A 278,181-nucleotide genomic window follows, 5' to 3' on the forward strand; every position below is an offset into this window, starting at 1 on the left:
AGACTGAATGAATATGGGTGGCCTTAGATATGTGAGATTCCCAAGTCCTTTAAATGATTTCTTGGAGAAGATACTCCTATGGCCTGTCATGGTTCAAACATCTGTTGACGTGTTGTTTGTTGTAAGATGATGATGGCCCCATTTGGCTAGGATGACACGCTGAGGTTTTCACTTTTCCTGGACTCACAGTTCAGAGACTAAGAAAGAGGAAATGTGGTCATTGACCTTGTGTCGTGAATGTGGGATAGGGAGAATAAACAAGGAGGAACTATAAGGCTTCTGGAAAGTCACCTCATCCAATCCTCTTCCCATTTTACAGAAGATAAAACCAAGACTCAAAAAAGGGAAATTATATAGCGAGGTTCACAGAGGAAGAAAGAGCCCCTCTGGGGTTAGAACCCAGAGTTTCAGTTCTTTCTTTCCTGTATCACAGGGCTTTCCGGGAGTCATAGCCAAGACTGTTGTCACTAGAAAAAAGACCTTTGAGATATCCTCCCTCTCTGGTCCTCATTTCCTTCTCATCCTTAAAGGAGGGGCTGGATAGATGAGATGGCCTCCAAGGTCCCTTCCATCCAGCTCTGCCATCATCCTGTGAGCCTTCTCTGGACCTCACTTCCCTCATTTGTAAAATAAAGGGAATGGACTTATGGTCTCTAGGGTCCCTCCCCTTCCCTCAGCCCTCACTGATTAGGGTATGTCTTTGATGAGGTTTTCCTTTCTCACTTTGACAGGATCTCCTACTTCTGTTCTCTGACCATTCAAGTCATTGTATCTTTAGAGAGAAAAACTCTTTTTCCAAGGAAAATCTCCAAGAGAGGGTCAGGCTACATGACTGAGGAGAGGAGGCGGGGAGATGCTTATCTTCTATAACTGAATTTCTGCAGCCCATGTGCAGCCCTCTGTGACAATCCAGGACCCTGTCTCCATGTGGGAAGTGACATCTAGGGGACAACAGCTCTGTGTCTGCCATTGATCAATAACCACATTGTCATGGTGAACAATCTGCTGTTCTCAGCCCCTTTGGCCTGCGGAGAAAGGCAGCCCTGTCCTTGGGGTGGGGAAGGAAGGGTCGTAGGAGAACAGCTGTGGAAGGACACAGAGGGGCACTCATCCTCCCCCTCCATGCAGCAGCACCACGCAGCAGCTTGAGCCCAGTTTGCATTCCTGGGTCCTAGAGGTCAGAACAGAGGGTGGTCCAAGGTGTAGTTCATTGACCTTGGATTTAGAACTGGAATGCCTTGGGAGGGAAAGCCTCCTCTCTTAAGAACTGACCACCAGCGGGGCAGCTAGGTGGCATAGTGGATAAAGCACCGGCCCTGGAGTCAGGAGGACCTGGGTTCAAATCCGGCCTCAGACACTTAATAATGACCTAGCCGTGTGGCCTTGGGCAAGCCACTTAACCCTGTTTGCCTTACAAAAAAAAGCTAAAAAAAAAAACCAAACTGACCACCAGACAGTCCGTCTGCACATCTTCTCTTCTCCCTCCAAGTGTTTTCCTGACTAGAGGGGAGAAGGTCAGGGACTCTAAGTTGATCCTTGTCGTTTATCCCCTATGGATCCAGTAAATTATGAAGCAAAAGGGGAAAAGCCAAGATGGAGGAGAAGCCCTTGTCCCTCCAGACAAGGAAGCTTGCTCCACTTCCCATGGAGTCTTGTGCTCAGAGAAATACTTCTATTCTCTGGTGAGAACACAGTCATACAGTTCATGGTTACTGTAGGAGAGAGGGCTGGTCCTCAGAGGCAGGAGAACCTGGGTTTGAGTCCTCTCCTCACAGGGACTCTGTGGTCCTCCACAGTCCACTAAGCTTTTCAGGGTCCCAGGCAGTTCCTTAAGCCTGATGTCAGAGAGCAGCAGGTCTATGTGGATAGAGGGAGCTTTATCAACTGGAAAGGAGCTCCCTATCTCAAGAAAAGGACAGACTTTGTTAAAAACAAAAGATGGGAACAGTAAATGGCCATCCAAGCTCCGGATGAATGCATTTGCCTGAAAAACTATGCCCTTTGTGCATTGCCCTTGGAAGACCACAGCTGGCACATTTATTTCTGGGCACCCCAATTTGAAAAGGATGATGCTAAATCAGTACCATGCAGAAGGCAACCAGTACCACGAAAGGCATTTAAGGATAGACATTTTTAGCCAAGTGCCCAGAAGACTGATGCGGGGACTGGTGCAGGAATCTAAAGGGCTGATCATGTGAAGGATGAAGCTTGTATTCTTTGACCTCAGAGAATCAAACCAGGAGAAACAAGGGTAGAAGATGCAGGGAGGTCACAGTTTAGCTGGGCAACAGAGAATTATGTTGCCCCAGGAGGAATGAACTTCCTGTCATTAGGGTTGCTTGACCAAGGACTATAGAGAAGCATCCAGATATGGCCAAGAGAGCTCTGAGATCTATACATGTAATCTGGACAAAGGAAGCAATTATCTTAATAGGTGGAAGCATTCATTTCTGTCCGTTCCTGTGTTTGCAGTAGTATGTTAGGGACAGTGTGGCATCGTGGAAGGAATGCCAAATGTCAGATAAAACCCATGTTAAATTCTTCCCTCTTATAATTGCTAGTCATGTGATACTGGACCAGTCATTTCATCTCTATGTATGTGGACCCTTGAAGCAACACCCAAGGATGTACCAAGTCAAAGCCCAGTGTAAGATCTGCTGGGAGGTGTGAGGTTGGGGAGAGAGAAGGGATTTGTCCACAGGGACTGCTTCCATTCTGGTTTTTCCATATATCTCATGATAGAGATGAAGCCCTCTGAAAGATGATTGTGGTGCTCCTCTCTCCCCTTTTCCCCCAATGAAAGTCTACACTAAGGAAAGGTTCTATTGTCAGTCATTTGTACTTTAATATGAATTGAAGTCATAGGTAATCTCTCTGGGGCCTTTTGCCTGCAAGTAACTGAAGGACCTCCACGTTGAAGAGGGATCAGGCCTCTATCTGAGAGCTGGGTTTCTCTTAAGTCTAGTAGGTTTCCTTTGCTCTGAACTTCTAGCAGGCAAACCCTAGCCAGAGAGGAGACTCTTTGTCTAGTAGGGGTTGGACTGATTCCTTCTCAATCTGACAATGAAACCTCTGAAAGAATGTGGCTTTGGAGTTGGAGGATGCAATTCAAATCCCACCACATAGCCAACCTGTGTGATCCTCTTTGGGACTCTGTGTCCTCATCTTTAAAATGAAGACTAAATCTTCTTGATGACCCTTCCAGCTCTCCATTTAAAAGCTGGTGTTAAGTCACTTAACCTCAGAGCCTCAGTTTCCCTTTCTGGAAAAATGAGGCAGTTGTTCTTGATGGCCCTTGTTGTCCCTCCAGCTTAAGAGCTATGGCATTTGTCTATCTGGGTATCCCATTTTTTCCCCATCTGCTCATCCTTCCAGAGTTGTAGGTCCATCCATCTCATTAGCCTTTCTCCCCACATGCATCTGCATTAAGAAGCTGCTATCCAGCACTGACATATAGAGGTATATTTGCTTTTGTCTAAGCTCTGATCCCAGAGTTGGGGGGATGAGGCACTGGTAGGGGGGCTGGAAGGGTAGAATGTGCAGCCCCCTGGGTCGAGCAGGGCAACCATCTATCTGCATTACACTATGTGATATGTCCTATCTGCAAAAATGAAGCACCCCGTCTGCCAGTGAGTGGGAAGGCATCCATGTGCTCGTTAGACTGTTTTCCCAGAGTGGGCTTGGGTTTGCACTGATTGATTCATGCTCAGTGTTTATTAAAGGCCTGTTAAGTCACAAGCCCAGTCTAGCCACTGATAAAAGGAAGATAAATGTGAGGTGAGAGCCTGCCTTTGAGGAGCTTTTAATCTACTTGGGGAGGGAAGAGCAGAACGAGCAGCTCCAGACAGATAAATAAAGGCAAGATTTATATCAAGCACAATGTTAGTGCTGGCAGGAGTGGAGGGCGACCCTAAATGCAAGGTTGTGGGGAGGAAGGGGCAAGAGAGTTGAGCTTTGAGGTTCCAGGATAGGGAATAGGGGTGCCAAGGTATGTCCAGGAGAGAGGATGGCATGGAAATGGAAACTGCAAGTGAGCCAGATGGCCTAGATTTATGATTGCTCAGTTGGTGATTCAGTTCTCTCTCTCTCTCTCTCTCTCTCTCTCTCTCTCTCTCTCTCTCTCTCCCCCTCCCTCCCTCCCTCCCTCCCTTCTCTTCTCCCCTTTCCACTCCTCCCTCTTTCCTACTCTCCTTTCTTCTCTCTGTTCTCTCTGTCTCTCCTTTCTGATGCTCTTAGCTGACCTGGTCTCCATGGTCAGCTCTTGTGAACCATCTGGGGGAAGGGAAGGATGGAGTCAGTGTGTTAGTGGAACAAAGGTGAAGATCAGAGGGTCTTAGACTTAAATACCCAGGCATCCTGTGCCTTCATTTCACAGATGAGTAAACTGAGGCAGGTAGAGATGAAATTTGCCCAGGTTCAAAGAGTTAGTCAGTATCTAAGCCAGAATTTGAACTCAGGACTTTTGGCTCTAGGACTAGTCTGGGACCCTAACCTCATCAAAATCCATGTTCGCACCAAAGTAGACCCTGAGAGAAGTTGAAATTGAATGAGTTCTTTTCTTCCTTCTTCCTTTCAAGAACAGGAGATTACTTTCTTCCTTAGGCATCTGGTATTCAGTTGAGATACTTAGATATTTAGTCCCAAGCCTCGGGTCAGGGGGCAACAGAATGCCAGAAAGGCTATCAGCCACAGCTGCTGCCAGCAGGCACAGGCTTAGGGCTCCATGCAGAAGGGTGCCTAGGACCTCCCACCCCCTCCCCACCAGCCACAAGGTCCAGGTCACCTATTGCAGCAGGCTGAAAGGTCCACCTGGACATCCCTTTTTTCTCAGATTATGGACAGGTCTCTGGGCTCCTTCCTTCAGGGATGGGCGACTCTGGGCTGTGCCCTCACTGCTTCCTGCCCTGCCCACTCTCCTGCGTCTCCTCCTCTGCAGCCTGTCCCAGACCTTCTCCCCTCATCTGTCCCTCCCCCTTGGATTTCATCTACAACAGCCGGTCTCACTACCTTTTACTGACTAGGTCTCCATCTCTATGGCCAGAATTCCTTTTTCTAGCTTCCAGATGACAATTCCCTCCCCTCCCTCTGCCCAGGGGAGATGAAAGACTAAAAGGTACTACCTGGGGGGAGGGAAGGGGTCACCAAGTCACTGTCAAGTTCAAGTTCACACCACTGACCCGACTTCCTGAAACCTGACTATGGCCTGACCTTCTCACCTTAAGCACGCACGGCTCAGCCCTCCCTCACTTGCCCTCTGCCTCCTCATGCCCATCCTCATCCTCATCTTCATCCTCCTCCTTCTTCACCTCCTCCGGCTGGCCTTGGCTGTCTTGCTTCCATTTTGCTTTGCAGCGCTGTTGTGGTGTGAGCGGTGAGCTGTGATGATGCCAACTGCCCATCAGCCTGCCATGTGCCTGGCAACTCTCAGGGGAGCAGCGGGGGCACAGTGACCACTCTCCTCTGCCTCTCCTTCAGGGCCTTCGTGTACCTCAGCAACCTGCTCTACCCAGTGCCCTTGGTCCATCGCGTGGCCATCGTCAGCGAGAAGGGAGAAGTGAAGGGCTTCCTACGTGTGGCTGTGCAGGCCATCTCAGGTAGGTGCCCCCCAAGGAGTCTGCTGACCTGAATTGGAACTGGGTGCCCCTCCTCCCAGGCATACAGGAACAGCTCTGGTCTTGAGAGGCTTCTTGGGGACAAGAGGCATTTCCCATATAGGCAAGAGGATTTGCTGGGGCAGTCATTGGATTTGGAGGAGTCAGATGGCCTGGCACTGACTTCCTGGATCCAAGAGGACCCTTGGTAGGGCAATGAAGCAGACCGTTAGATTAGACTGTGAAATGTAATGTTACTGCATCTCTGGAAAACATTTGTCCTGATGTGTCTCCTGCTTCATTTCTTCTCATTCATTGATTCATCCTTCAATTCATTCTTTCATTCATTTTTCACTCACTAATTCATCCATCCATTCAATCATTTCTCATTTGTTGTTTTACCACCTATTCACTAATTTTTTATTCAATGCATTCACTCATTCTTTTTCCTTCATTGATTCCTTCATTTTTCATTCATTGATTCACTCATTCACTAATTTTTATTCAATTCATTCACTCGACCATTTTTTCTTTCATTGGTTCATCCATCATTCATTCATTCATTTAACATGCTAGGTACATGGTGGCAGAGGCTCTCATTTCTGAGTCTGACACTTGCTGCCCATCTGACTTCAGACAAGCCTCTTCCTCTCTCTGGGCCTCAGTTTCTCAATTAGATGGTCTCTAAATCTCTTCCAGTTCTAAAACTGATGATTTGTCCTCTCCGAGATGGTAGCAGCCTCCTTCTGGTATACTGGTTTTCTTTAGCCCTGTAGGGGTTATTGGATATACAAGGGGACATAGGACCACCTGGGCTTTATCAGTCAACAGAAATTTATTAAATACCTATTGTGTTCCTAAGTTCTGTGAATCCAAAGACCAAAATCAGTTAATAAATCATTGAGGACTTATTAAGCACCAACAATATACAAGACCCTGTGATAGATGGTACCCAAAGGAGAAAACAAATCCTTTTAGCAAGGAACTTATACTCTTTTTTGTCCTTCATTCTTTTTTTTTCTTTATTAAAGATTGTATTTATTTTGAGTTTTACAATTTTTCCCCCTAATCTTACTTCCCTCCCCCCACCCCCCACAGAAGGCAATTTAATGGGAGAGAGATGTGCAGCACAAATATAGATATATCAAAATAGCTAACGCTTGGAGATTTACAAAGTTCATTTCTGTGTTTCATTTGATCTTCTCAAATACCCCAGGAGGGGGAATGCTACCACTTTTGCCCCTTTTTCAGATAAGAGAACGGAGGCAAAGAGAAGTGAAGTGACTTGCTCAGAGTCATATAGCCAGTAAGTGTCTGATGTCACATTTGAACTCACACCTTCCTGACTCCAGATCCAGGATTTGATGCCCTGTGCCATCCCCCAGATGCCCTTAATAGATATTTCAAAGTGATTAAATGCAAGCTAGTTTGAGAAGGAGGACTCTAGCAGATCAGGAAGACTTCCTCCATTAGATAATGCTGAAAAGAAGCCTTAGACAAGTTTGGATGAGTGAAAAAATGCAAAGTGTGTGTGTGATTAGGGGAGGGTGGCATTCTTCAGGGGCTGCTGATTATCACTGGCACTTCCAGGACCCATTTCCAAAGTCCTTTCCCTACTACACCTCAAGACCCTAGAAGCTCGACTCTTTCTTCATTTCAAACCTGATTAGAAAGAAGGACAGATATCCTCAGCATCTCAGAAGGGTGAGCTAAAATTTGGCCAGTAAATATCTTAGTTATAATAAGAGTAAAGCAGTCTGGAAGGGGGAAAAAAAGTCCCCTTCAACACCCCGCCAACTGAATGGGCTTCAATTAAAATTTGTTGGACCCTATTATCAAATGATCACTTTGTAATTTCTAATGGCTTTTTGTTAAGCTTATGAGTCAGCAGGTTCCAAAGACTGGAATACAAGGTTTGGCACCAGAGACATCCTCTACATATTAATAGATGAATTATATAATATTAACTCCCATAATTAGCTCATAAATAAAGATAAAGCCTCTAACATGGTCTAGATGATTAAGGAGGGATCCAGCTGTCTGGGAAAAACACACCCTGATAAGAGAACAGAGAGAGAGAGAGAGAGAGAGAGAGAGAGAGAGAGAGAGAGAGAGAGCGCAAAAATAGGACTTGGCATCATTCTCAGGCATAGGCAAAACTCTAGCCTGCTTGCTCTCAGATGAGACCTCCCTGCAAAATAGGATGTTTGAGATTTTTTAAAAGGGATCTTAAGTGACCCTGTCCCTGGACAATAGCTAAATTATCAGCCAATTCCAAGGCGGGGCAATAATCTGAGAAAACGCCAAGCATGGGCATGGGATACACTTAGTATGAACGAATGACCTAGGGAAGGGAAGGCAGAATCACATGGCAACTCTACATCACCACTGTTGTGATCTGTCTTCCTTATGGAAGTCTCCAATGTCCCTGGTGCTCCCAAAGACTTTGGCTACAAATAAACGAAAGCCTAGAATGCAGATCAAGTAAGACCCCAAGGAAAAGGGATAGCAGGTGTCTTTAGAACAGGAAAAGTGGCTCAAGGTGCTCATAGGAATAATGACTCATAATATGACAAAGAGGACAAGAATGATCTGGGATTTCATCAGGAGCAGGGATTCCTGGTGTGAGACTTCCTCCACCAAAGAAGAGTACAATACATTGATGGATTTAGAAGACAGATCCTCAAGACTCAGATTCACCTGTGTCACCCAGCTGGCACGTCAGTGACTGCATTCGAACCTGGTGCCCTGACTCTTGACCCACCATTCTTCCTACTCCTCCATGCTGACTATAAATCAAGTGAGACAAAAGCCAGAGGGAATTAGTTACTACTATGCTCCTTCCTAAAGGAACATCTATGCTCATTTTTGGTTTCCTCTGAATGCCCCCCCCACCTTGGTTATGGTGTGGAGCAGACTGAGCCAGAACCTCTGACTCCTCTCTGAATGTATGTTCACTAATTTGGCTCCAGGATGATACAAGTTTTGGACACAGAGACTCTTAAAGAGTGTCTACTAAGCAGTAGAGGGGTCGTGGTCCATGTGGGCAGGGAGAGAACACAAAGATGGCATCTGAAATCCTCAAAATATTGAGCTATTATTGAATCTATTTCTTTGTATAAGAAGATGATATCAGGTGCCCACCATCAGCAAGAAATTCCCATTTTCCCATTGGGTTCTTGGTCCCAGAGTTCCCTCTACATTCTGTCTCCAGCTATCTTTGTGACCAATTATAATGATGACTGGAATTCCAACAGATTCATCAAATTTTACAAAATATTGTACTAACATCTCTTTAGAGCTCCACAAAAACCTTGGGAGCCAAACTCTTTAGGTAATGTCCCTTCCACCTAATGATGAGAAGACCCAGGATTAGGAAGAAGAGACTTGTTTCTGGCCATACAACTATTAAGGTTGGAGGCAAGATTTGAAGCAGGTCTCCAGACTCCAAGTACAGGAGCCAATCTGCTATGACATTTTTGCACTTTGTCAGGCAGATGTTGTACTAAGAAATATAGATACAAAGGAAGTCTAGAACAGTTCCTGTCCTCAGGGAGGAAACATACTAATGATAGGGTATGTTTGTGTGTGCAAAATTATATATATATATATACATATATATATATGTATATATATATATATATGTATATAAACAAGATACATTCAGATTAGATGAAAGATAAGTGTATAGGGAAAGGCAGCTGGTCAGACTATTTATTAACTGTAGGTGCTTGTGCAAATCACTAAACCTCTCTGTGCCTTAATTTCCTCATCTGTAAAATGAAGGAGGTGGAACTAAAGTCCCTTCCAACTCTAAATCCATTATCCTATGAACAAAAAATAAACTGGAGATCTACTGCAGGGTGACCTTCATCTTCAATGGGACATATAAATCTCTCTGATCCCAGGTCAGTTTACCATCAGAGCCACAAGGTTATCAAAGCACCATCGGACTTTCAGCTTTTCTCCTTGGGCTCCTAGCCACTGTGCCATGTGATTTTTTTTCCTGCTCCATGTACCCTTTGGTCTTTGTTCCAAGGGACTCCCTACATTCATTAAAGAGTCCCCTATTTACCTTTTGGCTCAGTCTTCCTCAAGGTCAGAGACCCTTTAGGTGATAACCTCAGGAGAACAATTTCTTTAATCCTGAATAATAGTACTTTTTAAAATGCAAATTCACCAGCCAGTGCCAGTTGTGTTTCTCTACCAGAGAGGCCTTACTTACCGGGCTTACTGACCACTTACTTTATTTGTGTTTCACAAGCTTGTTTGAATGTCAGTCTCCCCTGGGGGCTGGCTCAGTCAACACTTACATTTGGAAACATCTCTGATAACACACAAAGTTGTACTTAAAATAACATTTAACCTTTTGGAACAAGATTATAAATAGAAGGATAGCTTATGAAATCCCTCATTGTTTTTCCCTGCTGGAAATTCGCTGGCATTGGGTCATTAGCCTTCCCCTTGACCTGCCCTTGGGGTACCTCTGGGTCAGAATCTGAGAATCTTGGAGCAGGATGACAGCTAGAACTCACTCAGCCCAGTCTCTTAGCCAATACAGGAATTTCCTGGTTAGTTATTCAGACTCCAGTCTGTTTAAAGACTACCAAGAAATGGGGATCTAAATAATAGAAAATCCCTTCTCATATTGAGCCAAATTTGCCTTTTGCCTCCTTAATGAGGGGAGTGGCAGTAAAGTGTGGTGGTGGCCAGTGAGGGTAGAAATGGCATCATTTCTTTCTTCCTCATCTTCCTCATCTGGCAAATGGGAATGATATTTTCAGTGCTTCAGGACAGAACTATTGTAGGCTCAGATGAGATCATGAATGTATAGCCTCTTTTACCATATACTTCGGTGAAAATATCCATTCTCACTCATAAGAAAGGCATTGTCCCCCTCTTTTCAGAGAGGGAAACTGAGAATCAAACAAGGTAAACATTTTGCCCATGGTCACAGGATAGGAACCCAAATGCAGACCTTCTGGATCCAAGTTCAGGGTACTTTGCAGAGCTCCCTACAACAAAGAAATGTTGGGAAAATTGAAAAGAATGTTTGTATTGCCTCCTAGAACCCTTCCTGTTCTGCAATCTTAACTAACTCTAGTGCTGTGATTAAATCCTGCAAAATGGACCACAGAGATTGTCTAAGGACCTGGGTTTTCTATGGGGAAGGGGCAGTAACCACAGGATGAAGAAATAGACTACAGTGCAGAGTGTGAAATTTTTCATCACTTTCATTGCAGACAGAAAGATTCCCAGACTTAGCTAAAAGTAATTTCCTAAGGGTAAAGAGGCTTAGGAAAGGGGCCCTGTAGGAGCCAATGCCTCTTCTCCCATTCTACATGGAAGTTGTATGTACAGATGAGTCTGTCTATTGAGTAGATAAAGCCTCTCTATCCAAGGAAAGATAGGTGAGACCTCCAGGAATCACGGCAGACCAGTTTCAGAAATGTGTCATTCTTTGTCCAAAAACAATCAGCTCTTTAACCACAGTCTCATGGACCCATCAAAAGCATACCTTACGAGCAGCTAGGTGGCACAGTAGAATAGAGCACCAGCCCTGGAGGATCTGAGTTCAAATGCAGTCTCAGACACTTAGTAATTGCCTAGTTGTGTGACCTTAGGCAAGTCACTTAACCCCATTGACTTAAATAAATTAAAAAAAAATTTTTTTAAAGCATACCTTAGCCCACAATGGGACAGTCTATGGCAAACACTCTGGCTTTCCAGTTCTGCCTTCTACCTAGTGGAAGCTTCAGAATGGGACAGAGGCTGCTTCCTTCTCATCCCCACAGTTTGGTTATCCTGTCTCCCATATTGTGATTACAGCTCTGATTGAACTTCATTTTTAACCACTTTTACCTGAGGAAAAAGTTCGGCTTTGGAGAGGGAGTTTGTACATCTATTTTAGGCAGAGGTGGACAGATGATGCTCCTTGGAGAATAGTCTTCAAAAAAGACCCAGATCTTTCTGAGTTTCATTTGTGGCCTCTGAGTTGTTTCTTCTCCCATAACTAACTCCATCCAAACCCTCCTCGGGTTCTGCTAACATGGCCATGACCCCTGTGTCTTTTCTACTTTCAGCGGATGAAGAAGCCCCAGACTATGGCTCTGGCGTCCGGCAATCAGGAACAGCCAAGATCTCCTTTGATGACCAACATTTCGAAAAGGTATTTACTGTGTGAAAGTGAGCCAGACATGAATATCTGAGCACCTTCTTTCTCCAGCTTCATTTCCCATGACTCCTAGAAACACACTCTCTGCTCTCAAGGGCCCCATCTTCCCATTGACCCATGATTGCTGCTTCCCTCTCTCCTCTGAAACCCAGATGATCTCTGGGGGCCAACTCAGCTCCCATCTTCAGAGAGCTGTCATTCTCCCCCTCTACACTCCTTCAATACATAGGGTCTATACCACTCCAACCTTAGGCTCAATGGGTTCTTTCCATACACTCTTATTTTTATGTGTAGTGCTATCTGTTCAGAGAATCATCGACGATTTAATATTGACATATATTACATATATATTTACATAGCTCTTTGAATGACTAAAATCACTATAGGTCAGCATGAACTATTAATAACATTTATACTACAATATTATATGATCATAATAATTAATATACAAATGGTATCAGTTAATGATGTTTATAATATTGTAATATAACAATGTCATAGTTGTATATTATAATAGTATATGATAAGTATCCAAAATTCGTTAAGATTTCTTGTATCCCCCTTCCCCTCCTTGGTTGAGGAGTGAGCCTCAATGACCATAATGTAAGGTTATTGTTAGTAACCAGAGCAATGAAATGAAAGATGAATTTGGAGCTGAAGAATTTGGGAGCCCCTCTGCCTCTCACTTGCCTGCCTGACTTTGGGCAGGTTACCTCCCTCTCTAAGATAAGGACTTGGACCAGATCATCTCCCAAATCCCTCCAGGCTCTAAATCTGTAGGCTTCTACTAAGTCACTTTGGAATCCCAAAAGATATATCAAAATAGAAGGGATTGATTCTGATCTCAGAATAACTTAAAAAATTTAGGTATTTTAAAGAATCCTAACATGATAGTATATAAGGGAGTCTTAGGGATCCTAGATCTAACTCAGAAAGGTGCCTCTGATGCCATCTAGTCCAAATGCCTCATTTTACAGATGAGGAAACTGAGGCACAAGGGGGAGGAGATTACAAGGGGAATAACCCATAGAAATGGGATTGAACCCAATTCTTCTTCCACTGCTCCCCATGGCTCAGGTGATGGAAGGAGAGCTCCAAAGGGGTGAAGGTCAAATGCTGAGGGTCACCATACAGGTGATAGCAGCAGTTCTGGGCAGTCCTAGCTACAAGAGCTCAAAGTCTCTTGCCTGTTCATGGTCATGCATGCCAGACACACACACACACACACACACACACACACACACACACACACACACACACACACTTTCTCTGGGTCCTGCATTGTCCTCTCTCCTGATCTTTGAGGCAGTGACTGAGTTATCATCATTTCTGCAGATGTTCAAAGTTGTCCAGAGAAAGGGGGCTCTGACAAAGGTCCTTAAATCTCTTCCTTAATTAAAAGTGTCTCTCCTTGCTCCAAGTTTCCCTCCATCTCACCCCTGTTAGGTGGTGAGCCACATTTAAACCATAGCATCCCCTCTGCTCTAAGAATCCTCCAATCTAAGCAGGACTTGGCTGGGACATACTGGCCATCCTCCACAAGGGGCTCTCCAAGTCAAGAGAGCAGTCTGCTTCGGCCAGGTCCAGAGGTCCATGACTGGATCACAAGAACATTGCCCCAAAGCGTGACTCAGGGACCAATTTGGGAGCAGTTTCCAGACAAGGGTACCTTCCTCTCCAGCTTTCTGCCTCCTATACTGGTGAGGATTGAAGGAATTGGACATGAAGTGGAAGTGGGTCAGCAGAAGATCACTTAAGGCTTGTTTTTATAAGTGAATGTCTAGGCTGCGAGGGGCAGCCTGAGATGATGGAGTAAGAAAGAAGTGGGCTTGACTCCCACTTCTAATTCAAACACTTATTCACTGAGACTCAATTTCCTCATCTTTAGAATAGGCTGATGATGCCCCTCCGGGTTGTTATGAGATTCACATGAGTCATGAGTGTAAAGCACTCTTTTATAGGGTCCATCAACATAGAGCAGGAGGAAAACAAAGAATCCATCAGGGTCATTCAATTTTCTCATTTTACAGATGAGGAAATTGAGTCTGACAGGCTCAGTTATATCTCAAGGTCACCTAGTTAATAAGTGTCTGAGGTGGGATTTGAACTCAAGTCTTTCTGACTTTAGATCCAGAGTTCTCTCCACCCAGACTGCCCCTCTTTTCTTGCTGTCATGGTCATTATTGCCCTCTTCCAGTTCCAATCTGAGTCCTGTCCAGTGGTGGGGATGTCTCGTTCTGGCACCTCGCAGGAAGAGTTGCGCATCGTCGAGGGACAAGGACAGGTCACTGAAATTGGACCCTCTGCGGATGAAGTTAACAATAACACCTGTGCAGGTAGAGGAAGGGTTCATGGTATTATGGGAAGTTACAAAGTCAGAGATGTGGGTGCTGAGTAGCAATGAGAGAAGCTCCATGATTATCAAGAATATCAATAGTCAATAGTCAAGAGCATTGATTGAGTGAATATTATGTGCTGGGGACACCGATAAAAATAAAAGGTGACTCCCACTACCATAGAGCCCGCATTCTAACAGAGGAAACACCATAACTCCCAGGAATGAGGGGCATAACAGCAAGGGAAGAAAATTATCCAGGGATATCAAAGCACCAAGCAGAGTAGAGCTTGTCATACTTTCTGAGAGCCTCATGTGCCTCCTTCCTCCTCCCTGCAAATACTGGTTTACTCTAATCCTGTAGCCCTAAGAGAGCTTATCTCTAGCCCACAATACCTCCATGATATCTTCCTGCCTCAGTACTCCAGCTGTTGTTAGATCCACTCTGGTGGGAACACCACTGGTCATGATTCCCCTCCCTAGGAACATGGGTCAGCCTCTTCTCCTTTGCCATTACATTAAAAGGAGCAATTATCCCACTTCTAATCTTTATTTTGCCCAGTGAAGGGATTCTAAGAGAAACAAGGCATCTTCCCCTTCTCCAAAGCTCAGCTCCCAAAGGATCACGTTTATTCAGTACCTCTCCTTTGTCAAGAATCATGCTAGACACTGAACTTGCAAAGACAAATATGAATCATTTCCTTCAGAGAACTTACATTCTATTGAGATGGAAGCAAGATGTGCACAGAGGAGCCAACACAAACACATGATGTGATCTTAGGGCACACTAAGAACCGGAGAGAGCAGAAAAGGTTTCCTCTAGGCTGTGGTCCTGGAGATGAGTCCTGAAGACAGATAGGTACTCCAGAGTCAAGGAGAAAGGACAGTCCCTGTGTGAGGGAGCCAGCTTGTGCCACCACGAAGCAGGAGATGGAGGGTCATGTACCAGGGAACAGCGATTAGACCATTTGAGGACATTATGCACCTCCCTTCTCCTCACAGTGACCCCTGAAGACCTGCTACTGGACAGCCCTGAGAAAAGTGTCATGGAAGGCCCCTTGGAATCTGCCCTGGATCATTTGCAGCTGGGCAGTATCTTCACTTTCCGGGTGACAGTGCTCCAAGCATCCAGCATCTCTGCAGAGTACGCTGATATCTTCTGCCAGTTCAAGTGAGTCCACTCTTTCTGGTCCTCCTGTTAATTCTCTCTTTCTCTCTCCTCATTCTTTAACAATCACATGGCACTATAGATGTTTCATTGAGGATGGAATCTAGAAAAGCTGGGTTCAAATTCATTCTCAAACATGTGGGCAATTATAAAATGAAAAAGCTGATGGCCTCTAAGGGTCACTTCCAGCCCTAAATCTATGTTTCTATGATTCTTTCCTTGACTATGTGTGTGTCTCTCTCTTAGTTTCTTTGCTGATGCTACCAATATTTTTCTTTCCATCACTAAACCAAGAATATAGTCTTTCATCTAAGGAAGTCAAGCTAGAATGTTGCGTTTTCATTCCTCACATGCAACCTTTCAACTTCCGTTTGCATGCTTTTGTACTTTTGCTTTTATCTCCACTTCTCAAAAGGCCTGGTGTTCAGGGATTGTAATGAAGAATTAAGAATTTCTCCAATAGCAAGCCCCCTTCCTCCCCAGCAACTTTGTGTATGTTTATATATTCATATTATGTGCATTTGTGTCTGTATTCACTTTTATATTTGTGCTATCTATGGTCATTCTGTCTTTCCCTATTAGAAAGTCAGTTTCTTTTTAAAAAATCATTTCATCCTTTGTACTTTTATCCCCAGCATCTGGAATAAAGTAGGTGCTTAATAAAAATGTGCTGATTGATTCAGAGGAAAAAAAAACCTGAGGTTTTACCACCTGTAGAAAAAATAAAATGACCATTCAGACCTAGATTTTCTAAACTTGTTCAATAAACAATGCCTGTCATTTCCATTTAATTAGACCTATGTTTAATTTAAGTCAATGCACATTAGGATACAGGAATCTTTGTATAAAAGAAAGTCAGAGGAGGAAGAATGGCACACTAAAAGAAAAACAGAACGCTGGAACTAGGTTGAATTGCATTCACATCCTAGCTTATCCTCATTTACTGACTACATGACTGAGCAGGAGTGTTGTGCAGGACCCACATTGTCAGATTGTTATGAAGAAAATGCTTTGTAACTAAATCATTTTCTTTCTTTCTTTTTTTTTTTCAGCTTTATCCATCGTCACGATGAGGCCTTTTCCACAGAACCATTGAAGAATACAGGACGAGGACCACCTCTTGGGTTCTACCACGTCCAGAATGTAGGCCATCACTAGTATTGTAGCAACTAGATTTTATCTGGGCACATGAGGGTGGGGACTTCACAATAACTTCATAACCTTCAGCTGGCTATGCCATACTAAGCTCTCATTATCATAGACACAGGATCAATAAAGAAATGATCATGCCTCCTAATGTCCTCTTTACAAACAGCTAATAATAGCTGATAAAAATAATTGCTGGCATTTATATGGTACTTTCAGATTTGTGTAATACTTTACCGATATGATCTCATTTTATCCTTACAATGATCCTGGGAGGGAGGTGATATTATCCTTATTATATAGATGAAGAAACTGAGGCTGAAAAAAGCCCAGAGTCATACAACTAGTATCTGAGGCAAGATTCAAATTCAAATTTGACTCCGAGACTACACACCTACCCACTGCACCACCTAGATACCTCTAATGTACTTTATTTCGTGATACTAGCATGCTTTCCTAGGTTTTGATTGTAGGTAATTGTTTCTGAAAGTGTGATTTTTCATAGAGAAGACTTGATGTGTCAAGAAAAATTGGGATTATTTGTATGGAGAAGGAAAAAAATTGGTAACTCCAAATTTTTCCTCTGATATGAACTGGGTGTCCGTGGGCAACACTGAATCCAAGGTTCCTCATCATTACACTTATTTTTAGATTACAATAAGACCAGTAGTGGGTTTCTCCTAGAGTGGTAAGGTCCAAATGTGATCATGTTTACAAAGTCCTTTCTATAGAAAAGTTAGTCATCCACAATACCACATCACTATACTCACCATCCTCATCACCATCACCATCCTTCTCACCATCATCACCACAATCCCCATCACTAGTAATAATAGAATTAGTATGGAACTCTCAGGCATTGTGGGCAGAAGAGGCTTCTTTTGTATGCCCTCTTAAGAAATGCCCCAGAACATAACTAAGTGTACCTGCTTTGTGGTCTGCCAGTCTGTACATGTAAGAACTAAGTCGTGTGAGCAGAAGGTTAAGTGGAATTTAGTCTTTATCTGTTCTGATCTGTGAGAGAACAGTCATTTCTTCATGATTGACCTCTTATTCATGTTAGATCATAGAGATCAAAATTAGAAAATGGGAGTAGAGGGATAACATTAATTTCCAAACTGGATAACTTAAACTCCATGCTCTGGACTCAGTGGTTTATGTGATTCTTTGAACTCTGTCTACAATAATGCTGTGGTCTTTCTCCTTCCTCTGTACTCATGCCAGATTGCAGTTGAGGTGACAAAGTCCTTTGTTGAATACATCAAGAGTCAGCCTATTGTATTTGAGGTCTTTGGTCACTACCAGCAGCATCCTTTCCCACCTCTCTGCAAGGATGTTCTCAGGTAAGCCTTTCTTGAACCTATCACCCCAAATGGCAAAGACCCTTGAGCCCATGTCACAAGGACCAGTCAAATGTCTATGGAAGTTTAACCTGGAAAAGAGGAGAATCAGAAAGGACAAGAGAATTGGAGGAGGTCCCAGAGGGCAAAACTAAAAATTAATGGAAACTGAAAAGAGGTTGATATTGAAACAAAGATAGTTGTCCAAGAGTGGACTGGATCACCCTGAGAGACAGTGTGTGTCTCCTCAGTCTTCAAGGCAAGGTATGATGGCCCCTTGAGAAGAATATTGTGAGGATTCTTTTTCAGAGATAAATTGAAGTCCATAGTTTCAGAAGATCTTTTAACTCGGAAATCCTATGAATCTATGAGTAAATATTTGCAAAATGGGATTCCTCTCATACCAAAAGATCATATATTTGGGGAGGAAGACTAAGAGTTAGCTTCTTCATTTTTCCATTTAAGTCAATTCAGGAAACACTTATTAGGTACCAGATGTGGTGGCATTTTAGATACTGAAAAAAAAGCCAAGGAACCAAATCCCATGCCTAGGATATGTAATGAAGGGTTTTCCATAGAATTATCTAGAGTCCTTTGAATTTCTTTAAAGCTTCATCAGGTGGTTCTTGCTCTGCTCTGTTCTCCCATCAGAACAAAGGTAGAATTTTCTTTGCCAAAAAATATCATCCTATCCATGCTCCACTAACTGCTGCCCAGGGAATTTCATAGTTTCTCCTCCACCCCACCCTACCCCTGATTTTTACATCGTTTTTCAAGAAATGAGACTGAAAGAGGAGAGAAGTATGGCCAGGGATCATAGTCCCTTTTCCTTGATGACCTAAATACCATGGATTCCTTACCTCCCAAACTGAGAACCTCTCTGGGGCAATCCAGTTTGATCTATGAACCCATGTGAATTTGCTAAGCAGTGTCTCTTTCTCCTTATGTATGCTTATTCCTCATCCTCACCTTCCTTTTAATAGACTTCCATATCCAGGAAACACCTTGATATTCTTATGTTTCATAAATTTTCATCCTAAAGAACCAGATCTTGGCTCCCATGGTGAGTTGACCTAAAATAACTGTGAGGCAGAACTAAGATAACAAGAATCATTGAGATCTTTTTTATTTAAAGGTAAACTGAACTGGCTGTGGTGCAGAATAGGGTCCAGGGTTTTAATGATGATTAGCAACTTGACTTGACATGATAGAAGACAGAGAGAGCTAAGGGCTTCAGAAGATCCCTGGTCTACCGATCATCTAAGTTGGACCTTAGAGATTATCCAACTAATTAATTTTACAAGTATTTTGCAATTGGCCTCCCAAAGAAAGGGGGATATGGGATTCTCCTACTCAAAAACTTTCAGTGACTCTCTATTGCCTCTGGGCTAAGCTTCTCAGTCTGGCATTGAAAGTCTTTAGAACCAGGGCACCCACCAACTTCCCCAACCTTGTTCCATATTATTGTCTTTTGCATTCTATACATTTTAGCCAAACTGGTCTATTAGTTGTCCTTTAAACTCTGTTGCCTTTGTGAACACACACATAACATACACACATGACACATTGTGTGTCACACAGACACACACACACATACAAATGCATGTTCATGCTTACACATGCACACATGCTCCTTGAGAGCAGAGGTTGTATGATTTTTGCCCTTCTGTCCCTAGTAACTATTATTCTGTTCACTGAAGTATAAAATAACTGTTCATTGAAATGAGTTGGATTGAAACCAAATTGAATTCCTAAAAGAAACACTTGAAAAGAAGAAAATAAATGGAGTTGTTCCATAACTCTCAGATAGAAACAATCAAAGTCATGCTCTTGATTACTGAGAGGCAGCAGACTGGAACGTCCATCAATAAACCAGTTACTGAGTCCTGATTTTTAGTGACAGGGTGCTCTCCAAGGGCAGAACCAGGAGCAATGGCAAAAACTGACAAAGGGCCAATTTGAGTATGATAATAGGAAACATCCTCATGATAAGAGCTGTCCCAAGGTTACCCAGACCTTGTCAGGTACTGGAATCCCTCCTTGGAGGTCACTGTGAAGAATCCTGAGGAATATGTCATTGCAGAAGTAAGGTATGTGGAATTCAGGCTTGGACTCCAGTAACAGAGCAGGTGCAGGATTGCCAAGAACCTAGGTTAGTTCCAGAGGCCACTTATTGGGTATGTTACATCCTTTGGTGTATGGATTAGACCACAGGGTCAATGAGTCCCTTCCAACTCTCTGATTGGGTGCCAATAGCTGAAGTTATCTTTCAAGTCTCAAGACTTACATGATTCTCTTCTTTGATTCCAGTCCTCTACGGCCTTCAAGACGCCATTTCCCTCGGGTCATGCCGCTCTCCAAACCAGGTTGGTAGCACTTAAATCCCTTCCACCCCCACCACCCCCATGACCCCGATTCTTTCCATTTTGAAACTAACCAGTTTTCAAAATATGGCATCTTCCTAGGGAGAATTCCATTTGGAATGACATTATTATTATCATGTGATTGATGGACATGATACTCTGGCTACACACTGATAAAGTAACTGATAGACTTGAGGGAAACAACAGCATCTCTAAGCTATTGGCTTATTTACTTTTCCATTACAAAGAGGCCTTTTTTTTAGTTTTTACAAGACAGTGGGGTTAAGTGACTTGCCCAAGGTCACACAGCTAGGCAATTATTATGTGTCTGAGACTGGATTTAGACTTAGGTCCTCCTGACTCCAGGGCTGGTACTCTATCCACTGCACCACCTAGCTGCCCTCAAAGAGGCCTTTCTTAACCTCATGAGACAGGAATGAGGGGCTTGGATTAAACAAAGATCTTCATGGATCATCTTTCTACCATAGCACCTTAGTCTCTCTTTCCTGTCCTAAAGGTATTTTCTTGGAGAAAGAGATAGAAGGATCAATATTAACATAGCAGAGACTGGAAAGTTCTTGAGGACAGAAGAATCCAGCATGGATAATTCTCTAGCCTGGGCAAAATTTTCCCCTTCAAATTTGGTCCAGTAGACAACCATATATACCCTTGAAATAGTTCTGCCCCTTACCTGTCACCTGGTACTTGAGACTGTGGTCTTCATTAAAAGCAGACCAGACTGTTAAAGACCATCAGAACATGGTGCGTCAGAGTTGAACTTCCCTCACCCCTTAAGGAGTGCATCTATAAAAGAGTACCTTTCCTAGTCTGGTGAATCACTAAATAAGAATTCTGCTTTTCAAGACTATGCGGACAGCACGTACCAGTGAACAAGGAATGGATTCCATTTGTTGGTCAGCTGCAGAACAATGATAGTCAGTTGCCTGAGAGACTGGAAAACTCGGATGCCATCTTCTATTACTCTGCCCAGTCATAGTCAAGGAGTAGCTAATTTTACCCTGCATTTCCCCCTAAAAAGACAGGGCAGGGATTTTTCTGAGGAGACATTGCCCAATTACTATGGCCTTTGTCTATCAGAAATGGGACATAACATGGAAGACTAGACGAGAAGTTTGTGGCTTTGACATTCAATTTCAGTCATTGGGGTAAGAGGGGTGCAGTCAGGAATCCAGATTGTCAACCTCTCTGCAGGGACATTGACCTTTACTAGTTTTCTTTGAGGAGTCAAATTTTTGCAGATATACAAGGGAAGACTAGGGAACAAAGACTGATATTTCATCTTGGATGTGTCATATTCCCTTAAATCTCTTCCCACTACTGCCAAGCTGATAGTCCAAGAAAGAAACAACCAACAAGGGTCAGTTAAGAAGACAAGTCAAAGGTTATGCCTCTGAGTCTGTAGTAACTGAAATGATTGCCTCTCCCCCCCTTCTCACATGGTCTATGGGGCATTCATGCTGTGGTCAAACAATGTTGGCTGGATTTTTTTATTTTGTTTTGTTTTTTCCTCTTTGCTACACAAGATGAAGATAAGGCCCTTGGACTGCTTGAGCATTGGATGCCAGGCACCCTGGACAGGTGCATGCTGAGCGTGCTCTCTGGGCATGCCTCCATAGCTATGACAATGGCTTCCTCCTTGCTGCTGAGAGAGGGCAAAGGGTCCATGTCTCATCCTTCACAGCCTATAATGGATGGGGTTGTGAAAAAGGCGCAGAAACCCGGTTGGTGCCCTCAGTGAGTCATGGAAGAGATCTCTGTGCAATGTGATTCCTTCCATGAACATTTCCTGGGGAGTGTTTGGATGCAGTGATTGGGAGGCAGGGTAGGAGGAAATCAGGGTTGGACTACAAGCATGGAATAGACTGGGCAGGTACCAGGGATGTCAAGACCCTAGGGAGGATTTCAGGGACTTTCTGGAGTCCCTCTTCTTAACTTCCTTTCCTAGAAAATGTGCCCTATTCTAGATTTCCCCCATGGGCAAAAGCCTTCAAGGGGTAGTCCAACCCTGGTGGAAATTGAGCAACTGATTCTTATGTGATGGAGTGTTTGCTATTATTCCCATTCTTCCTTTTTAGGGTGGTTTGAAATTCTCTTTCCTTTAGTGAATTCCACCACCCTCCCCAGGCCTTTCCTCTAGGATGGGAATGGGGTTCAATGCTTTGGACTTTTCTCTTGGGTTCTTCACCCAGTCTGGGTTCATTTCCTTCAACACTCATTGCCTTCTCGGAGCAGAAGTGGCAGAAATGATCCTCAGACACTAATTCAGTATTCTCTAGTTGCTCTCCAGTTAAGATCTCTCTGAGATAGATAGGTCATCTACAGCTGTGGCCTGTTCTAGGCTCCAGGCCAAAATGAAGCTGTCTGGCCTGTCCTTCTTCTTCTTCCTCTCCCTCCTCATCTTCCTCTTCTTCTTGTGTATTCCTCATCTCTTTCTATGCCTCCTTTACCCTTCCCTCCCCTTGCCTTTCCCTTATTTGCAACCACCTAGCATTCTCATTGAGTCTCTTTCTCCCATTTTACTTCCTATAGTCTCTGTCCATCCCTCTGTCTCTTCTTTCATTCTTTCTACTTCTCTTTGACTACCTTTCCCTCTCTCTCCCCCCCCCTCTCTCTCTCTCTCTCTCTCTCTCACACACACACACACACACACACACAATATATATATATATATATATATGTATATATAGATATATGATGTCCCTTTGTTTCAGTCTTTTCATATCTGTCCTATCTTTCTGTCTCTGCCTCTTCTGTTCCCTTATCTCTTAACCTGTCTCTCAATTTCTTTTCTTGTCTTTGCCTCCCTTTCTATGTCTCCATGCCAATAAGTATTTATCTTTGCCCCTTTTTTCCTTTCCTCCCTCACCTTTCCTTCATTTTCTGCCTCTCAGTCCATCTCTGTCTCTACCCCCAGGGTTTCAGGTCTGAATGTCATAGTATGGGTGTTATTTGCTTTGTAGGTGTCAGCATTTATGAATGGATTGTGTCCACCCCAGGCCAAGGACATCAGCCTTCCTTTTCAGGCCCCTCTGAGGTTTCATTTGCAAACTCCTCTTTCTCCTGGAAGTCCTTCCTCACCATTCCACAGTCTCCTGCTCTTTCTTCCTGATCTTGTTACACAGTCACTAGGAGCCACCACTCACAGAAGGAAAAAAAGGGATCAGGAGGGATGTAAGGAAAAAACCCTGCTCTTTCCATGTCCCTTTCACTCTTGGAAACCACTAGTAGGAATATGGGAGACAGGGCGGGAGAGCACAAAAGCATTAAATGAACCTACTTGTTTCAAGGGCATTGCTGACCATGACACCTCAATTACCCTTCATGATGCCAGTGCTGCTTTGAGCCTCTGACAGAAAAAAATTAAGTCACCATCTTGGTCCGCCATTGGTCAGAAAAACCACCTTCCAAATGAGGGCCTCTCCAAAAGGACCTGATGATGGCAGGACAATCTGAGACAGCTGTTTGTTCTGACTGCATGAATAGGGCTATCTCTTCTTCTTCTGTGTTTGTATTCTCAAACCTAGGGTGAAGGTTTGGCAGCAGAATTTGTATTCAAAAACAAAATAGATAATTTGAGGATCTTGGCCAAGCAGACTCTAATCAAATTTGTCTGTCAAAAGGAATGAGGGGTTTTTGGTATCACCCAAAGCTGGAAAGAGAGAAGTTGAAGAAGTTCAGTGCTATGCTTAGAATACTAGGCACAGCAGCAGATCTAATCTGGATCAGGTTTTTATCTCTGCTATGTATTGCTTGCTTCACTTCTCTGGATGTCAGTTTACCTATATTTCAAATGAGGGTGGTTAGGTCAGCTGATGTCTAGGGTGCCTTTTTGCCCCTATGATTTTTCCTGTGTCTTATGAGAGGTAGACCACTGAGGCAGATGGTTTATCTGTCCCTGGACTCCCAAAGGCATGTTATTTAAAGTTGACAGAGAAACTCTCTGTTCCAACTTTCCCTTTTGACATATGAGGGAACTGAAAGGTTTCATAAATAAGTTGAGTGATTTGTCCAAGGTCGTAGTAGTAATACAACAAGATTCAAAACTGGATTCTCTAACCCCAAACTCGGTTCTTGTTCCATTAAACCAGGCTAAAGAGCTTCCTCCATTCCCAGTGAGATACCCACCATGTAGACCAGGAGCTTGAGTTTGTATCCATCCCGTGACAAGCACCCTGCAGTGATTACTTCCTCTTCCCTTGTGCTACCCACCTCAATCACTCAAGTGATTCCCATCCAGGACTTCCCATAGGACCAAAGTAACTTCCCTGTGGCATTGGGAGCTACAACTTTTCTTTGACATGAATGAAACATCCTGGGCTCTTTTGAGTCCATGGAGGCCAGAGAAGAAATGAAAAGATTCTAAGGAGAAAAGCTAAGGCAGCTGTAGAAAAGAAACAAGAAAGATCTGACAGGAAATGCTAGGAAGTTCAGCAGGTTCTGAAATGGAGTTGGAAAGAACCATGGAGACCAGCATTTCCAATGTCTTCATTTAATCATGATTTCCTTGAACTACAGAGAACTTGTGTGAATTAGTTGAAGATACCAAAGATACTAAATTACAGAGCTGTGATTCCAATCCAAATGGGGTATGCCTTCAGCTACCAAACTGCCTCCTTCCCATTGTGACCTAGGCTAGTCTTCATTCTCCTGAACCCTCATGATACTATCTTCCCTATAGAAGTCTGTTCTCTGGAGAGGTTGTAGCCATTTTTCCTTTCCTTCATTGGATGAACAAATGTGCCTGGCACATTGTAGATACTTAATAAATTATTGTTTCTTGGTTGATCAATCATTGATTGATGTCAACATAAGCTTTCTCTCCTTCAAGGTCCATCTATAGACATTAATAGAGCATGTTCTGTGTGGGCTGTCCTGAGGGGATTTGACTGATGAAAAACCATAGTTTCAAGAGAGAGGAAATTAAAAAAAAAAGACAAGGGTCCATGGCTTCAAGAACTTGGCACTTTATGCTGGCCTATAAACTCCTTGAATGACAGGAACACTGTCTTCTGTATCTTGATTTCTTTCTCAACCTTTAGCATGCAGCTTTACCTAATTATGGAGTTTAATAAATGTGTGTTGAATAAATGAGAGTCAAGTAATCAAACTCCCCGACTTCTTCATTACCTTTTCTCTACCCACACACAATCCTGTAAGTTGGACTGTACATTAATCCTGTTTTCTTTTCCTTTTCTGAGTGATGCTGAAAGAAGAGTCTTACTTTAAAATTGTTTGATAAGCATTGGGTTGTAACATACAATTTCATTTTGTGGTTCTCTGTAGTTCCTGCCACCAAACTCAGCACCCTGACGAGGCCCACAGCTGGACCCTGTCACTGCAAATATGACCTGCTGGTCTACTTTGAAATCTGTGAACTAGAAGCCAATGGCGAGTGAGTTACACTTCTTTTTCAAAGGGGTTCTGAGAACACCACCGGGTTCCTATTCCACTGACTTTTGGAGCAAAAGATAAACTGGTTCAATCACAAATTGATAGATCTGGGAATTACTGATGTGCGAGTTCCATCCATATTCCAAATCTCAATACACTTAAAATGAGCTAAGTTCCTTCACTTTTCTCTGAACCCCAGATTCCTCAAAAAAATGAGGATAAGTCTTGGACCACTACCTAGTGAGGTTGTTTAAAAGAATCCTTTGTAAAGTTTAAAGAACTATGGGCACATGGGACCAGATGGAATATTAGCTCCTTTGTATGAACCAGTATTATATCTTTTTGCTTTTGAATATCAAAGGACCCAGTATAATACCTAACATACCATAGGTGCTTAATAAATAGATGCTTGTTGCTTCATGAGCTCCATAAGTTCTTTTAAGATGTCATTCTAGAAAAGGCAATGAGAAACAAGACTCACCCAACATTGAAGACTTCTCATGTTATTAAGAGGCATAATAAATGTCTGTGTGCATGTAGAATACACAAATCATTCCATAGTTTATTCATCTCTTTCTATTTGAATCAATAAACATATATTAGGCACTAGGAAGCTGAGCCCTAGGCACTCCACTTGCACTGGAAAAGTTCTTTACCCTCTTCTCTAACAATACATTTCCCTTGGCAGTCTGGCTACTCTTCAACCAAGTATGGAACTCCCCCCCCAAAAAAGATTAAAAATTGACAATTTTCCTGGACTTTAAACCAACTGACCTCCTGGTCAACATTCCGGAAAGGTTCTACTTCAATTAGTTGACCTGCTCATGAAAAGAAAATATTCATCCCTACCGGGAGAGGGCCTAAATAGATATTGGTTGGATTTAATTCCATGAACTTATGCAACTGTGTCCGATGAATATGTAATAATCTCTCATGCCTCAATAAGGACCAGCAATATGCTGCGATTTTTATTCTCTCCTGTCCCTACAATGAGGTCCTTTGTTTACTGACTGGGTTCTTCATCTACTTCATTTAATGACATTTTATACTGGAGCACTGAATTTAGGTCAAAAGATGGAAAATGGTAAGAATACCTATGGTCATACCAAGGTTGTAGTCAGGTATGAGAGTTTAAAGTGATGGGTTCCTGGTTGGTGGTGGTGCTGTTATCCTGGTGAGTTTTTTGTTTTAATACTGAGACTCAGGAAAAATCAGTTCTTCTTTACAGGGTTCTGTTTACTCCCCTATAAAATAAAGGAGTTGGAGCAGATAACCTCTAAAGTTCCAGCCCTTCAATCTGGAATTCTATGTTCCTCTGAGCACTGGTATGTGAACATGTGAAGACCAATTCATGTTTTCTTCTCTTCCAGCTATATTCCAGCTGTTGTGGACCATCGGGGAGGCATGCCTTGCCTTGGAACTTTCCTCCTCCATCAGGTATTTGCCTCTTTTCATCCTGAGCCTCTTAGCATCCTGTGCTTCTTCCTCTCCCCCACCCCACACACTAGCCTTTTCAGCCATAAAACTATCTTTTGGGTGGCAAAAATCTGTTCTTAGACCTGTACTATTTAAGGTTCTTATCAATTACTTGCATAAAGGCCTACATAGAAGGATTTTTCCAATTTGAATATGAGAAAAAGCTGGAAGGGGATGGCTACTACCCTAGGTGTCAGAGTCAGAATGAATGAAGACCTCTGCCAGCTGCAAGGCTGGAATCACATGTAATGAGATGTGCCAAGAGTTCTGTGTCTTAGATGTGAGTTGAATTCAACAAGGGAGGCCTGGCTATACAATGGCACATCTGAAATGGACTTGGAGACATTGAGTGTTCAGTCCTCTAAAGGCCCAAGATCATTTCAGACGAGACTTTGCCTAGCCCCAGGACCAGAGAAGTGGCAGATAGCCCCACTGTATTTTATCCTGGTCAGACCACATGAGAGTCTTATGCTCAGTTCAGGCTTCATTGACAAGCTGGAAAGTGTCCAGAGGTGGATGTACTTGATATCATTCAATATGAGGGTCAGTTGAAGGAACTAGGGCTTGCAGGCTGGACAAGAGAAGATTAAAGTAGAAGACATGACATCGAATTGCCTTCAATTATTTGGAGAGCTTCCACGTAGACAGTGTTACACTTGTTCTATTAGCGGCAGAACCAGGACCAATAAGAGATGGATTTAGGCTTTGATAGCAGGGGAAATGTTCTGACTATGATAGCTGTCCCAAAGCGGAATGCTCTGCTGGAAGATGCAACAGATTCCTCCTTGAACAACTTCAAGCAGACGAGGTGGCCACTCAGATATTCTGGAATTGACCATAGGCCAACCTTGAGAGTCTCTGTCATTCCCCGAGTCTGTTCCCTCACCTATCACAGGAAAACATTGATGGGACTTTCTTACTCCATCTTCTCTACCAGGAGAGGGCCTAAATAGATATGGTTGGTTTTAATTCTATGAATTTATGCAGCTGTGTCCAATAAATATATAATAATATATCATGCCTATTGTCAAGAAATTCTGTTGCCATAGAAATGTGAGTTTTTGTCACTGCTGCCCTCATACTTCTCTCTCTTACTGATGGCTCCCAGGGGATCCAGAGAAGGATCACTGTGACACTGGTGCATGAAACTGGCAGCCACATCCGCTGGAAAGAAGTACGGGAGTTAGTTGTGGGTAAGTTGGGGAGTTGTCCATGTTGAGTTGCTGTTCACCTATCTCCTATTGTGAGCTTTAGGGATGCATTGCACTCAACTGAAAAGTCAATCTTTAATAAAATATTATTCTTTTTTTTGCAAGGCAAATGGGCTTAAATGACTTGCCCAAGGCCACACAGCTAGGTAATTATTAAGTGTCTGATGCCAGATTTGGATTCAGGTCCTCCTGACTCCAGGGCTGGTGCTCTATCCACTGTGCCACCTAGCTGCCCCTTTAATAGAAATTAGAATGAATTTTGCACTTTCACGTTATGTTTCTGATAAAATGAGTTAGAAGAGATCTGGTTTGGACATTAATGTACACCTATTTAATGTGTCCAGGGTCCATTTAAGTACCTTACAAATGTTCTCTCATTTGATCCTCATAGAAACCCTGGGAGGTAGTTGCTCACAAAAGAGGTAAGTATCCCCATTTTACAGATGAGGAAACTGAGGCAGGCAAAGGTGAAGTGACTTGCCTAGAGTCATGCAGCTAGTGTGACCTGAACATCATTTACATTCTCTGAGCCTTAGTATTCTCATCTGAAAAAAAAAACAAAACAAAACAAAGATAATTACTTGGAACGAGTAGTTTTTAACTTAAAGAAAGCAATGTGTGTATGCCTAGGTGAGGCCACAGAGGTTAGAAGGCTGAGCCTGGAGTCAAGAAGAACTCAGTTCAAGTATGGCTTTTGGATATTTCCTTGCTGTGAGACCCTGAGCAGGCCCCTTCATTGCTGCCTGCCTCAGGTTCCTCAGCTATGGAATGGGAATAATAAAAGCACTAACCTCCCAGGGTTGTTGAAAGAATCATATGAGACACTGAGTTCATTAAGCACAGGACATACACCATCTATGTGATATCTACTGCTTAATCCCTCCACAGCACCTCCCTAATTCCTCCCCAGCTCCTCAGATCAGACACCAGACCATCCTTTACAGGTCTTATCTTGCTCTCTTAGCCTTTGCTACTTTCTTAAGGAACTGCAAGTACTTTCTCTAAGAAATCTAATCCAGCTGCGACAACCTTACAATTGTCATTTCTTCATGCTGCTCTCTCCTGTGATGCTTCTTTCCTGATGGCTGCTGAGGAGGATCAGCCCAGCTGCAACACTCTCATAACTGTCCTTACTTTCCTCTGCTAAATCCCCTAACTAAGGGGGACAAGCCCCAATGCAATAATTTTGCAATTTTAACTCTCTCTCTCTCTCTCTCTCTCTCTCTCTCTCTCTCTCTCTCTCTCTCTCTCTCTCTCTCCCCTCTGTGTCTCTCTCTGTCTATCTCTATCTCTGTCTCTGTGTGTGTCTATCAGTTTTTGCTAGATTTTCTTAAGAGATCAAGCCCTTAATACAGCTTAATTTCTTAACTTTTTTGCTTGTTACTTTTAAGTCACAGTAATAATATATAATAAGTTTTCATGAAAAGGAAGGAAGAAAAATAAAGGAAAGAAGAAAAAGGAAGGAAGGAAAGTGGGAATGCTGTTGTTTAAATAATAATAATAGATGATCTGAACAGTTACAACGTACTTTACATTTGTTATCTCATATGCACCTTCAAACAGTTCTATAGGGTGTAGGAACTATCAATATCATTGTCCCTGTTTTACAGAAAAGAAAACAGAGGCTCAGAAAGGTGAAGAGCGCAACTGTCTTCAGAGCCAGGATGTAAACCTGATTCTTGCTAGCTCCAAGTTCAGTCCTCCTTGCAGTTTATCATGATCCTTCCTATTAAAGGAATGCTTCCAATAGATCAGTTTGTACAGCAGAGAATCTACCTGTAGGGTCAATATGACCTAAGCTCACTCCCCACCTTGACCCTGGGCTTTCTTTGAGCCTTAGCTCAGGTACCTCCTCTTGCAGAACTCTCTCCTGAAATGAGGATAATAGTCTTCCCCTTCTCAAATTGCCTTCTGTTGAATTATCCTCATGCAGGCAGTGCCCTATCAGTGAGCAACAAGTTCCTTGAGACCCAGACAAATTCATGTTTTTTCTTGGTATCTCAAGTTCCTCTGTTAATGCCTGGCAGAGTAGGCACTCAATTAATGCTTCCAGGATTGGATTGAATGTGATCCATTCAAACTTTTGATGTTTAGATGCTTCGTAAGTTAAGGCCAACTTATAATTTCATACAATGCAAAAGCCTTGAAGTAGACCTAGAATAAAGCTAAAAATGTTATGGGATTGTGGTGCTGACCCACCTCTGTCCTTACCTACCTTATTTCTGTGTTAGGTTCATATCACCTATAAAATGCACTGTACACTACAAAATACCATAATTATAACCATATACATGTTTATATAGAAGGAGTTATTTATGAATATTATACCTTTCCATAAAGAAGTCACAGGAAAATATCTTTGGAGATGTGGAAATGCCCATTGTTTTTAACCCTATCACCAGCCAGAGAATCAGTGAATCACAAATCTAGGGAGAAAAGGGAGCCTTGGAGATGAACTGTTCCAATATTTCATTTTACAAATAATGGAATTGAGACTCAGAGAGGCTAGCCACTTGAACAATATCATACAGATCATCAATATCAAATCCAGAATTTGAACTCAAGTCCTATGCCCAACTAGATCTGAGCAACCTAGGTCTGGTAGTGACGTAAACTCTTCTCCTTAGTCAACCCTTTATATTCTTAAAAAAACAATTCCAGGGCCGGCTAGGTGGTGCAGCAGATAGAGCACCAGCTCTGGAGTCAGGAGGACCTGAGTTCAAATCCAGCCTCAGACACTTAATAATTACCTAGTTGTGTGGCCTTGGGAAAGCCACTTAACCCCATTGCCTTGCAAAAAAAAAAACAATTGCAGTCACACTTCCCATCCTATCTCTCCAACAAGCATTTATTAAACTCCTGCAGCATGCTGCTAGGAAAACAAATTCGAAAGTGAGGTGTTCCCAGATGATAAAGGACTTACATTTACCTGAATAATATATATATATATATATATATATATATTTTTTTTTTTACTAGATACATGCTCTGCTCAGCAGGTTCATGGAGGGACCTCAGCAACATCTAAGCATGTGCCATCTGCCTCAGAGTTGGTTTGACTCCCTAGAAATAGTGCTGGCAGATGTCATAAACAGTAGCAATGAGGGTGAAGACTCCATACCCTGGTGATTAGCCTTCCCTGAGATAAATGGGGCTTCTATTGTATCCTATAGGTCGAATTCGGAATACTCCTGAAACGGATGAGTCGCTCATCGATCCCAACATTCTCTCGCTCAATATCCTTTCGTCAGGCTATGTCCAGCCTTCTCAGGACGATCGGTGAGTTTTCCCTCCTGGGTTGAACACTTGATTTTCTTTTCTCATCCTCTCAATCCCCTCTGAATAGCAACCCTGTCAGTGGAGGTGATCAAGGATGGCATGCATCAAGGATGTCCCTTCACTCCCTGACAGGGGATCACACCCTATCAGCCTCCTTGCTACCATGGTCTCCTTTCTCTGTGACCTCTTACTGCTTTCAGACAAGGGAAAGTTTGCAGGTATAAGTTGCCTGCCTTCCAGAAGACACAGCAGGAGATCACTGAGCAAGGGAACCTCTTCTATACTGTTTTGTTTGGGCTTTTTATGTAAAATAAATACAATGTGGTTTGCAGTGGAGAATCAGGATGCCCCTGGCATGGGAGGCGGCATCTGAGTTAAGCCTTGAAAGGGGACAGGGTTTACAGGAGGTGGAGGGATGGGGATACTAACAGCCTGCTGCCCTGAATCCAATGCCGCTGATCCGGGCTCTCTCCCTTACTAACACTCTACAGCTGACCAACCCATTTTACAGCATTATGCCAATTAGTCGCCTTGGCTCTGCAGTCATTTCTGATCATCCTTGGTGGTAAGGGTATGTGTTAGGAGGAGTTCTCATATTCATTTCTATCCATAAACTGTAAAGCAGTTAGCAGCAGGCAGAAGTGGTCCACTGCAGCTCCAGTTGATGTAAAGTGGGAAGGAGCTGAACAAGGCGATATGAGATTGTGGGGATAGAGGGGCAGACGGAGAAATCAGTCAACAAACTTTTGCTAAACATGCCTGCTATGTGCCCGATCCACAAAGAAGCAAAAATAAAATAGTTCCTGCCCTCAATGAGCTTACCTTCTATTGGGAGGAAACAATGTATAAAGAGATAAATAGAAGCATTATAATTTGAAGAGCAAGGGAGGGTCCTGACTGGCCCCGGGGAATGGGGAGGCATGTGATCTGGGGGGTCTTAAAACAGTTGAGGAGAATTTGGAAAAAGGAACTGAAGTGAAATTTATATTAAGGCTATATCCTGTGTTTTACCAAAAGGCCTACCGAAAACATTCCTTGAAAAGAGAGTCGGTATAAGATAATGGAAAGTCTGGCACATAAAGAGGCAGTTAATAATTGTTTGTTGGCTGATCAGGAATAGAAGTTCAAAAGTGAGACTGTAAAGAAGCAGACCGTCGAACAGCAGAAGTCATACGAAGAAGGCTCTAGTTAACAGTTAGCAGAACACCTTGCCTAATGGCCCAAAGCTTTCTCCCTTGGAGGCATTGTCATCTGTCCCTGGCCCTCAGCCCAGATTTCGACCTTTCTAGTAAACTGGAATTAAAGATCTCCTTGGAGTTACAGGAAAATGAAGTAGGTGAGGTTGAGCCTGGAATCAATTCTCCATTTGTCTAAGTGAACCCCAAAATGTAGTATATGGTAAGAGAGTCTCAGACAGTCAGACTTGGTTTGGTGAGTAGGAAATTAAAAATAAAAACAAAAGTTTTAGCACAGATGGGAAGGAGGTCCAGGAAGATTTATTTCCCTGGTAAACTGGAACATTTTGTAGGGTGAGAGCAGATCAGAGGTCTTTGGGGAAGGGGACTCTATGTGTGCAGCACAGATCACTTTGAAGCTTGGGGATGCTTTGAAAGGAATTTACAAACCTAATGCATTGCTATCATAAAACAAAACAGAAAAGCCATTTCTAAGAGAACCATATTTTCTTTATTTTCTGACTTCATCAAAATGTTCAAATTTAGACCTGCTAAGATGCAAAGAAGCAGGGACTCAGATCCTCTTTGGGAATCTTCCCTTATACAAAGGTCTGGTGATCAAGAGGGTTCTCATTTGACAAAATGGCCAGAAGTCCATGGTAGGAGACAGTGCAGCGGTGAAACTGGGGAGCCCTGGCCTGAGAGCCTGGAGACTGCAGGTCTGCGCCCAGCTCCTCACAAGTCACAGCATCCTAGATGTCTTTAACCATGTGGCCCAGCACCTTCCCTTTATAGTTGAGGAAACCAAAGATCAGAGATATTGGGACCTTTTCCAGTCTCACACAGAGAGCAGGTGATTGAAGCAGCAATGATCCTGTGATCTCAAGGTCATTGTTCCTCCCACTGTACCACAGCTCTTCTCTCTGAAACTCAGTTTCCTTATCTGGAAAATTAAAGATTCTCTTTGAGGTCCCATCTAAGTATAATAATCTATGTGTTCCTTGATAAGACAATAACCAAGAGTGAGGAAAGGCAGAGCCGTCTTAGGAGGTATAGGGGCTGAGGATAAACAGGAGACCGTTCAAGGGAACAGCATCTGGACTAGGAAAGGAGTTGAATGAGCTCACGGGGATGACTCTTCCTAACCTATTAATTCCATTAAACTCGATCCAATAGATAGTCATTCAGCCATAAGTGAGTGTTGTTTGTAGAGTTCAGAGAAGGACCAGGGAAGGAAGCTCAGAAAAATTCCGTTAGTCTAGTTAGTCCAGACAAACTCTGAGGGCTCTCAGACTACAGAAAAATGAGTTTATTCATATTCTCAAGGACCAAGATCACCTACAACTATGTAACTGTTCTCTCAGCTGACCTAGACTTTGAAATATGCTCTGTACCCCTAAAATATATTCACATATGCACACATTATATTTATTTACCAATACATACCTATATGTAAATATAGCCATATCCACATATATATATTCTACAAAGGCAGGTGCCGTAGGTATAATGGGTAGAAGAACCCTGTACTCCTGCATTTGCAATCAGGAAGATAGAAATTCAAACACTTCCTCAGACACTTACTTGTGATGTGACTCTGGGCAAGTCACTTAGTCTCTCTGTGACTCAGTTTCCTTATCCATAAAATGCAGGTGTTAGACTTGAAGAGCCTTTGTGGTCCCTTCCAGGTCCAAACTTATGATCCAACAAGTAAGCCAGAAAGAATGGAGGCAGGAATCATATTGTCTTTTGTAGGAAGAAGAGGGAAAATGAGTTTCAATAGGAGCAAGGAAAGAAGGATTTCTACATACCATTGAAGAGGCCTCCATTCCTTTGGTTTGGTGCCAAGCTGGATTGTGGCTTCATTGTTTGGGTTCCTAATCTTCACAATTTCTGACTCATCTGTGGAAGCCAGGAGACCATAGATGCAGGGAAGATACCTGAAATACAATGAAGTGAAATCAGTCAACTTGTTTTTCCCCAAGTGACCTCAACTTATAGTTTGGCTCCTATGCATCATTTAATATTCATCTCAAAGGGAAGGTCCCAGGTTGAACTGACCCCTTAACATCTTTTTTCCTTCATGACCTTTCCCATCTTGAAAATCTTAGGGAGAGGCACATGTCTTTCCTATCATGAAACCCCTTGGAGATGGTCAATGCCATCTCCACTTTGCCATTGCCCAGGGTATCTCAAGATTCTGGTATTCCATAATAGATAGAACTCCATCATCCCCCTTCCTTGCCTGTAGCAAGCTTACGACTAGAGATATGGGGATGAATTTCAACTCAATGCAAATGCAAGCTTGCTAATAAGCAGAGCTATCCAATGGGAGATAAGCTGCCTCAGGAGATAGTAAGTTGTCCCAGTCCTCAAAGGACTGGACTACTCATTGGGGAAGTTGTAGAGGCAATTCCTGGTCAGATACTGTTTGGACCTGAGCTCCAAGGTGCTTCCCAAGCCTACAGTTTGATGATTCTACCCCCCAATCTTGCTATGCTGAGCTCTGAGATCAGGCTGCCCTGGGGAGGAATAAGGCCTGGGAGGAGAACAGAGTTCACATTCTCCTGGAGATTTGGCTTAAAAAGAGACGAAAAGGGTCCCCAGGCCTTTTTCCCACACAAGAGTGGACTTCTATGACAGCTGCTCAGCTTGCGTTCTGCTATGTAGCTCCTTCCTGCCAGCCCAGATTCCCTGGGGGCTTCCTACTCCTCTTTCCTTGCCACGGCCTCCTCGCTGAGGGGACCCAAGGCTTGGCTGTGCTCCGCTGCAGCTTGGGATGGGCCTGGGGTTGGGGGGGCAACCTCGTCTCCAATGTGCCTTCCTGCCCACCTTGCCCGCCGCTGTCCCTGCTGCTCCCGCCGCCGACCATTTGAACCCACACTAACCATATAATGTTTTGTGTTTCCGCAGGCAGTTTCTTGATGCGGACATGCCTAGGTATTCTTTGTTTCCTTTGGTTTTTCATTTAAACCCCTCTTTTCCTCATTTTCCTTTCTCCTTTATCTTCCTTCCCACCTCCTCCCCAATCCTTTGTTTCCTATCCTTTCCCTCCTTGATTAGTTCTTTAATTTTCTCCCCTTTGCATCCCTGAGAAATTGGCTTTCCAACTTTCCCTCCTCTGATTCTTCAGTCATCTTTTTCCCCCCATTCCCCCCCCTTTTTCTTTCAATTTTCTTTATTTATTTTAGGCTGATTTCTTTTTTTTTTTTCCTTTACCTTTTGGCTGATGTCTTACCTCCCTCCCAACCCAACTTTGCTGCTCTCATTTCTGCAGAGACATGCTGGCCCCCCTCTCTCCACACGCCTCCTCCCCATCCCAAGCACTCATCTCCCTCACCTGCCCTGGCCCTGGAAGGAAAGCTATGAGATTCTGGCTGCATGTGAGGCTGGCATGGGCTGAGCTGACCCTGGACAATGGGAGGGCCACTTTGTCTAAAAAATCCAAATCTAACCCATAGTACCCATACTTTGTAGAAAGTAGAGAGAGAAAAGGAGCAGCTTGGACTGGCTAGGATAGTTGAGTAAAAACAGTAGCTAGCCGAGCAAATCAATGCAAATGGGAATGTCTTCTAGACAGGCCAGTAGAAGATTTCTTTCTCATCAATCCCAGATTGCTTCAAGTTGTTAGAGACTAAACCCAATGAAATTCTCTGTAGCCATGAGGCAAGCAGAAGTTGGGTATAGTGATGTTTCCAAAAAGGAACAGGGTTTGTGCCAAATCTTGTTGGCCTTTGGACCCTTCGTTGAGACCTCCCAGTGCTGCTGCTTTAGAGTCCCATAAACTGGTCCTACCATTTGTCCAGGAGAGAGGTAGCAAAATCTGCAGTATTGTACCACCTCAACTATGGTAAACTTCAGCACTGGGTTGCCCATTTGCCCAGCTGGGCAAATGATCCCTCAAACAATTCTGAAGTTTCTATTAGGGAAAGGGGAGGAACTGCATTTGTGGGATAGAAGTTTGACCTCAGTTTCGTGATTGATGAGTAAAATAGTTTGCTTCAGAGACAAAGAATTCTCTTGGTAGACTGGGAAGAAGACATAGAATCATGATGGCTCCCGTCAGGATCCTGAAAAGACCCCCATTTTGTGAGGCCTAGAAAATTCAAGTAAAGACCTTTCTTCTCTTGGCCACTAGCTCAGTTGGACCCAAAATCTCCTGAAGTGATAAAGGAGTAAGAGATGCAGTGAGTTGACAAGTCTTCTCCAAACCAGAGTTGTTTCCCTAGAAGCAGAACAATTCTCAGCATTACCTTAATGAAACCATCCAAGGAATTGGAAATGGATTCTGGTCTGTTCATTCTCCTGTTCCAGGGAATCTTTCCTTAAAAGAGGCAAACCTCTAATTCCAGTCTATTGAGCTGATCTCATTATATAATAGCCCTGTTTGCCTTGTTTTCCTCATCTCCACATTCTATGGCTTGAGGCCTATGTAATTCCTATTCCTAGGTAATAGGAGTATCTTTTAGATGTTGGCAGATAATCACTCTCAGAAATATTCCTTAATTAACCAAAGTGATGTTAACCAGGGGAAAGCAAAGGATGAAAACCTAAGGACAGCTGGTTTCTTACTCCTAATAGAAAGCCAACAGAGACTGTATGAACTGTATGAACTAGTGGATAGAACTCTGAACTTAGAATTGAGAAGACCTGCATTCAGAACCCACCTCAGATACTTCTAGTTGTGAGACCCTAGGAAAACTTCTGAACATCTCTGACTTTTTCCTCATCTGTTAAATGAGGGGAGTACAAATTGATGGCATTGAAGGTCCCGTCCAGAGAAAAATCTGTCGGTCAATGGATGTCATACCTCAGTTTACCTAGGATAAGAGAATGACATCCATTACTTCTTCTGACTAGAGATTGTAGCAGCAAGACTTTTAGCATGCTTATCATCTCCAAGACACTCTTCTAGCCACACAGAATCTCTCTTTCTTCATTCTACTAATCCCTGTACTGGCCCCCATTCAATTCAACCAGCATTTTTTTCCTACTAGAGAGGGAGACAAGACTATAAAGCTAAGCAGCCTCCTCTCTCGGGAATCTTGCAGGATCCTGAGGGAAAGACATATTTAGGCAAAGTTATTTCAAGAGGAAGAGAGCGTCCATATGTAGAGATGAAAGGAGAGAGACAAATAAGAAAGGCCTTGTTTAGGACAAGGCCACATGAGCTAAGTTGGGAAAGAGCCAAGGCATTCTTGAAGGCAAAGGGGAGAGCATCCCAGAATAACACATACATAAATTCAGAATTAGGAAGTAGGATGTAATGTATAACAGGGGAAAAAATAGACAAAACTCACTTTGGTGCATTCTCCTCTTTCCAAAACCACCAAAGGGGTATCATTCAAATTCTATACTTTGCTTCTTCTACAAATCCAATTCAAGCAACATTTAGTAAGCCAGAGTTTACCTCATCCTAAAAACTGTGGTTGGTGATGGAAATTCAAAGATAAAATCAACAGTCAGCAAGAGTTAAGATGCTTACTCTGCTCTAGGTCCTGGAGATATAAAGAAAAGTGACATGACTCTGCCTTCAAGGAGCTTACATTCTAACTGTGGAGAGAGCAGGAACTTAAGACATGAGTGTGTCCAAAATCCCTGCAAAGCAATGGCCTTAGAGGGGAAAGCATTCACTGGGAGGGAAGGGGATTTCTGCCTCCTGCAGAAGTTGGGGGGGGGGGGGTGAGTTGAGTCTAGAAGGACACCAGGGATTCTAAGAGGCGGTGGAGTGGAGGAAGAACATTCCAAGTTTGGAGGACAGTCAGAGAAAAGATGGCAGTGGAGTCTTGTGACTGGCTGGGAGAGAGACCAAAATGAGGATAATGTGTTTAAAAAAAAACCTGGAAAGGGAGAAAGGATTAGGCTGGAAGGAATGCCCAACAGAGGCATTTGTATTTGTTGTAATTGTCTCTGCCTTCGAGGAGCTTCCAATCTATTAGAAATCTCTGAGGTTCTGGTCCATAATTTTTGCAAGTAAAAATATCGAATGAAATCATTTTTTTAAAAAATACTATTCAGGGCGGCTAGGTGGCGTAGTGGATAAAACGCCGGCCTTGGAGTCAGGAGTACCTGGGTTCACTTAATAATTACCTAGCTGTGTGGCCTTAGGCAAGCCACTTAACCCCATTTGCCTTATAAAAAACTAAAAAAAAATACTATTCAAAGGTTTGAATAATGTAACGTGGGGCATGGAGTCAAAAAAGTCGGCTTATTGACATTCACATTTGGCCTCAGAAAGTCTACTCTGCAGAAGAATCAAAACGACTAAGATACCCTCCACATAGTTTTCCCTCTCCTGGAATCCACTAACTCTATGTTGGTTGATGTTGCCTCATACTGTTTGCATGATCTTTCCATCATAATAAGAAATTTGATTTAAGATCTTGCTAAATCTTGGTGTTACTGCTTCTAGATATCTCACTCAACAACTCCTGCACTCACATTGCATAGGGGTTGTTGTTTAGAGACCTGGATTTGGCTTCTAAGTACTGGGTTCGAATCTAACCTCAGGCACAAGCTCTGTGACCAAGACTATTTCTCTGAGTCCTACTTTCTTTATCAATAAAATGGTGATAATAATAGCAACTGCTTCACAGGCCAGCTCTGAGGATCAAGTGAAGGAGTAGAGAGAGAGAACAAATATTTATTAAGTGCCTTCTCTTATCCAGGTACTGCACTAAGCATTTTACAAATATGATCTCATTTGATCCTCACAACAATCCTGGGAGGTGATCATTATCCCCATTTTACAATGGAGGAAACTCATACAGCTGATACGTGTCTGAGGTCAGGTTTGAACTCAGGTCTTCCTAGCTATGGCACCACCCGCTGCCTCATACAGATGACTTCTAAGATTCCTCCAAGATGTCTCCCAACTCTAGATTTCATTTCACAGTAGCAATTCAAGCTAACTTAGAGGGAACGGATAATGATACACCCCAAAATAACTCAACCTGATCACTTCAAATAAAAGTGATAAAAAGTTTAAATTGGGTAAAGCCAAGACTCAGAGAATTCTTAGGATTGCCAACCAGACTCTGAGCCAAGGTCACCTAGGAACTTGGTAGAGATGGAGTCAAGATTTGATTTGAAGGGGCGGCTAGGTGGTGCAGTGGATAGAGCACTGGCCCTGGAGTCAGAAGTACCTGAGTTCAAATCTGGCCTCAGACACTTAATAATTACCTAGCTGTGTGGCCTTGGGCAAGCCACTTAACCCCATTGCCTTGTCTAAAAAAAAAAAAAAACCACCCTAAAAAAAAAAGATTTGATTTGAACTCAGATCCTCTGACTCTCCACATCAGACTTTGGCTCCTCTTAATGCAAGACTATGCAAATTTATTTATCAAACATTTCTCAAGCTTTCTGTGTACAAGATGCTGGAGACAAAAACGAATCATCCCTTGCCCTCTGAGAGTTTCAGTGGGGAGGGAAAGAAACAACACCAATTTCCCTGGAGCTCAAAGACAAAATGGAGATCGTCCCTGCCCTTAAGGAGGTTACTTTATGGACATCACTAATTTCCTAGAAGCAGTCATCAGTCAGTAAGCTTTTATTAAACTCTTCGATGTTCTAGACTTGGTGCTAGGCTAGGCTCCAGTACTTGCCCTCAGGGGGTGTATGTTCCACTGAACATATATTCCAGCCTCATCCTTTCTTCCCTTCCAGTGGAGAGGCTGACCGCCTTTGAGTATCCTGCCCCTGATTTTTGCTCTTAGTTCATTCCTTTCCACTTAGTGGCTTAAAGGAGGTTCTGGGAGAGAGCCTTGTGCCTTCAAAGTCCAAGTGACAGGACCAACATGGTGGCATTGGTCCTCACTGCACAAAGAATGGCTTCCTTTTGCATCATTTTAACTTTACAAACATCCTCTCCTTTCCTTTCCTGGGAATTCATTTTGACTGAAGCTACAGGGAGAATAGCAGATCAAAGGGAGGGTGCTCTGGGCCTATATTGTTCTCCATATGGACAAAATGCTATAGTTGGTCAGTCCACAAACACTAATTAAGCATTTTCTAAGTTCCAGATAATTTGCTGAGCATTGAGCATGCAAAGAAAAGTCAAAAGAGTTCACTTTCTAATTCACCTCTCAGGGACCATAGTTAGCATATTTGTGGTATGCAGGTCCATATCTAGAAAAATAGGACAAATTCAAGTTACTACTGACCTCATGGGGAGGTTGCAAGAAAAATGTTTTTTGATCAAGAGCTATGATTTCATATGTAGAATGTCTGTAGAAATGTCTTAGTGTGGGCAATCTTTTCTCCAGTTAAGCTTTCTCCATAATTTATAATCTTTGAAAGTTATTTGAGACACTGAAAAGTGACTTATCTAGGGTCACCGTGAGGAGGAGGCCAAGGCAGGACAACTTCAAAATGCTTTGGATGTTGTATTTGTGAAAGGCTATCATCATTCTTGTTTTCTACTTTGGACTGCAGAGTGGTGAACTGAGGATAGATCACGAAAGCCAGAACCCAGGGTTCAAAACCAGGCTCAGGTCTATGCTAGGAGACACTTGATCAAAAACATCTCATGATCTTATATCTATTGTTTAGAGACCATTCAGTGAGGAAACTGAGATGGCAAGGTCATGCAAGGGTGGGATCTGAACCCAGATCCTCCATTTCCAGAGCCAGGGGTCTGTTCTGTTGTATCCCACTTCTGTCTTAAAACATTTCCTCGGCTGTAAAAATAAGAGAATTGGACCAGATGACCTCCGTTCCCTTTCCTAACTCTAAATGCAGGGGATCCCAAAGTATCAACAGTTTTTAAAACCTAAATTACAGTAAGACTATGCTTGGGAATACCCAAAACCAAGGGAAAGGTTGGGGTTCAGAGGTATATCTCTAGAGGAATGTCAGTTAAACTTGACCTTATCAGCAATCTTCACCCCACATTGTGAACCAGCCAGCGTGTGCTGGAGACTGGATAAAACCCTGTCCTCGATTTTGACCCAGGCCCCACTTCAAATGTGGCTTCTTATGCTTACAAGTGGGGTCATCTTGGGCAAGTCATGATCTCTCAGGGCTTGTTTCCTCATCTGTAAATGGGCATAATATTACTTATAGAACTTGTTAAATAGGGATTCTTGGGAGATCCTGGATGTAAAGGGATTAGAATCACTATTATCAATTATCAATCACTAAGCATCTATTAAGTTTGGCACCAGGGACACAAAAACAGAGCATGAGAAATTTTTTCTAATGAGGGAGAAGCTAAGTAACAACATAATCCATACAGTTAAAATGTCAAGTGAGTAAATACAAATCTACACTTGGAAGCACATGGCATTTTGGGAGGGAGAGGGTGGGCAAATGGAGTTATTGGAAAGTCCTCAGGGAAGAGTCATCTTGAAGGCCAAGAGGCCCCCTAGGAGTCAGTAGGGAAGAAAAGAGAGCATTCCAGGAATGGGAAGACTGTGAAAAGAGGTGAAGGAACAGAGGCTCAGAGTACAGGTGGCCTGTGATACTCAATGGGGCTGAGAAGAGGTAGAGGCCAGGTTGGGACAGCTTATCCTCAAGGCAATTGGCAGCCTTTGGTGATCTTAAAGAACTACATAGTTTAAGTCAAATAGTCTCATCTTTATTACATCTCTCACACTGCTCCTCTGGAGAATTTTACCCTGTCAGAAAAACCCAATGTTTCATAGTTAACCAAGTCCCTAATTTTGTTCCACTTCCCCAAGACTGAATAGATTGAAGCTCAGAATAGGGAAGTATATGGGATCTTCTAAGGCTAAAGAGAGCTAGAAAAGCCTCAGAAGCAAACTCATTTTACTTGTATCTCTCTCATTTCTCTTCCCAATTTTTCTTCTACCTCCCTTACTTGATTTTCAAAACTTTTTTTGAGGTCTGCCATAGCCTGAGCCCAACTTCTATATTTCTTGGAGGCTTGAGATGCAGAAGCTTGGACTTTCTCATCTTTTGTGTTTTGGTCTTCCATGGGACCAAAGTAATTGTCTATGATCAGGTTCCTTTTTCTTTCTGTTTACTCATTTCCCCAGCCTGTGCCTGGTTTTGTGGTGCTTCTTGCACTTTTGGGTATTATTGGGACATCCCCACAAGGACCTCAGTTCCTTCAAAGTCTTATGGGAGACTCTGATTGCTCTCCTGGTCTATGCTTTGGTCTGTGGATGACCTGGGACTGTGAGGAGGGTCCCTGCTCTATGACAGTATGGGGGCCTGAACTGTGACCAGGGTTTGAATATGGACAAAGCCCCAGAGTCCTGTCCCAGGAACAGAGAAGAGACCTCGACAATCTCCCCCCACTCCCTTATCTTCCATGGGCTGAGTGCTCAGTGATCTCATTTTACAAATGAGGAAACTGAGGTCCATAAAGAAGTAAATTGTTTTTGTCACAGGCTAGTATGTGAGCAGTCAAACCTGAACTAAGCTCTTCCAGCTGATGATCTAAAGCTCTGATCATTCCCCCAGGTTGACTTTTTCTGGTTCAAATTCAGTGAAAATTTCTCAAAAGTCATTGAATCATAATCAATCCAGAAAATGTCCTCCTGGGGTACCAGCCAGGACTTGATCACCCCACTCCAGGTGGCTAATCAGGGAAGCTTCCTTCCTTTTGATCAGAGGGCCCAGTGTATGTATAGATGCAGGAAGGAAGCTCTTCTAAGAAGCCAACCACTTGGGGGCAGCTAGGTGGTACGATGAATGGAGTGCTGGAGTCAGGAGGACCTGAGTTCAAATCTGATCTCAGACACTTAATAATTACCTAGCTGTGTGGCCTTGGGCAAGCCACTTAACTCCATTGCCTTGCAAAAACCTAAAAAAAAAAAAGGAAACCAATGGCTTGACATGGAATGATGAAGTCTAGTAATCCTAACAATTTCTTCATGTTGGCTCTTGTGCAAGGATGGATCCTGTTTCTGTTCCCCAGTCAGGTTTAAGGAAGTTACAAGAATAGCCTCACTGAGTTAATTCCATTTGCAGCAGCCCCAGGCCATATGGCCTCACTAAGCATCTAGGTTTCCCATCCCTCAATGAGCCACTCTGTGGCCAAACACTAGAGACCTCAGCAATTGTAGCTGCAGCCATTTTCTAATCAGAAAATGCCCCAAATGACATAGGATAGAGAGACTTCTATCTATAGGAAGATAGACTTCTCAATAGAAGTCTTGAGTTTGATGGCTGGTTACAAAGAACCCTCATGACTTAGCATCATCATATTAGAGCTGAAAGGGGTTCTGGTGAAGGTCAACTAATCCAGTCCCCTCAGTTTACAGAAGAGGCAACCAAGGCCCCATGAGGTTGGGTGACAAGCCAGAGGCAAAAAGCGGCAATGGCCACATGCAACTCTGATACAACTCTGAGGTCAAAGGATACCTGCCCAGAAACTTGGCAAATTTATTTGTTGGGGTAGTGAAGGTGTCATTGGTTTGGTGTAGGGATAATCTTGATTTGCGCCATTGAGTTGACTAAAGAATAGAGAGTGAATTATGGGGTTGAAGGTCAGTATTTTTATGGAAAAAAATCTTCTGGAGTTCCCATCTCTAAGTTAATTAAGGACTGGTTGACACCCTTCAAGAACAGGTCCTTAAGAGAATATCATTTGTTTACTGTAATTACAACTGACTACATGAATAGAACAGTACACAGATTCTCATCTAAGTCCTGGACATGACCAGAACATTTAGACCAGTGGGGAGTAGCCTTCCTGTAAATACCTCCCTTGCCTTGGGAGGGCAGTGCCTGAAATTTTACCATTGAAGATGGATCTTTTGTCTTCCTCTCTCAGTATCCTTTCCTGAAATAAGTGAGTTTAGTCCAATCCAATGAATGAATCCAAGTTTATTCATTTCCTACTATGTTCCAAGCTTGCTCTGTGTTAAGCATTGGTAACCAAAGAAAATAAAAAACAGTCCCTGCCCTCAAGGGACTTACAATTTCCTTTTAAATAGAAACCCATTTAAAAAGTCACTGATACTTTATCATGAAAGAGTTTATTAGATCAGCTTCTTCTCCAACTGGCAGCATCCAGGATGGTATCGGGACTTGGGGCTCCTAGGTTTGGGCCAAACTTCTGGTTGTAGTAAAGAGTGCTGCAATTAGGGAATTGGGAGGCTTGGGTTGGAGAGTGAGTTCTCTCCCAATTTGTTTTGTCATTTGAACCCAGCCATTTAATCTCTCTGAACCTCAGTTTCCCTATCTGTAAAGTGATTCAGTTAGACTTGGTCTCCAAGATCTCTTCTACAATTCTGTGTATAGAAAACAGAGGTGAGAACTGATCAAGACAAGCTTTATATCCTCAACTGACTGACTCTCCATGCCTCACTCTTGAGAACTTTATGGGGAGAGCCCTGGCTCTTTGAGCAAAATATTGGGTTCCCATCCTATGTCTTAATACTCTTACCAACTCCTATGTCAATAAGTCTTCAAAATGTTTTGATACAACTCTATGAGGTCTGCAGTGAGTGAGTTTCATACATATCTCTATTTTTCAGCTAGGGAAATGGAGGTTTAGTGAGAGGGAGTCACTTGCCCAAGGTCACAGAATTCATGAGTGTCAGAAGCAGGATTTGAATCTAGTTCTTCCAATTCCTAATCTGACACATTTCCTTTGACATCACACAAAGCAACCATCTGTTGAGCACACTTTGATTACCCCAGAACACCAGACTCTGATTGTGAGACCCATTTTCACAGTTGGCTGCTATTGGCCATTAGTTGACTCTGATGGATTTGTTTTTGTGGTTTCTTTCCCTTATTCTTCCCCTCATTTTATCCTTGGGGAGGGGGAATACTGTTGCTTCCAGTCTCAAAGGAGATGGAGAAGAATACCCTAACATAATAGCATCAACTCATATTCCACAGAGCCCAGATAACTAGTCATTTTAGTCACATTGATGAACTGACCCCCATCTAAAGATGCTAAATGCACAAAGTAGATTAGATGTTAATGACATCACAAAGTCATTTCTTGGTTATCATTTGTTCATATCTGAGGAACTAATAGACCTCCTGAGTATCTTGCTGAAATACTGTATGTTAACTCTGAGTAATGTGCATTCAAGCATGAGAGACCAATGAATGAGAGACCAAACAGAATCTCTGAACAATAAAAACATCCTGACTATTGATGCCCCATCATTCCATGAGGCCAAGACCGTGAAGTCAACAATCATCTTTGATCACCAACACCATGTTCTACCAGAGCAAAGCTTTGGATTGGGAAAAATAGAAGTGTCCACAAAGGAACAGGGTAGAAAGTTTGCCCAGTGATGACCTGTGATTTACTGGCTCAAAGTCATGGACACTTCTTTCAAATTAAAATTTTCGAACCTGATACTTGGCATGTTTTAAATAAACATGGATCCACTGAACAAAGGTATGGATCTTCCATTTTCTGCTTCCTTTTTTTAAACAACCCTGAAAATGGAATGTTCTTTTATTTCTGTCTCCTTGATTCAGAATTGTGGTTCTGTAGAAATTCATTGTTTAATTAGTTAAGGAACAGTGGAGACTCTTTTTATCCGTGGGGTGGAGGAAAGAGGGTGGAAGAGAAGTAAGGTTGTACTAGTTTGGAGTGAGATATCAAAGTGAGTTAATGGGGTGGGGAAGCCAGAGGCCAGATGTCTAGGGCTGACTAACAGCACAATGATTTAAAAAGAAAAAACAAAACGAGAATAGCTACCACCAGGAATTCCAGGGTATCCTGGTGAGAGGTAAAGCTAGATTAGGATCCTGAGGTCTCTGGTTCAAATCTAAGTCAGACACATTAGGAAGAAATAGACCAACAAACCACCTTCGAGGTCCCTTCTGACTCTGAGATCCTATGAAAATACAACTCTTTTTGGATAATCCTAGGGAAAAAAGGTCTTGCTAAGAATAATAATGCCCTGAGACATGGAGACCCAAAAACCAAAAAGCAAACCCTACTCTAGGCTTCATGAAGAGAGTGGCTGTGTATAGGAGAATAATATGATCATTCCCTCTTCTCTGACCTGGTTAGATCACAGCTGGAATATTGGTTTAGTAGGGTTTGGTGGGTTCTCCCCCCCCCCAGTTCTGGATGACCCATTTTAGGCTAAACACTGATAAGTCAGTCTTTGTGTAGAGGAAGGCGGATTGGAAAGTCTAAATGACAAAGGTGCGTTGAAGGAGAACAGGATGTTTAAGTTGGGTAAGTGGCAACATAGATGGGACTTGCTGTCTATCTTCAAGCTTGGGGAGGGCTGTGGACACCAGGGAACATAACTAGGAGCAATGAATAGAAGCAGCAGAGAGCCCAGTTTAGCAGGGAGAAGTTTCCTAATGCAAGAGTAGAATGGGTTGCCTTGGAAGTCCTCAATTAAAGACTGGGTGATGACTAAGTTGAGCATCCTTATTAAGGCTGGACTTGGTCTGAGTAGTCACAAGGTCACACTTCCAATTCTGACATTCTATCCTTTATCTTATGAATCAGTTTACTCTTCTCTCCTATCTTCTTAAAATAACTGGTGACCCTTTCTAAATTCTTCACCACAGAAGGTCCTTAACCCTTGGGTTCTTGGGCCTCTCTGATTGTCCATGTCTTTGACAGTGATTACTAGCATTGGTATTGATAGACCCTTCTTGGAAATGAAGTCTTTCTCTCTGTGTTGGAGGTGAAAATCAGCTTTCTGTCTTGGAGTCACTTTTATCCAGAGTCCCCCCCATGATCCCATTCTGACCCTGCTGAGAATGTGCACCTCTTTTAGCATGGGAGTGGGGGGGATAGTTCAGAGGAGCTAAGGCTAAGGTTCTGGATAAGCCCATATGGATACACCCACAATTCTCTGAACATGGACCCAATTTCCCTTAGTTCTTTCCTCCTCCAGCTGCCTTAACATGGGATGTGAATGGTCTGCCCAGGTTTGGGGCTTTGGGAAATAGGATGAAGTCATTTGTCCTTTGCATAGTTTATCACACCTGGCCACCTGTTGGTGCATGTTCTTCCACATTTATGATCACTCCCAACCCATGACTGGACATGGCTCACATTTGTCATGTACACTCTGTGACTTTTTGGAGTTAGCTTCTTCTCACTGGACACCATTTGGACAGTGTTTTCTGACATTTTAATTTCTTCTGTGTGTGTCCGTGTGTGTGTCCTGGGCTGCCTCCCACCTATAGCATTTCATTCGGAAATGACACTAGGTATAACCTCACTTTTCTCTTCCGCACTTGCTTGGTCTGTACCCTTCTCTTTTTGAATTTTTTCTGTTTTTTGATTTTCTTTTCCCTGCTCTATCTGCTCTTGTTTTCTCTCAACCCTGCTTTCCTTATAACCTTTCCTTTGGAACTTTCCTTCTCCTTTAAAGTGATTTGTGTTTGACTGTGGTCCCCATCTTGGTTTTTGTTTATAGTTCCATGTCCCTGATTTGTTTGAGACCCACAACCTCCTTTCATTCAACTGTGGCATCTAGAATAGGCTAATGATCTAGCTATCTGTGCCTAAATACCCTCCCAAACCCACTTTACAAAGAACTGGTGAGGCCTGTCCTTGGGAATTGGGAGGGGGCTGATCCAATGGGCTCTTGCCAGCAGTGCCTGTTCTTCCTAAAGAGGTTTGGGCTGGGCTTAACTTTTGTGTTGTGGGTGATGGAATGTTGGTGTTAAAGTGTCTTTAAACCACGTCTTCTGGAGGATAATCAGATGGAAACTAGGAGATGTCTTGAGGGTTCTGATAGGAGAATCATAAGAATTTTTGAAGATAGTCCCTAGACATTTTAAACTGAGGGATATGCAAATAACAGGTAACCCTCCCCTAGAGCTCCAGAGTGAGTGAAGAATTTGTGAACCAGGCTATTTGGAAATGATGGGGCTCAATGTGAATATGATCTTGGAGGGGGGAGCAGTCTTCCAATTTTAAGGATACAATCTATAATTCTGAAAATGCTGCTCCAGAATGTTGCTTCCCCCAAAAGGGTAGAAAGTCTTCAAAAACATTGATTCTATAGTCTGAGCTAACTCTTAGAAGGCAATATTCATTGAAAGTATTAGACTAAATGATGCCCTAGGTCCTTCTCATCTCTGACACCATTGATGCTGTGACTTAAGTATTTCCAATATAAGGGTATTTGATACTCCTGGACAATGTTGATATGTCGATGACTCCAGTTTTCTTATCTTAAAGGAAAGAACACAGATAAAACCTTTTACCATGAATATGGGACTAGATTCCAATTTTATCTTTCCAAGGATACATCACTTAGAGTTTGAGCATTTATTAAGCTATGACCTAAGTGCTCAGTGAACGAGGACACTAAGACAGAAATGAAAGAATCCTTGCCTTCAGGAAGCTCCCAATCTAGCAAGAGGGAATAATATATGCAAAGAGAATTATACAAGAATCTCAACATTTGACTGCATTCTCAAAAGCTAAGGAAAAGAAAGGACTGGCTCTGTGATTTCATTTGTGTAGACAACTCTTTTAGGAACACAGATCAGCCCCTCCTCTGCATCTTAACATCAGAAGCCAAGAAGGTGAAATAAAAGGTCCAGGATCATGCAACCAGGATGCATCTAAGGCTAGATTGGAACTCACATCTCCTTGGCTAGCCCATGCTACCTCTTGAGTTCCATATAAAGTATACAAAGGATAGAGAGGTCTGAGTGAGGAACTTAGATCAGAGAAAGCATCCAGTTAATAGTTTGCTGTTGAAGGATACAACATGCAAAGAGGAGATTGTCCAAAGCCCTGTGCTTTCTTTAGACTAAAAAACAATATTAAAGGGAACCTGGAGCACTTCATAGGACTGTCAACCTAACTAGAGACCAGGCCCTCTCATTTGACAAAGAAGGAAACCAAAGCTCAGAGGAGGAAAGAGACCTGGAATTGGAACCCAAACATTAGCTGTAAACCCAGAGCTTTTTCCACTGCCCCCCACTCTACCTTTATCATAAATGAAGCCTTTGCCCTGGATTTCTGGAAGGCAATTCCTGGGCATCTTCCCTTTTGGAAGTCATTTTCCCCAGTCCCACAAGATGAATTCTGTCCTTTGCAGGGATGGAATTCCACTAAATGGGAATCCAAAAAAAGGGTTGAGTTATCTGGGGTTGGAGAGGGTGAGAGCAGGAACTCCCTGCTAGTTTCCATTCTGAACATCCTCACAAAGCTCAAAGAGCTCTTCCAACGTGTGGAAGGAAGATGGTTGTTTAATACTTCATGTTTGACTGCAGAGATGGAGGTCCTGAGTGCTGTCAATCCAGAGTCAGATGGGCAAAAGGTGCCCAGGCATCTCTCTGCAACTTGAGTCACCTTCCTGGCCTCTCTCTCTCTCTCTCTCTCTCTCTCTCTCTGCTCTCTTGCTTTTGAACCTCCACAACTTCATTTGGCTCATTCTTCCTCCTCTGTCCTCATTCTCTTTCTCTTTTTTCTTCCTCTTCCATTCTTTCCCCACTGTACCATTTTTTAAGGTTTTTTCCAAGGCAAATGGGGTTAAGTGGCTTACCCAAGGCCATGCAGCTAGGTAATTATTAAGTGTCTGAGACCGGATTTGAACCCAGGTACTCCTGACTCCAAGGCTGGTGCTTTATCCACTATGCCACCTAGCCACCTCCCACTGTACCATTTTTGACGGATTCCTCATGACACATGGAAGCCAGTGCTGAATTTGGGGTCATAGAATTGAAGTCCAAATTCCAGCTCTGCTATGGTCAGCTTTGGGCCTTTAGACCAATCCCTACTCCTTCTCAGACCTCAATTTTCCCAGCTGTAATACAGTGAGGGAGTTGGACCCCCTCTTTCTGTCTGATGCTTTCTTTCTTTCTACTCTTTGATTCCTCTCTCATACCCCACCCCCAATTCAGAGCATTTCCATCTTTGTCCGAGTACCAGATCATCAAATATTCTGACCCTCTGTTGGTTTGTCCTAAACCCCAAGCCTCCTGGCAAGGGGCCTGTGGGAGCATCCCCTCCCTCCTCCTGGAAGGCTTCATTGCCTCAGCACTCTGGGACAGCTCCACCTGCTAGTCACCCTTGTGTGTCCATGTGTTTGTGAGCATGTTTGGCCCCCATCTCTGGCTATGCCTGGGATTTTACCCATGTTGGCTTTTTACTGGTCTTTGCTTCTTTTCAGGACCTTCTACCAGTTTGAAGCTGCTTGGGACAGTTCCATGCACAATTCTCTCCTGCTGAATCGGGTCACCCCTTACCGAGAGAAGATCTACATGACGTTATCTGCTTATATCGAGGCAAGGAACTTGAAAGTTTCCCAGAACCAAACCCCAAAGTCCATCTGTAGCCCAAAGAATGCAGTCCTGGGACCCAAATGCTTGGAAGGAGGGGAATTCTGGGATCAGTTACCTCTGATCTCCCAACGCCCCCCCCCCACAGGGTTTAGGTCCCAGGGAATCTCAGGAAATGTCAGAAAGTGTAACTAAGAACCATGATCTGAAATGTCCTCTCTGGGTCTGCCTGGCAAACCCAGCCCAGAAGAGCAAGGGTATGGGTTGAGGAGCCATGGGGATTTTTGAATGCAGATGGAGCAATGTCTGTTAGTCGTGAAAACTACTAGAAAGCTAGACAAGAAAGGGATTACGTTTTCATAGTTCATAGCCCGTGACTTCCAGTTAAAGGTAAAATCACATCTGGAAGGAAAATAAAATTAGGACAATAAAATGTGCAGGAAATGTGTCTTGGCAACCCTGGGTTAGAGACCCTTCTACCTATGGGAGCCTTCTGACTGAAAAATAGCTTATTTCTGGAATGAGTGGATTTAGCACATACCCTTGAATGATGCATGGCAGAGTCTGCCACTAATTATCTAACTAGTAACACTGTAAATAACAATTGACCTCTATAAAAGAGAGTTGGATTAGATCAGAATAGCTGGCATTTACCAGGACCTCCAAGGTTTATCGAATGCTTTATTGATCTTATCTCGTATGATCTTCCCAACAATCCTGTGAGATAGGTTCTAGATATGAGTATCCTCATTTGACAGGTAGGGAAACTGAGGTCCAAGTCACTTAACTGAATTGCCCATGGTCACATTGCTAGAAGGTAGGCATCAGAGATAGGATTCCAATCCTGGTAATTTCTAAGGTCACATCCAGGCTTTAGAATTCTAAAAATTAGATCAATAAGAAAGAAATCTGCCATTCATCACTCAGGGACATCTGTTGAATTCATTCATTCCAGCAATAACTATTTTTCCGCCAGAAGGTGAGCTGCACTGAGGCTATCCCAATGCCCTTTGTTCAGGGAGACACATGAAGAAAGGCAAATGTAACCTCCAGAAGAAAGTATGCCCATGGAGTTCATTTCTGCCCCAAAGGAGGGGCAGTGACCTCAAATAGGAAATGCATTTTTGAACCCACAAAAAGTCCCTCGTTATAGCACATAGAAGTCAAAGGCCTGAAGAGGTGGGGTACCACCCAGACTGTGAGTGGAGATGTGATTCAGTGTGCTCATTGACTTGATGTCCAAGAACAGGTGACCTTGAGGCAGAGACTGCCATGGTCAGTCTGTGGCAACTGGAAGCCTCCATTTCTACTCAGAAGGCCCTCCATAGATCTCTTCTTCTCTGTCCCCTCCTTTCTCTGAGTTATCCTGCTATGTTTCAGATGGAGAATTGTACCCAGCCCGCTGTGATCACCAAAGACTTCTGCATGGTCTTCTACTCCCGAGATGCTAAACTCCCAGCATCTCGTTCCATTCGCAACCTATTTGGCAGTGGGAGCCTGCGAGCCTCCGAGAGGTAAAGTCTGCCCCTTAGTTGTCCCTCGGGAAGATGGGAAACATTGAGTAAGAAGTGATTACATCCACCAAATGCATCTTATTGAAGGACTAGTGACCACCATCCAGTGGTACTTCCCAAAGGACCTCCTAAGGGATAGAAATGGGGGGGGGGCATCCTCATCCCAGGCCATGTGACAAACATATTGCATGACTGTGAGACAAAATTGGAAAAGTCCATTGATTACAGCTGGAATGGAGATGGGAAGCCCATGGTGCTGATCTTCTGAAGAGCACCATGACATCATAGGAACAACCAAGGTTAGCATGGATTTCATGGGAACCATTTGTTCAACCAGGAAGTCACTAGATGGTGCTCTTCCCTCTGCCCCAGGGAGTCCTCCTTGTTCCTCACCCATGTACACCTCCTTCTGCTCTCCCAAGTGGTGTCTCATGGTGTGTGTATTTGGTGCCTTTTAAAAACATCAGGCACACTCTGTCCTACTTTGGGGACACAAATTACAAGTTGTAGTCCCCAGGATTGGACAGGTATGAATTATGGCTAAATGGCTATGTGAGCCTATGGAATGGTCAACCTAGTAAGGTAAGAGCCCCTGTAGAAAAAGGGAGTGGCCAGAACAGAATTCCACCCAAGAACCCAGGAGACAGAGGATGCTCTGAGAAAAAAAGGAGCTTGAAAAAAGGTCTCTACCCATGCTCTAGCAATTGGGGATCAGGGGAGATCTAAGTAAATTGCAGAATTGATGCTTTCACACAGTGTGTCAAATTAGGGCCATCTAAAAGAAAGTGGCCAAGGTAACAACATGGAAGAGTAGATGGACATGGAAAGATGAAGACCTGGCTTAAAATTCTGCTCCACTTACCAGTTGGGTTACCCTGGACAAGTCATCTTGCCTTCACTAAGATCTGTAAAATGAGAGGGTTGGACTTGATGGTCTCTAAGGTCCCATCATTTTCTAAATCTATCAAATGCTGTACCATAGAAGGGTCATCAAACAAGCTGTTTCAAAATCAGCCAAGAGATGCCTTAGAAAAGATTGGTCAACAGCATTTATTTATTTATTAAGCATTTACTATGTGCCAGGTCTACGGACACAAATAAGAGTGAAAATATGACACTTGCCTGTAAAGAGCCCTCATTTTAATGAAGGAGACTATGTGAAGGTATCCAGGTATCTCTAATAGATGGAAGTAACCTGAAAAGGGAGCCATTAATCACTGAATAGATCAGAAAAGGCCTCCCACAGAAGGTAGGATCTGAGCTGAATCTTGAAAACAACCAAAATAAACCAAGAGGTGAAGGTGAGGAATGGCATTTGAGGTGTGAGAGACAGTCAATGCAAAGACCTAGAGATGGAAATGGAGAGGTGTGTTTGAACTCGTCTATGGGAGTCGACTTAGTGTGTCTGGCTCCAGGGGACAGAACAGCTTCTCTCTGGACCTCCAGTTCTTCATCACTACAGAGAAGCAGTTCTTTCTCGAAGTTTCCTTTCAGTTCTCAATTCAGCTCGGATACATGTCATCCCGGTTGACCTCTAAGGTCCTTTCCTATTCTTAAGATTTAATGACTCTTTAAGAAAGGCCACAAACTCCATGATCAGATCCTTTAAGAAGCAAGAAGAGTCAAGAGGGAAAGAAGAAGCTCTAAACAGACTTCCCCATATTCGGAACCCACAAATCATCCACTGGAGGTCAAATGAACCCTAGAATGAGCCCTAGGATTTAGCCATAGAAGGAATTGTTTTGATGTCCCTATTCAAAGATTAATATTCACCTTCTCAGTGTCCAGCAAATGACTTTTTCCATTCTTTAGAAAAGGAAAAAGAAACCATCTTATCATCACTGGTTTTATTATGGGATTTAGCCATCTGCCAGATGTGTTAACTATAGAAGAGAGCAATCCAGTATTTAAGCAACATTTAATGGAGTGTGATTAACTTCAAGGCTAAATTAGCCTCTTCTCAACTGGCACCCATTGGGTGCACCTGGTTCTCCCCTCTGGGACCACACAAATCTATCTTGCACATGGCAGACCTTTCAACACTTATGCCTAACCATCCCAGGCCCCCTTGTCTTCTCTGTTCCATGCCCACGTCCCTCAACCTATCAACATTCCAAATCCAAGGCCCTTCACCATCCAGTGTGCACTCCTCTCACATTCCCTGGATTATCAGTAGTACCCAGAACTGAATACAGTGTTTCCAAAGAGGGTGGAGAACAATGGAGTTATCATCTCCCTTTTCCTGGGGGCTCTGCTCCTCCTAATGTGGCCTCAGATCCCCTTAGCTTTTCTAGAAGCTATTATCACTTCACTGACTCACATGGAGTTTGCAGTCCACTGAAACCTCCAGACCTTTGTCAAAATAACTATGTCTCCTCCATCTTATGTTGAAGGAGCTGGAGAGGTTTTTTTGATACCCAACTGCCAGACTTCCTATTGATTCCTATTAAATTTCATCTTGTTGAATTCAGTCCAGTGCTCCATCCTGCCATGAAACAGCTGGAACCTGAGACCTCCATTGTGGTAGGGGTCCTTTCTTCCCTCCCAGTTTTGTTCAGTCTGTAAATGGGATGATTTTACCATCTCCACCTTTAACAAAATCATTGATGGAAATGATCAATAGCACAGGACCGAAGACACATCCCTGAACCATTATTCACTGCACCATCATTCTTTGTGTCTGACCATCCATTCGCTGAATCAATCTAACTGGATTATTATCTAAGCTCTGTAACTCCTTCTTCTCTATGAAATACATAATCCAAATCTTTGCTAAAATCTAGGTAAACCATATCTCCAACATCTGCTGGCATGGCACTCCTGTCAAGAATGAAAGTGAAGCCAGCCTGATATGGCCTGGGCTTGAAGAAGCCAGCATGGTCTCTTGTCATCATTGCTCCAGTCATCTCTTTTCATGATCTTTTCTAGAATTTTCCCAAGAATCAAAATCAAGCTCCCTGGCCTATGTAATATTTGGATTCTGCTCTTTAGCCTTTTTTTGAAACTCAGCAACAATTCCCCTTCTCCAGTCTTATGAATCCTCTCTTGTTTTCCATACTTTTTCAGGTATCAAATATGGTTTACTTCCTATTAGTGGTAGAAATCTCAAATCCTCTACCTTATTTACATATATTATGTCAGTCATGGTACAAGTTTCAGGGATATCCATACAATGGCAAGGTGAAAAGCAGTCCTTAGAAGCTTACATTCTACTTGGGATGAGAAGCTTAAAACATGGACATAGTTGGACACATACATGCTGATCTCAGGAAACATCAAACACTAAGGAATTAGAAAGCCTCCCTGGAGGAACTGAGCCTTGAAAGAAGCTGGGGAACATTCTAGACTTGGGAAAGAACCAATGCCAGGAGGTAGATGTAAGAGATAAAAGGTGGAGTTCAGGCAACAGCAGACTGGGCAAGGTTGGCCAGAACATAGAGCAGGCAAGAAACTTGGAAGTAGAAGCTGCAGTTGGGTAGGAAGAGGCCAGAAATGCCTACTGATTAGTTTATACTTTATCCTGAGGGCAATGGGAAACAATTGAAGGTTCTTCATCAAACTCAAGGTTCTTCTATTTATTTGCAGCAACCGGGTGACAGGAGTGTATGAACTTAGCCTGTGTCATGTGGCAGATGCTGGAAGTCCAGGTGAGCCCTCTGACTTGTTCCTTCTCCCTAGGTCAGGCTGTCCAGACTCACCCTCGTCAGTCTGCTCCTTATGTAAACAAAGGAACTGGGAGGAAATCAGATACCTAGAAAGGCTATTTGAAGACTTTTCAGTCTAAAAGCCACAGGACTCAATAGACTCTTTTGATATTAATTTGGTCTAATGTCTTCATGACAGGAACCTGTGCTAATGGAGAGAATCTAGACTTTGAGAGACCCAAGCCTAGCTAGCTTTTTTATTCACCATGGTCAGGTGTGATGAAACTCTACCATGAGGTCATGGAGAGGCAGACTGACCTATAGCCTGACCCCTTGATAAACACAAAGAAAAACTATAAGTAATTAGATCTCCCCTGGAGGCAGTCTTTCCACCAGTCCAATGGCCAACCTCCTGACCTTCACTGCTCACTTGAGTGTAGCCTCTCCCTGGAGAAGGATCTATTCTCTTTGATGCCATGGCATTCAGTTCACTCCAGATGGGTCAGTGTTGATGATGTTCGCTCTTGTGTTATGAGTGTACTTCAGGTGGGCTAGGGAGAGGTTACTAGTGGGGAAAATGCTCATTCTTCTGCAGAGGTCAGATGGAAGAGCCTGTTTCCTCGGAAAACATCCATCCTCTTTCTATCTCTGCCATTAGACACATGACTTTGGGCTTATGTTCCATCACCTCCAGATTACTATTCAGTGAATAACTGAAAAGACTTCTGTCACCATCTTTTGTTGTCTGCATGATGATGCTATCCAAGGAGAGAGCAGGGGCCTTGAAATGTGGGTAATTCTTACATTCCAGGAATGCAAAGAAGACGCCGACGTGTCCTGGATACTTCTGTTGCTTATGTTCGTGGGGAGGAGAACCTGGCTGGCTGGAGGCCCCGCAGTGACAGCCTCATCCTGGACCATCAGTGGGAGCTTGAGAAGCTAAGTCTACTTCAAGAGGTTAGAGGTCATTCTTGTAACTGTCCCCTCCCCTTTTCATGTTTTTTTTTTGGTGAAGTGGAGGAAGGAACAGATTTGTGATTCTATAAACGTAAGGAACTTCTGTTGTGGAAGCTCCCTTCATCAGTGCAGATGGGCAACAGGTTTGTGACACCTAGTCTTAGAGTGTTGCCTGGGAGTTCTAGTCACTTGTCCAGGGTCACATGGTCAGTATGTGTCAGAGGCAGGATGTAAGCCCAAGCTCCAGCATAGGGAATCTCATTTGGAACTCACAACAGGGAGGTGATAAAGATGATGATCAGGATGAAGATGGTGAGGATAGTGATGATGATGGGGAGGAGGAGGATGAGGATGAGGATGATGATGATCGTGATCATGGTGGTGGTGGTGGTGTTGGTGGTGGTCGTGGAGGTGATGAGAATAATGATGATGATGGTGGTAGTGATTATGATGATAATAATGATAGTGATAGTGACGATGACTATGAAGTTAATGTTGATAATGATGATGGTGATAATGATGGTGATATTGGCAGTAATAGTGGTTGTGATGATGACAAATTGCTCACATTTAAAGAGTGCATCAAGGTTCAAAAAGGATCATTTGATCCTCACAACAATCTTGGGAGGTAACTGCTATTATTACCCCCATTTTTCTGATGAGTAAGCTGAAGAAGGCAAAGGTGAAGTGACTTGTGCAGAGCCATGCAACTAAGAAGTGCCTAAGGCTGGATTTGTACTCAGTTCTTCCTGACTCCAGACTCAGTGCTAGCCATGTACCAACCATTTTCTCTGTAAGTGCTACAGATATTATAATCCCCAACTTAGAGATGAGGAAACTAAGGCTCAGGGATAAATGTTGATTGTGCCCAGAGTTTCATTGTCAGCCAGTAAACATTTATTAGGTACCAATTATTGTCTTCCAGGAGTTGTGCTGGGCCCTTGGGTTACCCAGATAATAATAAAAATAATCCCTACCCCTGCCAAGGAAGCTCTATTTGATCTAGGGAGACAATATATGCATTAATGGAGAAAGGAAGGAAGGAAGGAAGGAAGGAAGGAAGGAAGGAAGGAAGGAAGGAAGGAAGGAAGGAAGAGAGAAAGAGAGAAAGAAAGAAAGAGAAAGAAATCGATATAGATAGATCTATATCGATATCAATAGAGATAGAGGTATGAAATACTGACCAAGTTGATCCAAGTCAACATTTGAGGGGAAGTCATTCACACCAGGGGGACCAGGAGGTGCCTCTTTTCAAAGGATGCTCTTGAACTAAGGAAGGGTTAAAGGCAGGATCTGAACCTTTAGCTTTCTGAAGTACATTTGCTTTCAGCTACCCTGAGGAAGCTCTTGTATGGAGCAGCCTTGGGATGGATAGAGAAAGTTTGTAAGGAAGAGGCAAATCTCAAAGGATCCCAGAGCCCAGACTGCAATCTGCAATCCATCAGCCCTTGTGTTCTGAGGTCATTATAAAGTCATAAAATAACCACTAAAAAGTTAATTCACATTCTGCCATCGTGGCACTGGTGGATAGAATTACTCAAGTGTAAGAGAACTGAAAATGAAAAGAGCATAGCTTATTTTTCTACAGGGCTCATCTGGGATGACCAGCTGGCCTGGAACTTGAACTCATCATGCCTCGGTTTGCCCATCTCTAAAATGAGCATAATATTTATCATCTACCTCCCAGCCTTAGAAGGATGTATATGGGATGCAATCTGGAAAGAGAAAGGTTAGTCATATGACAACTTGGAAAAATATTCTTTTTTTTTTTTTAGGTTGAAAAAACAAGACATTATCTCCTCCTGCGTGAAAAGCTGGAGACAACCCAGCGATCTGGCCTGGAGACCTTGTCTCCCTGCTCCAGTGAGGATTCTGAGTCCCACAGCAATTCCTGTGTCTCCTCTCCACTCTCTGATGGCACCTCGGAGAGTCGTGCCACCACCCTAGACATTCCCAGTGAGCGGCAGAAGGAGCTGGCAGCCAAGGTACAATCAGTCCTTCTTGGAGGGACTCAAAGGCTCCAGGCTGTTTCTCAGCCTTCATTTTCAAATTGCCAGAGGCAAGGGCACCTGATTACACCCTAGAAAGGACCCTCTTTGCATCCCTTTGCAATCATCTGACTGAAGGGAGAGGCACGAACAGTGAAGTTGAGAATAGGAGGTTTTTGTACTCCCTTCCCTGTTGGGAATTGAAACATTTAATCTGAAGAGCTGGAAGCTTTCTGTCCAGCCTGTAATTAGAAAGGACATCTCTGCATGGCACTATCAGAAAGTAGAACAGAATGCCCAACTCAAAACTTCTTCCTCCTTCAGCCAGAAGAGAAAAGATTTTCCCATCTGTTTACTGTATACTTACCCAGGACTAGAACTTTCCTTCTGTAATTCCTAGCTCACCTTTTGGCTGTGCCCTAAGACCCAACTCAGTTCTTCTGGGGAGTGTATGATTGAGAGCTGGATGAGGCCTTAGAGACTGAGCATCAAGCCCAGCCACCCACTGTTCAAAAGAAGAAATCAAGACCTGGAAAAGAGCAGTTCCTGGTTTTGTTTCACTAATTCTGTTCTCTCTGAAGTCCGATTCTCCTTGTTATCCATGACAGCCCCTCAGGCACTCAAAGACAACCAATCTGTCTCCCCTCAAGCTCCCCTTCTGTAGGGTAAATACCAGAAATAGCCCATTCAACAACTCATCTTGGAACATGGGGTCCAGATTCTTCTCCCATCTTAATCTCCATCCTGTTATCCTCTGTTTCTGGAATATTAGGATTAGGAAGTTGAAAGGACCCTGAAAGAGCCTCTAAATTATCGATTCCAACCCATATTTAGAATAGGAGTAGAACAGAGAAAACAGAAACTTCTGGATGGGAACCTGATCAAGAAAGTTGCCCAAGGAAATGTTCTCTAGTGAGGATTAAAATGGCCAGTCATACAAGTACCCTGAGGAGTTCTATTGTTAAAATAGGACTCATGTCAAAACCAAGTTCCCCATCCATTGACCTGAGTTCTCCACCTCAAATGAACCATGTGCCTTCTTTCCATCTTGGACTAGCATCTGCTCCTTGGAGGCCCAGTCATTTACTGAACTTTCATTTTCCTTCCTTTCCAGTGTCTCCGCCTCCTCACACACACCTTCAACAGAGAGTATACCCACAGCCATGTCTGTGGCAGCGCCAGTGAAAGCAAGGTAGGATGGGGAACCCCCTGTTCTGCAGGTCCTACCCAGTCCCTGCGAATATCACAGCATTATCATATCAAGAAGAACCCCCTGATGCATCTCGGTTCATCCCAGCTAAAGGCCTTCAGAATCCAAAGGGAAGTCATATGACTTCCACACAATTTTATAAATCCCATTAAATCCAATTTCTGGATCACTTACTGTCATGGCAACCAAAGGGAACAAGTAACTTAGCAGATTGTCTTTGTGTGGTTAGGAGTATTTATGTTTTATCAGGTTTGGGAATGGAAAATAAATCCTAATAAATCAGCCTCTACTGTGCCAGGAACCAGCCCAGGGAGACCATAAACAGGTCAGCTCCTCGTCTACAGCCAAAGTGAAGCCAGGAACCTAACTCATCCCTGAGATCATAGATCTAAACCTTTAAGGAATTCTGAGGCCATCCAGTTCCAACCCCACTATTTTAGAAATGAAAAAATTGAAGCCCAAAGATGAAGTAACTTACCCAAGATCTCATTCCTTAAAAACCAGTAATTATATCTTTTACTTGACCCTTTGTTGGCATATAGTTTTTTCTAACAGACATTCTTCAGGAATAGAATGACAAAGAGACACCATCCAAGTAAACTCTCAGTACCAATACACACTGAATTAACATTCAGAAGAATGCTAATTATGCTGTCTATCACCTTTGTAAATTCTTAAATAAGTAAAAATATCTGTGACTTCATCACTGGAGCTCTTCCCTCTACCAGTTAGGATCTCAGTCTCTCTGAGATAAGCTCATGAGTGGTTATGGTCAAGTAATAAATCATCATCCAGTGACTAACCATCAAAGGGTGCTGACTGCTTCAGCATTAACTTGGGTTGGTCCTTGTGCAACAAACACACACATTATATCATCAGGCACCTCTTGGAGGTTTCCTGACAGGGTAGAACCTGCTGGAATTGGGGTTCCCCTGACCTGGTCTTGCAGAATGCAATGTCACTTCTGGGCCACAGTGAGCAAATGGAGGAGGCCCCTCTCAAATCCCATCAAACCAGGAGCTGTCTGGTTTATCTATGTGAGCCATCCCTGATGAAGGTAACTACTTCTATTAGCAAATGGTCAAAAATTAGCAAATGTTCAAACATATATCCTATAAAACATGGAAGCATTCTGCCCCAGTTCTCAAGTGCTTATCAGTAAGTATAAGTAACATAAGGGGCAATTGTTCAACATTTTGAAACGATATCATATACTAAGGATTGTTAGTGGCTTGGGCTGTGTCAGCCAACAAATTGCCCTGTTCATTCCAAACGAATATGAAATGCAAGAATTATTAGACAATATAATTCCTCCTTAACCCTTTTGCCTGTCAGAATTTCCAAGAATTTAGCATAAGGTCACTGGTTGGGGTTTTGCTCCAATTTCCAAGTCAATTAACACTTTTTAAGTATTCAAACGGCATAAATCCTTCACTAACAAATAACCAGTTGTGCCCCAGGCCCTCTATCTCATTCCCCCACTCATGTTATTCCAAAAGCAAGGGCTCTTTTGACAAAGTAAAGTGAGAAATGAAGGCATAATCAAAGCCAGGATTGGATGAGGAAACAATCCACTTCTTTCTGCCACAATAGAGACATGTCAATTTATTCCTTTGAAGGACTCTCACAGGAGCCCCCATCGGTGTAAGTGCCAGGAAAATTAATAAGAGGTGCCCTATGAAGGTCTTTCAGTCCTGCTAAGGAGGCATGATGATTTTTTTAAAGGAAAAAAAGGAAAATGATTCCAACAATAATGTCTAATATTTTAACAACAAATTTGTTGTTGCTGGGGTTCAACCATTTCAATCCTGTCTGACTCTTCAACACTCCATTTAGGGTTTTCTTGGCAGAGGCACTGGAGTGGGTTGTCATTTCCTCCTCCAGCACATTGTGTACAGACCTGTTTGAGGACATAGGTCTTAAATGTTTGTCATGAAAGATCAGCAGTGGTCTAAGGACCTCTGATTAGAGCTTGTTTAGCACCAGAAACCCTTATCACTGAGATGAGTAAAGGTCAATGGACAAAGGGTGGCTCAGTTCCATCTTCCCCTTAGAGTTGTACTCTGATGAGGAAAGCATCCAGGGCCATCTCCAGTCATCCTAATTGATTCCTATTGGGCATTGGACCCAGATGGCTCTGGAGGAGAAAGTGAGGCTGTTGACTTAGCACAGACCCCCTCACTCACATCTAATTCACTTGTTTATCATGGAATTATCTCCCTGGTATCACATCTTCTTCAAGAATGAAGGACAAACATCATCATCATCATCATCAATCAGTGCTGATGAGGCTGAAGGAGCACATCTTTCTTTCCTTCTCCCTTGCAGTTATCAGAGATGTCTGTGACTTTGCTGCGGGATCCTTCCATGTCTCCTCTTAGTGCAGCAACTCTTACTCCCTCTTCTACTTGCCCATCTCTGGTTGAAGGACGGTACGCTGCTGCAGATCTGAGGTAAGGCACATGATCTGTGACCCAGACCCAAGGGGGCATCCAAACCAATGCATCCCAGTGACCTGGGAAACAAATCACAAACACATGGAAATCTTGAGCTGGAGGGCAGTCCCTAGATTTAGTCCCTAAAATTTAGAAAAGAAAACCAAACAATTAAGAGACTTGCTCAAGCTCACCTAGGTAGGAAGTGGCAAGGTCTCAATATGAACTCTGGACCCCTAACTCTAGGGTCACATTCTTTTGAATTCTTCCCAAATGACTATGGAACTATCTCAGTGACTGAGATTGCATAGAAAGTAAATTCCCAAGCCATGACTTTGCCTCATTCTGTTAAATTCTGCTTGAGTCAACCTGCCATTATTAAGTGCTTACTGTATGCGAGGCACCATGTTAGTTAGGCAGGCCTCACATACAAAGATGGAAATGGAATAGTACCCCCTCTCGAAGAGCTTGCATTCTACTGGAGGGAACCCAGAATTGTTCAGTTAAGGACAGATATGATCCATTGAGGAGAAGGGAGGGAAAGAGAAAATAAGGGAAGGCTGGTCACAAGGGTTGGATCTGAGCTAAGTCTGGAAGGAAGCCTGGGATTCTCTGAGGTGAGGAGGGAGTATTTATGTTCACTTTCCTGGTAACCTGGAAGTAAAAGGTGAGTACTTAGGCCATGAGTTAGGAGGAGGATAGGCATTCAACCTGTAGCTTAATTGGTCTAGGGGTCTCCCAGAAGAAGAAGCTCTCTCCACTAACTTAGGCTGGTACCTTCTCTGCCATGTACAATCATTTAGAGTCAATTAACATGAAGAGGTGAAGTCATTTGCCAGGGTTATAGAGCCAGTATAATAACACCGTGCACTTTCCATGTAATATCTCATTTGATCCTCACACCAACCCTGTGAGGTATGCCCTTTTTACAGAGAAAGAATCTGATGTCTAGAGAAGTCCACTGCCTTGCCCAACATCTTGCCAGGCAGAACTCAAACCCAGTTCTTCCTGGTTCCCAAGTGGGCTCTCTCCACTGTGCAGCCTTATCATTGAGTGAGGCTTTAAAATTGACAGAATATCCAGTATCTCTTTTGATGCTCCTAATGAAGTCAGGTCAGATCTTAGAGTTGAAGACACTGAATTCACAGAGGAAAGGACTTGCCCCGCATCACATAACTAGTAAATTTCAGGGTAGGATTTGAACTCAGGTCCACTCTTGACTCCAGGTCATGCAAGCTTTCCACTGTACTATGCTGCCTAATGAAACAGCTGCTGTTATCCCTCTCAGGAATCCCCCACCTTGCTCCCGACCAGTCAGCCCTGAACTGGAACCAGTGCTGGAGGGAGACCAGAAGAAATCTCCCTCTCCTGCCAGTGGGCCCGAAGCAGAGAAAGAGCCCCAACGTTTGTTGGTGCCCGATATTCAAGAGATCCGAGTCAGGTATGGAGGTTGGGTCTGCTGTGGTGAGGGTGTTGCTCCATCCCAAATACAAATGTTGAAGCCCTACAGGCAATGGGTACAATTCCAGGGAGAGCCTCCAACTTGGGAGCATGGTCCCAGAAAGCAATGAGGAGCTGAGTCCGGGTGGGTTCAGAGCATGATGACCTGGGAAAGTACTAAGAGCTTTGCAGAAAAAATAACATTTAAAAAAACTACCCATAAAAATCTAACTTCTTCTACTCTCACCAGTTCCATAGAGTCTCTGGGCAAAGGAGGAAACTTGCAAGACATGGTCATATTTTCAGATCTTTCAAAGCATTTTCCCCTGTTCTGAATGTCTTTCCTTGAGACCCAACCTCAATTTTTTCATATTCTGGGTCCACCTTCAGTCAGTAACAGAACCAGGAATAGACTCCACTCTCATTGGGATGGCTGATTTCATGGTCCTGAATCTGGAGCCTGGGAAACAAAGAGAATGAGTCCCTGGGAATAGGGAAAGGATGAATGGAGTTTCCCTAGGCCAATGCATCTTCCATAGCTCCCCCAAGAAGTAAAATCTTCTCTTTTCCCTTTTCCTCAGCCCCATCGTCTCCAAGAAGGGCTATCTCCACTTTCTAGAGCCCAAAACAACAGGTTGGGCCAAGCGCTTTGTGGTGGTGAGGCGCCCCTATGCTTACATGTATAACAGTGACAAGGACTCCGTGGAGAGGTTTATTCTCAATCTCTCCACTGCCCAGGTGGAATACAGTGAGGACCAGCAAGCCATGCTCAAGGTAACCAGTCTGGGAGCAGCAGTGGGATCTGATTTGGAAAAGGGAGTGATGCCTCCACAAGAGCAAAGAGCATAGAAAACGTCAGAATTGGAAAGGCTGGCCCTTATCCTATTCCAAGGATGATAATGTTGCTATGCAGAGAAGAAAGGAAACTTGCCTACTAGCATCACCCCACTCATGAGTGGTAGAATCAGGGCTAACATTTAGCCTGCCTTACTCCTGGTCAAGATTCTTTCTTCCATAATATCCTAATTCTAACAATGATGTGGATGGAGAGCTGGTGGAATACCCATCCTTGGAGGCCTTCAAGTAGAGGCTACATGATCACTTGTGGGTCATATTTCAGTGGAGACTTTTCAGGTACAGGTTGGATTGGCTGCCCACTGAGGTCCCTTCTAACCCTGAAAGTCTTTCATTCTATGAAGGGTCTTCCTGATCTAAGGATGATCCCTTCTTGGGCATGACACAGAAGGGGTGTTGTTCCACATATGGGTTGGACTGGAAGTACCTGGGGTCTCTTCTAGCTCTGAGATTCTGTAGTTCTGTGAAGCCTGTGTTAGAACCTCCCTCCTTGGCATCCTTTGCCATCAGCTGACAAGAGTTAAGGAGTGATTGTCCCTCCAGGCCATTGAATGGCCTTGCTTTGGACTCATTCTTAATATGAGAAAACTGCATTCTTCTCCTTCTGCATCTTAACACTAAGTATGAGGCAAGTGATCTTAAAACCAAACCATACCAATGGAATATGGTTTTATAGCAAACTAGAAAAAGGCCAAGAGTCAGGAGATCCATGACAGGGATAGAATGTGCTCTGGGCTAGACCTGAACTGGCAAGGGTACTGCAGAATGGGGTTTGGGGGCACTGAAGGATTGGGATGGGCCAGTCCTTGAGAGGGAGAGGGTGATGGGGAGCAGTAACTCTCCATCCCAGTCTTAGTCTAGGCTCTATGAGCTTGGTCTTTAGGTAGATAGATGGACAGATGGATGAATAGATAAAGATAGATAACAGTTTTTCAGTGTATTGCCTCCTTTGTAATACTATATATATCCTACTCTATGCATTTAAAAACACTCTTCTTAGTAGCCATTTCTGGGATTCACCTGCCAAAGAGGTCCATGACATAAGAAAGACTAAGAACTGCCCATTGTTTACACCATGTTAACCACATCCCTTGGCTTTGAGTTGGTTGTTTTCTGAAGCCCGGAACCCGGTGTTATACTTGGGCCTTAAAGTTTGCTTTTATAGAGAGACCTTGCATGCAAGGAGTGCATAGAATCACTATCATCATAGTCCCACGTGACCCAGGGCCCATAAATCCATCATCATCATCATCATCATCATCTTCTTAGCAACATCGTATGAGTTTGGAATTGGACTTTTGAATATCCTGTTTTCCTTGGTATTTCATTTGACCTTGTGTTTTGTCGTGGGTCCCCTGCTGATGCTGCCCTCACCTCCCTCCAATTCTCTTCCATTCCAGACTCCCAACACATTTGCTGTCTGTACTGAGCATCGGGGCATCCTCTTGCAGGCAAACAGTGACAAGGACATGCATGACTGGCTGTATGCATTCAACCCTCTCTTGGCTGGAACCATAAGGTAGGGACGTATGCATGTGTGTGTGTGTGTGTGTGTGTGTGTGTGTGTGTGTGTGTGTGTTTAACTATAAAGCACTAATGGGGAAAAGGAAAGAGGGGATCTGTGAAAAAAATCTTTAATATGGGAAAACTCTCTCCATTACTTGTTTGGTCATTTTCAGTAGTCAGACTCTTCATGACCCCATTTGGAGTTTTCTTGGCCAAAATACTGGTGGGGGGGGGGGGGTTGTCATTTTCTTCTCTAGCTCATTATACAGATGAGGAAACTAAGGCAAACAGGATTAAGTGAATTGCCCAAGGTCACACAGCTAGTGAGTGTCTGAAACTGAATTTGAATTCAGTCCCAACACTTTATCTACTGAGCCACCGAGTTGTCAGCAATCCTTCTGTCACTCCCATACAAGTCAGTATGTCAATGGCAGAACCTAAATCCAGGTCTTCCTGACTACCAGGGAAGCCTTTGGTCTTACACCTTCATCCCAAGTTGCCTCTCCTAACACTAAGTGAATCATTCTGACCAATACTGGAAGAGTCCACCAATCTTCAGCTGAGAGGGAGGGACTGGATAACCCAGAGCCAAGTAAGACTTGGGCTAGAAAGCTTCTTACCTGTATATTAATATCAGAATGCCTTTCAGGTGTGACCTGGACCAGATGGTCCCTGGGTCCTTTCCAATGTGGAAGTTCCATGATTCCATTCTCCTGAGAGGCTGCTAGGGAAAGATCATGAAAAGGATGTGTAGATTTGATTAGATGAGGCCTTTATTAAATGTACTGTCAAGCAGTGGGTAAGGACTGAGGAGAGATGATTCAGTTTACAATATGTTGCCACTCTAAAGACATTAAAAGGAAGGATGAAAATGTGGGTCTGAGAGCTAACATTGGATGAGGGCCAGAGGAGAGATAGCAGGGGGAGGTAGGGTGAGAGCTGGCACTGCATTTCCCCAGTGGGGGAGGTACTCACCCATAATAGGCAACAAGGGTGGAGCCATGGCCAGTCTGAGATGACCACAGTGGGGACCCAAGAGCTGAACCTGGTTAGAATTGTTGCAAATGTTTGACAATTCACATCAATGTGCTTTGGCACAGAAAAAGGATTCAAAGAAGGGAAGAAATCATAGTGGGCAGAAAAAGGATGGAAAAGTGGGAAGAGCACTGGACAGTCAGAAAGCACAGTCAGGAAGACCAGAATTCAAACATTTACTAATTCTGTGACTCTGGACAAGTCACTTCTCTTCTGTCTCAGTTTCCTCAACTGCAAAAGGAAGGGATTGAACACAATATCTTCTAAGGTCATTTAAAGCTCTAAATCTATGACCTAATTAAAAGTTTTATCATTCATTCATCATGGAAAGGGAGGTATAATTGTACTGTAATTCTCAAATTATTTACCAAATCTATAGACTTGATATATATATATATGTATATATATATAAATATATATATATATATATATGTATTCTAATGGCTCCCTGTAGCACCCCTGAAATCAAGTCATATGGATATATGTGCATATCTTTGCATATAGTAATAATAGGTAGCATTTATCTAGCCTTTACAGGGTGATATATTATGTCATCTCATTTGATCTTTATAAGTCTGCAAGGCAGGTACTATTCTTATTCCCATTTTATGGATGAGAAAAGTGAGGCGAACAGAAGTTAAGAGAATTTTCTGGGTTCACAATAAGTATATATTGAGGATAGAGATGTTATAAAACCAGACTGATCTCACTGTCCAAAGGCAACCATACCTTCTGGTCAGGGGTTGACTTGCAGCTAGGATGTGGCAGATCAGACCAGACCACTGGGCATAGTTTGCCTGACTCCTAGGCCTGCTCTCTATTCACTTTATAAAGCCATCCATCTTTTAATTCCTGTTTCCTTTTCACACTCCACTGACTGACTCAGTTTCCTTCTTGGCTTTTGCTACAGATCCAAACTCTCTCGAAGGAGAACAGCCCAGATGAGAATCTAAGACAACCAACCTCCACTAAGTCATCTCTTTGCCAACTGCATCGGGTCCAGTCGGAGGGTCCTTCCCAACCTCCCTCCCCATCCCTGTGTCCCTAACCTTGGATCTGTCACATCATCGATGGTCCCAACCACCTGCTCTTCCACCAGCCCACCAACAGTTTTCACCTTTGTCCAGAAAAACCCTTTTTTGTGGTAGCTACTGAACTGCCACAGCCTGACCATTGTCTTGTGCACACGATCTTCCTCTCCTTCCTTCGTCAGGTGACCCCTCTGTTTCCCCCAACCTATACTGCTCATTAGCAGAAACTATCTTTGTTTTACTCCTAGGTTGAGCAAGCTCTTGGTAAAAAGAGTTGGAGGATGTTCAAAAGGTTAAAAGTCACAAGTCAGGTTCACTTGCTGCCAGAATTTTTTAAAAGGATGGATGGATTCCCTATTAAAACACCATGGATAGGCAAGGTTTAATGATTTGGCTCCACCAGTCCTTGTAAGCCCCGATTATATTGGTGAAACATTCATTTCTAATGCCTTCCCCTAGGGCCATTGATTTGGATTGACTCTAGTTTTCATTTCTTGGTCTGTGGTACTCCAGAAAACATTGGGCAGCAGTCCTCACATCAGGGTTAAGGAGATGAAGTTTTGAGAAATGAATACCCATCAGAGAGCAACCTTTTCACTTCCTTTCCAAAATCCTACTACTGTGGAGTTCAGGGGAGTCCCAGCTGTTCCTGGGTATATAGGCAGATGCCCGAGCTGCTCAGCAGATCAGTCATTGGACTTTGGTTCACCCCTCCAAGATCTTTCCCCAGAACCTAACCCAAAGCAAAGTTCAGAGAAGGTTGGGATGTTCTGCCTCCACACCCAACACCATGAAGCCCCGTGTTCAGCAAACAGATTTCCTTGTGCCCCTGTACCTGAGCTGCCACTCAGAAACAAAGCACTTTTTCAAATGGTTTTGCCTTTCCCTAACGTGTGGGTTTATATGTGTGCACAGCATGACTGGTGTGGGAGGGAGGGGAAGTGAATTCCTTTCCTTATTTCCCGAAGCCCAACCAGTGTAACGAATGAGAGACAGTCGATCTTCACATGGGAAATAGGAATCCCTCTTTTTCTTCATTATTTCTGCCCCATGAGGAATAACCAGATGGGCAGACAGTAGGTGTTCAATGAATGTTCATTGAATTGCCGTTTCTAAATTCAAAGCTGTAATGCCAGAGACAAGGGGGTGAGCAAGGATATGGAAAGAAGGGCCCAGCGTGTGGCAGCCAGTTCTACAAAATTGCCTCCAAGAGGATAGAAAGGGCCCAAGTAACCACTTTAGGCTCCCCTCCTTAGTATATTCAAATAAGAAACCATATCCATGCAGCCCAACTGGGTAATACTCAACTGTGCCCTTGTTATCAGGAAGAATCAACTCTTGACCATTCTCTCCACCACTGCTCCCCAGCAGCTCATGAGACGTATGGACCTTAGAGACCTTTGTTTAGAGACTATACAGTCAAGTGAAAAGAAAATGGTGGAGAAGGATCCAGCAGTACACTGACAGTGGAATCACAGTGAGCCAATGTCCATCTTTTCTGTAAGTCTACTCTTCATTGACCATAGGATTCTAATCTGAGCTCCTGATCATCTGGGCAGTTTAGAAGTAGGAAGCATACCAGGGTTCAGATACTACAATTTAGGGTAGAGGGTCAAGGATCCTTCCAGAATCATGGGCTATTTAACTAAATTTTGCTCATCCCTCTAAATTCTCTAGACCCTCAGCCAATGAAGTCAGCTTTGTAGTCTTGAAGCACAGGGTTCAATCTTGCTACCTATTTTGGACAGGGTTTTATTCTTCTCCCATCTGGAGAAAAGGCTGTGTGAATTCACTGAGAGAATGACTGGCTAATGAGCAAGGTGGGGTGGGGGGGTGGGGGTGGGATGGGATGGGATCATGTTTGCCAGAGATTTTTTATTTTTATATGTGAAAAGAGTTTCTTTTTGTCCTCTGCCCCTGAGAATAGGAATCCTCAACAAGCTTATCTGGCCCAAAGTGTCTGGCTAACCAAAGAACCCTAGAATTCTATGGCTAGCCAAACCATGTCAATAGGACATGAAGTTCCCTTATAAGCAGTACCATTTCTTTATCAGTAATACCCTTGACATTCAGGGTCTATTCAACTGATCGTTGTGTTTCAAACTTATGGGTCGAATTAAGCTAAAAATATGAACATTTTAAACTATTATTTGAAGCTTCTCTTGGTTTGTTCCCTAATCATGGGAGCTTTAACTAGACCCCTCCATTCAGTCCCCTTTCAGAAGTATCTCTATGGCCTTTTGCTGAGTACCCGCAGACCACAGCTCATCTTCACTTGCATACCCTGGCTACCCTTGCTTCTCATGACCCCTCTCTCATCCTCTTGGTTATGGTGGGTATGTTATGCTTCCCAAACTGAGCTAGCTACTTTTTCTTTGGATAAGGGAGAGGATAGCCCTTGAAAACCTAGAAAACCAACCTCCAGAAGCTTCAGTAGGCTCCCTAACAGCTCTAGATTTCTTTTCCTCCAACCATCCTTCTACCTTTTTTGTTCATTCCCAGGGCCGAGATTTCTGAGTTGTGTTCAACTTCTCTCAATAGCAAGATACTGTGATAACTCAAAAATTCCGCTCTCTCTGCTGGATGGTTTCTTAGTTGATTCCTTCCTTACCCCTTCCCTTTCCTGTCTGATTGTTCTTAGGACAAATATACAGGCCAGGGCATCATTCTGTTTCACTGGGACTTTGTTTTGTCTCTCAGGCCCCAAAGCCAATGTGGGTAGTGTCATATTTCTTAACTGGCTAATATTAGTTCTACAGGGACTTCCTCACCCACACCCACCCTCTTCTTTATATTCTTGCTTGATCACCATCCACAGGCAAATCCACACAGCGAATTAACAACCATTTAATCCTCCAATCTTCTGAGCAGAATTAGAAAAGGTGTTCTTTGTCTTTATACAAGAAACTATAAGAATGGTTTTTTTGTTCTACCTCCAAAAACACAGAGGGCACCTCTTGACCTTCAAGCATGGCATATTATTTCATTCCCCTAGTGTCTTTCATAAGAGAAGATCCAAACTCTTTCAAGACACTAAATTTTGAGCAAATTTCAGCCCCTTAAAATATGATTTGAGGCTAGAATTATGACAGGGACCTTTATTTCATGACAACCTGATGACTAGAGTAGAAAATATAACACAGACAAAAAGCTATAGGGATCCCTAGTCTCTTCTAAAAGATACCCACAAAGAACTGGCTGGAAGTTTCTCCCTTGCTAGCCCAGGTTGCATTTCAGACCACCTTAATGATATCCCTAGAGTTCAATGCTTCCTTTGGAAATCAGGACTTTTCAATTCTGAATTAGAACGAAGGGTTTTTGACAAACTGTTGTTTTGCATTCGTTTCCATTCAAATCTAATTACAAGATTTTCCCTTAGTGAAATCAGTGAGCTGCTCTGACTGAGTGGAAAGACTTTAGCCCACAAGGTCTTCTGCAGGTGCCTACTGTTTTTCAGACTATACCGGGGAAGTTCAGAAAGAATAACAAGTTGGTATAAGCATTGAATCCTCCCGGAGTCTAAGCTTTTCAGGGAATAATGGTTCTCCTTTAGGAGATTACAGACAGCCACCAGAGCTGTTAAGGGTCATGTTGTCAGGTCAGCCATCCTGAAGAACATGGTCTGGGAATGACCTTCCTCCTCCCTCCCAATCGGTTAAGCACACTTGTGTCTGAGGCCAGCCAACCTGCAGAACACACTGCTTATTATTTGGGGGAGGGAGGTTGGGGGGAGAGAAGGAGGAGGACCAGGAGAGACAAGTGATAGACATTTTTGTGGTTTGGGTGACTTTCTTACAAAACCTCAAAAGTTCTGAAATCCAGATATTAGGTCCCTCACAATTCCCTTTAAGATCTGAGCCTAGCTTGGGAATGAAACTTGTTTGCCTTGGTGTCTGCCACATTTTCCCCAACTGCAGAATTTACAATCCTGGTCCTATTATTTATTGTTGGGCCCCAGGACTCAAGTTGCCAGCTAGATTTTTTTTCTTTAGATAGTAATAAATAAATCCCAGCTATTGTTGAAGAGATGATGAGGAAGAATTTATAAACCATAAACATGACGCATTTTTAAATTGTTTTAACGATGCTCACAATCTGGTAGCAATCTATTAACGAGGATAACCCTTCACTATCAAGAAGGATTTTAAGTCAGAATTAATAAATAATTAATTCTCTAGCACCTCTTACCACATAGGGTCAAGGCAAGGCAGACCCAACCTCATGAAACTATGAGATAAACTGTTTTTCTCAAAAGAACAACAGTTTCCTTGAGCTGACCATGACCACAAAGGAAAATTCTTAGACAAATTGGCCATGACTTTAGACCAGACTGAGACCAAATAGAATTTCATGAGAGATGAACTATTAAAAAAACCACAATCTTTGGTGTCTTTGCACTGTCTGTTTGACTGGTCTCTATGACCATGCATGAGATGTCTGTCAATAGCTCATTGATTCCAAACTCTTCATAGGAAGAGCCCATCACCGTGTAATGATGTTTTTGGTGAAGACCTAACTGCTAGAACCATTGCCAGGGTGCTTACTTAAAGGTGAAATAAGAATTCTGCAGGGCCTCTTGTGGCCTGTGACACCGTAGTGGTGGTGCTTTCTTAAGTGGCCACCAGCCAAAACAAGGCCCTCCTGACTTGTCCTAATGACTGCCATGTTGAAGGTTGAGATGCTATCAAGCCAAGAGGAAGCAATGGTCAGCCAGTCTCTTCTACTCCTGCACTCTCTCTCAATCTGTGTACGGCCAAGCTAGGGAAGGAAACTCTTCAGGAGGTGTCATTTGTTGAGAGGCTTTACTGTACAAATGAAGGGAGGTGTGGTTCCTTTGGGTTTTTTTTTTGCCTGTGCTTCCATGAGTTAGTTTGTCCACATGAGTTCTTCCTGTGATGCCATCCCCCAAGTGCTGGGAGACCATTTCTCTTGCTTTGTATATATGTGATTGCTGTGGGCACCACTGTATAATAACAATACTCAAGTAATGAGTCTAGTTTTATTGATGTCTTAAACTATGAATGTTGGAATATAGGGTCTTAAACTGTTTGTGTACACTCAAGGCATTGTTCAGTTAAGAAATAAATGTGGCATTTATGCAAATACTGGACCTGTGACTCTTGGCTTTTTTCCATATATTTTTTAAGTTTTCTTAATGTCTCTTTTTTAAAAATATGAATCTTTTCCCCAAATCATAACAGCATTTCCCTTAACCCATCCTGTGTGACAAAGAACAAGAGTTGGATAAATCTGACCACAAGTGATTCCCTGCCCCAACCACCCCATCCCACTCCCCTCTGACCCATGTTCTTACCTTTCAATCAAGAAAAAGTTCTGCCTCTGTACACTGCAAATAAGTGGATTGGTTTTGTGTATGTTATGGTGGTCATTGTGTACATGGATCATCTCATCAACAAGCATTATTGAAGGGGCCACCACTCTGCCCTTGAGGCCATGCAAGCCTCCCAAGTGTCTCTGGAGGGCTCCCAGCCAACATTCCTCCTGTGACAAGAATATTCTGACATTTGACTGCCACAGTTTGTTCAGTCATTCCTCAACCAGATGCTACAAGTTGTTGCTTTTGCCATCACATCTCAGACACATTAGGTTTTAAAGCAAACGATGTAAGATTCAGGACTGGGAGTTGTCTAGAATTTGAAAAAGTCAAAGGAGATGAGTTCTCTACATACAAAGTCTTCTCTGCTGGGCCACACAGCTAGTAAGTGTCTGAAAGATTTGAATTCAGATCCTTCATGCTATCTTTAAGAAACAAGCACCTTACCAAAAACTCATATCCACCATTGGTGAAGCAAAGAGGATCCTTTATTGAAAGATCCTTAAGAATGGATGTCCTCAAAAGAAGTGGGCACAAAATCATAGCCTTTTATCTCCTGTCAACAAACATAAGTACCCCCTCCATGTTCCCAACTGGTGGGGTGTGGCAGAGGTCAAAAATCTATCCAAAGTACCCAATTCTCTCCCTACAATTCCTTATCAAACCTCCCCCTCCCCACAATTTGATAGCCAGACCCTTGAGGGATAAAACAAAGATGTGTGAATCTGACACTTAGATTGGCACCGGTTGATTCACATGCTTTCCTGTTGCAAGTTTATCTACTTCTCTGTAGAGAGGGATTCCTTTTGTTCAGTCATTGGCTTGATTTAAATCCTGTAAACCTACCTTCCTCCCTTCTTGGCCCCTGATTATATATATCTACCCATTTTATAATTTTATTTTCTTCATCCTCCCTAGCTGTTTCTCCTTTCCTTGGTTTCTTATAACTAATGTAGAAATGAAACCTAATCACTTATTACAGTATTCATTGTACCTCCTTTGATGCTTCATCAGGGCTTGAAGGGTCCTGAAGGTCACATCAGTGACCCACAAACTCTGGAAGGTCCTATTGAATGGCAAAAACCTTTGAGTCTGAAGAGGGCAGAGGTGCCAGGTGGACCGATTGATGTCCAACCATAGCAGGAAGAGAATCTACCAAGTCACCAGGGATTGGACTCATGTCAGTGATGGGGTGTAGGGGTAGGAAAGACACTGCTGGCAGTCCAGAGCCCTGAAGCATTGAACAGTGCTACCTGAGAAAGAAGAAGCTGATGTGAGGAGTAAAGGATGGAGAAAAGCTTTGTCCACTCAGCAGTTTCCAGTCATGACACCACCTTTATTCAACACCTATTTCCATTAATTTGGAATATGTCACACCTGTTACCCAGGGGCTCATCATCCTGACCAGATATCAAAAAGACTTGGACGAAGAGCCCCTGGTCAATTCATTCACATGTGATTCTGGGAGGTGAGATCAGCTGCTCCTCATCCTGGCCCCAAACCTCCTCATAACACACAGTTAGGGTAAAGATGCAGATGTACTGAATGAGAGAGTGAGTGAACTGTGAGCTAAGAATCTTTCATGATGTGAGACACTGACAATAGGCCATGCGCACTTCAAATAGGCACATACACATATGTATAAGGTCATACGCTACCATATACACACATATTCAGCTACATGCATATACACACCTTCATAAACTTTATGGTACATGCATGATCACACTCCCATAACAGGCATTCATTCACACACATATTTAGACCTAACATAGCCCCACATGGTTTACTGACAAAGCTGCTCAAAGGGAATGCTCACCTTCCTCACCTCTCTTGGTTTACCACAAGATTTAGCTCAAATCCTTCCTTCCCCCAAGGGCTTTCCTGGTTGCCCTTAATGCCAATAGCTGTCCTCTGAGCTGATCTCTTATTTGCCTTTTATATGTCTTGTATGAGTAGAGCTATTTTCTCCCACCAGACCATGAGCTTCTTGGAGGCTGGGATGGTGTTTCCCCAGCATTTGACACAAGATTCAACACTATTACTGACTATTAAACTGTTGGAATAATGTTAAAGTCCAGGTGAGACATTGTAGGAAACCTCTTCTGAGACAGAAGCGATTTAGTAAAAATTCCTCTTTTTCATAACATGTTGGGAATAATGCCAGCCAGCTGATTCCCCACATCTGCCATTAACACCTCATTTTTCCTAATTAGTGCTGAAATCTTAAGACAGAACACCTTTCATGGTAAAGTCTAGGTAATGATCTGGCAATGCCACTCTGAGCTGAGGAGCAACCAGTGCATAAATGCATTCAGTTTTTAAAGAGTTGGACCCTTCAGTAACCTACCCTAAAATCCTCCCCCAATGTCATAGCATGGCAAGAACGTGGTCTTTGATTTTCAAAGGCTATGCCCATTTTAAATGAGAGACAATCTCAGAGAGAGCCAACCTGGAAAGGCAGAAGGTGGGTAGGAACTGAGGGAAGTCAGGAGGCAGAAATGAAGGTGAGCATTTCAGGCAAGAGGGACAAAGACCAGCGGTGTTCCTTTGGAATAAGCAGTTATGGTTCAGTCATTTTTCAATCATATCTGACATTTTTGAATCTATTTGTAGTTTCTTAGCAAAGGTGCTGAAGAGGTTTGCCATTTCTTTCACCAGCTCATTTTGCAGATGAGGAAACTGAGGCACACAGAGTTAAATGACTTGCCCAGGGTCACACCACTAGCAAGTGTCTGATTCAAATCTTGATTCCAGGCTCCTCACTTTTTTTCCCATACCACCTTGTTGCCTTTGAGTAAGAAGATGAAAAAGCCATTGTAAGAAGTCTGAAAAAGTAGGAAGGGGACAAGTTGTGAAGGATTTTAAAAGCCAAACAGAGAACGTTGAATTCATAATGCTTGTTGCTGATTGACTGGTCCTGAAGGAATTGTAGTTCCACCAGAATCTGTTGAGTAGAGAGGTGATAAGATCAGCCCAGAGTTGCAGGCAGAACCCTGATGATGGCCAAGTGGAGGCTTGAAAAGAGGCCAACTGTGAGAGTTAGGAAATAGTCCAAGTGGACGGAGGGTCTGAGCCACGGTGGCAGCCGAGCCAGTGGACAGGAGGGAATCTAGTTCGCAGACACTGAGAAGGCAGAAACAAGAGTACATCACATACCATATCCCCAACCAGAGGAAGAAACACAGAACAAAACACACAGGGGAAAAAACCTTCCAAATCTGATGAACACTTTCTAAAAATTATTTCTTATATATCTCTTTCCCTTAATCCTAAATCCTCATGCCAAAAATGACTCATTTGTAAACATGTTTAGCAAAATATGTATGGCAAATGCTAACCTAACTATTCCCTGCTGGGGGGGGGGGGTGGAGGGAAATTTTGTAACTTGGAAATATGCATGTGCAAATGGATGAAAATAAAGAAATAAATATTTTTTTTTAAAAAAAGAGTACATCACATAGGAGAGGGAGAACTCAAGATTGGGGCTAAGGTCTGGATGGTGAGCCCTCCAACAGGAAGAGGGAACTTTGCAAGAGAGGCAGTACAGGGCCAAAGACAAAGAGCTCAGTGATACATGTGACATGAAAACAACCCCAGAAAAACTTTTTTACTCAAGACACTGAGGCTGTGGTCTTGTCCAGTACACATCAACAAACGAAGAACCTGTCCCCTGGTCACCGTGTAGACCTCCTCCAGTTGAGTCCCAAGGCTCTAGTGAGCTGCCAGAGGCTCAAGGGGAGAAATCGTCTTGCTCATTCGACTGGATGCTCTTTAAGGATAAGGATTCCTGCCTTCTCTGTATCCTCAGCATCCTCAGCTCATGTCTGGCATGGCAGACACTGCATCCAGCCTTGTTCAGTGGTTAACTGCCCAGGGTCTGAGGACGTGCCAGAGCTTTTGTCTCCCTTCCCGCTTCCAGTCCTGTACTGTCTACAACTATTGAAACAGGTATCTTATGAGTCAAAATACATTTATCACTCTATCACTCAGAATTTCAACAGAAGACCATGGGGGGGGGTGATTCTTGCTTATATTGTCAAAATATTTAAATAAATAGTAGCAGAACTGCACACAACTGGTTCTTATCATTATTTATAATACATCAAGGAAAGCTGAAGTAATCCAAAGACTGAACCCCAGATTACAGCACAATGTGCCAGTAATGATTGGCCAGATCTAAGGAGAAAGCAAGAATTTCTATTGCCCCTGACATTCACCTCAACAAGCATTTATTAAACCCCTACTATGTGCAAAGCACTGGATTGGTACAGACAAACCGAGTCAATGATGCCTTTGATTTGTTTTAATTCAGGTATTAAGGTTTCTCAGCAAATAATTTTCTAGAGATTAAAATACGGATTGTGGCTAACATTTCTAGCATGTTTTCAAATTCCTTTTCACAGCAGAGACAGGGGCCTCTCAAATGTTAGCAGCTAACTTTTTAATTGATCCATTGACATAGAGCTGGAAGAGGCCTCAGATGCCATCTGATGAAGCCCCTTTATTTTACAGACAAGGAAACTGAGGTGCGACTCGGCAAAGGTGTCACAGGAAATAGGCATCAAAGGGAAGATTTAAGCTCAGGTCCTCTCACTCCAAAGTACTCCTTCCACTGCACCATGCTAATGTTCCCCACGACCTTGGCCAAGACAAGTCGTCCCTTGCCCTCCATTTCCTCATCTGTTTTATGAGGATAATAATGGCATCAACTTCACCCAGTTATAAGGACCAAATGGGATAATATGTAAAGGGATTGAGTAGCAGACCTTAAAAGTGCTAGATAAATGTTAACCATTATTGTGATCATGATGATGATGAATATTAAAGTCCCCAACTTTGGGGGTTGAGCCCCGAGGGGCTGAAGTAATTGTCTTGATGAGGTCAGAGAACAGCTACTGTTTTCAACCTTCACCTCCATGGAAGCCCCCTGCTACAATTCAAATTGATTTTTTTCAATGAATAAGCATTTATTTAATCTCCCTCTCCCCCACAACCCCACATACAAAAGAAGCTGCCATCCCCCCATATTGGCAACAACCCACAACGTGTATGTCAGACAGGAGGTGGGGTCTCTAATCCACAGAAGACAAACCCAAGAGCTGACAGTCACCAGCATGTCAAGTTTTACACTATGCTTCCCGCTCAGTCTCTCATTGGAGCCTGACAACAACCTTGGGAGCTAGGGAGGACAGATGGTACTACTCCCATTTTACAGATAAAAAAAAAACAAGGCTCAGAACAGGTTCATCCAGTTAATAAGTGTCAGACATAGGATGGATAGACATGAATAGATGGGTGGATGGACAGATAAAGTGACAGATGCATAGATGAATGTGCAGATACATAGAATAGATGGCTGGAAAGATAATTTATTAAGTGTGCTTGTTGCATGCCAACCTCTCTTTACAAACATACAAAAATATGTGTCCATAAACATCAAGCAAGACAGCCTCTGACTGCAAGGAGTTTATATTTGAATGGGAAAGAAACCTCATAAAAACAGCCTTTCAGATACTTAAAGGTGTTCCTATGCAGCCCCCCAAGTCTTCCCTTCTTTATTCCTGTCTTCAGGGAGCTTATTGCATGAGAGGTGAAGACAAAAGTCACAGAAACCAGGAAGGTTCGTGCAGGAGGCTGTCCTTCACCGGGAATCTAGAACTAGAGGGCATACTGAGGCACTGAGACCCAGAGAGTGGAAGCTATTTGCCCCAAATCACAGAGGAGCTGAGATTTGAACCCAGGTCCTGTGGCTCTGAATCCAATGCTCCTAGGCTCCTTTCCTTCCCCTCTCCATTCCAGCCAATTTGGCCTCCTTGCTGTTTCATTTCCTGTCTCCACATTTTGGCTCAGGATGTTGCCCATTTTCCTTATGGCCTCCCTTCATCTCATGTGCCCCTTTCAGGTGAGCTTTTCTCTCAAGCCATGCGCTCAATTACTGTGCAATTGCTTGTATTGATCCGCCTCTAGGAACATGATTTCTACCCCTAGTGAAATGGAAGCTTCTCATCTTCAGGGCAAGAGAATATCTTTTTAAATTTGTATTTTCAGAGTCTAGCATGCAGGTGCTTCATGGTTGTTAATTGAGTAGGGAGAGAGATGAGGGAAGGTATTCTGAAGTGTGAGCAAAATCACACAGCTAGAAATGGGTGAGGTTAGGACACCATGAACAGGCCATGTCGACTGGGGCAAAGAATAAAGAGAGAGACATAGTCTAAGACTGCAGGAGTTCTCCAGTGATGGGTGTTTGTTGTCTGACTGATTGATCATTTGCTGGTGGGCCTTCATTTGCTCTGTAGCCAGCGGTGAGCCACTGAAGGTTTGAGAGTAAAAATGATGTGACTAACAGATCTAAGAACAGTCTGGAAGCAGTGAAATAAATCATTAGAGGGAGAAAATAGTGGAGATGGAAAGAGTCCAGATGAAGGGGTCAGTGTAGAAAGACTAAAGGGTCTACACATGATATAGAGGCATCAAATTCACAGCCCACAAAGCACCTACTCAAACCAGATTAAAATGTAATTGGGAAATGTTTAACAAAATAAAAATATAACTGATAATGTTCATTTGTACTTCCTTGAGTCAATACACAGCCTTCGGAGACCCCTTTCTATTTGAGTTTGATACTGGTGATGGACAAGATATGTGAAGGTAAAACTGGAAGGCCTTGGTACTGATTAGATAATAATGATATTAAAGTGTTTAATGTTTGTAAAAACTAGACACACAGATTAATCCTGTGGGGTTTTATGGAGCCCTGTGGTTAAATATGTGGGTGACTTTGCCTATTTTCTGGAAGAGGTTCCGTGACCTCTCTCAATCACGTGGAAAGGTTGCCTCAGAGGTGAGATTCAAGTCCCAAGAGGTGATTCCAAGTCCCACAGTCTCTTTGCTAAGTACAGGAAATGTTAAATGGTCAAAATTCAAAGGGAACCCAAGGTTTCCAACATAGAATACTGAGGGAACAGCATGGTCACATGCAGGAGAGGTCCATCAGTACAGTATGCTTGGGAGCTGCTATCTTACTTGAAACCTTCCTGGCTAATTATTCAGAGAACAGCACAAGAGGGTCCAGGAATTACCCTGAGAGTCTGGGGGGGGGGGGTGAATTTCTTTTTTTTTAAAGGTTAGGACACCATGATACCTTTTGTTTTTATACTGCCTAAATTTCCTCCCTCCCCTTTCCCTCCCAGAGAGCCATCTCCTATAACAAAGAAAAGAAATTTTGAAAGGAAAAAATTCATTAATCAATAGATGGAAAAACTCTGGAAATGCATGCAGTAGTCTATCCTCTGTCCTCTGAAAATAGAGGAAGGTGTCTTCTCACATCTGTTCTTATTCTCTGTTCTTTTGTAATTCCTGATGTTTTCCCAGGCTTCCTTCTATTCCTATGTGTCACATCCTACAGCCCACAATATTCCACTCTCTCCACATACCACAATTAGTTTAGCTGCCCCACAATCAATGGGCATTTATTTTGTTTCTAGTTCTCTGTTACCATAAAAAATGTTGCTATCAGTATTTCACTGTGTATGAAACCTTTGTTCATCTTTGATTTCTTTGGGTTATATGCTTAGTGGCAGAATCTGGGCCAAAGGGAAGAACACATCTATCCTTTTGATGGCAGAATCCCAATTTGTTTTCTCAAACATTTGCAGGGATTCACAGCACTACTAATAATGCAATAATGGGCCTCTATTCCAGTAGTAGTAACTATTATTAAATCGTTTTGTTTTAAAAAGCTTTGTTTTTCCTTTGAAAAGCAACTTTGGAGTCTTTAGGAATCTGATGGTAAAACAAATAACTAATATTTAATAGAAGGATTCATCTCAGAAAAAAAAATGAAAAAGCCATCTGTAAGGTGTGGGTTTTACTTATATAGGACCTGGTCCAAGTTCTTTTCTGTGAGTCAAGGGCAGTGTTAACTAAGGTTGAGCAACTAGAGATTTGCCCTAGGGCCCCAACATTTATGAGGCACTGGCAACACATAGTCTTTCAACAAACACAAAAACCTGAGCATAACAAATGGATAGCAAGAATAATTAGTTGAAATAGAAAGCTACCCCAAAATGCATTTCTAACTTCCCTGACCCCAGCAATCTTCCCTACCAGATTCTTAGTACTATGCCCCAGTTTCAGTTTCCCCCATCAAAACTTTATGAGGGGCAGCTAGATAGTGCAGTGGATAAAGCACTGACCCTGGAGTCAGGAGTATGTGGTTTCAAATCTGGTCTCAGGCACTTAATAATTACCTAGTTGTGTGGCCTTGGGCAAAACACTTAGCTCCATTTGCCTTGCAAAAACCTAAAAAAATCCCCCCAAAACACTTTATGACCTGAGGGTGTGAAGTCTCCCCCACTCTGCCTTACTTGAATTTCAATTGTTTTCCTTTAGTTCATTTTCTGGTACTTATCCCTGGGGTCAGAATTCCTAATTACAGTGCTGGTCCTAGATAAAGGTCCCCAAATAGGTATAAATGCTAAACCAATTTAGGCATTATTTCAAGGGGTTTCTTATTGAACTTGGATTTTTCTAGCCCATTCCCTTTTTTATGTTTGGAGAAGGGTGAGGCTTATTAGTCTTATTAAAGTTGAGTGACCACTCCAAACATCTGGACCTCTTAGGCATCCCACATCTCTCTCTTCTAGGCTTTCTCTTTCAAGACATCTCCTTGAACCACCAGTGCCAAGCTAGTTTCTCTGGGAAGATGAGATGGGGGGGGGTGAGGAATCAAGGAACCTCTCTGTAGGAAAGTCTCCTGTTGGAGAAGCAAAGCTGAAGGCGGAGGAACTGTAACACGCCGGATCAGAAGGGTCTCTAAGGGTCTCTAGGATTTCTTCAATCCTAAATCTCATGTGGTTGTACAAGAGTCAGGTAAGCCCCCCCCCCCCAATATACTTCAGTTCAATGAAATGGTCACATTAAGAGCTCCCAGAAGCATGAGCCCTGGGAGGCAGAGCCTGGCCCCCACCAGGAGGGCGCACCTCCATCATCAGAGCAGAGGCCTCCCGGTCACTCTGTCCAGGACCGGCCTGGAGCCTGTCTCCTGCTTTCTAATCCCCCCATTCCATAAAGGCCGAACCTTTCTCCTCCCCCCTCCCTCATCGCCTGCCGCATTGGGGTTCATTGGCACCATCCTCCTAAGTGCCCACCCCAGATGCTCAGATGCCTGGATACTCCACACCCTTGTGTCCTTTCTCCTGCAAGCTCACTAGCTGTGACCCTGTCACTCCCTGGGCCTCAGTTTCCCCATCTGTGAAACAGGGGGTTCAGACTAGAGTGGCCTCTGAGCTCCCTCCCAGCAGCAGCTAGCCCATTCGCTCTCAGCCTGTGGCATCTTTGGTTAGAAACAGATAATAGGGGCGGCTAGGTGGCATAGTGGATAAAGCACCGGCCCTGGAGTCAGGAGGACCTGGGTTCAAATCCGGTCTCAGACACTTAATCATGACCTAGCCGTGTGGCCTTGGGCAAGCCACTCAACCCCACTGCCTTGCAAAAACCTACAAAAACAGATAATTGGAGTAGAAACTGAGGAGTCCGTTTTGCTAGAAGGGTCTGTCTCCAAGTTTGGCCTGGCAAGAGCCAAGCAGGCCAGGGGGCGCCAGTGGTGCCGCCTGGGCACCCAAGGCCCCACGCGGGCCCCCTCACCTCCTTGCTCCCTGTGCCCACTTCCTGGGGTGGTGCCGGGGAGCACCCCATGTGTGCCAGGCGCCCCAGGGCCTCGTCAGTATGGGGGTGACCGGGCGCGCTTGTCCCAGCAGCGCCCCCCCCGCAGCCTTGGTTTGGGGCGCCACATCCGAGGTGGGGTGCTGCCAGGGGCCGGGGCGGAGGGCGGCAGGATGCCCCAAGGCGGCTCGGATTAACTCGTGAGAACTTGGGGGCCCCTCTGTGTCTCAGGAAGCTACAAGTCGGGGTACCCCAAAGGGCTTAAGAACGTGAGGCAGACCAAGGGGAGGTGCCCTCGGGCCCCCAGCTTGCGGGTGGGGAGACCCGCGGCAGTGGGGGGCCGATGCGGGCCCTGAGCCCTCCGGGGCCCCCCATTCTTGCGGCCCGGCCCCGCCCCTCGGGCCCCCCCAACAAGCGCGAGCGCCTGGGGCCGGGATGGGGGCGGGGCCGGGCCAGGCTCCGCCCCCGGCGCGGATGAGCCCCAACCCGAGGGCCGCGCCGCGGAGGCGCGCATGCGCGGTCCGCCGGCCGGGGCTCGGCCCCACGCCGCTGGGGGCGGGGCCCCGCGCGCCCCCGGAATGCCCCGGCACCCCCCGCGGCGGACCAGCCCGGCGCCTCGGCCCCACGCCCGGCCCCGCCCCCGGGGCGAGGCGCCGCCCCCGCCGGCGCGGAAGCACGCCGAGCCCGCCTCCGGGCTGAGCACGCGGCCCCGCCGCCCTCGCTTCCGGCGGGGGCCCCGCCCCATCCGGCCCGAGCCCGCCGCCGATTGGCCGGCCCCTCCGGCCCGCCCCCCCGGTGATTGGCAGCCGCGAGCAGGCCGAGGCCGCCGCCGCCGTCGTCGCCGCCGCTCCCGCCTCAGGCCCCGGCCCCGCCGCCTGGTCCAGCGCCGCCGCCTCCCGGCCGAAGCTCGGCTCCGTGCGCCCGCCGCGCCTCCGCTCACGGATGGACCTGTTCGGGGACCTGCCGGAGCCGGAGCCCTCGCCCCGCTCCGCAGCCGGTGAGGCTCGGGGCGCGGGCGGGGCGGGGGGCCGGGGCCGGGGCCGCCCCTCCCCCTCCCGCGGGGCCCCGTGCACGTGGGGGCGGGGGCCGGGCCCGAGGGGGAACTGCTGCCCGCGGGGGGCCCGGGGGGGCGGGGGCCCGGGGGGCGGGGCCGGGCCCCTCCCGCGGCCCGCGCTGCTGGGGTCCCCGCCGCCCCGCCCCCCACGGCCGGGCGGCCCCGGGGGGGGGGCCCGGAGTTCCGGCTCTGCCCCCCCCCCCGGCCCCGGCCGCTCCGAGCGCCCCCGGCCCTGCCTGCCCCGAACCCCTTTGTTGTGAGAGGGAAGAGTCAGAGCCGCGGCCCCGGGAGCCGCACCTGCGCCCCGGGCCGGGCCCAGATCAGGTCCTGCCCCCCCCCCCCCGCCCGGCCCCAGTTCAGGTCCTGCCCCTGCCCCCCGGGCCCCAGTTCAGATCTGCCCCCCCCCCCGGGCCGGCCCCAGTTCAGGTCCTGCCCCTGCCCCCCGGGCCCCAGTTCAGATCTGCCCCCCCCCCCCCCGGGCCGGGCCCAGTTCAGGTCCTGCCCCTGCCCCCCGGGTCCCAGTTCAGATCTGCCCCCCCCCCCGGGCCGGCCCCAGTTCAGGTCCTGCCCCCCCCCCCCGCCCGACCCCAGTTCAGGTCCTGGCCCCGTTCAGGTTCTGCCCCCCAGTTCAGGTCCTGACCCCCCTCTCCAGGGCCGGCCCCAGTTCAGATCCTGCGCCCCGAGATGGCCCCAGTTCAGGTCCTGCCCCCCGGGCCGGCCCCAGTTCACATCCTGCCCCCCGGGCCGGGCCCAGTTCGGATCCTGCCCCCCGGCCGCGCCGGGTCCGGCCCGTGGTGACCCAGTCGGGCCCTCAGCCTGCCAGCGTGACTGGCGGCTGTTTCAAACTGTCTGACCGCGTCGGCCGGACCGCTTTGCCCCGCACTTGCTGGCGAGCGGCTCGAAATCCGAGAATCCGGAACGGCCCGAGGCCCCGGTGCCCCGGTTCTGCAGCTGGGATCTGGAGGCCCCGGGTCCAGCAGCCTTCCTTGGCAGCGCGGTTTGCCCTCTTTAGTCACATCCTCGTGTCTAAGATTGTAAACAAAAGACGGCCAGAGCCTCCTCCCTTGTGGCTATAATAGACCTCGGAGAGTGACCCGCCCTGGTTGGGAAGCCCTCCCGGGCCCGGCCGGCCCTTTAACTTCTGAACTGGCCACCCCTACAGGCGGGATCCTTGACTTTCCATTTCGGGTTTTTATCTCTGAACCACTTTCATCCTGGCTCTTCTCTAGCTTGTTGACCTTTATTAAATTATGCGAAGCTTATTTTTGGCTTGACATTTCCAAAACCTCCTTATGCATTAGTCTTAGTTTTTAGCTGGTAGATACATTTTACAGAATTAACATTTTTCTCTTCATGGTATGGACCTTTTGCAACCTCCCGTAAATTTAATTTTTGGTCATACTTTTGGTTTCATTTTTTTTTCTTTCCATCCCCTTTCTTGGAGAGTTATTCTAAAAAAAAATCTTCAAATGTTTCAGTTAATCTTACGAAATTCTTAAAAAATATATTTTTGTGCTGTTCACTAAGGAAATTGTCTAATAGAAATACAACTCTAATATAGACTTCTAAGGAACTCACCAAGAGCCATCCTTCAGAATCCCTGATCTTTCCTTTGGGAGGTCAGCCTTGAAGTCAGAGCCTAGGGGCCCGTGCAGTAGTGATTGTCTCCAGGTTTGAGTCACATCCCCTGAAAGGGTTCTCTGACCTTAGGGTCCCTCCCAGGATAAGGCAGCACAAGCCTACATTTTAGTTCATTTAGCCTGCTCTAGTCACCTGTTGATTCTAGATTTGCTTGTTAGCAGTCACTTCCCCTCTGCTCTCCCTTTTGACTTCTTACTCAGGTTTTTAAACTGCAATGTTGTCTGAGCTCTTGTGTACTATGATGGAAGCCTCCCCATTAATGTCTCTGCTTCTGACCTCATCCCCCCCTTCACCCCCTTTCCAGTTCTCTCAAACCACAACAAATGGGACCCCAGCTTCCCTGCTCTCAGCCTCTGGTGGCAGCCTCACTCTCCCAAACATAAGCATCTTGGCCAGGAATTCCAATAGATGGCCAACTTGCCTCCAGTTCCTTGTCCTGCCTTGTATTCCATTTCTCACCCGACAGCTGGTGGCCCTGGAGCCAGGAAGAGCAGAGTTTGAATTCCACCTCTGAGACACAGACGCTATAAGTACAAGCGACAGAAAACTAGCCATGAAGTCCCTGGTCCACCTCCCCATCTTTATTCCAACTTCTCTTGGTGTACACCCTATTTGGGCAAATTGAATTCCTCACCCCTTAATAATCTCATCTTCTATCCTCTGCCCTCATCTGAAAACTGCTGCCAGTAAAAACTTATCATATTTAGGAAAATTTCTGCATTTTCCCCATCCTAAAATGACCTCACTGGTGTTTGGCCACAGGTGCCTATACCCTTCATGAATTCTATTGGAGTTGTTTGTGTGCCTATCTTCTCTGCCCATTAGATCATAGACCCCTTAGCAGTAGGAACTATGCATTGTTTATCTTTGTATTCCCCAATAGCTTGCATGTAGATCCATAACAAATATTGAATTATGTTGCTATGTGTGGGGCTTACCACTCACTTAGATCCATAAGGAGCAGTGTTTGCCATTCATTCACATCAGATTGTGGGGTGTTCACAGCCTAGTTCCAGGTAGGCAGAGAAAAAAACTGAAGACAGTGGTCCTGCCAGAAAAGCAGGAGTACATCATCCATCCTCTTCTCCTTGAGTCTGAACTGGATTGTCTTGATTAAAGGGTTATAGAAATTGGAAGTGTTACTTTGGAAATTCTAAGCCTTATTGGCTTAACCAGTTTACCAGTTTTTCAAAATCCCATAGGGCTTCTCTCTTCAGAGGAGACTCCTCTCTGTGAGCAAAGGAAAATGGGGAGATGTGTCAGGAAATAGACCATCTGAGGTGGACCTTCAGTGAAGCTGCCAGGGGGTCCCCTCCAAGGCCCTGGGCATGATGGGAAATGGGATGTTTACATAGATGTGGATGCACCAGCTAAGGGTAATCCTCATTAGTTCCCCTCCCCAAGCTTTCTTGTGTCCAAGTAGATGTTTCCATTTCAAGGTTCGTGGATTATGGTATTGTGCTGCCCCCCCCCTCCTTTCTCTGAGGAAGGATCTGGAAAATGAGACTTGCTGGCTGGGCACATCTTGAGTCTTGTGTGATGCTTGTGTTTCAGGGAGAGAAGCACAGAAAAAAAGACCTTTGCTATTTGACGATCTCCCGCCATCCAGCAGTGAGAAGTCAGGTAAGGAAGGGAAGTCTGGAGAGTGTTCTGGGGGCTGAGATGAAGCTCCAGAACTGACCTGACTGACCGCTCTTCAGTCCCTCCCTTTTACTGGACATTGTAGGAGATGCAGAGAAACAATACCAAGGGGTTTTACTTTTTGAAGTTTACATTCCAGTTGAGAAATAAGATGTAAACAAAGATAACTAAAATATACAGTTATTTGATTGGTGCATCAGAAAGTTTGTGAAGCTGGGGAGGAAGCTGTTTGTCCCCAGGGAAGACTTCCTGGAAGAGGCGGCATTTCAGTTGGTCTGAGCAGAGTTGGAGAAGAATGGAAGGGGGTCGTTCCTGGCCCCAGAACAGGTGAGGCAAGAAGAGGACCGACCCTGCTGTGGACAGCTCTGAGGCCAGGCGCATTGGGCTAGGGCATCGAAAGCATTCAGCATTGAGCTGCTCAGCATTTGGAAGAGGATTAATGTCTTGGGAAGCCTGTGCGGAAAAGGGATTGCAAGCAGCGAGAGACAAACTGGAGGGACAGTAGAATGTAGGTGAGAAGGTTCATGGAGCAGTTCTGGGAATATTCCAGATACAAATGTCTGTGGCCATAGAGGAGGGGGGGATTGTGAAGAGTATTGGGGAAGTGGAATGGACTGGATGTGACAATGAGGAGAGCCTGGGAGACTGACTGGCTGCATGGGGCTGCCACAGGTGAATCCAGAAGGCAAGAGGTAGATCAGGTTTGATGGGCTGAATCTGAGGGGCTGGTAGGATTGTTGAGGTAGAAGATCCAAAATACACTGAGCTCTGAAGAGAGACCAAGGTTGGACAAATGCATCTGGCGGTCAGAATAATGTTGCTAACTGACTACTATTCTGCATGTAAGTTTGCCAAGTTAGAGTTTACTTGGCTCAACCGAGTGCTTCAGGGTAGGTAGTGTAGGGATGATAGATTATCGCTGTTTTACATTGTCATTGCCATTGCGAATGAGATCTAAAGAAAGAAAGAGGACATACAACCCTTCCCCCCACCCTCCAGGGATGGGCTCCAGTTAGTCCTCTGGCTGAAGGGTCAGGTCTTTGTCAAAAGGACCAGAGGTCTAGGACGATGAAGAATTTATGTTTTGGGGTTTTTTTTGTTTGGTTGGTTTTTTGGCAAGGCAATGGGGTTAAGTGACTTGCCGAAGGTCACACAGCTGGGTAACTATTAAATGTCTGAGGCTGGATTTGAACTCAGGTCCTCTTGACCCCAGGGCTGGTGCTTTATCCACAGTACCACCTAGCTGCTTGACTGGAATTTAAAAGGCCACTAGAATCAAGTGGGGGAATCTACTGAACCACAAAGTTTTGAAAAGAAAGAAGATAGTGAGCCAACAGAGCCATCAGGGAGAGACAGCTTTCCTAAGAATTTTATTGAGATGAGTCCAGTAGAATAAAGGGTGATGTTGTTCTGCTTAGGGCCCAGGAGACCTAAGCCCCTCTGTAAGCAGATGGACAGTGGTGGTGGTGGAGAGTGAGAGATTGTGATGGGCAGGGTTGGAGCTTGTCCTGACTTGTGGGCCAGGGGCCATATACTTCCTCTTCATAAACACACAGCTGCAGCCAGCCAGCCCTTTCACAGGATCATTTTTGGCACTTCCTTACTCATCTCTTAGTTGGGTTTTGGGGAGCTGGTCAGGATTTCAGGAGCCTTGTCAGAGTATCGAAGCATCTTCAGAAATCAAAGGCATTGTCAGGGCTATGGTGCTTGTTGAGTTTTAATTAGGGGCTCATTTGAGACCAGTATCCTCTCTCATTCTGTCATGGCCACAAACAATTGCACACATCCACCCATTCAGAATATTGCAAACAGGGGAGATAATTGAAAATTCTGTTAAACCAAGTGTATACATGTGTTCTTGTTTTCAACTGCTTCAAATACCATAAACTTCACAACCCCAAATAAGGGCATCTGTAAGGGATGGCACCCAAGGTGCTTCAACCACCCACATTTTTTTAGGAATTCCTGGCCATTGTATTGATCTTTAAATCTATGGGCTGGGCCTCACTGTCCTCCTTTGTAAAAAGGGACCCTGTCCACCTCCAGATTGATGATCCTCTGAGTCAAAGAATCCTTGGGTTTTTAATAAAAGAACCAGCCTTGAGTCTGGACTGATGGCTTACTTTGGAAACAACTTTTTTTTTAATCGCTTCTTGGTTCTACATTTGTCTTCTCTAGTGAAATGATATGTAGACTGTATCCCCAAGCATGTTTGACTGTTGGAACCTTTTGAGTTTCAGAAAGCACTGAGAATATATAGAAGGGCTATGCTGGAAAGCAGTTTATCCCATATTTATAGTAGCTCTTTTTGTAGTGGTGAAGAGGTGGAAACTGAGGCAAGACCCATTAGCTAAGGAATGGCTGAACATATGTTCATCTGTGAGTGGGATGGAATGATGAAAGAGAGGATAGGAAGCCCTTACTGAACTGAAGGAGAGCCAGGAGACCAGACAAGACCATGGCAGCCACACTGTGACCTTTGGGAATCCTCATCATTATTGATGAAGTGCCCACCTCCAGATGGCTGGCCAGGATCTCCTGCTTGTTGGGGGCAGGGCTGACCTGGAGCTTTGTCAGGTTTGATAAAGCATGGCTTGAGAAAAGATCACCTTGTTCATTGACAAAGATTGTAGGGCATGTGGTATTATAGAAAGAGCCCTGGACTTGGGCTGGCTGTGTGACCTTGGGTACATCACTGAAACTCTGAACTTCATTTGTGCCACCTGTTCAAGGGCTTAGTAGGTGAGGCAGCTATGGCTACAGGTGTGTATGCCTGTGAGGTTTCTGTTGTCTGTGACTGTCAGTAGAGTGACTGTTTTTCAGGTGACAGTGACCTCTAGACCTTTGGTGGAGGGTTCTGGAGCTAGTGGTCAGTTGAGGTGCTTGTTCTTGAATTCAGTGCTGTTTCATTTCTAAATAATTCCTCATTTGGTCAAGGTAGAGGCAGCTGGAGGCTGCAGGTGACCTGTAAGGCCAGAGACCAAATTCCAGCTGGGCTAGGATGCAAATTGAAAATTAATTACAGGGGGCAGCTAGGTGGTGCAGTGGATAGAGCACGGCCCTGGAGTCAGAAGTACTTGAGTTCAAATCCGGCCTCAGACACTTAATAATTACCTAGCTGTGTGGCCTTGGGCAAACCACTTAACCCCATTGCCTTGCAAAAAAAAAGAAAATTAATTACAAAACTAGGTGAAACCTCAGAAGCAAGGCAGTGAGAGGCAGCCGACCATTTGAGGAAAGAGACATGTTACAGATTGAAGATATACAGTCATTTATGCTGAAGTACAGTGGGGGGGAAATGTCTGAGAGGACCCGAAATTGGGTGTGAATGAAGCTGGAGCTGCTGTTTTCAAATGGAGTAGAGTAGCAGGGACATTTCTGTAGAATGAAGAGCATTTTCAGAGGATATCTCTCTTCAGATGGTATGCTTAAAGTTTGTAGTCAGGAGCATTGAAGGTCAGCCTAGGGACAGTAATATGTCTCTCTTAAGGGATGGAGCAGAACAGAGGCCATAGGATGGGGAGAGAGCACATGCCCAAGCCTGGCCAGCCCTGTGGTCAGATCCCACCTGAAATTTAACAGGGTGACCACGGCCTGGGCCTCACTGTCCTCCTTTGTAAAAAGGGACCCTGTCTACCTCCAGATTGATGATCCTCTGAGTCAGAAAATCCGTAGATTTTTAATTACATGGAAGAACTCTTACCAAGCTTTGATGCAGTGTTCCAAGAAAGAGAGCTTTCTAGACAGGGATGGTGGAAAGCCTGGACAAATTCCTGCCTGGAGGCTTGTCCTAAGGATGGTTTGGAATGCACAAAAAAGATAATCCTTCCCAGGAAGGCTGGGGTCCTGTGGCGCAGGGCCAGTAAGTAAGGAGCTCTGGGGTTTGTGGGGTAAGAGCTGACCTGGCTGGGGCTGTGCTTGAGGATGGTCAGGTTGACAGCAGTGTGGAAGACCAGAGAGGCTAGAAGAAAACCCAGAAAAGAGCAGGGATTCTTGAGAGTGGAGGCAAGAGGTAGTCAGGGCTCGAGTTAGGATTTGGACCTGTGAATGGAGAGATGTGGAGGAGGTGAGGTCGAAGAAATGTGGCTGTTGATTGGACATGTGGGTGAGGGCCTGGGCTGGTAAGGATCTCACATATACACACACACACACACACACACACACACACTCACACACACGCAGTAGAAGGCTACAGGATTCAGCCTCGGCCAGGGGTGCCTCTAGGGATATACAGCTGCATCTGTGGACAGTCTGTTTCCTCTGGTCTTTTCATGGAGTCCTCTACTGAGAAGGGAGAGAAAGGGCTGGTGCACATGGCTCTTCTCCCCCAACACACTCTCAGGAATTTCCTCTGCTCCCCGGGCCAGACTGTCTTCTCAACGCAGGCAGCGCCACCACTGACCTTTCAGCCCTTTTAGACTGGATGTTTCATAGACCTCTTACTTAAACTCAACTTCTCCAAGACTAAACTCTTACTTCCTCCTGCCCTCCATTGTATCTAGTTATTTACTTTTTCCCCTTTGTTAAATCATCAAGTAGAATTCCCCTTCCTCTCCTGCTAATTTTGTTTATTGGTTTTTTAAATTTTCTTTTTCTTTTTTCCTAAAAAATTTATTTCCTTTCTATTCTAGATTTCTATTCTTTGGTTCAAGACCTTGATCCTTACACAAGTCCTTTATTCTCTATTTCCCCTTGGAATTAAAAGTTTGAGGCACCTGTTTTGGCTCCCCTCTTTTAAAGAGCTCTCATTGCCTTGTAGACCTTGACCCCTTGCCTCCTTTGAAATAGTAATTTCAGGTGATATCAACGATAAAGAGGATATTACCCCATAGTAGGACTCTTGTCCTTCTCACCTCCACCTTTGCCCCCACTCCCATGCCCTATGATCCAGTAACACTCCTCTCTTGCTTTGCCTTGGAACAAGAGCTTTCATGTCCCCATCAGGCATTTTCACTGTCTCTCAGTCCTGGGATGCTCTTCTTTCTCATCCCCACCTCCTGACTTCCCCAGCTTCCTTCAAGTCCCAGCTAAAATCTCACCAAAGGAATCCCTTCCTGATACATCTTAATTCTAGTGCCTTCCCTCAATTGATTATAGCAAAATTATCCTATACCTAGCTTCATTCTACATAGTTGTTTGCATATTGTTTCTCTCATTGGGATGTTAGTTCCTTGAGAGCACCGGGCGAAATGGTAGTTGCTTGATAAATATTTAACGATTGACTGATCACTTGAAGGATTTATGATTTGTTAGTGGACTTATTCAGTGGAGCTTCTTTGCCTCTGAGTTGTCTGCATAGGGTTTTTTCTGCAGGTGTACTGTGAATGCTTTCACTTTGGTACTTTTGTCTTCTGTGTTTATATGTTTGGGGCAGTTGACTGGTGATCTTTTGAAAGCCCCATAATCTTAAATTTTTCTCCATGTATTCATTCTTTGAGATCAATAGTTTTGCTTGTATGGAGTTCTTGCTTTCTTTTAACATTTATTTTTTGCTTTTCTTTCATATTGTCCTTCACCTATGGTTTTGTATTGCCAGTCCATTACTCCTCTTTTATCTCTTCATGAGATTAACCTCATTTCTACTGTGCAAGCCATAAATTCTATTTTCATAATTCTTATTTATCTTTTCAACTTTTTGGGAGCCTCCTCCAATGGTTCCTTGCTCTCTTCAGATACCAGTCCTCCACCTCATCAGGTGCTGATCCATTTTCCTTTGTCTTGCAGTCCTTGGGCATAGAAATCTGGTCCGTTTTGCCAGAGCTGGAGGCCACATTTCCTTCTGCATTTATTGGCTTTCCCATTGGTTGGTCTGACTGTGGTCAAGGGTTTCCTCCTGAGACCTCTGGCAATTCCAGCCATGTCTTTGTTTTCCCGCATTGCTCACTTTCTGACTCCCCTCTGACTGGTGCTCTAAGCGAGCTCAGCCTCTTCCCATGCTGGGCAGTTCCTTTGACCCCAGTGACTTCTGGGGGGATTGAACTGGCCCCCGTTCAGCTTTTCCCTTCAAGTTTAGTCCAGTGCCTCATAGAGCCATTGGTATGATCATGTCTGGCTCCTTGGTGGTTTTGCAGCCTCAGTGAATTCCTGCTATTTGAGTCTCTGCAACCCAAGGGAGGTTGGGAAGGGCGGGGGGGCGTCGTCTTGGGAGAGAAATCTACTGCAAGAATGTGGGTCTGTGGTGCCAACTTGCTGCTGGGAGCCTGGGACAAAGGGAGTGCTAAACCATCATGCTGGGATTAGTCTTCTGATTCTCTTCATTCATTGAGGGCTTTATGGCTTCTTCTTGTTCCACCTCTTGGAAGACAAATGAAATCTTTTAATGGAGAGGCTTTTTGGTCCCATGACCTGCCCATTCTGATGCCGTTTTCTTCGTTCTCATCTTTTTTGATCTCCTGATAGCCTTTAGGACTATTGATCACCCTCTTTTCCTTGATAACTTTTCTCTTGGATTTTCCTATGTTGCTTTCTCCTGGTTCTCCTGCCTGTCAGACAGCTCCTTAAGTCTTTGATGGATCTTTATACAAACTGTGCCTACACTCAGAAGATTGGTGGTGGGGAGACCGTCTCGGCCTTTTTCAGTCAGCTTCATGTTAGAGGCAGACCAGGTTCTCTTCATGTAGTGATTAGCTTTGGAATGCCATCTGTGATCTGGGGGCATATCTCCTTGCCAGTTCTTCAGTGTTTCTCCCTCCACCTCGTGCATATGTGGATTAGGATTGTGTAACTGGGTATTACCTTCATAAATTTTTACCACTTTTCTGAAAGGCATGTCTAGCTCAGAGATTCCCATATCTTAAACTCTTTTGTCATGAAATGACTCTAATGTTTATCATTACTTTGCTGAATCCTTTGGGAAGTAACAATTTTCTTTTTCTTAGGTGTGTTGTAAAGAATAATTGGATTAATCAACATGGATACTAGGAATGGTATAATAGGAATTTCCTTTGGTTGTTTTCTTTGAAAGACTTGAGAGTTCTTAAAATGGCTGGTGTATTATTTTTCTTTCCAAAAGAAAATTGTTGAAGATAATAATCAATGTGTCTGTGTGACCAGATAGGAATAGTGAGAATGTCTGCGTTAAATGCTTAGCGGAAATGTAGTGTATTGATTGAAGCATACTTTTTAACTTTATTTTTCTTGAGCTTGCTTCTTTTTTGGGGGGGAGGCCTGTGTTTACTTCACAACATGACTATTAATGTAATATTTTGCATGACTACTGATTTTCAACTTATATCAAATAACTTTTCTCAGTGGGGGAGGTTGGGGGAAGAAGGGAGTGGATTTAGAACCAAGTGTTTTAAAACAAAATGTTAAAACTTTTTTTAGGAGTGGCTAGGTAGCACAGTGGATAGAGCACCAGCCCTGGAGTCAGGAGGACCTGAGTTCAAATCCAGCTCAGACACTTAATAATTAGCCACCTGTGTGACCGTGGGCAAGTCACTTAACCCTACTGCCTTGCAAAAAACAAAAGCTTGTTTTAATATGTAACCAGGGAAAAAATTCAATTAAATTTAAAAATGTGATATATTTATAGAACAGAACATGTAATGTTGATCTGAGAGCTGGGAAAATAATTGAGCTAAAGGCAGTTTTCCCCTGTGCATTTTGATCATACAGACTTTTTCTTCCTCTGATCTGTTCAGATGTGTTCTAAGCCTGTTCTCTGTATTTCAGGGAAAGACACACAGAAAGGATCTTTGCTTTTTGATGACCTGCCTCCAGCTAGCAGTGCTGACTCAGGTACAGTCTTCAGGCTCTCCCAGGTGTGTGTCAACCTCTCTCCTCATCCTGGGATTGTAGTTGTCTCAATCTTTCTCCCTTTCCCCCGTTTTCAACACACAGATATTATAGATGTTGGACTGTCTTAAGTTTTGAATCCATGGCATCAGGTAAGGCAGAAAATCAGCTCATAGCCAGCCCTGAGAAAATTCTGTATCAGAAACATGAGCAGATTTCTCAGGTTCATTTTTTTGTCTTGGACATTTAGCATTCTTATGTATTGAACTGGTTAAATTCATTTGAATCTTTAAAGCTGATTTCTGTTTCTTTGCTATGCTAGATTTCCGTAGGGTTAGTATCAGGTAAGTCTAGAGTCCTCCCTGCTTCCTCAGGGCTGGTGCAAGAGAGCAGCCGACATTGGGGAGCGGTGTCCTTGTGGGTTGGCTTCGGGAGAAGGAGACCTTGGAGGGAGGCCCGTCCTCGGCTCACTCGGGCTTCTGCTGTGTTTCAGGGTCAGGGGGATCTTTGCTTTTTGATGATCTTCCACCTGCTAGCAGTGGTGACTCAGGTAAGTGGGTGATAAGAGGTTCAAGGCAGTGCTGTCTGTCAGTAAGAGCCTGTCTTCATTTTAGACTTTCTTTCCAAAGCTATTTCAGGCCACATATGAATCATAGCATTGAAAGAGAAGAAATTAAGGCTCTGGTTGAACACAGTTCATTTTGCAGCTAGAGAGTCAGATATCCCTTCCTCAGTGGCTTTTACTCATTTAAATAAAATCTTGTCACATAAAATCTAAACATCCTTAAATTTATTTATCTATTTAGTTGGTAAGGCAAGCAGGGTTAAGTGACTTTCCCAGGATCACACAGATAGTAAGTGTCCAGTATTTCAGACTGAATCTGAACTCAAGTCTCTTGACTCCAGGGCTGGTGCTCCATCCACCACACCCCCTCACTGCTCCTTTTTTTCTATTTCTCTTTTTAATCTGTTACTCAGTTTGGCAAAACATTGAATGAATCAGGCTTTGCAAGGTTCTAGGGGAGAAATCAGAAGTTTAAGAGTCTTTTCAGACTTCACACCTTGTGTATGGATTCTGGCGCCTACCTGGGTGATCATGATGCCTCAGGAGAGGCCCCAGAGCCATGTGTTTTCAAGGCCAATGCTGGGACAGGGAGATTCTGCAAAGGACTTGACTGGCAGACTTCCCTTTGAAAGGGTGGCTAGGAAGGAGGCTTCCAGACCCAGGGCAGCTGGGCTGCTTGGGCATCTCCAAGGGCTGGGAGCTCATGTCCACTCCACTTTGGTAACTGCCAGGTGCTTCCCTGGCACTCCCACAGCCAAGGGTCCCCCTTTTCACTGACCTCTGCAGATTGGCGCGTGGACTCCCAAACCTCAGGAGATAGAAGAGTTCTTCAAGGGTTCCATGCTACCACAGTAAACAGGAAGAGGCAGCTATTCACAGTGGACCCAGGTGTCTGCTTGCTGCCATGGAGCCCCACACCCCAGGGCTGAGGGCTGGCCCCAGGGGCAGCCCAGCAGCAGCCCACCCTCCCACTGAGCAGCGTGTGGGGTGGCAGGCAGAGCCCCAAGCCAGTTTTCTCCCTCAGGTGTCCCTCTTCACTTCCTTAGGCTCAGTTCTCTCTTCTGACAGTGCAGAATAATTGTGAGATTCAGACAAGATCATTTTGTGTGTGTGTGAGGCCTTGGCAAAACTTGAAGGGTCACGTGACCCACAGCTGGTGGGGGGGTGTTGCCAACGCTTATCTCACTGCTTCTTCACACTGCCCCCACCTGGCATAGCTCACTGTCCCTAGAGGTCTCTGTTCTGTGCCAGCAGGTAAAGGTGTGGGTCCAACTGCTCAGGGAGGAATGGCTAGAAAAGCAGAGGGCCATGACCAGATTCCTGGGGAGCCTCCCAGGCTCTGACAACTTTGAAAGATGAGCCTCTACAGGGGGTGGGTGCCCTACAGAGACAGGAGGGGAACTGAGAGGGCCTGGTGTGCCTGCCCCTGAGAGAAGAGGGATTAAAGCAAGTGCTGAAAAACCCTGTATTCTAGATGTTTATTTGAATGGGAAGAAATAGAGGAGAGAATAGCTTCCTGGAGTGGGTGGGTGGGGGCAGGAAGTGAATGATGGGACCGGGGAGATGGGTGTGAGATTACAGCACCCCAGGCAGGTTTTGTAGGTCAGAGTAAAGGGACTGATGGAAGGGGACAGACCAGAGAGGGAGAAATCTTGGGGCCAACCAGGAGCAGAGTGGAGCTGCCAGGGCCTGTGAGGAAAGCCGCCTTTCCCAAATAGACCAGTCCAGGAGGATAGCAGGAACAACCAGTGGGGTGCTGGGCCATTTAGACTTCTCCCTTTTAGCTCCTAAAAATGAGCCCCACTTTATAGATGGGGAGACAAAGACACACAGGGTCAGACTGCTAATAATGATCTGAGATAAGATTCGAATTCAGATCTCCTTGACTCCAGGCCTGGTTCTCCAACCTTGGTTGTGAAGCTCCAAAGGAGTTTTGATCTGGGAGGCTGGAGAGGAAGGTCCTTGGAACAAATATTTGTAGCCCATTTATAGGTAATGACGAGCTCCAGGGCCAGCACTTCTCAAACTCTTTGATTTCAGAACCCTTTGGGGCACTTAAATTGTTGAGCCCCCACCACCAAAGACCTTCGTTTATGTATTTACCATAGTAGATAGGAGCATGATTTAATCTTACGAAAAGAATGTTGACTTTGCAGAGCTCCTGAAGGGGTTTTGGAGACCCCAGGGTCCTCCACGCTGTGTGAAAGCCACTCTTGTGAAATATGTAAACTTTGGGGTTACTGACTTGAGGGAAAGCTGATGGTCAGTGTTAGGCTAATTTACATATCTATTGAACCCCACTTAAGGGCCCAGGCATAGAAACTGAGAAGCCAAGCCCTGAATTCTGTGAAATTGGCAGGAAGACGCCTCAACAAGATCAGGGTGCAGCTGCATCAATGGGGTATAGCAGATGGGACACCCCATGTCAGGCAGGAGACCTCCTCCTTGCCTTGTGGGTGACAGGAATATTCCACTTAGGAAAGCGGGAAGAGCCCAGCAGGGGGGGGGAGCAGCTAGGTGGCACAGTGGATAGAACACCGGCCCTGGAGTCAGGAGTACCTGAGTTCAAATCTGGCCTCAGACAATAATGACTTAGCTGTGTGGCCTTGGACAAGACACTTAACCCCATTGCCTTGCAAAAACTAAGAGAGAGAGAAAGCAAATGGGCTGAACTCATTAGAGAGGCAGCATGGAAAATGGGGAAGGACCCCTGCCCTCTGGGAGCCTTCTCTGTCTAAGACCTTGGTGACAAAGGAGGGCTATCCTAGAAACAGGACAAAAACTGAGGGTTTAACTCTTATTTTCACCCATCCATAGCTAACATTTCTATAGTAGGCTTAAGTTTCACAAAGTCTTCAAAGGGGATCTCATGTGAGCCTCACCATAGCCCGGCAGGGAGGTGCCATATGATCCCCATTGTACAGATGAGGAAACTGAGGCAAGTAGAAGTGAAATGACTTGCCCTGAGTCACATGTGTGGCTGAGGCTGGATTTGAACTTGGGTCTTCTGATGTCAGGCCTAAAAGCTTCACCTGCTGCTGGGCCCCAAGCTGCCATTTTGAACTTTCTGGACCATTAACTTTGACCGGTCTAAATAGTTTTGCTAAAGACACCAAAGAAAAGTTCTCGTGGCTCAGCAGGCTTTCTGCTCTTTGGTTTTAAATGTTCTCAATTGGTTTCTGAAATCAGTTAGAACCTGGCCATGGGAAGATGAGGACACGTGTGCCTCTGCACGTGTGTGTGTGTGTGTATACCCTCCCTGCTCACATGCACAGGCACCCCAACTGTTGAGCTCACTGTTTGGCTCACCAGCTCTCAGCCTCCATCCCTTTGCTGGGTACTCTTCACATTGTGAGCCTGCCCAAAGATGGCCAACATGTTCTAAATGTTCTAAAATAAAAACCATCATGGGGGGGGGGCTTCTGCTGCCCCCGTCCCTGCTTTTTGAGATGGTCTCATCCTCTGCTCTTCTTCCAGGTTCACCTGCCTCTCAAGCGTCCCAGGGTCTAAAGAGTGACGGCAAAGGAGCAAAACGGAAAACCGTGGAGGAGGAGAAGAATGGGAGTGAAGAGCTTGTGGAAAAGAAAGTTTGTAAAGGTTTTCAGACAGTTTGAAAACAAATGTCTTAGATTTTGTAGCCCAGGCCAGAGGGAGAGTCAGCTAGCTCACTGTTGCCCTGTTCCTTCTGGTCCCTGGGCCTGTTCTTTGTGCCCAGAGCCTCAGGGCTGCCCCGGGGTTTATTTCTCTTTCCTTTTCCTTGACCTCTTTTGGGTTCCCCTCCAAGACCTGTGTACCAGGACCCAAAAGCCAGGGTGGTTTCCTTCCAGATTTAGGAAGTTGATAATCCCATTTGGGAATGTCCAGGTCTCCCTCTGGCTCTCTCAGTATACCTCTGTGCCCCATCTCCTCAGTATGGCCACAACTGGGGAATACCTAGTTGGACACTTTTGTCCTCTGGTGTCCATTTTGATCAAGATTGGGTGGGGAAGACAGCTAAGAGGTCCTGAAGAGGCTGGATGTTCCCCCAGCTTGAGAGGAGAGATAAAGTCCCTGGAGCAGTAGTCATCTCTAGTGTGTGTGTGGTGGGATGAGCCCTTCCCTGGGAGCGTTTTCTGTTGACCATCAGCGAGCCACTGAGCCGGCCTCACAGGCTGCTTGATTCTGACCAGAGAGGGCTCTGCCATTTACTCTTGGCTTTAGAAAGACTAAGGAGAGTTGGGGGATTTATTGTTGGCTTTTTTTAACCAAGTTCAAATGTTTGTCTAATGGACTTTTTAACAAGTTGTCTTGGTCTGTTTCCTTGCCCTGCAGTGGGCTTGTGATAAGCCCCAAGACCCCAGCTGGAAGGGTGGAGGGTGCTGCCCCCTTTCTAAAGTGGAGGACAGTGCCTCCTGACTCCAGCCCCCCCTCCTCCCCAGGCCCTGAAGACCCTGCAGAACCTGTAGAACCAATGAGGCCGTGTGTTAGTAGTATGCAGGGAGTTGTTGAGTAAAGCATGCGCGGCCTTTGAGACGGGCTTCTGAAAGAAGAGCTTGGCTGCTTTCTTGTTGTTTTTTCCCTCAGATTCCTCAGTGATCTTTGGCCTTAAAGGTTATGTGGCAGAGAGGAAAGGAGAGAGAGAAGAGATGCAGGATGCCCATGTGATCCTGAATGACATCACAGAGGAGTGCAAGCCCCTGTCTTCTCTGATGTGAGTACCTGAAGCCTGGCCCTTCAGCCCCCAGGCTTCCACAAGGTGGGGGGGGTGGGTTGGGGAGGTCCAGGAAGATTGAGAGGATGCCCCATGGTCCTGGGCTTTGGAGCGACAATGCAAGAGCAGAGTCCTAGAGGTCTGATGGTGATAGAAGTACCCTTGAGTTCAATGCCTTCCACGAGACAGTGCAAGGAAACTGCAGAACACCAGCTACCAGCTTTGTGCTTCTCACTAAGTGATCAGCTCACCTCCATTCCATGGTGGACATCCTGGTGAATAAGCTCCCTAGAGTTCTCATCCACATGCATAGTGAAGTCTGAGCAGAAGGCATCCTTGGTTTGGTGGCTTATGGCTTGAGAACTCAAAGGGAGCATGAAGGCCATCAGTCTAATTTAGCTGATGGGAAGAGGTGGCTGGTCTTTCCCATGGTGATCCAACTGACAAGTGGGAGTGGCAGACCTCCGAGCCAGAGCTTCCTGGATCAGGTCTGGCATTCAGCTCCCTGTGTCGTGCTACTTTTACCTTCACTTGGTCTCTCCTGTGAATCTGAACGGACCAAGCTCCCTTGAGTAATTAGAGAGGCGGCCTACAGGAAGATCTGGAAGAACTCCTCCTCCTCAACAGGAAACACCCCACCCCCACCCCACCCCGTCCTCAACTTGGCCCTGAAGCTCCCCAATCACCGTGGCAGATGCTTTCCACAGGCATCTCCCGTTTTGTGCCTTTTCTGGCATTCATAACCAAAGACCATGGAGCAGTTATTGCTGTAGTTCTCAGGAATCCCAAGTGATCCCAGTGAGTGGGTAGGAAGCACTTTTTCTATAAAAGGTCTTATAAAGGAACTCTTTGTTCTCTAAAATCCAGGGCTTTTTCACAATCCACACCTACAATGTGGGATGTTTTCTACATACTTCAGTTAAGTGAGATGGTAGAATGATCTAGTCTAATGTTGACTTTCAGGGCCTGCTTGTTCTTCGTGAACAGTTTCAACAGCTTCAACAAGCATTCCCCTGAATCCTTTATTGGTTTTGTGTAGAGTTTTAGTTGGTGGTCATCCTTCTTGGAGTTTAAAGAAGCTCCAAGAATTTTCCATCTGTGTTTTACACCTCTGTCCTTCAATCACCCTGTGTTTTGGTCTCTCCTCTTCTCATATGGATCGCATGTCCAAACTGAGTCCAGTCCACCTGCCTTTCTTGTCTATTCCCCTTGGGCACTTCTTGAAGTGCCTCAGGGCCAAGGGTGTTGGTTGTACCATTTCTGATGGAAAAAAGTTTGTTAAAATGGCTTGACTGACTTTCTCCTTGTCTTCTATTTGCATCTTGGACTGTCATTGGGATGACTTTGCGTTGTTTGGCTTTAATACTGGTTTTACCACATCTCTGTGTTTCTCTGTTTAATGAGAGAATATTGTGATACTTGTCATGAAATATTTATCTTTGAGTTGATATTGTAACTCAGTATTACTTTTCATTGCCATTTCTCTCCTTTTGGAAGGGAGATACTTACTGTTTTGTTTTGTTTTTACAAGACAGTGGGGTTAAGTGACTTGCCCAAGATCACACAGCTAGGTAATTGTCTGAGGGTGGATTTGAACTCAGGTCTTCCTTGATTCCAGAGCCGGTGCTCTATCCACTGCCACCCAGCTGCCCAGGGAGATATTTACTATTAAGGAAGCTAAGCTGCTCTGTGGGTTCTTCTGATTTCAATCAATGAGCTTATTTTGGTTAAACTTCTGAATGTAATTATTTCACTTACTATCAGTTCTTTTGTCCATTTCCCTTTTTTTTAGCTGCTTCTTTAAATAATTTTGTATTCAACCTGTTTAATTGAGGGCTCTGTCTTTTTCTCATTATTATCCTTTTGCACAAGAAAAATAAGTTTAAACATGAGTCTTCTAGTTTTATCTCATCAGAACCTCCCAATCACTTACTGTTCCTAATTAACCAGAAATGGTGCTTTTGCCAGGGAATATTTTCATGTTATGATCTGAAAGGGAGAATGTTAGCTAAAGTAATAGATGGTGATAAATGAAAAATATTACTAGTACCCATTGAGGTCACAAATGATAAAGAGCATCTTAAAGATCATTGGAAAGGAACGACAAGGTACAGGTTCACACTAATAAACTTAAAGTTTTATCTTCCCAGAGAAAGAAATCAGAAAATAGGAAAACATGTAGTACACCAATCATATGGGGGCGGGGGGAGGTTTAGTTTTGGCAAGGCAACAAGGTTATGTGACTTGCTCAAGATCACAAAGCTAGGTAATTATTAAGTATCTAAAACCAAATTTGAACTCAGGTCTGGTACTCCATCCACTGCAGCACCTAGTTGCTCCCAGTTATATTTAAGTTGATAGAGGATTCTGTAGTAACTTTAGAGGAAGTATACCTTTGGGGAACCTTTGGGCAAGGGCCCTTAGACATCTCTAAGTATGGGATTCCTTACCTTTAATCTCCAGGAGATTTTTGGGTCAATTTCATGGGTTCTTGATTTTATTTAATTCTAACTGAAATTTAACTTGACTTTATCGATATAGGAACCAAAAATATTCTAAAGCGTCATTGACTTGCTAGAAGAGTTTGGAGTTTTTCAGTGATGGTGGGGCTGATGAAGTCATGAGCTAGTTTGCTAACATGGGCTTGACTGGCTCTGTAGAACTTTCAAAAAGAAGTGCTCCAGGTTTGGGGTGAGCACAGTCGAGAAGAACAGGGCTCAACAAGAACCTGATGTTGTAATAGATGCACCAGAAGAGCTGGGATTTCATCTCTCCACTCTCATAGGCCCCGGGCCTTCTATCCTCAGGTAGTTGCACAATGCTTTGGGCCCACACTTCTCTATGCTTGGCTGGGGGTCCTGAGAGCTTTGGAGCCTGTTGCCGGTCAGACTCGGAGCCTTTTCCGCTTGGGAGAAGCTGCCAGAGCTTACTCTTCTACCATAGTCTTCAAGAGCCCCAGGGGCCAGCCAGTGGAATCCATGGATATGGATAAATCAGTACAAAAATCTGTATAAGGGAGATAACAAAATTAACTTGTAGTAAGGAAGACATGGCGGCTGGGAGAGGGAGCTTTGGGTGAGCTCTACCTTGGGCTAAAATCCCCCTGGCTTCCCCATTCCTCCTCCCCTATCCCCTGTGGCTACCATGACTGTCTTTTCCTGTACAGATCTTATTTTATGTCACTGTTTGTACATGGTCTCCTCCCTTTTCTGTTTCTCTGGGGATGAGCCCAGGATCTGGCATGTGAAAGTGTTTAATAATGATTATTGACCGACCAAGCTTAGTGAAACCTTGAGGGAGTTTGAGCCTATGAAGGAGTGCACGTTCCGGCCTCAAGGTGAAAGGTGCAGGTCACATGGGAGCACTCCATGAAGGCTGGGTTGCTGCCAGGAGCTTGGTCAGAGCCAGGTCAAGAAGGCCTTAGAGCACCGCCCAGAGGAGCTCACTGAGCCAGAGAGGGATGTGGCCAGGCCTGTGCTTTAAGAAGATTATTTGGCAGCTGGTGGAGGCTGGACTGGCAGAGATGTGGAGCTGGCATCAACAGGACCTGGTACTGCTGGCAGCCAGGAGGGGCTTGGGGCACCAAAGAATCAAGGATGGCAACCAGGCTTTGGGTGTACTTACTGAACAGGGGAGGGAACGCTGGGTTAGGAATTGGGAAACTTCCACAGGACAGCAAGGTGCAGTTAGCCAATAAGCCAGGATGCAGAACTGGGGCTCGATCTAGAACAGGTGAGCTCAACCCCAGGAGCCGATGCAATCACAGAAAGAAAGGAGAGACTGGCGTGGGGCACAAGCCATCAAGGACCAACAGAGGAGCCGAAGCTCAGGTGTGCCCAAGCCCAAGCCCAGGGTGGAAAGACTGCCCATAGGGTTGTGAAAGACACTGGCTCTAATTGCCTCCCATTCTTGCAGTGATGTCTGCCTTGCAGGGAGGTACCCATGAGGCCCCATCCATTGTGTTCTTTTCAAGGAGCAGGCAGAAGCACAGGAAGTTCAAGGACTTGCCCATGGTTCCCCAGGCAGAATTCAAACACTGTTCTCATGGCACCTGGTTCTCTTTGTTTGGAAGCTTAAATACTTGAGGCACTGAACTCTGAACTCTTAATTTCTTTACTGCTTTGGATAAGCAATCTGGTGGAGCTGCTTAATTTTCTCATTTGCAGTTTCAGGGTCCTCACCTGAGGAATGTTGGCAATCATTTCCCCCACCCCCCAAAATGTGGGGAAGAACATTGCAAAGAGCTACCTCAAATGCTCACAGTTCCTCAAAACAGCACCCTGAAGCCTCCTATGTAAAATAATTTTAAGACGTAAGAAAGCTTATTCTTAATCTCTGAGACATTTTGTATTTTAGACTGACAGCCTTCTTAACTGACCTATTGGATATTTGGAATGAGAAGCTGGGGGTGCTCAGCCACGATGTGGCTGGCATCCTGACCATTCCTAACTCAGACTGTTCTGCTCACCTGTTGGTTCCTTCCCTGACAGCTCTAGGGTTTCCTATTTTGCTGTTTTCGATGGCCATGGAGGAGTACGAGCTTCAAAGTTTGCTGCTCAGAATTTGCATCAGAACCTAATCAGGAAATTTCCTAAAGGTGAGTGAGCTGCAGATAATTTCTTAGACTTCAGTAGGAAAGAAAGCCCGTCATTGCAGAGGAGTCCTGTTGCCCAGGATTCCCTGATGGTACTCATGGGGGGGTAGGGGCAGTGTTGCAGTGGGGAGTCTCAGGACAAGTGGAGGGCTAACTGTCATTCAGACTACCCATGGGACCCACAAGGTGGAGGATTAGACCCTTGCTGAAACTGCCAACCTCCAACCTCAGCATAATCAGAAGTGTGGGCACAGATGAAGTCAGTTCAGCTGCTTCCAGTTGAAGGTAACAAGAAGGCTGACTAGGGAACAGCACAAGGAACCCATGTCAGAAAAGACACCATCCCCAGGCCCCCACAGGAGGAAGGACCATCCAAGCTAATGCACAGGAACTCGGCTTTGCCCACCACCTCCCTTCACAGCAGAAAACCAAATGACCCAAGCTTTCTCTGGGACAGGGCACTGGCTTGGAGAGGGTACCAGCTGCTGAGCCAAGTCTGACCCACTGGAAGTCATTTCAGGCAGAGAAAGAAGCTGGAGAAGCAGGAGTTCCTGTATTGAAGCCAGGGAGAGGGACAATCAGGGAAACCAATTGCAACCCCCCTAAGATCCTGGGGAAGAAATGCAGTTAAAGACCTGCAGCCTAACCGGTCAGAGAAGGGACTGGGTCCCCCAGACCATGAATTGAAGATGTGGCCTTGGAGAGTCCCACATGATCAATCAGAAGCAAGATGAATGGTCTGCCCAGAAGGACTAGCTGACCAAGGAGAAGACCTCAGGTTTGCAGTGAGCTTCACCTGAGAAATGACAGAAGGGCCAAGCATCCAGAGGTGAAGGACGGTCTGGGAGAAGGAAGAACTGAGTTCCATCCAGGCCCCGAGGGTCTCAGAAGAACATGTCACCTCAATGCTCTTGAATATCCTTGTGATGGAAAACTGTTCAGAGCTTCTGAACACAAGATGACCAGACTAGGTTGGAACCTGGGTGGAAAGTACCTCACGTGGAAGGTGACTCTAGGATTCCTGATTATCTTCTGAATTGAGTCTGGGAACCAACCTGGGTTTGTCAGCAGCTGGAGAAGGGGGTCCTCTGGGCCTTCCACAGGTTGGTTAGTGCCCAACCCCTGCTACTCTGTGGAAATATTGACTGGCTTGTGTCTTTGTGTCGCAGGAGAGGTGATGAGCGTGGAGAAGACTGTGAAGAGATGCCTCCTGGACACGTTCAAGCATACCGACGAGGAGTTCCTCAAGCAGGCTTCCAGCCAGTGAGTAGGCCAGACCCGGGAAGGAGGGGGTCACCTTCTCTGGCATGACTGCAGTCATTGTTCCTCTTTCTCCACAGGAAGCCTGCCTGGAAGGACGGCTCCACGGCCACGTGTGTTCTTGCTGTAGACAATGTCCTCTATATTGCCAACCTGGGAGACAGCCGGGTAAATTGGCCCTGACCTCAGAGACCCTTTGCTGTGGGGTCAGCTTTAGGAGGGGCTGATAGGGTTCTCTATTCAGACTTCCTCGGGTTTTCCAGAAAACCTAGGATTCCACAGTTGTGGGGCCAGAAGCAACTTGTGAACCACTGGCCCCTGTTAGTTTAGTGTTTGAACTCTAGATGGGGCTGCTGATCCTGGTTTTGTAAGCACTGAGGTACAATATAGCAGCTAGCACCTCTGGGATTTTAAAGAGAGCAAGGCATTTGACATTGGCCCCTGAGAGCAAAACCTGTGAGGTGGAGGCTGCCATCATCCCATTTTACAGGTGAAGGAACCGAGGCCAAGAAAGATTAGGATCCGACAGCCAAAAAGTGTTGAGGTGGGAATCGAGGTGACTTTGTCCACTGTGATCCCTGGACCACATTAAAATGGGCAGCCCTCGGCCATGTAGCATCCCCCCCATCTTACTGCACAGTTTGCTCTTTGGTCTCTTAGGCTTAGTTCAGTTTTCTGGGATTTGGAGTAAGGGGAAGCCCACTGGAGACTGACTGAAATCTCTCCCTTCCCCTGGTGCCGTGCCCTGCCACTGGTGGGGTCCTGTGGGCCGCATCAGCTGTTCTCAGTGGTTGGTTCGCTTGCGTTCTCATGCCCTCTTTAGGCTATCCTGTGCCGCTATAATGAAGAGAGTAACAGACACGCAGCCTTAAGCCTCAGCAAAGAGCACAATCCCACCCAGTATGAGGAGCGGATGCGGATACAGAAAGCAGGAGGAAACGTCAGGTAAAGACACACCCCGGACGGGCCTGAAGTCAGGATCAGAGGAGGAAGAAGCCCCTGAAGAAGAGGGAGAGCGAGAGTTTGTGATGGGTGGTGGGTCACTGGGGGCTGTGACAGCTGGGTAGGCCCAATTATTGGAGGAGGAGAGAGGCTGATCAGAGGAGAACGGTGATAGTGTTTCTGCTCTTGGAAGAGGGTGAGAAAAAGGGAGGCTTGAGTCCTCTTCTAAGGTCTTCCCCCATAGGACTCCTTCCTCTTGGGATCAAATGAGATGTGGGTCAGGCTAGTCCTTGTTAGGGCTCCAAAATCAGGTAACCTTCTGGTATCTACAGTTTGGGTTTGTTAAATATGTATTAAATAGAGCTTGGTCCTATTTGTGTCCCTTTCGGAGCTTTTTGTTTCCTTCTGTGTATTCTTTTGTTTTCTTTGTGTCCTTGTCTTTTTTCTTCTCTCTTTCCCATCTGCCACTGACCCCCATAGCAGACCTCCCTTGTAACCAGTAAGTAGAGTCCTGTCAACATATCAGCGACAACTGGGCCTCTTCCCCCCCCCACCTCGTCTATACCCTGCCTGCTGTGTTTGAGATGGCAGCTGGGGTGGTGCCCTCCCTTAGGGCTAGACTATCCTCACCCTTCTGCACCTGCTCGTTTTGCTTTGTGAAGTCCATACACTTCCCAGTTTTATCTGAATTGATCTTGATGGTTTCACTTGTTCCAATTGGCCCACAAGGGTGAGCCTGTTAGGCCTGCTCCCCCTGCCTCTGACCTCCCACTGCCCATATTGTGAGGAAAGACTCAGTACTGATCACAGGGCGCCCCTGGGCTCCTGGGGGAGGAGTCTGCTGTATAGAGGAAACTTGGGGCTGAGGCTTGACTTCCTTTGAGAGTGGCATTGTACCTTTTCTCTCTATCATTCTCTGCCACATGGGGACCTCTGTTTATCACCTCTGCTCCGCCCAGAGCTGGAGGTGGTTCTGAGGTCTGGGGCAGCCTGGGCACTGCCCTGCAGGCATGCTGCCAGGCTATCAGCGCCCTGGAAGAGCTTTCTGACCCCCCTTCTAATACGTCCCATTTTCTGCTAGAGATAAGGGAGGAGAGAGTATTGAGACTGCAGGCAGTGGGGGACAGCATTGCCACCCCTGCCCTTAGAGAAGGCCCAGACAGAGAGGTTCAGTCTGGTACCCTCCCTCCTTTGGAGCAAGTCCTCCGAGTCCCTTCTTACAGGGCCGGATGGCAGGCTGCTCAGAGATGTGCTTCTGCCAGGTTGCTGTCGAAGAGGGTTAGACCTGGGAAAGGAGGGGGTGTGCTGGTTGGTGTGCCTGCACCCCTTGCTCGCTGATTGCTTAGAGCAGTCCCCTAAGGAGATTGAGCCTCCTGGGATCCCCCACCCCAAGATTGCCCAAATCCTGCCCCTGGAAGGGCAGTCTCAACTAGATAGACTTGCCTTCTCTCCCTGTCATAAATCTTTCCAAGTTGTTGCTGGCCAAGTTGACCTGAGTTTCTCCAAATCAATTTTGAAATTTAGAAGACTTGTCTGAAAGTCATTACTGCCCAGTCAGTCCATTATGATGTTAAAAAGGGGAGCCGGGGCCCATTGCAGAGCTCTGGCTATTTCAGATCCTTCATGGTGTACAGCCTTGGGTTACTAGGATCACTTTGGCACTGAGAAGGCCTCAGAGAACTACCAAGGAAGAAGAGGAAACCCAGGTTGCTGGAACCTCTTTGGGCAGACAGAGGAAGCTTCCTGGCAGCTCAGTGCAGCTTTCAGTAATTGAGTAACTGCCCTGAGGTGAAGTACTCCCAGGTCCTCCTGCCCAGAACTCAGCCAGCAGGCTTCCACCCAAATGGGAGGTCTGTAGATTTAGCAGAATGCCAACTTCTGCTGAATACTTTGCAGGCCCTGGGAGGTAGGTGCTGGTGTCCCCTTTTACAAATGAGGAAGCTGAGGCGATTGGGGATGAGCCCAGCATCACACAGCTCTCTGCTGACCACCTCGCTGCTAAAAGGGACTGGTGGTTATACTACCTCTGTTAACATTTGTCATCTGACATTGCTGTACCTGAGGGCTGACCTCTGGGCCCTGATAAAGGTACCCGTTCCCATCAACAATCCCATAAGCAAGGCTAAGAGAGGATGAGAAAGGGAGTCTTTGCTTCTCTGACTGCTTTATAGACACAACTTCAATGGACACTTTGGGATCATCCCCATCTTGTCATTGTAGCTAGTGTCTGAAGCGGGATCATAGCCACAATTCCTGAATGGCTTCACTAAGAATCATAGCAGCCAACACCCATTTATTAAGGGCTTAACATAGCCCTTCAGACCCAGCTCTTGGCCCTGGGGAGGTGAAGTCCAAGGAGGGTGTGATCCCTGCCCCCAAGAAGTTCCTGTTCTCCATTCCCTAGTTACTTAGATAAATAAACCCCCTCCCCAAGTGGTCAGTCCCCCAGTCACATAGGGGGCATTGGGCTGGAGGTAGCAGGCAGCTCCTCTCCATACAAGGCTCTAGGACACACACGTAGCATCGCTCTGCTTCCCTGGGATTTCCTGAGGTCCTTAAAAGCCCCTTGGGTTCCCCAAAGGTGTGTGCAGTGAGGGGAGGTCTTCAAGTGTGGAGCTTGGACTGAAGCCTGTTCTGGAGATTTCACAGGATCAGCATAAGGTTATCTGGAAACCTGCAGGGCTCAAGGGCCATCCTGGTGGGAGGCTTCAGGGACTTGGTGAGGTGGAGGGGGTGAGGGGGAGCCCTACCAGCTGACTGTCCAGTACTCAGTTCTAGTAGATAGGAAAGGAACAGCCAGGAAAATTGGGTTCTTTTCACCTGTCATCAGTGTGGTGTCAGATGGGAGCTGGGGGGGTGGGGGGGGGTGCAGGAGCAATAGTGTGAGCTGGGGAATGAAGGACAAACCCAGGGGCCAAACTCCTGGGTAAAAGTGGGAGAATGGCCTAGGACTGAGGCACACTAGCCACTGTGACCTGGATTGGGGAAGAGGGGGACTTGAGAAGAGTCATGGGGCCATTCCCTGGAGCACATGTATGAACACTGGGCCAGGGCCCCTCCGCCCCTCATAACACGTATGAAGTCTTTTTTAGTGAAAATTTTTGCGGGCAAGGTCTTTGTGATCTGGTGTGTCTCAAACTTCCTGTTTGACTTCTCTCTTGTCCTGTACGGCCTTTATGTGCTGTCATTGATACTGTGGGAGAGGGAGACATCAGAGGAGTTGAGCAGAATGGGGAGAACCTTGAATACATTTCTTTTTTCCAGGGATGGCAGAGTCCTGGGGGTGCTGGAGGTTTCCCGTTCCATTGGGGATGGTCAATACAAGCGCTGTGGCGTCACCTCTGTGCCAGACATCAAACGCTGCCAGCTTACTCAGAATGACAGGTAAGGCCCAGCTGCCCTGGGACCCATGGAGTTGTGGGTGAGAGATTAGCAGAGTGATGGTTCCTGCTGTCCATGGACTGTAGGGCAATTGGCCTTCCATCCTTCCAAGACAGTGGGATTGATGGTGGTGTTGATTCAGCAGCATGGCTCCATGGGCAGTAAGCCCTCTGTGTCCCCAACAGTTTCGGGGGCCTCCCCACGACTGAACACACAAACCAGGTTTTTTATTTTGTGCCACTTCTTGTGGCACGGCACCTCCTTGACGAGAAGCTCCTTCATCTGCCACTTGGATTCTTTGGTGTCTGCTCCATGATTTGTAGCTATTCCTGTGATTCCCACTACCTAGGGGGAGGTCAACCCACCAGTCCACACAGAAATGCCCCACTCTCATTCAACTTGACCACAGGTGCTGCCCACTCTTCCCTCCTGTGCTTTAGTTTCCACCTTCCTGTTACCTGCCTGCCAGACCCACAAAGGGGAAATGTGGATGAGCAGAAGAGGCGAGAAGCCAAAGCCAGAGAGGGCCCAATGCTGCCTGCTCTGGGCAGCTGAAGGATCCACTTTGTATTTCTTGTGCAGAAACAAACCTGCTCAGTCACACTTTATACGGTCATGCAAGGGGAGGGGGATTATGAAACGCCATCACCATTGATCCTTATCAGCCTGAATCATAAAGATGTGCCCTGGCCAAGGCCTGGGGGCTGCTGGCATCACTTGGTAGATGAATCCCCAGAAGGAAGGGGTAGGGAAGTGATGCCAGCCCCAACCTCAGCTTAGCTGGCAGCACATTGCAGAACCCCCTGCTCTGACCTTACTGCATCTGCAGTCAGAGGTACACAGCTCCGAGCGACTCCCTCTTCCTTCATGGCTGAAAGGTCTTCTGGGCACTCAGTCTCTTAAGCCTCACTTCTTAGTGCTCCTTGTTTGTCTGTTAGGAAGCTTTCTTTTGTTGCCTCTGAAATTCTGCCCCGACTATTCCCAACAAACAGGCAGGATGAAGCCTTTCTGACTCTTCCTCCAGGCTAAAGAACCTCTGGGGAGGGGGAAAGTAATGTCCTTCTGTTGAGGGGCTAATGACCAGTACAGGATGACACAGTCACATCTACTGACCCTCCTGGTGACTCTTTGTTCTATTCCCCAGCATCTGTGTTATCCCTAAAATGGGGTCCCCAAATGCATTGTGGATGCATAGAGAATGTCATGGAAAAAAGGACAAGGCCTGAGGTCAGGAAGGACCTAGCTGGGAGCCTTTGTCCCCTGGGGATGGCCCCTGTGCCTCTTGCTTCACCTCAAAGTGCTGTCTTGTTGGCAGTTTGAAAAATGAACCTAGTTGAGCTTCAGACTCAATGACCTTTTCCCAAGTTTTCTACTTTGTTTTTCTGTTTGGTCCATTTCTGCAGAGTTGGTGTGTCTGTGTGGATGTCCGTGCTATCTGTCTGTTGTGGGGGGTGTCTGTGGTGTTTGTCTTTGATTTGGGGGGGTGTCTGGGTGTTTGTTGTGGGGTGGTATCTGTCTGATGGGGGGGGGGGGTGTCTGTGTGGTGTCTTGATATGTGTGTGTGTGTGTGTGTGTGTGTGTGTGTGTGTGTGTGTGTGTGTTCTTTCTCACTCTGTTTTCTCCCTCCCCTCTCTTTTCAGGTTCATCATGCTGGCTTGTGATGGCCTTTTCAAGGTCTTCACCCCTGAGGAAGCTGTGACCTTCATCTTGTCCTGCCTTGAGGTAGGAGCTGGACGTCCTAGAGGGGCTGGGCTGGCCTTGGGAGCTTTAGAAAAGACCTGAAAAGTTTTCCTTGTTCTTTCTCCACTGCCAACCAGTGAGGGCCATCAGACCTTGAAATGGGGCTCTGTAAATGGGCATGTCTGCAATTGGTGCCATTTAATGGGCTTGCCCCAGCCTTTGCCCAGATCTCTTGCCCTCAGGAGACTGCCCCCCCTTAACTCCCCCAACCCGATCCTCGTTTTGGTGGGGCACTTGGGACTTGTCTCCAGGGCTCAGTCATCAGATGCTCCTTGGACACTTTACCTCCCCAGTCATCTGTCCTTGGGAATAAGGCAGAAGAGGGCCAGGGAATACCATATTTGGTCACTGCCATTTTTCCCTCTGAGAAAAGGATGAGAAGATCCAGACCCGGGAAGGGAAGTCGGCCCTCGATGCCAGGTACGAGGCTGCTTGTAACCGCTTGGCCACCAAGGCCGTGCAGCGTGGTTCCGCGGACAACGTCACCGTGATGGTCGTGCGGATAGGGAAGTGAGGGAGGCGCCAGTGACAGGACGGCATGGTATTGATCAAGGGAAGTGTTGGGTTCCTGTGCGCATCCTGTGTTCTGAATATTCCTCTGGGCTCTGTGGTTGTAAATAAAGGCTGTTTGTTTTTTTCTAACCCGTTTAGCTCATTTCATTGCATGGTCCCTCAGCGTTCTAGTTTGTAAGGATAGTTTTAGCCTTCCTTAGCCTTTGAATACCAGGAAGCCTGACTCTCCAGGCAGCCGTTTTCTGCAAGACGTAGAAAGAAAAGAACCCAGTTAGGCTGATTTCACTAAAATGATAAATGCTTGCTGCCAGCCCGAGAGCAGGTGTCTAGCGTAAAGCCAGGCTCATTTTTATTAGGAATTTCACTAAAGGCATAAATAGTTTGTTGGGTTTGCAGAAGGCCCAAAGTTGGAAGGGAGATCTAACCCAGTGGATAATAAAGTTGAGATCAAAATATTGTTGAGATTAAAATGTTTCAGTCCTGGACTTGTGTTTAGAAAAAGTATTTTAGGCTGGGTGGGCTTGCGGTAGAAAAATAACATGCTTTTGGGGGGGGGGGATGGAGGCCCCACAGTGATACCTTGAAGCGAGAGACAGGGGTGCAGGGGAGAGTGTCAGGGACAGGTGGGCATTTCGGGGCGAGATTCCTGGGAGTCCTCAGTGCCCTGACAGGATGTGCCACGTGATCTCCCTAGCAGAGAGCCTTCAGGGGCACTCTTATCCCCATCACTGCCTCCACTGTCTGGGCCCGTGTCCTGTCACCAGCCCTGCTTCCATCTCTGCTGACAGAGCCTTAGCCTTGTTGGGCTCCACCTGTCTCCACAGTCTCCCTCACTCTCAACAAGCTTGCGCTTGGTGTGAGTTGGGTTCACTTGGTTGAGTCCTCATGGATGGAAGGTTCTCAGAGTAGGTCCTCCATCCCTTTCTTGCCAAAAATTCAGTGGTTTCGGTCCAGCCCTGGCTTCATTGTTCCTAAGAAAACAGGGACCAAGACTTAGGGGAAGCAAAGTTTCGCCTTCTTTTAGCCTTTGGAAAACTCATCGAGCAAGAATCAGGCAAGTTGGGGAAGAAATAGCATCGCGTTTATTTAACTCGTGTTTATACAGGAAAAATACCTCCCCAACGTCATGCTTGAGAGACTTCAGATCCCCATCTGGCCCCCTCCCAGAGGCTCAGCACTGAGCAGGGAAGGCTCGACTCTGCAAGTCACGCTGTCCTCACCATGGCTTTTGCCTGCCCTCCCACCCCGAGGCCAAGACTGGGGTGGGGGGAGGGGAGGGGAGGAGCTGGTGATGCCTGACCCTGGGCTAGAGTCAGTGCATAACTGAACATAACCAGCCATCATGTTTCTCGCGTTGTTCAGGAACTCTGGAGAAGACCTTGGCTCTCCAGTCTCCTTAGCTCACCGATCTCCTTGGCTACAGAATGTCCTCACTGTGCTGCTTTTCTACATTTAGTTCTCAGGCGCCCACACAGAAGAGTAGTCACATGAACATCATGCACTTGATAATACTGTATGATAAATCTACTTCCATAAAATGTTAACGCTTAGAGTAGGATGAGAAGCAAGTTGGTGTCGGGGGTTTTTCCAAGGGAATGTCTGTTTGATGTGTGTCTGTTGGAAACAGATTCATGGAAGGAAGGGTTTGGCCTCCTCACCACCTTATCAGAAGAAAAGGTTTGTTGAATTGCCTGTTGCCCTTTCTAGGTAGGGTGGGTGCAAGTTTTACTGAGAAGTCAGGGTCTCTGTACTTTGGAGGTTCACTGCAGCTGTCTATCACGTTTTCATTCTTTGGCACTTCTAGAGGGTGGGGAGGGAAGAGAATAAACTTAGAAAACTACCTCACATTAGCCTCCTGAACTGATCCTTGTCCTTAGGAGGTCTCCCTCAGCTTGACTTTCCCAGCCAGGAGCTCCAAGCGGGGCAAGGACTAAAGGAGCCCTTTGGGGACAGCTCTGTTCTTGGATCAACATTCTGGGGCAGGGTCACCAGACCTGAGGGAAAAACTGCAGCTGTTCAGACTGAGTGACCTGTAAAGATAGGATATTCTTCATGATGGGAAATTGAGTTGTCTTCTGGGCATTAGAGAGAAATGGGCAGCTCTTCAGAGCCAGGGCCACCCTACCGAGGACACTTTAAAAAGCTGCCCCTCCCCCCACTGGATAGGTCACTGCTTCCTAGATAGGTGGCCTGGCCTCGCCTCTGAGATCCCTTCCAGTTGAACATCAACAAACCTATTGTTGCCCTCTTCCAGTGACCTCCAACCTTATATCCTAATTGTCATCCAAGGTAGGTTGGATGAAGAAATGCTTCCCAATGGCAATTTCCAAGCAACACGGAAGCAAAAGAAGAATGGGATCAATTTGATACCTGAAGGAAATCATTGGAGGTATTCAGATCTGGAACCTCCTGGCTTACTACTCAAGTCCAATTTGTGAAAGAAGAATCCTGCCCTCCTAGCTGATGCCTCAAGCCCAACGCAGCATCTTTTTAGGGTTTTTTTTTTTTTTTTGCAAGGCAAATGCGGTTAAGTGGCTTGCCCAAGGCCACACAGCTAGGTAATTATTAAGTGTCTGAGACTGGATTTGAACTCAGGTACTCCTGACTCCGGGGCCGGTACTTTATCCACTACGCCACTTAGCTGCGCCTCCAACACAGCATCTTAAAAAGGCTTATAAGAAGTTAGGTCTTCTTTTCCCAAAGAGGAAAGAACCGTTTAGAAAATAAGTTCTGGTCATCTCTGCCAGATGTTAATGACGTTTGAGAACTAAACAGTGAGCTCTGGACACAAGTGATTCCTGAAAACCAACCTCAGAGCAGGACCCCTCCCTACCACAACTGCCTAATTAGGCTCTGGGCTATTCTAACCTGCCCACCCACTGCATCAGACTGGCCATAACTGGAGTTATAACTGGCCACCAGCCATCTCCATGAGTACCACAGACAGACCTAAGACATAAGCAGGGAGGGAGAAAAGCTGCAGGTAGGGCAAGAAACAGCAATGACCTACCTCCCTACATCTGCTGTCCCTGGGCAGGACCATTACGTTTGAGGACTGAGTCTGAGCTTGTAAGATATAAGAAATAACCATGTCGCTTTCCTCAAGCAAGAATGATGGTGGTGAACATCTAGCCCTTCTCTTCACCTGCACAGATGCCCCTTGCAGACCAATATGGCCTTCATCTCCAGGGAGACAAGGAATTAACTGCCCACTGATTTGGGTGGGCTGGCAGATCTTTTAACTGTACAATGGAAGATACAAGGATGACCTGCTGAGGGGGTAGTGCTCCACCCTCTTCCACATTAACCAAGATTACCTCAGTTGAATTTTGAGGCCACGTAAGAAGAGTGTAGCTTTAAGCATTTGGTAGCTGGCCAGTAGACACCAGAATCTATCAACTCTCATGTCAAGATGGGGAATTCACAGAGAAGTTAGAAGGGGTTAGTTGGATCAAAAATCAATCTATACTAAGTTTTCACTAAGTCAATTCAGTATTTTTTTTCATAACAAATGCTACACAAGCACCTCATGTTTTCTTAGGCGAAAACAGTCTTCATAGATGTCTCATTTTTCTATTCTTTAAACATTGTCAACTTCCAATGCACCATCTTGTAGAGGACAATTCAGGAATGAGGTGTGGTGATCATTCTTGGATAGAGGTAAAAAAGTTTGGCAACCTTGTGCTAGGCAGCACCTAGCCGGAAAAGAGTGTCTTCTTCCCCAGCAAAGTTTTCTTGCTATTACTTTGGTTTCCAGTGAAAAAGGGAGCTGGAGACACTAGTGTCACTCAAGGATTTGAAGAAATCATACCCCTAAGAAAACGGCACTGAAATCCGAACCACTGCGGATGGTGAGAGATGATCCAGTGGCATTGTCTATGAAGACAGAAGCATACTGGCCAGCCTATAAGGGAAGATGTGATAAGAAGGAGTGAGAAGACGAGCCAATGTATGAGCAACAAGAGCCAGGATGGTGAAAACAAATTAGATAAAAGGAGTAACCTACTGGGAGACACCCTTGACTCTACTCTCCATCATCCCATATCTGATCAAGTCTTGTCAGTGATGGCATGCCATGGCATCATATCCACAAGGATATCGAGGTAGTTCGTCACCTCCTGAGAGATCTCCTTGCCTTGCCTCTCCACTATCCAAACCATTCTCCTATCCCTTGCCAAAAGGGTTTTCCTAAAATTCAGATCTGGCCCATTCCTCCCCTTCTCAACAAATCCAAGTGGTTCCCTAGTGCCTATAGGATAAAATAGGGGTGTCACTGGTATGGAAAACCCTTTTTTATGCACCGCCCACTTCTAAAATGGCCTTTTCTTCCCACACAAAGCACTCTGAGTCTGGAATATCCTCCCTTCTTAACCTCCTCAGAATCCCTCATTTCCTTAATTAAAGCTTCATCTTAAGCATCTCTGACCAGAATTAGTTCCTGATTCCCATCTTCTCCCTCCCCAAATCTCTGGTATGTAGTTTTGTACACCGGTTTTCTCTCCCACTATTTCATTTCTGTCTTCTGTAGCCTCACACTCATCAGGCACTTAATAAATCCTTGTGGATTACTAGAACAGGCCCCAGTCTCTACCCTCCCAGTCTTCTGCTCAGCTACCAACATCATTTTCTTCAGGCACAAATCTCACTGGGTCACCCCAGTCTTCCCCAATTTGTTCATTGGCTCCCTGTTTAGTTAACCAACATTTTGAATCCTCGACAGTCTGGCTCCCGCTTACCCTTCCCTCTGTAATCTGTAACACTCCTGTTGCTGGATTCTAACCAAAACAGACCACCAGCTGTTGTCCTGATTTAATAGACTATCTCCTACCACCATGCATTTGTATCAACTGTCCCCTTCCCTGGAGCACCTTTTCTCTGAATTGGTCATCCACCTGTATATTTTATCTCACTGGATCCTCGAAACAGCCATGAAAGATTGGGGCTATTATCCCACTTTAGAAAGAAGGCAACTGAGGCTAATAGTCATATTTGCCCAGGATCACACAGCTGCTAAGGATCCAAGGCTCTGTTGAAACATAGATGGTAAATGCCATCCTCTCCTCATCTTGGGAGATAATCTGAAAAATACCCATGGCTTGCTGATTTGAAAAGTCAATAGGATGAGCCTTGAACAAGCTCCAACCATGTGCCTACTGTTATCCTTCATTATCCAGATGAAGGAATTGAGGTTCAGAACATTCCCTCTTGAGGGGGGCCCTCTGTTCCATCATCTGTAAAATGGAGCAGGTGGGGCAAGTGTTTGGACAAGATGGTCTCTTCCAGCTTTAACCCACTGATTTTGTCTGCAGGGATTGGGGTGGGGTGGCACTCATGGGAGCAGCTCATTTTTAGTGTCCCAGCCCCAAGGCCCATGTTATTTACCTGTAGATAGAGGATTCCATTCACTGAGATGGTGAAGAGCTCACTGCTGTTCTCCAGACCAGTGATGGCCTCCAGAGACCTGTGAGCCAACAACAAATAGAGGAGTCAGTGCCAAACCGGGAAGCAATGCTACAGAGAGAACATCTCTTTTGGGGGGAGAGGGCACCTTTCTCTCCAGAACCCTAACCCAGAGCCACAGCAGTCGGGACCCTGAAGGGGAGAACTGCAGGCTCTCATGATTTTTTCCATTTGACATCTCCCACCTCCATTTCTTTACACAAGCAGTACTAGCTCTGCCAGGCATGCCCTCCTCACTCCTCTGGTCGTTCTCCTAACTTGGGCTCTGGTTATGTCTCATGGTACCCCAAGACTTTTCTGACACTGAAGTTTGATGGTCTCTCTTGTAATTACGTTGTCTGTGTATAAATTTAATGAAAACTTTAGTGTCCCTCCAATGATCAGACTAGGGCTGTCCTTGGTGCTGAGTTCAAATGTAGATAGCATTTAATAGCCATGTAACCCTAATCAAATTAAAACCTCTCTGCATCAGTTTCCATGCTGGACTCAGTGGCCTTCTGAGGTCTCTGCTAGATCTGCAATGCTTCTGGGGCTGGGGCTGGTATTGAGAATGAGAGAACCAAGGCTCAGCACAAGAGCCTAGGCTATGTCAGAGGCTGGATGACAATCCCTTACCCTCCCCAAACCCCACTGCTCTTGCCAGTGTAGCCCTTGTCTCCACCCTGGGACCCCACACCTCCCAGCCCCTGGGGCTGAGCTAGCTGCCAACTGCCAGCTTATCTGATGGGGCCAGCTGGCTATGCCTTCATCTGCACACTCACACGTTACGCTGGCACAGAGACTGGATACAGATCAGCACCCGCAGGCGGTCCCGGGACCGAGGCTGCCCCTTCTTCTGATGATCCCCGCCATGTACTGCCAAGAGAAGGAAAAGGGTCACTGGAATGTCCCACCCACTCCCAGCCTGAGGAAGAGAGCTAGGGGAACATCTAGAGAAAACTGGCTTGTGCAAATGAGGAGGGGGTGAAGATGATACAGGGCAAGCCTTGGGAAGTGGAGCCGGGCAGCCCCCCTTCCCACCCACCCCCCAAAGCTGGCCAAATGGAGAGCTAGTAGTATCTTGTAGTAACATCCTTGAGAGCTGAGATTGGACCAAAGATGCCTTTATACATTACAGATGAACAAACTGATAAGTGACTTGCCCAGGGCCATCCAGCTAGTTAACATCAGCCAGTGCGCCATTGGAGAACCCTTCAGATATTAGTGGGCAACAATTGTTCGCCTTCTAGTTCTCCAAGTCCCCCCACCCCCAATTCCTTCAATCCATTCCCCTGACAGCAGGGATTCTTAGGGCATCCATGGACTGGGATGGAGGAAAATTACACCTTTATTTCAATATAATTGATTCCTTCATTTCTGTATAATTGATTCCCTTTGGAGTTCTGTATAGTTTATGAATATAAAACATTCTTCTGAGAAGAGGTTCATAGACTTCACCAGCCTGCCACAGGGGGCAGTAACACACAGACCAGCCAGGTGACTGTTCAAATCCCACCTTGGCCATGTCCTTCAGAAATGGGCACGGCCCCTAATGGGATCTGACCAGGACAGGGAACAGAGCACCTGTGTTCTCCTTGCAGAAGATAAGTTGCCTCCTCCATTTCTGAGACAGGGACTGCCTGGTGTGCCTCAGCTCAGATGGGCATGTGGTACAATGGGAAAATCACCAGATATGAGTCAATGGACCCAGACTTGGACCCTCACTCTGCTGCTCACTAGATGCATGACCAGGCTGTAGAGATTCTATTGGCCTCAGTTAACTCATGTGTAAAATGAAGGACTCCCATTCTTCTCCGAAGCTGTGGACCTGTGAATTCTGCCTCTGAACCTCACATGCCTCTGAGGGCCTAGAAGAAACTTCAGAATACAACCACTCCACCCCCCCCCCCCATCACTACAACCTCATTTTACAGAGAAGGAAACAGACCCACACTGAATGCTAAGTCTCTGAGGCAAGGCTGCCCCTCATTACTGGAATGGCATCCCTCCTCCCCTCTGCTCAGTAAAACCTTGCCCTTCCTTCAAGGTCCTGCTCAGGGTGAGAAGTCAAGTTGACCCCCCACCTATTGCCTAGCACTGGAGAGTCAAAGAAAGGCAAAAATAGTCCCTGCTCTCTGGGAGCTCACGGTCTAAAGGGGAAGGTGATGTGCAAACTAAGAGCACGCAAGTTTTCATTTCCAGGGGAAGGTGCTAACTTTAAGGGAATCAGGAATGTTGTAAATGATCCATTCGGGCCCCAGACTGAGGCTCCTTCCCTTCTTGGCCTAGTCCCACCCCTTGCCCTCTATCCCGAGTATGGATGAGCCCACTTTACATGTGTAACCTTCCAAAGAACCAAGACTAAATCAATTGTCTTGGTATCACCAGCACCTAGAGCAGCTCCTTGCACAGAGAACTAGGTTAAATGTTTGATTGAATTAATGAGAAAATAGAATGAATCCACTTTGGAGTTGGGTCCTTTTGAGGCCACCACCACTGCCACCGTTTTTACATAAAGGGAAACTGAAATCTTAAAAGGCCAAAGGACTTGCCTGGAGTCATGCAATGAAGTGGCTTCAAATCTAGATTTTCCTCTCTCCCCCCGTGCCACCCCCTGGCATCTTTTCAAGTCCAGGCTTGCCCCTTATCAATCCCAGTGCTCATTGTGCAGGGGAAGGGGGGGGGGGGAGGGAAGCAGATCTGGACTTACCAATGTACAGGGTAGCAGCAAAGCTGTAGAAGCCAGTGATGGGGGCTGTGTACTGGCCACTGGTGAGATTCAAGCCTAGACCTCGGTGAAATGACCCCTCTTTTCCAGGCTGAAAAAAACCAAAACCTGAATTGCTGTCTCTTAGTCTGAGCTTCTCCCAGTCTTTGGGAGTAGGAGAAATTGTTGTTTGGGAGCCAAAGGTGGCAGGAGGGGTGATGCATTACACACTGGAAGCCAGGTGCCCTTGAGGTGGTGGGCAGGTACTTTCCAGGCCCTGGCCTTTGTCATGCCTTGTCATGACACTTATTGTCTCTGCAGAGAAGTAGAGGCAAAGAGTGGGCTTCAAGCCAACAGAGACCTGGATTCAACACTTTGCAGCTGTGTGACTACAGGCTAATTTCTGCCCTCTCTGAGACTCCATTTCTTCATCTTACTGCTTGAGTTCCTTATTTTACTTTGTGAAAAGCAGATGAGCAAATGTCAACTCCTACAGTGCTTGAAATGTTGTGTGATATTATAGTCTTCACAAGATGATGCCCTGGACTGTGCACAGACTGGAAAGAGAGCCTCCCTGAACCCAGTGACCCAGCCAGTTGGGGTCCTCGGAACTCACCAGGTGATAGAGCTGCAGCTCCTGGAGGGATCGACGCTCAATGGACATATTCTTCCGGACACGGCAATGAAAAGCGGCCTCCACCCGGTGTGGTCTTTGGCTCTCTGCCAGAGACCCAGTGACCAGAGCCAGAACGTCCTCTTCTTCTGCCCCGGCCTCAGCTACCCTCTCTTCCTCCTCAGCCTCAGCTTCCCCACCCCCACAGTCCCCACAAGGCTTCAGGCCCATCTTTTCCCGATGCTTCACTGCCCCTGTCAAGAGAATGATCCAGACTCATTAAGTACCTACTTTGAGCAGCCCAGTGTGAACTAAAGGGCATGCAAGGACAGAGAGGAAGCAAGCCAACCACCACCTGGGGGCAGGGCTGGGGGAGAGGGGAGCCCTGAAACCCAACCCTTAGGACTGGGAAAAAACCATGCTGCCAAGGGAGGTTGGTGTTCTCAACAAGAAGCTTTAGAGCTGGGGATTTTCACCTGTTTTGTGTCCTGGCCCACAAGGCCCAAGGGCAGAAGGTCTGCCAGGCCTGCAGACCCCTTCTCAGCATTAACTTTTAAAATTCATAAGATAAAAGGTCCCAAAATACACAGGAAGTCATTCAACTTGAAACATGGTTCTCCAAAACCCTTTTCCAGATACTGCGTGAAGGAGTCCTACCCTAGATAGGTTTAAAGATGAAAAACCTCATTTTTTTCAATAAGTAAACTGAGGCCTAAGAAGGACACATATGTAGTAACTACTAGAGATGAGATCTGAACATGTCATCCTTCTTGAAGTTCCAATTCTCCATGTTCTCCTCTCTGTTTCTATCTCTCTCTCTCTCTCTGTCTCTGCCTCTCTCTCTCTCTCTCTCTCTCTCTCTCTCTCTCTCTCTCTCTCTCTCCCTCCCTCCCTCCCCCTCTCTTTCTCTCTCCTCAATTATTAGAAGCTTCAGCTAAGGGACCAAAATAGACTCAAAGGGGTCAGTTAGTAAGGCACAGGAACAAGAGCCTGATCTGGAATTCTCTCTGCCCGTCAGCAGGCATTTATTAAGTACCTACTGTATGTGGGCATTGTAAGCCCTGAAAATACCAAAGGGGGGGGGCAAAAACAGTCCCTGCCCTCAAGGAGCTTACAGTCTAATGGCCAAGGGCCTAAAGAGCTTTTAAGATGCCCTACCTCGAATCTGAATACAGAAAAACTCAGACTGAACTGGGGTGTATCAGAAGATTTATCAGAAGAGCTCTTCGTTCATTCTCCAAACATGTTTGAGTTAGCTACCATGGACCAGGTTGGGGATGCCCTTGGTCTCAGTGAGCTTCTTTAATCCTGGGTTATAACCTGCTGAATACCAGATGGTACCAACATTTACTGAGAGCACTTACTGTATACAAGGTCCTCTGCTAGCTATGAGATTAAAGAGATGAATGAGATTGTCCCTGCTAGGATGAAAGCAAGAAGCAACTTCAAAGGCCAGTTTACAGATGAGGAGACTGAGGCTGCAAGAGGTCACAGGTAAATGAGTATCTGGGGCAGAATTTGAACTTGGGATTTCCTGATTCCAAGTCTAATGCTCTATCCACTGGACTATCCAGCTACCTTTAATAAGAGTGGAAGAGTGGGTTGGGGCCAAGTCATGAAAGACCTTTGAACACTATTCTGTGGACAGTGAGGGGGGAGGCATGATATTATCCTGATAAATGACATCTTTGCACATTTGGAGCATCCCTGGGTTTATCACTGTCATGGACCTTGCTCATCTGTGATTTAGTGGGGTGGAAGTGTCCCCTGTGTGACCTTGGCCAAGTCACTCAGCCTCCCTGAGCCTCAGCTTCTTCCATAAGAAGAGTATATTAAGCTAGATGGCATAGGTCTCATCCAGCTCCAGATCTGGGACTCTGGGATCTCAGGACTCTCCTCTCGGCAGGCACTTGGAGGCGCCTCTGCCCTTGGCAGTCCCTGCCAGGGTTTGTCCTCTGATGACCTGGCCTCAAGGATCCAAGGTCTCCCCCCACATCAAGCCACTCACCCCTCCATCAAGAATGAAATTATTTTCTTTCATGACAGACTTCCAAAGGGACTCACAAGTCCCTTTTGATCAAATATGCTAATCCCCTTCAAATTAGGTATCAAAATGGAGAAACCGAGGCAAAATATGATTAGGTCTAAGGAGTCCTCACTCACCAGTGGGAACAGAACCTGAGATCCCTCTCATTCCATGCTAAGCATAAAGCCTCCTTCATAAAGAAGCAGAAAAACCTAACAAGTCCCAATTTAACTGTGAGCAGGCACACACAGTAATACAAACCGTCTCTTCTACTTCCCCCACATGCATCTGACATGGGCATGGACACAAACATGGAGGCAGACCCAGGCACCCCCAAGGGGACTCTGGAACCTTCCACACACTGCCAGAAGAGAAGAGGAAATCACTAGAGGAGCATTCATTTTGTAGCAGTGACAGGCAGGAAATGAAACTGAGATGTCCTTGCTCTTGGTTAGGAAGCGTGACTTGAGATGCCAAGACAGAAAGCAGGAAATCATTTTAGCTCGTCCTAGCCGAGTGGCGTTAATTATAGACCGTCAGTCCAAACAAGCTATTTCCTCGGGCGTTATTTTTACTGAGTTATTTTTGTCTGTGACATGATAGACTGAGTCTAAATTTGACTCTCTCCCTTTCTCCTCCCATTTCTCTGTCTCTCTGTCTCTGTCTCTCTGTTTCTCTGTCTCCCTGTCTGTCTGTCTGTCTGTCTCTGTCTCTGTCTCTGTCTCTGTCTCTGTCTCTCTCTCTCTCTCTCTCTATATATATATATATATATATATATATATATATGTCTCCTTTGTCATTTTATCTCTGTATCTTTCTTTCTCTCTTACACACACACACACACACACACACACACACACACACACACACACACACATCCAACAACTATCAACGCATAGATGACCTAAAAACTCTTCCAACTCTGAAACCTTTGAACTTTATGACCAACTCCTATGTCCAAAGCAGCCATCACATACTACTGACAAATATTCCCAATCTGGGAAGAAGCTCAGAAGCCATGCAGTCCAGCAACCCTTCCCAAACAAGAATGCCCTCTACTCTAAAACATCTTCAATCAGTAATCATCCAGTCTTGGTCTGGTGATGGGTCCAGCCAACACCTCTGATGGATGCTCATTCCATTGGTGGGGGTGGGAACTCTCATCAGTAGAAAATTTATTATTTTTCTGAACTTCTGCTCTAAATCTGCCTCTTTATGATTCAGCCACTGCTCCAGGTTTTCCCCTTCAGGCCCAAATGGAACCACCAGAAGCTTCTTCCACATAATATCCTTCAAATACTTGAAGACCACTATCATGTAGTTCCTCATCCAGTTTTCTCTGTTCTTGGTTCCTTCCACTCACCCTCATTGAGTCACAACCCAACTCCTCCACATCCCTCCTAATCTCAAAGTGATCCTGCATTAGTCCAGATGAATACTGCGTATTTACAAACACTGGAACAGCTAATAGGTTATGTGTTTCCCTTTTGCAGTTCCTCATTACTTCAAGGATTATAACCCAATCAGACATGACCAAACTTTCCCTCAGTCATCCTTATTCTTTGGAATCCCAGCTAAATGAGTGGAAAGGCCAATAGTGATGGGCAACAGTGAAAAGACTAAGTTGTTTGTGGTGAACACTGGCTTCTAAGGAAAGGCTGCGTGGGGGAGACGGCATCTGAGAGTTTGGATACCAGCCATTGGGACCCAAGACTGTGAGGTCTTAGCAAACCCTGAACTCATCTGTCATGGTACAGAGGAGAGCCCTATCACACTCACTCACTGATTCATTCATTTATTCATTCAGTCAACAAACACTTGTGAAGATCCATTGATAGACCGGACTGTGACATAAGACAATAAAAGGAACAGTCCCAGGCCAAAGCAGCTTCACTCAAAGTGTGTCCAAACAAGGCAATTCAGAGTAGGTACAAAGTGGTGGCCACTTGGGTATCTGAAGAGATTCCCTGTGGAAGGCCACCCTTGCAGCACTACAGGGATTCTACAAGGTGGAGATGAGGTAGGAGGGTTTGTCAGACAGGAGACACAGCCTGGGCAAAGTCACAGAGGCAGGAGATGGGCTGTTATGTGTGGACAACAGCAGGCAAGGCCTGGGTGGCTGGATTGGAGACTGCCTGAAGGAGGGTAACATGTAATGAGACTAAAGCTTGACTAGAGATGGAAGGGAAAGGGTTTTAAATGGCAAAGAATTGTGCATTTTATCTAAGGCAACAGGGACCCTTGCAGATTCTTGGGCACCACACCAATGACATCAGACTCTGAAAGTGCTGAAGTCAGTTCACTGAGAGCTGCCCTGGTCACACCCCATCTCACAGGGGTCACAGACTCAACCGAAGTCCTAAAGCAGTAGCCTTGATGGGGATGAAGGAGCTACCACACAGCTCTAAGACACCTGGGAGTAGACATGGGCAATGGGAGTGGGGCTCCCATTCCAGGACCAGAGTTTCCCTAAAAATGGTCATCCAATTTCTGCTTGAAGTCCTCCAAAGGCAACCCATACTTGCAGTCTTTCTGTGATGTCCACCCCATCACTCCAAGTTTCCTTCCCTAGGACCAAGCAGAATTAAACTAATTCCCTTCCATAAGAGTAGCCCAGCCAACCCTTGAAGACAAACTTTTCCTGTCTCTCCCATAAAGATTACCCATACCCCTCATGTTGTAAGATGGAGCCAGCTTCCTATATGTTCTATACATACAACCATCCCTTGAAGATGCATCCTGGAAGACAAAGACATACCAAGGCCTAGACGATAGGCTCTAGCTGTTGGATGGGGTAGGAGAAATGATTATTTTCAATATCTGGACCAAGGCAGGAGCCTGGATCAAAAGCATGATCAGAAACATTTAAATTGAACTCATCTTAGCTCTGCCCCACCTCCTCTCCCAAACTCCCCCTTTTCCTCTTTGGCAAAAGTTGTGGGATTCACATGGGAGAAGGTTTTCCCAGAGTCGCTTATCTTAAGGAACGCCTCTGTTTGCAACTCTCAAGGTTTTTGAATCTCAAGCTGCAACAGCTAATCCAGAAAACTTTCTCTTTGTAACTCTCCCTGGTCCAATCTGCAGCTGAGTTGGGCCAATTGATGCAAGTGTTCCATGGGAGCCAACTCTTCACCAGGTGGGAGTGGGTGAGGGAGAAGGGCAAGGACAGAAAGGCTAGGGAGGAGGCTGAGAAGGAAACAGCAAGGGGTGGGAAAGAAGGGTGGGGGGAGGAGGATGTAAGAATGATCTGTTCTGGCTAGCTGGCCAAGGGGGCCAAAGAGAGAAAGACTGGCAAGGCTGCGTTATTTGTCAGGAGGAAATAACATTTGCCTTGCTCTGTCAATGTGCAGAAAGTTCATAGGCTTTAAAGTTGGAAGAGATCGGCTCAGATAATTCATCTAAACGTATACCTTTACAGCGGAAGAAACCAAAGACCAGAAACACAGGTGGTGTCAGAGGATCAGCTTTTTAGAACTAAAATAGTCACTGGGGTCCTCTGGTCCAACCCCTTCCATTCAACAGATCAGGAAACTGAGGCTGGTTTGTCTGGGGTCACAAAAGTAGAAAGTGGTCACACAGAACTAGAACCCAGATCTTTGCCTTCACAAAAGCTTTGTCCTAGTGCGTGGCGTGCTTGGCCTTGGAGTCAGGAGGATCAAAGTCCAAATTCTATCCCTGTCTTCCCTCCTGCGGCTACCTCAGATTGCAAGCTTCTCAGGGTCAGGAGCTCTGCCTTTTATGGTATCCTCAGCACCTTGGACAGTGCCTGGTCCTTCAAGGGCCCTTAAGGGACGTTTATTGACTGACTGTTAACAGAGCCACACAAGATCTCCGTGCTTCCAGAGGACCTGGGTTCTAATCTTGCTTCTGCCATTTACTAACTGGGTGACCTTAAGCAAGTCTCTTGACCTCTACAAAATGAAAATTTTGGACCAGATTGTCTCTAAACCTTGAATCTATGACTATATACTCATAGGGTTGAAGCTAGAAGGGATCTTAAAGTCATGTAATTCTGCCCCTCATTTTACAGTTGAGGAAACTGAGGGCCAGTGTGGTGAAGTGCTGTCCTTAAAGTCCTGAAGGTAGTCAAATGGCAGAACTGGACTGCTGGTTCACAATTTCTCTCTTTGGCACCTTCAGGAAGTCACATACACACACACACACACACAGAGTTTGATCCTCATACCTTTCAGCAGCAGCTGGAATTCCTTCAATAAATCCTCTGGTAGGATGAACGCCCCTGGGGGTCCCTGAGGGCCAGGGGGGCCAGGAGGCCCTGGGAGCCCAAGCTGAAAGACAAAAGATAGGAAGAAACATCAAGGACGGGCCACCGAGACAAGGGTTTTCATAAAATTCTGCTGCTGGACTCGTTCTATTTCGATCCAACAAATCCTTAGGAAATCTCTGCCATGTCCCAGGTCCCTAGCTACCGATTGCAGGGCAATGGCCAGCGTGTGCTGCCAGAAGGACTTTCCTCAACACAGTTACAGCCTTGAATGTGTAGAGTCCACTCTGTGCTCAGAGATGGGGCCATGAGGACAAACGGAGCAGCCTCTGCCCTCATTGCAGCTAAGGCTTAGTTTCCCTTCAGCCCTTCCCAGGATGCTTCATGGTCACTGGCTACAAAGAGCAGGACATGTCTGACCTTTGGGGGGAAAGGGAAACGTGGTCATTGGATACAGAGCCCAGCCCCAAGAGAACCCACTCCCCTTTCCCACCCCCAGGCTTCTCAGTGATGACGTAAAAATGGGCTCAGTCTAAAATATGGGAGGAAGGAGTAGAGTAGAGGGGCACCCAGCACCATGGGGCAGTCTAGTCCCTTAGGGAGCATCCCAAGGAGGCAGATCTCAGACACCTGGTCAGGCAAGGTGATGGCAGGGCCAGGTCCCCCAACAATTTCTACAAAAGCTAAAATATAGGAGTGACAATTTTGAAAGGAAAGATTTCATAATGATAAGGTTCAAGGGCTCAAGCAAACTGGAAAAACCAATTGGATCTTTTTATATTTATGTTTCCCATTCAGACAAATCTCTCCCTCTGGCTGTTTGGAAATCAATGTTATGGTTCATCAAAGAACCTTGGAATTGAAAAGGACATCTGGGATTGTTTTACCTAACCCCTTGCCTATGCCACAAACCTACCCCCTTACAATGTCTCCAACATGTGGTCAGCCAGTGTCCACTTGAATCCCTCCAGTGATGGGGAGCTCACAGACTTACAGGACTACATTCAACCCATTGTTGAGAGGTTTTATTATTCTCTTCAGGTTTTTGCAAGGCAATGGGGTTAAGTGGCTTGTCCAAGGCCACACAGCTAGGTCATTAGGAAGTGTCTGAGGTCAGAGTTGAACTCAGGGCCTCCTGACTCCAGGGCCAGTGCTCTATCCACTGAACCACCTAGATGCCCTGTCTGCTATTATTCTAACAGTGGGCATCTCTCTGGAACTGAGGCTCTTCACCTTATTTGAGTTCTGGTCTCCTTGGGCAGATTGGGGGAGCCTGGGGAGAACCCTTCTCTGGATCGGGTTTCTTGTCTACGACCATAACTGAATGAAAGGCTGAGTTTCAGTTAGAAATCAGTGAAGATAAAGATGTAGGTGTCTATCCCCCATCCACGTACCCCATGAAATCTATCCTGAGTTCCAGGTGAGAACCCTGACCTTCTGAAGGGGAGGGGATGGTTGTTACCCCCGTTTTACAGATGGGGCTCATTCAGACAGTGCAGTGCCAATAAACCAAAGGATGCCCACAGCTGGTCAGCCAGGAAACAGGCCTTTAGAGTGTTAGCTGCTCACCTGTGAGGGCAGTCCCAGCACTTAGTCCAGTGGCTGGTCCATAGTATATGCTTAATGAATACTTGTGGACTTATTGATGGCCAAGAGACATTCGGGGGAAGCTGGGCAGCTCAGTGAATAGAGCATCGACCCTGGAGTCAAATCTGACCTTAGACACTTAATAATTGCCTAGCTGTATGACCTTGGGCAAGTCACTTAAGCCTACTGCCTCACAGAGAGAGAGAGAGAGAGAGAGATACTGAGAGACAGAGAGACAGAGAGAGAGAGAGAGAGATAGACAGAGAGAGACAGAGACAGAGAGAGAGACAGAGAGACAGAGAGACAGAGAGACAGAAAGAGACAGAGAGACAGAGATTCAGTGAATCAGTGAATGTCACAAAAAGTGGCCGAGTTAGTATTCAATCACCAGAGACCAAAACCAGCTGAAGCCCCCAGACCTGGAAGCTCAGGTCTCTCCATGCTCACCTTGTATTTTTTAGATTTCCCAGTGTTCCTTCTTTTGCCATTGACTCCTTTGTTGGACTGTCTGACAAAGAGCATCCAGGCGTCCCTGGGGTCGATGCTTCGGGGCTTCTCAGTGGCAGGGGCTTCCTGTGACAGAATCCAAGAACTAGAATCAACCAAAGAGGTGACTTCACATTAAAAAGCAGAAAACAGACAACAGAATTGTCTGGGCACCAGGAGGGCAGAAATGGAAGAAAAACTAGACTGTTCACTTTTTTGTTATTATGGAGCCATTGGGGTTAAGTGACTTGCTCAGGGTCACACAGTTAGTAAGTAGCAAATGCTTGAGGTCAAATTTGAACTCAGGTCCTAATCATTATCTAAATATATATTATAAAAAATTTACAAAAATAGAAATTAAAAACAAGGATCAGATAAAGGAATAGGGAGCTACTAAAACTGATTCAGCAGGAGAGTGGTAAGGCCTGCTCTCTAGGAAGATCCCTTTGGGAAGAGACAGGAAGCAGGAAACCCAATTGGGAAGTTATTGCAAAAGCGTGGAGGTGAACCCTGGACTAGAACTGTGAATGGAGAAAACTGTGAAGATAAGAGACATCCTGGAGGTAAGCAGAACAAGATTTGGGGATTAAGTGACTTCATGGGGTGAGGAAAGGGAGAGTCGAGGCTGACTTGAATATTGAGAGCATGGATGAGTGGAAGGGTAGAAGATGTGAGGCCTTGATAGGAAACAGAGAAGTTCAGGGGAGGGTGTGTGTGTGTGTGTGTGTGTGTGTGTGTTGGGGATGGGGATGAGATAACGAGATGAGACACAGATCAAGCGCATCCCTGCCTGCCCATCTTGGAATGACTCATTCCATCTCCACACTGAACTGTGGGTGGGCAGGAATGGCACCCAGCCTTCTTGGGGTGGTCAGTTAGGCAATAAGGAATTGCAAAGGGAGAAATTTCCCTCATGATACAGATGGCATTCTGGGGGGAAGAATAGTCAGCCTCCCCATATCTGCCACCATCGCTATTGCCTTCTCATCCCTCTTCTTTCCCATCTTCCCTTGTCAACATGTTGATAGCCGACCAGCTGCGGGGAGCGCTGCCCACGAGCTTGCCCCTTCTCTCACCAGGAAGGAGATGGCCATGTCACTTCCCTGCCATCCTGTGCCACTGATCCTGCCCCCACTCTTAGAGCTCCCCTTTATTAACATCTTCCTCAATTCGAATCGACTCTCTTTGAGGACTTTCTGGCTTGCTTTTGTTCATAGCTCCAGAACTTGACACAGTTCATAAATGCTTTATCTATCCATCCATCCTCCATCCATCCTCCATCCATCTAGCTAGCTATCCAGCCATACACTCACTCACCCACCCACATATCTATCTACCTACCTGCTTGTCTGTCTGTCTGTCTATCTATTCATCTATCAGCCTACCTACCCATCCATCTGACCATCCATCCTTCCATCCATCCATCCAACCACCAACCCACCCATCCATCTACCCACCTGCCCACCTACTTGGCTATCTTTCTATCAGTCTAACAATTGATCTATCTAATAAACACTATATAACTATGAAAATATTAATAATTATTTGTATTGATAAACCTTCAAGCACTTGAAAGATCTTCTAATTGCACTAAGACTTTTTGGGACATCCTACATAGCTTATCTATGATGAGGCAGCAGCCAGGTGGCTCAGTGGTTAGTTCTGGGCCTGGAATCAGGAAGTCCTGCATTCATATATGGCCTCAGATACTCACTAGTTGTGTGACCCTGGGCAAGTTACTTATCCTCTGACTACCTTAACCCACTGGAGAAGGAAATGGCAAAGCCCTCCACTGAGAAAGCCCCATGGGTACAGAAGAGTCAGATGTGATTGAATGAACAGCAAAATGATGAGGGAGAGGTGAAAGTTGGGGGGGGTGTATCCCACCCAAGTCTAGGCCATCCAGACATCAGCAACAGCCAACGGGCCGGCTCAGTGGGGGTGTTTCTGGCATGAGGGGGAGAGGGGTACTATTACAGAGATGACTCGGCCCCTTCCTTCTCTGAAAAGGACCAAACGAGACAGTTTGCAAGGAAGATCCAGGGGGTGGGGGTGAAGCAGTCCTGCCTAAAATAGGGAATTCTGCATGAATGCCCAAGGATTTCTGATGCCATCAATGTGGAGGAGCGCCTTCCACCCACCCAGATCTCAGCTCCCCTCAGCACTCCAGTGCGCCAAGCCGACAGAGCTTCTGGGGGCACTTTGGAGTGCAATGACAGGCCCAGGGTCGCCACGTCAGAGATGATGTGATGTAGGGAGATGTAAACCAAGGCCTTCCTACCTCCAAGTCCAGAACTCCACCACTAGGAGACCCCCGTCTCTACTCCTTAGAATGCTATGATTGTCATCCTTCCCAAGTACCGTGGGCTTTGCATCGTACAAAGAGGCTCCCTCTTGGAGCTGTGTTTCCTCCCCTCCTCCCCAACTCCCACCCCAGAGTGATGGAAAGTATACAGTCTTTCAGTCAGAGGTACCAGGTTCTAATCCTGCCCCTGTCTTTACCACGTGTGCCCTGGATGAGTGAAGTGACTTCCCCTCAGTCTCCTCTATCATCCCCTGTGGGGAGGGAGGTGAAGACCGTAGCCTCAGAGAGATCCCATAGAACTCCCCAACCCTCCATCTGACTGGCTCTGACGCAGGGCTCTAGACCTGGAGAAGGGTTCAGGGATGTTCTGGATGCCAGAAGGCTCCCTGTTCAGGAGAGGCAGCTCTGGAAGGTCACCTGGGCCATCTGAACAAGACACTCGATCTCTGCCTCAGTTTCCCTGCCTGTAAATGGAGGTTCCTAAAGCTTAGACTGACCACCTTGCTGAAGGAAAGGCCCTTTGCCACCTTGAATAGCCCCGGAGACATGCAGGGGTTCATGTAAAAGCCAGGTGGAGGTGAGAGGAGGCCTGAGTATGTTTTCCCCTGACCCAGTTTACTGACCTTGCTAAGGTCTGATGCCAGTAGTAGATGCTTAATGAAAGTCTCGGCCCATCTTTTAAAAGAATAATAATAATCTTAGCAATCATTTAAAGTCTGAAAATTGCTTCACGACTTGCCTCAGCTGATCCTCACACCATCCAGGGGAGGGAAGTGGATCCCATTCATCCCATTTTACAGATGAGGAAACTGAGACTCAGAAAAGGTTGTGGGACCATGGCTAGAACTAGAAGGTCAATTGGTCCCAATTCTGAAATACTTCCTATGTGCTCAGCACTGTGTTCAGTACTGAGACTAGCAGAAGACTGGAAGCTCTTTGCCCTCAAGGAGCTTACAATCTAATGGGGAGACGGCAAGCGAACACATAGAGAGGAGCAAGTCCTAGACGGGATAAAAGGAAATGATGAGCAGAGGGGAGGCACTGGAATGAAGAGGGACAGGAAAGAATTGGGACTTCAAGAGAGTCAAGGTCAATAGTCATCGTAGGGTGGGGGTGGGGTGGAGGGTGAGGATGGGGGTGAGGGGAACAGCCAGGGAAAATGCCCAGAACCAAGAGATGGAGGGTCTTGTTCATGGAACAGACGGGAGAGGTAAGTAGGGATCAGGGGACTAGAAAGATGGGGGCCCTTGGAAGTAATAGGGAAGGGAGGAGGATAGAGGGGACTTTGAAGACCATCTAGTCCAACCCCTCACTTCTCAGGCAGGGACCTCGGAGGTCAGCAAGTCTCTTTTTAATTGTGTTTACTTTCAGATTCTAAAATTCTTGTCCATGAGATGCTAGTTAGAAGCCCAAAGCTGTGAGTCTCACCTTCTCATCGGGGGGCTACTGGAGGACTGCCCCGTGCAGCCGCTGAGCTTGGCTCCCTTATCTAGAGCCCTAAGAAGCATGTTCTTCCCAGACAAACGAGAAGGGAGAGGGCAAGGACTACTGGGCACATCCAGAAGCCCAATCCATTCTCTGCCAGCCTGCAGACCCTCTTCCTTCTTCCCTGGATTCCCATCCTGGCAGTCTCCATAGGACCCAAGAGTAGAGACGCCCTTATTGTTCCTAGATCCGCTGAGATCAAAGGGAAAGCCAGGGCCCCTGAACACTGAACTTGCCCAATATGCTCACATTTCTAGGGAACTGCCTCCGTGTTCATGCCCTATTTCTCCCCTAGCCTCCTTTTCTGCAGAGTAAGATTCCCCTATTTCTGAAAAACTTCCCCAAAGGTACCCTGGGATGACAGGGAAGAGGAAGTGTGGCACAATGAATGGGGTCCTGGACTTGGAGTCAGCAAGACCTGAATTCAAATCTCGCTTCCCAGCTCTGTGATCCTGGACAAGTCCCTTACTCTTTCTGTGCCTCAGTGTCCTGATCTGTAAACAGAGGATGTGAGCTCATTGATTAGGGGGATTTAAAGCTGGAAGTCCAGAACCCAATAGTCCCAGAGGACAGTGGCTTGCCCCAAGTCACACAGGGACTAGGAAGCATGGGCAGGACTTGAATCCAGATCCTCTGATGGCTGATCTTGCACTTTGCACTACCCCACATTGCCTCCCCCGGGTTCCTAACCACTTTTACCTCATTATTACAATGTCTTCACCAGGCATCACCCCAGTTCCCCAGTTGTGCATCAGGAGGGAGACATCTCAGAGGGATCACAAGCCGCTGTCTCCTTCCCCTGGCTGACTGATGGGGAGGGGGGACCCCAAATGATCTTACCAGGTCATTGGAGGCTGGCAGAGGGCCGCTGCTCACCGCTTGCTCCGTGGGAAAGTCATTCCACTGAGATTGCTTCTCCGGATCCCGTCTACTTCCGTGTCTCTCAGACTCAACTGAGCCAACACAGGAGCCAGCTGCCAGCAGCCCCAGAAAGAGAAACAGGAGCCAGCAGCTGGGAAGGACAGCTGTGGCCATCCCCGAGCCCAGGGCCCTCCAGTAGGGGCCCCTGCACCTCCTCTCCAAGCACCCCGAGTCTCCACGGAGGACAAAGCATGGACCTAGGAAAAAGCCAAGAGGTTGCCCTGAGAAACAAGGGAAGGCATCAGTGACTGGAGACCGCTGCCAAGAGGGCTGGAGGGCTGCAGGGCGGACAACCTCCCCCAAGCCCAGCCTGATCCTCTGTCATCTCTGCCCCCCCCCCAGAGGGAGAGCCAATTCTTACCCAGGAAAGAAGAATCCATCAGGCACCTGGTCATTGGCTCCAGCTTGGGATGATTGCGGAGAGACCCCCATCCCCTCAGGAACAGATGGCAGGGACTCTCTGACCACTGGTGGTGCCCACCAGAGACCCCCATCTTGGGGAGGGGCAGGAGGACCTGACCAAAGCTGGCCTGCTCCAAGGTGGAAGGAGGGGCTGTCTCCAAGTGGGGGTTGGGAGCGAAGGGGGGCTGGATAAGAAGGATTCCCCCTTTCTGTCCTCTCCCCTCTTTCAGTGGCAGGGAAGGTTGGCTGAGGGTTAGGGCATCTGCAGAAGCCTAGGGTCTGCGCCTTCCCCAGGGGGTCCCTGCTGAGCTGCCTCTCTCCATCCTGTCGGCACCCGGAGGAAGTGGGGGGTCCCCCAGCCAAACGAGCTGCTGCTCCTTTCCTCACTCCATCTCCCCCCTCCCCCAGTCTCTGGGTGTCTCTCTCTGGCTCCCTCCTTCTCTAAGCTCCAAAGGCCACCGGGCTCCAACTTCAGCCAATTCTCTATCTCTGAAGTTGGGCTCTTATCTCCTTTTAATAAGCTTGAATTCCCCGCCTTGGTGCCACCCTCCTCCCTGGGGGAGCCACAGAGCCCCCTTCTGGAGCTGCAAGCTAGCTGCAGGAGATGGAGGACGGGAGGGGGCAGGTTGGCATGGAGGAGGGTGGTGAGGGGGGCACCAAGGCTGGTTGGTTCCATGCCCAAGCCTTGCGCCAGCCCAAAATCTGGCTGCTTAGATTTCGAGGGGCTTGAGGCCCCTGCCCACATAAGACCCATGAAAGGGAAGAGAGCCAGTGGCTGCTTGGGCATCTGCAGTGCCAGGCTGTGGCTGAAGAAACAAAGCCTGGCATGGGTGAGTGGGAGAGCAAGCAGCCCGGGAGCCAGCTGGGCCAACCTTTTCCCTTTACAAAAGGAAGCAGTGTCCAGCAGCAGTAGGACCTGAATGCGGGGCCTCTGACCTCACACCTAGTTCCTATGTACCAACCAAGAGCCAGCCCTTCTTGTGGTGGAGGCACAGGAAGTGACTTACCCAAGGTCACACATGCTTTAGGGAGAAGCTGAAGCTAAAGCCAGGTACCCAGGGCTCTGTGCACCCCCCAATCCTAGCTTCCTGCCCAAGCCCTGGGGCAGACTCTTTAGGGGATCAGAACCATTCAGGGGCATTCTGATTTGTTCAGGAAGTCTTCCTCTGAAAAAGCAGGGACCCCCCTCGCAGGAAGGCACAGCCCCTGTGTCTTCACACAGCTTTGTTTGTTAAGGGCTGGGCTCCAAGGGCTGTGGGGAGAGGTCAAGGGATCTCAAGGTGAAGCCAGTGAAACCTGCACTTATTAAGTCCCTGCTGAATGCAGGGCTCTGTCAGACACCAAAGTAGTCACAACAGTTAGATAACAGCATCGATGGCCTTGATTTCATTTGGTTCTAGACGCATCTAAATACCTTCAACAGGCCCAGAGCTGTGGGCAGGTGGGACAATGAGGCCGGAGGTGCCTGCCCTCAAGGAGCCTTCTTTCCACAGGTGGTTGAACCCTATGCAAGAGCAAATAAATAGAGTGAAAGAGAAAAGAGAGTCTGAGACAGAGACAGAGACAGAGACAGAGACAGAGACAGAGACAGAGACAGAGACAGGGACAGAGACAGAGAGAGAGAGAGAGAGAGAGAGAGAGACTAAGATACACAGAGAGACAGAGACTAAGATACACAGAGAGAGAGAGACAAAGTCAGAAAGACAGACATAGAGACAGAAAGAGAGACAGAGAGAGAAGAAGAGAGACAGAGACAGAGAGCTCACGCTACCCCCTGGGGAGGGGAATGGGGGCAGGATCAGGAGGAGAGCCCCTGGGGAGTGGGATTCGGGAGAAAGCTAGAGATTCAAGGAGTCTAAAGGGGAGAGAGGGCAGGACAGGAAAGGGACTACAAACCACATCTCCCTATCCAGGCTCTTCCTGCTCAGAACTAGGGCGGAGGTGAGCGATGGGATTCAGGAGCAACTCGAAGCAAAGAGGCTTTTGTGAAATGGAGAGGGTGCTAAGGGCATAACATGAAATCAATCTGGAAGGGGGGAGGGTACTGGTTTCTTCAGGACTTCAGTGCCAACCTCAGGAACTTGCCATTTTCCTAAAGTCACCAGAGACTATGGATCTTTTTGAGAAGGATGGAGGTGAGGGGCTGGGTGTGTTTTAGTAATATCAGTTACTTTCTAGTAGAGAACCGCTAAAAGAGAGCTGCCAGACATGTTCCTCATGGGCTAGCGTCTTCACAAGACACAAGGTCACACAGACAAGGTCTGGTCCTGGGAAGTGACCTAGGGAAGGCATTTTTTTCTTTGGGTTTATTCTATCTCCATCTCATGTTTGCTCCAGGAAAAGCAACCCAATAGGATGCATCTAGGTTTCCAGAGATGTAAATAATGTCCCCAGCTCCTGTATAAGCATTAGCAACATACATGCCTAAGCATAAAGGACAGCCTTTCATTTTCCTCATAGAAAATGCAGAAGAGACAAAACTCTTCTCAGAACACCACAAATGGATTCAGAAAAGACATAAGGAACCCAAAGAGCCCATAAACAGTTATCAAAAACACACCAGCTCTTCTTAACTCTCCTTGTGCAGACTAGAACTCAGCTGTCTCTCTCCATTCTTCTCCAAGTCTCCCCTCAGATTCTCCTCCTAGGACCTTCCCAACATTCTGCAGTCCTTCCTCTGGCACTTGTAAAGTCCCATGGTGTTCATGGGTTCACTGGTTCTTCATTCTCACGATAAAACCAGTCCATCTCCCTTTCCCATCATACATGCCCTGAATGGCATCACGTATATCACTTCTTCATTTGTAATCATGGATAACAGGCTGCAACCTCCTTAAACTCACCATGCATCTCTCCACTGGCTTTTGAACCTTCAGAGACTGTGTGTCACAGCACTTCTAATTCATGTAGATTTGCCAGAATATTGATTTTTTTATGAAAGAGAACATTTCTGACAGAAAACAGAGTTGGCCAAAAGCCTAATTTTCCTGATGTGAATCAGACTGCTGCTTCTATTAAGTCTTGGATGAGGTTTATTGGGCATTTGCAAGCTTTATACTTTTTATGTGTCCGATGGACTAATTCAATGGATTTCCCATTCAACTACAGGTCATAGGCTCAGCCAGAAGCATTCTTCATCCATTGGCTTTCCCAGTGAGCATAATTAGGGAGATCTCTTTTTGAGTATTGGTGAATGTCTTTGCAGAAGGCTTGGAGTATTCTGGGACGTTGTGTCACCTACAAAAGGAAGTATATGATGAATGGCACCACCTCTAGGGAAGCCCTCCTACATTTGATCTCTGCACAAGATACTGTGATAATGGAAGGCAATTACAATGAGTGTGTGGCTCCCTGATGCATGCCTTGGTATTGATGAGAAATTATCATTTAAGGAAGACACTTCATTGAAGAAGAACCTGTTTATGTTTGCTTTGTATTCTATCAAAGTGGTGCTTTTTATATATACATAATGAACCATAGGTGCAGTAAACTCTTGTATTCCCAACACCATTCATTAAGTTTATTGTGTGACTGTGTAGATGTGATCTGAAGGTGGAAAACAGCTGCAAAATCTCCTCATGGCTACAACAATGATGAAAACATGTCTCTGTCTCTCTCTGTCTCTGTCTGTCTCTCTCTCTCTGTTTTTCTCTGTCTCTATGTGTCTGGCTCTGTATATGTGTGTGTGTGTGTGTGTGTGTATGTCTGTTTCTGTCTCTCTAGATAGATAGATAGATAGACAGACAGACAGGCAGGCAGACTGACAGACAGACAGACAGATAGATAGATAGATAGATAGATTATAGAGAGATAGATAATAGATAGATGGAGATAGAAATAGATAGGTAATAGATGATAGATATAGATATATGGTATGTATATATGTATGTAGGTGTAGATATACACATATATGCATAAATAATATACTTTTTGTAGGTGCCATAAAGTCCCCCAAATACTCCAGACCTTCTGCAATGAGATCCATAAGCACTCAAAAAGAGCTCTCCTAATTATGTCCACTTGGAAAGGAAATGGATGAAGAATGCTTCTGGCTGAGCCTATGACCTGTAGTTGAATGGAAAATCCATTGAATTAGTCCATCACACATATACAAAGTGCAATATGTATTGTATGTGGTGATGACTCTCAGGAAGTTATTAAAAGATGAGCAAGTAGTTCCTAAAATCTTTGTGATTATATTTTGGGCCAGCATTAGCGTGTATTTTTGTTGTTTTTTAAATTCTTTGGCATCTCTTGCTCTTTCATGTATCTTGAAAATTAATGCCTTCGTGTATTTGACATTAAGATTATAAAGATGATAATTTAATAGGAAATGTACATTCCTTTATTTGTCTTCCATAAATCAACTGCACAAATAAAATGAGGGAGATGATAATTCACGACAGAATGACCTCTAAGTTTTGATGGACTGCAAGTCTAATATGAACCATCAGACTGATACCACCAACCCAGAAAATAAAAAAAAAACCTGAGATGATTCTAGATTGTATTAAAAGGCACAGTGTCCCTGTCAAGGGAGCTGATAATCTCCATGGTGCTGAGCGCTGATGGGCCACATATGGAGTATTATGGTTTGTTCCAGGTAGTAATTTTGAGGAAGGACAATGACGAATGAGATCATTCTCAATCCAGGGAAGGACTGACTTGGATGGCGGAAGGACTGAAGAACGTATTACACAGGATTTATTGAAGGAACTAATGAGGCACAATCTGTAGATGAGAAGACATTATTCTGGGTGATTCCCAAAGGCAAAGCTATAAACACTGAATGAAACTTGTGGAGAAACAGAATGACAGGATTTGAATTTTTTTTGTTTCCAAATATTTTATTTCTTTCAATTATATATAAAAAACAATTTTCAACATTCATTTTTAAAATTTTTGAGTTTCAAATTCTCTCCTTTCCTCCTTCTTTCCACTCCCCCCTCCATGAGAAAACAAACAATTTTAATATGGTTTATATATGTGTAGTCATAAACATAATTCCATATTAATCATGTTATGAAAGTAAACAAAGACCTGAAAACTTCCAAATAAACAAAAAATAAAGAAAAATTTTAAAAGTAAGCTTCGCTCTTCAGTTCTTTCTTTGGAGATGGATACTATTTTCCATCACAAATTCTTTTTTTTTTAATTTTTGCAAGGCAATGGGGGTTAAGTGACTTACCCAGGGCCACACAGCTAGGTCATTATTAAGTGTCTGAGGACAGATTTGAACTCAGGTCCTCCTGACTCCAGGACTGGTGCTCTATCCACTGCACCACCTAGCTGCCCCCCCATCATAAATTCTTCAGAATTGTCTTGGATCATGGTATTGCTGAGAATAACTAAGTCATTTATAGTTGATTACTGTACAATGTTGCTATTTCTGTGTACAATGATCTCTATGATCTCTCTTCAGTTTGCATCAGTTTGGGTCTTTTCAGATTTTTCTGAAAGCATCCTGATCACCACAAAATGATGATTTAAGGAACAATTTCCTATACTTTAGAGATTCCCCATCTGTCCATGTCCTCAAGTGAGTAATCATATGTTGGGGATGATAGAACTAGCTCTGTGATGGTTTGGGGTTTTTTGGATGGGAAATTCCCAGTGAGGAAATTCCCTAAGAAACGTCTATTTTCATATGGTTGTTGAGATTTTGCAAGTCTTCTTTGGAAAGTGTTTTACTCATATTCTTTGACCATTCCTCTATTGAGTGATGGTTCTTGATTTTATGTATTTCTGCCAGTTCCTTCTGTTTCATGGATATTGGTCTTTAGTCGGTGATTTTGTTGTTTAGTTGTGTTCAATCATGACCAACTCTTTGGGACCCCACTTGTAGTTTTCATGGCAAAATATTGGAGTGTTTTACCACTTCCTTCTCATTTTACAGATGAGAAAATGGGGCATACAGGGCTGAGTCACTAGTAAATGTCTAAGGCCACATTTAACTTAGATCTTTCTAACTCCAAATCTGGAACTCTGTCTACTGTGCCACCTAGCTGTCCCTTTATCAATGAGAGTCGATTCAAATATTTGTCCCACTTGGTTGTCTACCTTGATATTTTTTCTTTCAAAAGCTTTAGTTTTATTTAGTCAAAATGATCTGTATTGTATTTAAGACTCCCTATCGCTTATTTATTTCAGGATTCTTCCTCTAGTCACAGTTCTGAAACATATTTTCTTTATTTATTCTTTAAGTTGTCACCTTTTACACTTAGGTCACAGCTACATTTGGTGCTTGGTGTAGTATATGATAGAAGAAGCTGATCTAAATGTAATTTCTGCCAAATTACTTCCTAATTTTCCTAGCAGGCTCACCCTACCCCCCCCCAACCCCAGGGGGCCAACCGGAAATCTTCTCAGTAATTTATGTTCTTAGTTTCCCACTGGGTGACCCTTCTGAATTGCTTCTGGTTCTTACTTATCTAATCTGTCCCACTGACATGCTTCTCTATTTTGTTAGCACTACATTAGGTACAAATTTAATTTAAAAAAGAATAACTTTATGATACTGCTTTCTTAGTAGCTTTCTCAGACTAGCGATAACAATATTTATTTCATCCCTGTTTTTCCCTTTATTTCATTTGCAATCTCAAAATATTGTGTTCCTCTGACAGAGTGAAAGGAGAGAGAAAATATAGTATATGGTAGTAAGGAAGTACGAATGGAAGGAGTTGCTATCAGCAATGGCAACAGTGGAAAAACATGGAAGTAGCTTTTGTGATGGACTTATCACAAAGAAAGTGATCCACCCATGACAGAGCTGGTGGTGTTGGAACACAGACTGAAGCACATTTATTATTTTTGGGGAGTGGGGGAGGTTTGCAGGGTAGATGGGGTTGAGTGGCTTGTCCAGGGCTGCACAGCTGGGTGATTGTTGGGTGTCTGAGGCCGGATTTGGACCCGGGTGCTCCTGACTCCAGGGACGGTGCTCTGTCCACTGCACCACCTAGCTGCCCCTATTATTATTATTATCATCATTATTATGATTTTCATTTTTTCCCTTCCCTTTACTTTATTGCTCATGAGGATCTATATTTTGGGGGAGGGGGTATTATGTTTATTCTTAAACAAGAATATTTTAGTAATGTATAAAAAAACATCATTTGTACAAAAATCAAATAAATTTAAAAAATTTTTAAAAAAGAAAAAGAAAAAATATTGTGTTCCTCCAACAGAATTTAGTTAACTTGTCTACTTCTAAAAAAGTGTCTCATCAATAGTTTTATGCAATGAATATAGCTCTGAATAAGTCAAATAATTTGCCTTCAAATATGTGCAATAGGTATTGAACTGTTCTGCTTAGGTCCAAAAGGCAGAACTAGTAGTCATCGAGGTGTGGTGGTGGGGACGGATGTAAGGAGAACCTCCCCCAAAGCAGAGCTCCTCCAAAGCATGAAGGGGCTGTCTCAGAAGGAAGCGAGTCCTTGTCGGACTTCAAGCAAAGATTGGACAAACCATTAGTAGAGAATCTGGTGAGTTGGGCAAGATGGCCTCCAACCCTAAAATTCTGCTGTTTTTGCCAATGGGGTCATTCCTTTGCCTTCTTGACGAGAGCTGGGATGTCTCTCTTAATTGTAAGAGATAGAATTCATTGGGCTCAATCTGCGTGCAGTTTTCTGATAAGCTTGTTTGTAGTTGGAAGGGGAATGAGGGGGTCAACAGTCCTGCTGAAAAAAATCTCTCAGGGCAGGCATCTATGACATCATGAAAATCCAATCATGAAAGAGGACACTCTGTGAAGTTCTAAGGACCAGCTGATGGACATGGCAGGAGCTGTTGCTATTTTCCCAAACAATGAACAACACAAATGATGTCATCAGAGCTGCTAGAGGACCCACAACAAATTGGTTTGAATCTTTGGGCAAATCCACATGGAATCCCATCTCAGGGTTATGGCCCAACCTGCCTGGGGTTCCAGGATAGAAGTGAAGCAAAGAGGGCCTTGGTGTAGAGCTCCCCAGCTTGTGGTTCTTCCCCCTTTTAGTTCTGGGGACTGGCTCTAGAATTGCTGCTTAGAGTCATTGGTCTTCCTGGGTCAAGGGTCAGCCTGGAATAAAGGGTTCTAATAGGAAATGACATCCATCCTATATAGGGAGGACCATACTTGAGAAATGATGGCTGAGCCCTCAAAGGAGGATGGGAGGGAGGGAAGAAGAGATGGCATGTGCATACAAGCACACACACACACACACACATACATACACACACACACATACACACGCACTCCTTCACACTCTGTTAAAATTGAATCCTCATTCTTGTGCTCTCAGGTCACAGTCTTGGCCTGTGGTTCTCAGCAGACTGATGTAGTCAAGCTGTTCTCTCTCTCTCTCTCTCTCTCTCTCTCTCTCTCTCTCTCTCTCTCATCCTCTCATTTCATGATTGTCTCTTTCTTATTCCAAGGAAAAGACCTGGCTGATGAAGTCATGGGAATGAACACTGTCTGCCCCAGAAAACAAAAGTCATCATGTGGAAGTAAAGTCTTGGTGTGGGTGACCTTCTCCTAGACTATCCCCCACAGCTTCTCAATAACCTCTGGAAGCTACCAGCAATGGGGCTGGGTCTCCCCTTCCCCACCTTCCCCCGGCCTTCCTCCATCCCTCCACATGTATCCTGAGGTCCCTTGCTTCAAGGGTTCTGTACTTTCAGATGCAGGAAGTGAAAACCCAATGAAAACCCTCAGCATCTCCTCTCACCTATTGGGAGGTAGCTTGGGAATTGAACACAGGAGACCACGGAGCCAATATAAAATCCTCTGTTTGACCTTTGAAGTCTTTTATAACTTGGCTCTGCTCCTTCCTTTCCAGTCTTTATACACTTTACTTGTCCTCACATACCTTGTGATCCAGTGACATGGCCTCCTGTCTGTTCCATGAACAAGATCCTCCATCTCCAGATTCTGGGTGGACACAAGCCTGGAATGCCCTCCCTCCTCATCTCTACCTCTTGGTTTCCTTCAAGCTCCAACCAAAATCCCACCTTCTTCAGGAAGGACCCCTCAATTCTCATGCCTTCCTTCTAATGGGATTTGCTCCCATTTAACCTGTAGTTGTCTTGTGGTCCCATAGTGGTTTACGTATTTTCCTCCTCCCCATTAGATTGTGAGCCCACCATAATTCATGTCCCAGTGCTTAGCTTCTGGTACACAATTGGAGCTCAATAAATGCTTAATGACTGACTGATAATAATTGATTGAAGTGATGACCAGAGACCCTATAATGAAATGTATTACCCATCTCCTGATGGACAGGAAAAGAGCACAAAGAGATTGATCTTTTTGGCCTCAGCAAATGTGTATATTCATGTTGCCTGAGTCTGATACTTCTCCAGGTTTTTCCAATTTTTTTCTCTTCAAAAGTCTGAGAGGAGGAAACCCTCCAAAAATAAGCCATTGTAACATTTTTCAGAAAAGGAGAGGAAAAAACTTCAGAAAGAAGCACAAAGGGGACAGTCTTGAAAGTAATCTGGAGAATTTATTATATACTGTTTTTAAAGCAAGCCTTATGAAGCAGAGAATTGTGGGTTCATATACAATCCTCATTTTGTGTCTGGATATTTCTGTGGAAATGTTCTTTTTTTCTGGTGTTGAAGTTCAGAATTTAAAAAACAATAATTTAAAAAAACAATTGGAGGGGTGGCTAGGTGGTGCAGTAGATAGAGCACCAACCCTGGATTCAGGAGTACCTGAATTCAAATCTGGCCTCAGACACTTAATAATTATCTAGCTGTGTGGCCTTGGGCAAGTCACTTAACCTGATTGCATTGCCAAAAAAACCTAAAAGAAAATACAATTGGAAACTAGCAATTTCTCCCCAGACGATTTCTATGTGATATCCAACCGATGTGAAATATAAAGAATGAAAATAGAACCAACAACTGGCAAGTCTACAGGGTCCTTAGATTTAAAAAGAATTTCACTTCCATCATCTTATTTGAGCTCTAAACCAACACTATGGGGAAGCCATTACTTTCCTCTCTTTGTAGGTGCAGAAACTGCACTTTAGAGGAAATGAAATGACTTGAATAAGGTCATGCTGCTAGTCACCATCTGCTATAATGGAACTCTACTAAACTACAACGCATCTTTACTAAGTAACCATGCTTCTTTCTCGCTAACCCTTGTCCAGTCTAATCCCAATAGCAATTATTAAGTACACATTGTATTATCAGGTTTTGTACTAGGCCTTAGGGAATCCACAACAATAGAGAGCTACCACTGCTTTCATCTGTAAGGAGCAGAAAACCATTGAATTTAGGAAGAAGTTGGGTAGACCTCCCTTGGGGATGAGTCTAGACTTTCTAGAAAGGGCATTACTGTAGGCAACACCCCTCTTAATTTAGACAGATTCCAGGAATTTGGGGAATGACGATCCCTAGGCTCACAAGATATTAGAGGACATGGGGAAAAGACCTTGGATGATATGGACCAATCCCTTTATTTTACAGATGAGAAAACTGAACCGCAGGTATGGAAAATCACTGGCCCAATGGCCTAGAGAAAGACTCACAAGTTCTTAGATTTGGAAGAGACCTTAGAGATTGCCTTGTCCAACTTCCTTGTTTATTAAGTGGGGAAACTGAGCCCTAGATTGGTAGAGTGACTTTTATAGAATCTTGACTAGGAAAGGACTGTGGACATCATTTTGTTTAGCCTCCCTGCCTTGTTTAGTCCCCCCCTTCCAGTTACTCAATGGCAAGCCCAGAATCTGAATCTAGTTTAGGTGTCTCTTTAAGCACACCACTATCCCTTAAGGCTATCACCTCTTGTATTTGCCTCAGGTTACCCAATTAGTACATGTTAGAGGTGGGCCTCCATGATGTAAATAAATAGGAAGAACAAAGTCAATAAAAGCAACCAATGGCAGTCATGTTTCAACATTTCCTTGGGAACCAGTGGGTATCGCTTCCTTCCCTAGAAGGTTTCTGGCTCCGGGAAGCAGAAAAGATCAGAAACTTGAACATATGATGGTGTCCAAACATGGTGGAGAAAAGCATCATGGCACAAGAAGAGGCTCACATAAAGGGCCCTGCTGGTACCTCAGTTTTGTGGAGAACAGTGAAAGAATAGGTCTGCCCCCTCCCAAGGGCCCTTAGCTCCTCGCAAAGGGTTCTGTCCACTTGGAGACATCCATGAAGATAGAGGAAGAGCTGTGGTAGAGCCAGAGGCAGGGCAGGGCCCCTTCCCGGATCCAGATGTCTTTCGTCCCATCATACACCTCCATCTCTACCCGGTAGTCCCCTTCCATGCCCTGCCAGCGGCCTCCCGTCACATAGAGCTTGTCTCCCAATGGCACCATCCCACCATTCTCATGCAGACTGTGAAGCAGCTGGACCTGGAACAAAGATGGCTACAGGTGAGAAGAATACAGTAGGCATTTATTAAAGGCTTATCATCTTATGGAGAGCCATATCAAAGATGGGGTAGACATGAGCCATTCTCTTTAAAAAAGGAAAGCAGAAAAACATCTGTTCATGAGAAACTCCTGAGAGAAATCTGTTTGAGTGAATATCTTAGTCTCAAGACTTTAGATCTAGAAGGGGTCTTCAAGCAGTGGTAGAGGATCACTTGTGGGAAGCTTCGTACCAGGATTTCTCAGTCAGGTACAAGGTGGGCCTTCTGGCCTCTAAGATGCCTTTTGATCTGGAGATTCCAGGAGGGATTGATCTGAGATCAGTACATCTTCCCTTCCATGGCAGAGGGTCATCCCCTCATTCCCCTGCATCCCACCCCACTCCCCTGAGGACACTCTGTCTCAATTGTAGCCCTTAGATTGAGGGTTGCCCTGAGCCCAGAGGGTTAAGAGGCTTGCCCTTGGTTATCCAGCCAGGACACGGTAGAGGCAGCCAAGTCTCTCCCTTAGGAGGCAATAGCTCCAAACCACCAGTAGCTCCTTCTTATGAGGCTCCAAGGTGAATTGCTCTTCCCATTTATTCGTAAGAAATGGGATAATGGAAAGAGACCTGTTCCCAATGAGGTACAAGAAAACAGACTAAGAATAGCCCCTCAGGTTTTGGAAGCCCTTTTCTCCCCCCCCCCCCCCCACCATCCCTCCCCTGCAGCCAGTCCAGGAGCCACCTTCTGCCTAGAGCCTTCTCAGTCTCCCCTTCCCACTCCCTGCACCCTACCCCATCCTGGAATTTTTACCCCTCAAGTTTCCTTGCTTCTTCATTGTGTATATGGGGGCTCCTTGAAAGTAAGAACCCTTTCTTGGCTTTCTTTGCATCTCCAGCCCTTGATACAATGACCAGCATGTTGTCAGTGCTTGATAATAATTTGATTAATTGATTTAGGAAACTAAGAGAGAAGTGACTTGCCACAGTCACTTAGATGCTCCTAGATCCAGGACTGGACTCAGAGGACATCTCCCTCACTTTACATATGAAGAGATTGAGGTTCAGTTATGTCATGTGACTTACCCAAGGTCACACATTTAGCTAGCTGGCATCAGAGGCTATCAATGTACAGGGAGGACTGTGGCAATCAATTTGCTTCTCTTAGATCTGAAACCCTTGTTCTGGGATGGTAGATGGGCCTGAACCCTGAGATCTGAAGCTAGCAGGGGTCCCAGAAGCCATCTGCTTTAACTTACCCTCCTTTTACAGCTAAGGAAACTGAGACCCAGGGAGCATAAGGAATTAACTCAATGTGATATAGGCAATAAGTGTCAGAAGCAGAATTTGAACTTAGGCCCTCTCTAAGGCAGGGGCAGGGAACTCCCAGCCTGGGGTATCTGGATGTGGCCCTGGAAAGCATGTGGTCTGGTGCTGCCAAGGCAAACATAGGTAGGACTCCAAATTCAGTAAATGTAAGAGATTTTTAGGAATGATTTAATTCAATATTTGACCAAATATAGCAGGTTCATTTTTAAGTTTTGACTGCTCTAAGGTATGTCAGGATTGAGGGGTATCATGGTTGGGGGGGTGACATTAGCCCTGACCTAACTGGCATCATAAAGGCTCACCAATAACAAGCCTGGTCCAATGAGATCGATGAAAGGGCTCTCACAGCCCTTCCCAGAATAGGCTGCAGGAGAGGAGATGGGAATGAGCCACCAGCCCCACATTCCTGGCAGGGGTAGACATGGGGGGAATCACTGCCTGGCAAGCCTCTCTCTGCACCTGTCCTCCTGCCCCGGCGAGGTCAGTCTGGTCAGCTGAGTAATGACGGCATAGGAACAGCTGCAGGAGGACTTTGGAATGATCCAAGTGTAACCTGAGCTGGGAACAACATTACCGAAGGGTCCAGAGGTCAGGCACAGGGGCTGGGCCTCTTCCTGGAGGTGGGGGGGGGCGGGAAGCAAGGGGGGACATGAATCCAAGTCTGAGCATCAAAGTTTCCAGGGATTGTCTTCCCCCACCCTCTAGGAAAGTCCAAGAGGAAACACTGACAGCTGCTGCTGAAGATGGTGTAGAAGGAAGGATACCCGGCTTCAAGCCCCTTCAGGGACTTAGCTCCCAAAATCACCCTGGACAAGTCACCTCACATCCAAGGTTGAACTAGCTGGTATTTGAGTTCCCTCCTAGCTCTATGGTCTGGTACCTGGGTGACCTTGGGGCAGTCAGATGACATCACTGGATGGTCTCTAAGCTTCCTTCCAGATGTCGAATCCTATGGATATGGACTTTCCTTATCACAGGAATATAAATTTAGAATTGGAGGGGACCTATTTTATAGATGAAGAAATTGAGTCACAGAGAAGGGATGGGCCTTGTCACACATCTAGTCTTTGTTAGAGATGGGATTTGAACCCAGGGCTCTGACTTCAGATCCAGTTTTCTTCTTACTATTCCATGTTTATTGAGTCCTCAGAGAAATTAAATAAATCTCCCAGGGTCCCACAGGCACCAAATGCCATATCCTTTGACTTGAGACTCAGCACTTCTTCCCTCACATTGAATCTCCATGGCTGCATCGTCCCAAGAGAAGGCCTACCAGCCTCCCAGAGCCGTGGGAAGAAAGCTGCTTGGAAAACATGCAAGAACTCAAGAAATGAGAGAAAGGAATCACTCTCATTTCTCTAATCCTTTGATATTTGCAAGCCATTTCCTGGACAAGCTCTCCAGTGAGGAAGATGCCACAGGCATGATTGGCCCCATTGAGGCTGGGAGAGGTTCAGTGGCCTGCCAGTGGGCAGAGGTGGGATTCAGACCCAAGCATCTTGGCCATTCTGCATCTCTACAAGCAGTTTCTGACCCATAGACCCTGGCAATCCCACCATTTATGGAATGAGGATGTCCAAGGACTTCTCTCAAGGTGATCATAGAATTGAAGGATTAGGAGGAACCTAAGGAAGCATCTAGTCCAACCCATACCCAAAGGAATCCCTCCTCTACCATCCCTGAGAAATGGGCATGCAACCTATTTTTGAGATTTTCCAAGGAGGAGGAAACAACCATCTATCTGGGCAGCCCACCAAATGGAAGTTTTTCCACCCAAATTGGCCTCCTTGCAATTTCCACCCTTTGCTCCTGGTTCTTTCCTGTGGGACCAAACAGATCAAACTAAATCTGACCCATTGTAACCTTTTGCCAAAATAAGCATGCTGATCATGCCCTCCCCCCAAGTCTTCTCCAAAAGAGACATCCTCAGGTCCTTTGGCTGATGCTTGTGTAACATGAACCCAAGGCCCTTCCCCATGCTGGTCTCTTTCCTCTGAACTCTCTCCAGAATTAGGTGTCATTCTTAAACCATGCTGCCTAAAACTGACACCAAGACTCAATGTCATTTGACTAGGGCAGAAGACAAGGAATGTCTTCCTTGTTCCTGGAAGTCCCACTCCCCTAAGGCAACCCAAAGTCACTTTGACTTTTATTTCCATGGGAACAGAGAAAAGTCCAACTCCCCTGGTCTCATTATAATAGATGGGGTCTGCCACAATGTGCTCCCACCCCCAAGGTGAGAAAGAAGGACCAGAACAGCTCCAGGAAAAGATCAACTTACCTTCTGCCACACATTGGCTTCAGGGTCATACATGTAGACTTTCTTGGTGTTGTCTCCGATGAGGTAAATGGCCCCATTGAGAGAGGCACAGCGAGGGGAGGAGAGGTACTTAGGGATGAAGGGTGAGGCAATCACACTCCAGACTTCTACAAAAAAGATATGGCAGCATTGACGCAGAGACTAAAGATTGCATTTCCACGTAACCAAGGCCAGTTGCTATGGCTGACCAGCTTCTTCCTAGCTGTGTGACCCTAGTCAAATCACTTAAACCTGATTGCCACAGGTTCCTCATCTATCAGATTAGACTCAATGGTCTCTATGATTCCTTCTTGCTTCCAAATCTTTAAATGTCTAAAAGGAATGGTTGAGCCATTAGCTGTCCAGAAAGAAGCACTTGAGCCAAGGTCAAAGATGGCACTCCTAAATGTAGCTGACCTTCTAGAAAATGAGAGACTGTTCTCATAAAAACAAACCACATTATTGCGAGATCAAAGACTTAGATCTGGAAGGAACCTCTTTATTTTATTTTTATTTGTTTTTGTATTTTTGTAATAAAGTGACTTGTCCAAGGTCACAAAGCTAGTAAGTACCAAGTGTCTGAGGTGGATTTGAGCTCAGATTCTACTGACTCCAGGGTCCATCTTCTATCCACTGCACCCCCTAGCAGCCCCAACACCTTCATTTTGCCCAGGAGAAGCTGATGCCCACAGTTCTGATAGTCATTTGCTCAGTATCATCCTGGTTACTAAGTGAAAGAGTTGGGATTTGAACCATCCAGCAGCCCCTTAAGATTTACCAAATACCTTCCTCATGGTCAAGTCTGAGTGTTCTGTAGTGCAATATTGCTGTTCCCATTTTATGGATGAGGACCCTGAAGCCAATGGCTCCTCCTTGGATGGATACCCAGGTAGCAACTGGGGATATTCAACATGAAGGACATCAAGGCCATGATCACTGGGGTCATGGCTGGGAGCCATTGTCCCATTGGAATGAGACAGATTTAGGCTGAAAAGCAGAAAAGTCTAGTTCTAATGATCTAAAGTCTAGCAATCAGAGGTGATTGTTATCCCTGGTAGTGAGTGAGTGGGAAAATTTGAGAGGTGGGGCGTCAGCTGGAGAAGGACTCGCCAGGTAGATTATAGTGGGGATTCTCTGCCATCTTGAATGGGTGGCGGAGATGGCTGATGAGGCCCTTGTCCTGGAAGCCTGGAAGTCATCATAAAGTGGGAGCTCAGCTGCTGTCTATTTTCTACAAATTCACGATGGAGCCCATCTGGACCCCAGGTCTTCTCGCTGGCCCCCACACTGGCCACTCACCTGTGAGGGGGTTATAACACTGCAAGGTCAGTGCATTGTACTTGCAGGCACAGGAGCCCACAAGGTAGAGTCTCCCATGACAGCCGACGGCAGAGAAATTGCTCACATACTTCAGTGCCGGACTGATGACCGACCAGATGTTGTTATAGGGATTATAACTTTCTACCTCCACGACGTCCATGGTGGTACCTAGGAAGCATCAGAAGATGGATGGGGAGAAGTCACACTTGTGGAAAAAAACACCAGGAGCAGGAAGGGACTGCAGAAGCTGTCTAATCCATCCCCCTCATTTTACCACTGAGGAAACTAAGGCCCAGGTCACCCAAACAGGGAGTGGTAGAGCTAGGATTTGAACTTGGGTCACATCTGACCATCTGTGAAAGGTGGGGGCTGCACTCAGTGCTCTCTGGGGTCCTTTCTAACTTTAGATTCATGATCCACTGAAGCTATGAGCCCATCCCTACTAGGATGACAGCAGGTCATACCATACATGGCAGCGGTGGGCAGTTGATGAGACTTCTTTAGTTTTGACTAGCTCATGTGGGTGAGATAGCTAAGTATAAAGGAATCCTGAGAATGCTGTGTGGGCTTCACCCCACTAACAGGGGGTCTGTACTTGGACCGTGGGCATCATATTGGAAATACGGTCTGTGGAAGTTAAATGTCCTGACTTGATGGATCTTGGGGTCATGAGTCAAAGCCTATCCACTGAATCTACAGGAAGTAGGGGTCTCAAAGGTCATAGTCCTGGATTCACCCCAAACAAGGAATCTAGGTGTACTAAGCCTGAATGAAATCGGGAAGAGCCAAACTCTGTGGATAGAGCGCTGGGCCTGGAGTCATCCGCCCCAGTTCAGATCCAACTTCAGATATTTACTAGTTGTGTGACCCTGGACTAGTCATTTAACCTTGTTTGCCTTGCTTTCCTCATCTGTAAAAATAGATGGAGAAGGTAATGGCAAGCCATTCTAATCTCTCTTCCAAGAAAACCCCAAATGGGGTTTTTAAACTTCTAAAAGACCATTAGCTTGGATGATTGATGGGGGTGACAGTGATAATCCCTGTGACATGAAGGATACCAAGGCCATGATCATCAGGGTCATGGCTAGGAGCAATTGTGCCATTGGAATGAGACAGATTTAGACCGAATGATAAATGGAAAGCAATCAGTGAATCTGAGGGGTGAGTCCTCTAGTGCCTGCTTCTCTGAACCTTGAATTTCACAAGACTTTGTGTCTTTGGGAAATTCAGAAGACAGACAAGTCCATTCACTAATTCAAAGGATCATCTGCAAAGCACACAGTATATTGGGTATCGCTGAGTACATTTGGATCAATTTATCACTGCCTCTACCTGCTTCTATTTTATGGTCAAATTGGGAAAATGTTGCATTCAATAATTGTGATTCCCAATGGAATGTGATCAGTAGTATGAGAAAGGTCCAAGAGACTCTGGGAATTCTGAGGATAGTTTGATCTCTCCCAACAGGACAAATCTGGATGGGCTTCAGGGAGGAGGTGGCGTACTTGAAACCTGGTGATGTGAGGCTTGGCAGAAGGAGAAAGGGTGGTTAGAGATGAAATTTGAAAATTTGGTCAGGATTCCTACAAGAGTCATGACCACAGATAATCTTTGCAGACAAAATAATATTTGGAAACTCTGCCAGGACGGATGTACTCAGAAGCTCTGCCCGCAGTTCCTCAAATGGAGATGTTTACTAGATTAAATAAACAGAAAGGAGAAAACTGTAAAGCCAGCTGGCCCTCACCCCCAATGGCGTAGATCTCTCCATTGAGTGCAGCGCTGGCATGGTTGGTGCGGGCTTTCATCATCGGAGCAATAAGTTTCCAGATACCCTCTTTCTGTGAAAAGCACCAGGTCTGGGTCGTGGACCAGGTGTCTATCTTGCTGCCACGGGAACCACCTGCCAAGAAACCCCTCAGTTAGGGACAGACATCCAAAGTGGAGGCACTTGGAATCCTCCCACTCTATAGCATGGGCAAGTTCCGGGACCACGGCCAGGTCCTCCCCTTCTTCAATAACTGGTGAGCATCCCGTGTGCTAAGTACAGGGCTCCCTTTTCAGTTGGCCTCTTAACTCCTTTCAAAGAAGCCCAGAGGCTCAGAGCTGAAACCTCAGCATCCCCTGGTTCACCAGAACAAGATTCTCTTCCCCAGCATCCCTGGTAGGATGGCTTCAAGGCCTCTGGAGAGAGAGAACCTACTCTACCTCAAGGTGGCCCAGTTCTCTTTGAGGGGACTCCAATCACTGGACAGCTCTTTCTAATATCTGGTCTACATGGACCTTGGCACCCATGGGGTGCCCACTTGAAAAAAGGAGAAGGGGCTCAAGATGGGCAGAGGGAGCTGGAGGGCCCTCCCTGGCTTAATCGAAGTCAGGAGGGTCCACTTCATACGCAGGGTATCCTCAAAGTCAATGGACTGGAAGCTTTCATCACTTAAAAGGTCAAAGCTATGAACACATAGCTGTATTAAGACTTAGGGCATCTGTGTGTTGTTTTAAGGCTTGTGAAGCACCTGGCTTCCATTAGCTCACAGTAAGGAGTGTGATCGTCCCTACTTTACCAACAAGGAAAGGGAGTTTTAGATAGTGATCACACCGTCAGAGTGTCATTGGCCAGGCTTGACCTACAGCTCTTCCAAGCTCAGTGATCCACCCATTCCATCATGGATTGTTGCCCAGAATCATCCGGAGACATCCCCATCCTACCACTCATGGACCATATGACCTTAGTCAAGTCACTTCCCTTTTAGGGATCTTCATTTTCTCATCTATAAGATGGGAACAATAGTATCACCAAGATCAAATGAGTGGTGGATGCTGGAAGAGGAAGAGGGAATACAATTTTTAATAAAATACAGATGGTCCTTAACGGCCCTGTTGAAGACCTGGAGCCGGTAGTGGGTGGGAGGCCACAGAAAGGGGTTTAGCCATGCAGAATTGAGGCAAGGATGCCCAGGGTCACTGAGGCAAGAGTCCAGATTCTGCTGAGTTGCCAAGCCACAAGGCCCGCCCCTCGATCCAATGTCCATCCAAGGCTCATGGGCACAATAAGGAGTCAGTTCCTGAGATGGGAGGGCCACTCCCACCCCCTGATGCCCAGAATAGCCCCGGCACCTCCGATGACAGCCGGGACTCCAAATAAACACAGAGAGGCGTCCAATTAGACAGAAGAATGTGGCCTGGAAGAGATGATTCTCTCCCCTCCCCCATCTCCACCCCCAGGATGAATAAGCAAGAATTAGACCTCAGACATGAGCCCTGAGTTGGACCGCGAGGCCTTCCTCCTCCTCCTCCTCCGTACCTGTGACATAAATATCGTTGTTCAGCGCCACGAGGGAGAAGCCCCATTTATGGTAGTCAGGGAAATCGGGAAGGGCTCGCCAACACTCTGAAAAGGAGGGAGACAAGGGGAGAGCAATGTCAGGAGATGCTGCACCATCTGGTTGGAAGCTCAACTCCAAGCAAGGAGACATCTCCCTCTCTGACACCCCACTAAGTGCCCATCTAGTCTCTTCTTGAATGTCTGATGTGATGGGGAACTCACTCCATCACAAAGGCTATCTAATTGTTTGCAAGTTATTCCGGGGCCTAATTGCCAATTTGCACTTGTTGCAATTTCTACTTGTGACTCTGAGTTCTTTCCTCTGAGACCTCAGCAAGCCTACGACCCTAATTCTTTCTTCAAACTAAATAGCTCTCCAGTAAGTCCTCAAGCTGAATGAGGCCACGGAATGTGGTAGAAAGAGCAGAGTCTCGGGCACAGGGTTCAAATTCTGGCCCTTTTACTTTCTATCTTGAACAAATCACTGACTCTCTCTCCATCTCAACTTCCCCATCTCTAAGGTCCATTGTTGCTCAAATCTACAAGCTCATGATTTCCATCATTCTGCTGGTCGGGCTCCAGATTATCAATGTCCTTCCTAAGACACGGCCCCCAGAACACCCTCCAGCCGCCACGGTCTGCCAAGGGCCAAATGCAGAGGCAGGGTACCACAGACCTCTCTGAAGGCAGGTGAAGCTCATGTGAATTGTCTGGTCTGCTCTACTCCCCCAGATCACTAAGCCTATAGCCCCCCAAAAAGACCAAGATATAGATATGTGTGTGTGTCTGTGTGTGTGTGTCTGCATGCGTGTGTGTCTGTGTGTGTGTCTGTGTGTGCGTGTGTGTGTGTGTGTACCCCTTAATCCAGTAGCCAATGACATGCTGACCTTGTGATCATCTAAAGCTTCATTTCCTCCTTGGTAAAGTGGGGATGATCCCCCTCCTCTGCGAGCTAATGGATGCCAGGTGCTTTGGGGGGGGGATTTGCAAGGCAATGGAGTTAAGTGTCTTGCCCAAGGCCACACAGCTAGGGAATTATTAAGTGTCTGAGATCACATTTGAACTCAGGTCCTCCTGACTCCAGGGCCAGTGCTCTATCCACTGCGCCACCTAGCCACCCCCTCTTCATGAGGATCTTAAGAAATAACATTTCTCCCTTCTAAAGTCATTTCTGGACTTTTCTCAATAAAGGAGACCTTCTGTTCAGTCATATCTGACTTTCTATTCTCCCATTTGGGGGTTTTCTTGGCAAAGGTACTGGAGTGATTTTCCATTTCCTTTGTCAGCTCATTTTACAGATGGGGCAACTGAGGCAAACAGGGTGAAGTGACTTATTGAGTATCACATAGCCAGTTAGATTCTGAAGCCTCATTGGAACTCAGGTTTTGCTAACTCCAGTCCCGGGGTTCCACTTAACTGCCCCCAAAGGAAACCCTTAAACTCCCAGGTCCCAAGGACCTCCTCCAGACTTCCCTACCCTAAATTTAACCAGTTTCTATTAGGAAGCTGCGCAGAAAGTTAGGAATGAGCTCAAACGTCCCCAACTTAGAATGGGGACTAGTTTCATACAGGTAAGGCCATCACCTCCCTCTGCTCTTGCCTGGGGTGAATAGTTTGGGAAATGATTTTTTAGATCACCAACAGTTCATTGAGGTTCTGCTTATTGAAATAAACTAACACCAGAAAGGTTCCCCACATGGCCCCTTGCTCAGCCTTGACCATGAAGCTGTCTTTGGGCAAGAACCCTGTAAATGGTCATCACAAAATACCCCATGTCATAGCAATGCCTGAGGACATGAGGGGTCTGCCAGTTTGAACACTGCTCACCCGAAGATGAAAAACACGTCTTATGAGAGTAATCTCAATGAATGAAATTGTTTCTGACAGATTGGAGCTCCAAGTCTTGTCTTCCTCACTCACCTGCAGGGAGATGCCAACAACAGGAGGAGGCGAGAAGGGAGTTGGAAGGGGCGGGAGGCAGAAAGTCTTCCCAAACATCCGGGTCAAGAGCTCCACAGGGAAAGTTCCCCAGATTGCTTTGACTCCTTCTCCTCAAAGAGACATCTGTAAGCTTGGGGCATCTTTTCATAGGCTCACAGAATTAGAATTGTAAAGGACCTTGGAGAGGCTCTGACCCAACCTTCTCAATTTTCATCTAAAGAAACTGGGTTAGCTAGGTGGCACAATGGATAAGGCACCAGCCCTGGAGGCAGGGGGACCTGATTGCAAATCAACCTCAGACACTTCATAATGACCTAGCTGTGTGGCCTTGGGCAAGCCACTTAACCCCATTGCCTTGCAAAAAAAAAATAAAGAAACTGACTGCCAGAATAGGGAAATAGCTTTCCTCAGATCCCATAGATAATGAGTGACTTAGCACAGCCTCCCCTCACTCAAATCCAATTCATGTGCTTGTCATGGCACCACAGCCCTGATGTCTTGGTCTTCTCTGAGAATGAAGAACAGAATATTATTAAGTAGTAACCCCAGGATTCCCCTCAAATGTTCTAAATACAGGATGGCCAGGTGGCACAGTGGATAAAGCACCAGCCGTGGAGGCAGGAGGTCCTGAGTTCAAATCCGATCTCAGACACTTCTTAATTACCTAACTGTGTGGCCTTGGGCAAGCCACTTAACTCCATTGCCTAGCAAAAACCTGAAAACAAAACAAAAACAAAACATCACAAGGCATTTCCTTTTGCCTTTTTTTCAGATATAAACCATGGCTCGAAAAAATAAAACTCTGGGTTTATATGGCCCAAGTTCCGTGTTGGGGGCTCCCCCTCATTTCAAATCAGATTACTTTCTCTGGGAACCTTAGAATGTAGCTCACGCTTAGGTTTCCAAAAATATGAATTAAAGGGTTGAAATCCTGTGAAAACACTCAAGGAAACAATAAATATCAGATATAGGACAGCCGACAGAAAGACTAAAAAATAACCCAGAAGACTCACTTTGGACCCTAAGTAATCAGGACACTGTCCTCTCCAGTGAGTCCCACCTTCACCCCAGGGTCCTCTGCAGATCTCCAGGACTACCCTCAAGTTTGTATTTGACTTAAGAAGGCCAACTGGGAATCTATAGAGAAGAAACCTTCGTATTCAGTCCCACCTTCACCCCCAGGCATCTTTATAGATTTACCTTCCTAGAGCTCTATCCTAAAGGTGTGGATTCTCCTTAGAAAAGAAATAAAGTTGAGTTGCTAGAGATGTGATTCCATAGATATAGTCTAGGTTTTATATCCTCTGTCTTATGACTCTTTTCCTTCATCTTGGAGATCAAGTATTCAATTCTCTTTTCCCTCAGAAACCATCACTATCCAGACACTTCCTTCTCCTACATCTTAGAAGGACAAGTTCCAGAATAAAACTGTGACTCAGCATAGCTTTGCTCTCTTTCCCCACCCGCCCACAGTCAGGTCTGCTCTCTCTGTTGTGGTTCTCCCTTCAGACTGTCTGAATCTGGGTCTCGAGATCCCACCCACCACATTGCCACCCTAATACCAGAGGGGTGGTTCTGGTTTAGAACATTTTGAGCCAAACAGATCACTCCAGGTTAAGGAGGCTTCATCTAATAGAATAGCCGCTTCCCTTCATGAGATGTAAACAGGTCAAGTATCCTGTTCCTCTCCATGAGGAGTTAGTAAGGAGATTCAGGTCAAAGTCCCAAAGAGTAGACTCATCCTACATGGAAAGGGCTCTATCTCTGGGGTCACAGGTCTTGGGTTCATATCCTGCCTGTGACAACTCACTAACCTACAGACTTTGGGTAGGTCCCTTCAACTCTCAGTATCCCCATCTGTAAAATGAGAGGGCTGACCTAGTTGACCCCAGAGGTCCCTCCAGCTCTAGCTATGACCCTATTATCATAATAACTAGGGGTGACTAGGTCAGATCCCCCCCCATAGGAAATAAGCCAAATCCCAACGATTCTGAGGGTTAGACATGTATCTGCCACCAGAAGACATGAAGGGAGCCCTAACACGATTTAATCCTTTATCCTATTTTGTGCCATCTCAACTCCCAAAGATGGCGCAAGGATTAAGTGAACAAAGGAAGCCGGAATGAGTCCCATGACCACATCATGCCATGGAAAGACTGCTAGTCCAGAAGAGGCCTTTGGGCTTCAGTCCCCTCAGCCTTCAAATGGAGAGGATGGCCCTTGTAGTGCATAACAAAGAGGTATTGATTGTATGGGTAAGATGAGACCATAGACAGCCCAGGTCCTTAAGAGGTCTCCCCATTTCCAATGCATTCCCTAAGCTTCCTAAAGCAGAGAAGAGACCTCTTCATTCTGCTGCTCTGGAGTCTTTATTGGCTCCCCATTCCTCGGCTTGACCTTCAATGCCCTTTACAGAATGGCTTCCACCCACCTTTCCAGACACACATTTCATCCAAGATTTCCCTCCACAGACATTATACTGGGTCAAAATTGGTCTATTTGCATTTTATATCCACATCCATACCTCTGTTGCTGGATCCAAAGCCTGAAATGCCCCCTCCCACCTCCTTGCCATTTCCTAGCTTCCATAACACCATTCAAAAGTCCTTGCCCATTCTCTTGGTGGTCAGAGCTGCCTCTCCTCCAGTGGTCTTATCTGCACAAATCCCTGGCAGGGATTTCTGGTCTTTAATTCTGCACTGCTTAGCATGGGGGGCTTGATCCTAAAAGGAACTTCATAAATGCTGATTGGCTTAAATAGGTGAGTGGACCTGCTTAGGACAATGTCTTTAGACTATTGAGTTAGGGTAGGCTCTGGAGCCCTCTCAGGGGCTGTGCCACCATCCCACACATTTAGGGAGCTTATTTGCCATCAGAGCATTTGATCGTTGCTGAAGGGCAAACTTGGGGCCATTTCTGACTTTTGATGCTTTGAGTTAAAGTGGCCAGTCCCATGTACTGAGTCTATGTCCTCCACTTGCGTCATCTTGCCCAGATCATGTCCCCTCTGATTCATGTTTGAGTCACCCTGGGAGAGCAGAGGAAAGGGCCAGACCATTGTCTCATTGGGCTGCCTGGTGGCATGCCAGGCAGGCTCCAATCTGGGCCGGGCACAGCTGCTGGGCCCAGTGGGCCAAAAGAGCTCATCCCATTAGCTCAGCCTGCAATCTCTCATGGTCCCAGGCCTCCTCACCCAGCCAGTGCCCTATGGGGGGACAGTTTGCCAGTGTCAGAGTGTGGCATCAGGGGCTGCTGACCAGAGGAGAACTTGCTGGCCCATTCCAGTGGGGCCCTGAAGGCAACTCCAAGGGGCTTTGTTCTCTTTGTCCAGGGAGCACATGCCCCAATCTTCCCTCTTCACCCCCACCCCCCCGGCTCCTAGACATCCAGCCAGGTTCTCACTGGGAGAGATGTCACTCTGTCCAACAGCAGATTGCTCTGGGGGACAAGGCAGACTCATTTTGTCCACTACAGAGAAACACTTTCCAGGTGGTGTCCAAGTGTAGGATTGTCAGTTTATGTGTCTACTCTGTTATTGGGCTCCATCACTAAGGAAATGGGACACTTCAGCTTGGTTCCAGGCTGCCCAAGGATGGAGCAAGTGAGTAATGGACGGGCCTAATCAGAATCCTCCATCATCTGCCAATGGCGCTTCCTAAGCAAGGTTCCTAAGCAACCTTCCATCCATGACCTCACTGAAGCCTCCTGACCAGCCCAGTGAAGCCAGTACTACAGACAGCACCAGTCCCATTTTCCAGAAGCTCAGCCAGCAAGAGTCCCACCCAGGGTTCCTGATTCACTTAACTCTCAGTCTTCCAGGGCTAAAAGTTGCAGAACAGGTGGAAATCTGCTTTCTCACACCAATGAGATCATAGGTGGAAAGTGGGGAAAAAATGAGTGAATGAAAGAAAAATCACAGATGTGAATGTGGAAGAATGAACAAAAATTATGGTCAGCACATGAATGAATGAATGAATAAAAAATGGGCCTGCATGTGAATAAATACATGAATGAATGAAAAAGCATAGAATTGAATGTTAATGAATGAAAACCCATAGGTTTGGATGTGAATGAATGAAGGAATGAATGAAAAATCTTGTGTAGATGTGAAAGAATGAGTGAAAAATCAGTCTGAATGTGAATGAATGAAAATTATAGTTCTAAATGTAAATGAATGAAAGAATGAATGAAAAATCATGGATCTGAATGTTAATGAATGAAAACTCATAGGTTTGGATGTGACTGAATGAAGGAATGAATGAAAAAATCAAAGTCTGAATGTGAATGAATGAATGAATGAATAAAAAAATCATAGGTTCGTATGTGAATGAATGGTGCTGGGTAGATCCATGGGACAATGGGTTGATCAGCCCCTTCTGGCAGAAATGGCCAGATTGATTTGAGGAGGCTTTCAGAACTCCAGGGGAGATGGTGGAGTGGGGAAGGAGGACAGTGGGGAAGGGGAACTTGAGGGAGGCCTTTGGGGAGAAGATTCAGACACTTAGTCATTAAGCTAGCCTGGGCAAGTCACTTACTGTCCGTCTGCCTCAGTGGCTTCAACTCTGAAATGGGAATAAGAATAACAGCGATTCCCTCCCAGGGGGTAAAGGGAGATGATATTTGAAAAAATGTTATTAGAATTATTCTCTAAGGGAGTCAGTCATCCCACTAGTCATAATAAGAGGCAAAAGTGAGTTTTGGACGTCGTGTAGACAAAGCCGGTATAGAATGGTTCAGCTTCCTGTTTCTCCCTGGGCTTTGGCCTAGCATGGGTGTTACACACAATATCACTCAATGAATGAATGAATGAATTTTCCTAGACAGTCACTGGAACAGTGTTGGGAACTCAGACTAGTCTTCATGAGGAGTAGGGGAAGAGGCGGGAGGGCAGGCCGGGCTTAGGGGTCCCAACATATTTTTATGTCAGTATCTGACTTTTGGCAGTCTGATACTTTCTCAGAATATTTTAAATGCATAAACTAAAATGCATTGCATTAAAATGAAACTAAAGGTTAGTGAAATGAAGACAATATTTTTTCCCATCCAAGTTCATGGACTTCTGGGGAGCCCAGCTTAAGCCCTCCTTCCAGTGAGGCCTGTCATGAGGGGCACAGGTGATTCACAGAGAGGTGCCAACCTATGGCTCGTCCTCACTTATATGAGCTGCTACTACTTTTGAGAAGGGAAAGATACCTGTGGGAGGACTTGTCAATCAATACCCATCACTAGGCCCATTTGGAGCCTCCTGGTCTCCTCTCCACAGTCCCAGTCAGTCTCTGAGAGCCTTACCTACCTCATTGCCATGGAAGGGGAAAGGGAAGAGGCTCAGGCTTGAGGGAGCTCCCTGAGGGAGCTAAGGGAGCCTCAGCCTTGTGCCTCATTGAGACCCATCCCCAGGATACTGGAGAGAGCTTGCAGGAAGGGAGACCACAGGCTCCTGGAGTTTGTTCAGCTCCCTTCTGAGGTCTATATCTTCCAGGGTCTCATGTAATTACTGTTCCCATTTCACAGATGAGATAAGTGAGGTTTGAAGAATTTAAATGGCTTGTGTAAGGCCACAAACTCAGGCAGGGGCAGACCAGAAGCCTCAGAGGAGCTCCTGATCTCTGGGATTTGGCTCTTGCCCCAGGACAAAGCAGTTCTCTTGCTCCCCCCTGCAAGAAGTCAGTGAAAGCCAGGGAGGCAGACACAGTTTGGGGCTGCCAGCGATGGGGCTTCCCCTCTGGAAAGTTCCTGGCTGATACTGTGGCCATCTGAAGGTGGTGTGAGCCATAAATGTTCTCATTCACAGCTTGAAAGGCCACCTGGCTTGAAGGGGCAGAGCCCCATCCACCCAGGAGGCAGCCTCATTGACATCAGCCAGCCTGGGTGAGAATCCTCCCTGCTGGCCCCGTTCCCCAGACACGGCCATCACCTGCCCTCCCGGCCAGGTGCTTAGTCTGTGAGGGTCAAGGTGAGTCAGCGACCACGACCAAAGAGTGGGGTCAGCCCTCAGGACCCAGATCCCCAGACCCGGCTCTCTGATCAGGCTGAGGACTGAGGGGACCCTTTCCTGACCTCCACAGGCCACATCCATCCCTCATTTCACCCAAATCCTTTAATGCTTCAACCCACAATTTCTCTTATAACAACTATCTAATATTGTTCTGTTTAAGTACAGAGATCAAGTATCTTCTTCCCAGATAGATTGTACCTGCGTCGAGGGCAGGGAGCACTTCTGGAACCTTCTTGGGTCAAGGCCTACATGATTTCTGGTGTGGGACCACATTCCTGCAATTCAGCATATCACGGGGGGAGGGACAATAAACATTAGTCCTTGTCAAAGCTCATTGAGAAAGGGAAGGAAGGGGAGGGGTGAATAGAAGAAGGAGGGAGAGAAGGAAGGGAAGAAGGAGGGAGGGAGGAAGAGGAAAAGCAAAAAGAGCATGAGAGAAAGAGAAGGAAGAAAGGAAAGAATGAAGAAAAGGTACAGAAACAAGCAAGCCAGAAAGAAAGAGGACATATGGCTCCTGGAGACTCCTATTCTAACCTCCACTATGTTCCTCATTACCTATGTAACACTGGACAAGTTACCTTCTCTCCCTATGCCTCAGTTTCCTCATTTTTAAAGTGAGGAAGTTGGCCTAGATGGCCTCTAGGGTCCCTTCCAACTCCCAGGCTTCTGCTCTGGTACTTACTGGTCTTAGGGTTATAGAAGGCACAGTTCCTGGAGATGGGCAGAGGCTCCTCACGATTTTCTTCTTCATCCTCGGAATCTTCCAGTGCTCGCCCCCCCACTATCACCAGAACTTCATCCAGCTTCTGTGGAAGCATCATTGAAGACTGACAGACCAAGAGCATAAAAGATGATCATTAGAAGGAGAACAAGCAGCAGTCTTCCAATCATTCTTTTTTTTTTAAGTTTTGCAAGGCAATGGGGTTAAGTGGCTTGCCCAAGGTCACACAGCGAGGTCATTATTAAGTGTCTGAGGCTGGATTTGAACTCAGGGACTCCTGACTCCAGGGCCGGTGCTCTGTCCACTGTGCCACCTCACCTCCCCTAAGCAGCAACCTTTCAATGCTGATTCTAGAACACATTTGCAAAATGTTTTTCACACAAATAAAGACAGATCTAACCAACTCAAAAAATATTAATTACTCATGGGAAGGCCAAATCAATATAATAAAAATGAAAATTCTTCCTAAGTTTATTTCTTTGGTGCCATACCAATCAAATTAATAAAGAATTTTTTTATACAGCTAAAAAATGGAAATTAAACTCAGATGTAAGAACAAAGTCAAGATTATCAAGGGAGTCATTAGTAAAAAAAAAAATGTTAAGGAAGGAAACCTAGCAGTATGAGGTTTGAAGCTGCATTATAAAGCTGCCATCACCAAAGCAAGCTGGTACTGGCTAAGAAAGAGAGTGGTGGATCACGAAATAGAGATACACAATAATAAATTAGCATAATACTCTAGTGTTTGATAAACCCAAAGACCCAAGCTCTGGGGGCAAGAGCTCACCACTAGACAAAAGGTTCTTTGAAAACTGGAAAGCAATTTGACAGAAACTACGATATAGATAAATGTTTTATGTAATATGCCAAGATAAAGTCAAGATGGGCAAATGATTTAGACATAAAGGGTGCTATCACAAGCAAATTAGGGGAACATGGACATTTCCCCCTGTTAAATCTATAAATAGGAGAAGAGTTTGTGACCAAAGAAGAGACAGAAAAGATCATAGGAAGTAAAATGATAATTCCAATGATATGAAATGAAAAGTTTTGCACAAACACAACCAAGGTAAGCCAAAATTGGAAGGAAAGCGGGAAACTTGAGGGGGAGGGGTGAGAATGAAAGGAAATTTTTCTGATAATTCCTCAACTATACAGGCAGATTTATACAAATAATATAATACACTATAAAATATAATATATAATAACATATAATATATTTACAATATTATAACTATTGTATATAATATGTTTATAATATTATAAATATTATATATAATATATTGTGTTATATTACATAATATATTATATGTAATATATAAATAATATATAATGTATAATATATAGTATAATATAATATATAGTATAATAATATACTTATAATATCATTATAAAAACATAATTTTCTCAATTCATAAATATTCTTAAATGAACTGATGCAGAGTGGAGTGAGCAGAACCAGGAGAACACTGTATTCAGTGATGACAATTGGGAATAACTAAGCTGCTCTGATTAAGACAATGGTCCAAGACACTGCAAAGGACCCATGATGAAATGTTATCTTCCTCAGGAGAGACAAGGATGACTCTGAGTGCTGATTGAAGAATATTGTTAGATATTAATATATAATTTTATTAGATATAATATAATATTATATTACTAGATAATTTGTATTATCTAGATTATTATTAGATATTGGATAATTTTACTATCTCAGACTTTATTTTTCTTCCTTAAGGATATGATTTCTTTCTCATCACATTGAACTGAGATCAACGTATAAGATGGAACCAATGTAAACACTAACAGACTGCCTTTTGGGGGGGAACGGAAGCAAGAATGGGGGGAAATGGTAAAACTCAAAATAAAATCTTTCTTTAAAAAAAGTATTGTTTTTCCTTTTCTTCATTTCTTACTTCTTTTGCAACATGGCTAATATGCAAATATGTTTTACATGATCTCACATGTATAATTGATATATTGTCTGCTTTCTCCATGGATGAGGGGAGAGGAGGAATGTCCAAAATAAAGTAGCTGATTCTAAGCAGTCTTTCCATCCTTATCTTCCATCACTCTCTTTCACATGCTCTCCATTCCAACCCATTGGCCTTGGTCAGGCCCCTCTCTTCCTACTTTCTGGTCTCAGGGTCTTTGCTCCTTCCATGCTCTTCCCCACAATCATCATTCCATGTCCAATTGCCCCAGCTGTTCCCCATGCTTGTATTCTGCCGCCTTATGTCCCTTTCTTACAGTCTTGGCTTAGGTTCTGTAGTATACATGTTCTTTCCGAACCCCTCAGTCAGCTAATGTTCTCCCCCTGCCCCTTGGCAATGCCTTGTATCTTAGATACACACACATATGTTTGTGTGTGTGTGTGTATAGCTATATATATGTGTGTGTGTGTGTGTGTGTATAATTATATATATCTAGAGTTATACACTCTCCTGATAGACTGCAAGTTCCTTCATGGAAGAGACAGTTTCATCTTTCCATTTGTCCACCCAAGATTTAACAGAGAGTCTGGCATAGAGTAGGAGATTAATAAAGGCTTGTTACTCAACTGATTGACCCCTTTCTGTCTGCCTAATGCTAGAATGGATTTCCTCCCTTTACCCTCTCTGTCTTTTAAGACTGCTCCTTTTGGCAACAAAAACGTGCATCCCCTTTGACCCAGCAATACCACGACTGGGTCTGTACCCTGAAGAGATGATGAAAAAGGGTAAAAACATCACTTGTACAAAAATATTCATAGCAGCCCTGTTTGTGGTGGCAAAGAATTGGAAATCCAGTAAATGTCCTTCAACTGGGAAATGGCTTAGCAAACTGTGGTATATGTATGTCATGGAACACTATTGTTCTATTAGAAACCAGGAGGGATAGGAATTCAGAGAAGCCTGGAGGGATTTGCATGAACTGATGCTGAGTGAGATGAGCAGAACCAGAAAAACACTGTACACCCTAACAGCAATGTGGGGGTGATGGCCAACCTTGATAGACTCGCTCATTCCATCAGTGCAACAATCAGGAACAATTTGGGGTTCTCTGTGATGGAGAATCCCATCTGTATCCAGAGAAAGAATTGTGGAGTTTGAACAAAGATCAAAGACTCTTATCATCAAATTAGAAAAAAAATCATTATATTATTATGTAATTTTACCATCTCATACTTTATATTTCTTTCTTAAGGATATGATTTCTCTGTCACCACATTCAACTGAGATCATTGTAAAACATGGAACCAATGTCAAGACTAACAGAATGCCTTCTGTGGGGGGTTAGGGGGAGGGAAGCAAGAATGGGGGAAAAATTGTAAAACTCAGAATAAATAAAATCTTTCTAAAAAAAAAGACTGCTCCTTTCCCTCAGAGTTACTAACACAGAGACCATCTCTTCCAAGAGAAGTCCCATCAACCTTTCCCTACTTCCCTCCCTCAGCCAAGTGAAAGTCCTCAAAGTGTTATTGTGGAGAATATTGCAATTGGGTCATGAAAAACTGAGTTCAAATTCTGTCCCAGACACTTACAAGGAGAGTGATTCTAAGCAAGTCACTTAACCGCTCGGTGCCTCAGTTTCCCCACTCCACCTTTCAAGGGTTATGATGAGGATAAAATGAAATAATGTTTGTGCAGTGTTTTGCTAACTTCTGATTGTTGCATGCATGCTAGTCATTATTCTTATTTTCTCCAACCCTCCCCAAAGCTTTCCTCGCACCCAGTACCTTCTCTGAATTCAGCTATGATCATTAATATTAACGTTTGCTTTTCTTCCTCTCACTCTTCCCACTTTGAAACTGAGCCCCCTGAGAGCAGGGTCCACGCTGTGTCTGGTTTGGTAAATTATCTAGCTCAGTGGCACGCAGTAGGCGCTTAATAAATGTGTGGTCGTTGACTGGCTAAATGTTGTTAAAGCGGCCCCTTAAGGGTTCGGTGAGTGTCAGCCTGGAAAGGTCACAGCATCAGCGACCGGGAGCTGGAGGAAGCCCAGATCACCCAGGCCGCTCCTGCACTTTGCAGAGGACACCGGCGGCGAGGAGGCCGAGGGGCTTGACCAGCGTCACAAGGCTAGTGAGACGTCAGAGGTAACAGCCCAGCCTAGGGGCCCTGACTTCCAGATCCAAGAAGAGCACAGTGGGACGTCCCAGGGAACCACTGAGGCAGACAGAAGCCAAGAGAGAAAGGACAGAGCTGGCCAGTGGGGAGAGAGCTGATAGTCCTAGAATCGAATCCTACCGCAGACACATTGCGTGAAGTCTATAGAAGCCCCCTTTGCTGGAGGGTAGAAATAGAGAGTAAGAAAGTCCTTAGATGGAAGAAGAGTGCCCCAACACACACACGCACACGCACACACACACAGACACACAGACAGACACATACACAACACACACAGAGACACACACAGACACATACACCACACACAGATACACAGACACACACCACACATGCACACACACACCACACACAGACACACACAGAGACACACACAGACACACCACACACAGACACACAGACACACACCACACACACACCACACACATGCACACACACCACACAGACACACAGACACACATGCACACGCACACACACCACACAGACACACAGACACACATGCACACATGCACACGCACACACACCACACAGACACACAGACACACACACCACACAGACACACATACACACACATACACACATACACACACCACACAGACACACAGACACACGTGCACACACACAGACACAGACACACCACACACACAGACACACACGCACACACACAAACACAGACACACAGACACACACAGACACACACAGACACACATACAACACACACAGAGACACACACAGACACACAGACACATACACCACACACACAGGCATACACATACCACACACGCGCACACACACCACACACCACACACCACACAGACACACACACATGCACGTGCACGCACACACACACACACACACACACACACACACACACACACCCTTCTAGTTCACATGACTAAGGACCCCACGGTGGGACAGCAGCAATGACCATGGCTCTCAGCCACCTGACTGAGGGCGGCAGGATGGATGGTCAGGAAGCCCCCCGGCTCTGTGAAACAGCACTCATCTTCCAACCCCTGAGACAAGGCTCCGGTGCCCACCCATACCCACCACTAACCGGGCTCTGCTGCTGGCTGATCACGGCCTTGCAGGCCTCGGAAGCCCGAGTCAAAGGCTCCGTGCAGAGCAGGTGCTGCCGGAACTGATCCGGGAGAGAAACCAGATGCACCAGGTCCAGCAGTTCGGGCAGGTAGCGGGCCCGGGTCTCCTCCTCGTACCTCACCCACCTGAGCAGGGCCTCCGCCCGGCTCTGATCCTCTCGCACCTGCAGCAGCTCGTTGGACAGGTAGGCAGCCAGCCTGTCTTTGGGCAGCTGCAGGAACTCTTCTTCCTGAGACACGGCCTCAAAGTTCTCCTGCAGAAAAGACCAGGCCTTGGAGGACACCTCCGGGCAGCCGTGGCGCTCGCCAAAGTCGCAGATGCCCAGGCAGTTGGTGGCATCTAACTGTTGCTGCAGGTAGCGGCTGCACACCTTCTGAACGGTGGGGAAGTGGAGCCGGTTGGAGGTCTGAGTCAGAGCTTCCACGTTGTCCTGGTTGATGGTCAGCCTGCCCGTGTACACAAAGTCCAATAGCAGCCCCATGGTGCCAGCGTCCACATCCGGGAGCGCCACCTGGGCAGCGATGCTCTCAGCAAAGTCCCCCGCGAACATGGCATGGAAGTAGGGGCTGCAGAGGGCCAGGAGGCTGCGGTGGCACGGGAACGCCTGGCCACCAACCAGTAGGGTGACGTCCGACAGCTTGGGGTGGGCACGGAAGGCCCGCAGCCCGTCCAGGATGTCCTGGGCGTGGGACTGGAGGTGGAAGTCAAGATCGTCCACGTTCCTCACCATGGCTTCGACACACGCGTGTCCTCCGGCCCCAACCTGCCCCAGAAAGGGAACAGAAGCATCAACATGGAGGACCGGGGAGCCACCGCCTCCGCATCCCTGCCCCATCCAGCCTCCTCGGTGCGTCATGCCAGGCTCTTGTGGGCTGAGCCCACTAGGGGATGAGGATGCTCACGAATTCTAGATACGGAGAATGTGGGGACGACCCAACTCCCTCCTTTTACAGATGTGGAAACTGAGGCACAGAGAGGTCATGGGCCATAGACCTGGAGTTCAGAGGGACCCCATACCCTGGACATCTAGTCCAACCCTCTCATTTTACAAAAGAGGAAACCGAGACCCAGAGAGATAGAGAGACAAGTCCAAGGTCACATACAGGGATCCTCCATCCAGTTGAAAATAGCCTCAAAGGTCACTTAGTGGACTGTGCCAATTTTACAGTTGAGGAAGCTGAGTCCCAGGGAGGCAAGAGCAAGACCTCAGAATTCTAGATCCAGGGATGGGGCGATGTCGCAGGTCACAAAGCAGGGAGGGTGATACGATGATTCCCATTTTCAAAGGAGGAAACCGAGACCCGTGGGGTCCAATGACTTGCCCTGGGTCACACAGCTAGTCTGCTGTGGTGGGATTGGAACTCAGCTCATCCTGACCTCTGCCCTGACCCTATGGCCGTGACCACGCCACAGGTATTTCTACCCACATGCGGCGTGCGGTGTCCTCCCTCTGGGGAGCAAGGCCTCATCTGACCAGCCTCACCCTCTGCCAGTCCACTGCTCCTTCCCAGAAGATGGACCACGGGTTCTCCTAGAAGAGCTCCCCAGACTGGGCTTTCCCAGGCTGGCCAGTACCCCAGGCATCAACTTTCTTCAGAGTCCGACTTGGTCTCGGCCCTGACCCCCGGACCACCCTCCCACCCCCCTGGCAGCATGGATGACAAGGGACGGCAGGGGCTGAGACAGCCTCGAGCCTCAGTCTCCCCCGATGCTCACTGGCCCGGCCTTGCTGAGAAACCCTTGTAACGGAAACAGAAATCTTGGTCCGGGCCCGTGGGATCAGGTGGGAAGAAGGTCTTGAGCTCTGAGGGAGGGGGTGATGGGCCTGGAGGACTGCCAGGGAACTGGGGCACGGACCCCGGCCGGCTCGGCTGGCTCCCAAGATGCAGAGGCCAGAGGGGAGTTCATCCCAGACTGGGCCTCGAATCCAGGCCTCGGTTTGTAGCCCGACCCTGGGGCTCTCCTCCCCCCTCACCTGGCTCTCCCCTTTATGAATGAGAGCTCACAACTCTCTGCCCCGTAGCTGGCTGAAACCGTGGAATCCCCTGGGGTGCAGTGCTTGGGGGGGTCCTCCTCTTTGGGATCTGGGGGCAGTGGAATGTAGCCTTGGAGGGGCACGGGCACCAGGGCTGAGGACCCAAGGACCCGAGGACCCGAGGAGGATGGCCAGCTGGGGAGGGCCAAAGGGGAAGGAAGGAAGGAAGGAAGGAAGGAAGGAAGGAAGGAAGGAAGGAAGGAAGGAAGGAAGGAAGGAAGGAAGGAAGGAAGGGAGGAAGGAAGGAAGGAAGGAAGGGAGGGAGGGAGGGAGAGAGGGAGGAGGGAGGGAGGGAGGAGGGAAGGAAGGAGGGAAGGAAGGAAGGAAGGAAGGGAGGGAGGGAGGAAGGAGGGAAGGGAGGAAGGAAGGAAGGAAGGAAGGAAAGAAGGAAGGAAGGAAGGGAGGGAGGGAGGGAGGGAGGGAGGAGGGAAGGAAGGAAGGAAGGAAGGAAGGAAGGAAGGAAGGAAGGAAGGAAGGGAGGGAGGAAGGAGGGAAGGGAGGAAGGAAGGAAGGAAGGAAGGAAGGAAGGAAGGAAGGAAGGAAGGAAGGAAGGAAGGAAGGGAGGGAGGAAGGAGGGAAGGGAGGAAGGAAGGAAGGGAGGAAGGAAGGAAGGAAGGAAGGAAAGAAGGAAGGAAGGAAGGGAGGGAGGGAGGGAGGGAGGGAGGAGGGAAGGAAGGAAGGAAGGAAGGAAGGGAGGGAGGAAGGAGGGAAGGGAGGAAGGAAGGAAGGAAGGAAGGAAAGAAAGAAGGAAGGAAGGAGGGAAGGAAGGAAGGAAGGAAGGAAGGAAGGAAGGAAGGAAGGAAGGAAGGAAGGAAGGAAGGAAGGAAGGAAGGGAGGGAGGGAGGGAAGGAAGGAAGGAAGGGGGGATAGTCGTGAACAACTTGGAGTGGCAAAGGCCCTTGGGAGAGGGTCCCCCTCCTCTCGCCTCGGGTCCTGAGGCCCCTGGGGTTTCCTGGCAGGAGCCCCTGGTCCGCTGCCCCTCCGTCTGGATCCTCCCAGGCCTCCCTGCTCCCAGGCCTTACCTGGCAGCTTCCGGCCTCGCCTTCGAGCTTGTCCTTCTCTGCCCGGGGCGGCCCAAGTAACAGGTGCTGGGCACGTCCGGTGGGGCCACAAAGGAGAAAGGACAAGAAGAGATCTCCGCGGATTACCAGCCCAAGGAGACTCGGGCCTCAGAAGGCTCTGGGCAGGCCGGCCCTGGCCTCAGACCAGCAGGAGAGGCGTGCCGGCCGGGGCAGGCCCAGAAGGGGTATTTTTAGACCTCGTCCGCCCTGGTGGGGGGGAGGGAGGCGGCCCGGCGAGAGAAGTGGGGGTGGGAGATAGTGGCCAGTGAGGGATCCTGCCAGGCCGCTGACTCTTAAAGCTACACACCCCGCAGTGTCAGGCAGAAGAATGGGGGGGCAAACACAGACTCTGGGGCACTGGGGGTACTGCCCAGCCCCCAGAGGGCAGGAGGTGGGAGGGGGATAGAGCACCTGGAATCAACGCCCAGAGTTCACCTGTTAGCTCTGTGACCCAGGGCCTGCTTCATCACCTGGGAAAGGAAGGAATTAGACTCGGTGGTCTCCAAAGACCCTCCCTGTCTTCAGTCTACAATCCAGTAAGATCTTTCAGAGACACCATGAAAAGTCTTAGTTTTGGAGTCCCAAGTCAAATTCTGCTTCGGGTGCCCATTCCTCAGATGACCCTGGGCTCATCACTTAACCTCTCTGAGTCTCAGTTCCCTCTTTGGTCTCTTCTAGGAATCAGTCTATGACCCGTAATTATCTCTGATTTCTCTGGGTCTCAGTTTCTTCATCTCTAAAATGAGAGGTTCAGATTAGGGGATCTTAGAGGTCCCTCCAGCTCTAAGATACAAGATCCTGGGGTCCTAAGTCGTGTCACTTCCTGTGCCTTAGTTTCCTCATCTGCTGAATGAAGGAGGGGGATGGACCAGTTGGACCCTGACCTCCTGTCTGGTTCCAAATTTAGGATTCTAAAATGATGATATTGGTGTGATCCGAACAGGATGCCAATAAGGTTCAAAAAGGCTCCAGTCATACACAGGCAGGACCAGTTTTATGTGGAAATGACCCTAGAGCTTGGTTTTGGGGAGGAGAAGGATTTTAACAAACAGAGATGGGGGGGCAGGGAGGACTTTGGAGGGAATGCTATAAAGGAGGCATGGAGGGGGGAAACAAGAGAACGAGACAAGGAAGGGCCCTGCGTCCAGATGAGATGGGACATGGAGCTTAGGAAGTGGCAACCATGAAGGAAAGAGAAGAGTTCCACAAAGCGATGCAGAGACAGGCAAGCAGCATCAGACTGACCATTTTTATTGAATACTAAGTGGCCAGAGACACAGATTTGGACTTGGGATTGGGAACATTTTCCTGACTGAAACTAGGCCAGTGTGAAATGAACTGCCCCATAGTCCTTTCCTCATAATGGTCCCTTCCAGGAGCAGCTAGGTGGCACAGTAGGTAGGTCCCTGGCCCTGGAGTCAGGAGACCTGAGTTCAAATGTGACCTCAGACGCTTAGTATTGCCTCACTGTTGTGACCTTGGGCAAGTCACTCAATCCCACTGCCTTAAATAAATAAAATTTTTAAATTGGCTACTTCCTCCTAGTGCCGGCTCCACTCCTGATTCTCTGGACTTTGTTTACCCATCAAGGGCCCCTTCGGCTGCTCCTTTTCCTCTGTCATGTTCTTTGGGGAACTGAATTGCATTGGACTACACTGAAATCAGTGGAATGGGATCCACTGAGAGTGAATTGAAGTGAATTAAATCAAACACGAACAAACTGGGTGGGGTTGGGCTGAATTAAAAGGGAAGTGAGAAGGGGGCAAAAGAAAGAAGTCTAACCCTTTCGAGAAAAGTTGGGTTTGGTGTCCCCAAATCCTAAGCCTCCCTTCCCCGTTTGTCTAACATCTAATGGATTCTGCATCAGAAAGGCGCCTGCATGAAATCCATCTGCCCCTTTTGCCTTGTGGGGCTACAGAGATAGAAAATATTATATAAAAATAACCTAGCTATTATGGTGATTCCTCAGGCGCCCCAGCTCCATTTCTCACATTCACTCCCCCAAAGAAGGCTCAGTTTCATGTATCGCCCATAGCTGCAGGACCCTCTGGATTTCAGGCTTTAAATGGAAATAGAGTCAATGTTTCTTCCATTCTCTGAGAGGAGCTGGCTTCTCTGGAGGCCCTAGGAGAATTCTCAGGGAAGATCTTGCCATGAAAGGCCGGGCATTCTGCTGCCACTTACAGAACCTGAGATGAAGGAGTGAACTCAGATAGCCCTTAGTATCCCTAATGAGGGGTCATCGAGCCTCCACTGTAGCACCTCCAAGGAAGAGGATACAAGTCAGCAAATAATCAATGTTACGGTTTGCCGAGTGCTTTGGATAGGTTTGAATATCTCTCCCTCCAGAGACGGAGGAAGAAGCAAGGGAACATCTTCTCTTGGCTTCCCTGCCTGAGATCGGTCCTTCTGCAAGAGGCTTAAGGAGAGGATGGATGGAGGCAGGAAGCAACCCAGGAAGACTTGTGCCTTCCCTCCTCATCCCCCAAGGCCTGAAGCCCCTCAAATGTGAAAAGATTGTTAAAAGAACAGTGCAGAATGTTAGGGAAAAAAGAGCAAGAAATGGGGGCTTCCTGGGTTGGTTGATGGTAAAGATCCGGCTCAATACTTTTTTCCTTGCAATTTTCATCAGTGGAAAGAAATTCTGGTGTAGGAACTTCCTTCAGTGTGAAGTCGTCGTGTGTGAGAGCCCTAGGAGTTCTGAAGGGTAACCAGCAGTCACACAGCCGGGAAATGTCATCGCCTTTAGACTTGAACTCAGGTCTCTGTGCTGCAACATCAGTCGCTAAATGAATGTCATGGGTCATGCAGAGGCCCCATTCCTAGGCATGGGTCTAGGAGGGACCTCCAAAGCCATCTGGTCCAGCCTTCTGATATTATAGTTGGGGAAGCTGTCAAAGAGAGAAAGAACAGTCCCAACTGGATCCGACAAGCCCAAGAGACATGTTTTTGTAGCAGCAAAAAAAGTAGAACCAAAGTCAATGTTCACTGACTGGAAATAACTGAAGAGAATGGAAGAAATAGAATTTATCTGAGGGATTTAGAGTAAGAAAAAGCAGATGGCACAACTGAGTAAGAACACTGGGTCAGGAGACAGAAAGACCCGAGTTCAAATCCAACTTTTCATCATGAGGTGTGTGACCTTGAGCAAGTCATTTCACCTCCTGTCTACTTCAGTTTCCCCATCTATAAAATGGGTAGAATAATAGCATTTCCCTCCCAGTTGTGAGAATTAAATGAAATAATAGCAAGAATACTTTCAAACTATCAAGAGCTCCATAAATGATTACTATTGGAGAGGTGCAGCTGAAACAGCCATTCCCCTCCTGCCAAACTGGCCTTGAACCCTGCAGTCCTTAGTCTGACTGGTTCCTGGACAGCGTCACTCTGAGCCCCTCCATGAAGACTTGGTCTTGGTGGGCACAGGAGGTCATGCCACACCACAAAACTGTAAATCCGAGGACTTGGGAGGAAGTAAATCCAGGTTCAAAAGAATCCCAAAAGGCAGTCTTAAAGAGGAAAAGGCATAGAAAACTGCTGTTCAGTTCAGCCTCTTGGGTCCCAGGAGAGGTGGAGGTCTCTGGGTACAGACCCGGCTAACGAACGCTTTGGTTTGTTGGGATCAAGAGTCTGTTGAGGGAGGGAGTCAATGGGAGAGCACAACAGTGCAGAGAAAAATAGGCATGAAGAAAACATTGTCTGAAGTCACAGAAAAAGGACAAATGAAGCTGAGCGAGTCAGTGGAAGCAGGGCTGGGGTGGGATGGCGTAAAGGCAGTTTTAGAAGTAGAAAAGGGGGTACACCCAGGTGGCACAGTGGATAGAGCCCGGAGTCAGGAGGACCTGAGTTCAAATCCAGCCTCAGATAGCTGTGTGGCCTTGGGCAAGTTACTTAATCCTATTATCTTAAATAGAAAATTTTTTAAAGTTAAAAAAAAGTAGAAAAGGGACTGAGCCATGGCTGGGGGAGGGGGGTGGTCTTCGAGGCTAAAAGTGCACAGGAGAGCCTCAGGTCACTTCTGGAGTGAGAGGGTGCTGCCACGCCTCTCTGATCACTGCCCAACTAACAGTCCCTACAATAGGTTGCGGTGGGGCAGGCAGAGGGGGAGCCTTGCGCTGTGGGGCAAGGAATATCTTAGATAAGGGGGTCACACAATTATAGACACACTGACGAGAGGGGCCCCACCCAAAGACTTCCAGCATGGTGTAGTTCCACCATGATGTGGCCATGAACTTGGGTACTTGAGATGGTGATACAGGAGAACACTCTAGGCCAAGGCAGGAAGACCTGAGTTCAAATCCCGATTGTGTGATCCTGGCCAAGTCTCCTCACCACATTCTCTGCTTTAATAGGGGGTTCTCAATCTTAGCCACCCCTCACCCAAGGTCCAAAGACAGCGTGTGTAAGAGAACCCAATAGACTGTGGCAACGCGCCCTCTAGTGGCACACATAAGTAGTACAGCGCCCCCAGTGGTGGAGGGACTGGGCACCATGCTGTTAATGGAAGGTGATCCTGTTTTCCTCTCTTTTTCAATTCCATTTTATTTCCAGGGACCGGGTTTGGGGATTTGTGGTTGGACGTTATAATGACCAAGGTGAGTAAACCTTGCAGTAAAGTGCTGGGCACCCATAGGACACAGAGCACAGCGCTTGGAGTCAAGAAGACTCGAGTTCCAATTCAGCCTTAGGCTTTTACTCATTGTGTGACCCTGGACAAATCATGCACCTTCTGACTACCTCAGTTTTCTCTTCTGTAAAATGGAAGCTTCCTACTTCCTCAAATCATTGGGAGGATCAAATAAGATAATATCTGTGAAATACTTTGCAAACGTTCAAGCATTTTGTTGTTAAGTGGCTTTCAGTCATCTCTGATTTTTTGTGATCCCATTTGGGGTTTTCTTTTTTTTTTAAAAAGATTTTATTTATTTTGACTTTTACAGTTCCCCCCCCCCATCTTGCTTCCCTCCCCCCACCCCCCCAGAAGGCAGTCTGTCAGTCTCTCCATTGTTTCCATGATCTACATTGATCTAAGTTGAATGTGATGAGAGAGAAATCATGTCCTTAAGGAAGAAAAGTATAAGAAATAGCAAAATTACATAATAAGCTAACAATTTTTTTAAAAAGAAGTTGAAGGTAAATAGTCTTTGGCCATTGTTCAAACTCCACAGTTCTTTCTCTGGATACAGATGGGATTCTCCATCGCAGACACCCATTTGAGGTTTCCTTGACAGAGATACTGAGTGGTTTGCCATTTCCTTTTCCACATCATTTTATAAATGAGGAAACTAAGTCAAACAGAGTTGTCTGAGGTTAGATTTGAACTCATACCTGTTTTGACACCTGATTTTCCTCACTATTGCTATTAACCAGTGCTTCTATAGCTTTAAGGTTTGCAATGCTTTACAAATATTTCTTGTTATTCAAACCATTTCTTTTTCTGAAGTTGTTAATGTATAAATTGTCCTCTGGGTTCTACTTACTTCAGAGAAAACTCCTGGGCTCATCGCCTCAGCCTAGACTAATTCCTATTGCCAATGTCCTCATTTTAGAGAAGAAAAGGAGACCAATGAGATAATGAGACTTGCCCAACATCACCCAACTAGTATTTATCAGAAGGATGATTTGAACCCAAGTCCCCTGACTCGAGCCAGGGCTCTTTCCTCAAGACTTTGATCCACTGCAAGGATCTCTCCCTCCCTTCTTCTCCTCCCAGGTCTCCCTCAGTCACCTCGAAAGCCTCTTTCATGTGAACTGGTGCCCATCCTCTTCTCACTCCTTTACACATCACAGATCTGGAGCTGGAAGAAGTCTCTGAGGTCATTAGTTCAAAAGCCTCATTTCATAGAGGTCAAATGACTGGTCCAGGGTCACACAACTAGCAAGAGGCAAAAGTAGATTTGGGACCCAGACTTTTCCCTCTCAATTGAGTCTTCTCAGCCACAATCTGCTAACAAAATTCCAATGAGACAGATGGTCCGACAAATGGCAGGTTACAGGTAGGGATGAATGCAAGCATCACTAAGCATCAAACTCTTCTCCCCAACCCCTTCTCCCAACTCTGACCACCAACCCATCTGGGCTGCCTAGATCCGAGGAAGGAGGAGCTACAGGCACCCCTAGTCTGCAAGGGATGGGGGCCCTAGGGAGGAGAAGCCAAGAAAAAAAAATCACCAGGATTGGCAGCAGAAAGATGAATGAGGGAAGCTATGCTGGGAAGAATTCAGATAAATGTTCAGGATATCCAACCATTCAGAGCACAGCAGTATTTATAGCTGTGAGACTGAAAGAATTCACTCCTCTCCCCACCTGTTCCCAGGACTCTGAAATCACAGTTAGCTAGTTAACAGCTGAGGCTGGATTTGAATTCAGGTTTATTTGACCCCCAGCCCTCTGCTCAATCTCCATCTGCCTAAAATATGCTGAAATGGCAAGACCTGGGATTGAACCAGCTACCGCCGGATCTTCAGTCTAACACTCTCCCAACTGAGCTATTTCAGCTTCTAGCATCTCCGGTCAGGTCCAGGAGACCTGGAAATGAAAACTGTCACGCCAAAATCTTTGGCACTCCAATGATGTGACACCTGATGGCATGCTGATTAATTAAAACTGGCGGAGTTTAATTTAATGGACACGAAACAAAGAAGATTTATTTTGATGCAACCTTGGGAGCCTTTCCTCTACATAGCGCTAATGCTCCTACATACGGTATCCATTTCCCTCCCTCTATTAATAATTATCAGAGCTGATGTAAGGCATCTTAAGGTTTATGGAGAGACAGAGACAGAGACAGAGATAGAGATACCTACATACACACATACACATATATATATGCATATACTTAAACACACATGCAGCTATGTAGATTCTCATTGAACCCTTACAATAACCCTGTGATTGAGAAGGTGGTATTAGAATCCTTTTTACAAAAAAAGAAAACTGAGGCTGGAAGTCAATGAGGGCATTCCCAAGATCACACAACTGATCTGAGCGTAGGTCTCCCCTCCTCCCACTCAGAGTTCTATCCACCGTCCTGTCTAAAATATTCCCAACTTGCCGAAACCCGGAATTGAACCGGGGACCTTCAAGATCTTCAATCTAACGCTCTTCCAACTGAGCTATTTCGGCTTCTTGAGGCAGCCCTTGCCTGTAGGGAGACAAGGCTGACAATGACCATTTTATGTATCTCAGACTCCCAATCTCCCAGTGGGAAGGCTCCGCAGAGACCACTGAATTAGTCTGTCTCTCAGCCAGAGTCCCCTTTAGAGCATCTATGCCAATTGGATACCCACCCTTGATTTGGAGAGTTCAAGAGACAGCTCCCCACCCTTGAAGGCAGTTCATTCCACTTTGGAATAGCCCTCGACGTTAGGATGCATTTCCCGCTATGAAGCCTCAGTTGGGCCCTCCATGACTTTCTCTGGAAAGTGAGCAAGGCTCATCCTTCTTCCATATGACAGGTTCCAACCTGAACACAGCAACCATGACTGAACCCTTCCCCCAGTCTCTGCTTTGATTTCCTTTCACAACTATTTCTTCTTAATAGAAAGGTCACCCCTTTATTCCTCCCCCATCCTTTGGCCACTATTCTTCCTTTTGAATAAGGTATCACCTTCCAGAGCCAGAGTTCATTCATGGATCCTCGCCCCAGCAGGTTTCACGCACCTGTGTGCATTTTATATATTTGTCTATGTAAATGCTGTTCCCCTCTCTTCACCCCCCAGTAGAATGCAAACCCCAGAGTGATCCTTTTTGAGTCTGTGTACCCCCAACCCCAAATGTATTGTCCATACACAAGTGCCTAATGAATCAAACTAAATTATATTCTTGGATCATAGATTTAGAAGGGAGCCCAGATGCCATCTAGACCACCCATCATTGTACACAGGAGAAAACTGAGGCCCAACCAGGTTAAGTGACTTCCTCAAGGTCATACTGTACAAGCTTCAGAGGCAAGATTTGAAAACATGAGTCAACTTCTTTTCACCGCACCAATTGAATTGAATGAATAAAGCAACTCTGCCTTGAAGTACTGGTCTTCCAAGGGTAGGTGAGAAGCAAAAGGGAAAAGGTGGGAAGTAAGGAAGTCAGTGAGAGGAAAATGGAGAATGTTGGCTGTTCTGCAGAGTTTGGACAAGTCAGTGCTTGGTCTTACATGTCACTCATGTCCTCTCCCAGAATCACTGAATTTGAGGATGAAATGAGACATCAGCAAGCATCTAGGCCGACCAGTAACCAGAAGGATTCCCCACTATAGCTTGTCCAACAGATGACAGTCCAATGGAGATCCCAGCCTTGCCCTTACTGCTTATCCAGTTCTGCTGCTCTCTGATCTGGTTGACCTTCTCAGCTTGCTTCATTGACTCTCCATCTGCCCTGCCAACACCATAGGTGTCCCCAAGGCCCTGTCCTAGGCCTCTTTCCTTTTTGTTCTATGTTCTCACCTCCAGTGACCCCACCAGCTCCCATAAGCTCCATTATCAACTGCCTTGGGGACACCTTGGAAGGTTTGCTCCATGGGCATCAGTCTCAGCACACCCCAAACTCAAGACCTTTCCCACTTTTGAACTTCCCTATTCACAGTCAAGTATCCCACCATCCAGTAGTCAGCCAGGTTCCCAGCTGCAGAGTGCAGCCCCAAACTCCTCATTCTCACTAATATCAATCTGCTGCCAAATCCTGTCCTTTCAGGACAGATACATACATTCCAGCATATGCATGTATGTATATCCTATATATACTCAGAGAGAGAGAGAGAGAGAGAGAGAGAGAGAGAGAGATACAGATACAGATACAGATGGAGATAGAGACAGAGATAGAGATAGAGAGTGATAGAGAGAGATAGAGATACAGATACAGATACAGATGGAGATAGAGACAGAGATAGAGATAGCGATAGAGAGATAGAGAGAGATAGAGATACAGATACAGATACAGATGGAGATAGAGATAAAGAGATAGAGATAGAGAGATAGAGATAGAGATTAGATAGAGAAATAGATATTAGATAGAGATAGAGATAGAGAGATAGACATAGACATAGAGAGATAGATAGAGATAGATAGAGATAGAGATAAAGATAGAGATATAGAGATAAAGATACAGATGGAGATAGAGATAGAGATAGACAGAGATAGAGATAGAGAGATAGAGATAGAGAGAGACATAGACATAGAGATAGAGAGATAGATAGATAGAGATGGAGATAGAGATGGAAATAGAGATAGAGATAGAGAGAGATAGAGAGAGATTAGATAGAGACAGAGATTAGATAGAGATAGAGATAAAGATAGAGATATAGAGATAGAGAGAGATAGAGATAGAGATAGAGATGGAGATAGAGATAGAGATAGACAGAGATAGATAGAGATAGAGATGAGATAGAGAGATAAAGATTAGATAGAGATAGAGAGAGATAGAGACAGAGATTAGATAGAGATAGAGATAAAGATAGAGATATAGAGATAGAGAGAGATAGAGATAGAGATACAGATGGAGATAGAGATAGAGATAGACAGAGATAGAGATAGATAGAGATAGAGATGAGATAGAGATAGAGAGATAGAGATTAGATAGAGATAGAGAGAGATAGAGATAGAGATTAGATAGAGATAGAGATTAGATAGAGATAGAGAGATAGACATAGACATAGAGATAGAGAGATAGAGATAGAGAGAGATAGGGATTAGATAGATATAGAGATTAGAGATAGAGAGATAGACAGACATAGACATAGAGATAGAGAGAGAGATAGAGATGGAGATAGAGATAGAGAGATAGAGATAGAGAGATAGAGATTAGATAGAGATAGAGAGATAAAGATTAGATAGAGAGAGATTAGATAGAGATAGAGATTAGAGATAGAGATAGAGAGATAGACATAGATAGATAGATAGATAGATAGATAGAGATGGAGATAGAGATAGAAATAGAGATAGAGACAGATAGAGATAGAGATAGATAGAGATAGAGAGATAGAGATTAGATAGAGATAGAGATAGAGATTAGAGAGATAGACATAGACATAGAGATAGAGAGAGAGAGATTAGAGATAGAGATAGAGATAGAGATGATAGAGATAGAGAGAGAGAAAGAGAAATAGCTAGAGCTAGAGCTATAGATTAGATATAGATATAGATATAGATATAGATATAGATATAGATATAGGTATAGGTATAGGTATAGATATAGGTATAGATATAGATATAGATATAGATATAGGTATAGGTATAGGTATAGGTATAGGTATAGGTATAGATATAGATATAGATATAGATATAGATATAGATATAGATATAGATATAGATATAGGTATAGGTATAGGTATAGGTATAGATATAGATATAGATATAGATATAGATATAGATATAGATATAGGTATAGATATAGGTATAGATATAGGTATAGATATAGATATAGATATAGATATAGATATAGATATAGATATAGATATAGGTATAGGTATAGGTATAGGTATAGGTATAGATATAGATATAGATATAGATATAGATATAGATATAGGTATAGGTATAGGTATAGATATAGATATAGATATAGATATAGATATAGATATAGATATAGATATAGATATAGATATAGATATAGGTATAGATATAGGTATAGATATAGGTATAGATATAGGTATAGATATAGGTATAGGTATAGGTATAGGTATAGATATAGATATAGATATAGATATAGATATAGATATAGGTATAGATATAGGTATAGATATAGGTATAGATATAGATATAGATATAGATATAGATATAGATATAGATATAGATATAGATATAGATATAGATATAGATATAGGTATAGGTATAGGTATAGGTATAGGTATAGATATAGATATAGATATAGATATAGGTATAGGTATAGGTATAGGTATAGGTATAGATATAGATATAGATATAGATATAGATATAGGTATAGATATAGATATAGATATAGATATAGATATAGACATAGATATAGATATAGGTATAGATATAGATATAGATATAGATATAGATATAGATATAGATATAGATATAGATATAGGTATAGGTATAGGTATAGATATAGATATAGATATAGATATAGATATAGATATAGATATAGGTATAGATATAGGTATAGATATAGGTATAGATATAGATATAGATATAGATATAGATATAGATATAGATATAGATATAGATATAGATATAGATATAGATATAGGTATAGGTATAGGTATAGATATAGATATAGATATAGATATAGATATAGATATAGATATAGGTATAGGTATAGGTATAGGTATAGATATAGGTATAGATATAGATATAGATATAGATATAGATATAGATATAGATATAGATATAGATACAGACAAAATCATGTACCAAAAGAAACCAGCCCTATGTCTAACATTTTCATCAACAATTTGGAAAAAAGGAATAACTAGGGTACTCTTCAAGTTTGCAAATGACTCAAAGTTAATGATGATGGTTTATATGTTAGATGACAGAATGAATCTGGAAATAAAGATCAAGGGTTTGGGATGGACTGGCAGTCTCAAAATCCATCAGCTGTGTAATATGGCAACGAGAACCAGTCTAGGGGATCTCATTGTGTCCGGTCCTAAGGAGTAGATGGTCTTGAGGACATCTTCAGTGCTGTGTTCAGTCTTGGGCACCATACTTTCTAAAGGACATTTATAAGCTGATTCATGTCCAGAGGGACACATGGTGACCATGGCTCCACCGAAGAGAGAGTAATGAACGATTCGTCTAGACAAAAAAAAACATTGATTGCATGCCATCTACTCTGCAGGTGGTTTTTCTGTCCTTAGTTCTTTGCATGGAATCTCCACCATCAAAATGTAAGCTTCTTAAAGGGAGGGAATGATTTTGTCTTTCTCTGTTCTTGGCAAGGTGTCTGACTTAGGAAATGCTTAATAAATGCCTATTAATTAGACTGAACCTAGAGGGTGAAGTGTGATGGGTGACACTTGGGAAAAATCTAAAAGAATTAAGGGTTAAAGTCTCTTTTTTTTCAGGTTTTTGAAAGGCAATGGGGTTAAGTGACTTGCCCAAGGCCACACAGCTAGGTAATTATTAAGTGTCTGAGGTCAGATTTGAACTCAGGTTCTCCTGACTCTAGGGCCGATGCTCTATCCACTGTGCCACCTAGCTGTCCCCAGTGTTAAAGTCTGAAACAAGTTTAAAGAGGGATGTGGGGGGCGGCTAGGTGGCGTAGTGGATAAAGCACTGGCCTTGGAGTCAGGAGTACCTGAGTTCAAATCTGGTCTCAGACACTTAATAATGACCTAGCCCTGTGGCCTTGGGCAAGCCACTTAACCCCATTTGCTTTGCAAAAAACTAAAAAAAGAAACTAAAAAAAAAGAGGGATGTGACAAAGAAGAGGTTTTGAGCTGGTGCAGAAAGGTGGATTTCAATTCATGGTCTTAACTGGAATATCCTCATATTTTCCTGGTGCTTTGAAATTTTCAGAGCCCTGTCCTTACCAAAACTGCACCCAAGTATCCCCATTTTACTGAGAAGCCAAGTGAGATGATGAGAGATTAGGAGACATGTCCAAGATCTCCCAGCAAGGCAATATCTGTGGTAAAATTCAAACCCAGGTCTCCTTAGTACAAACTCTACACTGCCTAAGAAAGACCATTTGACTATTCAACTGGCCTCAAAGCGGGACCTCAAACTATATAGCAACCCTACCCCCAAACTCCTTTAGTGAAAGGCCGAAGAAGAGAGTCTTGGCCAGGGATGGGTGAGCTAACATGATCCTTGTGGACATTTTTCACATTGAGAGTTTGTGACTCTATGAAAACCAAAGAGAAGGAGCATGTCTTAGGTGGGAGAGGACCATCCCAGGCATCAGGAAGACACAGGGTCACATCCTGACTCTGACAAGGACCAGCCACATGAGTCTGGACAAGCCTCTTACCCTCTCAGCAGCCCAGACCTCTCTGAGATCGGAGAGGAGTTGATTTGAACCCATGGAGAGACTTTCCACACCAGGAGTTATTTCACCTGAAAACCAGAGGGGCAGAGAGAAGGACATGGCACATTCATGTCTTCCCAACTGAGTAAATATATTTGCAAATTTGAAGGCATATTGAGGGAATGTCCATGGGTTCGCCTTCCACGTATCCTGAAATGAAAAATGGCCTCTTGACCTGGGAAAAGTGGCGCAAGGTCTGGACAGGCAGATAGCCATTGCTTCTCCATCCACTGTTTATAAGCACACATACACACACACACACACACAAATGCATAAGGCATGCACACACAAAGCCCCGGCAGGGGCCTGGGTCTCCCCATTGATCTCAGTCTCCAAAGTTGAAAATCTCTGCTTCTTTCTCCTTCCAGAAGGCAAAGCTTCTGTCAATGTAGCCACAGATATCTTCACTATTAAAGGATCCGAGTTCAGGGCCACTGCTAGGTCTGCGGCCCCTGGGCTCCTGGGGCCCAGTGTGGGTCACAGCCCTGGGTGGGGGCTGGATGGAGGTGAGCCCCGACTTGCGGACGGGCTCCACTTCCCACTCGGGCTTCTTGCTGCTGCCGAAGAAGCGGGCCTTGATGTCTTCGAAGCCATCCTTCCAGCTTCGCCGGCCGGCTTCGATCTCATCAGTCACTGCCTTATGGAAGCTGCGCACGGTCTCCCAGCTGTGGCCACCCAGGTGGTCAAAGACCTCGAAGCAGAGCAGGTGTCTCATCTTGCGCTCTTCAGGGGGCAGGTCCAGCTCCAGGATCTGGAAGTAGCCCAGCATGAAGAGGTCCAGGGTGAGGCTGTGGTAGTCCATGGGGGCCCCACTGACATAGGGCAGGAACATCTCTGGGGAGTAGGTGATGGGCTGGCGGCTCAGGCGGCGGATCTGCCTGGCGGGTACATGGGAGATGACGTCCTTCCAGTTGCCCAGCAGGTGGGAGATGATGCTTCTCTGCTGGAGTAGCTGGCCGAATTTGCTGGACTCACGAAGGGGAAACTGTCCAGGAAGTGGGAGGGACTCCATTCGGACGGGCCTGGTGGGTGCCGGGGGAAGGCTGGCCTTGGAGGACTCCAGGGTCCTCCTGGCTGCTGTCTTCAGGGCAGGGGTATAGGCCGACTTCTTCCAGTGACTCAGAAAGAGCATGACAATCCGTTCTTTCCGCAGGCTGGAGGAATCGGGCACAGGGGTGGGGCAGGTGCCCGCCTCAGAGGAGGCTTCCTCGCAGCTGATGCCCGAATCACTGGCCTCTTCGGGGTCCCCAGCTGCTTGCGTCTCCCCAGCCTGTGCATTATTCTGCACCCTGGGGGAGGTGACAGCAGCACCAACTTCCCAGGAGGCCCCTGGGCCTTTCCCTGAGGGGACCCTCACTCCACAGGGCAGTCCTGGATTTGTTTGCTTCTCAAAGGTGTCCCTGAGGCTTCTGACGGATACCCCACATTCCAGGATCTCCTTCTCTGCAACACTCCCTGAGGGGCCCACAATACCCCCCTTGACCTTGAATGAGGTCTTGGGGACAGGGGTCTCCTTCAACCTGGCCAGGCCGTTCATGTTCTTCAGCAGCACCGCCATGCTCTTCACCATCCGTGAGATGTGTCCGCACCAATAAGGCAGTGTCTGACCCTCCTCCTCAGCCACGGGAGGAGAAGATTCTTCCTTTTCTGGGTGGCAGCTCAGGAAGCGGCTGTTGACGGTGATGTTGACGATGGGAGCCGGGAGGAGGCTCTGGAGCTCCTCGGCCAGCCGCCCAAGCTCGCTCTCGTATTCTTGGCACCTCTTCCTCATCTGCAGGTTCTCAATCTGCTTCTCCAAGTACACCAGGTCATCCTCTGTCAGTAGCTCGCCATAGGGGCCCAAGATGGCATGGTGGGTCTGTGAGTACCTCCAGTCCCCCACCTCTATGGAGTCACTGCCACTGTTCTGTCAGGAAAGAAAGAGGGAAGAGATGTTGGGGATGCGGATACCATCCCACTTCTAACTCCGAGGCACTAATAGCAACTAATAACTATCTTCCGGGACCCTGGGCAATTCCCCCTAATTTAGAATTGAGAGTTTATTTCACCTTCCCCGGCCCTTGCTCTATTTGGGAGTATAGTCCGCAACTGTCCTTCACCAAAAAGAGACAAGCATTTTTCTTTGGGGAAAGGAAGAATGAGGGAGGGGGGTGCTCCTTGGGTAGGCATTTGTAGACTCTTGATAGATTCCCAGTCAAAATTTCAATGGATTTGTACTCCCAAGGTTCCAGTAGGACAGACTCCACTCATTCCCACTTTTCCCATGCTGTGTGATCCGTGAACCTTTCCCTCAGTTGTCCTCCACCTTAGATAAGTCCAGTTTGTCTGGGGGGAGGGTGCAAAAGGAATGGCTAAGTATTTTAAGCTTCAGAACACAATATACCCTTTTTTCCAAGGACCTCACTACTTGCTTTTCTCCAAGTCCCATTTTCTGGTATCCTTAGGTTGACTCTTAAGGTCATTTATAAAGGGCTCCAAGAACCTTGTTATCTTGGGCTCTTTTCAGTTGTTTTGTTCATCAGTGGGACAAACTACCAAACAATGATCCAAATATTGGTCCAATCAGGTTGCACCAACAACTGCAAACACAAGAAATCACTCTTAAGGTGATGGTTCTGGATCAATGTCAGGCTTTGTCCAATTGGAGATGGTCAATGTGACCACTGTTATGGGTGCCACCCACAACTCAACCCCTTCACCCTCATTGTTAATAGCTCTAGTAAGGCTACTGGATGATTGTTCCTTCATGCCACAGACCCTCCACCCTCCTACTGCTACTCCCCTCTTCATACCCACCCAATGCAGGAGAATAAGCCCTTTCTTTTGACTAGTCTTCACATCTCTCATACCTGCTACATAATAAAGGACTGCCTTGTAAATAAAGAACACAGCTAAATAAATGTTTGCCTTCGTCAAACATCAACCAGCTTCTCCTGGAAAATACCTCACCTTCCATTCTGTCATCTCCTCTGACCAAAGGCGGGCCTGCAGCTTCCGCACCATCACCTGCCGTTTCCATTCTGGGATAGGCTGACCATTCTCGTCCTCCGTGGGCACCAGAGCATCGATGTCCAATGGGTTCAGTTCATCCAGTGGAATAGAGATGAGGCCCTCCTTGGTGTCCTCCTCTGGTTCCATCTTCTTCCTCTGCTCATGGGCTTTATCCTCATTGTATATTGTGGCAACCTTGAAGGGAAGCAGACTGTATTAAATGGAAAGCCCCCTGAACTCAAGGACCCTAGGAAGAGAGACGGGATGCCCCAAGCAGCTCCAGGATACAGGGCTGGGGTGATGGGGTGAGACTGTCTTTGGGGGAGGGGCAGGGATAGAGGAAAAGGAGATGGGTGATGGAGCCCAGCAAAGGGAACCACTGTGCTTCCAGTCTACCAGACATGGGGAGACTCAGGCTGCATGAGGATTTCATTCCATCCTTTATTTACAATCTGCCTCATCTGACCACTGTGGATGGAAGCATCATTAACAATCACAGCCCTTCATTCCGATGCAGCATTAAGACCATAGCCTTGGAACTTGGAAAGGTTATTAAAAACATTGATTTCACAGGCCCTCACTCATTTTATAGATGAGGAAACCAAACCCTAGGAAGTTGAGTGATCTCTCCAGATTGACACATCTAAGAATACCTGAAGAAGGATTTGAACTCAGGTCTTCCTGCCTCCCAGTTCAGCATCACTAACTCACAAAGAGAGGGAAAGGAGAGGAATTTAGAGAGGAAAAGGAGCTGAAATCCTTCTTCCAGGTTCTAAAGAATGCTGACATCTTCAGTAGCCCCACAAGTTCCAGAGAAGGCCCCCAAAGCAGCCCCAATTCCAGTCTCTCAGTTGACAGATGCTTTCCAGTCCATGTGATGGTGCTGCTCCTGGGAGCCCCTGATGTCGCTTATTGAAATAAAAATCAATAAACTTAGAAGCAATTAAAAGTCACTATCTGTTTCCATTAGGTACAGTCATTTGTGTCCTTCGATGCTCCTAAGAGCATCACCATTAAGCCAAATACTTTGGTTGGAGAGCTGGATGGTCACTCCCAAAGTCAAAAAGCATCAATTAGGCACTTGTTGTGTGCAGCCACTCATCGAGGCTCTTCTGGGACCAAGAGGCAGGAATGGGTATCCCAGGGGGAGGGAACAAGGGCCAACGAGTTCACCAGGGAATGTGGAGCTCAATTCAGCACACATTTACAGAGCATCCTCCTTATGCAGAACACATGAAAATATCAAAAATATATTTTAATAACTGGAAACAAAGTAGATCCTCAAGGACTGGGCAATGACTAAACAAACTGTGGTCCCTGAATGTAATGGAATAGTAGTAGTTCGTGTCTAGAATCTCAATTATTGGTGTGGATGCCATATGTGCCACCATACCTCTGCTCCCAACCTCTGAACTCCTCAGACCAGGAAAGGGTCAGATTCTTGAGAGCAGGGACCACTTCATAATGTTGCAGATCTAGAAGGCGCCATAAATGGGGAAACTGAGATCCTGGGAAGTTAACTCGTTTGTCCTGGGTTCCATAGTAAGTAATAGGCAAGAATCAAATTTAATTCAATTGAATTGAATTGAACTGCAGTGAAGAAACTTGCATTCTATAAGGGGAAACTATATACACAGATGAATAAATGCAAAATGTTTTTTTGCTTATTCCTGTAATTTCTACCAATGAAGATAGACACCTACCCTATAACTAGAGATAAGAATGCTAATGCATTGTTGGTGGAGCTGTGATTGGTCCAACCATTTAAAAAATCATTTGAGAATTATGTAAAGAAAGTGTCAAAATGTCCATGATTATCCCCCAAAGTTTTCACTGCTAATAACCCATGCTCCCCAAGGAGGTCATTGACAAAAAACATAGCTCTCTATATACCAAAATAATTTCTATATAACAAAATATTCTCAATATGCCAAAATATTTTTAGTAACTGAAAACAGAGTAGATCCTCATAGACTGGGTAGTGGATAAAGAAATTATGGTAGGGGCAGCTAGGAGGCACAGTAGATAGGGCACTGGCCCTTGAGTCAGGAGGACCTGAGTTCAAAGCTAACCTCAGAAATTAATAATTGCCTAGCAGTGTGACCTTGGGCAAGTCATTTGACCCCATTGCCTTAAATAAATTTAAAAAATAAACTGTGGTAATGTGGTGGAATATTTTCTGTAAGAAATGAGACACAAGGAATACAGAGAAGAATATACATAGACATGATATGATCTGATTCAGAGTGAAGTAAGCAGCTAGGAACCAATATATACAGTGACTCCCACCATGGAAATGGAAAGAACAAAAATCAAAATACAATGCAAACTGAGTGCTGCCAGATCATAAAGAATAAGCTTGGTTCTAAGAAGAGACAAGAGGAGACACCCCAATTTCTCTTGCCAGAGGTCAGAACCTGGGGGGCAGGACGGTAGGACAGAAGATGGTTTACAAATACAGTTTTTTTGATGTGCTGATGGATCTTGCTGGACTTTTTAGTATTGTTTTTATGATCTTTAATTCATAATCTGACATGGGGTTTAACACACACACACACACACACACACACACACACACACACACACACGCACCTATAATACCAGGAACAAGAAAGTGTGAGGTCCAAGGGGAACCAGTCAGTAAAGACGGTCCTGGGAAAGCTCCATTCTGCATTCGCTATGGACATTCATTATCCGCCTGTGCCTAAGGAAGGAGTTCTGATTGTGAGGGATACTTGAAAAAGGTAGAAAAGAAAGGTCCCCTCCCTGGGATGGCAGTGCCAGAAAATTGCCAGTTAATGAGAAGCATATCTGGTCTGGTGGATGAAGGACTGGGCCTAGATTCAGGAGCCCAGCTGTCTAAACTCCACCTCAGTTCTCATTCAAGGGCAAGTAATTTGATTTCCTTGAGGCTCAATCTGTACAATGGGGACGCACCACCTTCCCCATAGAGTTGGGATTTGCAAACTTCAAGGTCCAAGATAAACATCAGTTTTCCCTAAACCAGATGTTCTCCTTGGTGCTGATTTTCCTCCCAGGAAAGGTTCATCAGCCTGTCAGGGCTCCATCCCTCAGTCCTTATTCCAAGTCTCTGGGGAATGTGGTACCTTGGAAAGCTCTCCAGATCCACATTCTGAGGTCTTGGATTCAAACCCATGTTCTGCCAATCCTAACCTGTGTAACCATTGACAAGTCACCTTTCTTCCCTTGGTTTCCTCATCTATAAAATAGAAAAGTGAGGCCAGAGGACACCCCCCCAGTCCTTCCCAGTTCTCCATCTGTGAACCCCTAGAGCACCAAGAGGCATCCTGTTTCCCTGTCCCTTACCATGGCCTCAAAGACAGTGAACTCATTCACACTAGGGTGGAAATGAATGAAATCAGACCTTTCTTGAGATCAGCTTTTGGTCATGGGTGGGGAAAGAGAAGGGAGGACATCTGGCACCTGGAGACAGGAGAGGGCCCGTCTCATGTATGAGGAGAGATCAGTTTCCCTGATCTGCTTGAGTTGGAGCCCTCATAGAAAGCCTCTGGTCCACTTACAAAGAGGAGGCAGAAACCACACCAACAGGAAACGCCAAGGCAGAGGCTGGAATTATCAGGTAAAATACAATCAGGACAGTTCATTTTTCATTTTCACTTGATAATAGCCTGCCTGCTTCCACATAAGGATCCCATCTCAATTATTCACACTTTAATGAGAACGAGCCCAAGTTTTTCCACTCAAATGCATTTCTCAGCCCTAACTTTGACTCTGTCCCGAGCCTGGCTAACAACAGTAACAAGAGGCAAGGGTAGGAATTGAACCCTGGGCCTCTGGATCCAGATAACAGTTCTCTTTGTCCTCCACTCCACCAAGCTGCCCTAGTTATTAAAGTAATGAGCAGAGTTCCTATCTCCAATTCTCATTTGGACCTGGTCATTTTATCCACTGATGGACCTCATTCCCATTAGAGGAGAGGGACTCTGAAATGGTAGAAGAGAAAGAAGGTAGGGTCAGGCTTTGAATTCCACCTTTAGCATCATGGGGTGCGACCCTGACCCAGGTAATTAATTTCTCTGATCTCAATTTCCTCATCTGTAAAATGACTGGTGAGACTAGCTGATCTACAAGACCTTCTGGGTCAAAGTCCAACAACGTGTGTGTGAGTGTGAGTGTGTGTGGGTCAGTGTGTCTGTGTGTGTGTGGGGGTCAGTGTGTGGGGGTCAGTGTGTGTATGTGTGTGTAGTCATGTATCTCAATCACCTGATACACATTCAGAATAAACAGTTCAGAAAGCCATAGACTTGGATCTTGGGGATCACTCAGTACAACTCTTTCCACTGTATAGCTCAGAGGCATCAAACCTCCAATCCTCAATACTTCTGTGTGGGTGAACTAGAGAACTAGACTGGAATGTAATTGAGAGGACAGCTAGGTGGCACAGCAGATAGAGCACCGGTCCTGGAGTAAGGAAGACCTGAGTTCAAATCTGGTCTCAGACACCTAATAATTACCCAGTTATATGATTTTGGGCAAGTCACTTAAACCCTATTGCCTAAAAAAAAAAAAACAAAAAACTGAGTACCCATGTTTCCACTGATTTTTGACCCCTGCTTTTGGGCTCCCCCAGTAAGAGAGGGGGTGAAGAATGAAATTCTCAGAGGACTCCAGGGCCCAAACCCCAAACTCACCCCCTTGCCCAATGGTTGTCATGTGAATTGGCAATGATGCCCACTCAGTACCATCATAGATCTAAGACCTGGTCTCTAATGATCCTTTTTGTTATCTGCTCTTTCATTTTAGGGACTTGTCCCATTTCTGAACCAGCTCCGTCTTTGTAGTGAGATGGCTGCTGCCAAACATTTTGTGAGACAGAAGCAGGGTTCATATATCCAGAGGCGATGGAGATGGTTCCCTATCTTAGGAGTGATCGAAACTGAGAGCTCACCTGGTGGGTGCAGTCCCCAAAGTGGATTGCATGCCCAGGGACCCTGAAATTTAACTCCAAAGGACCTCAGGGAAGAGAGTCTGGAACTTTCACTGGACACCCTAGCCGTAAGTGGGAATTCTCATAACCAAGACAAATTCATCCAGGTATTGGGGGGAGGGTGCATTTTTCTCTGCCCATGGTGGGTCCTGGGTCTGGACTGCTAACAGTACCCCAGCCCTGTCTGAACTCTTAGCCCACCTGAGACCCCTCCCCATCCCCAAGGGCCCCCCTTTCAACATCCAGCTCTCCATGAGCTCCGGGCTCTAAGCCTCTGTGTTCCTGGGCTCAGCATCCCTCATTCAGTGGAAGATTCCACCTACAAGATCAAACCTTCCATAAAGAGCCCGAAACAGTTTTCCTGGTCCAAGAATGAGGTCAGGGGGTATCAGAGCCCAGACAGACTGGTACCACCTTCCTCAAGGAGCCAACTTCATGGCTACTGGTCCCATGGCTGGACTTGGGATAGTTGGGTTTGAGAGATGGAAGAGGACCCAGAGCCCCTCAGGCCAATGTCATCATTTTACAGTGAGGAAGCCGGAACCCAGATAAAGGAAGGGACTTGCCCAAGGTCACACAAAAGTCACATTTGAACCCCGGTCCTCTGGCTCCACACGTGACCCCCCTTTTCTCCCAGGACTGGCTGCTGCCCAATTTACAGATGAGGGAACTGAGGATGAGAGAGGTCACACGACTTGCCCCAGGTCATCCAGCTAGCGGACCCTCTATCTAGAGCCCGCTAGACCAAATGGAAAAGTGCCAGGGCTCCAAATCCTTGTCACACTTCCCTTCCAGGAGGGGAGAGGGGAGTCAGTGAAACCTAACCCTCGGCTCACCCACAGACTCTGGGCATCCTAGGGAAGAGGAAACCCCTTCTGGGCCCTTAAAGGACCACCCAAACGGGAAACACGACAGAGGGATTTGGAGGAGCAGGATGGGAGTAGGGGAAATCCATTTCAAGAGCCAGCAGGAAGGACCCAACAGAGAGCTGGGGGGGGATAGGTCAGCCCCCCCCAAACTGCAACCCTTGTGGGACAAAGGGCCAGCCCTGGACAACTCACCATGAGGAGAAGCTGGAGCTGCCAGCCCACCAGCCTGGATGCACCTGACCAGCCCATCATGCTATGCACCAGCCTCCTCCAGAGAGGATGGGGGGTCAGGGAGTCAGTCTTAGCGTGCCATCAATATTTGAAGGCCTGGGGTATCAGTATCATGTGGCTGGCTCACCATCAGGTGGGATGGGGTGCTGGATCTCTTACCTGAAGCTGTCAGGAGGGAGCCTGGCAGCCTCCCTTGGGAGAACATTGCCCATCCTGGAAGCTCCAGAGGTCAGATCTTCCAGGATGGCCCAAGAGAACCTCACAGGAAAGTGGGTGGGAGTCAAGAAACCACCTGGGCTCGTGCACCTGCATTACTGGGGGTGCCTCCCTGTTACTAAATGGTTACAAGTTGAATGTGATGAACCCCATTATTCCTCAAAGGCAGGCCCCTCGGGAAGATTGCTGGCCCCAGACAAGGCCTGGTTTTATATCCTCCCTCGGAGGTGCCACCCACCTGGCTGTTCCTCCATCTCCTGACTCTGGGTCTTTGCCCGGGCTGTGCCCACATTCAGAAGGCTCTCCTTCACCTCCACCTGCTTCCATCAAGACTCAGTTCAAACCCCACCTTCTGAAAGAGACCTTTCCTCATCCCCCATTATGCTCGTGCCACCCCCCGAGGCCACCTCCTGCTTCTACTGACTTATCTTTTCTGTTCCCAGTAATCAGCAGACAATCTTCCCCATTAGCATGGGAGATCTCTGAAGGCAAGGGCTCTTCATATCTCTGTGCCGCCCACCCCCCCCAGACTAGTACAGCGCAGAGTATGCTGTAAGTGTCTATTAAATGCTTGTCAACTGATGGCCCTAGGGATGGGCTAGATTCGATGACCTGTACAGCCCTGCCCAAGGAACATACCTTTATTAAGTGCCTGCTGTGTGCCTCACATGCACTGGCTGAATGTTCTACAGACATTAGCCTGAAGATTGAGAGCTCAGAGGGGCCGGGGAAACAACCTCATTTTGCAGAGAAAATCTGAGGTCCAGAAAGGGAAGAGGCCCATCCTGGAGGACAGGTGCTCCCAGGTGCAAAGCCATCGATGCCCTGGCCCATGGACCCGGCCAACAGGAAGACTCTCCCCGAGGCCAGGAAGTTGGGGGTGGAGAAGGGGCAGTAGAAGGGAGCAGCCATGGTCTGAACCCTGGTCATTCTGCCTTTGGGTCTGGAAGTCTGCAGGGTAGCACACCCTGATGTGAGGAATCAGTAGATCTGATGGCAGCTCCCGGGAGGCAGCGAGGTGCAATGGGTAGAGCCTTGGCTTCAGCATCGAAGCCCCAGACCCCAGATCCCAGTTCTTCTGCTCATGGTGATCCGTGTGCCATCAGCTGAGGTGCCCCCACCCAGCCCAGGCCTCACTTGCCTTCTCTGTAAAAAGGTTGGACTCTGGTCTCTGGAGCCTCTTCTGGTTCTAAACTTTAAACCCCAAATCCTAATAGAATAGGGTGGTGGTGGGGTGAAGAGTGGGGCTGCTATTATTGCTAATAATAGTAATAACTCATGTTTGAATGGCCCTTTAAGACTTACAAAGTCAGGGAAAGCCACAGTCTCCTTTAGAGTCTGCTTCGGACACACACAGACTGTGTGACCCTGGGCAGGTCACTGTAAAGTCTCCGTGCCCCAGAGCCCTCTACAAGCCCAGGTTGCAGACCATCGACTGAAGGAGGAAAGTTAGCTTACACGCTGTCTCTCCCACTGGAACGCAAGCTCCAGGGAGCAGGTTCACGTTTTGGCCGTTTCTGGTCCAGCCAGCGTCCATCACAGCCAGCTGTTTTTTGACTTGACTAGACTGAAAAAGCATTTATAACGAGCACACCCTCCCTGGGGGAGATGCGCAACAAGGCAAACCCCGCTTTGGGGGTGGAGGGGAGGCTTCTTTTGTGTTTAGCAATGACTCCGAGAAAGACAAGGACGACAAACTTGTCAGACATTCAGATGACTTAGAATTGGAGGTTTAGGGGCAGCTAGGTGGCACAGTGGATAGAGCACCGGCCCTGGAGTCAGGGGGACCTGAGTTCAAATCCAGCCTCAGACACTTCATAATTACCTAGCTGTGCGGCCTTGGGCAAAGCACTTAACCCCATTGCCTTGCAAAAACTTAAAAAAAAAAGTCCAGATTGCAGAGTTTAGACCCCAGAGATTGCTGGGGAGTTTATGAGGGACTGAATTTATAAGGAGTAATCAAGAAAAGCAAATGTTTTCAGGGAATGTTTTGCAATCCACTATTAAGCAAAGAGGCAGCATGGACAAGAGTTCTGGAGTCAGAAAATGCAGATTCAGATCCTGCCTCAAGTAGGACCCCAACCAAGCCCCTTCTTCTCCCTGGATTTCAGATTCCTCATCTCCAAAGTACAAAGAGTGGAGGAGAGGGTTTCTGAGCTCCTTCTAGTGTAGGGTCCCCCACTCTCTAGGGCTCATACACGGGGGAGGGGTCACAGAAGGGGGCCCAGCTCTGGCTCGGGTGCTCCATTACAAGAGGCTTCCTCAGAATCAGAAGTCCCTGGCTCCCCACCCCCACCTCCCCAAGCACAGCACGCCTTGACTAATAATGATTAATGATTAATAATATCCACCATTTCTATAACCACTTAAGGGTTTCAAAGTTCCTTACAAACCTTCTCTCCTCTGAGACTCACAACCAGTAAGGGCGAGAGAGGAAGGGGGAGGCAGAGTTCTTTATGTCTCCGAGCAAGGAGATTATTTCTTTATCCTCAGGGCCTGGGCCACAGTGAGCGCTCAATAAATGTTTTTGGATATAGGAAAAAGAGACTGGGGAAGGATAAGCCAATTACCCAAGGTCACACAGCCAACAAGCATCAGAAGCAAAATTTGAACCCAGGTCTTCCTAATTCCAAGTTCACCCTCATTACCACTCTAGAACAGTCAGGGACGAGGGCTATTCTGTATAGGAAATATTCCTTGGTGAAGAAATATCACCAACTGTAATCTATGCTCGTGCTTTCAAAGAATTCAGGTCCAAAAAAATGCACTTTGGAGGAAAAGTGAATGGAAATTAAACATTTCTTAGACTAAGAAGGTGCTTCAGGATTTATAAACTGTCCATTTATAAACTGGTTTATAAACTGTCCAAACTGGTTATTTCATCATGTGATGATGAATCCCCATATTAGAAGAAACCTCAAAGACTTAGAGAGTGCTTCCTCATCTGGGAATTGTGAATTTCTTTTTAAAAATAGTTTTAATTTCTTCGTTTCCATAGAATCTGTTTCCTTTCTAGTCCTAAGTAGAGGGCTCTCAGTCTCTCCAGACTCACAGAAAGGGAAGAGCCTTTGGCAAGGGGAGAAGTCCAAAGCAATGCCAGGTTGGGGTGGGGGGGGTCTCATGATTGGTGCATGCCATGCCAGGAGTAGGTCTTGAACCCAGGACATCCTGGATTCAAGTTTCTGGTATACTGAAGTCATTCCTAATGGTTACTTTGCAGGTTTCTGGCAGGAAATCTGGTTCTTGGTGTATTATGATTGTCTGGTCTCTGGGTAAATGGCAGCTTAGGAAGCTGGATGACTGAGACAAAGGCAGGCTGGCATCCTGTGCCCAGCCTGAGTCTTTTCTGACTGACTGAGAGTTTGGTCCTTTCTTCTCACTGGCCTTTGGTTGTTTTCTCTTCTTTCCAGTGACATTGGCACCTTGACTAGTCTTGGCATACATTATGCAGGGGCTACTTCGGCGGTAATATAACCCAATGACCAAAGAAAATCTTGCCCCACTTGATGAAAACCCTGAAATCAAGCCTGGCAGCTGAGATTCCGTTACAAGCCCTGAGTGACCTGACTCTTTGAGCCCTCTCCTGAGAGGAAGGGGACCCAGAGGCCCAGCTAGGGGCTGCCACAAAGCAGTAGGGGACCTCCTGCAGACTGGGCCACTGCATCCTTCTGTTTCAGATGAGGGGACCAGCCTAGATGACTGGCCATGGTCTCTGAGCTCTAGTAACTAACTCTATGATTCCTAGAAATGAGTAGGGCTCAGGGTTCCCTGGAAAGAATAAGCCCCTTGGTGGCCCTGCCCTGATCAGTGAAAGAACCCTAGAAATAGAGTCAGGAGCCAGGATGAATAGTTTATATTTTACCATAGAGTACATGGAGAGTCACTGATAACTTCTGAGCAGGAAGTTGACACGGTCAGATCTGCACTTTAGGAAGTTTTTTTTGCCACTTCTATGGAGAATGTTTTAAAATGGGGTGGGGGACAGGGAAGACTAGAACCAAGGAGACTGACTAGGAAGCCACTGCAGGGCAGAGATGATGAGGGATGTGAATTATAATGCTGTCATCACTCCGGGATGATTTCCTATACCTCCTCCTCCTCAGGCACTCTGCATTCCAACCAAAACAGCCTACTTGCCATAGCCTATACACAACATTACATGGACCCATATGAACAGCCTTGCCCTAGTGTCAGAGTCACTGCTTCTCTAATCATTACTGCCCCTCATGAATGGGTGCTGCCTCCAGTAAGAGACCGTTCTTTACTGATTCTTTGATTTCTCTATTGACAAAGAAGAAAAACAAACCCTTTGTTTGTATTTGCTCAGTATCCATTTATTCATGGAGTTATTGAATGGACCTAAATAATTATTGTCAACACATTATTTTATAGCAGACTGCTGAGCCTTTTCTGAATGTGCAGCTGGAACACCCAAGGCCCCTTTCATTCACTTCCTTACAGTGATAATACCGGTGTCTAAAGCTTCATAAAAAAAAATCTATTTATCTTCATCATACACTGAGACGTATGTGCCTCAGACATATGTGCCAAGAGGACACAGAACAGAAAAACAAGCCGAGAAAACAGCAGGTCCTCCTTGAAGAAGAGACAATACTATCACATTTGAAAAAAAATTCACAAATGCATTGGGGCTGAAGTTTGGGGGCTTGACCTGCAAGGCACAATGTGCCCACATGGGAGGAGATGTGAGTTTTAAACAAGATTGAGAATAGAAAATGGTGCCTTGTTAGGAAGCCTGGAATTCATCCCTATTTGCCTCAGTTTTCTTATTATTAAAATGGGAATAATAGCACCTCCCTCCAGAGTTGTAAATCACTTGACCTACAAGGTTCCTTCCACAGTATTTACGAGCAACCTGTATGGTCAGAGCACCAGGTCAAGTTTCTCTAAGCTCAAGTCCCTGTCCTGCAGGAATTCACAAGGGAAGAAGTAAGGAAGAAGCCAAAATCAAGAGCCTTAATGTTAAAACAATGTTTCCAATGTTTATCTTTGTATCTCTATCACCTCAAATGATGCTGAACACAGAACAATATTGCCGATGGATTGATATAAAGGTAGTTTGTACCTGATGTCTCCTCCGATAGAATGCAAGCTCTAAGGTGTGCCTCTGAATCTCCAACACCTTGAATACTGCCTGCATACAACAGGCACTCAATAAATGTTTGCTGGTACTACTAGCATCTACATGAAGGAACTCTCAAGTTTTACCTCACACCCAAGTAGTTGGATGACAAAGATGGGAATAATCAATTTTGCACAGGCATGACAAAGACATTGCTAGTGGACCTGTGAATTACACCATCTACTCTGGAAAGTTATTTGGAACTATGCAAGGAGGGCAACTAAAATGTCTATATCCTTTGACCTAGGATACCACCTAAAAGACATGCAGTGCTGTGAGATCAATGACCAAAAAAGTCCCCATATACACTAATTTATAGCATTATTTTTGTAATAGCAAAGAACTAGAAACAAAGTAGATGACCAACAACTGAGAAATGGATGACCCAATTATGGCAATTTATGACTATCTCATAGGAAAGGAAGAGAATAGCAAATATAGAGACATTCAAGGCATAAGGGCTGATGCAACAGTAAGATGAGCCAGGAAAATGATGGCCCAATGAACCCAATGATGTCAATGGCAAGAATAGAAATCAAAGCATTGAAACAGAATTCTGTGAAGTTAGAATGATCCAGTTTGTCCCCAAAGAAGAGCTAGAAGAAGATACATCTCCCGCTTCTTCACAGAGGTGGGGAAATGTGAGTGTGAACACTGAATACAATAGCCCCCTTTTTGACAGATTTGTTAGTTTCAAGGGATTTTTTCCTTCTTTCTCTTCCTAATGTGAAATGTCGATAAAGAAGATGTCGATAATCTGTTTAAAATTCTTGTTGTATTTGCACAGGATTGTTCAAATGTGAAGGCAGCCCAGAATGTGTGGAGGGAAGATGAGAAGAGCCTTGAATGTCAGGCAAAGGGGGTTGGATTTTACTTGGGAGACTATAGGAAGCTACAGATTAGCTTTAAACTAAGGACTGGTGAGGAAAGAGCAGGACCAGGCTGGCTGTGGTGTGTGAAGGAGGGAGACACTTGAAGGGACTGACAGGGTGAGGCCTAATCCAGGGAGAGATGGGATAGAAGTAGAAGGGAAGTCCATTGGAAACCAACCAGATATAAGTGGGAAGCAATCATCCTGACCAGCACTTACCCAGCACTTCAATGTTTGCAATGGAAAGGAAGGAATAAGCATTTATAGAGCACCTAACTGTGTGCCTAGTGTTTTGCTCAGTTTTTTTACAATTTTTTTAGTTTTACAAATGTGATCTCATCTCACCCCATGTGATGAACTTTGCCTAAATATTTCATTTATGCTTTAAGATCACACAGCATTCTTAACCCCATTTTGCATGAGACAAAGATGAGGTATAGAAAAGTTAAGTGACTAGTTCAGGATCACACAGCTGGTAGGTATCAGTAGTTGTAGGGAAGTGCCACAGTGCACAAACAGACAGGCCTGGAGTCAGGAAGAACTGAGTTCAAATAAAATCTCAGATACTTCTTAACTGTGTGACCTAGGGTCAATCGCAATCACTCGCTGCCTCAGTTTCCCCATCTTTAAGTTAAGGACAGTAATAGCACCTTCCTCCTGGAGTTATTGTGAGGATCAAATAAGATAAAGTTTATAAAGTACTTGACACATTTTTACACCACTATATAAAAGTCAGTTATTGCCATTGCTTTTCCTGTTTCCAAAACTAGAGCCTTACTTTCAACCCTCTTGGATGGTTTTTGGATGGGTGGGTGGGAGGATGGATGGATGGATGGGTGGGTGGCGGATTAATGGGTGGGTGATGGATAGATGGTGGGTGGGTGGGTGGATGGATGGATGAGTAGGTGGGTGGATGGATGGTGGGTGGATGGGTGGATGGATGGGTGAGTAGGTAGGTAGGTGAGTGGGTGGATGGATGGATGGATGGATGGATGGATGGATGGATAAATAGATGGATAAATGAATGAACAAATGAATAAGTGACAAATGAATGAATGAATTAGTACTTTGGCTCTGTCACTCACAGGTATTCCCTCCCAAAGTCCCTCTAGAACTTGGGAGGCCAGTCCAGTGACAGTCCTCTCTGTGGTCAGCCAGGTGAGGCCTTGGTTAGGCAGACAGGCAGGAGGGTGGCAGGTAGCTGGACCATCAGTCCATCACCAGGCTTACACTCAGCTTTTCCCAGAGTGTCAAGCACATCCTCTAAGAACAAAGGGTCACCTCTACACCTCAATAAGGCAGCTAAGGAGGACTTTGGAGATGACTGGCAGGGAGGCAACAGCATCCAGGAGAGAGGACTGGTCCTGGGTCAAGGAAGCCAGGGTTCAAGTTGGCCTCGGACTTGACTGACTAGAACCCTGGGCCAGTCCCTTACCCTCTCAGGGCTCTAGGAGATGCTCTAGGGAGTAGCAGGGCAGGTGTGGACCTGTATAAGTAGAGAACCATTTCCCAACTAAGAGCTCCCCATAGGAAAAAGAGAGACTTTAGGACAACGTTCCGAGTTTTCCTGAAGCTGGCAGGAAAAGTGACCCCATCAAACAGGGTACAGCCAGCCAGCCAGGGAGACAGGCAGACAGGCAGACAGGCAGGAATTAAAATGTGAGCAGCAGGAGGGCAGCTAATGAACAACAGTGTGGCCAAAGACCCTGCATACGTGAGTACTGGCCCTGGCGGGGGCCACTGTTCCCTCCACACTACTCACTCTGGGCCTCAGTTTCTTCCTCTGTAAAATAGGCTAGGAGGTCTTCCTTCCAGTGCTGGTGGAAGAAGGTGTGTAGGAGCTGGTATCCCACCAGCCCACGAGACCTCCCACACCAGGGCCCAGGAAGAGATGCAAAGTGGGGAAGGCAAAGACCCTCGTCCACCAGGATAAAATCACAGGTGACAACTGCAGGTCATTTGTCATGGGGGAAATGATCTCTTTCAACACCTTCTGCCAGAGTCTGTGATGGAAGATACCTAAGCCAAGCCAGGAGGAGGCCGGTGATACCCAATCTGCCATCAATATTGCAGCAGGCTGCATCAGCGCCTGGGTGGGGGAGGGGGAGGGGGAGGGGTGGGCCCAGATCAGGGTTGGGAGGAATGGGGGCCCAGTTGAGTCTGGGTGGGGAGGGGGTGCAGAGGGGAGAGGATACAGCCAGGTGGGTCTCTCCTCCAGCCAATGACCAGTGACTAGGGCCCCCTAGTGACTCTGGTCTAACACACGAACACTGCCCGGCATTTACTACAATATAACTTGGTCAGAGCGAAAGCCCAGTGGTTCAGTGGCGAGAATGCCAGCCTGGAGTAAGGAGGACCTGAGTTCAAAAAGGACCTCAGCACTTAAGGAGTTGTGTGACTCTGGGCAAGTCACGTCACAGCCTTGCCTCAGTTTCCTCATCAGTAAGATGAGCTAGAGAAGGGAATGGTGAACCACTCCTGTATCTCTGCCAAGAGAATCCCAAATGGATCACAAAGAGTCAACACCCACAGCAAAGTGGTTCTCTATCCCACTCTACAGATGTTGTTCTCTTCTTCCTCTGGCTCTCCCATAACACCCCGTACCAAATGTATTCAGACCTTCACTGAAAGAAAGAGGGGAAGGAAGGAAGGAAGCTTAGTTTCTAAGGGAGGGAGGGAGGGAGGGAGGGAGGAAGGGAGGGAGGAAGGGAGGGAGGGAGGAAGGGAGGGAGGGAGGAAGGGAGGGAGGGAAGGGAAGGAAGGAAGGAAGGAAGGAAGGAAGGAAGGAAGGAAGGAAGGACGGAAGGAAGGACGGAAGGAAGGACGGAAGGAAGGAAGGAAAAATAAAACCTAAATCAATTATCAATTTTTTTTCTTCCTGAGATAAATTAACCAAAGGTGGGGAATGGGGTGGGGAGGGGGAGATGGGGGGTGGGGGGAGAAAATCATTGCTTCACTTCAGAATGAAACCGATCTTGCAGCTTTCCTAAGATCTTTGAAGCAGAATATGACTGCAAGGGCAGCTAGGTGAGGGAGGGGACAGTCCTAGGCCTAGAATCAGGAGGACCCGGGACCTGAGTTCAAATACAATCGCAGACACTTCCTAGCTGTGTGACTCTGGACAAGTCACTTTTCCCAGTTTACCTCAATCTCCTCATCTGTAAAATGAGCTGAAGAAGGAAATTGCAAACGGCCCCAGGACCTCTGCCAAGAGAACTCCAAAAGGGCTCATGAAGAGTAGGATGCGACTGAAGCCAGTGAACACCACCAGCTAGTCTACCTCAATGTCCACCCAACATCAAGAATTATGACTCGGGGGTCTTCATAAGACTTCACAGGTCTTGAGCCCACTATTTCTGTTAGACAGTATGGTGTAGTGAATTGGGCACCAGATCTGGACTCAGGAAGACCTGGGTTCAAATCTCTCCATAGACACTGATGAGTTACATATGACCTTGGAGAAATCACTTGACTTCTTAGCCTCAGTTTCTTCATGTTTTAAAAGAAGAAGGTTGAACCAGATGATCTCTAAGTTAGAGATGTAGGGTTCTGTGACCTCTAAGGTCCCCCCCCGCCCAAGCCCAGCTTGAAAAATCTATGATTCTGGGGATCCATAACAAAAACCATGTAAGTCATCTTTTTTTTTATAGGGAGAAGGAGTGATTTATTTCATCAGTGTAGGAAGACAAAAGCCTGGGCAGCTCTGTCTCTGGGTGTGACCACTCCTCCAGTCAGAGTTGAAGGGTGATTCTGTAATCCCCAGTGAGGCCCCCCCAGAACACCACTGTCCGGCAGCATGAGATGGGTTCAGAAGTCCCATTTACATCCCTGCCAAAGGGGTGTTTCCTGTCCCTCCCCCTTCGAGAATTGTCCTTGGACATGCTGGGATGGAAGAAGGGACCACCATGAAGTGCCCGAGTTAGACCACAAGTCCTGCCTCTAAGAAGGTATCGCTTAGTTGGGAGACAGCCTTGCCTCCACTCAGCAGACCCACGCCTGGGGCGGCCCAGAACCAAACAGACACCTGGAGGCCGTGTGCCTATGGACCGGTAAGCCCAGGAAGGTGGGTGTCGAGCCCCTGGCACGAGGCTCTCCTCTGTTCTCCCAAGTGTGAGCAGGTTCTGCCTGCTCTTTGGACTGGACGCCTCTCCTGAGGCCTCAGGGATAAACCTTTGTTTGGAGTCCAGTTATTCTACAAGCATCTTGTGGGTCGCCTGCACATTGTCTCCCACAAGAGCCACGATGGTGGAGAGCGGGGCCCCTCTCCAGCCTTTCTTTGTCTCCCCAGCACTTAGGAGGCATTTCATCATCGCTCATCGACTGGCCGTGCTGTTCCATCCCTGCTCCATCCCACCCCACCCCCATCATATACCAGAACATTAAAGCAGAAAGGTTTTGTTTTTACTTTTCCACCCTAAGGAGGAATAACACAGGGCAGCTAGGAGACACCATGCATGGGAGCACTGGCCTTGAGTCAGGAGGACTTGAGTTCAAATTCAACCTCAGACACTTAACCCATAATTCACTTCACCTTATGTACCTTGGTTTCCTCATCTGTAAAAATAAGCTGGAGGAGGAAATGACAAACCACTTCAGGTTCTCTGCCAGGAAAACCCCAAATGGGGCCACAAACAATTGGGCACAAGTGGAAACGACTGTACAATAACCATTTCATTCTTTGTGAGTCCTGCTGAGGCCAAGAAGTGGGCTCTCCAGTTCCAGGTACCTTCTCACTTTGGGGGGCAAGAGGGTGGGGAGACCAGCCCTGTGATTTAATTGAGCTGAGGAACTTCTAGTGTGGACATTCCCTCTACCTTCTCACGACAGCCCCATCCCTGCGGCCTACAGTCTCCAAGCATTCCCCGGCGAGTGGAGAAGTTAAGTGGGCGACTTTCTCAGGCTCCCACGGCCAGGATGTCTAGGTCGAAGGGATTATCTGAACCCAGATTCTCAGACTTGAAGACTCATAGTCTCTTCTGTTACACTGGCTCTCTCCCTTCTCCCATGCCATACTCTTGAGGCCAGCCCCAGCAGAGATGCATCAATTGTGTGATTTTTGCAGCCTGGACCAGGTTGGGATATCGAGCCCCTGTAGGTAACTCCTCTCTGGTGGGTTTAGGTTTAACCATAACACATGCTCTGAGATGGGCCCATGGGCTTGGGTTTGCAGGCATTTAAAGCTATGATAATTAATAACGAAAGTGACCCTCGTTACAAAGTCATAACTAAGTCCGAGTCCTTGGCCAAGGCTTGCTCCCCTCCACTCCCCTCCCCACCCCACCCCACACACAGGCGGTGTTTTTCGAACCTTTGCTTCTTCACAAGCCTGCACTGGGCCCCAATGACCTTGTGTCACTGGCCTGCCCTAGTCTTCCCTTCATGATGCCTCTCTCCTAGGGCCCCTCAGGGAGAGGGAGAGGACAGGGCCTAGCTGGACTCTTAGGGGGAAGGATGACCCCCCTCAAAGTCAGAGAACACCAAAACCAGGTCCTCTGAAATGCCACCATCTCTCTCCCTTGCTTCTCAGCTAGGTGAAGTAATTCCTGGCTATATCCATGCACCTTATCTCCCCCCACCCCCATTTGCAGTGCTCTAAGAAGCCGATTCCACTAACCTGTTACTGAAGGACTAAGGCTCATTTGCTTTTTCCCTTGTACTTTTTATTCTTGAGCTACTTCAAACCCACAAGTCCTCCCTGCCCCTCCAAGAATGCTTCCCAACCCTGCACTGGGTCCTTAGGAAAAAAATCACTAGAAACCATTACTATGGGCATGGCGGAAAGAGCCTCGATGATCCTCCAGGGTTAAGAAGGGCAGCAGAGACAGGACGCATCCCCTGCCACTCTCCCTGTCACACTCATGATACCTTACCAGCTTCTGCACCTCCATCAGGTAACGTGAGCAATCGTGGTGTCCGTTATAGACCGCCAGGTCCAGAGCCGTGTAGCCATCGCCGTCCTGAAGGGCAGGATCCACCCGGTGAGAAATCAAGGTCTGACAACACTGAAAGGACACCAATGGGCAGAGTGAGAAGGCTGTTGGCCTTGTCCACGGTCGTATCCTTGCCTCATAGCCATCGTTACCTCATTTGAGATCTTGGGGCAGCTCAGTGGCACAATGGATAGAGCACCAGCCCTGGAGTCAGGAGGACCTGAGTTCAAGACACTTAATAATGACCTAGCTGTGTGGCCTTGGGCAAGCCACTTAACCCTGACTGCTTTGCCTCCCAGGCCGTCTCTAGTCGTCCTGATTCCTATCTGACCACTGGACTCACATGGCTCAGGAGGAGAAAGTGTCTGGTGACTTTGTATGGCCCTCACTCACTCAAACCCAATTCACGTGCTGGTCATGGTATTTACAAACTCATTTTATCCTTCCATCAACTCTGGAAGGTCAATGATGTTATGATCCCATTTGCTGGTGAGGAAACTGGGGCCTTTGCCTCTAGAGAAGCCTCTCTATCCTTGCTGGGGTAGACAAGCATGTCCTCTGCATCATGACAGCTCTTCTGGCAAAGACTGGGCTTTGGAGCATGAGCAAGAGGTGAAGGTGGGACTTGATGGTCTATGAGGTCCCTTTGAGAAGTCTCTCAGATTCGGAGACTCCTGGGTCCCCTCCACACCCAGTGGGAACCTGGGCTGTGCTGAAAGCTGTTCTTCACTAGATTAATTTTTTTTTAAGTTTTTGCAAGGCAGTGGGGTTAAGTGGCTTGCCCAAGGTCACACAGCTAGGTAATTATTAAGTGTCGGAGGCCAGATATGAACTTGGGTCCTCCTGACTCCAGCGCTGGTGCTCTATCCACTGTACCACCTAGCCGCCCCTTCACTAAATTTCTTACCTATGACAAAAATTCTAAATACTCTCTCCAATTCCCAAGTTCTTATCATCGTCTCAGTTCTTATTCACAAAAAGGCATCTGGTTCATTGCTCCTTTGGGGCTACTTTTGGAAACCAAGGGAAAGAAAATAAAAATCAAGTCTTGAAGCTTTAAAATTTTCAGCCCAACTTGCTCAAGCTTGGTGTCCCTGTCCTGTTGGCTGCCATGTTCTATAGGCCTCCTGAAGAACAGGGTCAAGGGAATCTAGCACCTGAAATTCTCAGTTCTGGCCATTGGCTGTTCCACGTGGGACCCTTGGCCAAGGGTCTCTGGGTGAGCAGGGGTGGACTGGAGCCAACTGCCACTGTCCTGAAGGGGAGCCCAGTGTTAACTTTTCAGTGGGAGCATTTACACCTTGGAAATGAACAAACTCTATTAAACACAACTTGATTTATTGTTTTGTTGATTTCCAGACTTAAGGAAAAATGGAGAAAATGTGAATAATGAAGATTAATCCTAAAAATATTGCATGTGCCTTCTTTGTACGTGCTCTTCTTACCAGTATGCCACTGGGGGGTTGTACCCCAGGGGTGTGGTAGACATTCACTTGGGATGCTTGAAGAGAACATAGACCTGGGGAGGGCATCTTGGCCAGCTGCCCTACTGCTCACTCTTCTCTCCATCTGAAATAGACCCCTCCTCTGGATGGGGGACCCAACCTTCAGCTCCCGTAGCCGCTGTTCTAACAGCAGCCAAATTTCAGCAAAAATAGAATTAAGAGAGAAACATGAAATAAAACTGAAAAAGGAGGGTGGAGGCAGAATAGAGAGGGCTTTCAAAACCAGGCTGAGTTTGGGATTTTATCCTTTGTGTAAGGAAGGGAAAAGGGCCAACCTGGGCTTTATGATCATTTTGAAAACTCTAAAGAGTGTAGATTAGAGAAGGGAGAGACTGGATGGAAGACCAGTTAGGATCCTCTCATCATCATCTAAGGGAGAGGGCACGGGGGCCTGAACTAAGGGGGTGCTTTTGTGAGGGAAGGTATTCTAGGAATGTGGAGAAAACAGGGGAAGAGGGAGCAAGAGGAATCAAGGATGATTCATGGTGGGGAAGGGCTGGGAAATTGTGGTCCTGCAAAGGATAGAAGGAAAGAGGAAGAAGAGATGGACTCAAATGGGATGCATTCTTTCCCCACCTTCACTTCTTAAACACCTTGGCTTCCTTAAGGCCTAGTTGACCTACCATCTTCTACATGAAACCTCTCCTTGTCCCTTTTCCCAACATACTATCTAACACATCACTGTGGCCACCTGGGAGGTGCTCAGATGGGAGCTGAGCTGGGGGAGGTTTTCAGGGACTTTCAGGCCTTTCAGGGCACTACTATGCTTGGGCCTTACCTCCAGGTGTCCATTCTCTGCTGCATCGTGGAGAGGGGTCCCTCCCCAACGATCTCGGATTATCTGGGCCCCCATCAGAAGAAGCCGATCTAGAATGGGGGCATGACCCCCTCTTGCTGCAAAGTGGAGTACTGTAGCTCCCTCATCATCCCGAGCCATCAGGCCAATGTCTGTGAAGGTGACCTAAGAGGAAGGGGGAATAGGCATGAATAGAAGGAACCCCTTGTCTCCTAAGGCCTACCTTGAAGCCTTGGTCATGAGGTCCTTCAGCACTTGGGGGACCCGGTCCATCCTGCCCATCTGGTGACCCAGAAGCCAAGAAAAGGCTTTTGTCCCAAGTACCACATTTAGATCTAATGGCACATTGGGGCTTATTGCAGTGACCTACAAAAAACCTAACAATAAACACAGGGGGTTAAAAAAAAAAGGCAATTGAGCCATCAAATTCATCCCCAGCAATGCAACAGAGGAGATGGCCAGCCTCGGAGGAAGGAAGACCCGGGTCCTCAGATGCATCCTAAGTCCTATGAACCTTGAGCGAGGATCATCAATCAGCTCTAAATGTCCTAGGCACTTCCCTAAGGTTACGAGTTAAAGGACAGGTGACTATTTATACAGGTACCAGGGAGCCCCCTCCACTGCCAATATCCTGGGTGGGGCCCAACACAAGGTTTCCAGGGACAACACTGCCAGCAAGCACCTTGGTGGACTGAGCAAAGGTACAGCGAGTTTGAGAAGGAAACTCCTGGGCAACTGGGACTGGTTTTGATTTTTCTCTGAATCCCTAGGATTAGTACAGAGTTGGACAAACAGTCAGTGGAGCCAGGTCCTGAGGGGACGGATCCCACTGCAAACAGAAAGAGGAGGCCCTCAGAGAGCAAGAACTTCTGGGCCCAAAGAGAGTTTCTCTTCCTACCCTGGGAGAAACCAAGAGACTTTCCCTGGCAGTTGGTATATGGACATAAGGGTTGGGAGGAGAGACTGGGGTGCATGGGGACAGAGACAGAAACAGAGACAGAGACAGAGACAGAGAAATAGAGAAACACAGACACAGACATAGAGAGAAAGACTGAGAGACAGATTCAGAGAGATAGAGAAAGAAAAAGTGAGAAAGATAGAGACAAAGATAGACAGGAGAAACAGAGAGTGAGAAAGATAGAGGCAGAGAGAGAGAGACAGAGACAGAGACAGAGAGACAGAGACAGACAGAGACAGACAGAGACAGACACAAGGAGAGAAGGGGGAGAGACAGACAGAAAGTGGAGAGAGACAGAGTAAGAGAGAGAGAGAGACAGAGGCAGAGATAATAGAGCAACAGAGAGGCAGAGGCAGAGAGGAGAGGCAGACAAACAAAGCAGCTGGTGCCTTTCCTCCCGTAGGCAAAGACAGACAGGAGTGTGGCCATGTCTAGATGGTGGAGAACCTTCCACCAGCTACCAGTTCCAGTAGGGAGGAAACTGCCCCCTTCCCCCTTCCCTTTCTGGCCACCAACCTCTGGGCTCTAACCTAGTGTTCTCTTTTGGTTGTTACCTTCGTGGCAGTATATTCTGGACCACAACACCAAACCCAAAGCAGACTAGCTTCTGTGGGTCCCTGATGCTGTGACTGGTGACTAGTAAAGGGGAGGCAGTGAGTGGCTGGTAAGACAGAGACTTGGAGCCCGGCCCCCACTTTCTCCTGAATGGGGGCTTGAGCCCCATGAACGAGAAGAAAAAGGACTTTGAGTGTACTAAAATCTAAGAAATTTCCTAAAGCCAAGGTGTCCCCCAGCCCCCACCCCCTTCCCTCTGGACAAAAGGAGCCTGAGTCACGAATGAGCAACTTTAAACTGGCTGGGGGAGGCTGGGGAGGCCTCAGGCAAGTTGATGCCCTCAATTGTTCTTTCTGAAAGCAGATCTGCTCTCCTATGGGGGAAGAAGGGGGTGGAAATTTTGAATAAGGAAAAATGAACCCCAAGGAAAGAGATGGGAGGGAGGGGCTCTGACCACATCCCAAGGAGTGCACAGGTGACGTGAGACTACCCACCTGTCCATCACCTAGGCTGAATGCCCCATAAGCATCGGATGTTGTGAATGGATTGGCTGGTTTATTTTCATTCTGGGACTCAGATGCCGTAATATAAGTACCATCTGTAGATGGTAAAGGCATTAGTGAGATCATTCCCAGGCTCACTCTCCACCAGTGCAAATGGCAACCCGTCCATGCCTTGGCATGGGTGACTTACCCTCCTAGTAATCCTCCAAGGACGATTTACCCAAAATGACTGGCTTGGGAACCATTGCTGACTCTGTGACCTCCCCACCTCTCCTCCTCCATCATTCTTTGACCCTTCTTTAACAAGCACCTGGCCTGGCTGTACTGGAGCTGTGGGGCTCCACTCAAGATCCAATATTCAAAACAAGCCTTCCTGGTCCCTGCTGTGGAGGCTCAGACCTCTCAAAGCCCATGGGGAGGTTCTGCCTGTGAGGAATGTGGGGTGTTGTTGGGCTCCACAGGGCGGAGGCTAAGAAATACATGACAAAAAGGGAGTAACCCCAGTCAATCATAGAACTAGGAGATATCTTCTAATGGCATGTAAAGATGAGGAACCCAACATTAGGAGGAACCTGCCTTCAACTGGTTCAGGTTGACCTAAAGGCTTTGACCTAACACAGCTGAGTCTGTGCAATTAGGTTCATGCATAGTAACCTGCACTCTGGTGGGAGGAGAAAGAGTTTTCAAAAACTAAATAATACTAGATATCACTGTGTCATGGGTGCCTTATATTAAGGGGCACCCATGTCTTGCAAGATCCATTAATAAAAACCTCGATTCTTCTCTCACTCCAACAGATTTATTTTTCATATGGATAACATGTCACACACAGTGGAGGAGTGTGTCCTGTTAGAGAAGATTGGGGACACTTTCCCAACAAGAAACTACAATTCATCTTCTCAAGAGAAGTCCCCAAATTTATTCAAGATGGCATTCACCACCACAGAATCTTAAACTCTGTGACCTCCCTTTATATATTCTTATAGCTGTCTGAAAATGGCATGGGCTGCCTCAAGAGACAGGAGGAAGGAAATCCCCCTCTTTGGGGGGGGGGGCTCCAAGCAAAGACTGCTGGGTAACTTGTCCTATGTTGGACTAGACAGCTATCAAGGTCCCACCCAACTCATACTGGGTCATTCTGGCTATTGAAGGCTTTTCTTCCTCTTTCTTCTCCTTCTTTTTCTTCCTCTTCCTCTTCTTTCTTTTTTGCCTCCTCCTCTTTTTCTTCCTCCTCCTCCTCCTCCTTCTCCTCCCTTTCTTATACCTCCCGACATAGGAAGCCCCCTCCTTCCCAAGGTATCCCATTCCATCTGCAGAGAACTCCACTTCTCAGGACTTATTTGTCCTCCTGACATTGAACTGAAATCTATCTACTGTCCCCTCCCCCACCTCTGGCTCTGAGTTCTAATCCCTCTTCCTTAGTTTTCCAGTGTTTTCTTAACAACTAGCTTGTCTTTTTAATAATTCTCCTTTTAAAACCTAGTCAAAGGACTTAGATTTGGAATGATCTTAGAAAGACTCACCCATAGATTTAGTCCAATTCCACTTTTTACAGAGAAAGAAAGTGAAGCCTGAGAGGGGAAGAGACTTGTCCAGGGTCTCCTGCTTGGTAAGAGGCAATGCTAGGATATGAAGCAGGGAGCCTGACTCTAACTTCAGTCCTTTGCCACTGGACCACTCTGACCCTTAGATCACCAAGTTTAATATTCTTAGTTCAATGACAGTTGGAAGGGAACTTAGGGGCTAGCAAACTCCAAGCAAGGATGATCAAAGATCCCCTTTAACAAATAGTCATGAAGCCTAAGATTAGCATTTAAAATAATAAGGGTTCTCCTACCCTTCATCACATCTTTATCCCTCTAAAGTCTCTTCTTCAAAATTAACATCCTTGGGTCCTTGGGTTGCCAGAGTAAAGTAGGTAGAGAACTAGACTCCAAGCCTGGAATTGTTGCTGCTGATCTCTTTGGGCCTTTTCTTGGCAGAGATTCTGGAGTGGTTTGTCATTTCCTTCTCCAGCTCAATTTATAGAAGAAGAAACTGAGACAAATGGAGTAAAGTGACTTGCCCATAGTCACACAGCTAGTGTCTGAGGTGAGATTTGAACTCAAGGTGAGTCTTCCTGATACGAGGAGGATCCAGGTTCAAATTCTAACTCTCACACAAGCTCTGTGATGCAAAATCTCACATTGACTTTAAATCGAGGGGAATGGATTCAGTGACAGCTCTGTCCCTTGCAGTTCTCAGTCTAGGCTTCCATGATCTTCACATAGTGTGGTCTTAAGATCCCATCCTTATGATTCCCAGTCATGGGGAGCTAAAAATCCATGATTTCCTCCCCGTCTCACTTTGCCTCACATGGGGACCCAAAGCTTCCCTACCACCCTCTCCCTCCTTTCCTCAGTTTCCCAAGCTAACCAGTTCCTTACCAACCAGACCACAAGGGAATAGTGGCCACTGCGAGCAGCTGCATGTAGGACCGTCATCCCATCATGGGCCCGCAAGTGCACATCAGCCCCACAATCCTTCACAAGGAACTGGACGATGTGTAAGTGGCCCTCCTGGCAGGCCAGGTAGAGAGGGGAGGCTCCACTCTGTGTCTGTCTGTTCACACACCTGTAGAGAGACAAGGGAGAGAGAGAGAGCGGGGAGAGTCCTCAAAGGAAGCAGTCCTTCCCTGCGGTTTAGCACCATGGAGAGCAAGCCTAGTGGAGGAGTCAGCTAAAGCCAGGAATTAGCTCACATCTAGGTCTGTTTTTTCCACACGAGTTGGAAACCCTGCCAATTTTCCTTTCTACTTGATGCCTCTAAAAGGCTTAGCTGAGCTGAACCAGCCCTGGTATAGGGAAGTAAGTCATGGAACATTAGTGCATTGTATGAAAGAGAAAAAGTGAAGACTTCAGAGAAGCCTGGGAAGACTTACATGAACTGATGCAGGGTAAAGTAAGAAGAAACAGGGGAAAAAAATCTGTACAGTGAATTCAACAAAGTATACTATAGGAACAAGATAACAAAACTAATATAATAATTAAGCTTGGCCCTGAAGGAAAAGATATAAGACTCGACTTCTGTCCTATCACTGAAGAGGATAGATTCTGGGTGTGGACAATGTCCTATAATGTCAGATTGGGATGAAAGATGAGCTGGTTAATTTTGCTGAACAGTTTTTTTTTCTTTATTACAAGATCTGACTCTCTGGATAGGGATGTTGATGGGATATATTTGGGGATGAAAATATCATAAAATAATATATAACAATTAAAAAACACTTTTTTTTTAAAAAAGAAAGGGATGTAGTGCTCCCTCTCCCCTCCCTATTAAATTAGTAAAAATGGGGAAATTCAATGTTGGAGACACTGTGAGAAGATTGACTTGCTAACTTACTGTTAGAGGAGTTGTGAATTGATCCAAACATTCTGAGAAATAATTGGAAATTATTTTTTTCAACATCTATTATATGTAAAGCAAGTGGCACTGTAGGGTGGTAGATGAAGAGATAGCCAAGGGTCAGAATGATCTGGGTTAATGTCCCATTTCTGATATATACTGGCTTTGTCATCACAAGCAAGTCACTTAACCTCCTAAAACCCAGGGTGATGGGCAAAAGTTTATAGAAGAGGGCAGCTAGGTGGCTCAGTGGATAGAGCACTGGCCCTGGAGTCAGGAGGACCTCAGTTCAAATCCAGCCTCAGACACTTAATATTTACTTAGCTGTGTGACCTTGGGCAAGCCACTGAACCCCATTGCTTAGCAAAAAAAAAAAAAAAACCCTAAAAAAAAGTTTATAGAAGAGTGAAAATATGCAACCAAGGAGGGACTTTGCATTCCAAGTTCCTCAAGGAATTTCCAGTCTCTTGGGGAGGCGGGGATAGAGCTTATGTTTTATGCAAAAAAAGTTACCAACTTGCTTACATCTTTTGACCTAGAGATCTCATTTCTAGGACTATGACAAGAAGACTTTATGTACAAAAAATATTTACAGCAACATTTATGATCACAAGCAGGAAACAGGCTGAGACTGGAATAGCAGAAAAGTGGGATATAAATATAGGAAGCTGCAGGTGAACCCTTGGATTCAAGCCTTGTCTCAGTCATTGACTCCCTGTGATGACCTTGGACCCAGTCTCCTTCAAGCCCACTTGCTTCCTCAAGTCACACATTTTCCATCCTTATTACTATTCATCAAGCCTCCTCAGCCTCTAGCACCTTCACATTTTTCAAAGATGCCATGATGTCTCAGGGTCCCTCCAAATTCCTCAATGCTGTGAGTCCCAGTCTAGGGCATCCTGGACATCTCAAGAAGACAAGAACAATGAAAGGAAGACTTTCTGGACCTGGCTCTTTGTTTGCATTTCCTTTGAGGTCTTGAATCCCACATGGGGATGGGAGGAGAGGTTGCCTGGCAACCTTCAGAGGAAAGATGCCACCTTCTGATTCCCAAACTTTACTAGGGAGGCTTCTCAGCCTTTAAGTGCTCCAGCTTCATAGGCAACTTAGCAGAGTAAATAAGAAACCAGGCTTGGAGTCAGGAAGATCTGGATTCAAATTTCATCTCAGATACTTACTGGCTATGGGACTCTGGGCAAATCATTTTCCCTCTCTATGTCTCAGTTTCCTGATCTGTAAAATGAGGGGGGAGAGGACAGAATTTACTGGCCTTTAAAATCCCGGAGATCCTAAGAACCTTGTTTACATTGTTCTCTCTAATCCCAGGGCCCCTGGGTTTGTCTCACTCCTCCCAGCTCTCTACCAAATGATGCATGTTCTTTTCTGACACTTTTCCATCCAGGCAAGGTGAAGGATCTTTCTAGAGAGATCTGTAGGACACAGACCGGGCCCATGTGGTTCCCCCTTCCCGTGGGGCTTAGGATGGCTCACCTATTGTCTGCGGCGACCAGCAGCTTCAGACAGGTCAGGTTCCCCTTGACGGCAGCATAGTGGATAGGAAGGGCTTCCTCCAGCGTCTCCAGGGAGACATCGCAGCCCTCCTGGATGAGCCACTCCACCAACATGGGGTGCCCAAAACGAGCAGCAAGGTGCAATGGAGAGACCCCTGACACATCTTGATCCTGGAGAGAAAGAGAGAGCAGGGTGGATTCCCCATATCGACACTAACTTGGGTTGAGTAGCATCTATAGGAGTAAAGACAAGTCTGGTCTTCATTTTGGTTAGTGGGTATCCATACAGTGTAGAGTAATTAGGAGGTAGTCCTGGACAGATTCCTGGGGTCCCAAAAGAACTATTCTTCATCTCTCTGGCTGGATTTCCATCCTTAAAGATTTATTTGTTTGGTTTGATTCCCCTGTAAATATACAAATACTTGGGGCAGCTGGATAAAGCACTAGCCTGAATTCAAATCTGACCTCAGACATTTAAAAAATTACTTAGCTGTATGACCTTGGGCAAGTCACTTAACCCCATTGCCTTGCCAAAAAAAAAGAAAAAATACTTTGCAAAAAACATAAGCACTATCCCACGAATACTTTTGAGGGACTGACATTTTAAGTTTTCATACCCATTGGCATTCTAAGTACAATTTTATCTGTTGACTGAGAGGGGGACCCTGAGAAAGGAACAGGATGAGGAATTACATTGGGGAAGAAGCAAGACTCTCAGAAAAAGGAAAGGGGGCTGACAAGGGTATAGGATGGAATAGAAAACACGCTTCACCGCCACAGCTTTGTGGCAACTGACTGGATTGCCAATGATAAATGAGTGGCTATTTTAGACCAAGTTGATCCAGAAGCAGTCACATGGCTAATCCAAACATACAAACTTAGTATACACAAGATATATAGAGGGGGCAGAAAGTAAGCTCAGAGGGGGGGGTTCTAGAAGTAGAGAAAGGAGAGGCCCAGAAAAGGTGTCCTATAGAGAGTGAGATTTGAGCTGAGGCTCGAAGAAGGCCATGGGAGTAAAGAGGGAGAGCCTTCCAAGCATGGAGGACAGCCAGGACGAAGGTGGGCCTATCTGACCCACTGCAAGTAGGCCAGTGTCCCTGGAGAGCAGAGACCCAGATAAAGTATAGAGAATACTGGGAAGTCGGCATCCTGGTAAGAATACTGGGAAGGTAGGAAGGGAGCAAGTCATGAAGAGTTCTCAGTGTCAGCCAGGAGTTTGTCATTGACCCTGAAAGGAACAGGGAGCTACTGGTGGTCTCTGAGCAGGAGGTCTGACCCACACTTTAGAAAACACAGTAGCAATGGAACAGAGAGAACCTAGAGGCAAGGAGACCAGTTAAGGGGCTATTGCTTTAGCCCAGATATAAAGTCATAAGAGTCTAACCTAGGGTTCATGACTTTGGAGTTGAAAAAGGGGGATTGGGGAATACTGTGGAGAGTTGGTATTGGATTAGACTGGATTAGATTGAATATAATAGTCATAGTCATACTCATAGTCATAGTCATCATCATCATCATCATCATCATCATAATGTTTGTCCTTCATTCTCAAAAAAGACCATGACATCAGGGAGGTGATGCCATGACAAGCACATGAACTGGATTTGAGTGAGGGGGGCTGTGCTCAGTCACAGCCTCATTTTCTCCTCCAGAGCCATCTGCATCCAATGGGCAAATATGAATCAGGATGACTGGAGATGGCTCTGGATGCAGGGTCACACAGCTCATTAGCAGCAAGTGTCTGAGGGTAGATTTGAACTCCTGTCCTCCTGACTCTAAGATCAGTGCTCTATCCGCTGCACCACCTAGCTGGGATTGAATTTGTGGGGTGAATGAGGAGTCAAGGCTCACCCCCAGGTTGTAAGCTGAAAGTATGGTGATACTTCAACAGTCAAAGGGAAGATTGGAAGATGGAGGGTTTTCAGGGAAAGCGAGTTCTGTTTTAGACACAGGGGGAGGGGGACATTCCACTCCAGTTGTCCAAGAGGCAATGGGTGATGATGTTGAGAGCACCTTGGGTGTTACTAGATGCAGGATGTAGAGCTCAGAGAGCCACGGGTATAAAAATAATCATGGAACCTTCTATTAGGTTATGAGATCGCCAAGTCAACAAGTCAGTCACCAAGCATTATTATATGTGCCAGACATCATGCCAAGCTCCAGAAATACAAATCTAATCAGTTGTCCCTCCTCTCAAGAAGCTTCCATTCTAAAGAAGATGATATCAAACCAAAAGATGAGGGCCCAGGATGACAGAGCCTTAGGGGGATACCCACAGGGAGCAGGAGCACCATGGACTCAGGACCACAAGGGAGACAAGGAATAATTGAACCTGTCAAAGGGGCAGATGGAGAGAATAGTGTCATGAGACCCAGAGAAGTGAGTGAGAGATTCCGGCAGAAGGTGGTGAACGGGGTCAAATGGGACAGAGGAAGGTCGAGAAGAATTGAAGGAGAGGATTCAATTGGACAGCTAAGAGGCTTCGGGAAATTGGGAGGGACCTTTGCAGTGGTTTGATAGATGTGGAAGTCAAATTCCAGACGATCGGAAGATGGTGAGAAGAGAAGAAATGGAGGCAAAGGATGGCATTGGCTTGGCAAAGGAGCTCAACCAAGAAGGAGAAGAGAACTCTGAGGTCATTAATAGCTGGTGAGGACGATTACAACAAGAGAATTGATGTGGAAATCCCTCCATCATTCTCATCTATAACTACACACTTTAGAAATTTAGCAATGGCACAGAGCAGCTAAGAAGCTTGAACACAGTCAGTTGTGTCATGGGTGGTACTTGAACCTGCGTCTTCTGATCCCTCAACCACCACTGCACGTAGTATTTTGTTGGCCAGTCATTTCAGTCCTGTCCAACTCTGTGATCCCATTTGGGGTTGTTTTTGGGGGGGCAGAGTGGTTTGCCATTTTCTTCTCCAACTCATTTTAAAGTTAAGGAAACTGAGGCAAACAGGAGTCAATGACTGGTCCAGAGTCACACAATAAATCTCTGAGACTGATTCTGAACTCAGGTCTTCCTGACTCCAGGTCCAGTTCTAGCCACTGTGCCACCCAGCTACCTGTAACGCATAGTAAACATGCTAAATTAATTTGTTAACCAGGATGCGTGAGTTTGCTTTTTCCTTCAGAGCCAAGCTTAGTCATTGTTATGAGGCAAGGCTAGTTTGGGTGTCTTGTTCCCACCATTACATTGTTGAATTCACTGTGTAGCAATCTCTTGTCCAGGACACCAGGTTAAATCACCCTCAGATTCCATTAGCTTTTGGCCATCGTGTTAGGCTTTGATTGAGTTTGTAGTTCAGGAAGTCCTCTGCACCCCCAGTTCTTGTTCCTTTTGTGGGTCTGACTGGGACTTGGACCAGGCTCCTAATTTTCTATGAGAGAGCATTGTCAATTATCATCTGTACCTTTGAAGTCAGGTCTCTGCAAACCTTGGTTTCATCTGGAAACTAGAGTCTGCTAGGCTTGGGACGGCTTATTGGCCCCAAACCTGTACCCTCTTCTTGCCCCCCATCCTAACCATGGGAAGGGCCTCTTGTGAACTGGCTGTTAGCCCGCTCTGAACCGTCTGGGGAACCAGATCTGGTCTTGCCAGTATCTTGGCTTTGGAATCAAGATATACACCCATTCTATTACTGTTCTCTCACAGAAGTTGGAGTTTAAACTGAAAACCAATATTGTTCTCTGGAGGATGACGATGACACCATCGTCTTCTAGGCTCTTCTGGTGCAGGGAAGGAAGTGTATTCAAATTTTTGCCATGGCCTTATGGGACATCAGAAAATGGGAGGTCCTTGATAAATATGTAATGGTTGAAGCTTTTTTTTTTTTTTTTTATCAAAATAAATGTTGAATTTCCTACCTAGAGCCAAGGAATTTAGAATGAGGAAGACCAACTCCAAAAACCGGAAAGGCAACCCGAAGGATCTCATTCTATTTAGAACATAATCCCTTTCCCTCCAAACTACTTATCTGGCCATGCATAGCTAAGTTAACTGAACTTCCCCAAATGAAGGGATACCACTATATGATTCCAGCACTACTGATGTCCTCAGTGACCCTGGGCAAATCACTTCCCTGGGATTGTTATCTCCTCCTCTTATTCCACCCACAACCAAGAAATCTTTCCAAGATTTAAAAGTGGATCTAAAGCATTTTGCTAACTCTTTAGGACTCTACATAAAATGAGCACCACCTCTCTCTCTCTCTCTCTCTCTCTCTCTCTCTCTCTCACACACACACACACTCACACACACACACACACACACACACACACACACACAGCAGAGACATAATGGACTAAAGAAAACCATTCTTTGATTGTAGCCAATATGGGAATTTGTCTTGCTTGACTAGACGTATTACAAGAATTTGTTGTTGTTTTTGTTGCCCAAAATAAATGTTTAACTTCAAAAAAAATTTGAATATTATAATAAATGCAGATTTTAAAATATTAGTGACTGAGCAACAGAGTATATGTCCATGGATAGGATCATGAGAATTAGATCTGGAGAGGACCTTAGAATCTAACACTCCACCTTACAGATGAGGAGACTGAGACAAGGTCACACGCAGCCACTAAGCAATAGAGTAGGGTCTATTTGAGGCTGGGTCTCCTGGATCTGTTGGCTCCACTATATGGACACCATTATGATGGCTGAAGCATCCTTAGATCTGTTTCCCATTTCCTCAGATTTTTTTCTAACTGAAATTTCAACTAACATTTTTTGAGAGGGAAAGGCCCAGGACTATGTATCGGAACATCGGCCACATCAAAATGCCCCCGGGACCCCTTTGCCTGCCTGTCTTCTGGCCAGCTACCTGTGCCCTCCCTCTCTCCCTCGGGTACCTGGGCACGGTAGCCCCCTTCTCGGACCAGCCAGTGTAGCTCAGCCAGGTGGCCCATGGCGGCTGCATCGTGTACCGGAGTGGCTCGGTTGTTGGCCCGCTGATTCCCGGGAAGCTTGACTTGCTCTACCAGGAACTTGAGGCAGTCCAGCTGGCCCGCTCTGGAGGCGTGGTGCACCAAGCCAGCCCCCAGGGAGTCTGTGACAGCCGGGTCCAGGACACCATCCTCAAAGAGCTGTTTTAAGGTGGTCAAGTCCCCATACTTGGCTGCCAAAAGTGCCCTCTGATCGCCCATCCTGAGATGCTCGCTCCCTCTCCCGCAGGTACTAGTGTTCCTCTGGGGAACAACTCTTGCCCACAGTGAAAGGGTCCTGTTTCCTGTGTGGACAGGAGCTCCCATCTCTGGTTACCTGATAAGGCTCGGTGGAGGGCAGGCAGATGGGAGGCAACGGGCAAAGATAGGGAGGCTACCATGGTTGGAGACAGCTGGAGGAGGGCTCCTTAGCAAGGTCCAAAGTCCCAGACACTTGGGGGGATGTCAGGGAGGCAATGACAACCCAGGATGTCCTGGAGCTAGAGAGCTTGGTGTTTATTCGAGTCCCTTCTTGGCTGTGGTGCTCTCTTGAGATGTGGGAAGACAGCCGGGAGCCTCCAGCAGGTAGGGCAGACTCCATCCTGGTCCCGACTCCAAGCCAGTCACTGCTAAATCCTGGGCCAACCCAGCCCAGGCCTGAATGGCTCCTGCACCCCCAGAATGTTCCACACCTTATGTGGTGTCCCTCAGCTTTGCCCAGGGAGAAAACTAGGGAATCTGAGACTATACCTCATTCACGGTGAGGCACTGTGGTGTATTTGCAGCACAGGAGACTTGGACCTGTGTCGAGAGGACCTGTGTTCAAGTCCTCCTTGCTCTAGATCTGCGATCCCAGGAGTCCTCGGGTCAGCTATACAATTTGGGGCATTCCCTCAGGAATTACTAAGTATAATTTTCTATTCTGTGTCTCTCCCAACAATACGTAGCCCTCTTACAACCTATTACCAATGAGATATTTCAAGAGAGAAAGCACCGTGAAGAATGGCATCAGAAATGATCGCCCCCCCCCAAAAGATGAACCAATCACAGAGGAAATGATGAGAGCCAACAGTCTCTATGCTTATTCCATTAGTGTCCATACAGTGTCAAAAGATCTATCCAGAGAAAAGTTACAGCACCTTGGGAGGTGCCCCTGTGTAGGGAGCAGGTGAGGATGAGCTGCAATCTGAGCCTTTGGAAGGAGGAGCCACATCAGGGAGATCACATATTCACACATTCAGGTGTGGACCTCTGCTTTGGGAGTGCATTAAGATGAGTAGAAATAGACTCAGAGGCTCCAGGTTATAAATCCCAAATCTGATATGGTATGACCTTGGGTAGACTGCCTAACCTCTCTAGGCTTTGGTTTCTTCGAAGTCTGTAAATTAGGGGTATTAACTAGGGTTTCTCACTGATATGGCTTGCTTTATAAACTGAGCTCATATCCAGAAGGCACATTGTAAGCCAGAAAGTGGTGGTGAGCCTTGAAGGCCAGTCTACACATCACCTTTCATCATCATTCCTGATTTACAAGCCTGTGGAACATTTTAAAAGGTTTCTGGGAAATTTAATCATTTTATTAACAAGATTGACAGCTTATTAATAAAAGGATGGCCCTTTGACCCTCTCTTTTAGACCAAAGACAATTATGGCAGTGGACTTACAGTTTATATACTTTTCCAGTGAGGTGCTGTTGTCACCCATTATCATTTCACTCCTGGACCCAGAAACTTACCTCTACTCCAATCTTGGGCTAACTGGACAAAAGCATCTGTCTGCACTCAGACTTGACTAGAACTCAATGGGCTTCCCCACCTTAGACTTAAATTCTGTGCAAGTTGGGTAGGGCCTGATCAAGAGAGCTAATGCAATCACATTACCCTTAATAGCTTTCAGAAACAAACCTAAACAAACAAAAACGGAACTTAAGAGTTAGGACTTTGGAGGGGAGGAAGGAAAGCTTTGAATCTCCCCAAGAGATTGGTTATTAAGGATCATTTTTCTCATCTGTTCATTTATTATCACCCATAAAGTATTTGAAGCTGGGTACATTCCTGAAGACAAACAATACTATGTTGGGCAGCTAGGTGGCACAGTGGATAAAGCACTGGCCCTGGAGTCAGGAGGACCTGAGTTCAAATCCAGCCTCAGACACTTAATAATTACCTAGCTGTGTGGCCTTGGGCAAGCCTCTTAACCCCGTTTGCCTTGCAAAAACCTTAAAAAAAAAAAGCTATAGGTCTTTTAAAAGAAAATATTTTGTGACTGTATATCCTTTGGGCAACTCACCCTCCCACGTACAATAGTGCTACAGCAAGACTACCAAACTTGAAATCAGTGTGAATGAGACTGAGTTTGAATCCTGACTCTTGGCAAGCATAGTGCTGGGGGAGTAGAGAACTCTGAATAAGAAGCCCCTAGCTTTGGATCCCACTGCTGGCAACTAACATTTGGCTTCCTTAACTTCATTAAGCCTCAGTTTTCTTATAAAAAAGGGGAATAAACTGTTGTCTTTATCTCTGATAAATTGCTTTATGATGTTTACCAAAATATGTTAACAACTTTGGAAAAAGAGCAGTTTATAAGTCTTGAATTGTGCATAAATGTCATTTCTTAGTCACCTAGCTGATGCATTCTCTCTATACCTTGTTTGCTTTTTACTTTAGATGGAATTAAACACTGTCTTTTTTAGGGATGAACAAACTATCCTGTTGCTAATTGGGGAATTCTTATTTTTGGTTTGGCAGCTTCTGACTTTTCCCATCATTTTCATTAAACCGATGTCGATGTTTGTGAATGTTCTAACCCAGATGAGTAAATGTGATGCTGCACAACAAATCTCTGAAAAATCTCCCATACCATTTTACCATTTTTGCCTACCTCAAGGTCCCATAAGTGACAGAGAAATTATGATGTAGCAGGTTTAGATACATTGGGAGTTATCCTGCCATAGTCATCTTCTCACTGGACTGAACAGTGAGACTGAAACCCCCTGGTCTTTCAGTAGCCTTTTCTACTCCACTAGGGCAGCTAGGTGGCACCGCAAATAGAGCACTAACCTTGCAATCAGGAGGACAGGAATTCAAATCCAGCCTCAGACCTGACACTAACTAGCTGTGTAACTTGGGGCAAGTCACTTCATCCTGATTGCTTTGTCTTCCCAATTCATATCTGGACCCATATGGCTCTGGAGGAACAAAGCCCCCCTCACTCAAATCCAACTCTTGTACTTATGGCATCACCTCCCCGATGCCATGGCCAAGGACAAATATCACTATCTACTCCATTGTTGCCAACCATGGGCTTCCTCAGCTTTTCCTCCAAGTTAGCAGGGTTAGGTGGCGCAGTATTAGGGCACATTATCTAGGCCCTTCCTCACAGCAGGAGGGGAGCAGTGTGGTCTTTCAAAAAACGTCAGAGGTGTTGCCAAATCCCACTGTTGTTAGTCCAGTGGCTCGACCACTTGTGTGCAGATTGTCACTACAGCTCCCAGTGTGTCCAAACCTGCTGCTTCATTATTTGCCTATTTGCCAGGGCTTAGAGGTAGGTAAAAATGATAAAATGGTATTGGGGGGGGGGATGTCATTTGATTCACACATGAATAGGATTTTGGCGAGGCAAAATTGCACAGTGGTCAGCCTCATTCTCTCTTCCAGTTATTGAAGTCCAGTAGCAAGACAAAAGTCAAAATGACTGGCAATGGCTTGGGATGCACTAGCCACCTTCATGGCCATTGGAACAAATCTGCCCAATTCACCAGGGGAGGTCTTACCATGCGTAAGATGGACATCCCCATAACTCACTGGTCACCTTCCATCTGGTGTAGCCCGTCTGCTGAAATGGCTCCAGTGCATGCTACGGCTTCTTGGAGCTACGAGTGAGACTTGGGAGAATCAGGTGGACACCACAGGTGGATGAGCAGCCCTTTCACCAGAGTGGGAGAAGTCTTCCCTGAACACCCTGCACCCTATTCTCTACCTCTATTCACATGGGGAATAGCATTCTGCTGGGAGTTGAATTAACAGGGGGACCAAGTCTTGGCTATTTTCCCAAAAACTCTAGATATGAGAATCCGTGTGTTTTCATGGGCTGTCCCTCATGCCAGGCCTTTTCTCCCTTTTCACCTCAGCCTCCTAGTTTCCTTTCTTCCTTTGGACTCCCTCCACTTTGCCCTCTCTCTATCTTGAATGTATCTCGTTGTCTACACAGTATCTCTCCCATCAGACAGTGAGCTTCTGGAGAGTAGGGACCAAGTTTTTGCCCTTCTCTGTATTGCCAGTACTTTGTTCAGAGCCTGCTATACTTGACATAAGTTGGGTTTTGGGGAATCCTATACACAAATTCCCCAAACTGGACATATCGGAGCAAATTTGATTCTACTTAGCATAAAGTGTTATAGAATATTTCAGCATTTCAAAAGAATGGCAAGTGGAACAAGCTCTGATACCAGGCAACTTCTATTTTGATTTGCCATGGACCACGAGTCAGCTTCTAGGAGCCTTTGTTTCCTCTTCTGTCTCTCTCATCTCATAGGGGTGGGGGTGGGGGAAGACTGAGTTATTCAAGGAATAAGACAAATCTGAGTTGTTCAAGGAATAATAATCTCACTGCCATGGGTCTTCCTGCCAACACCAATGAAAACCCTTCTCTAGTTTCAGGAGAGAAAGTTGCTGAAAATGCATCCATGCCCCATACCCAGAGTCTTGATGACCACTCACCTGGGGAGCAGGGGACAAGCAGGCCAGTCATCACTATTTAATATTAGCAGAAAAATATTTTATTAACTAAATAGAAAATCACCAAGCAATGTTTTTATCGTATTGAACAAAGATGGCACAATTAAAATATTCATTAACAATCTCTGAGAAATCATTCCTATTCCTTTCCATAACACATGCTAAAATGGCATCCCCGGACCTTTTGACAAATTCATTCTTTGGTGTACAAACCAAAGGAAGATCTTGCCAAAGAGACCAGGACTGAAGGCACATTTAAACAACTGTGAGCAAGCAAGCGCAAAGCCAGCAGGACTGGCTCTGCCATACCCCAGTACCATAGCACCTGATTGTTCCCCAGAAATGGTGAGAAAAGACCTGATGGGAAAAGCAAGAAGAGTTAGCGACAGCTCCCTTGAAGAAAATCATTTTTGCCTTTAGCTGCTAGTGTGAGTAGAGCATGGTTCCTTGAAATAAGTCGAGATGACAGAGGTTGCACAATTGAAGTGACAGTCTGGTAGAATTTGGGTATTTCACAAATTGCAAGGAAAATGCCTGGTTTTCTCTTTCCAACTTCATGGAGAATTTTCCTAGAGTTCACTTAGATCTAAAGCTGCCTACAACCTGAAAATAATGACTAAAGATCTGCTGGGGTGCAAATGGACCTTGAAAGTCTCTGAGAGGACACCCAGGGAAAAACATCTTTCATGGTACTTGTCTTTACATCCTAATACAAGTATTGAGAATGGACAATAAAACAGATACTTCACAACTTTCCTTCACAGATACTTTCCTTTGGGAGAAAGGAAAGGAAAGGTGGCTGAGCTTTCGCAAGCTGGTTCCAGTTCTTGAGAATAAATAGATATAGAGGCAAGCTTCTTCATGAAGGGTCAGATCTGGCTTCTGGATTCTGCTCTATAGGTTCAGGGTGGGCTTTTCTCTCTGGCCTCAGTTCCCTTTACTATAAAATGAAGAGGGAGTCCAAGATCCCTTCCAGAGAAAACAAACACCCTAGGAGAGGTGGTGACTGGTTCAGAAAGTATGCAACATGCTTGGGCTGGGCCAGGCCCTGGGGGAGATGAAAACTAAAACAGAAGCCACTCTCCTTGGCCTCAAGGAACTTAAAATCTGGTTGAGACACACCCAAGGAACAGACCAACCATGAGAGGAAGCAGAGGAGCATTGAGGAAGGGAGAGATGATTTAATGAAGAGGGAATGAATGAATCAGGCCAACACACACTTTCCAAGTGTAGCCCCAAAGCACAGTGCTTTGTATACACCAAGTGCCTTATAAATGTTTTCATTGTTCATTCATTCCCTCACTGATGAAATGTATATTTGAGCAGCACAGACCACTAATGATGCTTAGAAGAACAAGTCAGGAAGGGAAGGACCATCTTCAGGGGAACAGGGAACCTTTAAGGAGGCTACACAACTTGGAAGGGAAAAGGGCTCTCTGAGCAGGGGAAGAAACATAAGCTGACCTCTGAGGGGGAATGAGCATAGCGTACCCTGAGAAGCTGCATTTCCCCTGGATTTAAAGCTATAAATTTCCAAAATTTTAAACGTTGCATTTCTGAAACTGAATCCTATGAAAAATTCCATTTACAACCCCAAACATGATTATATTCAGCTCCAAATTAGACCTTAACTTTCAGCTCTTGTTAAACTTAAGTTTGGGGTTTTATTCCAAGCTAAGAATTTATGGACTTCTAATTGAAAACCAAAACAAAACAATTATCTGAATCTTGTTACTCAAGTGAGTTGTTTGACAAGAGGTTGGCAAGTCTTAATCTTCTCTTTACGAATTATTTTTTCCCATTTTTTGAGGCAATTAGGGTGATGTGACTTGCCCAGGGTCACTCAGCTACTAAGTGTCTGAGGCTGGATTTGAACTCAGGGCCTCCCCACTCTAGGGCCGGGGCTCTGTGCACTGCCAACTAGCCGCCCCAGATCTTTTCTTTCCAATAAATGGCTACTTCCTCCACGCCCAACTGGATGTCTGCTGCACCGAGAGGCTGAAGCTGGTCTCCCCACCCCACCCTGTGCTTCTGGTGGGCTGTCCTTATCTGGGTATCTCAGTTACATCCCCTCCCCCCACCTTAGAAAAGCCTCCCAGGGGGGCGGCTAGGTGGTGCAGTGGATAAAGCACCGGCCCTGGAGTCAGGAGTACCTGGGTTCAAATCCGGTCTCAGACACTTAATAATTACCTAGCTGTGTGGCCTTGGGCAAGTCACTTAACCCCATCGCCTAGCAAAAAAAAAAAAACTAAAAAAAAAGCCTCCCATGTTTTCTTTCTGCCTGAGCCATCAGAAGAGTTCCTATTGGTCTTGTGAGATGCACTCCAACGGTTCCCATACCTTCTTTCCTATAAGAAAAGGCATCTAGACAATACAGATCCTTCCTGGACAACATCAAAGATGCAAAAATAAAAATTTACCTTCTAAAATATACATTCCTTGGTACCGTTATCCTGTCTTTCTTCCTCTGTGTTAAATAAAGTTAAATAAAGTATCTTCTAAACCTTCCATGTTGCCCAAGACTGGCCACTGGGGATTCCTATGAGTCATTCATCGCAGTTGGCCCCCCATCCTCAGCCAAAGGACAGAGAGGACCCCCCTCTCCGCAGCCTTCCCCATGGGGACAGCTGCTTTACATTCTAAGAGGCTGAACTCTTTTCAAGCTGAATGACCGCCTGCCTCAGGTCCTCCACCACAAGGTCCACATCTTCCTTGGTGGTACTCCGGCCCACGCTGAGCCGGACGGCGTTACGGGCCACTTCGGGAGGGATCCCACAACTCAGCAAGATGGGTGATGGTCTGGAAAGAAAATTCAGGGCAATGAAGCACTTGCCACAGGAACACCAATTCCAGGGGAGAAAGGGCTCCTTTGCCTACCCCCCTCAGAGGCTGGATCTGTCCTTCCTTTCCAGAAAGTCACTACCCTTAAGGTGGTCACAGGACCAGCCAGATAGGTGTATCGAACCATTTACTCTCAGTCCCACCCTGAGAAAAGGCTGGGCCTTTCTAACACTAGCAGCCTGAATGGATCATCTCTGAAAGCCCCAGCTGCCTTGGGGAGAGGGCTCACTAAAGAGCAGACAAGTAAGGGGCACAAGGTTCAACTACATCACTCAACCAAATCTGATGGACCTCAGGGTATTAGTCTGGGGGAGCCGAGAGACAAGCTCCCAAAGAGCCCTTTTGGGTTTCACGGAAGCCAAACTCTCAAGATTCCATGATCCTTAGTATAACACCCCTAGGGGCAGGAGAACAGAGTCAGCCTCAGCTTCAGGAAGACCAGATGTTCCCTGGGGGGAGGGATGTTGGGCAGGGCCCTTGGAGCTCACAAGGGTCATTCTCTGAGGCAATCAATGATAAGCACTTTGCTAGCCACATCAGGGTAAGAGGCCTTTGGGATTGGGGCCAATGGACTCACAGGAAGTACCCAAACAAGCCCTTTTCCAGATCAGGAAAAGCTACTCCAATCCCAATCCTTCCTCCTCCTCCATGCAGCTTTATGTCTCCCACATTCTCCAACAGTAAGAAAACTTGTTGTGAAAGAAGGCTACTCACTGATCGCCATGGTCTGAGTGACAAGCAGAGCCGACGCTGGCCAGGAGCATCCTGCAGTGAGCCAACACTGCCCGGCCTGCCCAAGACAGACAGACAGACAGACAGACAGACAGACAGACAGACAGACAGACAGACAGACAGACACACACACACACACACAGCCAAGTTGAGGTTGAAAGGCCAACTTCCCAGGACAAAAAGGGGCCCCTCTGTCCAGAGGAAAGGAGCCCCTCTTTGCACCCCAAGGGGCCTGAGAAATAGGAAAACCAGGCCCCATATCGCAGCTCATGAGCGGCAGCCTCCTCCCCAATACGTTCATTTGCCCTCGTCTTTCCCACACGCCCCAGTGGCCAGGAATGCTCCCTTCCTCTTGGAAAGTGGCCAAACCCAGGGCCACCTTGACTTCCTTCAGGCAGAATTAATTGTAGAGGAACAAGAGCGCAGTTTCCAACTCTAGCTAGAAATCTCCTTTTGCTGCATCCTGTAAGGCCTGCTGAGGAGGTCAGGGGAGGGGATGAGGAGGAGGAGGAGCTTTGGATGTGTGGAAGAGATTTTATTTAAAACTGTTCATAGAAATAGAAGAAAGGTTAAGAAAGCCCAAAAGAAATCTTGAAACTTGATTTTAGCCAAGAAGCTTTAATTTTTAACTCCTCCAGATCCTGCCCCTGCTAAGTATTTCCTAATATTCCTATAAGTTGCTAATAAATGGAAAAATGGACTCCTCTAGATTTGGGGCCAATTTATTTCCTCTCCCCACCTCTGACACAGTGCTAATGGATCGTGGGTAGGAGCACAGCATGTAAAAGCAGCATGGCATGGCAAAATTGACCCCCAAAACCCCAAAGGTAAAAGACAGCTAGCAGAAGAGAGAAGAAGACTGTGAGGAAGCAGCTCTCACTGAGCCATACCATAAAGAAGTAGAAAGAATGGCTTGGCCTCCTTGGGGTGCCCAGGGAGGGGCAGCTCATGGATTTAGGGGAGGCCCTGCTATACCCCAATTCATACACGGGAAGTTGGCTAAGGGCAAGGGCACCTGGTAAGACCAGAACCCCAGTGGAGAGCAATGATGGGGATGGGGTGGGGGTTACCTTGCAGATGGGGACCACTGATAGAAAAGTTACAGGTATTGGAGAGCCGTTCAGAGCCAGGGAACAGACTGTTCAGGTGGATCCTCTTCTTTTCAAACACAGTCTAGAAAGACAACCAAAATTCTCAGCTCAAACCAGAAACACTCAACTAGGAAGTCCGCCTCCCCAGCAGGAGCCCACTCATCCAAGTAGAGGATCTCCAGATGGAGGGAACAGGGTGGGAGGGAACTCGCTGCCTGCAGCGCTGACTTGAGTGGACACCCACCAGGGGCCTGGCCTTCCGACTTTACCCTCCTCATGGTCTCCCCTCTCTGCTCATTCCACTCATGGGCCCCGTAATGAGTTTCTGTGTTTCAAATCAGGACCAAGTCAGCCCCCTCTCCTCTCCTGTTCCAATTGCTGGGGGCACCTAAGGCCAGGACTCACTTGTAACCTCTCTTCCAGGTAGTCTCGAATTTTCTTCATGTGCTTCTCATAGGTCTCACAGTTCTTATTCACCAACTCTGCTGCCTACAAACACAGAAAGGATGGTGGACAAGGCTGCCCTCTGTTCCTACCACCTACCTGCCTTTCAGTTAGGGTGCGCAGGCCAGGTTCTAAATCACCCTCTACTTAATTTTAAAATGAAGAAACATTAGCAATTTTTCTTTAAAAGAGACAGGCAGAGGGCAGCTAGGTGGCATAATGGATAAAGCACTGGCCTTGGAGTCAGTAGTACCTGGGTTCAAATCCAATCTCAGACACTTAATAATTACCTAGCTGTGTGGCTTTGGGCAAGCCACTTAACCCATTTGCCTTGCAAAAATCTAAAAAAAAAAAAAAAAAAAAAAAGACAGGCAGGGGGTGGCTAGGTGGCACAGTGGATAGAGGGATAGAGCACCAGTCCTGGAGTCAGGATGACTTGAGTTCAAATGTGACCTCAGACATTTAAACAACTACCTAGCTGCGTGACCTTGGGCAAATCATTTACCCATTGCCTTGCAAAAACCAAAAAAAAAAAAAAGCAGACATTTCAGGTGGAAAGGGCAGAGAGCAAAACACAAGATATTAATTAAAAAGTTTAAATTTTTAAAAGACAAAAGCAAAGGGAGGAAGGATGGAAAGAAGAGAGGGAAGAAGGAAAGAAGGAGAGGACAGGAGGAAGAAGAGAGGGAGGAAGGATGGGAAGGAAGGAAGGAAAGGAAAAAAGGAGAGAAAGAGGGGAGAGGGAGGAAAGATGGAAAGGAGGAAGGAAGAAGTAATCTCCCCTGTGGCTAATTAGATTCCAATCTAATTCTCAGAACTAGGTCAAGAATCAGTCAGCTCAAGTCCTGGCATTGCCACACCCATCTTCACACACCCACTTACACACACACACACACACACACAATTAGCTGTGTTATTTAGGACAATCACGAGCAAACTCTCCAACGAGACAGATCCTAAGCCTGGAACCCTTCCTGTGCGCCTGCGCTGAGGGCTCAGCCTGAAGGCCCCACCACCCTGCCACTGACCAGGGTTCCCCGGGGTTGACTTTTCTGCACTCTGCCACCTGCTGCTTGCACAGGGGCCATGAGCAAAGTGCTTTTTACTTAAGTGGTGATCAATTTACCAACATGACAGAAATAACCAACTAAGAATAAAGGTGATTTTATAAAAGAACCCCCAAAGCACCCTCACATCTCACAAGTTTTCAAAGCAAGTAGGGAGCCCTTACTGACAGCATTTCTAAGTAAAGTGAACGTTGGGTCAAATAGGTGCCTATCAATGTTTGTTGAATTCTGCTAGGTCACCCCCTGTAAGCCCCCCTGCTCTCTCACATGTTTGCACCAACTGGAAATGTTCTTTCTAGAGGTTGTGAATGGAAAATTATCAAGTGAAGAGTAAACCTGGTCCAGAGGTTTCTCTCCCTCATAGGTTTTTTCTCTATTATGATTTTGCAGCTGATTTTAAATTAACATATGCCGAAACTTTGGCATCATAAATGACCCTGGGCAAAGCCCACAGACCAAGCAACCCCCCAAGGTCAGCAGCGGTGGTGGCCTTCCTGAGTCTGCCTGACCTCCACTCTAATGCTTATCTGGAATATTGAGAAATGAAATTCATTTTTATATAAAACACACAGAGACACACAAATATGTCCTTTCTGAGGCAGGACTCTTCATTTAAAGGACTGGAAACATTCTCTGACTGGGGTCTTTCTGCATCTCAAGACTCTCCCCTTAGGGCAGCCCTAAGAGGGCTCTGGGCAAAAGAAGAACAGACCAATTAGCTAACACAACTGCTGACACCAAGTCAGTCAACACCATTCAAATCAACTCAACAAACGGTGATGAAATCCCTTGGTTCCAGTAACATCATCTAGCATTCCTTGGGCCACTCCAACAGGTCCTCTCATGCTATGGCACCAGAGGCCGGCTGCCCATCAAGGTGGGTTTCCAAGGTCAAGAGGCACTGGGGGGAGTCTCCTGAAGCCTCACCTTGCCAAGCCCAGCAATCATGGGAGTATTCTCGGTCCTGAAAGAGAGGATGGATTCAATATTCAGTTCCCCGTGAGATTACAGACAGCCTTCCCGAGTCAATGATGTTTAGTTCTAGGAGAATGGTGCCTTTGGATGAAGTTTACATTAAGTTAATGTGTGATCACACACCAGTCAAAGTCAAGATCCTCAGTCTGCAGCTCTGTGGGGCCAATACACTACCATCCATGGACCAGGTCAAGGCAGGCAAGGTCAGTCCATGGCAGGGCTGGCACAATCCTGCTCGCCCAGGCCTCCTCTGACTACTCTGTGAGCACCCATCCCTCTGTCTTTATGCCCCCCCCCACTGCACCCAGGAGAGGAGCTGCTGCCGGACCGTGTCTCTTGTTGACATATTTGAAATGTGTTCATGTTAAAACAACATCTCAGGAAGACATTTGCAATTCGGTCCTTTTCTCTCTAGTATTGGGAAGTACTTTCTTTGTTAAAGGATCTCTCAGTAGCAGTAAGTAGGTAAGAAGGTATAAGGTGGGAAAAAATGGGAGGGCCTAGAGAAGGAAAATGTGATTTCTTTTCAGGGAAATCTGGGGAAGAAGAGGCAGAGAGAGGGGATGCATGAACAAGCTAGGCCCACAATTGAGTAGGCGAAAGAAACAGGGACTGGCTCAAATCTAGGAAACTGAACAGCTCTTTTATTTGATTTAACTAAAAACCATTTAGCAAGCATTTATCTTCTTTTCCACCTTCTTGTGCTCTCATTAAAAAAAAAAAATCAAAACTCTTTTAAAACAAATCTGCTCTGTTAAACACAAATGTCTATGTATAATGTTCACCAGTCTGTTCCATGCTGAGGATGGAAGGAAATTTTCACTTTAAATTATGCATATGCATATGGATGAATGTTGAAAGACTTTCATAACATGTAAATGGAAAAATAAAAAGATATCAATTGGAGTAAAATAAATAAATAAACAAATAAATGAAATATGCACACTCAAGAAAGACCTGCTCCCCTTGGCCATGTCCAAAACAGATCCCTCATTCTGCACCCTCCACCCATCGGGAGGTGGGCAGCAGCTTGGTTCCTGATTCACCATGAGAACCTCTGTAAAATTGTGAATTCCTTCTTTTTATTCCAAGGCTGATTCCCTGGGGAGGCCAAGCTGCTGAATTTTGTGGCAGGACTTGAAGGAAGCCAGGCCAACTGAGAACAGAGCAGAGGACACTACACAGCTACAGAAAAATGACCAGGGGGAGAGGGGGTCAAAGAGGATGATATAGGGGGTAGGAGGGAAAACAAGACGTCAAAGTAGGTCTGAAAAACTAGGTCTGAGAAAGGCCCCCAGACCCCTGAGGAAGTTGCCCAGCCTCACCCTGGTCGGAAGTTCCATTCCTGGCCGCCTCCAAAGAGCATGGGTCGCAGTGGGGTGACGACGCCCAGGCCACGCACGTAGAGCGCTCCAATGCGGGGGCCGTAGAACTAGGAGGGCAAGGTGCCAGGGTTACTAATGCACATCCCAGCATCCCTGCAGCTCCACAGCCCCACATGCCAGAAATCCCAGTCACCCTCCTGGAGCTGAGAAGGCAGGCCGAGGCACAGCCAGAGAAGCGGCCCATGCCATCCCTGGAGGACTGGGATGGGGTGCCTCCCACTTTCCTGGTCTCGGTCCCCTCTCTCTGCCAGAAGACAAGCTGTCAGTAGTCAAAATATCACTAGTGGGAAATTCTCTTGAGGATCTGAGTCTCCCTAAGGATGAAATATTGATCTCTGGGGTGGAAATGATAGGCCTAGGGGCTGCGGTGGGGGCCTGAAAACTCCACCTTAAAGAGTTTTTGAGAGAGGAGCTCCCCCACATTATGGAAGAGTGAGATCACAAGGAGAATACCATGGTCTAAAATCACCAGGGAAAGCAATCCCCAAAGACAAGAATGCCAGAGATACAAATGGAAACAATTATTTCGCTGGGGACTAAAAGCTCAATAATTTTGCTTCCTTTTCTTCTGCCAAAGAGAATGATTTTTGGCTTGGGAAGGAGAGCAAGCAATTGTTGCCTAGTGTAAGTGAGGACACTGAGTGGGTGACACCACCTTCCCTCCTCCCCGGCACCGCGGCAGAACCTCATCCTCTGGTGCTGGGGATTGATGGATGAGCCGGCTAGGCCACCAGGTGTGGTCTGGGGAAGCACAGGAAGAAGGAAGGGGGGCCACAGGGCTGAAGAAGAGCAAGGGGGCTCCCAATTAAAAGAGAGAAAGTCTGTAAACCACAGACCAGAATGGTACTTCCATGCCAGGGAAAATTCTGAAAGGGGTTACTGAAAGGATGGCTAGTGGGGAGTAGGGGAGGAAGTTTAACTCATTTCCTCTTCACAATTTGGGAGACTTGTGGTTCAGGGAGGTGTCATACAGTTTAGTTGGAGTTAACCAAAGTATTTTCCAAAATCTTGGATACTGACCTTATGGAGAAGATGAAGGTTGGGCCAAAACCATCACAGAATTAGGTTTAGTAAAACTTTTTGAATGACCTAAAGGGGAGTGACCAATGGATCAATGTGGACTTGAAAGAATGTCTCCAAGAGTGTCCCAGGGAGTGCAGTTGGTGGTGTTTCGGCACAGATGAGCCTCAGGGCTGGACAGGCAGCCAAGACCCTTCCCATCTGAGTGATGCTGGACAAGCCCCGGTTTCCTCATCCGTGAAATGGGGATCAATATAGAGCCTGTGCCCCCCCCCCCACTTATGGGGAGGTTGGGAAGTTCAAAATGGAAGGATCTGAAATGTTTTGAAAATTTTAGAACCTTGCAGTCAGTTGCTATCCTGGCTCTGCTCATGATCCAATGTGCAAACACCAACCCAGGAAGGACAGTGAACAGCCGGAGGCAGAGGCTGAAGAACACTGGGGCAGATCAAATGAGGTGAATGTTGGTGATTTTGCAATTACTTCTTTCTAATCAGACTTAGGATTTCATCAGCATAGCAACCTGGGGGGTGAAAAATTGCTCTGGCCAGGCAGATGCCCATTCTACTCAGGGACATGAGCCCCTCTGCCCAGGTACATCAACCTCCTCTGCCAAGTATAGGAGCCCCCAGGGACTGAGGGACTTGCCCAGATTCCCACTGCCAGCACGTGACTGGGGGAGGGCTTACACCAGGAATTCTGATTCCAAAGCCAGTTGGTCTGCCAGCCATCATTTATTAAATGCTTCCTATATGTCACTAAGATATAACAAGTTCAAGGAAAAAAACCTGCTCCCCTTGAGGAGCCCCCATTGTAGCGGAAAAACCACAGAAATAATCATGTCAGCGCAAGATCCACACAGAACCAGTCGACTCCATTGCCTCTCTTCAAATGAATTGAGATTTAAAAGACACAAATGTCAAGTTTTCCCTTGGAACAAACAACTAAATCAAACCTGGGGGAGGTGGGGGGCCCGGGCCAGCAGCAACTCAGTCTCTTGCAGCCATGGCAGCCCAGAAAGCTGAGGAGGTGGGGGGATGGACTCCTGCTCTGGCCTGGGCAGCCAGCGTTGGGAGGTTCCTGGGGGTTGGATGCCATCCTTAAGGAAAGGCATCAAGGTTTGTTTCCAGAGAAGGCACTGAAGCTGGGCAGAATAGCAGCAGCTGTCCAACCCTGGAATGGGCTGGCTCCAGAGGCAGGTGGCTGGGGGAGCTGGGGCTCCTCTAGAGGACCTGGGGGGACACAGTTTGTGGAAGCTTCCAGCACGGGGTCAGGAAAGCCTGCCCTTCTTCCTAGGGGCTTTGCACAGCTTGACTCAAATATTTGCTTTGAAAGGGGAAGACTCAAAAGCAGATCAACTGGAGGTTTGTAGGATGGACTGAGGCAGAGAAACAAGGTAGGAAGTAGCTCAACCCATTCTCGATGCAGGATTGGTCCCAGTGGGAAAGCCAGAAGGAAACACAAGTCCCAGACGCAATCCATTCCTAATCTCCTCCTGAGTTATTGCTATTAGAAAACAAGAGTCCTTTAAACCAGAATTCTAAATAAAAGTGGATTTTTTTCCCATGTCTAGGAATGTGCTGGACACAAGAAGAATCCTCAGGGTTGATTTGCAAAATCAAACAGGTCAGTCATGACCTAATCATCCATGAGTGACAACTGAGCAGAGCACAGCAGGGCTCCCACTCAGGGTAAGGGGCCCCCTGAGAAAACACCCTCAGGGTCACTGGGGTCCCCAGTTCTGTCTCTCCCCAACCCCCCAGAGAGAGTACAGTGACCCAACGGGGCTCTGGGCAGAGGAAGATGACTTCAACAGCAAGCAGGCCTAGGAGGACCAGTGAAGGACTTCCTCCTCCTCTCCTCATTGTCCCTTTGTTCTCTCTCTCTCTCTCCCTCTCTCCCCCTTCTAAAAGTGCTGGATGAATAACCAGGGTATCAGTAGAAGAGACTTCACCAAGACCCAGACAGTCTAAGTGACTTGCCCAGGGTCCTGGGTGGGTTGGGATCTGACTCCATGTCTTGTGCAATCCAAAGAATTCTGGTCCAGTTCAGGGTTGGGTTGGGGATTTGGGGATTAATTTGAGGATGCTGTAACTTTAAACTCAATACCCACAGGGGATATTACAAAACAAAAATATCTTGTTGCCTAAGTTAGGAACATCCCTGAGGTTCCCAGTCTCCTCCTTTCCTGGGCCCTGGGCATCAGCCTCCAGGCTTGTGCTCTCCACAGTGGATCCTGGAGGGCACTGGAGTATTACCACTCTCTCCACATTCAGTGACCAACATGGAAGGGCTTAAAATGGTACTATGATAGTTTATGAACTTTGTGAGACATTATGAACATGAACATTATGAAATGAATGTTCCCAAACAGGGTACACTTGTCCAGATGCTCCTGGACCCTCAGTGTCCTCTTCTGTACCTCCCACCCCATGACCACTGTGCAAGGTTTCTATCAGTGTCAGTCATTCAGCTTTTAACGGGACTCTCATCCCACCTCAGGGCCTGAGTCTTTCAAGGTTCTTTCAACCTTAAGGTCATGGTCTCAGGGGCATGATCTTATCCTGGTGCCACTGTGAAGGGGAAAAGCCCAGATTCTCTCTACTTTTAAGTTCAGTCACAAAATCTCCAACTGAGATTCTGAGATGCCAAATCCCAGGCTAGTTCTGATCAATTAATAAAATAATAGACCAAAGGGGCTCAAAGAGGAAGAAGTAGAAAGCTGGATTGTCAGCATGGGTTTTCCCTTTCTAATTACCACATAAAAAAAGGTGATTTAAAAAAACCAGAATGTTCTCTCAGCTCCAATTATGTTTAAATTAGGGAGTACAGAACTCCACCTCCATTGAATTTGTTTACAGTGTGACTACATGGATGAGGCCAAAGCTGAGCCTATCTGTAACTGGGGCCAAGGGCCTCAAGTGCAGCCAGGGAGGAAACCTTACCTTGTGGCCAACAATGGTCAAATAATCCACCCCCAGGTCCTGCACGTCCACTCGCCTCTTCCCCAAAGCCTGGGCTGCGTCTGTGTGCACCAAAATGCCTGGCAGGCCAGAGGCCACCCGGGTCTGGTTCAGGGCTTTGATCCGGCGACTGATTTCAGGTATGGGCTAGGATGAGAAGTAAGAGTGGATTGGACTTTACTGCTTTGTCTCCTAAGAAATGGATGAAAACAATCATTGTTTATTTGGAGTTTTTTTTTTTTGGTAAGGCAATGGGGTTATGACTTGTCCAAGGTCACACAGCTAGGAAATTTAGTATCTGAGGTCAAACTTGAATTCAGGTCTTCTTGACTCCAGGGCTGGCTCTATCACTGCACCACCTAGCTGCCCTTGAAAGCAACCACTGGACAAAAACTCCTGGGAAAACCAGAAAGCAGACTGGCAGAAATTAGGTCCAGGCCAACATCTCCCAACCCAAATTAAGATACATTCTAACCTATACATGAATTAAATGTAAAAGATCACATCATAAACGGATTAGAGCAGCAAAGGAGAAATTAAACTTTGGAACTATTTATTGCAGAAGAGTTGTAATCAAACATATATAAAGAACCTTGGAATTAGGGTTGAAGAAAGATAAAAATGGAATATTTGAGTTGCACAGAATTAAATAGGTTTGATATAAACAAAATCAATGCAACTAAAATTACCGGAGGAAAAAAAAAAGTCTTTCCAGTAAATTTCTCTGTTAAAATCATTTCTAAGATAGGGGCATCGAGGTGGCCCAGTGGATAAAGCCCTTTCAGGAAGACCCGAGTTCAAATGTGACCTCAGACCCAGGCAAGTCACTTCACCTCAGTCTATTTCCTTATCTATAAAATGGGGATGTTGGAGGGTCACTGTGAAGAAAAAATGAGAAAATATTGGTAAGTACCACACAAATGCTAACTATTATTATGTCTAAAAAATTTACAAAATTTTACCTAAATTTACAAAAATAAGAGCCATCATCCAGTAACTACATGGTCAAAGGATATGAACAGGGACAAATCACTAATAATTAAGAGAAATGCAGATTAAAACTTCTCTAAGGCCCCACTTCACATCAATCAGATCAGCAAAGTCGATCAAGAAATGGAGGACGGCTGACATCATCAGGACCAGGAGCATGGACACAGGCTAGAGGAGCTGTTGAGGCTCCACTCAGACAACAGGTCAGTCGGTCAGTCAACGTGTATTAGGTACCTGCTGTTCACTAGGCAGTGTCACTGGGTCACCCAAGGGACGCCAGGACTAAGCTCAATCCCCCAAAGACATAAGGAAGAAGAAGAGGACCCACAGACACAAGAGTGTTCATAGCAGCTTTGTTTATGGTGGCCAAGAACCAGGACCTGAGGGAAGCCCATCCATTGGGAAAGGGCTGATCAAGAGATGGAAACACATGTGCAAAGAACTAATGAAGGAGGCAGTTTCTGAAAAACCAAGGATGCAGAGCCAACTCAATAGCAATAACACTGTAAAGAGAAACCACATAGAAAGTGGCTATCTCTGACCAGCACCATGATTCCAGAGCTGTCTCCTGATGGAGGTGAGGGACATCAGATGCAGAGGGACATGGAGGGAAAGTCTCCTTCCCTGAATCATTCTCACAGAACCATATCTTACCATGATAATGCCAGTCTCATTATTGGCCAGCATGATGGTCACAAGACAGGTGGTGGGTCGGACGGCCGCAAGGACATCGTCAGCTTCTGCTTGACCATTCAGCTGAGACACGGGGACAAAGGTGACGTCTGTGATAAGATGACCCAAGAGTCAAAGTTAATGTCCTGATCATCCGTCTCATGCAGACACAGCCAGTCCTGTTCTGTCCCTGTCCATCCCTACTGCCTACCAAATGAAGTGTGAGCTCATCCGGATCTCCTTGCTCACTTGGCCTGACCTCTCTTCTGAGTGGCCTCTGCCCACAGCACCCGAGGGGCTCTGTCTCTCTGAGGCACCTTGCTGTCGATCCTGGGACTTTGCTTTTAAAGCCTGCTTCAAATCCTACTTTCAAGGGGAGGCCTTGCCTTCCCTTTCTTCCCCCGCTACTAACAACTGTTGCCATATGGCATTGGGTCATGGCATTGCTCTCTAAAGCAACTGGCGACGTCACCATCTTTGGTACCATGCTATCCAGGCTGCCTCAAGGGGGTTTGACCTGCTGATCTTCAGCATCCCTTCAAGGCTCAAGAAAATGAGTCAGTTAAGCAGCCAATATGTTCCAGGCTCCGTTTGAGTGGAGGCTTCATCCTGCGTATGCCCCAAACATCTCCTGCACCCGTCAGGTGCTCTGCACATGCTTCATTAAATAGTTGAATGAATGAATGAACAAATAAAAGAAATGTTTCATAGGAACTGGCAGCTTCTTCAACAGGTTCATTCAAGGAAAGTTTAATGAACTGTGTCAAATGTGGGACATGAAGGGACCCCTGAGGAATGTTTTAATCAGCCTTTGAGCAATTCAAGATCATAAAACCATGAGAAAAGAAATCAATATTTAACAAAAATTGGCAAGAAAACCAGACAGTTGAATGGCAAAAGGAGGTTAAACCCCAGCTTTCACCTCATACTGCAATAAATTCCAAGAGGTTTAAATCCAAAAATGTCAACTATTGTTAAGTTATGAAAAATCAGTTGCACTTGGATTCTATCTATCATAGTTGTGGAAAGATAGAAATGGAATTAAAGGAAACTAAAAGAGATCTAATTATATTAAAATAATTTTCACAAGCTAAAAAAAGCAAGACATAAAGGAAAGAACCAGATTCAGGGAAGAACTTACTATTTCTGACAAAACCCATATGGCTGATGAGTGTGGAGGGGAGGCCCCAAGGTACTGTCCTGGAAAGCAGGGGCCACCAGGACCTTTCTTAGACCCCCAGCACTTTGCAGACCACCTCCTGCTGCCTTCTGGTGTGGGCTCGCTTACCACATCCCGATCTGTACACATCTCACTAACTTCCCGCTCAACTTTGTCACCTGCCAGAGACCCCATCACTGTCCAGTCACTGCAGCTCATGACCTCTGACACCACAGCCTGGCCTTCTCCTTCCTTCTCTACAACCACCAGGGGACAGTCCTGGCAGGTCCTCCTCAGAGATACCTTTGGTGGCCACAAGCCCTTCTCCAGCCCAGGCCAGGCCTTCTGCACCACACACCTCAGAGGGCCTGCATGCCCTCCTCACCGGTCTTACTGACACCAGCCAGACCTGGAGGAAACCTGGAGCCAACCTGTTCTCAGCCCTTTATTTTACAGATGAGGTCATCAAGGGCTGAGAAGGGAACAGTCGAGAGCTCTGGCCCGAGGGTCCGTCACCCCTTTGCACCCTAAGATGTGGTTCCTCCTACCCCTGCCCACCCTGATCGCTTCAAGGAGACTCTTCCAATGATTCCCAGTCAGCTGACCTCCTTCCTCTCTGGCCTCCAGCACTGAACTCCTGCAGCTCCCGGTCCCCTGGTCATCTCCTGGGAAGTCGCATCCCTCCAGGCCTCTATGATTGACTGTGTGTGGACCTGCCTCACCTAGCGTCTGGACAAGGGACCAGGTAGGTCTGGGGCGGCTTGGCCCAGCTGGGGCTGCCCCTTACTGTTAGCCTAAGCCAGCTGTCCCTCAGGCCATTTGTGACAACAGTCCATCTATCCATCAAAAAACCTTTATTAGGGGCCTGCTATCAGCTAAACACAATACTGGGAATGGGGACTCACACCAGGCCCTACCTTCCAGGAGCTGACACCAGGGACACGTGCAGAGAGGAAGAAAACCAGGGTGTACCTCAGGTATGAGGTGGAACCTTTGAGGAGCTTGGAAGGAAACTGGGAGTTCTGGGGGAAGGAGAGCTTGTTCAAAGGCATGGAAAGAAGAAGAGCCAGAGGGTTAGGGTGTCTGGCAAGGAGGGTGTGCAGCTATTTAAAGCCTGAAAGGAGGCCAGCCAAGCATCCCTATGACCTCAGCTGCTGCTCACCTGCCATGCCTTCTCTCACAAGGTGTTCCAGGGGTAGCCGGATGGAGTCGTGCTCCACCGTACAGGTGATGAAGTGTGGCTTGAGCCCAAAGACCAGGCCAGGCTGCTGCTCGGCTGGCCGGTCCCCTTCGGCCCGCTGGCTTTCTTCAAACAGTCTCATGGTGGAATGGATCACCAAGTTGTTTGCCTGTCAAAAGGCCAGAGGACCAGACAAGTCATGAAACTCTCCCAATGCAAAGTTCATTTACTGTTGAAAATCACTCCGGACCCTGGGCTTCAACCTCAAAGGGACTCTAAAGGCCACCTGTGGTCATCTGACAGAGGAGAAAACCAAGGCTCAGGGAGAAGATGTGACTGCACAACCCAGCAGGTCATCCAGTCCATGCCCTCCCGCTTTGATGAAGAGGAAGCCGAGGCACAGGCCCTTGGACCAGTCTCCTCTCCACTCCACACTCTCCCCAAGCTGCTGCTGTTTCCTTAGCGCCCTCCCATCCTCCCCTCATCCTATAAAGCCAGCCCCTAACATATGCTACAGGATGGGTCTTATCCCTTTATCAGACTGTAAGCTCCAGGAAGCCAGGGCTTGGCACACACTAGAAATTTCCTAATTGTTTGTTGCTTACCTCATTATCTCACTCTTGACTGCACTGAATTCTCAGAGAAAGTGGGGCTGTGTTTAAAGCCCTTACCTCTGTTCCCCCTGAAGTAAAAATAATATCCTGGGGCTTTCCACCAACCATCTTTGCCAGGTTTGCTCGGGCTGCATTTACGATGTCCTTGGCCTTTCTGCCTTCAAAAATCAAAAAATCAGTTTAAAAAATCACTCACCGTTGCCAGAAGAAGACAAATTAAAAGCATTTAAAGTAATTCTCAGGGATAGACTCTGTGTGGCCTAAGGTGACCCTTTCAGTATCACATCTGGTCATCCCAAGGGTGCTCCAGAGGGCCCTGGAGGAAGCCACTGAGTGATGAGGGCAAGGCCAGGCGATGGGGATCCAGGGGCTGGGATGCTCCTCTGGACACAGCTGCAGGTGAAGGACGAAAAACGGTGCTGTTGCACTGAGTCAAGAGCAACCGAGCTAAGCAGAAGAGGTCGGAAACCCGCAGCCCCTTGGGGTCGGCCCCCCTTGGCCAGCCAAGGCTCCGGCCACGCTCACCCCCGCCCGAGAGCAGGGCTTGGCCTTCGGGCCATTCCCAGGTGCAGCCAGTGAAGACCACAGGGGAACCACAGCCGGCGGCTGCCCGGGCTGGAGGGTGCGCGGGCGCCTGGCCTTGGCCGTGACCCGGGGCGGCTGCCCGGACCAGGGGGCGCGCGGGCGCCTGGCCTTGGCCGTGACCCGGGGGCGCACGAGCACCTGGCCTTGGCCGTGACCCGGGAGCTGCCAGGACCAGGGGGCGCGCGGGCGCCTGGCCGTGGCCGTGACCCGGGAGCTGCCCAGACCAGGGGCGGCTGCCCCGACCAGGGGGAGCCCGGGCGCCTGGCCTTGGCCGTGGCCGGGAGCTGCCCGGACCAGGGGGCGCGCGGGCGCCTGGCCGTGGCCGTGACCCGGAGCCCGGCGGGCAGCGCTGCCCAGGCCGCTGTCTGGAACTCCGGGTTCTACTGGCCTTTCCCTCAGAACCAGGCGTCCTGCGGCTGCGGGCGGGGAGCGGCCCGGGCCCGGGGGCACACCTGCCCCTTGGGGCGCCTGGGCTCGGGGGCAGGGGGCAGCCTCGGGCGCCCCCGGGGGCCAAGGCCAAGGCCCCGGGGCCCGGGCTGCAGGCTCACCTGCCGGGTAGGCGCTGCTGGGGTTCCCCCAGGCCTCGCGCAGCGCCTCGGTCACGGCCTCCACGACCTCGGGCTCGGGCGGGGTGGTGGCGTTGTAGTCCAAGTACACGCTCCGGCCCGGCCCCGCCGCCGCGCCGCGGGCCTCCCCGGGGCCGCCCGGCGCCTCCATGCCGCAGCCCCGCCGCGCGCCTCCCGCCCCGCCCGGCCCGGAGGGCCGCCGCTCCGCCCAATCACCGCGCGGCTTCCCCTTCCGCCCCGCCCCCTTCTCGGGGCCCGGGTCGTGCATCCCGGGGAAGGGGGAGGGGAGCTGGTCTCGGTGCGAGAGATGATTGGCTAACGGTCGCCCTTCCGACCAATCGGGTTCGGCTATTGATTTTGACCCCCTCCTCCCCTCGGCCGAGGGACAAAACCCACGGTCGACACTCGGATTGGCCGAGGGCAGCCGCTCCAGCCAATCAGGGTCCCGCTCATGCTGCGTCGGGACAGCTAGACTCAAAGGACGGAGGGAGGGAGGAGATAAAACCGGGAGAATCCCGAGAGCTGATTGGTTCGCTTCACCATCGCACTCGCCAATCGTCACGAGGTTTCCCCTCCACACACACCTCGCGGCGGCAGAGGGCGGAGCCGGGAGGGCAGCACGGTGATTGGCTGGTGTGGAAAGCTCGGCCAATCAGAGCCCGCAGCGAGGATTCTCACGGCCTCCCTGCCCGCGCCCCGCTCTCCGCCTGGGAGGCCTCCCCACACCGGGAGGGCCGTGCAGGCGCCCCTCCCCCACCCCTCCCTTTAAGAGAAAAGGACAGAAGCGGAAGTCTCCCTCTGGCCCCGCCCCCAGGCAGGCCCCGCCCCGCTATCCTTCCACACGTGGGAGCCGCTGGGCCCCTGGAGCAGGAGGACCCGAGTTCAAGTCCAGCCTCAGGCACGCGCTAGCTGGGGGAGCCCGGCCACCCTCCCCTTGAAGATCCAGAGGCGGACCCCCCCAAAGACCCCGACCCCTTGTTCCACCGCACAGAGAGGCGAGGGAGGCGCTGGGGAGTGATTCCATCTGGGGATCACAAATTCCTCCAAAATACTGAATCATGGAAATCCTGGGAAGCCCGGGTCCGGTGGGAACGGCAGCCCCGCCCGAGGTGGACCCCCCAAGGCCGGGCAAAGCCCCACAGCTCTCCGGTGGAACCCCACAGCTGTGTGAGGGTCTCCCCAGGGGCCTGTGGTCTAGTCCGGGAGAGGAGCCGGAGCAGACCTCCAGCACCTGGGAGAGGCCAAGAGCCCTGGGCACCGAGACTGGGGGTCCTAAGAGGGAGGGGGGGATGGCAAAGGGGCTTTGAATGCCCAGACAGAGAGGAAGGGAGAAGCCCCTCTGGCCGAGAGGTGTCCAAAAAGCCATTATTCCCCCAATCTTGCAAAATACCGCTGTGGGGTGGAAAGCCCCACCATCCCCCAAAGTGACTCATCCAATAAGGAGCTGACACTTCGGCAATATTGCACATTTCAATGCCTTTTCCATTTATGCTCTCATTGGCGCCTTGCTGGCTCCTTTAAAGGGAGGGGACACAAGCTCCGAGTGTCTCAAAAGTCTGGGGACGGTTATTAAACCGCTAACTTCGGAAGGATGAACTTCACCGCCAACCTTTGAAAGTTGAAGTATTTACATTTTTCACATTTATTTAATTCTGTGAAGTTTGAATGACAACTTTTTCAGGAAAAGAAGGAGTCCTTACCATTGTCAATTGTGTCTATAGTGCTTTCTGGGCAACACTTTCTTGTGGTCAAGATTTTACCTGGATTGTGTTTCCTGTGTCTGTGTCTGTGTGTATGTGTGTGTCTGTGTGTCTGTGTGTGTGTCTGTATGTATGTGTCTGTGTGTCTGTGTGTGTGTGTGTGTGTGTGGTCTCGTCTCCTCCTTGCAGGATCTTTAGACAGTTATGATGTATTTACATTGTACATGTACAATATTCTACTAGAGTGATGTATAAAGCAAGATGGTGTTGAAGTTTAATTTCAATAAGAAACGTACTTGAGAGCTTATATACTTAACCTTTTAAATGCTGTTTTCGTAAGACTACAGCTTTAAATTTGAAGCTATTAAAGTTGCAGGAAGTTTTGGGGCACCTTGTATTTTTTATCCCCATTTTTTTGAATTATTCCAATGTCCACAAAGGCAAGTGGAGCGGGCACCATGGAGTACCTGAGCTAGGTCACCCGCTGAAGCTGCCAAGGCCATGCCCTGAACTATAGCTAGTGGTCTGGGCTTTTGCCTGGCCAATGGACTTCCGTGACTCAGGAAGACAGCATGACTGGACCACTCTACCTGGCTTAAATCCAATTAACCCACTAGTCACAATCCCCCTCGGGTTGTCTTCTTGGAAACAAGACTCATGAGGATAAGGAGGCTGATAAAATGCCAAAAGAGATGAAAGACAGACTCTGCTATCCCAGCATTTACAATTTAAAGGGAGAGATAAGAAGTAAACAAATGCAAATAGGAAATAGTTAACAGAGGGAAGAATCTAGAATTCCGAGGGATTGAGAAACACTTCCGGTAGAAGGTGGAATTTTAGTAGGAAACCCAGGAAATCAATAGCTGGAGGGAGGAGAAAGAGGCTTGGGGGATGAAGGGTTTTGTTTGTGGCAACAGCCAGGAGGCTGGAGTCACTGAATTGAGGAGCCACGTGGTGCAGCGACCTTGAAATCTGAAGGCCCTCACTTCAAATCCAGCCTCAGACACTTGCCACTTACTAGCTGTGTGACTTTGAGCAAGTCACTTAATCCTGATTGCCCCACATCGAGGGCCATCTCCAATTGTCTTGATTCCTATTTGGTCACTGGACACAGATGGCTCTGGAAGAAAAAGTGAGACTGGGGTCTTAGCATAACTGCCCTCGCTGCAATCCAGTTCACTTGCTTATTATGGCATCCCCTCCCTGATGTCTTGGTCTTCTTGGACCACAAAGGACAAACAACAACAGACTGAAGAAAGGAAGGTGCATGGAGCCTGGAAAGGTAGGAGGGCCAAGTTATAAGAAGCTTTGGAAGCCAAACAGAGGATTTTGTATTAGATTCTGGAGGTCATAGGGAGCCACTGGAGTTTCTTGCCATGACCATACCTATACATTAGGAAGAACATGTTGGTGACTGAATGGAGGGTGGAACAGAGTGGGGTGAGACTTGGTCAGTCCCTCAGCAGGACATTGTAATAGTCCAGGTGTGAGGTGATGAGGGTCTGCCCCAGTGTGAGGACAGTAGCACAGGAAAGAAGGGGGTCTACTCAGGTGAGGCTGCAGAGGTGAAATGGAGAGGCTTGGTAAGAGAGAAGATGTGGGGACTGAGACATGGGGAGGAGTTTCCTAGGTTTTGAACCTGAGGGCCTGGGAAGGTGCTTATGTCCTTTATAGTAATAGAGAAGAGAGGAGGAGATGGTTTAAGGGGGAAGATAATGAGTTCAGTTTTGAGTTTAAGAGGACCCTGGGACATCTAGATATCTGAAAGACCATTGAAAATGTGTCAACAGAGAGTTTGGAGCAGGAGGGACAGATTTGATAAAGATGGCCATTGAATCCATGGTTGCTGATGAGGTCACCAAGATGAACTGTGTGGAGGAGGAGGAGGAGAAGAGGCCCCAGGACAGGACCCAGAGGGACACCTATGATCTGGAGGAGAATCCTGCAAAGGAGACAGAGAGAATTGGGGAGGGGGGACGGGGCAGGGGAAGGATCCTGAAAACCTAGAGAGGAGTATCCAGGAGGAGTGAGTGATCCAGTTACCCCGAACACAATTGAACCTGTTTTCTTGAGTTGTCACATTTTCAGAGTATGCAGGAGTGCCAAGAACATTGGCCTCTCCCCCCCACCATACACGCGCACACCTCACAAGTCAGAGTGGAGGTGTCTTCATATTGTATCTTGTTATGGTCCCCCAACCATGGCACCAGTAAGTATAGGCAGTACGGAAGTGGCCAGTAAAAGATAATAATAAATAGGAAATAGGAGCTCAGAGTGTAAGAAGGTCAATACTGCCTCCTAAAGGAATTGAAACCACATGGGGAGACTATAAACTAAATTAAGAGAAGCCAGCTAGGCCCCAGGAAACAAGTCTCAGTTTGCAAGGGACAGATAAAATCTGCAAAAATATGCAGTAAAACTGGAGAAAGATCATGCTAAGGCATTCTTAAGATGAGGTTGGTGGGGGGCAGCTAGGTGGCACAGTGGATAGAGCACCAGCCCTGGAGTCAGGAGGACCTGAGTTCAAATCTGGCCTCAGACACTTCATAATGACCTAGCTGTGTGGCCTTGGGCAAGTCACTTAACCCCATTGCCTTGCAAAAAACTAAAACAAAAAAAAAGATGAGATTGGTGATTTTGAGATGATATCAATATGTTAATGAAGAAGGTCATTAGATTTAGGCTATCCTCCCTTACTAGAACCCTATAAGAATGGTACCCCAAACCCTGAAGCAAAGCCGCTTCACTCCAAGTCTCTTCCCTGAGCAGTCTGCTCCACCCTCGCAGCTGCCTCTGAACTCTCTCCCGGAGGCTAGGTCTTGGGGGGTTCAGTAACATCTAGTAGATGGAAGAAGGGGGAGAGGAAATTATTGAAGATGAAGGGAAGCTTGTTATGTATGGAATATGCATTTCAGAGGGCACAGTGGAAGGATGGGATGATATTGAAACTTTGGGGTGAGTGTGGAGGAGACTGGGAATAAAGAATCGAGTGATGGAGGGTGGAGAATACATGCCTTGGGTGGGTCACTGGGATATGAGGAGCATGGGCCAGGAGAAGAATAACCATCACTCTCCTTTGTGGTAGAGGGGGCCCCTGTTTTCTTGATGGAGACTTGCCTATGGTCAAACAGCTGTCAGTGGTGAGACTCAAATCTTCGTCCCTTCTGACCCCAAGTCCACAATACTACAACAGTTGATTGAAATTGTAGCTTTACTCTCAGATCTGACCTGAGATCTGACCTGAAGAAAAACTTGAGAATTCTTTGACTTTGTGGATCTGAGAGGATGGTTTTATCGATTCAATAATTCAATTCATCTGAGGGTAAATCAGAGCCTACTATATTCCAGGTTACTCTATACTAGGCTACTCTACCTATGCTGGGCAGTGGGGAGCCAAAGACTAGAGGAACAGTCCCTGTCCTCCAGGACCTTCCATCTTACTGGGCTGGATAAGTCACCCAGAGAAGGAAAAGGGTGTGTGAGTTGGGCTGTAGAAGGCTGGGGATTCCAGAAGGGGTAGGTGAGGAAGACTGGGAGGAGAGCTTTTATTAAGCTCTTACTATATACAAGACCTTTGACTTGCAGTTCTGAAGGCTTCCTGCAAACCAGGCCCATTACTTACTAGCTGGGTGACCCTGGGCAAGTCCCTTACCCTTCCATACTTTTGAAAGGGGAGGGTTGGACTTGAAGTTCTCCAATAGCCCTTCTAGCTCAAAATCTGGGATCCTAGAAGAGTTTTTGGGAGTCAAAGAGGAAAGCCAGGAAGATGGTAGGAGAAGAGATTCCTGGGCCACCCACAGGGCATCACACTGTTGGTGGGCATCTCACCAAGGCATGGTCTTGGTGGTGCTCATGGTGCCCCTTTCCATCACTTCAAGGATGCTCCTTCTGAATCTGAGAGGGGAGATGATGCTGAGGGATGTTTGCTATAAGGATCCCGGGTCCTCCTTGTGACGAATCAGTTAGAGACCCCCCAAGGGGGAGAAGCAGTGGAAAGGGGCCAGGGCAGGCTCCCAAACTAATGGGGGGAGATAATATGTGAAGGACTCCCTAGCAACCTCTCCAGAAACTATACAGTCCTCTCAGGAGAGAGTCTCTGGAGACTTTGGAGAGCAGGGCAGGTGAGGAGAGAGAGTCCTGGGCCTGTCCAGCCCCTCTAATGGCATCCGAGGCCCTGGACAAGCCACCCTTCTGGGCCTCCATTTCTTGATCTCTAAAATTGAGGGGATCAACACATGGCTTTATCTACATAAATAAGACTCAAGATGGGTCCCTAAGCTTTGCTCTACTTCTTTGGGGATGACTGGTCCTTTTTTTTTAATTATATAAATATAAATAAAAATCTTATCTCACCCTTGAGAAAAATGAGAAGAAAGGGATGGGATAAGGGGAGATGAGAAGAGAAGGGGGGATAGATGATAGAAGATAGGGAAGATGGTGGGTCTTCCAACTCCATGCAATGGTCATTTCTACCAATCATTTTTTTTTTGCAAGGTTTTGAATTTGACAATTTTTTTCTTTCATCCTCCCTTCCTTGGTTGGACCTTTCCATCTGACTTGAAGCACATATGTGTATGAATTTCCCCATTTCAATGTAAAACACCTAAAGCAGAACGACTGTTGACTTTTCTATTTCTATTTCTAGTACTTAACAAAGAGCTGTTATACACAGTGAATATTTAATAATTGCCTTTTCATTCATTCCTTTAAAAGACCTGTGGCTGTGATAACAATCTAGTACTTGAGACACTCTCTTATACCTTGGGCCCTGGGAAAGCTGCCTCAGTTTCTAAGTACTGCACTTCATTGAATCTGCTTTTTTTAATGGTTGGCTTTTTTGGGTTTATTTATTTTATATTATTACAATAATTTTGTTATGAGTAATTATAAACTCCCCTCACCCCCCCCAAAAAAGATGAGAAACCTCAAGAATGGTTAGAGAAAAAAAATGTACTTCAGTCTATGTTCAGATTCCAACCGCTCTGTCTCTGTGGTGAGTTGCCTTCTTGATCCTAAGTCCACCAGAGATGTTGGTTCAATATTTCTCCCACAGCTGCTATTACTAGCTGTATTTCCCTCCACTCTATTCCTCCCCACTCTCATTTATTCTATTCTCTCTCTCCTTTTATCCTGGCTCTGTCCAAAACTGTGTTGTATCTATCTGAGTACTCTCTCCATGCCCTCTCTTCTATCACTATTCCCCCTTCCCTCCCCATTCCCCCTTATCCCATCCCTTTCTTCTCATTTCTCTCTAGAGTAAGATGGATTTATACCCTATTAAGTGTGTATTTCCATCTGAATCTGCTGTAAATAAAAAAAAGAAAGAAAAAGAACTAATGAGCCCCCACCAGTGTATCTGCTGCTATTAGTGACTGTTCAAAACAAAGACAGTAATAGTTCAGAATCATAAGAAACATAACAAAAGAATATTTCCCTTATAAACTCAGCATCCTCTCCCTAAACTCCATGCACCTTCACTGAATAAATTCTCCTAGAGGATACAGAGGGAACATATGTAAGGATGATGAGCCACCAGACAGCCTCATGCCTCTGATGCCATAGGCTGCTGACGTCTCTAGGGCTGGCTCATGAATCCGTGTCAGCCCACCTACCAGCTGGTAGCTCTGATAGACACACACCTGTGGACTCTCTTTGGGTCTGGCTTCTGGCTTCAGCCAGAGGTGAGGCAACCCCAAGTGGGAGAAAGAAAACTTGCTCTTGGAGGCAAAACTCCTGGCTCTCTGCATGCCTACCTGTGTGAAGGAATGGCCATGGGGAGTTGGCTCAGTTTGTTAGCCTTGCCAAAGGAATCTTCAAGGGCCAGCTCAAATATTACCTCAATCAACATTCCCTTGTTTGCCAGAGCCCCCAAACCAAAATCAGAGTATACTTAATTCTGCTTCTACCTGGTATTTGCCTCTGTGAAGATATTTCTACTTGCAACAGAATGGAAGTTCCTTGAAGGCAGGGTCTGTCTCACTAAGGAACTCCTTTGTCTAGCTGGCGGTAAACAATTAAGAAATGATTTTTAATGGATTTGAAAATGTAGAGGATTTCAATTCACTCAAAAAATAATCAAAATCAAGCCCATATGGGGAGAGTGAGACTGGAGGTTTCTTAAGGGAGACAGTTGGCTATGTTCATTGTTGGCACACTCACACAGTTTCTGAGCCTGGAAAACCCCCTGGTGGGAAAGGGGCCAAAAGAAAGACCCTTCCCTAGGTTAATAGACTAGTGTGATGGAGAGGGGAATGGGGAGAGGCTCTACCTGTGGGGTAATACTGCCACCTACGGGAAACTCACCTGAACCACTTGTTCAAATGGTTCCAAAGACAAAGACAGAGGACCCCCCCAATGTGTATGTCTCATATATGTATGTATATGTAATATATATATATATATATATATATGAAATATATACAATAGTGCTATAAGAAGAATCATTATATTAAGGACACATAATTCACCTGAAACTTCAAAGAATTTTAATTGTTGCGTCATAAGGGCCTGAATTGGAAAATGAGTCTATTTCTCTTAATATTATGACATAGCTATTTCAAAAAAAAATTTACACATAAAATTCTTAATCCAATTTTGAAAACTGTGTCACATTTTTCACTAAGTGACATCTCCCATGAAGCATATTAACATAAAGAATGTTATAGGGTGGTCTCTTCTAAACTAAATAACCTACCTGTTATGCTTCATGGTTTCTATTATTTGTGATTCAAATGATCTCTCACTATAGTGGAATGTATATAACTATAAAAAAATCATCAAGAAGGTTCATGTTCTTTACCATTTGTCTGTATGCATTGAAATTGCTATATGAAGAGAAAGAACTAATGATTTCAGGTACAAATCATGGGCAGCCAATTGTATAACAGGATGATGCCAGCCTTATAATTTACCAGGTTTTAGTTACCAGGATGGGGATGGGTCAAGAGAATCTACCATTCACCTTGGCAAGGTTGTTCTCTCCACGTTCCCAGGAATAGACAGCCACCTGTGGCAGTCCTCAGACTGACGGGCCATGTGGCTTCTCCCTTCAGTGATGAACCAGGAGCCTCACTTTTGCCGTTAAGATCTAGTTTTCTTTCTACCATACCAAGTTGCCTCACCGCTGGCTGAAGCCAGGACTTAGCCTAACAACAGTAAGTTATAGGGTGTGAGACGTGGATCTATGCTTAGTTTTGGCCATACTATTTTCCAGTTTTCCCAACAATTTTTTTTAGGTTTTTTTTTTTGCAAGGCAAATGGGGTTAAGTGGCTTACCCAAGGCCACACAGCTAGGCTGGATTTGAACTCAGGTGCTCCTGACTCCAGGGCCGGTGCTCTATCCACTGCGCCACCTAGCCACCCCTCCCAACAATTTTTATCAGAGAGTGCTTATCCCAACAGCTGGCTGATGTCTTTGGGTTTGTCAAATAGTAGATTGCTGTAGTCATTGACTGCAGTTTCTTTTTTTTTAAGGTTTTTGCAAGGAAATGGGATTAAGTGACTTGTCCAAGGTCACACAGCTAGGTCATTAGTAAGTGTCTGAGGCCGGATTTGAACTCAGGTCCTCCTGACTCCAGGACTGGTGCTCTAGCCACTGCACCACCTAGCTGCCCCTGCAGTTTCTTTTGAACCTCTCCTCATCCACTGACCCACTAACTACTCTCTTTCTTAGCCAGTACCAGGCAGTTTTGATGACCACTGCTTTATAATATAGTTTTAGATCTGCTAGAGCTAGGCCACCTTCCTTTACACTTTTTTCATCAGTTCCCTTGCTATTCTTGCCCTTTTGTCACTCTAGATGAATTTTGTTACTATTTTTTCTAGCTTGTACAGTATTTATTTGGTAGTTTGATTGGTATGGCACTGAACAAAGCAATTGAATTTGGGTTAGAATTGTCATTTTTATGAGATTAGCTCAACCTAACCGTGAACATTTGACATTTTTCCAATTATTTAGATCTGTCTTTATTTGGGTGAGGAGAGCTTTATAATTGTGTTCATACAATTTTTGGATTTGTCTTGGGAGGTAGAATCCCGAGTATTTAATGTTATCCACAGTTATTTTAAATGGAATTTCTCTTTCCAGTTCTTGTTCTTGGGTTTTGTTGTTTATATATAGAAATGCTGATGCTTTATATGGGTTTAATTTATATCCTGTTACTTTGCTGAATTTGTTAATTGTTTCAAGGAATTTTTTAGATGATTTTCTCAGGTTCTCTAGGTGTACATCATATCATCAGCAAAGAGTGAAAATGAGGACAGGATTTAGACATAAAGAGTCATACCAGAGATAAATTAAGAGACCAAAAAATATTCCATATATCTGATCTATGGAAAAGGAATAAATTTATGACCAAACAAGAATTAGAGCACATTATAAACTGCACAATGAATGATTTTGACTATATTAAATTAAAAAGGCTTTGCACTAATAAAATCAATGCTGCCAAAATTAGAAGAAAAATGGAAAGCTGGGAAACAATCTTCACAACCAGGATAAAGGTCTCTTTTCTAAAATATATAGAGAATTGCATCAAATTTATAAGGTCACAAGTCATTCTCCAATTGATAAATGGTCAAAAGATATGAATAGACAGTTTTCAAATGAAGAAATTAAAGTTATATATAATCATATAAAAATGCTCCAAATCAATATTGATTAGAGAAATGAAAATTAAAACAACAATGGGGTATCATCTCCCACCTATTAGGTGAGAAAAGGGGAAGATGATCAATGGTGGAGAGATTGTTGGAAGATTGGGACATTGGGACACTGGGGCATTGAGCTTGTTTGATTTCAGATATGAGTCATGGGCAGTCAGATATATGGCAGGATGATGCTTCAGAATTAACCAGGTGGGAAGATGTCTTCATTTCCCAAGATGGGGATGGGTCAAGGGAATCCCACCTTCACTTTGGCAAGGTTGCGAATAGTATGAAGGAACACTTAAGGTGGTACAGTGACACTAGACCTAAAGTCAGGAGGACCTGAGGTCAAATGCAGCCTCAGACATTTGACACATACTAGCTGTATGACCCTAGACAAGTCACATAACCCTGATTGCTTCACAATAATAACTAAAAATAATAATTAAAAAAAATAATAGTGTTGGGAGCAGCTAGGTGGTGCAGTGGATAGCTCCAGGAGCCAAGAACCTGAGTTCAAATACAGCCTTAGACACTAAATAATTACCTAGCTGTGTGGACTTGGGCAAGCCACTTAACCCCATTGCCTTGCAAAAAAACCTAAAAAAAATAGTATTAAACCAATTACATGAGCATTAATACAATCATATGAGTTGCCAAATGACACCCACTTATTACTCAAGTTTCCTTTTTCCCCTTAGGGTGAACACCCCAAACAGCAGCACCACACTGTTTCACTATAACCTGTCAGTAGGTCTCATCCCAAGGGACCTCACAAAAACCAACAGTATGTCATTTATTATTATTATTATTATTATTATTATTATTATTATTATTATTATTATTATTAATGGCATCCAGGACCATTTCCAGTCATCCTGATCCTTTTCTGGCCCCTGGACCTCATTGCTTTGGAGGAGAAAGTGAGACTGGTGTCTTAGCAACACCCTCCCCCAAACCCAATTCATGTACTTGTCATGGCATCACCTCCCTAATGTTGTGGTCTGCTTCAAGAATGAAGGACCAAGATTATCATCATCATCATTATTTTCTAGTTTTTTAAAAACAAAATATACTCTGATATCATAACAGATATATATTTATAATGTAACAATACTCAGATTGGAAAGAAGACAATTTAATCGTTTCTCTTAACTTTCTTATGGTTAAAACATCACTAATCAGATGATAATAATATAATTAAATTCCTTTCATATCTATCACTTCCCAGAAACCCATTTATCTTATTATCCCAGGCAATTCCCTGCTCCTATAATAGTCTCTGTAGTGCCTACCTCCTGCCAGGCTTTTTCTGTGTCTTGAAAGTTGTTTAAATCTGTTTTCAGTAATACTTTAAAATGTTTAGTCTACCATTTCTCAATTTTGTTAACATTTCATGTAATTAGAAAAATAACCTGTAAATAGGAAACATTTTATTCAGGGATGCTCCTCCAAAGTCTCAAACTGACAGTGGTCATCCTTGATACAAACCAGTCTTGGGTTAATCACTTCACAATGATGTGTGCATCCCAACAAGCCTGGGCTTTAGGTCTAAATATTTATGACCCCCTTTGTACAAACATGGACTGATTAAAGTCTGCTCATTTACAACAAAATTTTCAATCCAATCAATTACTGATTCATAATTACTATCAGTATTTTTACAAGTGTCCATTGTTTTTAGTTAGTTCATGTTCAAAATTGCAAAACACTCCCAACTTCCCATCATGGTTTTTTTTATTCCTTTGACTTAGCAAAAGACCTAAATTATCCCTTTAAATTTTCTAAGTCCCCAATCCTTTAGCATGACTATTTAAACTAGAACAAAGAGATAATCCGATCTCTATCAAGCAATATATATATATATATATATATATATATATATATATATATATATATATTTGTTAAATTTCTAATTACCCAGGAAAGAAGACATGCAACAACTGCCAATGGGATGTTATTATTTTAAAAATCCTAAATCTTTTCTATTTCAGTGGTATTAAGATCTTTCCCTTTTCAAAACTCCTAAACCCTTTACTTTCAATTCCTGAACTTATATTGTGACTCCAACTTTCTTTATCCTATTACTCATTTACTCACTTAACTCTCTCTCTCTCTCTGTCTGTCTCTGTCTCTGTTTCTGTCTTCTCTCTGACTCACTCTCTCTCTCTCTGAACTCTATAAAATTAAAATGAGCCTTTTACTCAGGTCCAAAGATGGCAGGATTGCTCCCAGGGTGGTAATGACCTTGATACTTCCCACTGAGGTTGAGAAGCTCTCCTAAGGTTTTGGGTCTTCCTTAATTATTATCAAAAGGATTTAAAGGCCGCCAAAATTTATTTTAATCCTGTCAACAGGAAATTTTACAATGAGATTAAGTGGCAATTCTGAAATTGAGGAACTAGCAAGTCCATTGCTGAATCTCCCCACTCTTAGCAAAATGAAAAGTAAAGGAAACCAAGGGAAGAGGGGGGGGGGGATACAGGAGGCTATGTTTAAAAAGTTGATGGCCATTTAATGTTTATAAAAATGGAATTTGAGTGCTCCCGAGCCTAGAAATCTAGACAGACCAGTTATACATTCAAATAGTCCCTCAGCCCTCTTAAAGAAAAAGAATTTAGGGTAAATCAAGGAAGTTGCACTAATTTTCAGCTTGGAGAGACAACTCAGACTCAGAGAATTTGGGTGCAGACAGCATGGGATGTCCAACCTCCCAGGTCCATATCCACACAGGAGTCATCAACAAAAAGTTATCCCCAGGGGGGCTTGCTTTTTGAATCCTTTACAGGGGTTAACTTGTAGAGGTTGAGATCCTTGCATCATGGTGTCCCAATGGGGTCATCAATAATGTGGGGATTATAACTGTCCAATCTCCAAGAAAAACCACTGAGGCAGAAGTCTGATCCAATGGTACTTCATTAAAGGGTTCATGGTCCCTTTGGCTGAAAGCACCCAGATCTTCCTCTGGAACTGGGATGACCCTGGGCCCCATATTTTGCAAATATGCAAAAAAGAAGCCTATAAGGTACAGAATCTCCATGGTTGGTACATGTTCCCCTTGCGGGCCAAAGATGACAGATCAGCAGGGATGTCACCAACTGCGTGAAGCATGAGACATCTGTACCAAGTGGCTATAAGATGATCAGAAGATGATCACCTGCTCATGGTAGACAAAAGAGAGTAATCCACAGGGAGAAAAATGAGTCGAGGGACTCTTTTTTGTTTTTGTTTTTGCAAGGCAATGTTGTTAAGTGACGTGCCCAAGGTCACTCAGTTAGTGTGTCTCAGACCAGATTTGAACTTGGGTCCTCCTGACTCCAGGGCTGGTGCTTGCACCACCTAGCTGCCCCAGGGGATTTTTTAAAGCATCAAGGCACCTCCCCCATGCTGAGTTTGGACATGGAATTAGAGTAAAATAAAAGCTATTAAAATTCTCTTTGTCAGCATTCTTGAGGTTGCACAAGTGACCCCCCGAACTGGTAAGCAAGTAATGGCCATTACAGTTTGAGGCCCATTATAAAGACCTGCTAGCTAGAAGAAGCTCCCTTATCTAATCATCCTTAGATGCTTTATCTAAAACATCAAACTGATGAACCCTTATTGGAATAGGGCTCCCTGGGAACCTCAGAATCTGACTTGTGTCCAAGGACCCGAGTTCCCCTGCAAGGACCCAGACTCACCAAAGCATTAAACATAGAACCAGTTTACTTCAGGCTGGATGCACACAGAGAGGACTCACACCTAAGACTTTGGAAGGCAGCTCCAAGCTCCTAAGTCTTGTTTAGAGGTTTTGCTCCTTGTCCCATACACCCCCCCAATGTCCCTTCCAGGTCCGTGGTTCCCAAGGCTGGGACAGGGTGGTACCTGCAGCCACTTCTTGGATCCGTGGCCCTCTGGGCAGCCTCCCCAGACCCTCAGTCCATCTGTGGCTCAGACCCACCCCGACTCTGGCCCATTCTGTCTCTGCTGCCAGAATGTCCTTCTTTCCCACCCAAAGGTCTCTGCTTGTAGTAACTCTCCCCAGGTATGGGGACTCTAAGCTTCATTTCAGCCCCAAGCAGAGGGCGGCCTTGGGGCTTTAACTTCTCATTTTTGTTTTTTGTTTTGGTTGTTTTTGCCTGGCAAGGGGGTTAAGTGACTCGGCCAAGGCCACACAGATAGGTCATTATTAAGTGTCTGAGGCTGGATTTGAACTCTGGTCCTCCTGACTCCAGGGCCACTGCACCACCTAGCTGCCCCAGGGCTTTAGCTTCTATGGCCTGAGACCACCCTGGGACAAATGGTGGTGGAAGAGCTGGATCTGAACCATCCATCAGAAAATTAGAGGCTGGAGAGCTCTGGGAGTTTCTGCTGAAGGATGAACTAAGGCCAAAATCAAGGAAAGAGCAGTTTGTGAAAGCACCAGATGGGGCAGGGGGCAGACAGGAGGCATCTGCTTGTAACAAGACCCCAAGGGAGAAGGCCAGGAGCTGGCAGCTGCTGCCTTCTTTCCAGGCTGGAGAAGGGAGAGCAAATTATTCTGATCCCCGGGGTCTCCTGAGGCCCAGGACCTGCTTGGAACAACTGCTCCACGGTGACCACAGTGGCTGTGCAGGGGGGAGGGGGCGGATTTCCTCCCTGCTCTCATTTCCTCTTATCTAATTTCCTGATAGGATGGAAGCAGCTTCTTTCTCCAGGCTGGAGCTCCTTGGAACCTCCCCGGAGCTGCTCCATTAATTCTCTTCTTCCTATCCATCCTCCCAGCCTGGCCCCCTTTTCACCTCCCCTTCTGTGGTGCTGCTCCCTGAGCCCCTTCCCCCCGCATTAGTCCCTGTGGTGTTTCTTTAAATAGCCCCCCCCTTCCCCCTTCTGGCAGCCGGGCCTTGCCAGGTTGGCTCTGCGAGGTAGCATCCACCAGGATGCTGCATTGCGTGCTGGCGGCCGTGCCCTCTGCTCTGCTCCAGATCTCTGCCCTCCAAGGCTGGTGAGTCTGGCCAGATCTCCAGGCTGGCGGGCTGGCAGAAGGGAGGGCAGGCTGGGGGGGCTTGGGGGGCTCCCAGGGAGCCAATGGGATGGGGCTGTCCTCACTGCAAATTACAACTGGGGACCTAGCCAGACCTGATAAGAAAAAAAAATAAAGTGACCCCAAAGAAGAGAATCATCCAAAGAGCTACGTCATTCCGTTTAAGAGGCAGCTTTTCTCTTGGTTTCTCAGGGACGTGCCACTTACTATGTCTAAGTTTTCCTTAGAATTCTGGGCCAGGCTTCTAATCCTCACCACCTGCATGACCTTGGGTGGGTCACCGCAACCCTTTAGACCTTAGGTCCTTATCTGTAAAATAATGGGGTCACGGTCACAGATCTGTGATCCCATAGGATCCTGACTATCTTAGAGTCACAGAAATCTCAAAACAATTGTGAACATTATGAAAAGTGGAACCTGGCAGAGCAGGTTTTATTAGATTTTTATTTCATTTTTATTTATTTTACTTATTAGATTATTTATTAGATTTTTATCTATTATTTTATTAGAAGTTAGATATTTATTTTATTAGAGAGGAAAATGGCGAAAAGTTAACATCTGGGCCATCCTCTCAGGTGTGTGGTAATACAAATAGTGGCTGCTGAGCCAAGGAGCCTTGGTCTGGGAAGTTGGGGACGAGCAAAGCAGGGTCTGGGCCCCACAGTGAGGGGGCTAGGTGGCACAGTGAATAGAGCAGCAGTCCTGGGAGGACCCAAGTTCAAATCCAACCTCAGATACTGAATTACCTAGCTGTATGACTTGGGCAAGTCACTGCACTTTATTGCTTTGCAGACTGCTCCTTATATCTCAAACATGCATCTCATCAGCAAATTAGGCGACCCCCCCCCCCCGCCCAGGAAGTCTTCCTGGATTATTCATCCAAAGGATCTCTAGCTCTTTGGAATAAAAATAGCATTTTGCCCTTCTGTTGTTCATTCTGTCACATCCCACTTGGGCAACACCAGATGCTCTCAGTGGGTGGCTTCAATGCACATTTATTAGTGAGGGAGTATGAAGGTCTGAGGACGTGGCCCCCATCCCCTCCCCCTTGTGTTATGAGCAGAGCAATTTCAAGCAGCCAGAATCAGTGAATCTAGGAATGGTTTCTGGGTTGTCTTTGCTCACTGGCATATAACAGACATCCATCCTTGGGTACCCATAACAGAGATCTCCCCATGTGAGCGTCCCTGAATATGGCCATGAGAGAGTGACACCCCACCACAGGCGACAGTCCCCTCTCGACCAATCAGTGGGTGTCCAACTGTTTGATTGTCTAGAATAGATTTTTCACTCTCTTAGTTTATAAACATCTAACTGGAACAGTTTTTTTTTCATAGTTTTTACAAGGCAATGGGGTTTAAGTGACTTGCCCAAGGTCACACAGCTAGGTAATTATTAAGTATCTGAGTTCACATTTGAACTCAGGTCCTTCTGACTCCAGGACCAGTGCTCTATCCACTGTGCCATCTAGCCACCCCTGGAATAGTTTTTAAAGTCCTTATGGTCTTTAGCTCTAGAAAATCTTGGTTCAATGTCTGTAAAGACGAGACTTTCCATCCCTAAACCACGGTTGGCCTTGGGAGATGTTGTCTGCCATTATGAAGGCAGAGGAATGTATAAGATTTCTCCTGAAATGAAATTTCTTCATTTCTCTTCAGTCTGGAGAACTCCCCACACCTAAACTGCCAGTGAGAGCCGGGGGCTGCTGCCATCATTCAGGGCTCTGTTTAGGGCTCTTCCCTAAGGGAAGAATTTTCAACTAAGCTAAGTAATTGGGTTTAGGCAAAGTAGACATAGGAATAAACATGAGGCCAGCATGCATCTAGAGAACAGACCTTGCTATTCTCTTAAGTACCAATAAGCATCAATTAAGTTTTATATGACACAAGATATTATAATTCTATGTTATAATTATATATTATAAATTATGTGTAATTTAATATTATAAATTTTATATGGTGATATATAGGTTTAAAGCATAATTATATGCATTATAATGAATATAATCAATAATATCTAATATTAGGATGAACTAGAGAATAACAGTTGAATTTAACAACTTTTCCACTTATCTAATTAGGAGTTATTCAGAGGGAGGTTTGCCCACCCAGGCGGTTGGTAGTCAAGTTGAGGTTCCAATCCAGTCTCATTCTGAATCTTGCCCTCTTGCCATCCTTCTCCAAAGGCCTCAGCTTTCCCTACCTCTGGAAACTTTTTTTTAAATTAGTTTTATTTAAGGCAATGGGATTAAATGACTCGCCCAAGGCCACACAGCTAGGCGATTTTTAAGTGTCTGAGGCCGGATTTGAACTCAGGGACTCCTGACTCCAGGGTCAGTACTCTATCCACTGTGCCACCTAGCTACCCCTTGGGCAACTCTTTTAGCAGGGTGCACACAGATGGTGGTGGGCTTTATTATAATGAGGATTCCCATCTCATGCTGGAAGGTTCTTACCTCACAATGGCCCTCTTGGGAAGGGATTAGAAGACTTGTTCCCATTTTAGAGAAGAGGCAACCAAGGTCAATGGTGAGGAGACTCTGGGATCATAAGTAGCATTCATTGGCCAACAAGTGTTGTGCTAAGTGTTGGGCACTGATGTCCCGCCAACGGCCTGCTCCCTAGAGGGAAGGAATTCACAGGCAAGTGGGGAGGTAGCAAGTGCGGATCTCTAAGCACCCTCACTATGAGGATGATGCAAATTTGTAAAAGCAGTTCAAATTAATGTTTGGGGGGGTTCTACCATTTGGGGGAATCTGATTCAGAAGATGGAGTGTGAGCTGTATCTGAAGGGAAGAGGGGCCTTATCAGGTGGAGTCAAGGGGAGGAAGACTATTCCAGAGGTGGGGAATGGGGGGCAAGGCCCGGGGGTGGGGTGGGGGGGGGAGGTGAGGTGTGTGAAGGGCTGCAAGTCAGCTGGGCTGAAGAGCAGCATGGGGGGGGGGTTTCTGAGGCTTGGCAGAGGGGTTCATTCCTAGAGATAATGGGGGGAGGAGAGGAGGGGAAGGGGGAGGAGAAGGAGGAGGAGGGAGGCGGCTCTGCCATCTGAGAGCTCTTGAGAACCGTTTCTGCAGGGAGGGGCGGGCAGGGCCTGGCTCCAAGGGTCAGGGTCTCCATCGATGGCCAGGTCCTGAGCTAGGCTCCGGGGGGGAGGGGAGGGGGTGGCTGGGCCCCAGGCCCCCCACTTGGAGCAGCTTGCGCCGTGACGTCACGAGTCTCCCCGCTACCACGGACAGCTCCTCCTGGCGCTGAGGCTGCGGGCGCAGCCCGGTGGGTCCGCAGAGGGGGCGCGGGGGGCCTGGCACAGCAGGGAGGATGGCGATGGGGGTCCGGGGTAACCCCGAACTTCCAGAGCTCAAGGGCGGCCTGGGGGGGTCTTGGGGTGCAGGCGCTGCAGCCTGAGGCGAGGCGGACCTGGAGCTGGGGGGCGCGGGCTCCAGGTCTGGGGGCGTCAGCCCCGCGGGTTTGGGGCCCGGCCCGACCGCGCGGCCACACTGGCCCCAGGCCACTCTCCGGCGTCCGAGGTCGGACTCGAACTCAGGGCCCCTTCCCCGGGGCCCCGCCCCCCACACCAGGACAGGCCGTCCTTTGTGGTGGTGGAGGGGCTCCACGGGGGGAGGGGGGCTTGGACGGTTGCTATGGTTACCCCCACGCCGCCCCTCCCTCTTCTCACCTTCAGCTCCCACCCGTGGGCGTCGGCGTGGGGGCGGGGCGTCTCATCTGCATGCAGTGGGCGGGGCGTCCCCAGAGCTGGCTGTGATTGGGCGGCGCCGAGCGTGACCCCGCCCCCTAGGTCCGGGCACCGCCCCTAGCCCCCCCCCCGCCCCGGGGGAACCCCGGCTCCAGAGGGGAAGGAGCTCCCGGGGCAGGCGGCCTGGCCCGCGACCACCCAGAGAGGGCCCGGGAGCCCCGCCCGCAAAGCCTGTGCTTGCAGCCCGGGGAGGCTGCCTCCGCCAAGCAGCAGCTAAAAGAGGTGGGCTGGGGGCGACCTCGGGCTGCGCTGGGGGCGACCTCGGGCTGGGCGCTGCCCCCAGACACCTGGAAGCCCAGGAGGCCGGGGCAGGTCCAGCCCCGCAGCCTGGGACTGGGCGTTGCTGGTTGCTCCAGGAGAGTGAGACCGGCCATGCCCAGCCCGTGCAGCCTCCGCAAAAGTCAGCTCTCTCCTCCTCCAGGTGAGGACACTGAGGCCCAGAGAGGGGGAGCGAGTGGCGGAGGGGCCGTTGGCTTCTAGAAGCTCCGAATTAGGGTTATCATGATGTATGTTCAAAGTCACACGTTAAGTCATTGATGGGGCAGGATTTGAACTCAGGTCCTCTCTTCCTGTTGAGTTTTTTCAGTCGTCAAAACCCCTGGGGGGGGTGGCCTGGTTTGCCATTTTCTTCTCCAGTTCATCTTACAGTTGAAGAAACTGAGGCAAGTTCTGCCCAGGGTGGCACAGCTAGTGTCTGAGACCTGATTGTGACCTCTCACAGAGGAGCCTTCCTGGCTCCGGGGCTGACCGCTGTGCTCCATGGCCCCCGGCCACCCTTCTCAATAGATGCCCCCATCGCCTCTCCTGGGATAATCAGGGTGAAGCAGGGTGAAGCCATTGGTTTCCCAACCCCCCAAAGGAGGGTCAGGGGGCCAGTAGGACCAGAAGGCACCAAGAAGCCGGGCCCAGAAGCAAGTGATGCTCATCCAGACAAGGAAAACTGGAGCCTAATGTGAGGCAAGGAGTGGCGCAGGGGCTTCAGGCTGCACCGTTTGGGGTCACTCTCTTGATCTCTCTGAGAGGCAGGCAACCCCATGATGGACAGATTGTGGTCCCCACTGCTGGAGGAGGTACAAGGCCTGGCTTGGGGGGACTTTGGCCCCTCCAGCCCCAAGTCCCTGGCCCCAAATTCCCAGGCTCCAACCTGGACTTCAGGTTTGTCCTTTTGCCCGTCCTTAGAGAAGCCTGTACATCCACAAGATCTAACCATTCCCCCAAAGGGACTTCTTAGCCTGGTAATTAAGGTCCTCAGGAGCTGGATCCAGCTTCATCTCCCAGAATGCTCTGTATCCAACTCAGCTGGGCCACCTACTGGTCTTCCCCGATCTTGGCAGTGTTCCACCTTCCCCCTCTAGACCTTTGCCTAGGCTGTCCCCCTTACCTGGCAAACCATTACTTCATTAGCTCCTGCTCTCTTCAAGTCTCAGATCAGAAACCATCTCCCCTGGGAAACCTTTCTAACTTCCAGGATTTTTCTCCTTCCCATGGTCTGACCTCTGCCTCCCCTTCTCTTCTTTCCATTGTCTTATCTCCCTACCTAGAATTCTCTATCTGTATTAAATTTTTATAGCCCCCAACCCCAAGTCCAGGGACCCATGTGTACAAGGCCTCTTCCTGATCTCTTTTTAATTTTTTTTAATTTAAGGCAATGGAGTTAAGTGACTTGCCCAAGACCACACAGCTAGGTAATTATTAAGTGTCTGAGGTCAGATTTGAACTTGGGTCCTCCTAACTCCAGGGCTGGTGTTCTATCCACTACGCCACCTAGCTGCCCTCTCTCCCTGATCATTGATGGAGTTGAACTGAATTGGGCTGTGTCTAGACTGTCACTCAAGGGGAGAAAAGAATCAGAATCTGTGTATTTAAACAAATATAGTTGAGAAACTGAGGTTCCCAGGGTCAGTAGTCCCATGTGGAGTAGATGCTAAAGGGAAATGGGTGTCTGGGACTTTCATGACTCCCTTCATAAGCATCTGCTTAAAAACAAACCAAACTGCCATTAGAATCCTAAAAGATAAAAGTTATTCTTTTGCTTTGACAAATTAAAAATGGTTTCCATAAATACTCTTTGTGCCAAGGACTGATCCTTTGGGAGAAGGGGGGTACAGGGGAAGTCCAGGCAATACCGCAGAATCCCAGATAGGGGACTCCAGGACTAAAATCTCAGCCCAGAGAAAGAACTTTGTGCCAGAGGCCCCCTCTCCTGGGAATGGGTGTGGGTCTGGAGAGTCTGCTGAGGCCTGCAAGCCTTCAGGATGCAAGGGGGGAGGGAAGGAAGAGAGGGGAAGAGGGTTTGAGCCCCAGACATTCCAGAGCAGAAAAAGTCCTCAGGGTCCAGTCCTGGCAAGGGAGGAGATAGGAATGACCTTTCCCAGGGTCACAGGGAGCTGAGGAAGCAGGGAGGCAGGCACGGATGTGCTCCCTCCCTCTCCTTGAGAGGAAGCTGTGGCTGAAGATTCCAAGAAGGAAGTGAGGGTACTGGGCTCACAGCCGGGCAGACTCAGTCTGTAGAAGACAGTCTGAGGAAGAAGTCAGCTCTCTAAGGAGCCCAGCACCCTACTAGTGGGCACGTAGGCTGGCACGGGCTAGTGCTCTCTTGGGCCCTCCTGACCCAGGTCGTCCCCACCAGCTTTGCATGTGAGTCTCAAGTGACAGGAAGAGAGGAGGGGACAAGACAGCTGGCCTAGGGGAAGCTTGCCCAAGTTTTTTCTGAACTACTCAGCTTTAATGTTGTTGAGTGAGACCAAGTTCTTTTGTTATTTTTGAATTTTCTCTCAATTCAGATTCCCTACAAGACCCAACATCCTCTGTGGTTCGGAGATCCTGGAGATGGGGGCCACCCAGTTGCTTTGGGGAAGCCTCGGGCTCCTGCGCATCACCTGGTGTCTTCTCCCGCAGACAGGTTACCTGCATCCAGATGAATTCTTTCAATCACCCGAGGTCATGGCAGGTAAAATCCCTTGCTGTAAAGAGACTGATCAATAGTTTTTCTTGTTAAAAAAATGTTATCGATGGTTTAAAAAAATAATCAAGCAAACAAACCAGGAACATTTATTAAGTGCTGTAGAAATCTCAGGTTCAAGGTACTCTGTGAGTCTATTCACTCAAAAACCATAGTTCAGGAGCTCCTACCAGTGTATTCCTTTTAGCGGTCAGCCAGAAGAGCAATATTGCATAATAGGAAAAGTCTTTTGTTGCACCACACACACATAGAGACACGGAAACACAGGACACACACTTATGCATAAATTCAAACACCACCTTTGGGGAGGGTAGAAAAGGATCATCTTTGGGAATCACACATCAATCTGTCATCAATCATCTTTAAAATACCTACCAAAAGACAAAACCCCACCAAAATTAGGATCTCTGCCCTTGGTGCATTTCTCTTCCCTTGTAGAGCTTCAGTGTGTTATAGAAACACAAACATAAGATAGACACCAAACTGCAGGGCAGTTGGATGAGAGAGGAAGAATCGGAAAAGATCTCTGGAAGGAGCTGCCTTTGAACTGAGCTCTGAGGGAGTGAGGGGTAACCCATGTGGTCATATGCATGGAGGGCTACCCACCCACCCATCCTCCTGGGTGACCAGGGCTTGTGTAGCCCAGCTTTGAGCTGTCTTTCAAATGGAAGCATCCAGAATTGGTCCTGACAGTGAGGGAATGGTGGGCACTGATCCTTTCTCTTCCAAAGGATAAGATCGAGGGCATCTCTGAGTCTCTCGAGACCTTGTGAGATGTCTTCTTTTCCTACCTGAGCCTCAGTTCTCTCATTTGTAAAAGGAGAGGTTTAGACGAAGTGACCACAAAGAACCTATCAACGAGTTCATAATCAATCATTTATTAGATGCTTACTGTATGCTTGGCACTGTGTGAAGCATCGGCTACAAATCTCCTCGAGGAGCTCCCACTCCCAGCCTAATGGGAGGACAGCCTACTCAAACTCTGGACTATGTCCCTAGGGAGGAAAATCAGAGGATATCCTTGAGGTCTAAGAATATGGAGAGGAAAAGAAGTGACCTTTTTGTTTTTCTTGACCTATAACTGAGGCTGCATTTCTCTCCATTCTGGTTTTTTGTTTGTTTATTTTTTGTTTTTTGGAAGGCAGTGGGATTGAGTTGCCCAAGGCCACACAGCTAGGTCATTATTAAGTGTCTGAGGTCCTATTTGAACTCAGGTCCTCCTGACTCCAGGGCTGGTGCTCTGTCCACTGCGGCACCTAGCGGCCCCATTCCATTCTGAATGTGACCAAGAAAACCTGATTCTGTGAAGAGGGGATCCCTTGGCTTCATCAGAAGGGGCCTGTGGGCTTCTGGGGACCCAAACAACATGAAGAACTCCTTCAGGAGGCAGGGCTAGACCTGGGTCTTGAGGAAGAGGAGGGCAGGAGAGCCTGGGAATGGCACATGTGTGGAGACAGGAGATGAGGAGCCCAAGGCCCCATAGGGCTAATTGAGGCCCTCCCTTTTTACAGAAGAGGAAACTCCAGGTTAGACAGGCTCTTGTGTAGGCTCCAGTGTCTACCCCCTTTGCCAGGGCTCTTGGGGCTCTCTGGGTGTGGAAACTCTCCTCTTGACCCCCATGAGGAAGCAGCCTGAATCCCTGGCCTCGGGGGGTCAGAGCTGCCCAGGGACCCAGCCCCCACCACTGGGGAGTCAGTGCCTCAAGCTTTGCCAGGAAGGAAGAGAACTGGTTTAATGATTCCTAACCATCTTAGTGAAGTTGGGCCGCTCTGCCTTCTGTCGTTCTGGAGCCCGGCTCCCAGGATCCTGCCAGCTCCTGGCTTCTTTCCAATGGCTGCTAGGAGGGAAAAAAAAGACTCCTAACTAATCTGGAACAGGGTCCCACGGCCGCAAGGCTGGAGCCAGAGTTGGGGCCAGTCAGGGGCTCAGGCCCAGCCTCCAGCCCTCTTCCTTCTTACAGTGTCCAGTCTTTGAGCTCTTCTGGGAAGCATGGCCCAACCCAAGCTGGTCAAGAGCCACATGGAGAACAATGAGTCTAATGTCCAGATATAATAATGCCATAGGACTGGGCTTGAGGGTGGACTCCACTGTTAGAAAGGAAGACCCTTGAGGGCAGGGGCACCTGGGGCTCTGGAAACATTGGCTAGGAGTCTTCTTTATTCCTATTAATTGACTCTCTGCCTCTGAGATGCCAAATGCTCTGCTGGTACTGGGGTCCCCAAGGCAAGAGGGGATGTCTCTGCCCTCAAGAAGCTTCCATTCTGCCCAGGACGGTGGGGAGGCTACACCATCAAGTACCGGCTCTGGGCAGGCACTGCTCTAAGACAACTATTATCTCCTGAGTTGAACTAGCCCCTTACAAAATCCATACCCCACATAGATAGGAGGGTTTATCTGAGCTGAAGCCTGAAGATTCCAGGAGACCTGAAGTAGCTGAAGGGGGTGGGGTGGGGGGGGGGCTCTGTACACTGGGAGAGATTTTCCTCTTCCCCAACTGGGGCCAGGCCTGACTGTCTGTGTTTGCTCTGGGTTTCTTCTCCAGGGAACTCCCAGCAGAAGACTTTATCCCTGCTCCCAATTATTTCCCAACAACCTAACCTTTACATTGAAGCCTTCCTGAGAGCAAGGAAAAGCAAGCCAACTGAGGGTCTTCCCCAGCAAGCATCCAGTCCTGGGGCTCTCTTCCTGCCCCCTCCTCAGAGGAGGATCCTCCAGGACCCCAATGGGCATTGCATTGATTGGGGTTTCTGAAGGTCTTGTTTGCAAGGTTCAGCCATGTTCTCAAGTGACCTAAGAGAAAGGAAGGGTTTTGGCCCCAGCAGAATTGTTTTCTGGTTTGGTTTTTTTGACAAGGCAATGGGGTTAAGCAACTTACCCAAGGTCACACATCTAGATTAAGTATTGTGTCTGAGGTCAAATTTGAACTCATGTCCTCCTGACCCCAGGGCTGGTGATTCATCCATGGCACCATTAGGGTCTGAAGCATAGGAAGGACAGAAGAGCCACACCCTCCCCAAGCAGGTCTGAGGGAGGGTCTCAGGGAGGGGGTCCTGGGATCACCAGGGGTAGTTCTTAACACACCCTTTCCTTTCTACAATTCTCTCCACCTCTCCCCATGTTCAGAGTTGGGGCTCCTCCCATAAAGGATAGATTGGGGCTCTGCCTCATCCATGTGTCCCTTAACCATGGTCCTTGTGTGGGACCATGCTGCCCAGAAGAGCTCAAAGGCTGGACACCATGAGAAGGAAATGGGCTCCCAGAGTAATTTGCTCTAGTCACCTCCTGCCTCTCTTTCCTTTGACAGAAGACGTTCTGGGCCTCGAGGTCTATCGTCCCTGGGAATTCCTCCCCAGCTCACCCTGTCGGACCGTTGTCTTCCCGCTGTTGACCACGGGCTCTGTGTTCTGGTTATTGGAGCTGGTGGAGCAACTGGGCCTCTGGCCAGGTGCAGTCAGTGGCTACACTCTCCTGGTGGGGCCCCGTCTGGTTTTCACAGTCCTTTCTTTTGCTCTGGATTGGGGTGTCTACCGGGTGGCACCCCTCTGGGGAGCAGATCCTTGGCATGCCCTGGTCCTGCTGGCCAGCTCCTATGTCACCCTGGTTTTCTACACAAGGACCTTGGCCAATGCCATTGAGGGGCTTCTATTCATGTGGCTGTTGGTGCTGGCCTCTCCAGGCACAGATGGGAAACCGAGTGCCCGATCCCAGGGGCACAGCTGGCTCTTGGGTGCTGTGGTGGCAGCGGGGTTCTTCAACCGGCCCACATTCCTGGGGTTTGCCCTCCTGCCGCTGCTCTTCTGGTCCACCTGTTATACCTCCCTGGTGCCTCTCAACATGAAGACCCTGGTCCAGAGTGCTCTGTTGCTGCTTCCAGGAGCCACGCTGGTGGCTGCCACCTTTGTGGCTGTGGATACATGGTACTATTCCTCCCGGCTGGGGCTGGGCCCCCGCCTTATCCTGACTCCAGCCCACTTCCTCAGCTACAACCTGGACCCCCAGAACCTGGCCCAGCATGGCACCCACCTCCGCCTCACTCATCTGGTCGTCAATGGGGTTCTGCTCTTTGGGGTTCTACACATCACGGCGGTGATGGCGGCATGGAGAGCTCTGAAGGAAAGCTTCACCTCCATGGCTCGACTGCAGGCTCCTTGGTCCTGGGGTGCCTGGACCGTCCCAGACAAGAAGACTATCCTCCTCCTCTTCTACTTTGTGCCCCTGGCCCTGCTCTCCCTCTTCAGCCATCAAGAGCCTCGCTTCTTAGTCCCCCTCCTGGTGCCCCTGACCTTGCTCAGCAGCCAGAAGGGCCGGGTGGTGGCCCGGTGGAGAAGCTCCTCAGTCACGCTCTTCAACGTCCTCGGGGCCCTCTTCTTTGGCTGCCTCCACCAGGGTGGCCTCGTCCCTTGTCTGTCCCATCTAGAGCAGGGCATCCACTCCCTTGCTCCCAAGGAGCAGCTCTCCCACTACACCCTCCTCTTCACCCACACCTACATGCCACCCCGCTACCTCCTGCGCCTGCGAGGGCAAGAGCCCCCGGTGGAGGTCATTGATCTGGGTGGGGCTGAGAGTACAGCCCTCTGCCAGATTCTAGACCAGCTCACCAGTCAGCCCATCTGCCACGTCGCCGGGGGTGATCGGCTCTGCCGGATTTTTGTTGTGATCCCAGGGACAGCCAGGGACGCTGTAGCCGTCTGCCCCTTCTCCCTGAGGAATGAGACCCGGGTGTTTCCCCATTTGACTCTGGAGGACCCACCTGGGCTTTCTGTGCTGCTGAGCAGCCACTGGAGGAGTTCTCTTGGCCTCTACATCCTGGAAGTGGGTGAGCGGAGGGAGTGATGAACCTTCTGGAAAGTGGGCTGGGTCCTGTTCACACCTTCTCCCTATCCCCCAAGCCCCTTTGTCTAAAAAGACTGGAGGACTGCCCAGAGGGACACGAAGGCAGACGGGAACAGCATCCACGACCTGGATGACCAAAGTGAGCATCCACTCCAGGCATAGGCCAAAAAAAGCCCAAGCCAACCTTGCTAATGCTTTGCCCCCTGGTCACTCCCTGAGCTTTCTCTGTAGGGTGTTCTGTTCTTGGCACCACATCAGGAGAGACATGGACTACCTGATGCATGCCCTAAGTAAGCCCAGGGCAATGACGGGGCTTAAAGCTGAGTCATGTGAGGATATATTGAAGACACTTTGAAGGTTGATCCTGAACAAAGATCTGAGAGGAAGGGTAAGGGAAGGAGCAAGGAGGGAGGGGGACTCAGGACATGATTCCTGACTATAAAAATGTGAAGGACTTTCTTCTTTGGGTTGGGGAATAGGGCAGGAGGAAGAAAAAAGACCAAATAGGGGAAATTTCATGGATGGAAGAGGCAAAGGAACTTAGTTCAACTAGTCCTCATTTTGCAGATGAGGGATTAGATGCCCAACGGTGTGAAATGTGCTTCCCAATAAGACCTTCCTCTTACTTAGAGGATTGTGTTTGGTACATAGTAAGTGCTTAATAAAAGCTGTCTGTCTGTTCATCCATCTACTCACTCACCCAATTATCTGTCCATCTCTACCCATCCCTCCCTCCTTCCATCCACCCATCCATCCATCCATCCATCCATCCATCCATCCATCCATCCATATCCCTACCGATCTATCCTTCCATGTAGCTACCTATCTGTCTGACTGTCCAGATGTGCCAAAATGGCCTGGGCTGCCTTTGGAGGCATTTATTTTCTTGTCACCGAAACTGAATCATAACTAATAGACTCAAAGACCTCAGTTGCCGTCTAAGTCCTACCAGATTCACAATCTCCTTTACAACGTCTTCCCCAAAGGCTCATCCAACCCCCATGATGAGCACATCACTCCTTCACATTCTACTGTTGGATGGCCCTCACTGCTGGGAAGCCCATTTTTATATTGAGCTGAGACATGCCTTCCTCTAAATTCCCACATGTGTTCTACCTCCTGGGGCTAAGCTTAGCAACGAAGCTCCTCCACAGGAAGATCCTCCACATGTTTTAGGAATGAGTATCTTCCATTCTTCCCACCAGAAATGCCAAATTCTTTCAAACCTTCCTCATCCGTGGTTTCTAGGATTTCACCCCCCCCCCATTCTTGGGATGTCTTGTTTGTCACTATCTCAGAGAAATGGGGTGTCCAACGTGTTTTCCCATCGAGATCCATCCAGAGCATGGGGAAAGCCCTTACCTCTATTAGGCAAAGCCAGGTAGCCTTTTGTGGGTGACATTGTAGAGGAAGTTGGGTTAAATGATCCCTGAAGTCACCTCTATACCTCCCTGCATGGAGGGTGAATAGAATGCTGCTCAGGTGGTACCTTCCTAGCTCCTGGATGGGAGGAGGTTGGCCTCTCAACTAAAGTCCATGCTCTCTCGACCAAGGTCAGTGGCCTCTCTGTGCCTCAGCTCTCCTTTCCTCCCAAGCGTCCTGTGGCCAGCTTTCCCCAGCCCTATTCTAAAAGGCTGCCAGGCTCTGAGAGGTTGATGTGCCACTGGAGCTGTTCAAATGCCAAACTGGTTTGCAGACCAAAGATACAAGAAGTCATCTTTGCTGATGGCCTCAGAAGAAAAGGAATGGGCCACCCATTCCATAGTGGCTTATGGAGGGAGCTTGTGGCTCCCCAGAACGGCCTCAGGAATGTCCCTCAAAGGGGCAAGGGTGGACTTTCCATGTCCTAAGCAGCTTCAGACCATGAGTTGGCCTTAGCTGGTGGCTAGGCTGAGTGAGCAAACCAGGCTTTCTGGCGCTGTGCTTATCTAACCTTGTAAATGTGGCCATCCATGACTGCTGATGTCATACATGTGGGTTTGAGGGCTAGCCCTCTGGTGCCGGGACCTACTGAGGTTTCACTATTTTATGTCCTGTTCCCAAATGGGTTAGAAAGTACCTCATTTGTTCCTATTCCTTTGGTCCTTGCCCTGAGGATGGAGACAGTTTTCTGGAATAAAAGCTCTCCCCTGAGAGAAAGAAAATTCTACTTAATGTGTAATTTAAATTCCTCCTTTCTACTTTGAGCCCATCAGGTATTCTACCCTAGAGGAAATGGGAAATCAGTGGGTGGTTGTCTGGCGTACTCAATGTTCTGCCATTTCCCTTGAATGTGTGGGTCACCTACTTTCACTCTCTGCTTGGTCCAGTTCAATGCTGTAGCTTGTATCCCCCAAGAGACAGGGGACCTGCATGGATCCGGCCAGAGTAGTCATGGGGAGGGGTAAATAGCTCACCTCTCTTGTGGTCCTATGGGTCTGTCACACGGCTGCTAAAATCACCCTCCCAAGACAGATCTTACCGTAGCCCTTCTCTGCTCAGATACAAACTCCTGAGACTGCCTCCTGAAGCCTCTCATGGCGTGACTCAAGCCTAGCTTTGGGGACTTCTCTTTCATGAGTCCTCCATTCTGGCCAATGTGGATGCCAACCAAGACCCCCAAACTTGACAAGCCATGCCCTGCTTCTGTGAATGTGTAAGGCTGGTCATGCCCTCTGCTCCCCCACACCTCGCACTGGCTCCTTCCTCACCCCACCTGCTTCCAGGATGCTTCTCTCTTCTGGGGTCAGGCCTGGTGACCTTCCATCAGGTCTGCCCTTCCTCCTTGACAAAAATGTTCTCTTCTCCCTTCAGTTATCCAAAGCACTTTGGATTTGTTCACTGCATTCTAGTCCTCACCTGTATACTTGTCTTCCCCCAGTAAGACTAGGAGTCCATGGTCTGTGGTCATTAAATGTAAATTAAATTTCTTTGGATTATAATAAAGTCTTGTGATATCATTGAACCTGGACAAGAAAGTCATACTGGCCTCTCTTGGGGCTTCTCTCTGACTCAGCTTCTATGCTCTGGATAAGGCCCAAACCCCCCAAGCTTGCCAGGACATAGCTGTCTGGGAAGCCCAGTCTGGAGGGCAGATCTGTTCTTCACTCCACTTGGTTGGGCTGCCAAGGCTCTTGGAACCAAGTGAAAATCGAGCTTGCCAGCAGGCGATGAGTGACCCCCCCTCCCCTCCCCCCATATCCTTTCTGCTGATCCAAGCCTTTGGCTCAGGTGGAACATGGCACCTTTCCTGGAGGCTGAGTTGGGATCTCATGCTCCTGGCGAGGACCCAGAGATGACCAGGAGGGGGAAGGGAGGGAATTCTTGTGTCCCCACCCCACCCAACTCCTGCTCTGGGACCTCTTTTACACTTCTTCAGACTTTCTCAAACTTGTCATGACTCACGCTGACCCCTGTGCCACGGAAGCAGCAGGTGGGGCAAGTAGAGCCCTGGGCTTGGAATTCAACAAGGACCCCTGCCCGAGTCTCCTACTAGCTTGGTGACCCTGGGCAAATCTAGCCTCAATTTCCTTGCTTGTAAAATGGAAAAAGCGGCACCCAGTGCTCAGAGGATCATCAGATACAGCATAGCTTAGCAAGCCTTAAAGAGTTCGATAAATGAGAACTAGTATTCCTTATTTCACATTTATTATGTTTTACTATGAGGCAGAAGAGAAAGCAAAGTAACTGCTGAGTATGTTTGTGTGTGTTGTGTACCTTGTGCACATTTGTGTGAACTGTTTGTATGAATCGTGTCTATGGCTGAGATTTCTAATGCATGGGGCTGCCTGGGGTCCCCTGCTCCAAGGCCTCCCCCTCTGGGCTGATCCCACACTTCTCTTCCTCACACACTCCTCGTTGTCACCAGACTGGCCTTACTGTCTTGTACAGAAGATGGCCTCCACCTACCTCCCTGACCGTTTGGCTGACCTTCACCTGCAGGGCTGTCCTTCCCTTCCACTCCCTGCCCCACCCCCGGCAGTCTAACTTCCTAGGTTCTAGGACCCAACTTCTTGATCTCGATTCTCCCACCTCTTCCCTACGCCCCTCCAGCCACTATTGGTCCCCCCTTACTTTATATTAATTTTGTATATAATTATATTTCTCTGCATGCCTCCCCCAGAATGTGAACTCCTAGAGGGCAGGGCCTGTCATACTTTTGCCTCTAGATCTTCCCCTCTCCCTCCCAAGATTTTAAAAATGCATTTTAAGAGTCCATCCAGTGCCCAGCATTTATTAGGTCCCTTTTAAATCCACGGGCAGCATGCCATGTGTTGGGGATTCAAAGCCTAAAGCAAAACAGGCCCTGCCCTGAAGGAACACCCCACCCTCTCAGAAGAGTCAACATTTACAGAAACAAGCATCCACCCAATTAAAGAGAGGCCATGAGGGGAGGGACAGACACCAGGAGCCCTGAGGAGCATTGGGAAGATTGTTCGTGAGCTGAGCATTGGAGAAACCTAAGGACTTCATGGAGCAGAGGAGAGGAAAAGGAGGGATAGTCCAAACATGGGGACTTTGACTTCAGATGGACCATTGTGAGGTCCATTTGGTGGTCTTTAGATTAGGGAAGAGGAATCCCAGCTACAAGCCCAGAAAGACATGGGTTAAAGTGAGGTCCTGAAGTGTTCCAAATGGCAGAACCTGTAAGTTGTCATCGACTGGAGGCAACAAGGAAACCCGTTGAGTAAGGGAGTGATGGTGGCCAAACCTGGCTTGAGCCAGTTTCTCTAAAAGCCTTGCACAAATACATCTTTGAGACCATCCCTGGGGGGCTCCCAATGTTGATACTGGTTTTCCTCCAGGTGAGGCAGTTTCTGCACATAAGGGAGATGCCACTTAGGTGGCAATGGCCCTTTTGCCAAGACCAATTCACAAGGACCCTCAGCTTTTTATTTTATTTTTTTTTAGGTTTTTTTTTTGCAAGGCAAATAGGGTTAAGTGGCTTGCCCAAGGTCACACAGCTAGGCCATTATTAAGTGCCTGAGGTTGGATTTGAACCCAGGTCCTCGTGACTCCAGGGCCGGTCCTTTATCCACCCTCAGCTTTTAAGCTGTTCCTTGGACACTGATGTCCTCGCTCTTCTCCTGGTGACTCTGATCTTGCCTCACTCTTCTGCAGGTGTTTGTCCTTTCATTTGTTGCCTATCCCATACATCAGCCTCTAGGTAGGGGTGTTTCCCAGGGTTCTGCCTTTTCTCCTCTCTGTAACCTCACAGGGCTCTTATGAAGGATTTAACTGCAGGCATCCAGTTGAGCCACATGTAGTCTGTGATGGAGACCCCCTATGAAGGTCAGTTGGGAGATTCTGTAGCAAGACTGAAAAACTTTAAATGGCAACCCAAATTTGCTTTCCTTCCTAAAGGCAAGGGGAAGTCTCAAAAGATTAATGAGAAACAACCTGATCAAGCCTGGAGTTTAGGGGGTTATTAGGGGGTGCATACAGGAGAGAAGCAGCAGGCAGGCCCCTAAAGTGGCAGGGGCGAGGTAACAGCAGTGATAGCGGCCTGAAGTGGGGCAGTGGTGACAGGGAGGACACAGAGGGCAAGGAGGGGCAACCCTGAGCCGGCATCTGTGATTCAGCAGGGGTCGGGCATGAAGAGAGAGAGGATGGGGCGGGAAGGGAGAGCCGGGCCACCTCCGCCTTTCCTTCAAAAGTGCAGAAAAGCGTGAAGGAGAGACCGGAGATGGGGGACAAACAGGGACAGGCTGGGATCCGGCCCGACCGCGAGGCGCAGGGGCCCCCCTTCTAGGCTTGTTTCAGAAGACAAGGGGGGGCGATGTGGGGCCGGGGAACCCCAGTACCAGTGTGGGGGCGACGAGGTGGGCCACTCTGCAGAGGACACCGGAGCCACCGATCCGACCATTTATTAGTTTAAGTCATGAGAACACGCGAGGCCCAGGACGCGCGATGCGGGGGGCCCGGCGCGTTCCTCGGGGGCCCGGCCCGTTCCTCGGGGGCCCGGCGCGTTCCTCGGGGGCCGGCGCGTTCCCCGGGGGTCCGGCCCGTTCCTCGGGGGCCCGGCCCACCCGGGGCCCCGCCGCAAGCTTGGGAGCCCCGTTCGGTTCGGAGGTTCGGCCCGGTCCGGGGGCGCTGCAGATGCACCGGCTGGATTGGCGGGGGTCGGCAGAGGAGGGGTGTCGGAAGTCGGGGCGCCCCCAATCCTGGGAGCGGGAGGTGCAGAGACGCGGGAGCGGCGGGGCCCGGCCGCGGCCGCCGCCTCCCTCTCCGAAGTCCGCGGCCGCCCGGCCAAGGTCACGGCCCCGGGGCGCGCGGCGTCCGTCCGGGGGGCGCCGGGAGGGCCCGCGCCGAGGTCCGCGCCGGGGCCGAGGGTCCCCCGGGCGCCGCGTCAGGCTCGGGGGCCCCGGGCCGGGCCGTCCTGGCCGCCGGGCGGCGGGGGGCGCCGGCCCAGGCCGCGGCGGAGCTCCCGGGCGAAGGCGGCCCCGAGGCGCGCGGCGCGCCCAGCCGGGCCCCGCAGGCCCCGCGCGGCGTCCCGCGCCCCGAGCTGCGCGCGCAGCACCGCGAAGGCCGTGAGCTGCGCCGCGCGGCGGATGGGCCGCGACTCGGCCAGGCGCTCCACCAGGCGGCCCGAGTCCAGCAGCGCCAGCAGCAGCCGCCGCAGCACCATGTCGCCCATGTCGCCCGCGCCGCTTCCGGCCGGCCCGGAAGTCCGCCCCGCCCGGAAGTCCGGCCCCCCGGCCCGGAAGTCCGCCGGGCCCGTCCTCGGGAGCGCGCCCCCGCCGGGCCGGGCCTCCTGAGCGCGCTGGACAGCGACTCCGGCGTGGGCGGGGCGGGGCGGGGGGGCGGGGCCGGGCGGGGCGGGGCGGGGGCGGGGCGGGGCCGGGGCGGGGCCGGGCTGAGGCGCCCCGGGCCGGCTCTCCCGCGGCCTCCTCGTCCTCATTCTCACCCGCCTGCAGAGACCCCGCGGGCCGCTGCCCCGGCCCCGGCCCCGCCCCGCCCCCACCCAGCCCCCAGGCATTTCCGCTGCCCCCTCCGCTGCCCCCTCCGCTGCCCTCCCGGATCAGCCCCGCTGCTCTGGGCGCCTCCCCCGAGCTCCCCGCCTTCGGGCGCCCCGGCTTGCTGCCAGCCTCGGCCCTCGCCCTGCCCGCCTCCCGTCCCCGACTGTGCCAGTCCCTCGGGCCGTGCCAGCTGCCAGCGCTGCCGCCTCTTGGACCCTGAGCCCCGGGGCAGGGCCTGGCCGAGAGGAGCCGGCCGAGCTCGCTTCTCGGCCCGTGCGTGCCAGGGGAGGCTCCGGCGCCTCAGAGCCGGCCCTCTCGGAGGCACCCCCGTCTGGAACCCCAGGGGCCAGAAGGAGCGCGAGAAGCGGCTCCACGAGAGCTCCGCCCGGCACGGCGGGACCCGGGCCTCCACGCGCCACGGCCGCCCTCGGAGCGCTGTGGCCAAGGGGCCCCGCAGCGAAGTGCGCGTGGGCTGAGACAACGTGTCCCTTCTGCTTCGTGGGCTGTCCCTGGGTGGGAGAGACAGACAGACAGAGAGAGACAGAGAGAGAGACAGAGAGAGATACAGAGAGAGAGATGGAGAGAGAGAGAGAGAGAGAGACAGACAAAGAGACAAAGAGAGACACAGAGACAGACACAGAGAGAGACAGAGAGAGATACAGAGAGAGAGATGGAGAGAGAGAGAGAGAGAGAGACAGACAGACAGAGAGACAGAAACACACAGATAGAGACAGAGATAGATAGAGAGACAGAGAGACAGAGAAAGAGAGACAGAGAGAGACAGAGAGATATAGATAGAGAGACAGACAGAGACAGAGAGAGACAAAGAGAGGCAGAGAGAGACAGAGAGAGATAGACAAAGAAAGACAGAGAGACAGAGAGTGACAAAGAGAGAGACAGAGAGAGACAGAGAGAGATCGATAGAGAGAGACAGAGAGAAAGAGATAGAGAGAGAGACAGAGACAGAGAGAGATCGATAGAGACAGAGAGAGACACAAAGAGAGATAGAG

At 46.6% G+C, this 278,181-nt stretch overlaps 8 protein-coding genes and 1 non-coding gene across 16 annotated transcripts in view; 3 read left to right on the forward strand and 6 right to left on the reverse strand.

Annotated features, from left to right (window-relative positions):
* KIF1A (kinesin family member 1A) overlaps positions 1–68,828 on the forward strand; it is a 210,751-nt gene extending 141,923 nt beyond the window's left edge. For 5 of the 7 annotated variants that reach the window (XM_074190741.1, XM_074190736.1, XM_074190737.1 and 2 more), the window contains 23 exons: positions 5,476–5,594; positions 11,675–11,760; positions 13,964–14,102; positions 15,104–15,272; positions 16,322–16,412; positions 17,640–17,758; positions 20,066–20,121; positions 25,423–25,531; positions 26,901–26,967; positions 28,115–28,199; positions 31,391–31,496; positions 35,585–35,611; positions 50,719–50,833; positions 52,208–52,341; positions 55,927–55,988; positions 56,797–56,942; positions 58,718–58,927; positions 60,045–60,122; positions 62,469–62,593; positions 63,864–64,016; positions 64,597–64,789; positions 66,271–66,389; positions 68,322–68,828. In XM_074190741.1, the coding sequence (XP_074046842.1) occupies positions 5,476–5,594; positions 11,675–11,760; positions 13,964–14,102; positions 15,104–15,272; positions 16,322–16,412; positions 17,640–17,758; positions 20,066–20,121; positions 25,423–25,531; positions 26,901–26,967; positions 28,115–28,199; positions 31,391–31,496; positions 35,585–35,611; positions 50,719–50,833; positions 52,208–52,341; positions 55,927–55,988; positions 56,797–56,942; positions 58,718–58,927; positions 60,045–60,122; positions 62,469–62,593; positions 63,864–64,016; positions 64,597–64,789; positions 66,271–66,389; positions 68,322–68,364 (2,551 nt within the window). In that variant the 3' untranslated portion in view covers positions 68,365–68,828. The remainder of the gene's footprint in view (positions 1–5,475; positions 5,595–11,674; positions 11,761–13,963; positions 14,103–15,103; positions 15,273–16,321; positions 16,413–17,639; positions 17,759–20,065; positions 20,122–25,422; positions 25,532–26,900; positions 26,968–28,114; positions 28,200–31,390; positions 31,497–35,584; positions 35,612–50,718; positions 50,834–52,207; positions 52,342–55,926; positions 55,989–56,796; positions 56,943–58,717; positions 58,928–60,044; positions 60,123–62,468; positions 62,594–63,863; positions 64,017–64,596; positions 64,790–66,270; positions 66,390–68,321) is intronic. The other 2 variants (XM_074190739.1, XM_074190742.1) reach the window with 1 other exon arrangement.
* Positions 68,829–84,248: 15,420 nt separating this feature from the next.
* ILKAP (ILK associated serine/threonine phosphatase) lies at positions 84,249–113,330 on the forward strand. The gene is made up of 13 exons (XM_074190744.1): positions 84,249–84,440; positions 87,693–87,761; positions 95,454–95,519; positions 96,010–96,066; positions 99,559–99,678; positions 100,645–100,771; positions 105,262–105,368; positions 106,535–106,628; positions 106,706–106,793; positions 107,449–107,570; positions 110,832–110,951; positions 112,589–112,670; positions 113,062–113,330. Exons 1-13 carry the CDS (start codon positions 84,386–84,388, stop codon positions 113,200–113,202), a joined length of 1,248 nt encoding a protein of 415 aa, XP_074046845.1. The 5' UTR covers positions 84,249–84,385; the 3' UTR covers positions 113,203–113,330.
* Positions 113,331–116,674: 3,344 nt separating this feature from the next.
* ERFE (erythroferrone) lies at positions 116,675–135,898 on the reverse strand. Its single transcript, XM_074190743.1, has 9 exons — positions 135,357–135,898; positions 134,915–135,192; positions 130,246–130,371; positions 128,173–128,275; positions 121,964–122,214; positions 121,351–121,459; positions 119,423–119,516; positions 118,584–118,662; positions 116,675–117,105 (listed from the first exon to the last, which is right to left on the reverse strand). Exons 1-9 carry the CDS (start codon positions 135,487–135,489, stop codon positions 117,007–117,009), a joined length of 1,272 nt encoding a protein of 423 aa, XP_074046844.1. The 5' UTR covers positions 135,490–135,898; the 3' UTR covers positions 116,675–117,006.
* An 8,979-nt stretch (positions 135,899–144,877) lies between these two features.
* Positions 144,878–172,111, reverse strand: KLHL30 (kelch like family member 30). The gene is made up of 8 exons (XM_074192508.1): positions 171,932–172,111; positions 168,831–169,637; positions 163,629–163,773; positions 154,990–155,076; positions 153,433–153,588; positions 151,665–151,853; positions 150,348–150,493; positions 144,878–146,739 (listed from the first exon to the last, which is right to left on the reverse strand). Exons 2-8 carry the CDS (start codon positions 169,602–169,604, stop codon positions 146,497–146,499), a joined length of 1,740 nt encoding a protein of 579 aa, XP_074048609.1. The 5' UTR covers positions 169,605–169,637; positions 171,932–172,111; the 3' UTR covers positions 144,878–146,496.
* Positions 172,112–179,021: 6,910 nt separating this feature from the next.
* On the reverse strand, positions 179,022–179,095 carry TRNAF-GAA (transfer RNA phenylalanine (anticodon GAA)). Its single transcript has one exon. It is a non-coding gene; the product is annotated as a tRNA-Phe (tRNA).
* A 6,187-nt stretch (positions 179,096–185,282) lies between these two features.
* ESPNL (espin like) lies at positions 185,283–220,542 on the reverse strand. The gene is made up of 10 exons (XM_074192711.1): positions 220,249–220,542; positions 215,370–215,560; positions 212,921–213,107; positions 208,461–208,643; positions 206,012–206,249; positions 202,010–202,195; positions 189,342–189,423; positions 187,907–188,159; positions 187,715–187,725; positions 185,283–186,858 (listed from the first exon to the last, which is right to left on the reverse strand). The coding sequence occupies exons 1-10, from the start codon at positions 220,540–220,542 to the stop codon at positions 185,283–185,285; spliced, it is 3,201 nt and encodes a 1,066-aa protein (XP_074048812.1).
* Positions 220,543–225,067: 4,525 nt separating this feature from the next.
* Positions 225,068–243,493, reverse strand: SCLY (selenocysteine lyase). Of its 2 annotated transcripts, XM_074190746.1 has the most exons (11): positions 243,323–243,493; positions 242,247–242,347; positions 241,558–241,744; positions 239,219–239,346; positions 237,557–237,721; positions 233,532–233,638; positions 232,159–232,195; positions 230,126–230,209; positions 229,700–229,802; positions 228,612–228,687; positions 225,068–227,855 (listed from the first exon to the last, which is right to left on the reverse strand). In XM_074190746.1, the coding sequence occupies exons 1-11, from the start codon at positions 243,489–243,491 to the stop codon at positions 227,696–227,698; spliced, it is 1,317 nt and encodes a 438-aa protein (XP_074046847.1). In that variant the 5' UTR covers positions 243,492–243,493; the 3' UTR covers positions 225,068–227,695. The 2 variants fall into 2 exon arrangements, with proteins under 2 accessions (XP_074046847.1, XP_074046848.1); XM_074190747.1 differs by lacking the exons at positions 242,247–242,347; positions 243,323–243,493 and adding an exon at positions 242,386–242,577.
* A 21,742-nt stretch (positions 243,494–265,235) lies between these two features.
* PIGZ (phosphatidylinositol glycan anchor biosynthesis class Z) lies at positions 265,236–271,633 on the forward strand. The gene is made up of 2 exons (XM_074190748.1): positions 265,236–265,388; positions 268,705–271,633. The coding sequence occupies exons 1-2, from the start codon at positions 265,268–265,270 to the stop codon at positions 270,231–270,233; spliced, it is 1,650 nt and encodes a 549-aa protein (XP_074046849.1). The 5' UTR covers positions 265,236–265,267; the 3' UTR covers positions 270,234–271,633.
* Positions 271,634–275,096: 3,463 nt separating this feature from the next.
* On the reverse strand, positions 275,097–276,872 carry NCBP2AS2 (NCBP2 antisense 2 (head to head)). Its single transcript, XM_074190749.1, has one exon. It carries the CDS (start codon positions 276,847–276,849, stop codon positions 276,562–276,564), a length of 288 nt encoding a protein of 95 aa, XP_074046850.1. The 5' UTR covers positions 276,850–276,872; the 3' UTR covers positions 275,097–276,561.
* Positions 276,873–278,181: the final 1,309 nt, after the last annotated feature.

This window comes from Macrotis lagotis, chromosome 6, assembly GCF_037893015.1.
Source record: "Macrotis lagotis isolate mMagLag1 chromosome 6, bilby.v1.9.chrom.fasta, whole genome shotgun sequence".
Classification (NCBI taxonomy): domain Eukaryota; kingdom Metazoa; phylum Chordata; class Mammalia; order Peramelemorphia; family Peramelidae; genus Macrotis; species Macrotis lagotis.

Excerpts from the sequence above, each read along its gene's own strand:
- PIGZ (XM_074190748.1), top strand. The coding sequence starts at position 265,268 with ATGGGGGCCACCCAGTTGCTTTGGGGAAGCCTCGGGCTCCTGCGCATC. Across the intron at positions 265,389-268,704 it reads ATCACCCGAGGTCATGGCAG|AAGACGTTCTGGGCCTCGAG; the intron begins GTAAAATCCCTT and ends TTCCTTTGACAG.
- SCLY (XM_074190746.1), bottom strand. The coding sequence starts at position 243,491 with ATGGAGGCGCCGGGCGGCCCCGGGGAGGCCCGCGGCGCGGCGGCGGGG. Across the intron at positions 237,722-239,218 it reads ATGAGACTGGCATTATCATG|CCCATACCTGAAATCAGTCG; the intron begins GTAAGATATGGT and ends TTCTCATCCTAG. Across the intron at positions 230,210-232,158 it reads TGATTGCTGGGCTTGGCAAG|GCAGCAGAGTTGGTGAATAA; the intron begins GTGAGGCTTCAG and ends CTGTGTTTGTAG.
- ILKAP (XM_074190744.1), top strand. The coding sequence starts at position 84,386 with ATGGACCTGTTCGGGGACCTGCCGGAGCCGGAGCCCTCGCCCCGCTCC. Across the intron at positions 106,794-107,448 it reads CCAACCTGGGAGACAGCCGG|GCTATCCTGTGCCGCTATAA; the intron begins GTAAATTGGCCC and ends TGCCCTCTTTAG. Across the intron at positions 112,671-113,061 it reads TCATCTTGTCCTGCCTTGAG|GATGAGAAGATCCAGACCCG; the intron begins GTAGGAGCTGGA and ends CTCTGAGAAAAG.
- ERFE (XM_074190743.1), bottom strand. The coding sequence starts at position 135,489 with ATGGGGGTCTCTGGTGGGCACCACCAGTGGTCAGAGAGTCCCTGCCAT. Across the intron at positions 130,372-134,914 it reads TGCCAGCCTCCAATGACCTG|GAAGCCCCTGCCACTGAGAA; the intron begins GTAAGATCATTT and ends ATTCTGTCACAG. Across the intron at positions 122,215-128,172 it reads ATTCCAGCTGCTGCTGAAAG|GGGCAGTGAAGCATCGGGAA; the intron begins GTATGAGGATCA and ends TTCTCTTGACAG.
- NCBP2AS2 (XM_074190749.1), bottom strand. The coding sequence starts at position 276,849 with ATGGGCGACATGGTGCTGCGGCGGCTGCTGCTGGCGCTGCTGGACTCG.
- KLHL30 (XM_074192508.1), bottom strand. The coding sequence starts at position 169,604 with ATGGTGAGGAACGTGGACGATCTTGACTTCCACCTCCAGTCCCACGCC. Across the intron at positions 163,774-168,830 it reads TCAGCCAGCAGCAGAGCCCG|TCTTCAATGATGCTTCCACA; the intron begins GTTAGTGGTGGG and ends TTGGTCTGTCAG. Across the intron at positions 150,494-151,664 it reads GTGTTATAACCCCCTCACAG|AAGTCTGGAGTGTGATTGCC; the intron begins GTGAGTGGCCAG and ends TCTTTTTTGTAG.
- ESPNL (XM_074192711.1), bottom strand. The coding sequence starts at position 220,542 with ATGGGCGATCAGAGGGCACTTTTGGCAGCCAAGTATGGGGACTTGACC. Across the intron at positions 213,108-215,369 it reads CTGGTCGCCGCAGACAATAG|GTGTGTGAACAGACAGACAC; the intron begins GTGAGCCATCCT and ends GTCTCTCTACAG. Across the intron at positions 189,424-202,009 it reads GGAAGAAACTGAGGCCCAGA|ATCTGCAACATTATGAAGTG; the intron begins GTGAGTAGTGTG and ends GGCGCCTTCTAG.